The sequence below is a fragment of the Podarcis erhardii genome (genome assembly GCF_964252035.2).
Source record: "Podarcis erhardii genome assembly, chromosome: 15".
NCBI lineage: Eukaryota > Metazoa > Chordata > Lepidosauria > Squamata > Lacertidae > Podarcis > Podarcis erhardii.
In genome coordinates this window covers 35,289,332-35,542,201 of record NC_138505.1, presented here as the reverse complement: position 1 = coordinate 35,542,201, position 252,870 = coordinate 35,289,332, and the positions used below count along the sequence as shown (strand labels likewise).

The 252,870-nt window shown below is 46.6% G+C and overlaps 1 protein-coding gene across 1 annotated transcript; it reads left to right on the top strand.

The window, feature by feature from the left end:
- Positions 1-56,489: 56,489 nt before the first annotated feature.
- On the top strand, positions 56,490-223,233 carry MMP17 (matrix metallopeptidase 17). Its single transcript, XM_081842265.1, has 10 exons — positions 56,490-57,505; positions 174,544-174,676; positions 183,518-183,644; positions 199,136-199,419; positions 202,866-203,042; positions 203,982-204,081; positions 209,464-209,546; positions 214,423-214,575; positions 220,228-220,485; positions 222,495-223,233. Exons 1-10 carry the CDS (start codon positions 57,374-57,376, stop codon positions 222,818-222,820), a joined length of 1,773 nt encoding a protein of 590 aa, XP_081698391.1. The 5' UTR covers positions 56,490-57,373; the 3' UTR covers positions 222,821-223,233.
- The last annotated feature ends 29,637 nt before the right edge of the window (positions 223,234-252,870 follow it).

The window sequence follows — 252,870 nt, the reverse complement described above, 5'->3', positions numbered from 1 at the left end:
CCCCCCCCCATCGCCCTTGCAAGCTGATGCCTCTGAAATGCACACCCATTTACCCTCCCCCCTAAACTGCATTTACTCTTAAGTTGCTTTTGTTTGCTTTGCAGACCCCTTTGGTACTTCATTGTGCTGGAAAGCGGTTTATAAATTCTCTGAATGCAATAAAACAATCTGCTTCCTTCTGAATTCTCCAGAATGGCACGCCGTAAAAGTTATCTTTCTTGAAAGAAGCGGCAGATTGCAAAGCTGAGCAATGAATAATGCATCAAATGAACTGTTTCGTTTTGTTCTATTCACTGCTGATTGCCTGAAACAGCAAGGAAGGCGACTTTGAACAGACTCTCTGCCCAAATGTTGTCAATAGGTGTTATCCAATCTCACTTCCCAGACAGTTATGAAAACATCAGACAGCGCTTCTCACAAGTTTGCTCTGGTTCCCTTTGAGGATTCAGTAAATCACTAAAATAATATATATGTTGTTTCTGTGATTAACAGAACAGTGCATTTTATATATATGTGTGTGGTATAATGTTTCAGTTTCCTCCTTCAGAACATCTGATGGAGGAAGCTGAAACGATTTGCTACACAAACAATACTCTGTTCATCACAGTATTTTTTTGTGTACACACACACACACACACACACACACACAAAAGCTGTTCCAACGTGTCAAAACTCTGTGTAGATTCAAATGGGAGGGAAATAATTTAGATAACTGTATAATTTAGATATCTGTAACATAAGCACTGCTTCACCTTTCTGCTTATTTAAAATATTGTTTGGTTGTTTGCTGTAACTGCCATTAATGGCAAATAACAGCGACAGCGAAACGCAGATGAAAGTGGGCAGATTGACTGGAAAGGTGGGGAAAAACATCACTCAGCTTCTTTACAATGTCAGAGAATGCAACCGTGGCAGACACCTTTTCTGAGGGTAAATGAGGGTTGGAAGAAATTGCTTCCTTACAGACAGTTGTAAATTTCCACATGAAAGGAGCTTGCAAAAATCTGGATCTGTCTTTCATCTCACAAAGGACGTTGTGTACAAAGGGGCTCAAAAAACACCAAGCCACCCAAAGTTCTTTTTAAAACCAAAGAAGAAGGCTATATCTTTGAAGTCCTTGAGAATTTCACCATGGACTCTGGAGACTGTAAATGTTACATCATAAGCTAAATGAAGCTGGCCAGTGCCTGCAAGGTCTGTCCCCTCAAGCCATTGGCTGAGCATTTTGTGATGTCACAGGCAGAAGGTTTCCCTTTCACACCTGCAGCAGGAAATGGAACAGCCTGAGAAAATCTGATCCCATCATCATCATTTTAGGTAATTACAAACACAGCAAAGTAGTCATAAAAATAAATAAAGCACCTTAAAAACTACATAACCAAGCAGAACAATTTCCACATGTAAAAAAATATATATTCTCCCCCCCTTTTTTTTTCTTTTATTGATTGATTGATCGTATGGCACATATACATAAATCAAAACACACAAACTTAAGCAAAAAAAGAAAATACAAAAACGTATGTAGTGAGAGCAAAAAAGAAAAGAATAAAAGCAGAAACTCCAGAAAGGAAGAAAGAAGTAAGAGATATAAATATACAATGGTACCTCGGGTTAAGAACTTAATTTGTTCTGGAGGTCTGTTCTTAACCTGAAACTGTTCTTAACCTGAAGCACCACTTTAGCTAATGGGGCCTTCCGCTGCCGCCGCGCGATTTCTGTTCTCATCCTGAAGCAAAGTTCTTAACCTGAGGTACTATTTCTGGGGTAGCGGAGTCTGTAACCTGAAGCGTCTGTAACCTGAGGCACCACTGTATTTATTATATTGGCAAGTCATGAGTTTACTCCCAGCTGAGAATTGCCGGCTTCCTGTGACACCAATATCGGACGTTGAAGCCTTTGTCAGATATAGACGTCAACCTAATATAGATTCTGACAATGGTGCATCTTCAGCCTTGGGCTCCAAATGTTTACAGAGTGGACAGAAGAGGAGAAAGTGGAAAATAAGTGAAACATTCACATTATCCAAAGGATTCTTCACGCGCTCCAAGTTGTGCTTATTATGTGTGTGTTTTCCTTTTCGCTAATACTAATGCTACCATCTTCCTCAGGGCACAGGCTGATTATCCTCAATTTGTGGCAATTTAATTTTGTAAAGAACGTTCTCAACATTACTCACGTTGTCAGCATAAACATTCCAGCAAACAAAAACCAACTCTTTGTCTGCGCGAGGGAAAAGCCATTAGTGCTGCTGTCATGGTCATTTCAACCAGCTATTTCCTAACAATTCCCATCCACCCACCCGCTGAGGCCCCCAAACCAGTCTTTGGCACACATCTTATGTTTTAAACAGTGAAAGGGGAGCGGAGAGGGTTTTGTTTTGAGTGGAATTGGTTTCCAAATTCCCTTCTGTGAATTGCACATGCAGATGGGTTTCCCAAGAGATAGTGGGGGGCTTGATGGATTTAAATGGTATTTATCTTTCCACAAACATTATCTGCCCTATATAAAACAATGACCAAGTATCATCATTCCAGTGTCATCTCCAGATATCCAGTGTCATCTCCCAGTTGGATCACTTCCCAGAGAAAGCCACCTCCTCAGTGGCATAGAATCCAGGGGGGAGGAGGGAAGAGAGGCAGGGGGCCTGTGGCCCCAGGTGCAAAGTTATGAGGAGACACTGCCAGGCGCCCCCACAAAGGCACCGGCTTCAGCGGAGAGCCCCACCCTGGTGAAGGCGGTAGAGCAGCCTGTTGGGGGGCTGCTGCCACCGCCCATGTGTGTCCTGGTGGGTCCTGCCCCCCCCAGCTTCCTGTCCCTGCCTGCCTGTCTGCCTGTCTGTCACCAAGGGTCTCTGGGCCCCAGAGCCCAGCCTGGTGTCACCCCGATATCCTTGGCAGAGGCCGGCAACCATAGAGGCTCCATGCAGGCCAGGCAGAGGGCTTCATTCACCCACCTCTCACTTCCAATGGTGCAATTCTCTAGGCCAGGCTGCCCTTCAGTCTCCAGGTTGGGCTGAATGGCTGCCCAGTGCTCACTCCTGGAATCTAAAAACCCAAGAATCAACTGCTGCCCTAAACATCATCTCCTGGAATGTTGCCGGCTGGTCCAGATGCCTCTCCCACTCTACAGATATTCCCTTCTACCGTCAAAACTTTAACCTCATCGCTCTCCAAGAGACGTGGACGGCTGAAAACCCATCATTGGAAGGATACTATACATATGCAGTGAGAGCGGTTGCAGGCAGAGGACCAGGGAGGCTCAAGGGGGGTGTTATGCATCCTAATCTCACTCTGCCTAAACGCCACCTGTAAGGAACTGCCCCCCCTAGACCCCTAGACTAGTCAGTGCTCACTCACTCCTCTCTCAGCATACCATGCTTCCCGGTGGGAGCAGCCCAGGCTCATGCTGTGCAGCCCAGCCCAGCCCAGCCCAGCCCAGCCCAGCCCTCCTCTTTGCAGGCGGGGGGGGGCTCATGCACCAAGGGACACATTGACTGGCCAGGCTCCTCCCTGCATTGGCCACCCCATTTTTCTCCCTCTCTGCCACCTCCTTTCTCTCTCTTTCTCTCTACCACCTTGTGCAGTTTCTACTGCCTTATCCAGAAACTTGGGGGGGGGGGAGCAGGGGAGATTGCTTACCATCCAAAAAGTGACTTTAATTTGGAAGGAACAAAGCAAGCAAACAAACCTTATTCCCTTAAAAACCCCATTGCCCTTTCCACCACTTTTGGGGGTCTTTGGCTTTTGCCCTCTCTCGTTTGTTCTTTGGAGAAGATCAAGAGGAATATTGCTGTTCAGCTTGAATGGGAGGGTCTGAAACAAGTGAGCGGCAAAAGCTCTCTCTCTCTTGCTCTCTCTCTCTCTCTTACTCTCTCTCTCTCTCTCTGTCTGTCTCTTAATGGGTCTTTGACAATTGATCCGTTAGAGAGAGAGAGAGAGAGAGAGATGTTCAATAACACAATGGGGGCGTTCATGGCACTGCTGAGACAAGGGATGAGAAGCCTCAGCCTCTAATTCCCATCCACATGCAATATTAATAACCACTTAGTTGACCCTTAAATTTGTCTAAATGTGCCCTGTCATAATTGAAGCTGCTGCCCACACATATTTCCATTAAGACTTTGAGAGAGGGCAGACTTCCCTCTAAGAGCCACCCACTCTTGCACTGCTTGGAGGCAAATCTGAAGGCTACTCAAGAAAGCTCATTTGCAAAGGCAGGGGAACATCTTGAGCAGTTCACCCTCCCTGCACTGAAAGGCACGAACAAGACCCTGGAATCCGGTCAAGTGCAGCTACTTCTGAAACTTTACTTTGTGGAGATGGCCAGTTCCTTGAGAGGATGCTGCAGAACGGCTGGCAGCTGGTTTCCCGACTTGGACCGGCCATATCATTAGGGGAAAGGTCACACCTTGATGGTAGAGCATCTCCCATATATGCAGAAGCTCCTTGGTTCAGTCTTCAACAGCTCCCAGTAGGACTGGGAGAGACTTCTGCCTGAAACATCTTTCATCCAAGCATTTGTGGAGAGAAGAGCAAATGTTACCCTTATACAGTGTATAAGGTACACAGAGTACCTTAAGTTCTCAAACTTAATTTGTTCTGAAAGTCCGTTCCAAAACCAAAGTGTTCCAAAACCAAGGCATGCTTTCCCATAGAAAGTAATGCAAAATGGATGAATCCATTCCACACTTTTAAAAACAACCCCTAAAACAGCAAATGAACATGAATTTTACTATCTAACGAGACCATTGATCCATAAAATGAAAGCAATAAACAATGTACTGAAGTCACACAATCAATCAATCAGTAGCTGAACTGGGTTCCACACAGTCACAAAAACAAAACAAAAAGAGCTGCAAAAACGCAAAATAAATAGCAAAAACAGACTGACCTCAGCATAACACTCAAAATGGAAGTGTAACACTCAAAACAGAGCATGTTCGGCTTCCGAAAAAAGTTTGCAAAACGGAAAACTTACTTCCAGCTTTGTGGTGTTTGAATTCCAAGTTGTTTGAGTACCAAGGTGTTTGAGAACCAAGGTACCACTTCACTTGGTCAGACCAAACCTAGCTCAGTATTTGTCTACTAAGCCAAACTGAAGGGGTGTCCTAGGACCTGTTGTCATGACTGGAATGCAGAATCAGACGAGGAAAGCACAGAGTCCAAGAACCAATTTTCAAAAATTTTCAATTTTCAAAAACAATTTGTTAATATGTCAAGAGCTCTCTGTCATACTATGCATTCATAGATGGTCTGCAGGGAAATAGTTACCAAAGATGGTTGCTTGGTATAACAAGATGGCCGTTCTAGCAGCACGAAGTTATGGGTGGAGCAGGACAATGGTGGAATACTCCTTGGGGCAGTGCAGAGTTTTTCACCCAAAAATGTCTCTGTCCCCAAAGGTCTTGTCGTTCTCCTGACTCTGATTGTTTAGTCCTTGAGCCTCTTTCTCTGTTTACTCTCCCCAAAGAGATGCAAGGAGCCCTCATTTCCGTTCCAACCTTAGTTTTCCATATTCATTGCAGGCTGTACTGTTTGAGTTCTGCTGCAGTTCATCTTCCACCAAAAACAATGTTATCCATCTCGCTGTCCAATGTGGCGAAATTATTTAACTTGCATAATTCATACATTTAATAACTTAATTACATTGTCAGTACGTCAACCTGCCCCATTTATTTCAATGTGCAAGCCTTTCATTTCAAAGGAAACTCGATGCATGTGGGAGGAAAATTGGAGCATGTATAACAATTCAAAACATGTTTAAAGCACATGACTTCCTGCAACTCCTTGGGAGGTGTAGTTTACCCGTCACAGAGCTACATTTCCCAGTGCCCTTAACAAACTAGAGTCCCCAAAAATATTTGGGGGAAGCCATGAGCTTTACAGGTATGGAGCAGCTGCAGACAATATATACAACTGGAGTCACCATAGCTTTCCAGATATGTTTTGTTTGTTTGTGTGTTACATGAAAGTCCACCTCAATGAGTGACAACTCTGCTGGAGCCCCTCTTATCCTTTGATTTGTATATGTGTCCACTGGGCCTAAACTGGGGTTTTTCATCATCTCGAAGGAGTACAGTTCTGAACAGGGAAACTGGAACGTCCGGAAGGACTCTGAGCTGAGTGCCAGAAGAGGAGAACTGCTGAGGCGAGTGGCTTGGGCAAAGGGGAGATGAGCACTTTTTCAAAATGTGCAGTGGGTCGTCCTTTAGAAAGAGCATGTTTGCCCTCCAGGATCCACATTTATTCTCAGCCCGAGAGTGGAGTAAGTGCTTCAAAACGAAGCCGGTGAATTAGGCTGGATAATTTCAAATTGCCTCGGAGTCGGACGTTTCGGAGGCAATTTTTGTGCTTCCTGAGTGACATTTGGCCTTGAAAAGACTCAAGATGAGAATTCCTGTCAGATGAGAACTGTCCGTAGTACCAGAGAGCCTGGGGATGGCAGCAAATGCATCACTGTGGATTGTCAGGCAGGTTAACTTGAAACAGTCAGAGTACTTCTTTCGCCTCCGAAAATGGGCTGGTTTTCTACTTTCCCTAAGTGGGCTAGGATAGCTAATGCACCTGTTAGTGGAACAGACTAAAATAAAAATGGAAGCATTTTAGGACGTTGATATTTGCAGTTTGTTGAAAATTCCTAGCATTACTTGGCAGTCATTTTAAAATCACAGTGATCCCCCCCCCCCGCGGGAAATGGCAAGGGAGTGCCTCTGGTGTCTTTTCGTTTCATTTTTCCTACAAAAGAAGTCTGCACAGTTACTTTTCAGAGCTCTGTCTCTCTCGGATTTGCTGTTTTGATTGTTCCAAAATGATAAAGTGAGACTCTAATTACCTGACTCTTGAAAATCCAGGTTCGCAATGTGGGTGTCAGTCCATCTGACCTGATAGTTTCTGAGCCAAGTTGTCAAAATGGAAGAACCACACTGATATAGGGAAATATTTAATGTTTGATGTTTTACTGCATTTTTATATTTTGCTGTAAGCTGCCCAGAGTGGCTGGGACAATATAGTCAGATGGGCGACATGTCGTTGTTGTTGTTAGCATAAAAAAATAGAACTAGTGGACTCTCTGGATGCAAATTCTGTAGGGAGGACAGGGAAGGGACATACTGGTGGCAGCAGCACTCTGTACATGAACAAGGGCACTGAATCAAACCAGGCGACTTCTTATATTCCTATTTGTTTAGACCAGGGGTCAGCAAACTTTTTCAGCAGGGGGCCAGTCCACAGTCCCTCAGACCTTGTGGGGGGCAGGACTATATATATATATATATATATTGGGGGGGATGAACGAATTCCTATGCCCCACAAATAACCCAGAGATGCATTTTAAATAAAAGCACACATTCTACTCATGTGAAAGCATGCTGATTCCCAGACCATGTGCAGGTCGGATCCAGCCCCCAGGCCTTAGTTTGCCTACCTATAGTTTAGTATTGTCTGCACTGACTGTCAAGGCTGTTCTAAATCTATACTGTCCTCCTGTTCTCGGGAAGGTTTCAGGAGAAGGGGGGTGGCCCCCCCATTCCTCCTCAGTCCAGCCCCTGACACTGACTAGCGGGGGGGGGGTGTCTCCAGGGTTTCAGGCAGGGGCATCTCCCATCCCAACCCAGAGATGCAGGGGAATGAACCTTCTGCATGCAAAGCAGATGTTCTACCACTGAGCCATCACTCAGACCCCACATGACCAGTGTTGTGTTTAATGTTCATTTGTTTCCTTATTATCCTTGTTATCAACAGGGGAAGAAACAGCACCAGTGTCCGTGCCACAAATGGTGTGAGGGATTGCGGTGCTTGAAAATCCATCATCTCTGGTGAAAAGGGAAAAGGTGTGCAAACACACCGCGCATTAATGTTGTCAATTGGGACACAAAGGAGAGAGAGAAAGTATTCAAAAGTTGAACAAATGCATAAACAACCCTGTATGAGAGTATGGAAGCTACTCCACCCGCAGCCAGACCACTGGCCCTTTTAGGAGGGATGGGCTCCAGCTCTTAAAATCGTAGACTTGTAGAGTTGTTGTTTTTCTTTGAATTTCAATACAATATTTTATTGGTTTTTTCCATATTACATCACAATATAAATAAACCAAAGCCATCACCACATCCTCCCCATCCCCCCATATATCCATCAATCAAACCTAATATTCTTTTGTCCCTCCCCCGCTCCCCCCCCCGATTTCCTCTACATTCTGGGATTACATTTATCGTTGCATTTTACAATCTTCTCAAATCTTCTATATATTCTTATTATCTTGCCTTACTAATTTATCTTCCTTCAGATGCTTTACATTTTAATCTAGGCATATTAGCATATCTTTTTTTGAGCAGTGGTTTACCATATACAGTGGTGCCTCGCAAGACGAAAAGAATCCGTTCCGCAAGTCTCTTCGTCTTGCGGTTTTTTCGTCTTGCGAAGCAACCCTATTAGCGGCTTAGCGGCTTAGCGCTATTAGTGGCCTAGCGGCTATTAGCGGCAAAGCGGCAGAGCGGCAAAGCAGCTAAACCGCTATTAGCGGCTTAGCGGCTTAGAAAAAGGAGGGGGAGCGAAAAAAATCACAAGACTCGCAAGACGTTTTCGTCTTGCGAAGCAAGCCCATAGAGAAATTCGTCTCGCGAAGCGCCTCGAAAAACGGAAAACCCTTTTGTCTAGCGGGTTTTTCGTCTTGCGAGGCATTCATCTTGCGGGGCACCACTGTATTCATCAAAACATTCCCACTCCTTTTTTTAAATTTTCCATTCGATTATAGACTTGTAGAGTTGGAAAGGACCCAAGGGTCATTTAGTCCAACCCCCTGCAATGCAGGAAAGTCAGCTAAAGCATCCATGACATATGGACATCCAACCTCTGCTTGAAAACCTCCAAGGAAGGCGTCTCCACAATCATCTGAGGGGGTGGACCATTCCACTTTTCATACCCCAACAATGAAGTGAATTGGTGTGATTTAGGCAGCATCGGAGGAAGCCTCTCAGGCACTTGGGGAGGTGTGCCCAGGGGCGGGGCAAACCACACATAGGGGCACGGCATGCATGGCTTCCCATAGGGATGCCCATGACAGCCTGTCCCATCCGTCTGCTGCCCCCCCCCCAGCTGTAGGGCGGCTGAGGCCCTGTGGCACGCCCCGTCCCTATAGGCACCATGCGTCCCGTCCCTATGGCCGTCCCTATCCGGTGCGACGGCGATCCACCCAGGGGGGATTTTGTCACCCCCCTCAGGGATGACACCCAGGCCAAAATGCCCCCACCGCACACCCCTTTCTCCGAAACTGAGTTTAGTGAATACACTCATTTGTAAGTTGGATTCCACCATTAACATGGCGTATCGGGGAGGAGGATCACTCTTCTGAGTAGCTCTGTTACCTCAGTTTCTCCATGAAGATAAATGCATAGACATTCTCTGCCCCCAGTTCCCCCCCTCCCCAAAGAAACAAAGCTAGTGTGACTAGGGAAATTCTCCGAGCTCGAGGCGGAGGTGGAGGGTTGGGGCGGAGAAGTGGACAGAGGTAGCTTTTAATCACAGTGAATTGTTTTCTGAGGCCACGCCAATCACAGCAATTTGCAGGAGGGATGTTGAAGAAAATAAACAGAGTTGTTTTCCCCCTCAAGAATCACCATACTATGAAGTTTGGCTGTGAGACCAGGGCCTAAGTAGTAGACTACTGGGGTGGCCTGCTTCCTTCCCAATCATTCTCTCACCACCACCACCACAGCAAACCATTAAAAATAATCACTCCCTCCCCCCCCCCACTCTTCACTTTTTAGGAAGTGGTGAAGGGGGAACCCCCCTGACTTTTGCTGTTTTTATAAACTAAGCTAAAATCACCTTATCACAATAATCACTGGACCTATTGGTTTGAACTTTGGCAGGTTTTGTACTCGGGACCACCTCCCACACACCGCCAGTTTCCAGATGGATTGTCCCCCCCCCCAAAAAAAAACAGTAGAGGGAACATTGAGTTGTATCCATTGCTAGTCTTACTCAGAGTAGACCTATTGAAATTAATGAACCTAAGTTAGTCGTGTCCATTAATTCCAATGAGTCTACTATGACTAGCATTGGATAAAACCCATTATTTCTACCCTGCCTGCCTCACCCCACCCCACAAAAAGGCAAAGTTTGCCCTTGCAGGTTGAATTGCTGCAGCTATCTCTCTGAAATTTGGCAGCCTTCATACTGTCGGAAAGGATGACCGTGCCTGCAATTTGCATCCAAATAAAAACATCTGAGAGTTAAAAGGATCCCTGCATGAAAACCCCTGGGTGGAGTGGACTGAACTCTGACAGGCTTAATCCACTCTGGAAAGGCTCCTTTGCCTAAGATATTCATCCACTTATGTAAGAAGGGAAGGAGTTGTAGCTGTTTTTAGGTTGCCCATTACAGGCACTGGGGACAAAAGAGAGCTGCACATTTAACTGATCAGATTCAGGCCTGAATCATGAATAGCTTCCAAATGCTAGGGGTACGAGGGAAATTGTCAAGATGCATCTTGTGATGGTCGCTGCACAGCTCTGCCATCTAGCTCTGTCCTGTTTACCCAAGGCTTCCTCAAGGCTTTTGCAATATGTTTTGAATGACCACAGCCACCAGCCCCAGCCTGCTAATGGTCAGGAATGATGGCAGTTGTGGTCCATCACAGCTGGGGGCCACTTGGTTGGAGGAGAGCTGGGATACATATTGATGAGAATAATCTCCCCAAGTTTTCAGGCAGGGGATTTTCCCTGCGTCAGAACAACTTGGCCACAGTAAGGAAATTTTGCCCATGGTATGAAGAAGAAGAGTTTGGATTTGATATCCTGCTTTATCACTACCCTAAGGAGTCTCAAAGGGGCTAACAATCTCCTTTCCCTTCCTCCCCCACAACAAACACTCTGTGAGGTGAGTGGGACTGAGAGACTTCAAAGAAGTGTGACTAGCCCAAGGTCACCCAGCAGCTGCATGTGAAGGAGCAGAGATTCGAACCCGGTTCACCAGATTACGAGTCCACTGCTCTTAACCACTACACCACAATGACTGTTTTCCACCTTCCCGTTTCGACTCTCTGGCACCCTATCTGCATAACCTAGCAATTCCAAAATATAGACGCGCTTTTACCCTTGCAAGATTGAATGTACTGCCCTCGGCAGTACTTGAGGGACGATTCCAACAGATTCCACACGAAAAACGCTTATGTCCCTGTGGAGATGGCAGTACCGAATCGGTGGCACACGCCCTTCTGGCTTGCACTCTTTATAAAAACTTGAGGAACGAAATTATCACCCTTCATTTAGTGTCCATTACCGGTCACCCAGCCACTGCCACAGTGTCCTTTCTCTAGGCAGATCAAGATGAGCGGGTGACAGCAAAGGTTGCAAGGTTTTTAGCTGGGGCAATCAGAATAAGGTCCACTATTTGACTGTTGATTCAGGACCCTAATGTGTGCTTTATATAACTGACTTTTGTTTCTGTTCTTTGTATATCACATTGTTCTTTTATTGCTATGGCTGATGTCTGAAGCAAATAAAGATCAATTCATTCATTAATGGAGGACAGGTGCTGGGGACTCAGCCCGAGACCTTCTGCATCCAAAGCAGGTTCTCTGCCACTGAGCTATGGCCAGCACTACACTGTAGGTTTCTACGTTAAAGATATTTTATGGTCATGTTGGCAGAGCATTGCTGCATAAAGGAAAACACAAGTAGATTAACAAAGATTGTTGTGCAGTGGGTTGCACAACAAGGGTCAGCTATTGTGTAACAAAGCCTCAGTCGGCACAATTGTTGCACTGGGCTCATGCGTTAGTGAGCAGAGAACTTTGGATAGATAGAGCCCTGTTTCTGGCTCCTGGTTTGCCCTTCTGTCCCCCAGCGAGTGTGGTTCTCTTCTGAAACAGAAACCGAAAGTTCCATTGTGTTTCCTGGATTCATCTGGGGGTTTTCCTGCTTTGGCATCTGATCGTAACCATCTGTTGCCAGACGCTTCTTGAATGTACCGAGTACATCCTATGGGATGGCCTCATCCCTCTCTCTCTTTTTTAAATTTTATGGCTGGCTTTTACTGAAAGGGGGTGGAAAGGCAATGATCCATACGAAGAACAAACAGGAGGCAACAGATTTCTACATACTTCGCTGCATGGAAATTACAGTGGCATGGCAGGGATAATCATCTGTTAAGGGGCACAGAGGAGATGCTAGAAAGATTAAGCCACAGAGGTGAAACCCACTCTATTATTTTCAGTTGCTATGGATTAAAGCATCAGCAGTGCACAAGAAACCACAAGTGTGACTTGATGACAAAATGTTGCAATGTGGAATGCTCCTGTTCAGTGTTCTAGCCAGCCAGCCAAGTTCTCTTCCAGGACACTCCATTCCCTTCAATCTCTATCCTACCTGGCTTTCAATTATTGCACCCAACAGTCAGTAAACATTCAGGATGCACTGAAGATGCTCATTGGGCTATTTTTTTCCTTTGGGGGAGTAGAATTCCCATTTAGGTTTTTCTGCTAATGGTCTTTGGTACCTTGGGATTCCCCAAGCCCAGGGACAGGATAAAATGTGGATTAGTTTGCATGTAAAGGCAAACTAGCCAAATCTGCACTTTACAAAGCAATGCCTGAACCTAAATGGTGCCATCCTTCAAAATTCATGCTTTTTTGAATTTTGCAGTGCAGTTCCCTGGCCAAGGAAATGCATTTACCAGGTGACATTTTGCTTCTAAATGCATATATTAGTGAAAGCAGCATACAAAAATGCATTTGCATCAGGTGAAATGGCTTTGCAAAAATATGTAAAAAGGTAGAGGTACCCCGCCGTGGGGATTCGAACCGCCGACCATATGATTGGCAAGTCCTAGGCGCTGAGGTTTTACCCGCAGCGCCACCCGCATCCCTGCAAAAATATGTACATTAGGCTAAATTGCATAATAACATTAGAAGCCTTTTGGGGGAGAAATTTGAACTTAAATGCTGATTAATTTTCATGAGGACATTAAAAAAAATGCAAACTGTTGTGGAAATGTGGAGAACTGAACTCAACACCAGGGGGAAATGAAGATCTAGGAGAAACTGAAATTGACAGATTCACCCATCCCTGATACGCCCCTCTTGTACTGTATGTCATTTATGCCTTCCTAGTCATCCATAAGTGGAGAAGGAATTTGCTACTAGCATATGAGAGTCTGCCTTTCCAGTTTGCTAATAATCACTAAGCCTCATTTATAATAATCATTGCTCTACTGCTGCTCCCCTTATAATGAATTCAGCTGGTGAGTGCCAACAGGACTGCAGCCAAATTAGGACCACAGAGAAACAACACAGTGGTATCAGGACTATCCTTTACTGCAGAATACAGACTGCTATCAAATGTTGCATGCACAGGCCAACGTTACTGATCTTTGAATTTATATCTCACCTTTCCTCCAGGAGTAAGGCAGCATGCATTGTTTCCCCCCTCTTTGAATCCTCACAACAACCCTGTGAGGTAGGTTAGGCCCAGAGAGTGTGAGTGACCCAAAGTCAACCCAACAAGCTTTATGGTTGCGTGGGGATTTGAATGCAAATCTACAAATCCCGAACTGGAACGTTAAGGAGAGCCTGCTGGATTAGGCCAATGGTAGGGCTGTGCATGTGGTGGCGCTGTAGGTTAAACCACAGAGCCTAGGACTTGCTGATCTTGTAGATGAACACAAGAACCTTGAACCTAACATATGGGCACCCCATGCAGAGTTTTTGAGCATTGGAGTTATGTTCTGGCAATAGTCTGCCCCCATCAACAGTCTAGCCACAGAGTTTTGCACCCGCTGGAGCTTCTGAGCCAGGAATTGAACCACGAACCTCCTGCATACAAAGCAGGTGGCTGTACCACTGCAATATGATCCTTCCTTTTAACTGCTGCAGGTATCGGTAGTCCCCAATCACATATAATAATTGTAATGGCAGGAGCCTCCTTTTAAAAGCCAATTTCAGTGCATATACACACACTGTATCAAAGAGGAATTCTCTAAGCCTTTGTTCTAATGGGCAGAAAGTGTGATTCCCAGATGTAAGATTTTGGACTTGTTACTATTATATGATTTTCGGGGGGGGGGGGAATCACCTGTCTTCGCAATGTTAATTCCAACCACTAAATCTCTCTTAATCCTCTTAATTAAAGTTATAGCCTGAGTGAATGGGGCTTGTCCATTGCAGCTATAATCTTCATTGATGTGATTAGGGAAGTCTAAGAGAGCGAGAGAGAACACTTCTCTGACATTCCAGCCAAAACATCGATTTTCATTTATTTCAGTGGCAATAAGGGCTCATCTTCTTCCTCACACTCATGTTTCTAATGCTAGGTTCCTATATTGGCACGCTGATCATTTCTCTGAGGCAGGAAACTATGGCACTCCAGATGTTGCAGGAATCGAGCCCCCATCATCCCTGACCATTGGTCATGCTGGTTGAGGTTGATGGGAACTGGATTCCAACAGCATCCAGAGAGCAACAGGTTTCCCGTTCATAGAATTGTAGGTGATCCAAAGGTCTTCTAGGCCACCCCCCTGCGATTCAGGACTCACAGATAAGCATTCCTGACATATGACCATCCAACCGCTCTTTAAAAACTTCCAATGAAGGCGTGTCCACCACCTTCTGAGGTAGTCCGTTCCACTGTTGAACAGCTCTCAGTGTCAGAAAGTTCTTCCTACTGCTTATTCAGAATCTCTTTTCTGGTAATTTGAATCCATTGGTTTGAGTCCTGCCCTCCAGACCAGGAGGAAACAAGCTTGCTCCATCCCCCATGTAGATATTTGGGGATGGCCATCGACTCTTGAGAGTCCTATGGACTGCAAGAAGATCAAACCTATCCACTCTTAAGGAAATCAGCCCTGAGTGGTCACTGGAAGGACAGATCCTGAAGCTGAGGCTCCAATACTTTGGCCACCTCATGAGAAGAGAAGACTCCCTGGAAAAGACCCTGATGTTGGAAAGATTGAGGGCACAAGGAGAAGGGGACGACAGAGGATGAAATGGTTGGACAGTGTTCTCGAAGCTACCAGCATGAATTTGACCAAACTGCGGGAGGCAGTGGAGGACAGGAGGGCCTGGCGTGCTCTGGTCCATGGGGTCACGAAGAGTCGGACACAACTAAACGACTAAACAACAACAACATAACACCTCTCAGTCTTCTCTTATCCAGGCTGAGCATACCCAACTCCTTCAACACTGTGTGAAGAAGCCTTTTCTTTTTGCCTGTCCGGAATCTTCCAGCATTCAGCTTTATTGATTAACCCTCCAGGTTCTAGTCTTATGAGAGAGGGGGACAAAAGTTTTCCTTATCCACTTTTCCACTTTCTTAGAGCGTGAGATGATCAAAAAGACACCCACCTCCTTTCAGTTCGGCCCAGACGTGAAATACAGAAAAGACGGAGGGAGAGGCTTCTGGCACACATTTCCTACACACACAAACCTTTATCTCTCACTTGCTCCCCGCTTTGCTCCTGTCACGTTAGTATCTATTCCGCTCCAGACCTCTTCCCTTTTAAGATTTGGCATGCTTGAATTAGCAGTGACCATGATCACTGAGAAGGAAGGAAAACAGAAGTGTTTGAGCATTTGCTCAATGGGGGAAAATTCTGACAGGGACAACGGCAAAGGGCATTTAAAAATAAAGCAAGCGACTGCCTATGCCATCAAGACACAGAAAGACAAAAGTGCTTGCCTGTACATTACACTTTATAAAAGCCATGGCCCTGATCTAGCTCATGGGCCTAATTGGGCCTGATGGAAGTGCATGTGTCTGTCTGTATCAACTGATCCTCAAAGAACGTCCATTTGGGAAAGTATTTGGTTGAACCCCTTCTGGCTGCTGCACACTCTGGTTTTTTCCCTTTCCCTTTTTTCTTTTTGAAGCTGTTGACCTACGGTAATTTAAAGATCCGTCTGAAAATGTAACCTCATAACATGACCAGCCTTATGCATCATGGAATAATTAGATTCAGGAGGGCTGGCAAACTGACAGCAAAGATTAGGGATCAAAATGACGGAAAATTCATTGAGGACTGGAAACTTTTAATGGAGTATTTAAAGAACTACTGTAGCGAGATGAAAACGCAAGCAGGACTTGCATGAATTATTAAGACAAATAGGTTAAATCGAATTTATTGACTAGTATAGAGGAAATATGTAGCATTCAGGGGTAGATATGGAAACCATGGAAGAGGAGGACAGGAAGTCAATTGATAAAGTAAAGCCTTTCCTACTCCCAGGAGGGAAGGGGTTGTGATCGGGAGACGATTCCTGCATCATGCAGGGGGCGCTCCGCCCCCTGCTTCAACTCCAGGGCTGGTGCCATGCCCCTCCCCAATTGGGCACCCAATAGGGGAGCTCGACAGGGGCGTGGCTTGCTGCTCAAACGCAGCCCCGCCAGCAATCCCCACCATTGCACACACATTTTTCTTCGAGTCACCCACCCTCCACTCCCTTTAGATTAGCTGTTCCTGAGACTTTGCTATGGACCTCTTGTAGGTCACCCTGTTTAACCAGGGGGCCTGGTAGGGGTTTTTTCCAATTGGCTAAATTGGCCCGGCCTCTTGGTTTTTTTCACCTACCTCATAGCAACGGTCACAACTTTCGTGGTATTTGGCGGTTAGGCATTGGAATGTGTTGTTGGTGTTTCAGGGGGCAAGGTGTGGCCATCGCCTTCCCCGACAATTTTGGGTATTCCGCTAAAGGAATCCAGCGGTGGTGGATCCTGTCCGATGCCCGTGTAGCCAGGGGGCCATGGCACGACCCTCGGTGACATCAGGAAGAGAGCCTATAGTTGGATTAGCATCAACAGGCTTCCCCTACTGGTGGTTAAACCCTCCTCAGACTCACCCCTCTACGAGTGGGTGGAGTCTAATGTTCCGTGGTCCAATGCCTAAGCCAATACCTTGTCACATGCGGTAATCAATAAAATTGTGGCCTTTACCTTACCCATTAACCTTACATTCTGTGTCCACATGTCTTTATTCCCCAAGCGGGGATCGGGTCCTCGAATCACAACTTGGATTATGTTAACATTTGTAAAGGTGTTTTTTTTTCCTTTGTGAAAAACTAATAAAGAAGATTCAAGAGATCTTCTCAGCTGAATGCTTCCCCATGTGTATAATTCCTGGCATAGAGGGATGCAGTGAGTCTCTGTCTGCACACACTTTCTGCTGCAGATATATGGCCATGGTGCTCACGGTTCTCAAGATTTGCTCGTACTTGTGCATTTTGTAAAATTCTACTGTTTCTGAGTCAACCTGTGCTCTCTCTGCTTTGACCTGCGTTTTGTGTTCTAAGCTTCTCTATATAAAATGAAGCTCTGTGAGCTTCACTATCACTGGGAATCTAAAAACAGCTAAAACTCTCCCCCCCCCCATTGGCCAAAGTGAATAAAATTTGCAGGCACTGGAGGCCCTCTAGAGTGGATTTATTTGGCCAAATTGCAAATGAATAGGATCTGGGAACACTTTCCTTCATATTTCTTTAGGAGAGGGAAGAGCAGGCTTGCTTATACATTTTTAAAAACTTTGCAGCTTCATGTGGCCCTTTCTTTCAGTTGACCATGTCCTCCAATGGTCCTTAAAATGTGATGGTGTCTAGAACGCTGCCTCTGGAATTCTGTGGACCTGTGGGCTGTTGTTATTAAAGCAAAGCAATCTAAGTTTTTATAAAATGCTTCAACGAATCTTTTAACCTTAAAAAAAATATCCTCCACCACTTTATGGTAAAATCCAGAGTTCTTGAATGCTCTGCAGGTGACATTTTGGATAGCCTCATTTACTGCAATGCCCATGGAGCTAGAGAAACAGAGAAGAACATATAAAGCTGTGTATATAACACAGAAAAGCACAAGAACAGAGTGGCACTAGACTAGACTCAGGGTTTATTGACATTGTGGTTTGACTCAAGAGGCTGAGAATCCACAATATCATCCCAATTTTTTGCAGTATTCAGCTCTCACCCAGAGCTGGTGTGTATTCCTAGTATATGGAGGGGTTGCAATTTTCAATTAAGGATATGTGAAGGAAAACTGGCATTTCTGTGGTTGTCAATGAAGCCTCAAGAAGTGTAACTGCTACTCCTATCCCTCTATCCTATCGGTTCTACGTGTTCCCTCATCTATTTTTGTTTAAATGTATATCATTGAATTTCAACTCACATTAGCCCCAGCCAGCATGGCCAATATTCAGTGATGTTCTCAGGAGTTGTAGAAGTCCAGCAACATCTGGAGGACCTCAGCTTCTCTATCCCTGGTCTAAATCTACCACTTCATTCATTCATTTAAAACCTGCTACTTATGTGGCTTTAAGCTATTGTCATCCTCTTTAGCATTTTTCAATGACAATTTCATGCCTAACATGAGATTCAAAATTGTGTCTCCTCAATGGATCAGGCACCCAATTTTAGAAACAGAGATCATTGGTAGCAAGTTTGGCTCCTGACCCCTAAAATGAAGCAGGACACGTTTGGAAATGCAATGCAAACCAGCTGTCCCATCAAAATGGCCTACCCTCTCTGCTCTCCTTGTAAGTTACATCCTTCCCGTATCTGCTGGATGTAGCTGATTGCATTAAGAGCAAGATTCAAATGAGGTTCAATGCCATAATCGCATTACGACTGTAACATCTCTCCTTGCCTCTAAATTGCATTGGCATGGATGGCTGCATCGGGGGAGAAGAATGTTAAGTTTGCTTGAGAAGGAACGTAGATTTCTCAGCAACCAACTTAATTCCATTAGGCTGGTATCATTCAATTTTTATTCTAGTGTGTACATGTGATATTTCAATGTCCTTCTGGAGCGTAGCCCCTTAAATGAATCTAAAACCATGCAAATCAGCTGCTTGGTGTGGAGGGGAGCCTGCCTTCAGACCCCTGCTTCTCATCTCGGGTCTTCAGAGGCCTGTTATAAGCCCTACAAAATATTATTGGGGTTGAGTATGAATTGGCAGGCTCTAACACAGTAGAAGGAAGAAACAGGTGAGGGGGAGTGATTATGGAAACCTGGGTTAGAGGAGGGGATCTCCTCTTCCTTCCCTGACTTCAGCCACTTTGGAAGGGAAAACAGAGGTGCTGTCTCTCACTCCAACCTTCTATACCAGGCACCCCCAAACTCGGCCCTCCAGCTGTTTGGGGACTACAATTCCCATCATCCCTGACCACTGGTCCTGTTAGCTAGGGATGATATTAGCTAGGGATTATTCTCTCTCTCTCTCTCGGAGAAGAAGGTGGAGGATGCCATGATTTCTTTGTCCTGTATATATTGCTTAATGAATACTTAGAATGCACACTCCAAGCTCCACCTCATTTCTGCTATACTCTGCTGAGTTGAGTGATTGGCGAGCACATAGACTTCTGTTATGTCTTGCTGGAAGTGTGCCGGAACTGGAGATTTATGGACGTCCTGAGCTGCACTTTATCAGGAAGACGCCAGAGAGGTTTGTCTCACCCCAGGGGCTGCATGGACCCCCTGGTGTTATTCTGACGGGGACTTGTAGTCCCCAGACAGCTGGAGGGCCGAGTTTGGGGGTGCCTGTTCTTTACTGAGTAGGGAGACTCATTGGAGGCTGGCAAGGGCTTTGAGCAGCCGAGTGGGGATGCAAAACAGAAGGTGGCGGCAACTAAACTGAACAGTAGCCTAGAACCAGGCATCATCTTCACAGATAGGAGCAGATCTACCCATCCCAATGGCCCTGCTCCTGAACTCCTATACCATGACTCCTGATCCCTGTGTCTACTGCTGAGCTTGTATTTTACTTGCATGTTTTGGGATATTAGCCAAGACAATGCCCAACTTCCTTTAACAGGTGATATGTCATGGGTCAGATGACTAAGGTACGGAGGCCGCATCTGGCTCAATTGCCTTCTGGATCCGGCCCGCAGACAGTCCAGGAATCACCACGTGGATCGGCATGGATCTGATTCTGAATGTTCGGGCTGTGCCATCCCCCCCCCCACACGCCAGGTGGTGCCTCCTCCCTCCCTCCTCCTTGTGGAGGAAGGGGGCTGGGCTTTGGTTGGTGCCAGCAGCAGCAGCGTGATCGCTCAAGCGGCCGCCATTTAAAGCAGCCCCTCTCTGGAGCCCTTTCACACACTGCTCATAACTGTCTAAGGAACAGTGGACCAGCCCCCTGCTGAAAATTTTTGCCGGAACCTGGGATATATGCATGCATCCCCAGTGGAATTGCAGCACCCATGCACACGTGCCATTTCCTCCATCACGCTAGAGATGTGCATTCAGAAAGCTGCTTCAGTGCATATATGAGCCTGAAGTGAATTTGGATGACAGGAATGTCGGGAGTGTGTGCAGGAGCCAGGCCCTGTGACCAGTAGGGCTTTGCAGGACAGGGGCCTTCCTAAGTTTGCTCTGGAGAGGCAAGGCACAGCCGCACAGGCGAGGCCAATTGGTAACTCACTGCACCTGGTGGCAAGAGCCGGGAAGGGATATAAGGTCAGCATTTCCCTTTGGCTGCCACAGCAACACATTTCCTGCTGCATTTGGCTCCTTGCTTCCTGATCCCCGGACCTCAACTCCTTGACACCTTGCTTCTCGACCCTCGGAACCTTGACTTCATGACTCCCTGCTTCCTGAACCTCAGACCCCTGGCTTCTGGACTCTCATTCCTGCTCCCACCCTGGCTTCTTGCCCCCAGTCCCAATGTCCTCAGCCAGGACTTTGATCGCCCATGACAGGGAATAGGATTGGGGAGGGATTGGAGAGAGTCACCCATCATATTTATACTGTTGATCATCCCAAGTCTATTCATCATCTGCTCACCAGGAATGGGTCCCAGCCACTGCCAGCAACAAATGGGCAATAAAATCTCATCCAGTTTAGCAAATCTTGCCCACCTGGAGATATGCCTTTCTGAGCATTGATGAGCACAATTGCCAAGTCTGTTATAGAAATACAACTTCCATGCATTTTCCATTGAGGATCAACTTTCCTTCCTTTGCCCAGTAAGGGCATTATGTTGAACAAATGGAACTTGGTTAATATTGTCAAGGCCTAATTGTCTGGAGCTCTGTCTCTGTTTTAATTTCCAGATGTGGGTTTTTTCGCTGGTGGCACCCCTATTATGGAATGCACCCCCTGCTAAAATGCAAGCAGTCCCATCTGCATTGGCATTCCACCGGCTTTTGAAGATGCACCTGTTTACACAGGAATCCCCTTGATCTCTGGACATCTGTCTCCTGTTTTAATTTGCATGTTGCTTTGATGGGATTGTTCTATTGAATGCTTCAGCTATGGTCATTTCTATTTTACTGTTTGCATCATTGATTTTCATGCTTGGAAACCCCTTAGAAACCCATTTTAATATTAAGTGGTACATAAATGACATAATAATAATTAATTGAAATCGACAGCGCTGCACAATATGCTACCGTTTTAATTTCGGAAATTTGGGACCTGTCCTAGTTCAGTTCAAAGCTCTTAGGGAAGCCTAGCTTAAAGCAGGGGTGACTAATTGGCTTATGAACCACATTCACCTTTAGCCAGCTTTCCAGGAACTGCGTGCTGTTACAGGATGTGACTACCCCACACTCTTGCATACACACAAAGCCAGGCACACCTGGGCACACATGCATGCACATACACACACCCCTCCCCCTCCTCAGCTGATCCATGCAGATCAGCTGAGGAGAGGACTTGTCACTAAAATCAGTGGAGTGCTAGCTGCCATGGAAAATTTGATGAGGGGGAGCAGATCAAGCCTTTGAACTGAGAGTTTGCCACCCCTGATTTAAAGCAATGTTGCTTACTGGAAGAGCAACACCCATCAGAACAGAGTTGACACAAACTATGCCAGTGATGGCCAAACTTGGCCTCCAGCTGTCTTGGGACTACAATTCCCATCATCCCTGACCACTGGTCCTGTTAGCTAGGGATGATAGGAGTTGTAGTCCCAAAACAGCTGGAGGGCCAAGTTTGGCCATCACTGAACTATGCAGAATCATAATTCAGTACCCTGGACAGCTTCAATGTGGCTAATGCTTCAATGGCACCCTAGTCTGGGCCAGGTATTAGCTCCACCCTCTCTGAGGAGCTCCTCTCTGTTTCCTAAAGGGGCATTGCACAATTCTTCAGCCGCTGGCTCCTATATCACAGAAGTGGTTAGGGCTGCATGGGCATGCCCTCTGAGTTGGGGGAGTCACATAGAGCCAAAGTCTCTGGCCCGGAATGTCTGGGGGTGGGGTGCTGATGCCTTCTGTGTCTCCGAGTCTTCCAATACAACAGATGGTCCACTGCAGCCAGAGAACCTAGCATTTCTATGATTCTAGGTGGAAGCTGGGCTTCCCCAATTTTGGTTCCCCAGATGGGAGCCTAAAGCTGAGCAATGCTGCCCTATTCAAAGCACTGTTCCTACAAGCTCCTTTCTGAAGCTAGTTATGCTATGACTCAGAATCCCATTTAATGGTCCCCACATCCCCTCTCATCCTGAAAACCAACTCGGTGGAGAGGTTTGCATTTTGAAGAAGCTCTGTTCGTTTTATGGCGATCATTAAACTAGAAATATTTCTCCCTGGGGAGCCAGCTAGTTGGCGGGAGCTGATGGACTTTCAGTGCTTCCCAGTCAGGGCTTTGCTTTGCTGTATGCACATGCACACATCCATGCGCACACACACACACACACACACACACACACACACACACACACCACACACACACTGCCCCTCTGCCCCAACTGCTGCCTTTCTTCTTCTGCCCCTCTGTGGCAGATGTTGATGACCCTTTTATTTAGCCTTATTTAATCAGGCAGGCCACCCACCTCCACAGACCTTCTGCGCACTTTTTAACAGCGTTAATTTCAGAGATGCTCACGAGGCAAAAGGTCCTATGGCTCGTAAAGCCCAACGAGGCGAGGGGAGGGTTCAGTCACTAAGGCTGTAAAACAAAAGGAGCTGCTGCCTCCTTCCTTTCCTACCGCTTGCATGGTTGTGGTATCGCAGCAGCATGAGGCAAAAGGCATGTACGCCTGTGTCATGCGAAGCCATATTGGAAGAGGTCCAAAGGGCAGCAGGTCAAGGCAGGACTTAGTGGTCTTCCTGCTCCTTCAGAAACCTTGCCCCAAGCAGGGAACAGAGTATACCAGTGCCTATGGAGGAAGCTTCCATTTATTAGACTGCTGGGAATGTGAACCAAGATCACAGTGCTGCGTCCTCCAATGACGCAGCATGATTAAAAACAACAACGAATGAAGTGCAGGAGGCAACATGCATGTTTTCTAGACATGGCACAAACATTGTCAAGGTCATGGGTGGAAATAAGAGTTCAGAGCAGCTGTATGCAGGGATTTCACTCTGGTCCTTAGGACTGCTTCTAGCCCTGGGTCACACTCAGGCACACCAGCTCCTAGGAGTGGTGGGGTCTTCGGTTCCCCTCAATATTTTCTGGCAGGGGGCCGGGCCCCCTCAGTGTTGAGAAGGCTGAGTGTGATGCAGTTCAATGGCTGGCTCCTCCTGAGCATGAGAGGAAGCCACTGGTGGAGGAATGGGGGGGTGGGGGAGCGCACCACCCCGGCACCATCAGGGAGGGGGGTACCATCCCAGCCACCCCCGAACCCCCCCCCACTGCGCCGGGTGTCACGCTCCCAGGATGCGCACCATGCCCCGCAGGTAATGTGCCATGCCCCTGGGACATGCACAATGCCCCCCGGGATGTGTGCCAGCCACGCCCACGCCTGCTCTCTACCCCCAGTGCCGGAGCATGCAGATTCACCACTGAAGGAAGCCATGCCGCACTGGGCTCTCCACTCATCCTCATCCCAACATCGCTTGTGTGTGTGATTTTACTGTTGTTTCAGTTCCACCCTTGGAACTACCCGCCACTGGTTTTACCAATGTACCTCTCTGGTTGTGTGACTTCCAAGGAATGAGTGCATCTGCATTACCTTGGTTAACAACTCCCTGTTGTGCCTTTGTCTCTGACTCAGACACAGCTTCAATTTGACCTTGGTCGTTTACAATAGCAACAGCTAGGTTAGCAAACTCCTTTGAATACCTCTTGGGTGGTACACCCTTCGTTGCTCTCTCAGACCTACGTAAGAAGTGCTGCTCTTCTTTGCTTTCCGGTTCAGCCTTTGGACTCTTTGGAGAACCAGTACCAATTGTAAACAGTGGTTCGTCTTCCTCCTCTTCTGAGGGTCTAGTCATTACGTGAGATTTCCTCTCAATGACTGTGACAACTGAGCTGTCTGAGCTATCGCTGTCATCAGTACTACTGAACTCAATAAAATCATCATCATCATCATCATCATCAGAATCATCATTACCTGTGGGAAATGTGTGAACAATCACTCTCTCCTGTTCAGGAGCACTCTCTAGAAATTTTGTGAGAATCACTTGACCAGATTCAGACAAAATTACTCTGTAGAGACCCTTTTCATAACCCACAAAAATGCCTCTAGCATTCTTTACTCCACCCGGAGCTTCTGTTCTCACATGAGACCCAAAAACCTTGAAATGGGCAACAGAAGGTTTTCTGTGGAACAGTTTCTCAAAAGGAGAACTTCCCAACTCTTTTGAAAACTTTCTCAACCACGTATAACAAAATGACGTTAGCGACTCAGCCCAGTACTCATGTGGCAGATGTGAACTAAGCAATTGCGCTTCCATTCCCTTTTGCAATTCTTTGTTCACCCTAACACAGACACATCTGTTCCAAGCTTCTTCTGAAGCTGCAATTTTGTGTCTTATCCCTTTCTTCTTCAGGAACCTCTGGAAATCCTGTAAAAGAAAAATTGGCTTCTCATCTGTGCAAAGACAATCTATGTCAGCATCATGCATATTTTTAACCTTGTCACAAAACTCTTTAAACCTTTCTAAGGCTTCTTTCGGTCTCTCCAAAAGATAAATCCAGACAAAACCTGTGAAAGAATCAACACATATTAGGTAATACTTTGCATTGCCTCTAGACGGTGCTAAAGGACCAATCACATCAGCATACACCCGCTGAAATGCCCTGTCGACCCTCGAGGTGACCTGGTTGGCGTTCTTCTTGGCTACACCTGCAAAAGAAATCATGTTAGAATCACAAGAATTACATTCCATGTAATCACTTTGATCAAAAGTCAACAAATACAGTCCATCTTTCTCTTTGGCAGAAAGATACAACTCTCCATCTTTGTAGATCTCGCAGTGTTGATCATCATAGGACAGTTTTAGTCCCTTCTTGGCAATCTGCGATACGCTGAGCAGATTGTACTTCAACTCTGGAACCAAATAAACATTGTTTATAGTCAAGTTCTGACTTTTAAGATACACAGTCCCGATTCCGGTGGCTTCCAGCTCTTGACCGTTGGCTTGTTGTACAACGAAGCTTTGCTTCTTAAACGACGAAAACAAATCCCTACGATGGGTCATGTGAAATGTGCGCCCAGTGTCTATGACAAAAGCCTTCTCCACTTCTGGCTTGGTTCCTTTCGACATCAAAGCCTTTGCAGGCTTTGTCTGTGACTTGGCATGACTTCTGCCTGACGCCTCAGACTTTGTGGAGCTTCCCTTGGCTCCCTTGTTCTGACGTGGCTTCTTACAGTACCGCTGAAGATGCCCAGTCTGTCCACAATTGTAGCATCGGACAACGTTCAAAGCTACGGCATTTTCTCCAGTAGCTGTAGCAGTGGGGGTGTCAGAACTCCGTGCTTGTCTCCCCCTGTCCTTGACTTCCAGGGCGGCAAGTCTGTCATGTTCATTAAGAACCACGGCAAAGACCCTCTCCGAAGTCAAATCTTGCGCTGGGAGGGACCCCAGCTGACTGGCAACTGTTTTGTAAGTCCGATTCAGGCTGTTGATCACCATGAAGCAAAACACTTCCTCATCCAGACGGAAATTGCGTTCCACCATCTGTTGACGCAGATATTTCATTTCCGTCAGGTGCGCTTGAACATCTCCATCAGGCGCAAGCCTCAGGTTGGTCAGCTTCTCAAAATACAGCAACGCTGAAGAACCTGCATCTCTCTGATGTGTCCTTCTCAGCGTGTCCCAAACATCTTTCGCGTGCTGTAAATCTTGTATATGAATAAGCTGAGAGTCTGACACGCACAGAATTATAGCAGTTCTGGCCTTCACATCCTGTGACTCCCAAGCACGCGTTGGTGCTGCAGGGATGGGGTTCTCAATCACCCCAAACAGTCTCTGATTCTGCAGCAGGGCCTTCATCTTAATAGACCAAGATGCATGATTGTCACTGGTCAGGAGGGGTGGAGAAGGCAGGGCTCCCCCCTTCCTAGCATCCATTTTGAGTCCTTGCATTGACTCTCAAACACAAGCCTCTAAAATCCAATAGCTGGCTTGTTTACACTCTGTGCACCTGGCAGCTTTAACACTGGCCGCTTTGGAAAGTCCCTTCCAACAGTTCCTTCTGGGCCTAAGTCAAAACAAACTTGTTTTCGCCTCTCCGAGGCACTGTGTGACTGTACAGCCCTTATCTTGAAACTGGCCTGCATTGCTAAGCAACTGCATTCTTTTCCTTGGACAGGAAAAACCACAGGAATGTTTGGAATGCAGAGTTCTCCTCTCTCGGAGCTGTTTTTCCCAAACCTTGCTCCCTCGAAGCAGAGAATGAATCAATCTGCATTCACACTTCTAAGCCCGAAAATCTCATACCTGGGCTCCGTAGCTTGGCTTTCAGCTTCCTCTGGTCAGCTTCTGGCTGCAGAGAATCAGCTTTCTCACCTCAGGCCTCCATGGAGCAATGGAAACAGCAGCTCTGCCACTCTTTCTGCAGACTTCCATGGATCGTAGAAACCATCCTCTGCTACCACTGTTGGAATTCAGGCTCGGTCAGAGGTATGTGCCTATCTGCAGGCACCGGCTGAATTCCTTTGACCTCCCTCCGGCGACTCCCGGCAGGAAAAACACACGAGGTCCGTTCCGGCGATTTTCCTCAGGCTGTGAGAAAAACACACCAACTGCTTCTCCTCCTTCTCCTCCCCAGCATGTCCCCAGGGAGGGGAATCAGACTCAGACAGAAATGTAACTACATGCTTTTATTCCTGTCTATAGCAGTCATACAGTAAAAGATGTCTGCTCTCTTCAACAAACAGAGAGAAACTCCAAACTCCACCCATGTACATCCTGTACAGGTCATATGACACACACTGAGCTCATATCCTGTGCTCAATAAGGATGGACTGCCCCTTTGTTTCCATGGCAGCAGTCACACACATCCTGTCTGGCTTTGCAGCCACTAGCAGCTGTCTGAGCTGTTAGAGCCTTTGCTTGGGGCAGCATTGCTGCTTTAGAATAACAGCCCCGCAGGTAATGTGCCATGCCCCTGGGACATGCACGATGCCCCCCGGGATGTGTGCCAGCCACGCCCACGCCTGCTCTCTACCCCCAGTGCCGGAGCATGCAGATTCACCACTGAAGGAAGCCATGCCGCACTGGGCTCTCCACTCATCCTCATCCCAACATCGCTTGTGTGTGTGATTTCATACACAAAACTTCCTCTCTCATGCTCAGGAGGAGCCAGCCATTGAACTGCGCCGTGCTGGACTCCCCACTCAGCCTCTTCCCAATGATGCAGAGCACACATGGCATCACACACGCACAACACACTCTGCCCCCTCCAATCTTGTGTGCAACTCAGTGCCTCTGGCCACACTTCTTACTGACCTCCTTGAATTATTTCGCACCTTCTTGAACTGTGTCAATGACACAGAGCTTGGGAGAGAGAAAAAGAAAGAAAGAAAGAAAGAAAGAAAGAAAGAAAGAAAGAAAGAAAGAAAGAAAGAGATTCTTAGCTGTCCTGGATGTCTTCAAGGTCTTAGCAACTCACTTAGCAACTCACCTTGATGTATGCCTGGGCAAAAGTCTAGTTTAGGCCTTGCTCACCTAGTTCCCTGTCCTCTTGCACCTGCTACGTGCCTGTATACAGAGGTTCTTCATGAAAAACCTGCTGGATCAGACCAAAAGCCCATCAAGACCAATATTCTCACAGTAGCAACCGGATGCCCATGAGAAGCCTACAAGCAGGACCTGAGTGCAACATGGGCACTCTCCCCTCCTGTGGTTTTCAACAACTGGAGAAGCCATTGCAGAGCCGCATCCCCCCCTATCACAAAGGTGGGGGGGCATTTCACCCCGGGTCCCAAAACATCTTGGGCTGCCCCTGAAGTTGGGCATAAGGACCCAGGGGCAGTTCCAAAAGTGCCCTGGACCTATGCTGTTCAAGGCTTTGCATGTCAATAGAAGGACCTTGAACCTCCCTTGGCAGCAGATGGGGAGCCAGTTGCAGATATCTTAAGCATGGTGTCACATGTTGTTGACCAGATGCCCCATCAGAAGTCTGGCCTCTCCATTCAGCACCATCCGGGAGCTTCTGGGCAAGGTATCTGAGAATACCAGTAAGTGGCATATAGAATTGGGAGGGCACCTTGTAAGGTCATCTAGTTCAGTCCTGCTGCATAAATACATAAGTATTTGAAGTACTTATTTCCTCCTCCCCAGTCATGTTCCAGGACAGCTTATACCTCACACGGAAAAGTTATCTTGCAGCTGTATATAGAAACATGTGTCCCATGCTAGCATGGTAAGCAATCCGACTGAAGAACCGGGGCTATATATATACTTTCCTGGGTGTAAGTCCCATTGGATTCAATAGGATTTACTTCTAAGTAGACATTAGGGGACGTGGGTGTTGCTGTGGTCTAAACCACAGAGCCTAGGGCTTGCCAATCAGAAGGTCGGCAGTTTGAATTCCCACAACGGGGTGAGCTCCTGTTGCTCTGTCCCAGCTCCGGCCAACCTAGCAGTTTGAAAGCACGTCAAAGTGCAAGTAGATAAATAGGTACGGCTCCGGCGGGAAGGTAAACGGCATTTCCGTGCACTGCTCCGGTTTCGCCAGAAGCGGCTTAGTCATGCTGGCTACATGACCCAGAAGCTGTCTGCGGACAAATGCCAGCTCCCTCAGCCAGTAAAGAGAGATGAGCACAGCAACCCCAGAGTCGTTCGTGACTGGACTTAACAATCAGGGGTCCCTTTACCTCTACACATTAGTAGGGCTGCCCTGCCCATGGGACTTACTGCTGGACAGATGACTTGCTGTGATTTTTAACACCCTTTTCCATTGGTTTTTCAGTCCTGTGGCTTTCTGAAGTTCCCCCACTTCCTTTCCGATAATATTGCTCGTTAAAAATCTGAGCTTTGCAGCCAGTATGCCTTTGTTTCAAAGTGGCATTTAGCTTCACAATTGGTAGCCTCCCTAACACCCACTTCCTCTAATTTCTGATTACGGCTACCACGGTATCATTTCCCTATCAAGCGTCGAGATTGCTGCATTTTAAATGTGCCTCTCGAACGTAATCACACTTCTAAGAATACTCCCGCATAATATTTTTCCGTCTGTAATTGAAATGTGAAATGTTCTCACTCTCAAATTGGCTGCAGCTAGTCACTTAGTTTATAGAGCATTCAGCCATCTTAATGCCATCTACAGCTTTCTTGTTTATCCATAAGCTGTTTCCTCTATGGCAAATACACACTCACTCCAGGCAGTATTTACTGTAGCTTTGCATTTAGCTGCCTGACACTTGGAATCATAGAATCAAGGGTTGTCTAGTCCAACTCCCTGCAATACCGGAATCTCAGCTAAAGCATAGAATAGAATCATAGAATCATAGAATCATAGAGTTGGAAGAGACCACAAGGGCCATCGAGTCCAACCCCCTGCCAAGCAGGGAACACCATCAGAGCACTCCTGACATATGGTTGTCAAACCTCGGCTTAAAGACCTCCAAAGAAGGAGACTCCACCACACTCCTTGGCAGCAAATTCCACTGTCAAACAGCTCTTACTGTCAGGAGGTTCTTCCTAATGTTTAGGTGGAATCTTCTTTCTTGTAGTTTGGATCCATTGCTTCGTGTCCGCTGCTCTGGAGCAGCGGAAAACAACCTTTCTCCCTCCTTTATGTGACATCCTTTTATATATTTGAACATGGCTCTCATATCACCCCTTAACCTCCTCTTCTCCAGGCTAAACTGTTGGTTTCTGCTTTCTTCACTGTGCAGCGAAGTGCTTGTCACGAGACAGGTGTTTACATTCCACAGTCTGTGCTGTTGGGTTTTCCCACGGGAAAGGAGACTGGATGTGACGTACACTGGTTTCCTGGTTTTCACAGGTTCTCTCCGTGTTTCAGAGGAGAGAGGATGCTTTCTCTGCTCTCAGAGAAGCAAGATGCTTTTCTGTAATCTACCAGCTTTGAAGTGTAAATAAAATAATCTAAAGCTTGTGGCACGTACTCCTCATCATTCCGCTGTGCTCCGGACTCTGCAAAAACAACATTCTTGGTTATGGGCTCCAGAAGTCGAATCGGAGTGCCGGTAAAGGAATGCAGAGGGACGGATCGGACGATATCTCTGCGCGTCAGGATGATTGATGAGAGGTATGTTGCTCATGCTCCGGGCAGCCTGCCAGCTCCTAATTAATGGCTTTATGGCTGGACTTTGAACTTTTAATGCCGTTTGCCGGGCACAGGCAAAGGCTCAAAGGCACAAGCTTATAGGCTTGGGGAAAACAGAAAGTACCTTTTAAAAGTGCTTTTGGAATAAAGCAGCTGCAGAAAACAGTGACGCAGCTTGATTTAAAGCAGCAGAGATGATGCAGAAGGCTAATGCCAGAGTCATGATGGCTAGCTGCAGAAGGCTGGCTGATGCTTGTGGCACTCAGATTGCTGTTCATGACACTGCTCAGCTCACAGTAGCCTGTGATACTGCCATGATTCAGAATGAAGCAGACCGCCAGGGTGATAGCTGCATGGGTAAGGGGGAGTCTTCACAGACGTCATCCCATAGTGCAGTGGAACCACCAGATGGCGCCAAAGCTTTGAAGGCAGTGAAATGCTACTCGTGTGGACGTCTAGGCCATATGAAGAGGGAATGCAAATATCCCAGGGCCAAGACAGAGCAGCGCAGCGAAAGCTCATCGCGTGGAAAAGGCCGAGGCAAAGGCAAAGGTCCAGTGTCCAGGACAACGCAGCACAAGGCAATGGTCTCACGCTTCACTCCAGAGGTTGCAAAGGTCCAGAAGACGTCTAGATCTTTCTTCGTGGTTGATTCAGCTGCAACGCACCACATGTGCAACGATAAGCGACTGTTCGTGTCTTTTACACCGCAGGAAGGTGCGATTCACCAGGTGGATGACCACACAATCCCCAGTAAAGGCTACGGAACTGTTGTTCTTCACAGTTTGGACTTATCGATAAAAGATGTGCTTTACGTACCAGATGCCAAACATAATCTACTCAGCGTTGGACAGCTGAATGAACGGAAAATTGACGTTTCCTTTAAGAACAAAAAGTGCATCATCACAAAGAAAAATGATTATGTATTGCATGCTGAATATGTTGATCGTTTGTATGTTTTGTATTTTGATGATGATGTGCAGGATGAAACTTGTTGCATTGCAGGTTCTAACAAAAGTTTGCATGCAGAATGTATTCACGATTTTCACCGGAAATTTGGTCATTTGCATTTTGAGGCAGTATCTAAGATGCCTGCCTTGGTTGAAGGTATGACTATTAAACCCTGCAGGTACCACATGAAGTGCAAGGCATGCGCAGCAAACAAGGTGAAAATGGCTGCGAAAGGTAAGGTGTCTAGTAGGCAAGCTACAGAACCATACCAAATTGTTCATGCTGATTTGGTTGGACCACTAGCGCCCTCTTTGGGTGGAAACAGGTACTTCATGGTTCTCATTGATGCATTTTCCAGGTATATTTATGTGTACAATCTTAAGCAGAAATCAGAGGCTTTTCCAAGGTTCAAGGAATTCTGTGCTTGGTTGGAAAATGTGCATGGTAAGAAGGTAAAGATTCTTTTCAGTGATCGCGGGGGAGAATTCACTTCTCAGCAGTTTGAAGCTTTTCTGACTGAGAAAGGAATTCAACACGATTTGTCTAGTCCTCGCTCGCCATGGCAGAATGGACTTTGCGAGAGGGCAAATCAAACATTGCTTCAAGGGTTAAAAACCTTGCTACATGATGCAAATCTTCCAGAGAGTTATTGGGCCGAAGCTCTCTCGTGTTTCACTTACAGTTATAATCGCAGGTTATCTTCAGCGATTGGTTGTACCCCCTATGAGAAGATGTTTGGCAAAAAGCCATACATCAAACACATGAAAATTTTTGGTTCTGACATGTGGGTTCATACACCACAAAGCTCCAAGTTAGACAAGCGTGGATTGCATGGTATCTTTCTAGGTTATCAGAAAGGGTCTTACAGAATAATGATGCCTGACTCTAAGACAATTAAACTCACAAGAAGTGTTGAGTACAATGCCAAGTGGGGGGAGAATGTGGGAATTCTCCAATGTTATCCTGATTACAGTGATGAGACTGAGGATAGTCAAAAGCAGCCACAACAACCCACACCCACTGATGAAGGTTCTGATTCTGAGTCTGAAACTGAATCAGGTGATTCAGAGGATTTCAAGAGTGCGAAAGCCTCTATGCAACCCTCTGAAAGCTCTGATCAAGAATTGGAGGAACCATTGTTCACAATAGGTCATTTTTCTCCTAAGAAGGAAGAGGAGAGTGTTGAAGACCTACGGCTAATTCGCAGGTCACAAAGAGCCACAAAAGGCAGACCTCCAAAGAGATTTGCTGATGAGTTTGCTAAGATAGCAGTAACAGCTGTTAAAAGCTCCAAGAAGGTATTCGAACCTTCAAGTTTCCAAGAAATCCAGGATTTGGATTCAAAGGAAGCTGAGCCATGGTTAAATGCCATGAAGGCTGAGCTTGATTCCTTAGAAAGGAACAAAACATGGGAGCTAGTTCCAGTAGTTCCAGGAATGAAACTGCTTGGAAGCAAATGGGTCTTCAAAGCGAAGACTGATCAAAATGGCAAGATAGTCAGACACAAAGCCAGATTGGTAGCCAGAGGTTTTGCACAGGTACCAGGTGAAGACTATCACGAGACCTACTCACCCACAGTGAGGTATGAGAGCATCAGGCTTATGCTCAAGCTAGCTGCAGAGGAGAATCTACACATTAGTCACCACGATGTGAATACAGCTTTTCTGTACGGATCTCTAGGTGAATCACTTTATATGCTTCCACCTGATGGCGTACAGGTAAAACAGGGATTTGTTTGTGCTCTGAAGAAGTCCCTTTATGGTCTCAAACAAAGTGCACGGTGTTGGCACACAAAACTCACTGAAGTATTGTTTTCTCTAGGTTTTAAGCAAGGGAAAGCTGATCCATGTGTATTTGTCAAAGAGGAGGGGCAAAAGAAACTGTATTGTTTGTTTTATGTTGATGATATTTTATTCTTTTGGAAAGATGTCACAATGTACAATAACGCCCTAGCTCAACTGAAAGAGCACTTTGGCATGAAAGATCTTGGTGAGGTAAGCAACTACCTATCTCTGGAAATAGAGAGAGATCAAGATGGTAACATTCTAGTACACCAGTCACGGAAAATTGCTGATGTGTTAGGCAAACTAAACCTGATGGATGCTAACCCTGTAGACACACCGATGACAACAGGTTATCAGGTAGATGACACTCTAGAAGCATTTTCTGACACTACACTGTACAGAAGTGTGCTAGGCAAGCTAAACTTCATTGCCAGATGTTCAAGACCAGACATTGCTGTTAGCTGTAATTTGCTAAGCAGACAAGTAAACAATCCTACTGTTAAGGATTGGAAAGCTCTGAAACGCGTAGCGCGGTATTTGAAAGGCACTATGCATTACAGACTAAGATTTAACAATCAGAAGTCTGGTGGTCTTGAGATATTTGCAGATGCAAGTTTTGGAAGTGACACTACAGACAGGAAAAGTACGTCTGGAGTTTGTTATATGTACAATCAGGGTCTATTTGATTGGTCATGCAAGAAGCATACAACAGTTAGCTTAAGTACTTGTGAAGCTGAACTGAATGCACTGTCTTATTCACTTAAGGATTGTGAATGGTTGTTACAATTGTGCAAAGACATGAAAATTCCTGTCAAATGTCCAATCCAGGTTTACCAGGACAACAAAGCATGTTTGGCTTTGCTGAATTCTGAAGGTTGTAAGCAAAGCACGAAGCACTTGCAATTGAAGTTGCAACATGCTAGGGAACGTATTCAGAAGGGACTCGTAACGGTGTCCTATATGCCAGGTAATGAAATTCCTGCTGATGTTTACATTCCACAGTCTGTGCTGTTGGGTTTTCCCACGGGAAAGGAGACTGGATGTGACGTACACTGGTTTCCTGGTTTTCACAGGTTCTCTCCGTGTTTCAGAGGAGAGAGAATGCTTTCTCTGCTCTCAGAGAAGCAAGATGCTTTTCTGTAATCTACCAGCTTTGAAGTGTAAATAAAATAATCTAAAGCTTGTGGCACGTACTCCTCATCATTCCGCTGTGCTCGGGACTCTGCAAAAACAACATAAACATGCCCAGCTCCCTTAGCCGTTCCTCATAAGGCATCGTTTCCAGGCCTTTGACCATTTTGGTTGCCCTCCTCTGGACACGTTCCAGTTTGTCAGTGTCCTTCTTGAACTGTGGTGCCCAGAAGTCGCATCCACGACTTCTCTCATCATAGACAGTATCAGCTCTGAGCTATCATTGACACACACACCCAAATGGCTTTGGGGCATCATTACTGCTATTTAAGAGACTAGCACAGAATAGAAAAAAATATATTTGCACTTTCATTTATTAACAGCCACACTGAGAACCACTAAATTGCCAAGAATTTTGTCCTGTGCAAGGAGTGAAGGGTGAGGAATCATGCAACCAATACAGTGGTTACAAACACTTCAGGTTACAAACACTTTGGGTTACAGACTCCGCTAACCTGGAAGGAGTACCTTGGGTTGCGAACTTTGCCCTAGGATGAGAATGGAAATTGCGTGGTGGCAGCAGGAGGCCCCATTAGCGGAAGTGAACCTCAGGTTAAGAATGGTTTTGGGTAAGAACGGACCTCCAGAACGAATTAAGTTCTTAACCCAAGGTACCACTGTAATAACATATAGAACCCCACATTTCAGGGGTCGTGGAATATGCGCAGCTTGCGGACCTAACATATAGAATAAGAGAACAAGAAAAACGTACATTTAGAGAAGATTGGAAAATGTTTATTGAATATGTGGGGGGAATTTGTGTATGTTCAAAAACGTGGGCAGCATTAAGATCAATTCAGCAGTGTAAATGGGTTTTGATGGATGTAATAATGGAATACTGAATGGTTTAGTTTATATAAGATACGAAGGGATTTATGTTATGCAAAATGAACCATGGAAAGAGAAGAAGGGAAGTCAATGATATTTTAAGGTTGTTTAAATGAATATTCTAAAATGTAAAAGAGAAAATTTAATAAAAATTATGGGGCGCGGACCCACACTTCAATCCTATAAATATAACAAGATTACAGGAACAACTTGCAACACCTAATAGCAAAAATAACAAGGGCGTTTCACAGCTTTGTGTTCCCACCCTCGCATGATGTTGCTCACAGTCCTTCTCTTGCAGTAGCTTCTTATAGAGCTTCCAAGGGCAGAGGGTGGCGTAGCTGAAAATGCCTTTCTCATGATGTCCCACTTTGCAGTGTCTCTTCTGCCATGTGTCGTAGAGCAACTGATGACCAAGGAAGAAGGTGGGCTTTCAAACTCCCTGCCATTTTTGTGTGTGCAGGTGTAAAGTTGTAAAAGAAAAGAAAAAAAAAGGTGTCAGCTCTTCCTTGTCCTCAAGCAGAAACCCACTGCTGGGTTTGTGTGCAGCTCCCCTCCTTGGTGAGCTGTGGAAGTGCAGTTGGCAGCTTCTCAATGAAGTACCTTCAGGCCTATTATTATTATTATTATTATTAATAATAATAATAATAATAATATTAATATACCGCCATATACCCGGAGGTCTCAGGTCAGTTCACAGAATAAAATAAAAATATAAAACCACAAAAATACATAATCAAAATAAAAGCAAAGACCCAATAACCCACACACCCCCATAAAAACCCCAACATTTTAAAAGGGCATAGGATGTCAAATCAAATCAACCCTGGAGCCTCCTGGACAGGACCAGACAGAGAAGCTTGGTGCCACATTTGGTGGCCCAGGCAGGGGCGGAGGAAGGGGGTGCGGTGGAGGTGGTCTGGCCCGGGTGTTTCCGCTGAGGGGGGTGACATTTGGCACACCGCCCGCCCACGATTCCCAAGCTGTCGGGGTAAGGGATGAGCTGTGCCACTTTGCCAGTGGCATCCCCCCCCTTCCCCTTTCATTTTGACAGCTGGGGGAGGTTTGGGAGTCATGGGGGGGGGCGGCATGCTGAATGTCCGCCATTGGCGACTCGCTCCACTTCCGTGGGTGGTTCATTCTGTCCCTGGCTACAGGGCGCATGTGCCACTCCATGCACCTGAGCGGCTATCCTGGGCCTGGGAGGGTACCCTCCATATCCCTCCACGCCCCTCGAGAGAGTGCCTGCCCTGGGCAGCGTGGGCATATGCTCTACTGCTGCGCCCAGGTCCAAGGTTCCCCACTCCTGCTCTAGACTGATGAATAAAACCTGAAGTAGCAGTTATATAGAGCCAGCCAGATGCTCTTTTTAAAAAATACTTTATTTAGAATTCAACGCTAACCAAAAAAACCCCCACAGTAGTTGCTACATTAATGCATTACAATTAACCAATTTTAACAATATATAAATAGTAATACAAATAATTACGCAACCTCATTTTTAACTGACTGAAGTTTTCATATTACACTTTTATCTCTTTATCCCTTTCTTAACATTTCAAAAAGAAAAAGACCAAGAAAGGAGACACACACAAAAAAGAAATAAAAAGAGGAAGAAGAAAGGGGAGGGAGGGAGGGGAAGGGGGAAAAGAAAAAAGGGAAAAGAAAAGAAAAGAAACACATTTGACTTCCGATTAGACTCATTGTATTATTATCTCTATCATTTCTTCACACACAGTTCCAAGCTGTTGTATTTCTTTCTTTGGTTTTCGCCAGATATCGAAAAACATTATATTTGTTGTTATACAAAGATGCTCTTCCTGGCTGTTACATGGATGGTGTTTCAACACAACAAACATGAGGTTAATACCTCCTTTGGCTTGAAAACGGCCCCAGTAAAGCAGGAAGTACCGCTGTCTAGAATCCTTCGTGTGAGTCCCCAGGCATCTTCCAGTTCTGCCAGTTCTCACCGGATCCCTGGAGTTTCAAAAGCCCCACAAGCCGCACCTCTGATAAACAATTGTTTCTTCAACATGCTGAGAGATTCAGATAAACAATTGTTTCTTCAACATGCTGGCAGCTTCTGAAAGAGAACCAGGAATGAGTAATCAATAACATAAAATTGAAACAAATACACCACCCTCTTTTTGCACCTTCCTGCACTTGCTAGAATTCTCTGCAAATGCAAAATTCCACGTAACATTTTGTGCACATTCAACCTATATCATTTGCAGCTTTGTGGGGTTAATTAGTCCTGTGGGCCAGAGATTCTGCACCTTCACTTTTGAGGAAGTGACAGAACGAATTGCTGAATCACCCAAATTCTGTGATGATAACCTCAGGCTCCAGGCAGTTGGATTCAAAGTGGGTTGTTTTCAGCTCAAGTGAGCCAGGAGCAAATGACTGCTGGCATCCATCCATCCATCCATCCATCCATCTAGAGCAGGCTTCCTCAACCTCGGCCCTCCAGATGTTTTTGGCCTACAAATCCTGTGATCCCTAGCTAACAGGGCCAGTGATCAGGGATGGTGGGAACTGTAGTCCCAAAACACCTGGAGGGCAGAGTTTGCCTATGCCTGATCTAGAGAGACAAAGGAGTGCACCTCTGGTGTTGAAGTCAAACCACTGCCTTAGCACCACCGAAGTGACCTCCCCAGGGCACAAGCCTGGGCAGTGTACATGGAGGTCCCAGGCTGCCCAAACTACAAGACCCCTCTACAGCACCTGCAGAAACCACCTTCTTGACCATTGGACCCACTATAGGTTTTGTCCACTCCATCTGATAGAGCCTGTCTTCACATGCCTCGGTCCTGTATACCTGAAGGAGCGTCTCCACCCCCATCGTCCAGCCCGGACACTGAGATCCAGTGCCGAGGACCTTCTGGCGGTTCCCTCACTGCGAGAAGTGAGGTTATAGGGAACCAGACAGAAGGCCTTCTCTGTAGTGGTGCCCGCCCTGTGGAATGCCCTCCCCTCAGATGTGAAGGAAATAAGCAGCTATCCTATTTTTAAAAGACATCTGAAGGCAGCCATGTTTAGGGAAGTTTTTAATATTTAATGCTGTATTGTTTTTAACACTCAATTGGGAGCCGCCCAGAGTGGCTGGGGAAACTCAGCCAGATGGGCAGGGAATAAATAATAAATTATTATTATTGTTATTATTATGCAGCAGAAGTCCCTAATTCACTGAGGGTTTGAGACCCATCAGCTACCCTCACCTGGTTTAGCCAGCCAGTCAAAGCCATTCCCGGGGGGTGGCCGCTGTTGCATGCTGACAGCTTTTAGGAGCCACAGGTGAGAGCTGAGTGCAGGGTAGGGACCAAAGGTGGACAAACTACCGCAGAAGGAGCACAATGTGTCCCCCACCAGAGGTTCTACCCCTCCCAAAACACCCCATACATCTCCCAGGAGCAGATACATGGTCCAAAACAGACAGGGACTGAGTTCTCGAACCAGGTGCAAAACCTGGCAGGGCTCAAGTTCCAAATAAGCAGTCGAGGAAACAGACCAAGAACATGGACAAGGTGCTCACACCAAGAAGCTCTGAGACTGGGTCTTTATAGGGCTAGATGGTTTAAATGGAAGTCTAAATGGAGTGTTGTCATGCCTGACTCTGCAATGCTGATATAGTCATGCATGACAGAATACTGGGCTGGGACTGGCAGGCCACTGGGGAAAGCTGGGTGAACCAGGTCAGGCCACCAGGTCAGTTCCTCCCCACCCCTGCCATACAGAGATTATATTAAGTAGGAAACTTATTTTTTAAAGATAAAATAAAATGGAAAGAAATCCATTGAGTTGTACAAAGATGATTTTGCTAAGTGTCATAAAATATAGAATCTCCCTGTGGACAGCTTTCTGTTAGATAACTATCATGAAATGCTGGGTTATATAATGGATTGAAATATATATGTGTTATTGGAAGACTTACTAATGGACGACTGCTCTCCTGTCTCTACCCACAAGCCCAGAAATGGAGCTAAAATATGGTTTGATAACCAGAGCTGGGGGAAAGAAAGGAGAGAGAAAAAACATTGGAGTGGCAACAGACATGGAGGGGGGGGAAAGGATTGTGATTGAGTTACAGTGGAGGAGTTTCCAGTGAGTCTTTAAGGGCGTGTAATATCTTCTCGTTCTCTGGATATTGTGATAAACAAAAAGATTTACAAGAGGCTTCAAGCAAGGAGGGTCATAGGCAATTTGGTTCGATGGTTCTGCAGCATCAGTCAGTGTTTCTGTAACATCATATTGTTGTAAATTGGCATGCGCTTTTCTTACAGACCAGCGGCAAATGCATTTTCTTAAACAAAAATAAAAAACCCGAATCATTTGCTCTTGGTAAAAGAAATAAGAGTTAACACACGTTCATTTTTGTTCTGTTGTGTTTTAGTTTTCATACTGCGTATGTCATAGGAACAAAGGGAGTTGCTTGATACTGAGATGGGCAGGCAGTGGCTTTACCAGCCCAACTGAAGATGCTGAGGACTGAACCTGGGACCTTCTCCATGCAAAGCAGGTACTGTACCTCTGAGCTGTGGCCCTTCCATGGAAGTAAATAATAATGATAATTTCTTTTTTATACCCTGCCCATCTGGCTGGGCTTCCCCAGCCATTCTGGGGGCTTCCAGCAAAATATTTAAATACAGTAATGCATCAAACATTAAAAGCTTCCCTAAACAGGGCTGCCTTCAGATGTCTTCTAAATGTCTGGTAGTTGTTTTTTTCTTTGACATCTGCTGGGAGGGCGTTCCACAGGGCGGGTGCCACTACCGAGAAGGCCCTCTGCCTGGTTCCCTGTAACTTCGCTTCTTGCAGGGAGGGAACTGCCAGAAGGCCCTCGGTGCTGGACCTCAGTGTCCAGGTAGAACGATGGGGGTGGAGACGCTCCTTCAGGTATACTGGGCCGAGGCCATTTAGGGCTTTAAAGGTTCAGCACCAACACTCCGGTTCAAGACCGGTGTTATATGGTCTCGGCGGCCGCTCCCAGTCACCAGTCTAGCTGCCGCATTCTGGATTAGTTGTGGTTTCCGGGTCACCTTCAAAGGTAGCCCCACATAGAGCGCATTGCAGTAGTCCAAGCAAGAGATAACCAGAGCATGCACCAGAGCAAGCAGATATGAACGTAGCGTCACACAACCAACTAGCTGGCATACGGGGCTTTCTGGGGTGACCATAAAAAAAAATCACATACCCTCAAGCAATTAAGTGTTCCAATTATTTCCTATAGAAACACAGAGTGAGGAGAGAGAGAGAGCAGCTTCGTTTTGTTTCCTATTCCTGGCTCCATGCATGCTTTCCTACTTAAGACCTAGCCCAAATTTTCTGGGTGTTGGAGCAATGTTGGAGCTTCCCTTCTTTGATTTGCAGACTAAATTACCACTTGGAGCTGTCCAGGGTGCTGATCACCTTGCTTCCTTGCCTTTAGGACAGGCATGTCCAAAGTCCGTTTCGGGGGCCTAATCCGGCCCCTGTGGCAGTTTAGTTCCTGGGGTAAAATCCTAAAGAAACCGCAACAACTTCAACCCTAAAAGAAGCTCAACAACGTCAATCCTAAAAAAAAAGGTCAACAACTTCGGTCAGACCGTTGGTCAGCCCTCATGGCCCTTCACTTCACCAAATCTGGCCCTCTTTGAAAAAAGTTTGGACGTCACTGCTTTAGGACTTTGACCCTTGCTTTGTCTGAGCTTGTCTTGCTGGGTCTTGACTCTGCTTTCTGGATCTGGATCTGCTGCTACTGGTATCCACTGGCTGCTACTGGTATGTACTGGCTACTGCCGCTACTGGCCCTGGAGTCCCTGCCTAGCAGAAGCTCCCCACCTTCTTATGCTGATAGGGCTTTGCAGCTGTTCAAGTAGTTTATCCAGTCATTTTAATGACTATTTGTGTTGCTTTCCATTGTGGTTTATGTTTCCAGATTTATTCTTGCATGCTGCCTTGATGTCGCGTGATATGGTGGTATAGAAATACTTGTATAGATAAATGTAAAATAAATACAGTAGAAGGAAGATAAAACAAGCAAATCGAGAAGGTGGGATAAGACCCGTTAGTGCAAAAATTAAAAAATAAATAACAAGTTCCTGCTGATTCAGTGGAGGCAATTCCCTCCATAAAACTGCATACTTCACAGAAGGAAAATAGACTTGCCACCCTTCCCCCCCCCTTTTTTTGCAGGAAGAATTATTCCGCTAAAGTGATGTACTGAAGCAAAAGAAGAACAAACAAGCCAAAGCCTCTGGTAAATCAAATAAGCCAAGAAATGAACAGTGAAGAGGATTGTGTTTGGGGAGTAAAAGAAAAACTCAAATAAGGAACACAAATGCTTCCAAAAGCATTATATCTATATAGGACAACCTACTGTATTCTGCTGTATTCTGCTCTGGTCAGACCTCACCTGGAGTACTGTGTCCAGTTCTGGGCACCACAGTTCAAGAAGGACACTGACAAACTGGAACATGTCCAGAGGAGGGCAACCAAAATGGTCAAAGGCCTGGAAACGATGCCTTATGAGGAACGGCTAAGGGAGCTGGGCATGTTTAGCCTGGAGAAGAGGAGGTTAAGGGGTGATATGATAGCCATGTTCAAATATATAAAAGGATGTCACATAGAGGAGGGAGAAAGGTTGTTTTCTGCTGCTCCAGAGAAGCGGACACGGAGCAATGGATCCAAACTACAAGAAAGAAGATTCCACCTAAACATTAGGAAGAACTTCCTGACAGTAGGAGCTGTTCGACAGTGGTGGAGTCTCCTTCTTTGGAGGTCTTTAAGCAGAGGCTTGACAACCATATGTCAGGAGTGCTCTGATGGTGTTTCCTGCTTGGCAGGGGGTTGGACTCGATGGCCCTTGTGGTCTCTTCCAACTCTATGATTCTATGATTCTCTGATTCTATACTGTATTTCCCACTGGATTAGATGCTCTGAAGGGAAACTACAGCCAGTCTGCCACCCACCATCAGGTAAACTGAGGCACCAATAAGGGCCACTCCAGACTTCTCTGAATGGTTCCTCTATGTATTTTTTGAGATGCACCGTAACTACAAAAAGTGAGATCGACTTAATTCATTTACAGGGATGAATACACTGATGTATTTTTTAATGTTCTGACATTCAGAATCTAGCCTTCTCTTTTTTTACGAGCAGTCAGAGCAGAACTTTTTCCACCCATGGGCCACAGTCCCTTCTGGACAGTCTCCTGAGGGCCACATGCTAGTGGTGGGAGGGGCCAAAGTGGGCGGAGTAACACACACAAGTTTTACTTTTGGACTGTAGCCTCATTTCTGCACACAGGAACACACCCCTCTCTGTCTTCCATGCAGACAAACAAAAGGCATTACCAGAGTTCAAGGACACATTCCAAGCAGGCAAAAGCACTCAAGGAGGTTGCAGGTCAAGAATGGTGAAAAGTGTGGCTGAGGAAGGGCCGTGGCCTGCAGAGAGCCCTGAAGGCCAGATGGAAAGGCAAGCAGGGCTGCATTTGGCCTCTGGGCTTGAGGTTACCCGTCCCCATGAAGTTGGTATTGCACTGTGATCCAGTTGATTCTTCATTATCTCTGTGGCTTTTGTCTCTGCAGGAGCTCATCCAGGCTGGCCATTGGATCCTTCTGGGCAGACAGGTGTGTAAGAAGACTTCCTGTCCCAGTTGAGTTTCGTTTGAGAAATGTGGTCCTCTTGAGCGCTGCTGTGCTCCTGCATCCATGATGATGATGATGTGAGCCTGACACCTGGCTTGCTCTTTGACCCTGCCGCCTAGTTTATCCTTCAGCTTGACTTGTCCCACAGCTTCTGGTTCCCAGCTTTTGGCTCACCTCAGACAGGTACCCATGGCCCAGGCTTTAATAGTTGGCTTCCCTGGCCTTGGAACCCAACAGCTTGAAGCTAACTTTGCCTGAAGTCTGGCAGTATGGAGGTTGCTGGAATCCACCCGGAGAAAAGAAATCAAAAGGCATTTGGCAGAGAGAGAGAGAGAGAGAGAGAGAGAGAGAGAGAGAGAGAAGTCTTCCCATAATGCTACACATCAGCTACTCAGTTACCCCTGCCGAAGGAACACTTAAATGGATGCTATGGAGATAAAAATGTCCCCTTAAGCATACTGGTGTGACACGCTCTGCCAATGGACAAGCCACATTAACAAGACTGCCATTTCCACAAGGTGACATGGAGCATCTGACAATTAAATTGGTTCCTGTCCCTCTCTGCACAATGTGCAATTTTCTATCTTTCTCCCCATCGATAGAAGATGAAAAATGCCCATTAAAGGTCCATAATGAGAGGGCAACAGTTCCTCAGTAGCCTCGTGTAAAATCTCGTATGCAAGCAAAGACGTACAAATAGAAACACACACACACACACTGAAATAATGTTTGCACTTAATTTATTTCCAAGGATGGATTAAGAGGGGGAAGAGATGAAGTTCCGCCTCTGGTTTATTGACCTCCTGGGTTCCTTATGGCAATAATTCATGCATCAAGTACCATCCAGCTTTTTTACAAATGAAAAAGGGAGACCATTATAATTGCCTTCTATGAAGGACTCAAACTCAGGCTGTGGTTCTTACCAAAATCTTGAATGCCCAGATTGGTGTGGTGCATAGGCAAGATGCAGTCCAAAGGCACAGCAAGAGCTATGCAAGAACAGACATTGATCCAGCAATGACACACGCCCTTCCACAACTTAGCATGGCAAGCTGTTCTGTTCCTTAGACCCAGCAAGCAACCTGGCATTTTGCCGAGAAAGCTGAACCAATTTTTGAAGGAACTTTTGCAGGAGGGGAGTCTGAGGAACTGGGGTAGGTAGTGGCGATGAAAGATGAAGTTCTGGGCCTAATAGGCAAAATAAGAAAGGACAAATCACCAGGTCTGTATGGCAAAAGTGAAGAAGGCAAATGTGAAATTCCTGAACTTCTAACAAAAATATGTAACTTGTCCCTCAGATCAGCCTCCATGCCTGAGGACTGGACAGTAGCCAATGTAGTGCCAATTTTTAAAAAGAAATCTAGGAGGGATCCTGGAAACCACAGGCTGGTTACCTTAGTGTCTGTCCTGGGAGAACTGGTGGCAAGTATTATTAAGGATGAACTAACCAAGCATATAGAGGGAAAAGCCCTGCTGAAGCAGAGTTAGCATGGCTTCTGCAAGTGCAAGTTCCGTCTCACAAACCTGTTGGAGTTCTTTGAGTGTGTCAGCAACCATATAGACAGTTGACATAGTGTACTTGGGCTTTCAAAAAGCTTTGGACAAGGTACCTCACCAAAGATTCCAGAGTAAGCTTGGCAGTCATGGAATAAGAGGAGAGGTCCTCTTGTGGATCAGGAATTGGTTAAATATCAGGAGAGATGTAGAAAGTGGAGTCCCCTAAGGATCAATATTAGGGCCTGTTCTTTTTAACTTGTTCATAAATGATCTAGAGTTAGGGGTGAGCAGTGAAGTGGCCAGGTTTGCTGACAATACTAAATTTGTCCAGGGTTATTAAAACAAAAAGAGATTGTCAAGAGCTCCAGAAGGCTCTCTTCAAACTGAGCAAATAGGTGGTAAAATAAAAGTGAGGCATGTGGGGGCATAAAATCTTAGTTTCACATATACGCTCATGAGGTCTCATGCCTGGGTGTTCTGAACTGTCACTGATGGACGAGGAACAAGACCCTGGGGTCATAGTAGATAGCTTAATGAAGGCATCAACCCAGTGTGCAATGGCCATTGAAAGGCAAATTCCATGCTAGGGATTGTTGGGGATGGAATTGGGGGGGGGGACATAACCCTGCCAATATCATAATCCAGAACATAGGTGGGGAAAACTACAATTAGTTGATTGTGCCTGTCATTGGCTTGAAGTCCACCTACCAGGGCCATCTTTACCTAGGGTGCACCCGGGCGCCGAACTCTATGGGACACCAAATTATTACCTACTGCATACCAGTCCCTCTCGATCAGCGGCAGTGAAAAGCAATGGGGCGCTGGGTGGATCTTTGCACCCCGGGAGCGCATATGCTAAACACGGCCCTGCCACCTAGCGCTTGAACTCCCCACTTTCTGCCCCGCCATTCCCTCCCATGAACTTATTTCAATTATTAGCTCCTCTTAGCAGCCAAGACTCTGACTTTTCTCAGTCAATTGCTCTGTCAAAACCATTCAGCCTTAACACACACACACACAAACCAACTGCATTCTAGTTGTAAGAAGGCATTTATCTTGGAGCATTTTTGTGGCGGCGTGACATTGCTTAGCAACACCACGCAGGGTGAAGTTTCAAGTAAGTAGCTTCAGAATCTCTTTCTTAATAGGAGTTGCATCACTTGGCAGTTGACATGACTCCTGGCAGATCAACATTTCCCTGCAGAAGGATGCAAAGTGAGTATACATATGCCGGAGGCAAATGCGTTTAGTAAAGATGGTAAGGGATGGTCACTTGCAGAGAAATCGCCATGTTTGGCAACTCCAGCTCAGGTTTGTGGGGGAAGGGGGACACATATTCTTTTGGCACCTGGAGTTTCACCATGGAGCCCCCTTCGACCCTCTGACCACTGAGATGCAGCAGGGGCAATGCCAGAACCACAGTCTTACAGCAGTCCAGTCAAAATAGAGGACCAGTGTTTTATTTATTTATCACATTTATAATCCACCTTTCCTCCAAGGAGCTCGAGGTGGTGTACATAGCTTTCCTCTTCCCCACTTTATCCTCACAACAACCCTGTTGTGATGGCCTGGAACTCGGGCTCGGGCTCAGAACCAGAGGAGACTCGGTCTGCACCGGATCCTTTGCCTCAGGCATCATCTGAACCAAGTCTAGGGCCTGATCCTGAAGAGTCCCAGTCTTCACAGGTTCCCCTGCAACAAACACCAGCTGGGCCGAGTCAGGGGCCTGAGCCTGTCCTGGCTCCAGATGCGGGGATTACCTCATTGCCTTCAGCTGGGCAATCACTTACAGCTGATCCACTACCGGTTTGGTCAGGGGAGGCTGAGGTGGCCCCTGGGTCTAGTAACCTACTAACATCTCCTGACCTGCAGAGACTAAGGTCTGAGAGAAGGAGAGACCTGAGTACTCACAGGAGGAGTGCTCGCCTTTGGGCAAAACAGGGAGGTGAGTCGCCAGGGGATCAGGACCGGCCATTACCCTGACAAAGATAAAAGGCTGTTGGACCCCGCCCCAGGTTACAGGAGCAATATTGCTGTATGCATGATACCCTGTACCTATCCTTGCCTGGTTTCCCACCTCGTGTCCTGCCTTGGCCCTGTCGGACTGACCTTTGGATGCTGGTTTGGTCCTGGACCGCATTTTACGGGTTACCCCCAGGCCCAGCACACCTGTGTAGGTAAGGTAGGCTAAGAGGCAGCGACCGGCCCAAGGTCACACCCAGAGAGTTTCATGAGTGGGGATTCGAACCCTGGTCTCCCAGGCCCAAGTCAGGGCATGGGTGCAAAGTTGTTGCTCAAGCACTTTGTGTCCACAAACAGGGACGGAAGGGTGTGTACATTTAGTTCTCCACATTTCTCCACCAATTTGAAAAATCCTCATGAAAATTCACCAGCATTTTGGTGCTAATTTCTCCCCAAGCAAATCCCCCACAAAACACAGTCCCTCAAAACAAAAACAACACACCACCCCCTGCAAACAAACAAACAAACAAACCCCAAAGCAACCTTTTGTTGAACTCTTAACAACCCTGACTGAAAGTTTCTGCACAGACATGTTTGCTTTCATCGCAGAGGAGAAGAAAATCTAACTTCCAGTGCTGCAGATCTGCCCATTTTAAGTGTGATGATAATATTATTACTAATACTACTACTAATAATAATAGTAGTAAATTTTATTTATACCCCACCCTCCCCGGCCAGAGCCGGGCTCAGGGCAGCTAACACCAATAAAATTACAATAAAAACATAATGGGGGAGGGGATCAATTTAAAAAACAGGTTAAAATACAATTTAAAATGCAGCCTCATTTTAAAAGTAGCCCATAGATCAAAACCATAAGGGGAGGGAAACATAAGGGTCAGACCGAACCAAAGGCCAGGCGGAACAGCTCTGTCTTGCAGGCCCTGTGGAAAGATGTCAAGTCCCGCAGGGCCCTAGTCTCTTGTGACAGAGCATTCCACCAAGTCGGGGCCAGTACTGAGAAGGCCCTGGCCCTAGTTGGGACCAATCTAACCACCTTGTGACCTGGGACCTCCAAAATGTTGTCATTTGTGGACCTTAAGGTCCTCCATGGAGCATACCAGGAGAGGCGGTCCCGTAGGTACGTGGGTCCTAGGCCGATGTAATTTGATGACACTTAAAAATTAATTCTAGTTGGTGACCTGGTGAGAATGAAAACCTGGAGCCAGCCTGGGTAGGGAGTTGGACCTGTGAGACCAGTGATTGAATCCCCACTTGACCATGAAGCTCAGTGGATATGACTTTGGGTCAGGCACTGCCTCTCAGCCTAACCAGTGTGGTGTAGTGGTTAAGAGCGGTAGACTCGTAATCTGGTGAACCAGGTTCAATTCCCCACTCCTCCACATGCAGCTGCTGGGTGACCTTGGGATAGTCACACTTCTCTGAAGTCTCTCAGCCTCACTCATCTCACAGAGTGTTTGTTGTGGGCAAGGAAGGGAAAGAAGATTGTTAGCCACTTTGAGACTCCTTCAGGTAGTGATAAAGCGGGATATCAAATCCAAACTCTTCTTTTCTAACCTACCTCATAGGGTTGTTGTGGGCATTAAATGAGGAGGCGGGAGAACCATATACGTCACCTTAAGCTCCTTCATTAAACATGAACAAAAAGTGGCTTAATTGCTTAGCAGCCATATGCACTGTATGGAAAATGCTGGATGTCATTGGCGGGCTTTAACATACACCACCACAACTGGACAATTTAATTTTCCAATTACAGTGACGCGTGCCGGACGTATTTGTTGCGTTAAATAACAGAAGCAGTTTAAACCATCTGTATTTGTTGCGTTAAATGTGTGCCTCAGCTTTTCCACTGGCTGCTCTGTGATCATGCCTTCTCTCGCTGTTAAATTCTGGATGGTTCTAATCAGCTAATCTGCTGAGCAATGATAGCTTCCGCCCCTTCCCCAACCCCCAGCCCATCAGCAGTTGTGCTCAGCCAACCAGCCAGCCATTGTGAAGGGAAACAGGGAAATGTGCCTCCTTCCTGAAATATAATGGCAAGGCAAATCAGGTCCTAAGCAAGAAGCACAGCCAGAGAGACAGTTCAGTCAGTAGAGCACAAGACTCTTAATCTCAGGGTTGTGTGCTTGAACCCCGTGTTTGTCAATAAGAATCCTGCATTGCAGGGGTTTGGATTAAATGACCCCTGTGGTCCCTTCCAACTCTACAGTTCTATTACTCTGTAACCTCGGAAGCTGTCTTGGGCTGAGTCAGACCATTGGTCCAGTTAGTCCGGCATTGCCTACACTGGACTAGCAGCAACTCTCTGCAGTTTCATGCAGATAATTTTGTCAGTTTGCATTTCTTAGTACAGAAAGTATTGATCTGATGTGTAGAGATCTTTCCTCTTCTACTTAGTTCAAGAGTGTTCTGGAAGGTTTCTTTCTATGTGAAAGAAGCAGGCAGCAGGTTTCTGATGTTTGGGTTATTCCTTCCGGGAAGCTGAGTGCAGATGGTTTAAACTGAATCTGTTATCCTTCCTGTCAAGGTCATGCTGACTATAATAGTCAGGCCAGAAGGAGCCTGGGCTTCCCCCACTTTCTCTTTCTACAGTGGTGCCTCGCAAGACGAAATTAATCCGTTCCGTGAGGCTCTTCGTATAGCGGTTTTTTCGTCTTGCGAAGCAAGCCAATTGACAGCTTAGCGGATTAGCGCTATTAGTGGTTTAGCAGCTTTTAGCGGATCAGCTGATAAGCCACTTAGCGGCTTAGGGAAAGGGGGGGAAGGGGGGAAACCCGCAGGAACTCGCAAGACATTTCGTCTTGCGAAGCAAGCCCATAGGGAAATTTGTTTTGCGAAGCGCCTCCAAAACGGAAAACCCTTTCGTCTAGCGGGTTTTCCATCTTGCGAGGCGTTCGTCTTGTGGGACACCACTGTATCTCTTTGTTCTGGTGTGGTGTTCTGTTCTGTATACAGGGGTACCTTGGTTTTAGAACATAATCCATTCTGGAAGACTGTTCAGCTTCTGAAACATTTGAAAACCAAGGCGCAAAGGGCCGTCTGCAATTTCAATTGAGAAAAATTGGGGGGTGGGGTGGGGTGGGGAATGCAATGGAAGACGTTTGACCTCTGGGGCATTCGAAAATGGAAGCAATTACTTCTGGGTTTTCGGTGTTCGAAACCGAAATGTTCAGCTTCTGAGATGCTCGGAAGCCGAGGTACCACTGGTACCTCTGGTTATGAACGTAATTTGTTCCGGAGGTCCGTTCTTAACCTGAAACCATTCTTAACCTGAGGTACCACTTTAGCTAATGGGGCCTCCCGCTGCTGCCATGCCACCGCCATGCAATTTCTGTTCTCATCCTGGGGCAAAGTCCTTAACCCGAGGTACTACTTCCAGGTTAGCGGAGTCTGTAACCCAAAGTGTTTGTAACCCAAGGTGTTTGTAACCCAAGGTACCACTGTGTAGTGTTAAGGTTTAGTCTTATAGGTTATTGTTAAGTTTAGTTAAGTCTGCTGCAACTGGATTTCTTATGGACTGTGCCAATCCGGAATGCATTGGATTTGTGACCATTATGCTCATTTGCCTTGAGTAGCAGCAAAGCTCTGCTGGATGAACTACAATTGCCTCTGGTCCATTTTGGGGGAACTCTGCAATGTGTTTACGTTTTCCTCCACATGTTTGGCAAATTTTCCCAGCCCTGCTTGGAGATGCTGTGGATTGAACCTGGGACCTTCTGTGTGCAAAGCACAGGCCACACCACTAAGCTACACCCCCTCCGGGCTGCTTTCACTAGCATGGCTGAGATGTGGGTGGAAAGTGACCAGGTAGCCAAATGCAGACGTGAGGAACCTTTTGCAGTAACATGCCATGTCTTCCGGGGATCACATACCTGTTGTGGTTAGCAGGGCCAGAGATACAGCAAGGAATGCACACTTCACCTTTGCAATTGTAGGCTGGTTTCCACACACACACCCCTCTATATCCTCCTTGAGCCAGCTGGATGGCCCCTGGCCAGATCTTTGTGTTACATTAATTTGGTGCGTGGTGTGGTTTGGGTGTACAGGTGGCATATGAAACAGCCAGATGGGGAGCCACTGCAGAGAAGTTCTTGTGTTGCCAGCCCTCGCACCTCTCAAGGAGAAGGCACACAAAGGAGGACCTCAGAAGATGATCTCAAGATCCAGATAGGTTCATATGGGAAGAGGCGGATGCTAACCTTGTGTCACCTTGTAAATATTTCCCTTTGATCCCTGGAAACATGGAGGTGGTGGTTAGCAGCTTACTGTAGCATGAGTGGTCTACCCAGGCAGGACACTGGCAGGACGAAGGAAAGGGAATAGATACAGACTTTCTCAACCTGTGGGTCCCCAGATGTTGTTGGACTACAACTCCCATCACCCCAGCTAGCAAGGACAGAGCTCAGGGATGATTGGAGTTGTAGTCCAACAACATTGGGGGACCCACAGGTCGAGAACCACTGGATTAGAAGATTCCTTGTGCCCTTTCATTACAATCTGTTGCCCCAGTCTGAAAAATAAGGGTCCCCCGTCCTGAATCCAAAATTATAGTTTCTTTTAATTGGAAATTCTGAAGGTCTTGTCTGCTCCATTTTACCAGGATTTCTTTTCATCACAGCAGAAGTCCAACAGCCCCCCTGAGAAGGGCCTTCTTGGCACTTTCCCCTACAGCATAATCATTCCTGACAAGCACAGCCTAATGTAACTTCATATAAAAATGTATGTTATTCACATTCAACATGATTCGACTCCCATCCCGCACCTCTCGTATGCTAACTAATGTTAGCTGGTTAAATAACATGGTTATAATGAAAGATTGATAGCAGAAGAGAATGGAGAAATTAAAAGGTACAGGCAAGCGGAAAAACCTGCTGAGAATCCTAGCGCAATTTCACAATAATAGAGGATATGAAAGATGAATGTTTAATCATTTCTGGGTAAGGCCACTTTCCTGGGAAGATTGAGAATCGGCTTTCCGGTAACTCCAGAAAATCCACAAGGCGTTGTGGAGAAAGGTTGCTGCTCAACATTTGCTGTGAATGCAGAAGGTCCCTGGTTCAGTCCCTGGCATCTTCGGTTAAGACAGGGAGAGACCCTTGCCAGAAACCTTGGAGAGATGGTGTTTGTCAGTAAGTATAGACATTAATAAGGGACGTGGGTGGCGCTGTGGGTTAAGCCACAGAGCCTAGGACTTGCCGATCAGAAGGTCGGCGGTTTGAATCCCTGTGACGGGGTGAGCTCCTGTTGCTCGGTCCCTGCTCCTGCCAACATAACAGTTCAAAAGCATGAAGTGCAAGTAGATAAATAGGTACCACACCATTTACCTTCCCGTTGGAGTGGTACCTATTTATCTACTTGCACTTTGACATGCTTTCAAACTGCTAGGTTGGCAGGAGCAGGGACCAAGCAATGGGAGCTCACCCCGTTGCGGGGATTCGAACTGCCGACCTTCTGATCGGCAAGTCCTAGGCTCTGTGGTTTAACCCACAGTGTCACCCGCATCCCCACCCAGCCAGATGGGTGGGGTATAAATAACAACTTCTTCTTCTTCTTCTTCTTCTTCTTCTTCCTCTTCGTCGTCGTCGTCGTCGTCGTCGTCCCAGGTTTTGAGCTGTACTGATGGCACTTTCATAATGGCACAGTGAGAGACAGTTTGATGGCACTGGTGGGGGTTAAGTGGTATATTGTAGCCTGGGCATTGGTGGGGGGTGTTGCTCACATCTACCTCCTTCACCAGCTGCATCAAGTCTCTGTGACTGCTGAGCCCAGACTCAGCCAGTCTCAAAGGCACCGATGTGCCTGTTGAGCTCTTGGAGCTGCTGTCCTCCTTCCAGCATATATAAACACGATGTAATGAGGCCTGCCGACGCTTTCCTTGTGCGCTGATACCCAAAGCTCGTTAGAATCGCTGGCTGGCAGGTCGTGCCTTGTAACTCCAAACAGTGCCAGACCAAAGGCTTATCCGAGAAGGAAGGGTTGCATTGCGGGCTGGCAAGTGGCTCTTTGGGATCAGGGGGAGCTTGTATTTCTCTGCCAGAGTGAAGGGCTGTGACACTGGGGAGCGAGAAGGCAGAGAGGAGCACTTTGAACGAGTGCAAGCAGTTGCACATTTAGCCTGTGGCAAGCATCTCCTGCCCTGGAAGTATTTTGAATTATTAAAATAAATCTGCCTTGGCACAGCTGAAACAAATGCGGCTTGCTTTCGTCTGCTGCAAGAAAGTGAATTGCCAATCAAGAGCAACATTCTTTTACAGTACAGTGGTACCTTGGTTCTCAAACTTAATCTGTTCTGGAAGTCCGTTCCAAAACCAAAGCGTTCCAAAACCAAGGTGCGTTTTCTCATAGAAAGTAATACAAAATGGATCAATCCATTCCAGACTTTTAAAAACAACCCCTAAAACAGCAAATGAACATGAATTTTACCCTCTAACGAGACCATTGATCCATATAATGAAAGCAGTAATCAATGTACTGCAGTCACACAATAAATCAATCAGTCAGTAGCTGAACTGGGTTCCACACAGTCACAAAAACAAAACAAAAAGAGCCGCAAAAACAAAAACACAAAATAAATAGCAAAAACAGACTGAACTCAGCATAACACTCAAAGCGTGGCACTCAAATCAGAAGCGTAACACTCAAAACGGAGCACGTTCGGCTTCCGAAAGAAGTTCGCAAACCAGAACACTTACTTCCGGGTTTGCAGTGTTTGGGTTCCAAGTTGTTTGAGTACCAAGGTACCACTGTACAGTCCTTGATCATAGCGGTAGGGAACCTTCAGACCTCTCTGCCAGACCCTTGGATCTCCCCCCCCCAAGCCACACCCCTTACTGCCCCTGTTTTGCACCCTCCTTGAGTGCTTTTGCCTGACTAGAATATGTCCTTGGACTCTGATGGTGTCTCTTGCTTGTCTGGGTAGAGGATACAAAGGGTGAGAGTATGTGTAGAAACATGTGTATTGTGTATGTGTATTGCTCCTCCCACTCTTGCATATCCCTCATGGGTAAGTGGCCTCTGGAAGGGCTGAAAATGGTTCCTCAGGTACTCAGAAGTAAATCCGCCTGCATTCAGTGGGGCTCGCTCCCAGGTCAGTGGGTAGGAGATACATTCTAAAATGGCACCTTTAGTCAGCTACCTGGGAGTAAGCCCCTTTGAACTCAATGGGGCTTATGTTTGTGTGTGAGAGGATTTAAAACTGTTAAGGCTATTTTACTCCCTGAGATAAAAATGCTAAGCCTTGTTAACCCATGGGTACTTGCTGCATCCATTAAAACAAGCCCACTGATATTAAGGGGAAGATTAGATTAACAGCAGGATTAACCATTAAGCAAAATAAGCACATGCTTAGGGCATCAAGGGAAGAGGGGCACCCCAGAAATTTTCCATTGCCAGATTTACCAACGATCATATGGTGCAGCTGAAGCAAGTTTCACAAAAAAGGCTCCCAAGATATGTATGTCACAAGTTCAGTGAGGGGGGGGGAATGTAAAAACAATATTCAGTTATGCTGAACTTTATAAAATAATGGTAGAGGCCAATATTTTGCAGTTTACGGCCATACCTTGGGATACAGACACTTCAGGTTGTGTTTTTTCGGGTTGAGGACCACCAAAACCTGGAAGTACCGGAACGGGTTACTTCCAGGTTTTGGCAGTTGCGCATGTGCATATGCGCTAAATCATACTTTGTGCATGCGCAAAAGCGCCAAATTGCAACCCACGCATGTGCAGACGTGCAGACATGGATTGCAAACGATGCGGGTTGAACATGCATCCCGCACAGATCACGTTCGCAACCCAAGTGTCCACTGTACTATTGTTTCTATTTTGAATTATAAATATATATAGTAGCACCAAAATATTTTAAGTGCTTAGGGCCTTTAAATGTCTTAATCCAGCCTTGGGTTACAGTGGTACCTAGGGTTACAGACACTTCAGGTTACAGATTCCGCTAACCCAGAAATAGTACCTCGGGTTAAGAACTTTGCTTCAGGATGAGAACAGAAATTGCATGGCAGCGGCACGGCGGCAGCAGGAGGCCCCATTAGCTAAAGTGGTACCTCAGGTTAAGAGCAGTTTCAGGTTAAGAATTAAGTTCTTAACCCGAGGCACCACTGTACTGCAATGCATTATATGTGGGGCTGCCTCTGAAGACAGTTTGGAAGCTTCAACCGGTGCAGAATTCCGTGGCCAGGGCAAGATGGTTTTTTTGGCCAAACAGCAGGAACTGCCAATTAGTTTCTGGGCCCAATTCAAAGTGCTAGCATTGCCCTATAAAGCCTTAAAAGGCTCCAGACTGCAATACCTCAAGGACTGTCTCACCCGAACCCTGTGATAGCCATCTGAAGCCCTTCTTCATGTGCCTCCTCCATGAGAAGCATGGAGAGCGTCAACACAAGAACAGGCCTTTTCTGTCGTGGCCCCCTGTTTGTGGAATGCTCTCTCCAGAGAGGCTTGCCTGGCACCTTCATCTTTAGGCCCCAAGTGAAAACATTTCTTTTCAGACAGGCCTTTGGCTAATTAAACTGGGGTGGGGGGGTGTAAATTGTTCTTTTTTAAAAAAAACACACACAACTGTTTTTATTGAAGGATTTTCATAGACAACAAGGGTACGTCTATCTCTGCAGGGGTGTATTCTGTTCATTATTCTGTTATGCATTTTTGTAAACTGCCCCGTGATCCTTGGATGAAGGGCGGTAAAGAAATTTAAAGAATGAATGAATGGCTGGAGTTCCTTTGAGTCTAAAGTTATTATATTATTACTTAGGAATGTTCTGCAATGTTACTAATCTTATATATACCATGCTTAACATTTTTGTGTGCGCTGTTGGTTTCACTCCACTTGTTTCCCAATCTATCAAATGTGTATTCTTTATTTTAGGGGTCTGTGAGCCAAACTGAACCACTTGAAATACAAAACTAACGAGATCCCTGCTGGATTAGACCAAATGTGATCCAGCATCTTGATTTTCACAGTGGCCAATCATATGCCCACAAGTAGGGGATGCGGGTAATAGCCCCCGCAATGTGTTGCCATCTGACAAATGTTAGTTAGTGGCTTATTGTGTGTGTCAACTCAATGGAGCTTACTCTTAAGTAAGTGGTGTTATGATGGCAACCTTCCTGCTTTTGAGCACACAACCAATAACAAATAAAATACTAAATTGACTGAACCCTTAATCTACCAGGTTCCATGCAAACACAGGCATAGGCTCAACCCCAAACAAAATTTCCTCTCTGGGTATTTTTAAAACCCATATTGGCAACCCTTGCAAAGTTAAATGGCGCTTAGAATACCTAAGCATAGAACTGCATGTCTCCCTTGGCTGCAAACCTCATTCTCACTTAGGAATATGAACCCAGTCCTATGCGTTTGGCCCTGTAGTAAGTTTAATGAGGGTGGCATCTTATCCTCACAACAGGTAGTGAGGTAGGTTAGGCTGAGAGATTATGAGTACTGGCCCAAGATTATCAAGGGAGCTTCAAGTCCTAGTCTTAACACTCTAATCATTTTACCTCACTGGCTCTATATACGTTTGTAATCTCACCCAAGGAACAAAGACGTTCTTGGCACTTAAATAAGGGGACAGTAGGCTTCTATATCACACAGTTTGAGAAGGTGCAGTACAACCCTTAACAGGAGGCTCAACAAATCATTCTGGGAGTGAGAGTATGGGATTTACACTAACACGTCCCTGTTTTCAACACGGAAAGTGTGAAGAATACAGGAACCTGAACCAAATCCACACACACACACACACAAATGGACATGAAATACGCTGAGGACGGGCAAATTCTTCTCACAGCGTGGCTTCCTTTTAAGCAAATATAGGTGCGATGGCGCTGTGAGTATCGCACCTTTGGGTTAAATGCTAACCCCCAGGCGCTTGGAGATGGTTGATAAAAAAAAATGGAGGACAGCGGAGGAAGGGAGGGGGACTCATGGCACAGCCAGGGACTGATCCTGGCACCTCGACGGCCTGAACCAGCCGCGCTGGGAAGCAGTCCAAGGTGCCCGAAGCCTCGCTCGCGGAAACTGCAGCAGCGGCCCCAATGCATTCCCAGAAGAGACGCGCATCCCGCGCGCCCCTTTCTTCGGAGGTCGACCGTCCCCCTTAATTCCATGGAGCTCTCCAAAAAAGTGCGCGTCGGATCGCAGCCCCGCGAGCCCCTGGAGGCGGAGAGCGAACCTCCGTGAGAACGGGGGTGGGGGTGAGTGTCTTACCCCCAAGGAAACGTGGATTCGGTTGGTAGCCAACGGCTGCTTCTGGGAGAGGAGGAAAAGGAGGCGCTGGTGGCGGTGGCGGCAGCAGCACACACCACCGCCTCGGTTTCTCGCTGCCCACCGAGGGAGCGTTTTCCCGAGACTCAGCCGGCCCCTCCTCTTTCCCCTTAGCGCCGCCCTCCTTCGCCTCTCGCCGCCTCCTCAGCCGAAGGACTTCCCCGGCTGGAGCTGTGCCGCCTTCAGAGAAGAGCGAGAGCGGAGCGGCGGCGGTTCCTCGACGTGGTTTGCTCGCCGGTGTTCGCGCTGCTTGGAGAGGCTGGCGCGTAGCGCAATCCGGAGCTGGATTTTATTATATTACCCTTTTTAGAAAAGAAGAGGGAAGGGGCGGGCGGGGTGAAAGGGACCCGCTGCCAACAGGTTCTCTCTGTTTTCTTGCGGTCCAAGAAGCGAGGGCTCCGTCGCTTTGGCTTGCATCTCCCGCTCGCTTCCCCGAAGGCGCGCGGCTGCGCTGCCAAGGGAGCCCGGCGCGCGTAAAAAAGTTGGAGCGTTTGGCTGCCTTTTTCTTTTACACCTTCGGATCTGTCCTTTATTTTCATTTTCAAATCCTTCCCCCCTCGCCCTCGACTCCCTGCACTCTCCAGCCAGGAAAGCGAGCCGGAGAGCAAGGACGTACGATGTCCTCCCCACTGCTTGCCTCTTGACGCCCGAGGTGGCGGGCTGGCGGCGGCGTGGCCAACAGCAGCTCCCGCAGCAGCAGCGGCGGCGCTACCCGGAGGCCGCGGAGCTCGGATGTCGCCGCCCGCCTCTCTCCCGCTTCGGCTCGGCGGTGCTGGACGCTCTCTGCCCCCTTCCTCTGAGGAGCCTCGGCAGCTGCAGGAGGCGGCGGTGGCGGCGGACTAAGCGCAGGAGGGATGCTGTGGAGCGGGGGCCCCCGGCAGAGTGCTTTCCCGCAGGAGATGTTTCTGATGCTCGCCTTCTGCCTGGCTTCGCGGCGGACCCTGGCAGCGCCCACTCCGACCGCTGAGGACATCACGCTGGGAGTTGTGAGTTGGCACCTGCCGGGCTCTTCGTGGGGTTTTCTGCCCGGGGAGGGAGAGGAAGGGGGGCCATCCGAAGAAACAGCGCGAGAGAGTCGTACGCCAAGCAGCTGAAAAGGGCTGTCAATGGCTGCAAGGATGAAGTTGGCGGCTGTTTTTTTTGGGGGGGGTATTCTCTTTATTTAATCTCCCACGCCATTCTGATCATCACGGGAAGCCAAAGATCCCCCCGCCTCACCCGCGAACCCCATTCCCAGCGCAGTTGTGTTGGGCGTGTGCGGAGCTTGCTGCGCGCTCTGGGGTATCTGCGGGCGCACGGTCAAACAAGGGCTCCTCCTATTTCGGGGGGGGGGCGTGCGCGGGTTTTTGTGGCGTGTGCATGTTTGAGGTGCCGCGGGATGGAGCTGGTCACCAGCGGTAAAAAGAGGGGGAGAGGTGGCGTGAGCAGGGGGACAGGTTGTTGCTTGCCAGCGCGGCGCGGGTTACTCGAGAGGAGACGACGCAGCTCTCCAAGGAGCGTTCTCCTTTTGTGTGTGCGTGTGTATGCGCGCGTGTTTGTTTTGGATTGCAGCCATCCTCTGGTCTGATTCCTCGGAAGTAAGTCTCAGTGTTCCTTCAACGGGGACTTTACTCCCGGGAAAGGGCGCAGGGATCTGCCGCTTTTGCAGCGCAGTCCTTGTCTGAAGTAAGTCCCGCTGTTTTTAGAGGAAGGATGGAGGCTCACCGCTAATAAATGTGGGTGTACGGTTGCGGTCTGAGTCAGCCACTCGGTAGTGGCGGCGGCGGCCAGAAAGTGGGAAAACACTGCAGTTGGCAGTGGTGCCCACCATTTCCCCCAGGCTTTTAAATCCCTTGCCTTGTGGGGTGCGGGTGGGGCGTGTTTAGGAAAGCAGTGGTCTTGCTGCCACTTCTAGTCCTTTGCTGATTTAGTAACCTGTTGGTCTGCTGTGAAAAGGCAAAGAGGAAATATCTCTGTCTGTGGTTAATACTAATGGTTAAAAAAATAATGCCACTACTATCGTTATTTGTCTGTGTGTGGTTCTTTCCTCCTTCACTGCATGGTAGGCGTTAGGCAAAGATGATTCTGGTTCTTGGTTTTTCAGTCAAAGACGTCAAGAAGGCTCCCCCTCAACCAGCTGATGCCCTGGAATCAACCCATCCTTATTTGGGCATTTGTTGGAATCTCTTCCCTAACCCGGGTCTGTTTGTGTGCAGCAGAAGCTATTGAGCCTATTGGTGATGGGTGGTTATCTCCCTTGCTAGCCTAGCTCACTGGCCAACAACTGGTGGGTCGCAGCCTGATCCAATATACAATAGGTCTCCAAATGCGTGTCTGGGTTCAAAGTGGGCCCTAGGTCTGAGAAAGTTGGAGTTACCTGGCCTAGATAGTTGCCACCTTACTGCATCCTCCAGAGATGCAAAGCAGGGCTGCCCTGTACCTTAGAAAATGACCAATTTCTGTGTTTATAGGAGTTGCTCTGTTGCAATCATGGCCATTTTAGGGGACAGAACTGCAGTTTGCCACAGGCTCTGCCCGCCCCCCCATGGATGATGACCGTGTTCTGTAATAAACTCAGTCGCCTAGCTGTAAGAACCTTGTTGTCTGTGAGAGCCTTGTTTATCCAAGTAGCTATTGAATTTCAGGGCAGTTGAGGCGGAAAATCCCAAAGTGAGAGGCAATCATATTGAAGTATGAGACAGCAAGCCTGAAACTTTCCGAAGCCAGTTTGATGTTTCAGAACTGAGCAAAAACTTTCATTCCGTCTTTGTGGAAACATTTGGCCAACTCACAGAAACTGGATAATAATGGTCTTGGTTTGGCCAACTCTGATCTGGCGGAGAGTAGACTTGAGTTGAATGTTGAGCTCTATATATCCTAAAGGGAGAAATGCAAGCCATGCAAGTCAAACACTGAGTTGATCTGAAACCTTCATGAGTGTGTGCAGGAACTAAGCCTGGTGTACAAAGATTGAATTTGCACCCATTGCTCTGACCACATTTGCTTCTGGCCTTGCCCAACACTGACCTGGTGCTCTCAGAAGTTCGCCTAGATGGGAAAGTGTCCCTCAGGTGGAAAATGGTCCCCCATCACTGCTATAGATCTATGAAATAAATAAACTCAGGAAGTGAGTCATAAACCAAGATGCTTCTGGTTTGATAATTGCCTCTGATGGATGCACCTGGTGGCTTTAACCAAGATAAATTTGTGGGACTGGGAGAAACTCTCACTTAAGTGGTGTTAACAAATTCTGAGACAATGGGTGTAAAACCTCTTGATCACTCAGGTGGTATAGCTGTGTTCCATATCTGATTTTAATAATAATAATAGTAATAGTAATACAAAAGCCAGCAGCTAGAGTGTTTCAGGGCCTGGTTACCAGGCAACTCTACCTATGTTCCGATCGGGTAGAAGTGTTTCTTATTTCTGCCCATATGCTCCTAGGAAGGCAACCCAGAAATCGCAGTAATTAAGATATGAAAAGTTATGGGACATGGTGTGGATTTGCTAGGGATCACCTGTAACTGAGACCCCATCTCCAGTGTACATTTAAGCAGTATCGTACTACTTTGAGCAGTGATTGCTCCCCGCCCTCTTGCTGCCAAAGCATTCTGGGAACTGTTCTTTGGGAAGAGTCCTAAGAGTTGTTAGGAGACCCCTATCATCCTCACTGAGCTACAATTTCCATGGAAGAGGGATCAGCTAATAAACCTGATCTCCCAAATCCTAATCTGATACTCTACACACAACATCACATTGACTCACTGGCTCTAAGTGCGGATGCTTTGAATCTCTGTTGGAATTCCTACAGATTATTCTATTTTCCCCCATGTCTTTCCCTCCTAGATGTGTGGGTGCCAAGAGACTTCACCTGACATGAGATTTGATGTACTTTTCGACAACCTTCTTATGTAACTAGCACGTTACCTAGTTAACTTTTAGCTGGTGGTTTGCATTGCTGGGCAAGCTACGCTTGACCTTAAATGTGATTTAGCACCGAAACCTGTAGAGGGTTTTACAGAGGGTCCGTTCCAGGTTCAATCTTAAGTGCCTCCAGGTAGGGCTGGGGAAAACCCATGCCTGAAACTTTGCGAAGCCTCTGCCATTCAGTGCAGACAATACTGAGCTCAAAGGGCCAATGATCTGACTCATTATAAGGCAACTCCCTCCAATGTATGGTTTTCTCTCCCCCCCCCCCAAGCAAATGCAAACCTCAGGAGGTATCTTCCTCAGGATCGCAACAGGGAAAGAAAGGGTTAAACTCCCTCTCCATGCCTCCTCTCATCTTAATTATCAGCTGCCCCCCAGGAGATGCAATTTGCATGTAAAAACAACCAGTCTCTGCGCCATAGTTGCAAAGATGCATTTAATGTCAAGTCTGGTTTGCCCCACCATTTATTGCTCTGTTCCTCCAGTGCAAAGCTTTTTTTTTATGTATCGCTTGATTGTGTCTTCAATATTGTTTTACCTTGCTGGTGGTTGTCCTGGGATTTTATTTTATTTTGTAAACTGAAAGACGGCAGGCACATGATTTTTTTTAAAAAACGAAATAGATTGAATTTCATCTTCTATCAGAGACAGGGTTTAAATGGTGTGTTGTGGAGAGGAATGACTTGGGCTTGCTTTCAGATTTAAAGGGCCCCTCCCATGGGCGTGCATGGGGTGTGTGCTGGGTGTGCTAGGCACTCCCACTTTTTAAATCAAGGGAAGCAGGAAGAAATGCAGGCAGAATGAAAAGACTGGTTTTAATTTGGAATGGATCTGCAGCTTTTGCCTGGCGGTGGGGTGATTGGTTCCAGCAGCAGCAGTATGGAAGGAAGGGGGACTCCCTGCTCTGCAGGCAGAAGCTGCAGATCCATCCCAGCCTTTTTCTTCTGCCTGCGCCTGTCTCATAGCTCTGTCTTCATCCAAGCTTTGCTCTCATCTTTTGGGAGATCTGTGGAGGCTGCTGTTTTGGCATGCAAGCAAGAAGGAACCAGCCCACCCATTGCCCTCCAGAACTGCCCTCTGGTTAGCTTGGCACTGGTCTTTTTCTCTGCAGGAAAAATATCCTGTTTGGGCTTCTTGACCACTTGCATGGTCAAGAATCCCTAATGGAATGTGCTGAGCACACCAGTGGCTCTTCTAAATTGCTGAGTGGTCATCATGATTTGCTTGCAGGAAACCTATGCGGAGTTTAAACTATGCCCAGTCTTTATTGAGCTTCCGTTCTGATTTGTTGGCAGGGAGGTTATATAACAGTGCTCGTTCATCCTGGTTTGCTTGTGTGGGATTTATTGGTCTTACTGTTAATTGTTCATCCCATGCTTTTCAGCATGTTCCCCCCATTACTTTCCTATCCACAAAAAACAGTGGTGAATTTGTTGTGCTGGGTTGACAGAGCACTTTAATCCACTTCAATTGTGCAAATCTAAATTCCCAGTGTTTACCCGATTCCCTCCTGCAATATACTGGCTGTCTGGAAGCAACAAAAAAATGTCCAGTAGCACCTTAGAGACCAACTAAGTTCGTTCCTTGTATGAGCTTTCGTGTGCATGCACACTTCTACCAAGAACAAACTTAGTTGGTCTCTAAGGTGCTACTGGACAATTTTATTATTTTATTTTTATATTTCTACTGCATCAGACCAACACCTGACTCTGAAAGCAACAGTCTATCTTTGCCTACATCTCTGGTGTGGAGCACCTCACCTGCTTATACTGTTTGTGTGGGATATTCTGCAAATGGGATGACATGAACAACTCCACTAAAGGTGTTGGGTTTGTTCATGGGTAGTTTTTAAAGTACAGTGGTACCTCAGGTTAAGCACTTAATCCGTTCCGGAGGTCCATTCTTAACCTGAAACTGTTCTTAACCTGAAGCACCACTTTAGCTAATGGGGCCTCCTGCTGTCGCCGCGCCGCCGGAGCACGATTTCTGTTCTCATCCTGAAGCAAAGTTCTTAACCTGAGGTACTATTTCTGGGTTAGCGGAGTCTGTAACTTGAAGCATATGTAACCTGAAGCGTATGTAACCCGAGGTACCACTGTAGCCCTTCTCTTCTTTTTAAAGAAAGAAAGAAAGAATCAATGATGTGTGTCTTTTTATATTGGGAAATCACTGGGAGTAGATGGGTCTGGGAGTCACTGAAGAATCTCTCCAGAATTGTCATTTGTGTTAAGAGTTCATTCAGTGATCCAACCACTCAGGCAGTTCGCTGTTCTGGGAGGACTGTACCACTTTCAAATCCATGTAGAGGGGAATTCTTGTTTGGCGTCTTCCCCCATGGGAAGGCCTGCCTGCCTGACTCTTTTCCTGCAGCCACTTCCTTGACATGTAAGCTTTCCGTAATAGAAGGAAGTGCCATCAAACTCCACCTTTCACATTTTGAAGTGGTACAGTCACCTGAGAAGATGCTCAAATCGATTTTGCATCTTTGTAGGAGCCCCAAAAGACCTAATGAAATTGAAGCACTTATTGGGGCAGGAACTGTTACCATAGCTTGCTGTGTTGTTTTCTCATATCTGCGAAGGGGATAGAGCTCAGCCAGTTGGCACTGCAGTTGCAAGCATTGGACTAGGAATAAGGTGACCTGACTTTGAATCCTCGCTCAGCCATGAAACTCACACTAGCCTGGTTTGCACATAGTGCTGAATCCTGGTTAATGCTCACCATGGTTAATAGACCATGGTTAAAGCAGAGGCATATCTGACAGACAATCCTTTAAACCTTGGTTTATCACCTCACAGAACACACCTTGGCCGTAGTTAAGAAGTTGGTCTGGATTTGCACATAATGCTAAGCAACGGTTGATATTAACCTTGCATGGAGAAGGTCCCACATTCTCTGGGTAGGGCTGGGAGAGACCTCTGTTTGAAATCCTGGAAAGCCACTCTCAGTCAGTGTAGGCAATAATGAGCTCGATGAGCCAGTGGTCTGACTCTGTATAAGGCAGGTTCCTGTGTTCCCGAGAAAGAGGGAGATATCTTTAAAATGGGTGGGAATCGATAGATGTAATAGGTAAGCCCTCTGGAAATGCTGTTTCCTGTCTAATTAGATCATTAAACTAACATCTCTATCATCACAGTGGCTGCCTTGGCGTTCAGAGAGACACTCTCAAAACCATGCAGAAAGTCAATCAGCCGCTTCTTCCTCTTAAAACTCAGTAGGGAATACAGTGTTCAGTTTGTGAGCCCCTGGGAACGGCTGTGCTGATTGCAGGAGAAATCCAGGGCTTCAACTGCACCTTTGACCTCGTTTTTTATTTATTTATTATTTATTTCTCAAATGTACACCTTGCTTCTATGGTTCTGTGGGGATTCCCAAAGTGGTTTACGCTGTGAAATGAGATTAAAAGGCCACTATGAAATATGGCTGCAAATCAAGTAAAAGGGGAACTGGATAAATAAAATGTATTTAACTGGGCTGCAAACTCTCTAGCCTAATCTAATCCAAGTATGATTTATTATTATTAAATAGTTTCATATGGAGAGATAGTTTTCTGACTTTCTCCCCCAACAGGGTGGGTTTAACTGTCTTCCCTTGGGATGGTGTTTGGTTGAATGGGATGTCACGTACCAAAAAACCCCCCCAGAATGTATAACAGTATATGCAATTTTGCAATTGAGTAGAGAGTCTTTTCTTCCCCCTCTTTCGTGATGTTAGAACTTGCAGGCATCCAGTGAATGCTGGAAGATTCAAGACAGACCAAAAAAGGACTTTTCACAGAGTTCCTAGTTAAATTGTGGAATTTGCTCCCCACAAGAGGTAGTGATGGCCACAAACATGGAGGGCTGTAAACAAAGATTAGGCAAATCCATGGGAAATAAGATTTTTGATGGTTAGTGGCCATGATGGTTACGGTCACACCTCCACTCCATTGAAGGCAGTATGTCTCTGAAAAGCAGTTGCTGGGAATCACAGGTGGTTTCAGGGACTGGCTGGACACTGCAGAGTGCTGACCAGCTGCTGAAGAGTGGGCACCTGGAGAAGGGGGGCGGGGAAGAAGGAATCCGTGATTTGGGGAGCTTGGAACAGCTGGGAGATCAGGCAGGAGAAGCTTCAGGATTGGAGAGTGAAGAACAGGTGCAGGAAGTGGGAGAGAGATGAAGGCTGGTGTAAAGTCAAGGGCTCCCATGCCTCTTCTTCCTCCTCCTGCTGCCCACCCCTCTCTCACTCCACCATCTCCCAGGAGGAGCAGAAGGTTACATGGAGGCAGAGTCTGTCCCTGCTTTGCCTGCAGCTCAGCTGGGGGCGATGCACAGTTTGGGGAGAGGGCCTCTCTGTTGCAGCAACAGCCTCCTTAGCTGCCCACCTAGGCATAGCTGAAATACGTAAGACTGGTGAACATGCCTCTCCCTAACTTGTAGGCGGTGTGCTTTTGACAATGAAGAGTTAATTCCTTGCTCTGGACATTCTGTGCCTGAGGACGCTGTGACAGGTGGAGAGAGTGATGCTGCTTTCAGAATCTGGTTGGTCAGGTGAGAACAGGATTGTGGCGATCATACAGGGTCCCTGGACGTTTAACGGTCTATTGATCCCTGTGCCACCACTGTGCTCGCTTTCCCGCTGCCACCAACCAGTTACTCTCTGGTAAAACACTGAGTCCAGTCAGTTGTTAAAAGTGAACCAAAAAAGCCAAGTTTATTTTACAAACGTTAACAAGTTTACGGTTTCTCAGATAATATTCCTGTCAGTATCTTAACTTTAGTTTCTTTATCGGCCTATACCTTCCTAATACCTTCTGACTGATTATCTCAACTGTTTGACTGACCCCTCTTAACAAATTCTCTCACTCTCTCCCACCAGACTAGCCCAACCCACAGACTTTTCTTATCTGTCTCTTCTAACTCCAGACTGTCTTCTCCACAACTCTAACTCTCTCTCAAAAAACCCTCTGTGCTTAAACCATATACACAGTTAACTCTGCCCCTGGGTTCCCATTGATTAGTCATTTTACAATTAGTTAATCCTTTCCCTATGAACCCATTATGATGTCACACACATCGGAGGGCAAACGCTACAAGGATGTTGGACCAGATGGTCATTGCGGCAATTTAAAAAAAAAACACAACATTTTTTAATCTCCCCATTTCCTCCAAAGAGTTCAGGGCAGCCCACCAGGTTCCTCTTTCCTTCACTTCCACCGTTTTCCTCAGCAACTCTGCAAAGTGCCATATTTTTCGCTCTATAGGATGCACCCGACCATAGGACACACCTTGTTCTAGAGGGGGAGAACAAGGGGAAAAAATCTCCCCCTCTCTGCTCAGTGCCCCTTCAGCGAAGCAGCAGGAGAAACGGAGCCCCTTCCATTTCTCCTCCCACTTGGCTGAAGGGGCGCTGCGCAGCTCTCCCTCTCTGCTGAAGCCAGGAGAGTCTTGCTCTCCTGGCTTTAGCGAAAGGAACCTGAAGCCTGTGGAGTGCAGCGGGAACTTGCGCTGCACTCTTAAGGCTTCAGGCAGCTATACCTGAAGCCTGGAGAGCGAGAGGGGTCAGTGCGCACCGACCCCTCTCACTCTCCAGGCTTCAGCGAAAGCAACGCGAAGCCTCCGGAGCGTGGAGGGAGCACTCCCTCTGCGCTTCGGAGGCTTCTCGTTGCTATCGCTGAAGCCAAGGAGCCTGCATTCACTCCATAGAACACACACATTTCCCCTTAATTTTTGGAGGGGGAAAAGTGTGTCCTATAGAGCGAAAAATACAGTAGGTTTGGCTGAGAAAGAGCACCTACCCATGGCCACTTGGGAAGCCCAGTGACTAAACAAGGATGTGAACCTTCTCTTGTGTGTCTGTAGTCCACGGAAGGCCTCTAGCTCAGTAGTAGAGCATCAGCTTTGCTTGCAGAAGATTCCAAGTTCAATCCCTGGCCTCTCCAGGTAGGGCCAGGAAAGAATGCTGCCTAGAATCCTGGACAGCTGCTGCCAGTCAGTGCAGACCATGCTGAGCACAAATGGACCAACGACCAGACTCTGCATAAGGCAGCTTCCTATGTTTCCATCCACTGCACCACAGTGACTTTCAGCTGAAGCCATAAATCCATTGGGTCATCTCGACTGGGTGGGAACGAGGCTGCCGATGAGCAGGAGAACAAAGAGGTCTTTGTTTTGGCAGAGGTCTTAGCAGTGATGAGTGGAAAATACAAGACAGTTACTGAAGTGGCTTGTTTGCAGCAAGTGTGTTTGCGAATCCCTGCCTAGAGAGGCAGCGCTCTCTCTCGAAGACATCCTCTTTTGGAATCCATTCCCGCACCCAAATAAACCCCAAGGCTGCTGAAGCGTTACCCCCCATCATATTTGAAAGTCAGGAAGCATGAAACGACAGCGATAGAGAATTGTGCTAACCTTTGGAGGAATATTATGTCTCCAAGTACTTTCTGCAGTAAATACAATGTGAATAGAGCTCTTGCACTTTAGAATGATGGCTCTCACACCCCCTCCTCTCCACTGAAAATTGCAGCTAAGATGCCATTCTGCATGATTAGAAGAAAAAGAGCAAGAGAATCGAAGCTTGCAGGAGAGTTATAGACTCTTCCTGTGCCGTGACAGACTGGGGTGAAGCATTCCAATGATGTTAGCTAGATTAAAACTTGGGAATCGCCTCCTTTCCCTTCCCCCTAACTGAATTTTAATTTCATGGCACGACTTCCTAATAAGCTGCCCAAAGCAACGTGAAATCTGGTGGATGGCTCGCATTGTCATTCTCCCGCTTTGCCTTCTGAATCCAGGTTGCTTTGCAGTCTGCTATATTCCTCAGTAGGCGGTCTAGCCGAGGGAGCAAAAACAAAATGGTTAGTCGGAGCCTGCCTCAAATGTGAAGAGATCGTGCTGGTGCTCAGCACCCATCCCTCCCTCTCCTCTCTTCTTCTTCTGAATTCAGGTGGTTCAGCTCAAGGAGGGCCAGATGAATGGCTTTTAGCTCATGGTGATTGGTGCCTATTGAGGCTGGTAGGGTGGGAGCCAGGGAGACCAACCGTAGAGGGAGCCAGAGGAAAAGGCAGGCAGAGCCAGCTGATCAACCTAGCAAATCAGCCTTTATTGCTTTTAGCTATTTGAGATTCAGAGGTGGCATTCTGGAGGGCGACCACTTTGAAAGGGTTGGGTGTTTTTAGCCATCACACTTTGCTTGTGGGTGTTCCAGAAAACGTCTGCATGATGCTGGATTATGTGGACCATAGGCTCCTCCAGGTGGCTTGTTTATTGATCATCCATCCTGATTTGCTCCCATGGTGGAAGACAGACCATGTCCAGTCTTCAATGAGCATTTGTTCACAGGGAGCTCATATATGACCATGAACACCCATTCTGATTTGCTGGTAGTCCAGAGTGCTTTAATCCATTTCAGTTGTGCAAACCTACATTTACAGGTATGCGCTTGGATCTTTTCCACAAAATAATGACAGGCAACCCCTTTCTCTAATCCATCTGTGCACCTTTCATGTTTTCCTTGTCTCTGATGAAACAAAATAAAAAAAATTCATCCCAGTAGCACCTTAGAGACCAACTAAATTTGTTATTGGTATGAGCTTTCGTGTGCATGCACACTTCTACCAAGAACAAACTTAGTTGGTCTCTAAGGTGCTACTGGAAGGATTTTTTTTTTTTAAATTTTGTTTTGACTATGGCAGACCAACATGGCTACCTACTTGTAACTGATGGTTAGGAAATAGCCTCCATCTTGTATGAAGCCACTATTCCTAGAAGCTGCAGGACATAGGGGACTTACAGGACATGAAAACTGATGCATCAATGTGCCTGTTTTGTGGGCATAGCTGTCAACTTTTCCCTTTTTAAAAAAGGGAAATTCCCTTATTCCGAATAGGATTCCTCGCAAGAAAAGGGAAAAGTTGACAGCTATGTTTCTGGGCTTTCTGAAAGCATCCGACTGGTAACAGGGGAAAATAGGATGTTGGACTAGATGGGCCTTTGGTCTGGTCTAAACAGAGCTCCTATGTTCTTAAGTCTCCAGGGTAATTTTATCTGGATGATCATTCTTAACAAAGTCACTTAAACTAACGCAGATGGAGTCCAGAGAGAAGAATCCTGATTCCGATTTACTAAGCAAACTGAACAAAAACAGTGTATAATTTGAAGAGAAAGGGCTTTGTCTTTCTTGTACATAGCTGGGAGACATACATGCAAACTTACAGGGGAAAACTGCCTCAGAACTGTCCCAAACCATTGGAGCACATGCCAGCTCAGCAAAGATCATCCCATCCTTTCTGGTTGCTAGGCAACACTCCCATTGGTCCCCTTCTTGTCTACTTGACTTTATCATTAGCAGAATCAATGTTAAAGCTGCATACTGAGTGATCCCTGCTGTTGTACTACCAACACTCACGACCCTACCAGATTTTAATCAGAAGTTAGCAGAGTGGGAGGGAGGGGGGAGTGTGAAACTGTGAGCCAATTTGTTTAATAAGGGGGGAGGACAGGAACATATTTTCAAAAACTGGAGCGATTTTCTCTTTGTTTATTATTTGTCAAAACAATAATTAACACAATGAAGTACCAGCATATGTTTTCTTCCCAGTGTTGTGAAACTTTTTATATTCTCTTATTAGTGTCTGTGTGTTTCATCCTTTAAATGTTTATTTGCTTTTATTTTCTTTGGTCTCCATCATTCTAGCTACAAATCCTTTTCTTATTTTCTGTTTTTTTATTTATTCATAAGGAAACTCTTTTTTGTTTTTGTTTTTTTAAACAATATATTCCAAAGCGGTTTACAACAACGAATTAATGCAATCGTGGTAAAACATTTTTTTGTGCAATGAAACATCATCAAGACACACAGAAGGCATCAGCCATTAGGGAACAGGCTGGTTCTTAAGAAATGATGGAGACACACCATGATGGAGTGTGCAGTTTACAGGGGTCGGCAGAAAGGTTGGCAGCCCTTGCTGTTGGTGTGAATTTACTATGCAGGCTTTTGTCCTGCACCGACTTTGGAAGTAGTTTGGAGCCAGTTAAGCAATCACAATGTTTTTGCCTTTTTGCATTCACTTTGCCAGCTCAATGAAATGGAAGCTAGCGCATCCTGCTTCAAAAGGCACTGGCCCCAAGGAAGGCCAAATTATTTGCTGGAAATGGATTCAAGGAGATAGGAACTCATTCTGGACTGATTTCATCAAGCCCACCCAGACCTATCATGCAGTTACTTATGCTTGTTTTAAAACAGGGGTCAGCAAACTTTTTAAACAGGGGGCCAGTCCACTGTCCCTCAGACCTTGTGGGGGGCCGGACTGTATTTTGGAGGGGGGGATGAACGAATTCCTATGCCCCACAAATAACCCACAGATGCATTTTAAATAAAAGCACACATTCTACTCATGTAAAAACACCAGGCAGGCCCCACAAATAACCCAGAGATATATTTTAAATAAAAGGACACATTCTACTCATGTAAAAACACACTGGTTCCCAGACCATCCGCTGGCCGGATTTAGAAGGTGATTGGGCCGGATTCGGCCCCCAGGCCTTAGTTTGCCTACCCATGTTTTAAAAGTTCTGTAGCACCCTGCTTGTGGTTAACGCTTAGCTGGAATGAAATATTCAACGCAGCAATAGAGAAATTAAAATAGTAATTTATTTGTCAGACAAATAAATAAGAGGCTCAGTGGTACGTGGTTACCAAGCTCTGGCCTGCCCTCCTGCCATTCTGGCCAGCACTTATATTCCCTTAATCCAGCCCCCTTTGCTCCTCCTGTGGCTGCCTCTGTCCAATCAGCCTGGTTGAAATTCCTATTGGCTGTTTGCTAGAGCCAATCACAAAAGATACACCCACAAAAGATACACCCATTTCCTTGCCCTTATAAGGGAGACAAAGAGCTATATATATGACATATAAGTAATAATATATCTTACATGGAATCTTAATTACCAGCTCACCTCTTGCCCTTCTTGCCCTATTGCCTTCTAAAACAGATGTTTAATCTTACATTTTTATGTTCAACAGATGTCAAGGATCTTGAGTTTCACATCAACATTGAAAGATTTCCTTCATTTAATGTTTCTAAACAAATGCCTGACAACCATATATCAAGACTGCCCGGATGGCGTCCTCTGTCCGGCAGGGGGGCTAGGCTGGTGGCTGACTTAATTTCAGGATAAATACAACTCTTACAACCATATGAAATAAGAATCTAGCATTCCTTAAATCCTTTGCATAATTACATTTAAGCCAATATATTTAAGCTAATATATTTCATACATTTATCATAGGTAGCCTCTTAAAAGAATAAAGCTTCTCAAAGTGAAAAGGAAGGAACTCAATAAAACACAGCTTTTAAAAGAAGCCTCTTCAGTTTGCACCTCCCCCTTTCCCCCTCCTCTCCAGCCTCAAAATAAAATAGGAAGAAGCTGCTTCTTCTGCCAAGCCAGTTGCCTTTCCAACATTTAACACATTTTAACCTTTTTTAACTCTCTTAGTTTAAGAAACAGCTTTAGAAAAAGACTTCCCCCAAAAATGTTCTCTTTCCAGCTAAATGTTTCTCCCCATTGCTCCTGGCCTTTTAACCTTAGAAAGAAGATCTGGCTCATTTTACTGGGAGGCACATTGGTATTATCTTCCCCATTCCTAATGGTGTTTTCTCAGCCTTGGGGCAGCATATGTAATTCTCCCTTTTTATGACTTTGAGAATTGTTTTTCTACTATAAATCAATGGGGCCCTTCTTGTCTTAGGAGGAAAAACATCTTGCCAAGGTTCTTTTAGGCAGCTGGTCTTTTGCCTGGCATGAAACATTTGAAAATCCTTTTTTTTAAGCTCATTTTTAAATACAAGCCTTGATTGAAATATATAGAAGCTTTGATAAAAATGCAGGCTTATGATTAGATGCCTCATTCCCCCCTTTCAAGCTCAAGGACCTTCATCCCAAGTGTCCTTGATAGCTTGACCTTCATCATATTCCTGAGGTAAAGCTCTGTATAGGGCCATGATATGAGGTAGAGTTTCATTTGAAACCATCTTGCTAATTGTACTTCTAAAACATGAAATGATACATGGCATCATACATAAAACCAATACTACTACTGTCAAGAAAAACAAGCAAGACAATAGTATCCCTTTGAGTCCTGTGACATTAGGTAACCAATTGGTGAGCCATCCCATATCCCATCCTTCCCATGTTTGTACTGGGACATGTGCTATATTCTCCATCTTTGTGGCCAACACACGGATTGCCTCACCATTATCAGAAATGTTAAAGCAACAGGCATTCCCTGTCAAGTTCAAGACTCCACATAGGCCTCCCTGCCTGGCAAGTACATAATCCATTCCCATTTTCAGCTGCAAAATGGCGGCTCTACTTTCATCCAACTGTTGTGCAATAAGTCTCAAACTCTGGGCCGTTGCATTGGTTACAAGTTCCACTACTGCTTGCAATCGAATTATTCTGTTTAGATTATAAATAGGATCCCGTGCCCCTTGTATGAGCTCACCAGGATTCCAGGAGGCAGGATCATAATAGGCTATAATGCGCTCTGGCGGCCAATCATCAGTACCGCTCCAACTTTGGGTACTTCCTCCTGCTATATGAGAAATATCAGCATTCCTTCGTGTTCGCCTGGCCGAACTAGTGGGCATAATCCACATTGGTGGTAATACCCAACCCAAGAAACAAGTCCCACTCCATTTGGAAGGGAGTTTCTTGTATGCCCATTCTCCACATATCCACCACAACCATCGGGTCTGAGGTTTTTGGTACGGGGAATACAGAAGGCGAAATACCAAAAGGGGTAGAGAGTTCACAGTGCAGTATGTTAGATTGCCTTCTTCTGTCACAGTTATGTTCCACACCACTTTCCATGCATGAATAAAAGGAGGTGCACAGGGCAAGGCATTCCGAGTTCGATAGGTAGTACCGTGTGCCCAGGTATGACTATTCTTCTTATAATCCCAAGTATAGTGACAATGGGAAGAGCCTATCATGGGAGAATCAGCTGCATCTGATGATTTATGTACACAGAATTCCCCTTGTACAGGTATAACTCGTAATGGTTTAGTTGAGTTCCATCCGGGGAAATTCTGTATTTCAGTTTGGTGTGGCATTTCGCTTACCATACCAATAGCATCTAATGGTATCGGTAATAACGGCATACCTCCCTCTGAATCATCTGGCCCAAGAGAGCAAACAAGGCAATTGGTCCTATTTGCAACATTAGCTACCATTTCAGCTAAACCTACCCACATATTGTGGTCATGGCTGAATCCATATTTAGCCAATTTGGTCAGATTCAAGGACCCTTCCCCTTCCCAAGGGATCAGGATTAATAAAATCATGTTGATGTCTAGTATATGCATTCCTTCCACAAAAGATTACCTTATTGTGATAGCAAATAATTATTAGCCCCAATATAATTCCCCCAGTGACAGAAATGGGGAACCACCAAGACCAAAACATATATCCCGAGGATCCCCAATGAGTAATATCTCTGATAATTGTTCCACAAGGGGGGGGCAGTCAATCAATTGTATTAGAGAATCTTTCCGTTCACAGTCGCTGGTTCAGACGCTCCTCAAGCTTCAGGCGTGCGCAGGTCAGCCAGCTTCCAGGTTGTGGCTGCAGCAGGCCGGTCGTCAAATGTTGCCCGTGACCTAGCCCGTTCCCGGTAGGGCTAGATACAGGGGTTTTTGGAGAGAGTTAGTTTTAAAGGATTAGAGGGGTCACCTTTGCACGTCCAACTGCCTTCAGACTTCTTCAAACGAGAGTGATGAATCCAGGGGGTCACCTCAGCTACCTTCACCGCTGTTGGAGTAGAGAGCAAGACGGTGTAAGGTCCACGCCACTTAGGTGCAAGTGGATCGCGTTTCCACTCTTTCACCCATACGCTATCGCCAGCCTGGAACTGATGAATCGGCTCGGCAATGCTGCACGGCGTGCGCTCGAGGGCCCACCTGTTAAGAGAAACAAAAACACGGGAGAGAGATTGCACTTGTTCCTGTGTCACATGGTCTCCTATTTGTTTAAGGTCAGCTGGAATATCCTGAACAAAGGAGGGCGGTCTCCCATACAGGAGCTCAAAAGGTGACAACTTAAGTCTTTTTGTGGGTGCACACCGAACACGAAACAGTGTTATGGGTAACACATCTACCCATCCCAATCCCGTTTCCTGGGTTAATTTTGCCAATTGGGTTTTCAGAGTCCGATTCATTCTTTCAGTTTTCCCTGAACTCTGAGGCCTATATGCTGTATGCAGTCTCCATTTTACTTGTAGGACTCGACATACATCTTGTACTACTTGATCAATGAACGCTGGCCCATTATCACTTCCAATGCATCTAGGTAATCCAAACCTTGGGATCAATTCAGTGAGGAGTCTTTTAGTTACCTCTCGTGCCTTTTCAGTTCGGGTGGGAAAAGCTTCAACCCATCCGGTAAGAGTATCTACAAACACAAGGAGATACTTGAATCCCTTAGAAGGGACCAGCTCTGTGAAGTCCACAATTAGGCTTTCCATGGGGACGTATCCCACATGCTGAATTCCAGGAGGTTGTACCGGTCCCTGCCTGGGATTGTTTTTAGCACAAAGAACACATTTCTGTGAAATGCAAGTTGCTAATTGTGATAGATTAATAATATACAACTTCCGACTGAGACTCTCTCTAGTTGCAGTACCGCCAAGGTGAGTAGATTCATGATAATTTCTTACAATTGTGCCTGCTAGATGATGAGGTACATAAATCCTATTGTCCGGCAGGATCATCCAACCGTCCCTCACAACCGCTCCTTCCTGTTCAGCCCACTTCCTCTCTTCTGGGGTATAGTGAGGTTTAACTTCTTCTGGAACTACCTCTGGTATGAGGGCTGCTATAAATCCTCCCACAGGCTTTTGGGCTGCCTCTCGGGCTGCTTTGTCAGCAGCATGATTTCCTCTGGTTATTGGATCCCTTCCTCGTCCATGACCTTTGCAGTGCATTACAGCAATCTGTTCTGGAGCCCATACTGCTTCTAACAGGATTTCTACTTCAGGTCCATATTTCAAGGCCTTCCCGTGGGCTCCGATTAGACCTCTTTCTTTCCATAGAGCTCCATGTGCATGCAGGGTTAAGAAGGCATATTTTGAATCAGTATAGATGTTTGCCTTACATCCGGCTGCCAATTGCAGAGCTCTAGTTAAACCTATAAGTTCAGCCTTTTGTGCTGAGGTGCCAGCAGGCAAAGCTTCAGCTTCCACAACTTCCTCATTGGTGACCACAGCATATCCTGCCCGTCTGGCACCTTCATGCAGGTAACTGCTACCATCAGTATAATATACAACATCTGGATTTTTTAATGGCTCATCTTTCAGATCAGGTCTACTGGAATAAACTTCATCCATTATTTGGAGACAATCATGTGATTCCTCATCATCTACCTCTGGTAGGGGCAGCAAAGTCGCTGGATTGAGCATATTCACTACTCGTAGATGAATCCTGGGATTTTCACACAATAGGCCTTGGTATCTAGCCATCCTTGGGTTCGTTAGCCAATAACTACCCTTATATTCCATGAGTGTCAGAACAGCATGAGGTACATTCACATACATCGTCTGGCCAAAGGTAAATTTATCAGCTTCTTTGACAAGGCTCGCAGTGGCCGCTACTGCCCTTAGGCATGGAGGCCATCCTTTTGCTACTGAGTCCAATTGTTTAGACAAATAAGCTACTGGACGGTTCCAACTTCCTAATCTCTGGGTCAGGACTGCCGCTGCAATCCCATTCTGTTCATGTACATACAGCTGAAAGGGTTTTTCCGAATTAGGCAATCCAAGGGCTGGTGCCTCCATAAGTCGCTGTTTGATAACTAAAAAGGCTTGTTTCTGCTCAGGTCCCCATACGAATGGGTCCTTTTCTGCACCTCGAGTGCTTTCATGTAAGGGCTTGGCCAGACTGCTGAAATCAGGTATCCATAGTCTACAAAACCCTGCTGTTCCCAGGAATCCCCTAAGTTGTTTTCTTGTGGTAGGTTCCTTGATAAGGCAAATAGCTTCTTTCCTCTCTGGTCTCAATGCTCGTTGTTGGTGTGAGATGTCAAAGCCCAAATATTTGACCTTTTCTAAACATAACTGTGCCTTTTTCTGGGAAACTCGGTAGCCAGCTTCCCAGAGCAAGTGGAGCAGTTCCTCTGTCCCTTCTTTACAGGTATCAAAATCCTTTGCAGCTAGTATAAGATCATCCACATATTGCAGAACCACCTTTTCTCCCGGTATTGAGGGGTAACTTGTTAGATCCCTCGCCAAGGCAGTGCCAAATAAAGTTGGGGAATTTTTGAATCCTTGGGGCAATCTTGTCCAGGTTAGCTGGCCTTTTGTTCCTGTCAAAGGGTCTTCCCACTGGAAGGCAAATATAGGTTGGCTCTGTGGTGCCAGCCGGCAACAGAAGAATGCATCTTTCAAGTCCAATACAGTAAAAAATGTTGCTTCTGGTGGGATCAAACTCAGCAAGGTATATGGGTTTGGTACATTTGGGTGCAAGGTCTCGATAGCCTGGTTTACGAGCCTCAAGTCCTGCACTGGCCTATATTCATCTGTCCCAGGTTTTCGAACAGGCAAAAGGGGTGTGTTCCATTCTGATTGGCAAGGCTTAAGCAGACCATATTTTAATAGGCGGTCCAAATGTTTCTGGATGCCCTCCGCTGCTCGCCGGGGTAAGGGATATTGCTTTACAGATACAGGGGTAGCCATAGGTTTTAGGGTTACTACAATTGGAGCTATATTCTTAGCCATTCCTGGTGGGCTATTTTCAGCCCATACTCCTGGTGGCACCTGTAGAGTTCGGAGGAGCTTGTTTAATTCTGTATCCAATGTGGGTTGGACTTGCAAGGCTGACATTAGGCGCCATGATTGTTCCTTAGGTACTGAGAGGGTAATTATTCCTGCTGCTTTTGATGGCAGTTTCATTTCTGGACCTCGAGGAGTGAAAGTGATTTGGGCCTGCAATTTGGACAGCATATCTCTACCTAAGAGAGGTATTGGACACTCAGGTATATACAAAAACTGATGGGTTAAACGATGTCCCCCAATCTGGCATTCCAAAGGTTGGAGGAAAGACCTCTTGGCTGACTGTCCAGTGGCACTTTTAATGACTACACTTTTAGATGCCTTTTTCTGCAATAGTTCTGGGAGTACCGAGTATTCAGCCCCAGTATCAATCATAAAATCTATTAAATGGCTCCCTAATTGAATCGTGACCGTGGGCTCCTGGAAGCCTAACTTTATGGAGTCCGGTCGTTCCTAGTCTTGGGTAAAATCCTCTTCTGCCAGTCCAATGAAATTGTCTCTACTCCGTCCCTGTCCTGGTCTCTGATATCTTCCATCTCGGATCATTCCCCGTCCCCGTCCCTGGTTTCTTGGGCCGGAGCCTGGGCCTGGGCCTGGGCCTGGGCGCACTTCTTCCAACCTCAGGGGTTCAGGACACTCCCGCTTCCAATGACCCTCCTTCTTGCAATTTGCACATTGATTCCTTCCCAGTGGTGGATTCCTTCCTCGCCCTCGCCCTCCATTTAAGGGGCGGTGGTCTTGCTTCACTGCTGTGGCTAGCATTACCATCTTTTCCTTCTGCCACTTCTTCTTCTCTTGTTTCTCAGCCTCATCCCTATTCCGATAAACTCGGCGTGCAATGGCCATAATTTGGCTCATCAGCATCCCTTCCCATCCTTCTGATTTCTGAATTTTCTTACGAATGTCAGAAGCGCACTGGGCCACAAATGTAGCAGTAATCATTCTGCTGTTTTCAGGGGCTTCAGGGTCAAAAGGAGTCCATATACGATAGGCTTCTTGCAGCCTCTCTAAAAAGTCTCCCGGACTCTCATTTGGTTTTTGTTCTACTTCTGAAACTTTAGACATATTAGTGGGCTTCTGGCATGCCCTGCGGATACCTTGCACAAGTGTCTGGCGGTAGGTGGTAAGTCTGGCCAGGTGAATTGCATTGTTTGGATCCCAATTAGGATCTTCCAAGGGAAAGTTATCTTGGAGATGACGGTCAATATTATAAATATTTCCCGCTCTGGCCTGCTCACGCAAATATATCTGTGCCTTTTCAATTATGTCTCTCCTTTCCTCAGTAGTGAACAGAGTATTTAGGAGCTGGCGACAATCTGTCCAAGTAGGGCTATGAGTATTTACTATTGAAGTCACCAAGTCCATCATAGCCTGAGGTTTTTCTGCAAAAGATGGGGTGTGTGTTTTCCAATTCATCAGATCTGTAGTTGTGAATGGAATATATTGCAGGGTCGAAGTTCGAGGTGGCCGTGGTCCGGGTTGCCCATTAACCAGTGCAGGCTCCTCAAGTGCATCAAATACTCTTCTAAGAGGGGCTACTACGTGATCTTTCTCTTCACTTTGCTCTAGGGGCCTCAAATCATAGGGGATGGTATCTGTCGCAAGGCGTTCTTTTAGCAGCTTTATACGCCTGGCTGTATTGCTTGCTGACCGAGCAAGGTCTCCCTGTAACTTCTGTAACATTTCTCTGGGACTTGGATGTACAGGGGTTTGGGGTGGGCAATCAGTTGTTCCACTAAAGGAGACTGTAGATGGAGGTCTATTAGGAGTCACAGGTGGAATAACCACTTCTGCTTGGGCTTTATTATAGAACTCCAATGCCTCCTGAAGATATTTATCATAATCTATCAAGGAATCAAGCTCTGTGACTCCACTCCCATTATTCATTCCAGTTTCTTGCCTTGGGGTTACAACTGGTGGAGTGTTTGGATTAAGCTCCCTTCGATGTGGAGCATAGGGTGGAGGTGGAAGCACCTCTTCCTCTGGCCCCTCAAAAATGGGTTTGAGTTTATTTGGCAAGATTCCTTTCCTAGCTTCGGCTTTTACAGCCAATAATTTGCATCGTTTGACTTTGCATTCCCTTATCCATGGAGGATTTTTATTTAATGTGCTCAGCCAGGAATCTATATATGGAAATTGTTCTGGGCACCCTCCAGTTTCTTTGGCGATATCAGTCCAAAGTTTGCTTACTAAATTTATATCAAAGGTTCCCTGGGATGGCCATCCAGTAATTTGTTTTGGCCATTCTAGTTCACATAACGTTCTCAAGCGCTCTGGCGTCATTTTGACTCCATATGCCCCTGAGAAGGCTTTCTTAAAATTATTTAACATACACTCAAGAGGTGTATTTTCCCCCTTTGAACCCCCAACTCCCATTGTATGGCCCTGTGAAGTATCCACTCAGTCACTCACAGACGCGCTTCGTGGGTTTCCTTGCCTAGTGAAGTCGGCCTTACTAGGAACCGAAGTACTGCCCACTCCACACTCAGGTCAGCTACAGATTGCTCTGTACTTTCTCACACATACAATGCGCTGGATACTTCACCACACTCTACCTCCCAATCCTTCCCTTTCCCTACACCAGATCACCATCTGATGTACCCAACCACCTAGCGTACTCAGTTTCCCCTTACTGAGACGCAGAAGTTTGATCAAGACTTCTCTTCCTCCCAATTAATTGGAGGGCCAAAAATCCCTTTGTGCACTTACCCTTGGTTGGTTCCCTGTTTCCCCCGGTCCGTCGCCGCCAGTGAGCAGGGTATCAGACAGACGAGTCTTCTGCGTTCCCCCTGGAAAAAATTACCAGTGCGCGCTTTGGGTAAGCAGTTGTCCTCTCTCTTGTACCCTGCCCAGTAGGGCGAAGCGGCTGCGTTCCAGCAGACCACTTATCCGAGTCACAGGGCACCATAAAATGTAGCACCCTGCTTGTGGTTAACGCTTAGCTGGAATGAAATATTCAACGCAGCAATAGAGAAATTAAAATAGTAATTTATTTGTCAGACAAATAAATAAGAGGCTCAGTGGTACGTGGTTACCAAGCTCTGGCCTGCCCTCCTGCCATTCTGGCCAGCACTTATATTCCCTTAATCCAGCCCCCTTTGCTCCTCCTGTGGCTGCCTCTGTCCAATCAGCCTGGTTGAAATTCCTATTGGCTGTTTGCTAGAGCCAATCACAAAAGATACACCCACAAAAGATACACCCATTTCCTTGCCCTTATAAGGGAGACAAAGAGCTATATATATGACATATAAGTAATAATATATCTTACATGGAATCTTAATTACCAGCTCACCTCTTGCCCTTCTTGCCCTATTGCCTTCTAAAACAGATGTTTAATCTTACATTTTTATGTTCAACAGATGTCAAGGATCTTGAGTTTCACATCAACATTGAAAGATTTCCTTCATTTAATGTTTCTAAACAAATGCCTGACAACCATATATCAAGACTGCCCGGATGGCGTCCTCTGTCCGGCAGGGGGGCTAGGCTGGTGGCTGACTTAATTTCAGGATAAATACAACTCTTACAACCATATGAAATAAGAATCTAGCATTCCTTAAATCCTTTGCATAATTACATTTAAGCCAATATATTTAAGCTAATATATTTCATACATTTATCATAGGTAGCCTCTTAAAAGAATAAAGCTTCTCAAAGTGAAAAGGAAGGAACTCAATAAAACACAGCTTTTAAAAGAAGCCTCTTCAGTTTGCACCTCCCCCTTTCCCCCTCCTCTCCAGCCTCAAAATAAAATAGGAAGAAGCTGCTTCTTCTGCCAAGCCAGTTGCCTTTCCAACATTTAACACATTTTAACCTTTTTTAACTCTCTTAGTTTAAGAAACAGCTTTAGAAAAAGACTTCCCCCAAAAATGTTCTCTTTCCAGCTAAATGTTTCTCCCCATTGCTCCTGGCCTTTTAACCTTAGAAAGAAGATCTGGCTCATTTTACTGGGAGGCACATTGGTATTATCTTCCCCATTCCTAATGGTGTTTTCTCAGCCTTGGGGCAGCATATGTAATTCTCCCTTTTTATGACTTTGAGAATTGTTTTTCTACTATAAATCAATGGGGCCCTTCTTGTCTTAGGAGGAAAAACATCTTGCCAAGGTTCTTTTAGGCAGCTGGTCTTTTGCCTGGCATGAAACATTTGAAAATCCTTTTTTTTAAGCTCATTTTTAAATACAAGCCTTGATTGAAATATATAGAAGCTTTGATAAAAATGCAGGCTTATGATTAGATGCCTCAGTTCTACTGATTTTTATTTGTGCTTTCATGGTGATCATGATGTGCACATATTCCTTTCTCTTAATAGTTTCGCGGGTTTTAGCTGTGTTATCTGTAATTTTGTCATGCACACCACTCTGACAGCTTTTTGACACAGCGATTTATAAAACTTTCTAAAATGTAAACGTACAATGCCCCATTTTAGTCTCAACATTTGCCTCCCGTTAAACAGAGGTGTCTGTTGCTGTCACATCTAGTTCAACCCCTGCTAGAGAGAGGCTAGAGCAAAATTTCTCTTCACAGTTTCTCCCCCCCCCCCACATTGGGGGGGAAAGCCTCAGTCCCTGTTCTGCTCTGAATATCCTCTTTGCTCCAATACCTCCTTTCATTTTGCTTCTCTCCATGCCATCGCCGGCTGCCCTTTCGGCAAATTTAAGTTCTAAGAGGGAATACAAACATTTGTATTCATAACTGGAGGCCACGGGAAAGAATCTTCCTCTGCCAGACTCCTTTTCTCCGATGGCTTTGTCCCAAAGGAGTTGAGCTTGCTAGCTGGCTTTTGTCTGTGCATTTTAGCTGGGCGACAAAGATAGAAGGAGAAGCAGGTGTCTCGCTGAGTCTCTCACTCCCACCGATCCCCAGTGCTGCTTGGCACAACAGCAAAGCTCAGATGTTCGTCTGTGGACGCGATCAAAGACAAATGGGTAGAGAGAGCTCCAATCTGTGGGAATGGAGTTCCTTGGTATTTGTGCTGGCGTTCCTTCAGGTTTGGGGGCAGAACTGTGCATTGGATTGACATTCATCCATCTGTACTGGAACTTCAAGGGGGAGAAAAGAGGTTTGTGTGTGTTTGCTTTTACACAGACGATTGCTTCAGGGAAGCTGGAGAACAGAGGAAACACAGGGAGAGGGCTGTGGCGTCTGGCCAAAGGTCCATCAGGACTACAGGTTGGGAACCTTTCTCAGCTCGAGGGCCACATTCTCTCCTGGGCAGCTTTCCAGGGGCCACATGCTCCTGGTGGGCAGGGCCAGAGGAAAAAGCAAGTGGAGGAATAAATGTAGATTTTTCCTTTTTACAGGGGGCTAGTTTCTGCACACATCAATGCACCCCTCTCTATCTTATACCCAGGCCAGCAAAAGACATTATCAGAGTCCGAGGGCACATTCCAGCCACACAAAGCAGGGGTGGTGGGGGAAAGAGGGTGTGTGGTTTGAGGTGAGTACCTGGGGCCAGATAGAGGGGCTCAGAGGGCCATAGGTTACCCACCCCATATCTAGATGAGCAACTTGCAGTAGGCTTCTCTTTCTGTTGGTTCCCAGCGACTGGCACTCAAGGCAGATTTGCGTTTGACGCTGGAGGTTCTGCTTTTCTGCTGGGAATAATCGGCATTTTGTAAGCCTACCCTTCATGTTTTTGCCGAGTCCTCTTCCAAAGCCATGTGAACCACCATCACATCTCACGGGAGCAGAGTCCATAAGTTAATGATGTCTAGCTTGGAGAAGTCCTTTCACTGGTCTGGTCTGAATCTGCTCCTTATCCATTTCATTAGCTCACCCCAAGTATCAGCTTTATTAGAGAGGCAGCAAAAATGTCAGGTCTTTCCAGTATAATTCTGCAGTCTTTCCTCTGGCGACTCGCACTCGTCTACAGATAACCCTGCCCTTCAGACCCATCTATATTAGAAATAAGTAGCACTGTGGACTTGTAAACCTCTAGACTCTTCTCCTGTATGGATCAGCTCCTTCTTTCTAAGCCCACTTCTCTGTAATATTTCCAGTTCAACAATCTGAATGTGGCATTTATTTCTCTTTGCACCGGTTTCTGGTTGAGGCTGCTGACCAACTTCTGACACCATGTGTTGCTTGTTGAATCTTGACTCTAGAATTCAGACTTTGCAAAAGCTGCCCCCATGCCTAACTGATGCTCTACCACTGGGCTGCAGCTCAGTGGTAAGATTGTCTGCCTTGCATGCAGAAGGTCCCAGGTTCAGTCCCAGGCAGAGCTGAAAGAGACTTCTGCCTGAAACCCTGGAGAGCTGCTGACTGTCAGTGTAGACAGTACTAAGCTAGATGGATTAATGGCTTGACTCAGAAGATGGCAGCTTCCTATGTTGCTAACTCAAATGGAGAGGGCAAGTGCAGTATTTTATTACCTTTCTCACTGATCAAATAGCTGCTTAATCATCATCATCATCATCATGAACTCTATATGGAACTAGTCACTATAATTGGTGCTCAAAGGATGCACCCTTTGCACCCAGAATCCAAGTAACCCCCCAGAATCGCAAACCACCACTACATTTTTCAAATGTAGAAACATGAATAATGTAAGGTAAAGGTAAAGGGGCCCCTGACCATTAGGTCCAGTCGTGACTGACTCTGGGGTTACGGCACTCATCTCGCTCTATAGGCCGAGGGAGCCGGCGTTTGTCCGCAGACAGCTTCCGGGTCATGTAGCCAGCATGACTAAGCCGCTTCTGGCGAACCAGAGCAGCGCACGGAAACACCATTTACCTTCCCACCAGAGCGGTACCTATTTATCTACTTGCACTATGACGTGGTTTCGAACTGCTAGGTTGGCAGGAACTGGGACTGAGCAACGGGAGCTCACCCCATCGCGGGGATTCAAACCGCCGACCTTCTGATCAGCAAGTCCTAGGCTCTGTGGTTTAACCCACGGCGCCACCCGTTTCCCATGAATAATGTAGCCGGTCTTTAAAATGAGCAGTAATGAGCCCCCCTGTACTCCACCTCCAGCCCTCAGCCTTTGGTGCCACTGGAACTTTTACTGCTTCTCTAAGAAGTGGTGCTGGCTGTTTCTTCCCCAAGCACTTCCCCCAAGTATGTTTTAAGCGTCACTTGTCAAAATGCAGTCTACGATTTAAGAGTGAGCTTTGGGGCCAAGGTGCAGGGCTGGGTAAATCAGCTTGACAAAACGTTGGCTGGGTTCTTTCTCAAGCAGGCCTGGGATCTGTAGATGCACTTAAATCCTGTGTTTTAATTTCAGGGGGGAGGGGGGAACAAGGCTCCGTCTCATTAAGATGGCAACTTCGTTTTGAGCTCTGGGAATGGCTGATCTCAGGATGCGCCAATGCAATTCGCTCCTCTCCTGCGTTGCTGTCGCCAGCTTGGCCTTACTGAATTTCTGTGGGTAGTTACGCTAAATTACTCATGATAATGAGACTTTGCTTTCCATGAGCATTCCTGAGAGCCAGCCGGCGAAGCTCTGGAAATGGAAAGTTGCCAGTGTTCCTTTTTTTTAAAAAAGCATCTCTCTCTTTCTCTAGAAAAGGCCAGATTTTCACACCAGACCAAACTCTGGCAGTGTCTGATGGGTAGTTTGTGCTTTGATCCTGAAAGGACATCATTTGGGCTGCCTACTTTCTATAGAATCCCTTAGTGATGTTCCCCTCTTTGTCTGTCACGTGAGAAGCCATCTTGATCCATCGTTGATATTTGTTTGGCCAAGGGCGAAACTAGGCTTTATTTTACCCTGCTCAAAGACCCAGTTTGGCACTGTTGTTGAAATATACTCAGAGTTTAGAGTGATTTCATGCTCTTTATTCAGCTCATAGTGGTGAGGAGGAGTGAAAGTCCCCTCAAAGTATCTGCTTTATATACATTATTTACACAATGGGCTGCATGTGATTGGCTAATTCTGGAATTCTCCTGTAGGCCAACCAGGTTGTGGATTCACTTCCATCTGGAGCCGGATTGGGTGGCTCCTGCAGACCAATCATATTGCTGCATTGTTCTAGGACCAATCAGACTGCTGCATTCTGAATCCAGTTGTTCTAGGACCAATAGGCTGCTGCATTTTGGATCCTATTCAACTCAGTACATAACAGTTATGGAGAAAATTCCAGGGTGAGAGACTATTCAACAGCCCAGCTCATCGGGGTGCAAGTCCCCTGTGGGTCTATGCAGTTGGTAAAAAAGGAAGTTCCCGCCAAGTAATTTGGAGCAAAACAGCAGTCAGTAGACCATGATCTTTATTGTTGTGCAACAGGTCCCCACAGGAGTAAGAACCCCGGGCATGTGGTGACATCCTCTTTTAAAACTTCCCTCTTTCCCCCAGAATACACTTTGAGCAGCATCATTGAGACATCATCACTACATCACTAGCATGTCACACATGGGGAGGGGTATACAAGGGTTGAGGGACGCTGGTTCATACATTCATCTTTCTGGAGATCCAGGCTATATGGTGGGGAGAGAAAGAACAGCTCATCCGTCACATTTGAGAATGTGTATGGTTCAAGTGCAAGCAAGCATGGTTTACTATATTTTGTGTCTGCTAACTTATACAGTAGATGTTTGGGTCAGTACCTAATGGGTGGTACATGACATGGGCAGCCCTTGTGATTCTGCTGACTGTTCAGTTTCCCATGGCTTAAGCACCATGGCTTACAGTGTGCTGCAGAAATGTAAGTTAATATTTCAACCTATAAGTGAACCAGCTGCCAAATCTCCCCTGGCAGAGGCTTCTGCTTTTCCAACCTAGTTTCAAAACATGCCACTTTCTCAAGATGTATGCTCTCAGCAATCCGATTTGCTGACTTCAATGTCTGGGTTAAGAGTAAGTTCTGCTTAGTCCGAAAGAGGCAGCAAAGCCCTGAGAGAATCCAATAATTCCTTTGGTAGCGTCAGCATAAGTGTATTTGCTGCGTCCCCCGCACCTTCTAAACTGTGCACCTGTGCAAGCTCATCAGAAAGTACTGGGACCATCTGTATTCCATGTGCGTCACCGTCATCAAAAATGTCTCCAAGATTGTGTAGCAGGTTCCTGGCAACAAATCCTCTTATTGGCTGATCTGCTGTGATGTCGCCAATATTCCAGACACACAGGGAATTAAAGAAGAAAGAAAAAAAAGGCAGCGGAATATATGCAGTTTGGCTTCTGTGATGGAAGGACAAGTCATCAGTTTGGCAGGATATCACTCCGTAAGAAAGCTGAGATGCAAGGAGTCCCTAGGCGGGGCAAGAAGGAAGAGGGCAGTGGGTGTGATAAGCTGGAAATCGCAAGAGGACCAGGGAAAGGCTGATTTAAGCAGCTGACACTTTCCTTACTGGAAATCTCCACTGCAGCTTCACAAGTGTCAGGTTGATGTTACAAGGTGAAAACCCTGAGACCTCCAGGCTATAGAATGGATAGCGGGAGAGAGCTGGATTTCACAGTGATTTGCACCAACTAGCCAAACCTGAGTCGCAGGCTTCTAGTCAGGATTTATTAATTATGCGACGATGCTTCCAACACTTCTGCTGTTATAGATTTGCTGCCTGCTGTGTCATAACTCTGCAAATCTTTTCTGTAGAGCGAGATGGAAAAACTCAACATTGCAAATCACTCCGCGGAAGTGAACTAGCCAACAAAAACCCTCTCGCTGTCCAAATTGCTCACCTGTGCCCACATTACTCACAGATGTCCTAAAAGTGTGTGTGTGTGTTGGTGATGCAACTTTTATAATGTTTCACTACCTGGAGGGACCTTATACTCACCCAAGGTGAGTGGCTGTTCACATAGTGGGGGGGGGGGCACAGAAGCGGTGTTGTGAGTCTCTTCCTCCCCCACTTCTACAATTGCGAGTAGATTATGCACTCGCCCATTGCTCCATCCAGGCAAGCAAGGGACATTTACACGAGTGTTCAAGGACACATTCCAGTCAGGCAAAGGCAATGGAGCACTGCTGGCAAGGGACGTGACTTAGGGAATTGGGGCATAGTCTGGAGAGAGTTTCTATGGCTGGATGGAGATGGGTCCACAGAACCATTGTATCAACACAACCCTCAGCTGTCCTGTTTTGGGGATCCAGTTGCATGAGATTGTGGCTCCCTAAAACACACATTTGTTTGGTGCCCATGCTCTTATGTGTCCCGGTTTTTGGCCTGGACATGTTGGAGGGTGTAGTATCGATATTTGCAAAGCCCAAATTCCAGAAGCACCCCTGCTTCCCAGCCACTGGGAAAGGCAGAAAAGAATAAACTACTTTGCTTGCAAGGAGGAGAAGTGCATATTGTTTAATAGCAGGGAGCTGGTGGTACCAGAAAACAACTCCATAATCGGGGTAGAATGAGCATACAAACATTTAAAAAAAAATCAATCAAAATCACTTTAAATAGGGAGATTTGGGAGTTTCAGAGGATCTTCAAGTCTGTACATCTGGGAATATGTGTTTAGAGGGAGAGAGCGTTTGTCCCAGATTTTTTTATTTTATTATGAGGATTGCTTGTGGTTTCTGGGTCAGAGAATTAAGAGATTTGATGTTTATATTAAAAAGAAAAGAGGGAAAGCAAACTGAACCCCCCCACCAACTCCTCAGTCCAATAGAAACAAAAGGTTTAGTGCAACAGTGCGGGGGCGAAAAGAGATGGAGATGCTGTTGAGATTTGGATTGCAATGTCCTTGCGTCTGCCTGGTGCTTTAATTTTGCAGAAAGGATCCAGGTGACACGGCAAAGAGGAGACAATGAGGTTCACCAGGAAGGGAGGCCTTCAAGGAAGAGGCTGACGCCTTAAGTCAGGCTTAATGATTGGGTAGGGTATGGCACAATTGCCTGTTTGAAGCACTTGCTTCTAATTGCTTCTCATTCTATCCAACATATGCCCACCTGACCGCTTTGGTCGGCCGAAATGCGCACATTCCCAAGTGACACTTTCCACATACCCTTGCCAGGGATCGATTTATCATTGCGGCAACAGCTACAAGTTTGCCCTGCCTGTTGACATTCGGCAGGTGATTTCACTGTCCTGCTTTTGCTGCCTTAAAAATAATTATAATAATTAAGCAAGCCTGCCCCCAGGCATAATTTTGATGCGCTATTTTATTTGATTATATATGTGTGTGTTTTTATAATAAGTTGGTTTTATTTATTTATACTTGGGTAAAGGGACGCAGGCGGTGCTGTGGGTTAAACCACTGAGCCTTGGGCTTGCTAATTGAAAGGTCAGCAGTTCGAATCCCCACAATGGGGTGAGCTCCTATTGTTTGGTCCCAGCTCCTGCCAACCTAGCAGTTCGAAAGCACACCAGTGCAAGTAGATAAATAGGTACTGCTCTGGCAGGAAGTTAAACGGTGTTTCCGTGCTCTGCTCTGGTTTTGCCATGCTGGCCACATGACCCGGAAAAACTGTCTACGGAAGCGGACAAACGCCGGCTCCCTCAGCCATTAAAGCAAGATGAGCGCTGCAACCCCAGAGTCGTTCGTGACTGGACTTAATTGTCAGGGGTCCCTTTACCTTTACCTTAAAGACCTTAACTCAGCCTTTCTCAGCCTGTGGGTCCCCAGATGTTGTTGAACTACAACTCCCATCACCCAACTCGTTTTCAACATCTGATTGTATTTAGTGATTTTAATGTATGTTTTTCTGGAAGCCACTTAGAGGTTTTGATGACAGAGCAAGTATATGCATCCTGTTATGCAAATAAATTAATTAAATGGATGTCATAAAAAAACAAGTGTGCAGGCCAAGTGTTGTTGGTGTGGCTCCCCCTCTGCACGTGTCTGAGGGTTCTGCACCAGCTATTTCCTATTGGGTGCAAACATTCTTGGAATCTCAACTTTTTTGGGGGGGGAGGGAGGAATAAGGGGCTGGGAAATCCATTGGTGCCTGGAAGGAACAGGAGCCACCATGGAGGCTTCCTTGATGCAGCTGCTGAAAGCCTTACAGCTGGTGGGGAGAGTCTGTAGATCAAGGAGAGAGCATCTGCTGAATCCCTGGCATCTTCAGATACGGCTGGGAAGGCATCCTGTCCTGAAACCCCAGTGAGCTGCTGCCAGCCAGTGTCAAGAATACTGAGGTAGATGGACCAAGGATCTCTCTCAGTATGAGGTGGTGTTCTGCCTGCCAGGGAGTGAATCATGGCGAGATCCCCTTCTGTTTCCCCAGTACAGCCTTAGGGTGGTGGGAAGGAATATGCCCACCCTGGGGCTAGCAATCTTATTTGCCCCTCCAGTCTTGGAAAGATTGTAGAATGGGTTTGAGATGGTATTGCATTGCTTGCATTTTGTCATTTATTGTAATTTATGTGATTTAATCCCTGCAAGCTGCTCAGTGAACTTTAGTTATAGGGCAACCTATAAATTGTATGTACGTGTCAGTAAGTTTTCCCATGGGGTAGCTTGCAGTCCTACAGAGATGTGCAAATCTGGTTTGCTCAGTGGAAGTGGAGTGTGTGTGTGTGAGTGTGTGTGTGTGAGAGAGAGAGAGAGAGAGAGAGAGAGAGAGAGAGAGAGAGAGAGAGAGAGAAAGAAAGAAAGAAAGAAAGAAAGAAAGAAAGAAAGAAAGAGAAAATAAATGCACACATTTGCCATGAGCCTTGGCAGCTTCTCTACATCACTTCCATGGTCTCCACAAAACCAAACAAAGATGCTTTGGGGTGAAATATGGGTGATACACTCCAACATCATCTGAAAGTACAGCAGAAAAGAAAAAGAAAAAGAAAGAAGACCAGAAGCAAAATGCAAAATAGTTCCTCAGCTGATTGCACCTTCTGAAAACCCACAACCTACAAATCATTCTTAAAGTAGGTGCTCACATTAAAAAAAACAACAACAACAGATAGGCAATAATAGTTCTTTTCTGGGGGTTATTCTTTCCAGAAGGCAAAAAAGTTAACTGCTTCTCGCTTTATTTCTTCTGCCAAACGGTTCTATTCCTCCCCTCAAACTCGCAGTTTGCTTTGCAGGTAGTCTTTAACTGCTATCTTTTAGCATCACCACTCTGTGGGAATGTTCTGGGGTGCAGGAGAGGATATATTGACTAATTATATCCTTATCCAACTTGTACTAACAAGTTCCCAAAATATCAGCAGAGTTTATAGACATTCCCCTTTAAGTTCGCAACGGTAACGCTTGCACAGGTTCGCTAGAACCTCTATAATAATTACTCTGGTAATTTCCCCTTTGTTCCCTCTTAAAATACAAGACACGACACAGTCTTTATAAAAGTATAAAAGAGTTTACTCACGTTCTGTTCACAATATGATCCCAGAAGGTAGGCAGGCTTAAAAAGGTTACATGCACTTAGAAACTATCTTGTAGCAAGATAGTACTGTCCTCTCTTGGCTGGGAGCCAAGAGGGCATGTTGCTCCTTCAGAAGATGAAGATGGCAGAGAGGCAAGAGGCAAGAGGCAAGAGAGAGAATGGCTGCCTGCCCTGTGCTTTTATCATTACCTGCACAGGTGAGGCCACACCCACCTCTGGTCACATGCGGAGGAAGTCCGTCCCCAGGAAGTTTACCTGCTTGCTGGACAGACATCCCTCCCCATGTTCTAACATGTACACTCTAGGAATGTTGTCATTGACTGCTCCTGTGCTTACATCCCACATACCCCTTCTCAGGCAATACAACATACACAAAACATAAACAACTTTATTCAACCACCCAGAGTCCCAGCTTGACACGTAGATTCTGGAAACTCTCTCTTGGTAGGGGTTTCGTCAGGATGTCAGCAGTCATCTCTTGGGTGCTGCAGTAGGATAGTTCCACAAGTCCATCCTGGATCATCTGGCGTATGTAGTGGTATTTAACCCCAATGTGTTTTGTTCTGGCCAGGAACTTCTCACTCTGCGTCAGCTTCAGGCAACTTTGATTGTCCTCTAGCAAGCTGACAGGCCCTTTTCTCACCAACCCAAAGTCCTTTATGAGTTGATCAAGCCAGGCGATCTCTCTGCAGGCTTCTGTTGCTGCAACGTATTCTGATTCTGTGGAAGATAATGCTACACAGCTCTGTTTATAACTGCCCCATGAAACAGGTCCATCACCAAACATGAAAACATGACCACTTGTTGATTTATAATCAGCATTATCCCCAGCCCAATCCGCATCAGTATACCCAACCAACTTAGGGTCTCTGACGGCTGGTAACCTTAATTTACAATTCATGGTACCCTTCAAATATCGCACCACCCTCTTTACACCTGCCCAATCATGCTCAGTGGGAGAATTCACTTTTCTGCTAAGAATCCCCACAGCATTAGCTAAGTCAGGTCTACATGTGGTAACTAAATACAAAAGTTTACCAATCGCCGACCTGTAGTCATTGTTGTCTGGCAACTGCTTCGAATCCTCCTGATTCTTCAGGAAGTCAGTAGCCATCGGTGTAGCAACTGGATGTGCGTCTTGCATCTGCATGTGCTCAATCAGCTCGTGGATCTTCTGTCTTTGGCTGAGAAGAAATGAGCCGTCCTCTTCTCTTTCCACCTGGATCCCGAGGTAGTACTGGACATCTCCTAGCTCCTTGACCTCCACCTCTTTGCTAAGGTGTTTTACTATCTGTGTATAGTCTTTCTCACTTGCTGTGGCAATAATCAGGTCATCAACAAAAGCTAAGATATATGAGAATTGTCCATTATTTGACTTACTGTACAAGCACTTGTCAGCGTCGCCTTGCTTGTACCCAAGTTGCGTCAGCATTTTATGCAACTTCTGGTTCCAGGCTCTAGCAGCCTGTTTAAGTCCATAAAGTCCTTTCTGCAGTTTGCACACTAAATGTGCCTCATGTGGTTTCACAAAACCTTTGGGCTGTTTCATATAGATTTCTTCAGAAATCTGCCCATGTAGAAAAGCGGTAGCAATGTCTATGTGTTTCACTCTCATTTTCTTGGAGGCTGCAATGCTCAGAAGCATTCTTACGCTGCTGTACCTCACGGTTGGTGCAAAAACTTCATCATAGTCTTCACCAAAACGCTGTGAAAATCCCTGTGCTACAAGTCTAGCTTTGTAGCGCTGCACTTCTCCTTCTGACCCCTTCTTAACCTTGAAAACCCATTTACTGCCAATGGCCTTCTTACCGGGAGGCAGCTCAGTGAGTGTCCAGGTCTTGTTCTGATGCAGTGCATCCATCTCCTCCTGCGCGGCCTTCCTCCAGAGACTTGCTTCTGCAGCTGGCATCTCCTGTATCTCTTCCCAAGTGGAAGGTTCTTGTGGAAACGCTGACCCTGCAAAGTAGGACAACCGTAATGGTGGGACACCTTTGTTGGTTCTGGACGAGCGCCTGACCTCTGGTTCTGCGACCGCATCAGCTTCCTCATCCTCCTCCAACGCAGGCATGTCCCCATCTGAGTCCTCATCTTCGTCTCTGGTGCCGCCAGGGTTCTGGTCCTCTGGTGCATCGCCTGTAGGGGGCGCTGTAACACTCGAAGGTAGATTAGTACTTTGTGGGGTCTCAAAAGGGAAATATACAAATTCTTGAGTCCTTTTTGACTCATCGGAAGAATCCACAACAGTGTTCTTAGTGTCTACTTTTCCATATTCATCAAAATAAACCGCATGGTATGCATTTGTCTTACCAGTTTGTAAGTCCATAATTCTATATCCTTTGCCTCCAGAGGCGTATCCCACCAGGATACCTGCTTTTGCCCTGGAGTCAAGCTTGTGTCTGTGTTCCTTGGGCACGTGGAAGTAACACGGACTTCCAAACACACGTATGTGCGACAGATTGGGAGCTTTCCCATGCCAAAGTTCAAATGGTGTGCGCTCTGCACCTTTAGTTGGCAGTCTATTCTGCAAATAGACCGATGTGTACACTCCTTCGGCCCACAGCTTCTGTGGCAAACATGCATCCTTTAGCATGCACCTTGTCATGTCCATAATGGACCTAAACTTTCTCTCAGCAATGGCATTCTGCTGTGGTGTGTAAGGAATTGTGGTTACGTGTGCAATTCCTTCCTTGGCCAGGAGAGCCTGCATTTCATTTGAGCAGTACTCACCTCCATTGTCGCTCATTAGCACAGCTGGAGCTCTCTGGAATTTGTTCTTGACCATGGCAATGTATTCCTGGAACTTGTCCACTGTCTCACTCTTCTCTTTGAGAAAATATACAACACAAAATCTTGAAAAGTCATCCAGAAATATTAAAATATATCTATTCTTTCCCAGTGAGGGAACATTCATGGGTCCACATATGTCAGTGTGCACTATGTCAAGCACTTTGTTGCTTCTTTGTTCTGCACAACGTGGAAATGAAGGTTTTACAGCCTTCTCAGTAATACAGCTTATGCACTTTGCTGGAGCTTTGTTGCTCTGCTTTACCTGCAAACCTCTTACAAGATCTCTTTTCTGTAGATCCAGAATGACGTTGGTGTCTCTATGTCCAAGCCTTCTGTGCCACAGGTCCAGATCTGCTTCATCCTTCTGGCTGGAATGTGCCACTTTTGCAGACTGATTCTCTGAAAGATCAAGCTCATATACACCATTGATTAGCTCTGCTTGAGCAAACACTTTGCCATTTCTAGTCACCTTGCATACTCCATTTCCAAATGTGATCTGGAAACCTTTCTTGTCCAGTGTGGACACGCTGATTAAATTGCAGCTCAGCTCTGGTACATACAAAACTCTAGAGATTGTGTTCTCAATGCATTCATTGTTTATATTGCATTTCAGACTCATGGAACCTGCACCTTTTGCTTTAACAATGTTCCCATCTGCAATTTCAATTTCAGATCCTTCTTCATCATTTATCTCATTAAAATAGTCCTCTTTATATGAAAAATGCGAACTGGCACCTGAATCTAAAATCCATTTATTACGTTTATTCTCACGATTCTGGACAGTTAAATTCCTTTCTTGCAGTAGCCATGTGCATTCACATTTCCCCTTCTTTTCTCCTTTTGGCTGAAAGGGGTGGGGTTTCTTGGCTTTAGGAGCCTTGCAATTCTTTGCAATGTGTCCTTCTTTGTTACAATTGAAACAAATCACTTTCTTAGGCATCTCTTTGGACTTTGTAAATTGCCTAGATGCATAACTACTGTCTTTGCTTCTAGCATTTCTCACTGGAGATTCGGCTCTATCTCTGCATTCTTCTTTTAAATAACCAATCAAGTCTTTAAAAGTCAGACCTTGTCTATGATCCATCAAACTTACAAATGCGCTAAAGCGTGGTCCAAGTGATGATAACAAAAATGCTATCTTTGTATCTTCATCAAAAGCTTTGGGAGTCAGATCAATTCTTTGAATAATCTCAGTAAACTTGTTGATGTGCTCTGTGAATTCCTCTTTTGAATTCATCCTCACTCTGGTTAATTTACACACCAAGTTTCTGAAGCAGTTTATGCTAGATTCTCCATACACGCGCTCAATATCTCTTAAGATTTGAGATGCATCATCTGTACTATTTATTAATGATAGCTGCTCATCACGAAGTCCACTCAAAATTATGTGTCTAGCTTCGCTGTTCATGCGTTTCCAAGCACTTATCTTGGCTAAAGCTTCCTCAGACGATCCCGTAGGTTGAGGGTTTAAAGCTTCCAAAATGTGCTTATAATCTAAACATGCTATCAAGCGCTGCTTCCAGTGTATGAAATTGTGTTCATTCAGCACAGGCATTCCTAGCTTTGCATCACTATCAAAAGCTGCTCTAGCCATCTTAAAATCCAAAAATTTGAAAATTCTTCAAAATTTCAAAATTTCTCAAAATTTTAAAATCAAAATCTCAAAAATCTAAAAATGCAAAACAATTCTTCACTGCCTTGGGTCACTGTGAACTCTGAGGGAAGGGGGGGGTTGCTTAATCCCCACTGCACAATGGAACAAAGGACCATGTGCTTACCAGGAAGTTAACTCAGAAAAATACTACTCAACTCAAAATCACAATCCAATGCAATCCTTCAAAGATACGCAGAAATATGCAATACTGGGCCCATAACCCTTTGTGGGAATGTTCTGGGGTGCAGGAGAGGATATATTGACTAATTATATCCTTATCCAACTTGTACTAACAAGTTCCCAAAATATCAGCAGAGTTTATAGACATTCCCCTTTAAGTTCGCAACGGTAACGCTTGCACAGGTTCGCTAGAACCTCTATAATAATTACTCTGGTAATTTCCCCTTTGTTCCCTCTTAAAATACAAGACACGACACAGTCTTTATAAAAGTATAAAAGAGTTTACTCACGTTCTGTTCACAATATGATCCCAGAAGGTAGGCAGGCTTAAAAAGGTTACATGCACTTAGAAACTATCTTGTAGCAAGATAGTACTGTCCTCTCTTGGCTGGGAGCCAAGAGGGCATGTTGCTCCTTCAGAAGATGAAGATGGCAGAGAGGCAAGAGGCAAGAGGCAAGAGAGAGAATGGCTGCCTGCCCTGTGCTTTTATCATTACCTGCACAGGTGAGGCCACACCCACCTCTGGTCACATGCGGAGGAAGTCCGTCCCCAGGAAGTTTACCTGCTTGCTGGACAGACATCCCTCCCCATGTTCTAACATGTACACTCTAGGAATGTTGTCATTGACTGCTCCTGTGCTTACATCCCACACACTCAAGGTGGACTTGTAAAAATAAAATAAAATGAAGCCAAGCAGACGGGAAAGCGGTGGATTACGAGCATCGCAGACCGGCAATTGCTTCTTTCCTGCAAGAGGCCCCACAAAATGGAACAACGTTGTGGGTTTGAAAAGTGACAAGCTGATGCAAGCCCACATTTGTCACTTTACTGCAGCACGTCTCACGCTGGCAATAATGATTTATGCAGCCTTTCCATACTAAAGATGCCAGCCCAGCATCCCGGATTATTTTCTTGCGGTTGCTCCAGGGATGCAGCTTCACTGGCTGGTGGATGCAGCCAGGTGGGTCTTGCCCTTGTGATGACGTTGTTCTTGAGAGGAAGCTGTCCTGTGGCCCTTGGTGGCCTGTCTACTGGCAGAGTCCAGAATCCAAGTGTGAGACTCTGGACCTCTTGCTGAACCACAGCTCCCATCATCCCTAGCTATTGACCAGGCTTGCTGAGGATGATGGGAGTTGTAGGTCAGCAACATCTGGAAGGCCAAAGGCTCCCCATAGTTGCCTTTTGGCTCTGTAGCAATTGGGCACTTGCTCACAAGCTAGTTACGTGGGGCGTTTGAGGCTGCAAATCTGGAACAATGGGAATTCTACCAAGGGGGAAGAATTCAATTGCATTATGAAAGACTCCCAAAGACCTTGGTACAACCCTTTCAGAAGTGCTCTTCCACACATTCATTGAGTGTGTCTCAAACCTATAATTTTGTTTGTCATGCAGTGGTTTGCAATTTGCACAATGAGGATGCTTAGTTAATGGAGTGTTTTCATTGTTGTTTTTGTTTTTTTAAAAAAAGCTTTGCATGATAAGCAAGTATAGAGGGAAGCTATTTGCTATGGATGGCAAGAAAACGTTCAGATAGTATTTACACATTTTAAAGGATCTTTATTTCACTGGTTTTCACAGGGATTCTTTCTTCCTGAATGTGACCTAATGCAAAGTTGGGGAACCAGTGGCCCTCCAGGAGTTGCCAGACTACAGCTCCCATAATCGCTGACCACTGGCCCTGCTGGATGGAGCTGGAAGGAGTTGAGAGTCCAGCAACATCTGGAGAGCCACAGACGTGCTGCCCCACTGCTGAATGGTCAGGTCAAGGGCCTTCTGGTGGTTTCCTCACTGCAAGAAGCGAAGTTACAGGGAATCAGGCAGAGGGCCTTCTCGCCCTGTGGAATGCTCTCCCATCAGATGTCAAAGAAAGAAACAACTATTGGCCTTTTAGAAGACATCTGAAGGCAGCCCTTTTTAGGGACGCTTTTAATGTCTGATGAATTATTGTATTTTAATATTTTGTTGGAAGCTGCCCAGAGTAGCTGGGGAAACCCAGCTAGATGGGCTGGTTGTTGTTGTTGTTGTTGTTGTTGTTGTTGTTTATGTGGTGCACCATGGGAAGGTTATGCTGTAGAGATGGGTAACATGCTCTCCAACTTTTGCAAGGGCAAATTGGGACACACACAGAGCCGTCTTTCCCATTGGTGTTAGTGGTTTGTTGCGCCATGGCGCCGGCCTCCCAGGGACGCCCTAGCAAATGTCCGCCAGCACATTTTCCTGCTTGATCGATGCCACCACGCCGGGGATCAGGGCAGTAGGGGAGGCAGAGGACATTTTCCACAGCCCCCTCCCTTGTTTTGGAGTTGCCGGAGGGATCTTTGCACCACGGCACCGGCTATGCTTAAGACGGCCCTGCACACACACATACACACCTGCTCAAGGCTGCTGTCACACACAAACACATACTGCTGCCACCTTACCTTCACCAGCTCATGCCATTGCCACCTGAGGCTTCCTTAGAGCACTCATGCTACGACAGCTGCATGTGGACATCCTGGGTGGGTGTCTCAGCGCCAACAGTGGACCTCTCTCTCTTTCCCTGTTGCCACAGTCTCTGCTGAGAGCCAGTGTGGTGTAGTGGTTAAGAGCGGTAGACTCGTAATCTGGTGAACCGGGTTCGATTCCCCGCTCCTCCACATGCAGCTGCTGGGTGACCTTGGGCTAGTCACACTTCTCTGAAGTCTCTCAGCCCCACTCACCTCACAGGGTGCTTGTTGTGGGGGAGGAAGGGAAAGGAGATTGTTAGCCACTTTGAGACTCCTTCGGGTAGGGATAAAGCGGGATATCAAATCCAAACTCTTCTTCTTCTGCTACCTCTGCAGCCGCAGCCACTGTCACCACTGCAGTGTGGCTTCTGTTAATCTGGGATGTCCCACGCAAAACTGGATACTTGTGCAGTATGGCATGGACCAGTGGCCTGATTCTGTGCAAGGCTCCATCCTATCCCCCTTCACACCCGCAGAGATTTTCTTCCCTAAGGGGAGCAGGGGAAATGTAACACACGAAGCAATGCAACAGCCTCTTTGGGAACCCAGATGCTGCAATGAAACTTGTTAACTCTAAGGCAGCCAGAGGGGACTCAGATTTTGTTGGGAGCAGAAACATTTGGGGGCAGGATGTTTTCAGGAGCCAGGGCCTGGTGACGGTTGGATCTGTGGTCAGCTGCCCCATGTGGTACAAAGACTGCTGTTCTGTTTGCAGGCTCTGGACACCCCTGCCCACCCTGGCTGACCATTGGTCCCTCTTGAACAGGAAGTGGGATCAATGACTCCTTGTTCTTGGCTGGCACTTTGCCTGAGAAATAACTCTCTTCCCGACTCACCAGACTTTCTGCGTGGTTCTCACATTGTGTCTGTTTGGCGGGGGGCATTCTGATGGCAGTGGTTGCTTTTTCTGAAGGCAATTGGATTTTTGTTTGTTGTTTGTTTTTTAAAAAAATGTCCACTGCTTCTACTATACAGTGGTACCTCGGGTTACAGACACTTCAGGTTACAGACGCTTCAGGTTACAGACTCCACTAACCCAGAAATAGTACTTCAGGTTAAGAACTTTACTTCAGGATGAGAACAGAAATTGCACGGTGGCGGCACGGCGGCAGCGGGACGCCCCATAAGTTAATGTGGCACATCAGGTTAAGAATAGTTTCAGGTTAAGAACGGACCTCCAGAATGAATTCAGTTCTTAACCCGAGGTACCACTGTACATCACTTTGAGACGTGTGTAAGAACAAAAGCAGAGCTCTGGTGGATCAGGCCAAAGGCCCATCTGGTCCAGCATCCTGTTCTCACAGTGGCCAAACAAATGTTTATGAGAAGTCCATGCGCAGGACCTGAGAGAAACAGCACTCACTCTGTTTGTGATTCCCAGCAACTGAGATTGAGAGGAATATTGCCTCCGGCAAACCAAACTGATGGACTATACTGAGATGGCAAAACTGACGGGTAAACTCAGAAACCAAGAGGGCAAAAACTTTAGAAAAGAATGGGGGGGGGACTATAAGCTATTTAGGGACGCGGGTGGCGCTGTGGGTTAAACCACAGAGCCTAGGGCTTGCCGATCAGAAGGTCAGTGGTTCGAATCCCCAGGACAGGGTGAGCTCCCGTTGCTCGGTCCCTGCTCCTGCCCACCTAGCAGTTCGAAAGCACGTCAAAGTGCAAGTAGATAAATAGGTACTGCTCCAGCGGGAGGGTAAACGGTGTTTCTGTGTGCTGCTCTGGTTCACCAGAAGTGGTGTAGTCATGCTAGCCACATGACCTGGAAGCTGTACGCCGGCTCCCTCAGCCAATAAAGTGAGATGAGCACCGCAACCCCAGAGTCGGTCACAACTGGACCTAATGGTCAGGAGTCCCTTTACCTTTACCTTTATAAGCTTTTTAGGAGACCACTGTAAGCAGATGGAAGCAAAGGGCGGATTTTGATTTCGCTTGTAGTGTAAAAATTACAATGGATAATATGGTTTGATATAAGAAATTGATTACTGATGAACATGCAGTAGTAGATGTTTAAAATGAGACTCCATGGAGGGGATAGAGGGAAGTCTTGAGATTTGGAGAATCTCTTTATATGGATATCCTTTTTATTCTCTGTTTATTTGCATTTTGTATTTGTAAAACCAATAAAAATGATTTCAATAAATAAAATAAAATAGGCATATTGCCTCCAACACAGCCATTATGGTTAGTGACCATTATCTTCCATGAATGTGCTTCAATTCTTAGAACTGGCCAAGTTTTAAGATATGTCTTTCCAAGGCAATAAGGGCTCCATACAATCATCTCGCTGTGTTTTTCCACACTCCTGAAAACATTTGCATAGCTCTCACTTGCCCTAAGCGGCATTACCGTGCCACCTCATGCGATGGGTTACTAAGATGGCATTGTGGCATCTTCAAATTCACTATGGGAGGGGCCATTTAATTTGTGGTAGAAGGATGTGTTCATTACATAGGGAAGATACAGTAGCTCCTTGGTGTTTGTGTGTTTGCAGTGTAATTCTTTATTTCAAACGCAAGCACCAGCTTGTCTGAGGAGAATTACACTGCAAACTCCCCCCTGAGCCTTTCTGCTTTACTCCCAACAATGTTATTATGGTGGGGGGGGGGTTGTGAATGAGTAATTCAAAAGACCTCTTTATCCCAAGGATGGTAATGGGCTTTGCCAAGAGATGAGCCTTTTGCAAAGCAGTTTGGGGAACGGAAGCCCTTGCTTCTGTTGCTGAGTGATAGTCTTGCGACTGCATTGGAACCTTATTATCTGAGTCGCGTCTTTGGTCCCCATTTAGCGGGTTAGCATACAGAACGATGGTAGCTGAGGCCTCTCAAGAGAAATCTCGCTTGCTTTGATAAATTCTCTCTGTTAAAATTGGCTTTTCTTCCACCTGTCTCGTATCCAGCGCTCCTCCGTCACGTAAAATCCCTGTAGGTTGCTGCGTAGCCGCCTGACCCATTTCATTATTTCATGCTACCGGTGTATTTAAAGCAAACAAGTGCTGAAGACACATATGTATAAGTTTGTGGGGAAGGGATTGAGGGAGAGAAGGAGCCTCTGAAAGCTGTGGCTCCGGAGACTTCTCATCCGTTTGTTGACAGCATTTTATTAACATGTCCACTTCACACGCCTCAACCACGATCTTTCTTGTTTGCCTGAAGAGATACAATAGCTTGCTGCGATAACCTCTTCTAAGAAAGCGCGATTCATAAGCCCAAATCACTGGTGAAATAAGCATCAGGCTGAGCCTTCCTTATTTGTGAGCACTTAAAAGAAATGCCTTTTTTTTTTAGTATCGCCCCTCTCCTCCACTTCTGTGAACCATCCCGTTACACAGAAACGAAGGGAGCTACCTTATACCAAGTCAGACTGTTGGTCTTCCATCTAGTTTAGTATTGTCTACACCAGGGGTCAGCAAACTTTTTCAGAAGGGGGCCGGTCCACTGTCCCTCAGACCTTGTGGGGGGCCGGACTATATTTTGAAGAAGAAGAAAAAAAAAAGAACGAATTCCTATGCCCCACAAATAACCCAGAGATGCATTTTAAATAAAAGCACACATTCTACTCCTGTAAAAACACCAGGCAGGCCCCACAAATAACCCAGAGATGCATTTTAAATAAAAGCACACATTCTACTCATGTAAAAACACCAGGCAGGCCCCACAAATAACCCAGAGATGCATTTTAAATACAGTTGAACCTCGGGTTGCGAACATGATCTGTGCGGGAGGCACATTTGCAAACCGCAACCTGTCTGTGCACGCGCGGGTCACGATTCAATGCTTCTGCACATGCACAAAGTGTGATTTAGCACTTCTGCACATGCAGAAAGCATGATTTAGCGCTTCTACACATGCACAAGCGCTGGAACCCGGAAGTAACCTGTTCCGGTACTTCCGGGTTCGGTGCAGTGCACAACCTGAAATCGCATAACCTGAAGCATCTGTAACACAAGGTACCACTGTAAAAGGACACATTCTACTCATGTAAAAACACGCTGATTCCCAGACCATACGCGGGCCAGATTTAGAAGGTGATTGGGCCAGATCCAGCCCCCAGGCCTTAGTTTGCCTACCCATGGTCTACACTGACTGGCAGCCTCTCTCTAGGGTTTCAGACAGGGGATGTTCCCAGTCCTACATGGAGAGGGTGGTGATTGAACCCGGGTCCATCAGCAGGCAAAGGTGATGGTCTCCCACAGAGCTGCAGCCCATTGAGGATCATCTGAGCGGCCACAGGCTCCCCATGTAAATTTTATTGCTGCTGCGATTGTTTCTCCCTGTTATAAAAAAAGAAGCTTTGCTCCATTTGCGGCATGAACCTCTGTTTCCACCACCAACCATGTGTGAGAGCATTCTTGGGAGGTCGATGCAATGCCCTGTTTTGGTGTCTTGTGCCCTTTTTCCTTTTTTGTATTTTGCCCATTGGTCTGCGGCTACATTGAGAGCCAGCCCAGCAGTGACCTCACCACGGGCATTGTTCTTGTTGCCAGGAAACTGTTCTTGGGTTAATTTCTTTCCACATGGCAGGAGGAGGAATGAATAGGAGAAAGGGGCATTTGAAACCAAGTCTTCCCAGAACAGCCATTCAGCAACAAGGCAGGCTGAAAGGCCAACTGCGTAGCTGTTGGAGGGACAGGCAAAAAGACCCCCCCCAAAAAAAGTAAAGGGACCTAGTAACCAGACTGAGTTCATCCAAACAGCCTTGGTCAGATCCTGGCTCCCAGTTGGCTCCAGAACAGAAAAAGAGTTTCAGCTTTTTGCATAGCCCTCACGTAAAATAGCACATTTTACAGAGCTGGAAAGAGTACAGAAAAAGACTTATCAGGGGGCTGAAGCGCCTCTGCAGGTTACAACATCGGGGCTTTTTAAAGGTAAAGGTAAAGGGACCCCTTACCATTAGGTCCAGTCATGGCCGACTCTGGGGTTGTGGCGCTCATCTCGCTTTATTGGCTGAGGGATCCGGCGTACAGCTTCTGGGTCATGTGGCCAGCATGACTAAGCTGCTTCTGGAGAACCAGAGCAGCACATGGAAACACCATTTACCTTCCCGCTGGAGTGGTACCTATTTATCTACTTGCACTAGTGTGCTTTCGAACTGCTAGGTTGGCAGGAGCTGGGAACGAGCAACGGAAGCTCACCCCATCGCGGGGATTCGACCCGCCGACCTTCTGTTCAGCAAGTCCTAGGCTCTGTGGTTTAACCCACAGTGCCACCTGTGTCCCTAGGGGCTTTTTAGTCTAGGGGAAAAGGCAAGAAAGGTGGGGCATATGATAGAGATATATAAAATGATGGATGGATTGGAAGAAGAAGAAGAAGAAGAAGAAGAAGAGGAGGAGGAGGAGGAGGAGTTTGGGTTTGATATCCCACTTTATCACTACCCTAAGGAGTCTCAAAGCAGCTCACATTCTCCTTTCCCTTCCTCCACCACAACAAACACTCTGTGAGGTGAGTGAGGCTGAGAGACTTCAGAGAAGTGTGACTAGCCCAAGGTCACCCAGCAGCTGCATGTGGAGGAGTGGGGAATCGAACCCGGTTCACCAGATTACGAGTCTACCGCTCTTAACCACTACAGCACACTGGAGAAAATGGAGAGGACCCCCCTCTGTCTTGTAGAATACCATAACCCAGGGCTACCCAGTGAAGCTCAGTGTTGAGAACAGGCAAAATAAAGTACTTCTTCACACTCTGCATCGTTGAATGATGGATGTCTCTCCTGCAAGATGCTGTGATGTGTACCAGCATGGATAGCTTTAAAAGGGGATTAAGCATAGTAATAGAGGATACAGCTATCAGTGGCTACTAGTCGTGTATATATTACCTCCAGGAGCAGGATCTCTTCTCTGGGCACCTCCCTTGTGGTAGTACCCATCTACCTCCACTGTTTTGATCAGCTTGGATATATGCAAATTCTGCAAATGTTCCAAAGATACCTGACTCCTTTGGCTCACAAGCCTTGGCCTCGTGGGCAGCCACCCTCCTCCACCTCCAGTAAATTGAGTGCAGCTTGTTATGCCATCTGAACCCAGACACTGCTGAAACTGTGGAAACAACCTGGCTTTAAACCATAGTTGTGGAGTGTGGGATGTGAAACATAAGAGCAGTCAAGTACAACATTCCTAGAGTGAACATGTTTACACAAGGGGAGGAATGTTTGTCCAGCCAGCAGGTAAACTTCCTGTTTCCTTCTGGGCTGGGACAGACTTCCTCTGCATGTGACTAGAAGTGGGTGTGGCCTCACCTGTGCAGGTAACAACAAAAGCACAGGGCAGGGCAGCCGTCTCTCTCTCTGTGACTGCTTTTGTCGAAGAAGCAACATCTGCTTAGCCAAAGATGCTTCCAGCCAAGAGAGGACAGAGGGACTGTCTCCTTATGAGATAGTTTCCAGGTGTATGTTACTTTTCCAAGATAAGCCTGCCTTCTGGGATCCGATTGTGAACAGAATGTGAGTAAACTCTTTTTGTACTTTTATAGAAGACTGTGTTGTGTCTTATCTTTTATAAAGGAATAAGGGGAAAATACCAGGACAGTTATTATAGAGGCTTTAGCGAGCCTGAGCAAATGCATCCGCTGTGAGTTTAAAAAGGGGAATGTTACTCTGCTAAATTGTGAACTTGTTAGCACAAGTTGGAAAGGCTATAAACAAACCAGATATCCTCTCCTGCATCCCTGAACATTCCCACATGGAGCTGGCTTTGTTTTACTGATCGTAGGAGAAACCATAGTTTAGGGTTCAGGCAACACACTAGTAAATCTGAAACAGAAGTGGAAACTTCTGATTTCCTCTTACCAACTTCAGCTAGAGGACGAGCAGGGAGGTAGAAGCACAGGAGCCCAAGGGGTGCCTAGACTTGCTCTTGTAATGCTAAACTAAGTTGAGTGTTTCATCCAGCTGGGTCCTCTATAAGTCTTTAGTCTCCTCTCGCTTTCAAAGGAAGCTTAAACGGAGTAGTGCTGTCCCTGAGATGTCTTATCACTTGGTGAAGTAGGGAACATGCAGTAATACTGATGACTTACAGAAAAGCTCTGTGTAAACAGCTCCCGGGTGTATGCTTGCAAGTCACTGTGATTTTTTATTTTTTTTTTAAGTAGAGTAGTGACTAATTCATCTATAAATTAAAAATGCACTGCATTGCCTTCTAGGTCACCTTGACCTGGGACAACCAAGGATACGCAAATGTTCAGGTCTGTTATCTCTGGGCTGTTTTATCCATTACTCAACAGTAAACCCAGGTTTGCCATAGAGTGTGCACACTAACCAAGGAATAACAGCTTATATACCAAGGGGCCACATCACCTCATATACTCTTGCCTGGCAACTGCATTCTTCAGATGGAACAGTGCTGAGAGTACTGGACTTTTAGTGCTACAGCTTTAGCCTTTCTGGAATTGGTTACATGGGGAACTGAGGCCCTTGGGTCTGCAAGCTGCTGTTTCTGAATGCCAGCTCTGAGTTAGACTTCCCTCATCCATGGTCTGATTTTGCCACAGAATAATAATAATAATAATAATAATAATAATAATAATAATAATAATAAATTTATTTGTATCCCACCCTCCCCAGCCGAGGCCGGGCTCAGAGCAGCTAACATCATAAAAACAACACAATATGCATAAAAACAGACATCAATTAATTAAAATACATCTTAAAATTAATTCAGACAAGTTAAAATCTGGGCAGGTGGCAATTATCAGGTTGGAACTGAGAGTGGTTAATACTTGCTAGGACCAACTGTTTCCACTGATCATACAAGGAGAGGGTTGGAGGCCTCCTTCGGGCTTGTTTTATATGAAGGAAAGGAAGTCAAACTACATCCTGCCCAAAGGCCTGGCGGAACAGCTCCATCTTGCAGGCCCTGCAGAAAGATGTCAAATCCCGCAGGGCCCTGATCTCTTGTGGGAGAGCATTCCACCAGGCTAGGGCCTCAGCCGAAAAGGCCCTGGCTCTGGTCGAGACCAGTCTAATTTCCCTGGGGCCTGGGATCTTCAAGGTGTTGTTGTTAGCAGACCGTAAGGTCCTCCGTGGGGCATACCAGAAGAGGCGGTCCCATAGGTACAAGGGTCCTAGGCCATATAGGGCTTTCAAGGTTAAAACCAGCACCTTAAACCTGATCCTGTACTCCATCGGGAGCCAGTGCAGCTGGTATAGCACTGGGTGAATGTGATCCCGCTACTTTGGTCACCATGTATGATGACCTCTTATTGGGAGACAGGCGGTGGAAATGTGCCATTGATTTGTGGTGGTTCCATTGCTACTTGGGTGGTCATTTCCAGAGGGTGATGCTTGGGGGTGGTCTTTGGCCCCATGGAGCTTTCAGTGTGGGGTTCCTCAGCGTTCAAATTCCCCCCCCCATGCTGTTTAACATCTACATGAAACCGCTGAGTGGGGTTATCCCGAGTTTTTGAGAACATTGTCAGCAATATGCTGGTGAAACACAGCTCTCCTTCTGCTTTATATCTGTGGATGTACTGAACCATTGCCTTGCCTCACTGATGGAATGGATGAGAGCCAACAAACTGAAGCTCAGTCCAGATACGATTCAGGCACTGTTAGTGTGATGGCCTGGGAATCTGATTTAGAGGCTGAACCGGAGGAATCCCAGCCTGCACAGGAGTCCCCGCCTCCAGGGCCTTGAATCTGAAGGGCCTGCACCTGTGCCGGATCCTCAGGAGCAGACACCAGATGAATCCACTCTGGCTCCGGAGGTGATTGAGGACCCATTGCCTGCAGGTGCTCCTCTCCCAGCCCCGTCAGGGGAAGGTGAGGCGGCCTCTGGGTCCAGTACCCCTCCAGCCTCTCCTGAGCTGCAGAGGCTCAGGGCAGAGAGGCAGAGGGAACTGGGTTCTCTCAGGAGGAGTGCTCGCCTTAAGGCCAGGAGAGGCGGGTCACCTGTGGGCCAGGACCGCCCTAGGCCCCAGAGGAGATAAAGGCCAGTCAGACCAGTCCCAGGTTGTGGGAGCAACGACGTTGGAAACCTGTTTCTGCCAGTACCCAGACCTGTTTTTCTGGAGTTCCCGACCACGCCCGGGTTCTTGCTTTGGACCCCGCTTCCCCCTTGGTGGACAGTCTCCAGACCCTCGGCCCAGGACTTTGACCACGCCTCACGGTACACACACAGACACCCCGGGACCAGCACAGTTAGTGGGTGTGGTTCCCAAGAGGTTGCCTGCTCTTGATGGGGTTACACTCCCTCTGAAGGAGTGGGCATGGAGCTTGGGCGTGTTTTTGGATCCTGTTGCTTGAGGCTCAGGTGGCCTCAGTGTCCTGGAGTGCCTTCCATCATAGAATCATAGAGTTGGAAGAGACCACAAGGGCCATCGAGTCCAACCCCCTGCCAAGCAGGAAACACCATCAGAGCACTCCTGACATATGGTTGTCAAGCCTCTGCTTAAAGACCTCCAAAGAAGGAGACTCCACCACACTCCTTGGCAGCAAATTCCACTGTCAAACAGCTCTTACTGTCAGGAAGTTCTTCTTAATGTTTAGGTGGAATCTTCTTTCTTGTAGTTTGGAACCATTGCTCCGTGTCCACTTCTCTGGAGCAGCAGAAAACAACCTTTCTCCCTCCTCTATGTGACATCCTTTTATATATTTGAACATGGCTATCATATCACCCCTTAACCTCCTCTTCTCCAGGCTAAACATGCCCAGCTCCTTTAGTCGTTCCTCATCTGGCATCGTTTCCAGGCCTTTGACCATTTTGGTTGCCCTCCTCTGGACACGTTCCAGTTTGTCAGTGTCCTTCTTGAACTGTGGTGCCCAGAACTGGACACAGTACTCCAGGTGAGGTCTGACCAGAGCAGAATACAGTGGCACTATTACTTCCCTTGATCTAGATGCTATACATCATCTTTGGCTACTGGCTCAGCTGTGCCCCTACCTGCACAGGGACTGCTGTCTATGCTCTGGTAGCCTCTAGGTTCGATTGCTGCATGGCTGATGGGAGCTGGTGCCCACCACCCTCTGGGAAACCACAGGTCCGCCACTCCTGCCTTAGACGGTGCTCTTTGTTGTGCTATAAGGAAGCCAAGGCACTCACCTTCAGTTCTCCTTCTGGCAGTAACAGGGACTTTATCTTGCAGCACTGCTCTGGAGAATAAATCCAGCTTGTCAGTGATTTTGCACATTGCAAAGCGCTTTAGCGATGACTCCGTGTGGTTGGGCTGCACGTATTCACGAATCTCCGTTCTGTAACCTCATTGTTCTGTGCCTGATCCGGGCGTTGAGGTATTCAGGGGGGGATGATTTGCAAACTGTGGCAGTTTCTAGGTGGGCATGAGATAAAAGGGGATCCCTTCCCTGTGTCTCTGTGTAATGCTGATTCCTGAGGGGCATGCAACAGAGATTTGGGAGCGAGCCTAGAGGAGGAAATCTTTTGCGTGATTTTACTCAGGGAAGTAAGAATGTAAGAACAGCCTTTCTGGATCAGGCCAGTTGGCCTCTCGAGTATATCATCCTCCTCTCATGGTGGCTAACCGGGATCCTGTAGGAAGCTCAAAAGCAGAATTTGAAGGCAACTGCACATGCCCCTCCTGCTGTTTCCAGCCTATGGAACTTAGAAGCATCTTGTGGCTGACTATGGAGGTGTCCACTGCAGCTAACAATCCTCTCAGGGCTAGGCTGCAGTAGTAGTCATCTGGGGCAGGGTGAGCCAAGAGCCATGGGACCAGCCAGTGGCCAAGCCCAAAGAAGGGATGCGGGTGGTGCTGTGGTCTAAATGACTGAGCCTCTTGGGCTTGCCAATCAGAAGGTTGGTGATTCAAATCTGCACAACAGGGTGAGCTCCCGTTGCTCTGTCCCAGCTCCTGCCTACCTAGCAGTTTGAAAGCACACCAGTGCAAGTAGATAAATAGGTATCACTGTGGCGGGAAGGTAAACGGTGTTTCTGTGCGCTCTGGTTTCCATCACGCCAGAAGCGCCAGAAGTGGTTTAGTCCTGCTGGCCACCTGACCTGGAAAGCTGTCTGTGGACAAACACCGGCTCCCTCGGCCTGAAAGTGAGGTGAGCGCCGCAACCCCATAGTCGCCTTTGACTGGACTTAACCGTCCAGGGATCCTTTCCCTTTACCTCAAGCCCAAAGAACAAACTAGGAGGCAGGATTGAAGGTCAGACCTCAAGCCCCTTGTTGTGTTGTTGTTTTTATTCTTTTAATAAAACCCTTTAGGGATCCGTTGGACTCTGCACCCCACCCACCCCATCTTAAGGAACCCCATGGGAAGGGTTTCCTGGGTGTCCTTTAAGAGGGTCCCCAAAGCACTGTCAGGTCTGCATTGAACTCTGGTGTGCTTAACACCCACACATGCTTGTTAAAGCCATATTGTGATTTAGCTCCTCAAGGCTTTTGAGCCAAAGAGGTTTGGATTACAACTCCCATAAATCTTGAAGGGCTTTTGCATGTGTGTCGAAAGCTGGGATTTGAGGGGGGGGGGAGTGAGGGGGAGGCAAAGGAGAAAAGAGGGAAATAAACAAGGCTCTGTGAGGAAGCGAGAGGAAGGTGCCTTTCCACTGTATTGTGGTGCCCCCTTGTGGGTCTCACTTCTCTGCAAGAAGGATGCCTCCTGGTTCTTCTTCGCAGCTGCAGCAGCTGCTAATATCTCGATGCTTCTGAGCAAAGGAGCTGCTGGTGCTGGACTGCAGGGACCTGAGCATGAAAAGCAGGGGCAGGGAAACTTTTCTGGCCCAGGGGCCACATTCCTTTCTGGGCAACCTCCGGAGGGCCACATGCCAAAGGCAAAAGTGAGCAGAGCAATGAATAGGCATCCTACTTTTGTACAGCAACCTGGTTTCCACACGCACCACTTTACCTGACATCCAAGCAAGGAAGAGGCACCACCAGATTCAAGGGCCATAGCTCAGTGGTAGAGCATCTGCCTTGCAAGCAGGAAGTCCCGTGTTCAAATCCCAGCATCTCCAGGTAAGGTTGGGAGACACTCCTGCCTGAAACCCTCAACAGCTGTCAGTGTAGGCCAGTGTTTCTCAAGCCTGAGTCCCTGACAGTTGTTGGACTACAATTCCCATCATCCCTAGCTAGCAGGACCAGGGGATGGTGGGGGTTGTAGTCCCACAACTGGTGGGAAGCCAAGTTTGAGAATCAGTGGCTGTAGACCAGCCTTTCTCAACCTGTGGGTCCCCAGATGTTGTTGAACTACAACTCCCATCACACCTAGCTAGCAAGGCCAGAGCTCAGGGATGATGGGAGTTGTAGTCCAACAACATCTGCTGTAGACCAGTGTTTCCCAACCTTGTGCCTCCAGCTGTTTTTGAACTACAACTCCCATCATCCCTGACTAGCAAGACCAGTGGCAAGGGATGATGGGAATTGTAGTCCAAAAACAGCTGGAGGCACAAGGTTGGGAAACACTGCTGTAGACAATACTCAAGAGGGAGGAAAGTTGGGCCAGGGAGGGGGGTGGCCTGGGGAGAGTGTGTGTAGCTAAGGAGGGGCCTGGGGGTAATCCTGAGGGCCACACAGTGATGCCTGGAGGGCCTCATATTCCCAACCCCGATGTAAAGAGCAGTCTCCTAGTAGGATGGGGACCGTCAGTTAGTGATGGATCAGAGCAGTAGGAAGGCTAACATGGAGGCAGCATGGAGTTGTTGTTCAGGAAGGCACCAAGTTCTCTCTCCCTTTCTGCGAGGGCAACCTTGCCTATTTGATTTCAATTGTTATTTTAAGGGACGCGGGTGGCGCTGTGGGTTAAACCACAGAGCCTAGGACTTGCCGATCAGAAGGTCGGCAATTCGAATCCCCACGATGAGGTGAGCTCCCGTTGCTCAGTCCCTGCTCCTGCCAACCTAGCAGTTCGAAAGCACGTCAAAATGCAAGTAGATAAATAGGTACCACTCCGGTGGGAAGGTAAACGGTGTTTCCATGCGCTGCTCTAGTTCGCCAGAAGCGGCTTAGTCATGCTGGCCACATGACCCGGAAGCTGTACGCCGGCTCCCTTGACCGATAAAGCGAGATGACCCGGAAGCTGTACGCTGGCTCCCTCGGCCAATAAAGCGAGATGAGCGCCGCAACCCCAGAGTCGGTCATGACTGGACCTAATGGTCAGGGGTCCCTTTACCTTTACCTTTAACCCGCCTTGAGTCCTATCAGTGGGGAAAGGCAGGGAATAAATAAATGTAATCATAATTTATAGAGGACATTTAAACTCTGCCCTTTCTCCAAGTAGCTCAAGATGGGGTTCCTCCCACCACATCCCCATTGCATGCAGAAGATCCCAGGTTCAGTCCCTGGCATCTGCAGAAAGAAATCCCCTCTGAAAACCGGGGAGGCTGCTGTCAGTGAGTGTAGGCAATATTGAGCTAAGTGGATGAATGGCCTGGCTCAGTATAAGGCAGCTGCCTATAGCCTGCCTGTCATTCCCCTTTCCTTTTTTGTGAGACGCTAAACTCCTTACCACTGGGCCTGCAAGGAGGTTACGGTGGCAGGTTTGCAACCTTAATATCCTCCTGAGGCCGACAAAAATGGTGAAGCATTTTCTTTTAGTATAAACACTGGGGGGATCATCATGGTGGCCGCCCTGCAGATTCTGTGCACGATTGTTTATACTGTCATTTTTTCTGTGCCGCACGAAATCTGTGCCTGCCGGAAGGGGTTATGTCGCAGTCAGCTTTCCCTTCTGTTTTTGCAAATACCATTTAACGCAACACATCCTCCACACACAGAGAGCACAGCCCCCGGTGATGAGCTGTGCGTTTATTCATCCTTTCTACCCACTTAAATACCCAACCGTGCCTCCTTATGTTTGCCCAGTTTACCAGCCGCTGCCCTTTCGGTCGTGCTTTCCTGTAGGAGTTGCCAAGGCAGGGAGTGTCAAGATTCAAGGGCTGTGATGGAAAGCCAGGACTGTTGCAAACTTTCTGGTGGCGAGGGAGTTTTCTGGCTTCGCTGCAACGGAAGGGGCTGCTAATCACCTCTGTTTGGAGCACTTTTGAAGGTGTCTGCAGATGTGACACGGAAGCTGGCAACATCAGCCTCGCACGCCAGTTTCCCCCGTGCTCACGTCATGCACACTTGCCACATGAGATGCTGACGGGTCATGAGCATGCCGTGTGACTTGTGTGTGTCATGCGAGCATGTCACGCAGTAGGAGCACACAACGTGTGCATGTTGCTGCTGAACATTTTTATTATTATTATTATTTATTGAATATGGGATGCGGGTGGCGCTGTGGGTTAAACCACTGAGCCTAGGACTTGCCGATCAGAAGGTCAGCGGTTTGAATCCCTGCGATGGGGTGAGCTCCTGCCGCTCGGTCCCTGCTCCCGCCAACCTAGCAGTTCGAAAGCACGTCAAAGTGCAAGTAGATAAATAGGTACCGCTCTGGCGGGAAGATAAATGGCATTTCCGTGCGCTGCTCTGGTTAGCCAGAAGCGGCTTAGTCATGCCGGCCACATGACTCGGAAGCTGTACGCCGGCTCCCTTGACCGATAAAGCGAGATGAGCGCCGCAGCCCCAGAGTCGTCCACAACTGGACCTAACGGTCAGGGGTCTCTTTACCTTTACCTTTACCTTTATTGAATTTATATACCACCCTATACCCAGGGGTCTCAGGGCGGTTCAAAGAATAAAATCAAGATATAAAACCACAAAATACATAATAAAAATACAAACAACCACCCAATAGCCCCCCCCCCAAAAAACCCACATTTTTAAAAAGGGCATAGGTTGTCAATCAGATCAACCAAAGGCCTGGTTTAAAAGGAATGTTTTTGCCTAGCGCCTAAAGGTGTATAATGAAGGCGCCAGGTGAACTTGCCTGGGAAGAGCATTCCACAGGTGGGGAGCCACTGCAGAGAAGGCCCCGTTCTCGTGTTGCCACCCTCCGGACCTCTTGAAGAGGAGGCACACAAAGGAGGGCCACAGAAGATGATCTCATTGTCCGGGTAGGTCCCTATGGAAAGATGTGGTCCTTGAGAATATTGAGGCGGCCAGGCCCCTCTCCTTGAAAATTTGGGGGGGCTTGGTCCCTCCCTCCACCCAGATGGCACCCCTGACATCACCCCCTCTGTGTGGGAATCCCTTGCAGATTACTGCTGTGCCTAGAGACACAGTCAGGTCATGCATCCACAGCAGGGACCAGAGAAGAAATGACCGCTGAATGCAGAGAGAAGAAACTCCTTGGTGCATCTGCAGCCGCACAACCGAACGCCTTCATCTGCCCCGGCTGCAACAAAACATCTCTCTCCCACATCACTCTCTACAGACATAGCAGGTGGTGCAGCCTTCCAACAGTTAGACCTCACCACTAAGGGCACACTCCTCCACTGACTTCCGAGACAGACAGATGCCAACACCTCATGAAGAGTCGGCGTGTGCTGGTCAATTGCCCTTTGCCCTGTAACACCAAATGTTCCATAGCAAGGATGGGGGACATGAAGGCTTCCAGATGTTACTGGACTCCAGTTCCAATCAGCCCCAGCCAGCATGGCCCAATGATCAGGGCTGTTGGGAGATTGAGTCTAGCAAGCTCCCCATCCCTGCTGTACAGAGCCAGGACTACCAGTTGCTGGGAGGACTAACACAGCAGGTCTGTTACACTGTTTGTGGGTTTCCATTTGGCTAAGAGGTACCTCCCTCCTGCTGTTGTTGGACTGTGGCTCTCGTTGACTCTAGCAAGCACTGGATGGTGGGATTTGTAGTCCAAAATATTTAGAGAACACCCTGGCCTCAGCTACATTGGCAAAGAAAAAGCGCTTTATATGCGTTGTATATGCATTATAACACTGTGACACCAGATGGCGTTGTGGAGTTCCTGTTTTCGCCAACCTGATTTCTCACACAAAGTTTGCAACGCGTTTAACTGAAACGCTTCTTTGGTGAGTCTAGATCCAGCCCGTGTTGGGGGAGGCTGGAGTAAGCCTCTTTTGAAATAGGAAGCTGGACTCCGGTTGATACGATGAGCGATTCCTCAGTTGCAGGATTGCCCTATCCCATACATGCCTGTTTCAATTGATTGGAGTGGTTGAAATTCCTGAGCAGCAGGAATTTGGGCTGCAATGTTTTGGATGGACTGCTTCAAAATCTGCAGAGCTGGCGCTCTTAGAGCTGCCACGTAATACCTGTTTGGCTGTTGTAAGAAGTTATTCTTTTAGTGTGACAGGACCTGCACTTTGCAACTCCTAGTGACACCAGGTTCTTTGCTGCGTTCTTTTCGACACCTGCTTAACACATATATTTTTTTGCTCAAGCAAGCTGATCCAGACACGTAGAACTTTTATCTCTTTTGAGCTACTGTTCGTTTTCATCTTTCGAATGCTTTTATAAACCTGTTTCAAACAGTTTGTTTTTTAAAAAACCTAGAATTGTAACATAGCTGTCAACTTACAGATTTGAAAATAAGGGACCAGCAGCCTCAAAAATAAGGGATCATCAGCCAAAATAAGGGATTTTAGACAACCAGCAGCCAAACGAAGCCTCAAGCGGTGGTTCCCATAGCACAGCAACCCAGCAAAGGGGATGCAGCAAGGAAAACCACCGTCACCTCTCCGCTGGGAAGCGCTGAGCAAAGGCGAGTCCCCAGGCAATGCAGCCGATTTGATCAGCACAAGGCATGCAAGCTCCACCCCCCAGTCATTCTTAGACTCCTTATTGGGTGAGCAACACAGCCAAGCAACACAGTTGGAGCCTCCCTCCTCCCTGGCTGCCAGGGAGGGAGGGAGAGGAGCTGCTTCCTATGAAAGCCGGGAAATTTAAGGGACATCATCAATAAGGGACAGCAGTGGGACATGGCGCTGGGATAAGGGACTGTCCCGCCAAATAAGGGACGCTTGACAGCTATGAATTGTAATGTTTTGCTTTCTATTTTTATAAAGGACTTAGAGGTGTGGGTTTATTCGCCCCCCCTGCAATCAAGCAGTATATAAATTTTGCTAAATAAATGAATTGATCGGTCAAATAGTTAACCTTCAGTCATTTGATCATGCTCAAACATTATCTGCTTGTCCAAGAATGTCACAGTGTACGTGGAAACTTGCCCACATATATTTGTGTGCATAGAGAGATACAGTTATAGATATCCATCTATTTCTCATCTGCAAGCGGTGGGTTCCCGTTTGCTTAATTGCCAAAATGGCACCACCCCCACATGAGTGGGAGGAAATCTGCACATTTGAGGGAAACCTGAGGTGTGCAGAAGTGGAGGCGAGTGTATCTTTAAGGAGGAAAAAAACTTGCAAAGGGAGGATTCCAAAAACAGCGCCATAAAGACTGAGCATATTCAGTAACTCTGGCATGTAGGCTGATGCCCAGGGGGTGGGAAGACTGGATGGGAGTGGCTGGAATCCTGAGCAGCAGGGTTTCACACAGCAACATTTTTGCGGCAGCTCCCACTCTTTTAGTTATGATGTCATTCGTTAGCAAAGGCAGGGAGTCGGGGGCTGTTTGTTCATGACCTTGAAGCAGCCCAGGATTCTCGGATTAGCTGATTGGTGGCATTTGGAAAGCCCAGCGCAAAGCCCAGTGATTTCAAACTGCACAAGCAAAAATGGGTCACCTGATCTATCAGGGAGTGGGGGGCGGGGAGAGATGAGGTTCCATCCTGCCAGATCCAGATCCACTTTCCCACCCCTGAGATATAGGTCTTCTGGCACATACTGGGAATGTCTGCCCCCTGGCCACGTCCTAAGCCTGGAGCAACTGATAATAAATACCTTTCAAGAGTAAGCTTCTCCTAGGGATTCTGTTTTAGGTTTAAGAAGAAGGCTCTCTCTTTCCCCTGTCCCCACTGACAGGTGATTCCTAAAAGGGAAAGGAAATTTTGCAATGCAGAACTGGATCGAAGGGCAAATGGTACCCTCCAGACTAGTGAGAATCTGTGTAAAAGAGAAGGGAGAGGCCAATTCATCATCTCCAGGTGACGCTCTGGCTCAGGTGCTCTCTGGCACTGGTTTGTATATCGGAAGTTGTTCAGAGGGCGGGGGCAGAGAGAGGGAACTGCAACATGTTGCAGAAATTGGACAGCTACCATCGTAATCGGGAGGAGAGGGACCATCTGGGGGAATGAGAATATGCTTTCAAGACCTTTTTTTTTAAATAAGAAGGGAAGTAGATGCCAGTGGAAATACGTCATGCTCCGCGTGGGGATAGATGGCTGGAACAATATTCTGGTGGTGCTTTTATGTGGCTAGCCTTGTCCATTCAGAGACTCCCAAAATAATAAGACATAGAATCGTATGGTCCTTGGGTTTTTATTATTGCAGAAGCTTGGGCTACAGTGCACTTTGTCAGATGTAAGTAATTAAGGGTGAACTCTCCTAAAAAAAATAGTGTGGGGGTTTTTGGGGGGAGGGGGAGACCAGGGGGAGCAGAGCTTGTTGGGGCAGGAGACACCTGTGCTTCTCCACCAGCCTAGCTCATTGGTGCCTCTTTTGGCCTCCCTCGTCCCAATGTCCTGCTGCAGCTTCTGATTCTGATTCTGGACTGCTTTCTGCCACAGACTCTCCCAGCTCACTAAGCCCTGTTACCTCTCCAGCTTCCAACACCTCCTTCTCCCAGTCTTCTCCCCTTGACCACTCATTGTCATCCCTCCACCAATCCCTGGGCTCTGAACCTTCTTCCCCAGCTGATGCCTCCCACCATTGCTCTGCGCCCAGCCAGTCCATGACAGCACACACACACACAAGTAACAGGCAACTTCTCTTATGCAGTAGAGAAGCCCACACCCCCTTAGTCTGGAGGACAGGGGGGATTCTGCCAGCCCCCTCCTCTCAGACACCATCTCTTCCTCCACTCCTGGCATGTCCTGCCCTTCCTCAAGCCCTGGCTCCTGCCTCGTGGCAGAAGAAGAAGAGTTTGGATTTGATATCCTGCTTTATCACTACCCGAAGGAGTCTCAAAGCGGCTAACAATCTCCTTTCCCTTCCTCCCCCACAACAAACACTCTGTGAGGTGAGTGGGGCTGAGAGACTTCAGAGAAGTGTGACTGGCCCAAGGTCACCCAGCAGCTGCATGTGGAGGAGCGGGGAATCGAACCCGGTTCACCAGATTACGAGACTACCGCTCTTAACCACTACACCACACTGGCTCACACAAAAGCCCATAAATCGCTACCCCCTCCCCCTGGATTAGCCTCTGGCCACACTGCTTCTGCCACACGCTCTTTGGAGCATTTCCCAGTCCCTGATGCCCTGGCAGAAGCTTCCTATGTACATTGTTGTCCTGTGGGCAGCATCCCAAGTCTCTCCCTCCCCCCTACACACAAGCCTTTTAAGATTGTGCCTTTAGTGCTGACGGTGAGGCTGGTGTTTCTTGACTCCTACATTTGATAATGGTTTTAGCTTCACCGCTTTTCATTGCATTCTATTGTGCCGGTCACTTATATTTGGCTTTTGCTGGCTGGATATTTTGGAATCTGCGTTGGGTTTTTATTACAGTGTTGTTTTATTGTTATGCTTTAAAAAAAATAAAGAAATCTGTAAACACCCAGATAACTTCTATTAAGAGGCGTTTTATCCATAAAAGGATGTTATAAATTAACACCAACGTCCCAGACTGCACCACTTCTGAATAAAAAAATATAAGACGGTCCCTGCTGAATGGGGACAAAGGGGTGTATCTATTCCAGAGAAGGGGGAACAGTGGCCTTCCAGATGTTGTGGATGTTGTCCAGCTGCCATCAGCTCCTGCCAACATGATCAGTGCTCAAGGGTGATGGGAGTTGTAGCCCTGCAACATCTGGAGGACCACAGGTTGCCCAACCACAATCTGCATAAGAAGAGCCTGCTGGATCAGGCCAATGACCCATCTAGTCCAGCATCCTGTTCTCACAGTGGCTGACTAGATGCCTCTGGGAAACCATCAAACAGGATCCAAGCACAAGAACAACTCCCCCCTCTTGTGGTTCCCAGGAACTGGTATTCAGAAGAATTGCTACCTCCCAACTGTGATAGCCCTCTCTTCCAGGAATGTCTGTAGTCCTCTTTTTAAAAGGTAAATGGACCCCTGACTATTAGAACCAGTCGTGGCCAACTCTGGGAACTCATCTCGCTTTATTGGCCGAGGGAGCCGGCGTACAGCTTCCGGGTCATGTGGCCAGCATGACTAAGCCGCTTCTGGCTAACCAGAGCAGCGCATGGAAACACTGTTTACCTTCCCGCTGGAGTGGTGCCTATTTATCTACTTGCACTTTGACATGTTTTCGAACTGCTAGGTTGGCAGGAGCAGGGACCGAGCAACAGGAGCTCACCCCCTCGTGGGGATTCGAACTGCCAACCTTCTGATTGGCAAGCCCAAGGCTCTGTGGTTTAACCCACAGTGCCACCCACGTCCCAGTCCTCTTTAAGACCACCCAAATTGGGGGCCATCACTGCCTCATGGGGGGAGCGAGTTCCATAGTTGACTATGCATTGCATGAAGAAATCCTTTTACCTGTCCTAAATCTTCAGCTTCGTTAGATGTCCAAGAGAGGGAGAAGTACTTTTCTCTACCTACTCTCTCAAGACCACAAATAATTTTATAAACTTCTGTCGTGTCGCTTCTTATTCACCTTTTCTCTAAACTAAAAAGTCCCAAATGCTGCATCTGTTCTTCATAGGGGAGTTGCTCAGTCCCCCCAATCTTTTAGTCCAGCCTTTCTCAACCTGTGGGTCCCGAGATGTTGTTGAACTACAACTCCCATCACCCCTAGCTAGCAAGGCCAGAGCTCAGGGATGATGGGAGCGGGGACCCACAGGTTGAGAACCACTGATTTAGTCAAACGTGATGGGATTCCAGCTTGCACCAGCCCCTGCAAACGTGGCCAATGATCAAAAATAATGGGAGATGTAGCTTTGCAACATTTGGAGGGCCACAGATTCCTTATTCCTAATCTAGTCCAAACATCTGGAAGGCACCAGGTGAGAGAAGCTTGCTGTAGCCATTCCGCCATGCAAGGAATTTTGCAGTTTGTGTCAAGCTTCTTAGAAAACTGGCCAGAGAGAGCGAGAGCTGCTTTCCATCTCCCTCAAGCCTCTGCTTCCTGTTGCATTTTTAAAACGGCTAATCTGTGAAGTCGAGACAGATAACTCTCTGCTTTCTTGTGACACTCTCGGTTATGTTTCCCTTCCTGCTGTCCCCTGGAGCAACGGCAGAAGAGATTCTCATGCTAAGAAAAGCAGAACCTTGCATTTCCTGGGCTCAGAAAGCATCCTTCGCTGAGGCATCCTCTTGGATCTCTGTCTGTTTAGAGAATACACAGGAGGCTGATGACCGGTGTATGTGTCTGCAAGAGCTTTAAGGAACACACCAGCATACCTGGCACCCAGGCTTCTGCAATGCAGGATTATTCATATGGGCAATTCTGATGTTATGTCTTTGTGTCCCCCTTTGGCAGATCAACTGCTGCTGTTCAAAATGCTTTTAGACATGCACTTAACCCGCAGCACTGGCAACAATGCCTGGGACATGAACTAATTATTCTGGATTACCACCATTATCTAGGGGCTTTGGCAGAATTTCCACTTTTGGCACATGCCAGTGGGCTTTCTTCATGCATCTCATTTTCTCTCTTCCAAGGCTTTAACCAGCTGCTGGCTTCCTCTTCTCCTGTTAGGGTCTGTGACTTTTGAATGGCAGGGCTCCTCTTAATTTTGTTTCATGCTTTTATTTAAAAATAAATATATCCTGCCTAATTTTGTACAGAAATGGCATCCAAATCAGTTAACAGAATGCTACAAAACAGATAACCAGATAACAGCCCCCAAATTAAACCCAGCCGCATAGCTGAAATATTGAATCCCAAAGCAGCCATTGAATAAACAAGGAATGCGAGAGAATAGAATGTTGCTCTATACTGAGTCTGACAATTGGTCTATCTAGTTCAGTATTGTCTACACAGACTGGCAGAGGCTCTCCAAGGTGTCATACAAGGGACAATCCTAGATCCATCTCAGGGTGGCAGGGATTGAGCCTGGGACCTTTTGCATAGAGCACAGAACTTTAGAGTGGAGAGGGACATCAAGGGTTATCTAGTCCAACCTTCTGCAATGCAGGAATCACAGCTAAATAATCCCTGACAGATGGTCATGTCTAAATAGCTCCAGTGAAGGAGAGCCCACCACTTCCTGAGGTACGTTCCACTGTCAAACAGCTCTTACCATCAGGAAATTCTTCCTGATATTTAGTTGGAATCTCCTTTCTCATAACTTGAAGCCATTGGAGCAGGAGAAAACAAGCTTGTTCCATTTCCCATGCAATTTAGCCCTTTAGATCTTTGAAGGTAGCTATCATAGCTCCTCTCAGTCTCCTCTTTTCCAGGCTAAACATACCCAGAACCCTCAACTGTTCCTCATAAGGCTTGCTTTCCATACCCTTCATCATCTTGGACACCCTCCTCTGTCCACTTTCCAGCTTGTCAACATCCTTCTTAAATGGTGGTGCTCAGAACTGGGCACAGGACTCCAGATGCAGTCTGACCAAGGCAAAATATTACTATTATGCCCCTTGATCTGAAACACAGGAAATCGCCATATACTAAAACAGACCATGGGACGCGGGTGGTGCTGTGGGTTAAACCCACAGAGCCTAGGACTTGCCATCAGAAGGTTGGCAGTTTGAATCCCCATGATGGGGTGAGCTCCTGTTGCTTGGTCCCTGCTCCTGCCAACCTAGCAGTTCGAAAGCACGTCAAAGTGCAAGTAGATGAATAGGTACCGCTCTGGCGGGAAGGTAAACGGCATTTCCGTACGCTGGTCTGGTTCACCAGAAGCAGCTTAGTCATGCTGGCCACATGACCTGGAAGCTGTATGCCAGCTCCCTCGGCCAATAAAGTGAGATGAGCGCCACAACCCCAGAGTCGTCCACAACTGGACCTAATGGTCAGGGATCCCTTTACCTTTACCTAAAGTAGACCATGGATCGACTATACTGAGCTAGATGTGGTTCTTTTCCTCCCTCATTTAGTCCCCACAGCAACCCAGTGTAGGCTGAGAGGCAGTGATTGGCCCAAGGTCACACAGTCAGTTTCGTGGGTGAATGTGGATTCGAACTCTGGGCTCCCAGATCCAAAAGTCTAACCACTGCACTACATTTGAAAGAAACTCCACACAGCCCATGGTGTTGTTGTTATATGGGCAGAAGGTGAGCCAAACTCCCGAATGAAACGCCATGAAATGATTCTCATAAATAAATAAATAAATAAATAAATAAATAAATAAATAAATAAATAAATATTTTATTTGTATCCCGCTCTCCCCAGCCAAAGCCAGGCTCAGAGTGGCTAACATCATATAAATAAGATAATATGCATAATACAATATACAATATGCAAATAAAATAACATTCAACATTCATTAAAACAATATAGAATAATATTAAATATCAGCATTTCAAAATTAAACAGAAATCCACTCAACAGTTACAATTAGTAATTTCTAAACTCCAATCAGTAAAACAACAGCAAGCCACAGTGCACAACATAATGCAATACAAAATGAGAAGCAGAGACTGGAGGGTGGGGCAAGGCAGGTGGAAGGAGGCCTTGCCTGATGGAGTCTCTCACCTCTTGTACCGCAATTGCACTTTTTAAGAAAAGAAGATGTCATTTGTCTAGCCCTGTGGTGTCCTGGGAACTGAGGCGAGATGGCTGTGCGGAAAAGGATTTGTGGACAGACAGCAGCATGTGGGAAAGGGAGCTGCCGTGTGCTGCTGAGCAAATGAGCCGAAAGCAGGACAGACACAGGGGACGCAGCTGGTTGGCTTTCATTTGAGCAGGCGGGTGGGTTGGTTGGTGTCTCTGTACACGAACACAAGCGCGCAAGAGAGAGAACAAATTATTTTCATTTTTCTTTGACTTGAGAGGCTCTGCTTGGTCTAATTGGCAGGGGAAGCGGCCGCCGCTGGGATTCCGCTGACCATCAGTTGGCGCTGACGAAACTCCTGCTCTCAATGGGAGCAGAGGCACCCGAGGACTCATTTCTCTGCCTTTGCTGCTTCTCGAGAGCAACTCCCTCCAGCGAGGTGATGGTTCGTTCCCTCCAAATGGAGGCTTTCCCTAGAAGGGAGCCAAGGCTGAGAGAGAGCTAATTGAAGAAAAATCCCATGGCAGGCCGCAGAAGAGACAGAGTGCTGTGTGTCAAAGAGGTTTGAAGGAGATAATGCTCTCTTCCCAACATGCCAGTAGCTGAAGGTTTAAAATCCTCGCCTTCTGCCATGGGAATCTTTTCTTTCACTGCTTTTCAGACAAATGACGGAGCAGAGGGAAACTTTGCCTCCTATCCTAAAATGTTCTATAGAGCATTTATTTAACTCAAAAGGGGTTTTCTTTTCTTTTTTTTCAAGGTTCTTCGTTTATGGATAGCTCAGTCAATAGAGCATGAGGCGCTTAATCTCAAGGTTGTGGGTTTGAACCCCACGTGAGGCAAAAGATTCCTGAATTGCAGGCAGTTGGAGTAATTGACCCTTGTGGTCACCTCCAACTGTACAATTCTCTGATTCTGTTTAATATTTATAATCCTGCCTTTGTTAAGTTGGGATTCAAGGTGGCTTCCAGCATTAAAAAAAACAAATCATTATAAAATGCAAAGGAATTAAAACAAATGAGTTAAAAGCAATACAGTGGTACCTCGGGTTACATACGCTTCAGGTTACAGACTCCGCTAACCCAGAAATAGTGCTTCAGGTTAAGAACTTTGCTTCAGGATGAGAACAGAAATCGTGTTCCGGCGGCGCAGCAGCAGCAGGGGGCCCCATTAGCTAAAGTGGTCTTCAGGTTAAGAACAGTTTCAGGTTAAGTACGGACCTCCGGAATGAATTAAGTACTTAACCTGAGGTACCACTGTAGTTCACATACAATAAAACACATTTTAAAAACACCATTATAGTATGGTTTGCCCAGGGAGCAGGATCCCCTGCACCTTAGTTTCCAAAGACATGTCTGAATGGGGAGGTCTTAGCCTGCTGCTGGAAAGATGACAAGGAGGGATCCAGTCTAACCTCTCTTGGGAATTCCAGAATCTGGGAGCAGACACAGAAAAGGCTTCCTCTTGTGTCACCACTAACTGTGCCTCTGATGTTGAGGGGCTTAGCACCAGGGCAGGTTCATAAAGGGGTATACAATCTTTCAGGTAACTTGGGCCCAAGCCATATGACTATAGGTCATGGGTAGGCAAACTAAGGCCTGGGGGCCGGATCCGGCCCAATCACCTTCTAAATCCAGCCTGCGGATGGTCCGGGAATCAGCGTGTTTTTACATGAGTATAATGTGTCCTTTTATTTTAAATGCATCTTTGGGTTATTTGTGGGGCATAGGAATTTGTTCATTCCCCCCACCCAAAATATATATATATAGTCCAGCCCCCCACAAGGTCTGAGGGACAGTGGGCTGGCCCCCTGCTGAAAAAGTTTGCTGACCCCTGCTATAGGTCGTAACCATCACTTGGAATTGTGTCGAGAAACAGACTGGTAGCCTGGGAAGTTGCTTTAACAGGTGTCCTTTCCCAGTTCGGACCTCAGAGCATGGAAATCTTCTGTTGGCTTGCCCACATGCTGCAAGGCCACGTTCAGGGTCCTTGTGTTAATATACAAGGCCATTTGCAACTTGGACCTGAGATACTGTCAGGTCTGCTTGATGACTTATATCCCTACCCAACCACCAAGGTTTTGTGAGGAATCACTGCTAGTGGACCCTAGTGGGTCAGACACACAGCTCATTTCCACCAGGATTGTGAGTTCAGCATACCCTCCAACATTTCTCTGATGAAAATAGGGACGTCCTATTCAATAATAATAATAATATTTATTGTTTATACCCCATCCATATGACAGGGTTGCCCCAGCCACTATGGGAGGCATCCAACATATATAAAAACATAATAAAACATTAAACATTTTTTAAAAAAAACCTTCCCTGTACAGGGCTGCCTTCAGATATCTTCTAAAGGTTTTAAAGTTACTTTTCTCCTTGGCTCGGGGGTCGCATAACTGCATACCCTCCAATGAAAATAAGGATGTCCTAACATGCCCTCCAACATTTCTCTGATGAAAGTAGGGATGTCCTAAGGAAAAGCGGGACATTCTGGGATCAAATCAGAAACCAGGATGGCTTCTCTAAATCAGGGACTGTCCCTGGAAAATAGGGACACTTGGACAGTCTGGTTCAGTACTGTGGTCTCAGTTCTGCAGAACTCTTTTCTGGATGAGTTCAGACAGGCCCCCCCCGCCCCCCCGTTCAACTTTCAGGGCTCGGTGAAGACTTTCCTTTATTTTTGCAGGAGCCATTTGAAATAAGCTTTTTCCTATGATGTATGGCTATATTCTGCTTGTAGGGGGCAACACACTGGGAATTGCAATTGGGTGCATGGCTGTGGCTGGTGGGCTTCCAGTAGATGGGATCCTGGACTTGATGTGTCTTTGGTTTGATCCAGTTGGGTTTTCCTCATGCTTCTCTTGAAGGAAGGGGGAATTAAAATCCAATAAATAAAACATCCAGAAGCATTAACCAGAAATTACTATTTCCAGTTCTGGGTAGTAAACAGCTGTCAGTATTCAATGCAGAGTCAATACAGTTCCTTTCACCAGGCACATTATAATTATTCTTTAAACTCCTTTTGCTTAGGTATCTCTCTCTCTCCCCAACCCCGTTTTTTTAATTCCTGCAATAAATTGTATGTTCCCATTTCCACTACCACTTTCTCTTGTTTACAGTCGAACCGCTCCTGGGTTGAATAATTTACAAAATAGCTGTCTCCCCGAACATAAGTAATGTAGGATGAGGAGAGGAAGGAACGTACAAATTACAGGCTGCAGGCAGCTCAACAGAGAATGGGACTGAATAAGCAACGCCTGTGATTCTCAGTTGCACAAAAGTGCAAGGTCAGTTTGCGTGACAGCCGCCTCATCCCTTGTCGTAGGGGGCAGACCTGTGCACTGTGACGTCAGCCTCACGTCCTTGCGCAAGCAGCATATATAAATGAAACACAGGTCTTTGCTGCAACTGCCTCCTGGCAAATGGGTAATTGGTTTTGACGCCACAGCGTTCCTTGGCTGTGCTATGGCAACCCCGTCTGCTGTTGGCTTAGTTGTCAATGTGCTGCCTGCATCCTCATCCTCATCATCACCATTTATTATTTATACCCTGCCCATCTGGCTGGGTTTCCCCAGCCACTCTGGGCAGCTTCCAGCAAAATATTAAAATACAGTGGTACCTCGGGTTACAGACGCTTCAGGTTACAGACTCCGCTAACCCAGAAATAGTACCTCAGGTTTAGAACTTTGCTTCAGGATGAGAACAGAAATCGCGTAAGAGAGATCTAGAAAGTTGGACAAGATTGAAACTTTCCTGGTTAGGCCGAATTGCTGCTATCAAGATGAATGTATTGCCAAAAATGTTGTTTTTGTTTCAAACTTTGCAAGTTGTGGACAAAACAGAGTGCTTTCGGAAGTGGCAGAGAGATATTTCTAAATTTGTCTGGCAGGGCAAAAAGCCCAGAATTAAGTTTAAGATATTAACTGATGCGGAAGAAAGAGGGGGCTTTGCCCTGCCAGACTTAAAGTTGTATTATGAGGCCGCAGCTTTCTGCTGGCTAAAAGATTGGCTACTTCTCGAGGACACTGACGTACTAGATTTGGAAGGTTTTAATAATGCTTTTGGGTGGCATGCATATTTATGGTATGACAAGGTTAAGATCAATAAGACTTTCAAGAACCATATTGTCAGAAAAGCAGTGTTTAATGTCTGGATAAAATACAAAGACTTATTGGAAAATAAAACTCCAAGGTGGCTTTCACCATTGGAAGCTAAGGCCCGGAAAAGACTCAATATGGAGGCCAAATGGCTGAAATATTGGGAAATATTAGAAAAAGATGGAGATAATTGGAAATTGCAGAGTCAGGAGAAAATGAAAGACAAAGTGCGAGATTGGTTACATTATGCTCAGATTAAAGAAGTTTTTAAACTTGATAAAAAGCTAGGATTCCAGGTGGAAAAATCGAAGCTAGAAACGGAACTGTTAGAGCCTAAGACTAAGGTACTTTCAAAAATGTATAACTTGCTGTTGAAGTGGAATACACAAGATGAAACGGTTAAATCGGCTATGATAAAGTGGGCACAGGACATTGGATACAACATTATGTTTGAGGACTGGGAGAGGTTGTGGACTACTGGGCTGAAGTTTACTGCATGTAATGCTTTGAAAGAAAATGTTATGAAAATGATACATAGATGGTATATGACCCCAGTCAAACTTGCAAAAATATACCACTTGTCTGATAACAAATGTTGGAAATGTAAAGAAAATGAAGGAACATTCTTTCACCTCTGGTGGACTTGCCCTAGAGTGAAGGCTTTCTGGGAAATGATATATAATGAGTTGAAAAAGGTACTTAAGTATACCTTCCCTAAGAAACCAGAGGCCTTCCTTTTGGGTATTGTCGGCCAGAATGTGCTAAAGAAGGACCGAACATTTTTTATGTACGCAACAACAGCAGCAAGGATACTTGTCGCCAGGCATTGGAAAACCCAAGACCTACCCACACTGGAAGAATGGCAGATGCAACTGATAGACTACATGGAACTGGCTGAGATGACTGGCAGAATCCGAGACCTGGGAGAGGAGACGGTGGAAGAAGATTGGAAGAAATTCAAGATTTATTTACAAAAAAATTGCAAATTGTATGAATGTTAAGAAGGATGCTAGAGTATAAACAACTTGGCACCATTGAGTTAGACGAAGTGAATTATGAAGATAAGCTAAATTTAAGAAAAGATAAAAATTTGGAAGATGTAACATTGGAAAATTAGATATTAAGATTAGAAATAAGGGGATAAATTTGTTGAACAAAATTTTATAAACAGGAACGCAGGAGCGGGAGATGCGAGGGAGTCCAAAGAAGTGAAAAGATCTATGTTAAGAGATGTTATATTGTATTGTTTTATTGGCATTGTGATTTAAACAAAAAATTGTTAATAAAAATTACTATTAAAAAAAAAGAGAGAACAGAAATCGTGTGGCAGGGTGGCAGCGGGAGGCCCCATTAGCTAAAGTGGTACCTCAGGTTGAGAACAGTTTCAGGTTAAGAACGGACCTCCAGAACGAATTGAGCTCTTAACCCGAGGTACCACTGTACAATAATTCATCAAATATTAAAAGCTTCCCTAAACAGGGCTGCTTTCAGATGTGTTCTAAAAGTCAGATAGTTGTTTATTTCTTTGACATCTGGTGGGAGGGCATTCCACAGGGAGGGCGCCACTACCGAGAAGGCCCTCTGCCTGGTTCCCTGTAACTTCGCTTCTTGCAGTGAGGGAATACCAGACGGCCCTTGGAGAAGGGCCTCAGTGTCTGGGCTGAGTGATGGAGGTGGAGACGCTCCTTCAAGTATACTGGGCTGAGGCCATTTAGGTCTTTAAAGGTCAGCACCAGCACTTTGAATTGTGCCCGGAAACGTAGTGAGAACCAATGTAGGTCTTTCAGGACCAGTGTTATATGGTCTCTGCGGCCACTTCAGGTGCTAGTGTGCCCCAAAGCACTTTCTGGGACACCCACTAATGGTCTCAGTGAAATATATCTTCAAGAATCCACAATGTAATGCACAGACTCAGGCTTCACCTATGTTGAACATGCACATATTGCTTAAACATTTCCGCTTTTCATGGGATGCCAAGTTTGGACAACTACCCGCCCTTTTGTAATGAATAGAAGTGTAAAAAGTTTATCTCCCTGAGTGATTGTGGCTGGTGTAGGGGCATCCCCACATCATTTCGTGGTGCTGTCTCTTTTTCTGTTCTTTGGTTGTGGCAGCCATTTTGAGTTATGCCATGCCTCCATGGCAGCCATTTTGCCTCCCAGGGGCCATATTTGCATCCTACAAATATGAAATGCCTTGTATATGTCTCAGTTACTTGAGCAATTGTACCATTAGAGTTTGACAAGTATAAATCCCTTAATGTTCTTCAATCACCAATTAAAAATGCATCCCGTGTCATAGAGAGAGAGCCGCAAGCTGCCTCGGCTTATGGAACCTCTAATACATCTTTGTTTTTGCCGGTTGGGAAAATAGGGGTGAAAAAAACCAAGTTGAAATGGAAACTGTCAACACTGAAGTAAACAAAGCAAGGTTTTATTATGTGGGCTCAGAAAGCGTATGTGGACCTCAATGCGATGATGCCAAAACAGATGGAACTCATATTTTTAGGCAGAAAGCTCAGAAAATAAATATTCCTATAATGCAATTAAGGGCTACCAATAAATTTGGATGTTTGAATAAGTTTATAATAACACTGAACTTGTCAACAGTATATCTTCAACATGGTACATATTCTACTTTCCTTCCCGGAAGCCATGTATCTTTTAGACTGTGATCAGACAAATGCATTTGACTTCCACTAGCATTTTTAGGAGTATCTCATTTACTTAAAAGCAAGAGGTACATGAAATAAATACAGTGGTACCTCAGGTTACATATGCTTCAGGTTACAGCCTCCGCTAACCCAGAAATAGTGCTTCAGGTTAAGAACTTTGCTTCAGGATGAGAACAGAAATCGTGCTCCGGCGGCGTGGCAGCAGTGGAAGGCCCCATTAGCTAAAGTGGTCTTCAGGTTAAGAACAGTTTCAGGTTAAGTACGGACCTCCGGAACAAATTAAGTACTTAACCCGAGGTACCACTGTACCAGTAAGCTACTCCCAGTTTGCTCCCACTCTCATAGTTAGGTGTTCATAGCACTAGAACTTTACACCTGGGATGACAATTTATTATAAATTTATTTGAAGTTATTTTTAAACAAAAATTCCAGCCACCAGCCCCCCCCCAAAAAAAATTTGCATCCAGAGCCACTTCAACAACAACAACAGTCCCTGCCCTCAAATTTACCATTTAGAAAGATCCAACCCACAAGGAACCAAAAGGGTGGGATGAGGAAATGTAGTTACTGAGTTACAAAGTTTGTGTTCAGAGTCAGATGGCACAATGGATCAGTGCGTTTGGCTGTTAACCAGAAGGTTGGTGGTTTGAGCCCAGCTAGGGACAGCTGTGAGATGCGGGTGGCGCTGTGGGTTTAACCACAGAGCCTAGGGCTTGCTGATCAGAAGGTCGGCGGTTTGAATCCCTGCAACGGGGTGAGCACCCATTGCTCGGTCCCAGCTCCTGCCAACCTAGCAGTTCGAAAGCACGTCAAAGTGCAAGTAGATAAATAGGTACCGCTCCGGCGGGAAGGTAAACAGCGTTTCCATGCACCGCTCTGGCTCGCCAGAAGCGGCTTAGTCATACCTGAGCCTGCAATAACCTCGCCGCCGTTGTTGTGTATAAGAACAGTTTCTGGTCATTCTTGTCAATGTCTTCTCCCACCATTCCCAACAGGAATGACTCTGGTTTTGTCAAAAACGTATACTTAAAAATCTTCTTTAATTCGTTATATATATTTTCCCAATATGTTTTCACTATGTCACAAGTCCACCACATGTGAAAGAAACTGCCTTCTTTCACCCCACACTTCCAACAATTTTTATTTCCTGTTTTATACATCTTTGACAATTTAATTGGCGTGAGGTACCATCTGTACATCATTTTTAACAGATTTTCTTTTAACAATGTACATGCTGTAAATTTTAGGCCGGTATTCCATAATTTTGGCACCCATCTTAACACCCCAAACTCATACTCCAGCCAAGCAGTGTCACTAGAAGTGGGCCTACAGCAGGGCCAGTGAGCAGGTCAGCCTGGGAAAAGTCTCAAGAGACAAGTCAAGAGGCATGGAGGGCGCCATGAACCCCCTGGCCCTGAGGTTTCCTGGGTTAGAGGTCTTTGGAAAGGTTAGATGTCTTTTGAAAGACCCCCTGCCAGAGATCCTAAGAGACAGACAGTGCCAACAATATGGAGCTTAAGGAGTTTTTAGTGTGACTTGACGTAAGGCAGCTGCCCAGGAAATCAAGATCCTTTCATCTTCCCACAAGTTTTCCATCTCTCTTTCCCTGTTCCCCTGATGTCTCTATTCTTCCACTCTCTCCACTGCATCAGCTCCCTGGTTGGCCTTTGGGGATTACAAGGCATATCAATCCAAAAGAGGCAGGTAACTTTTTAGCCAGTGGATTGCCTCAAATTGCACCTCTCCCTTGCTAGGCATCCTAGGGATGAAGATTGATTGGTAACCAATGATTTATATTCTAGGATTCCTTCGTGGTGCACCTGCAGTATGTAAACCGATTAACTCCTAACCGCTTCTCTGTCCCCCTTAGAAATAACAAGGGTGCTGCTGCCCAGACCTGTTTTCTACATCTCATCACTGCTGTCCCTTCCCATTAAGCCTACCTTCTTTTTGCACCTGGCTGGACAAAGCTTGCTGATTCCAAGGATCTGTGTTTTTCCCCCCAAAGCCTTGCTTTTTGCCATCATGCAGTTGGGAAAGGGCCATGACTCAGGGCAGGGTAGCAGCCTCACACAGAGAGCCCCCAGGTGCAATCCCAGGCATCTCCAAGCAGGACTGGGAAAGACCCCTTCCTCAAATCCAAGGGAGTCGCTGCCAGTCAGTGTAGGCAATACTGAGCGAGATGGAGCAGTGGGTCTTGACTCAGCATCAGGCAGTTTTCTTTGTGTACCCATGTTGAGGAGAAGGACAATAGCTTAATGGTAGAGTATCTGCTTTGGGTCAGGAACGAGCCGGCAGTAAATCACACTTCTCAAGTTGGAGTTAACTACAGTGGTACCTAGGGTTACATACGCTTCAGGTTACAGACTCCGCTAACCCAGAAATAGTGCTTCAGGTTAAGAACTTTGCTTCAGGATGAGAACAGAAATCGTGCTCTGGCGGCACGGCAGCAGCAGGAGGCCCCGTTAGCTAAAGTGGTGCTTCAGGTTAAGTACAGTTTCAGGTTAAGAACAGACCTCCAGAACGAATTAAGTATTTAACCCAAGGTACCACTGTATTAGCAAGAACAACATCTGCACAGACTTGGCTTGAGTGTTGGGCCTGATGAGCGTAGCACATAGAGGAGGGAGAAAGGTTGTTTTCTGCTGCTCCAGAGAAGCGGACACAGAGCAATGGATCCAAACTACAAGAAAGAAGATTCCACCTAAACATTAAGAAGAACTTCCTGACAGTAAGAGCTGTTTGACAGTGGAATTTGCTGCCAAGGAGGGTGGTGGAGTCTCCTTCTTTGGAGGTCTTTAAGCAGAGGCTTGACAACCATATGTCAGGAGTGCTCTGATGGTGTTTCCTGCTTGGCAGGGGGTTGGACTCGATGGCCCTTGTGGTCTCTTCCAACTCTATGATTCTATGATTCTATCCCCGGTAGGTCTTACGGCATGGATCAGTTGCCAAGACTGAAAGTCCTTGCCTCCCCACAGCCTTCTAAGTCCCTTCCTTTCCAGGGTTTTTCCCAAGCAACCAGAGACTGCGCCTGAGTGAAGCCAACCTCTCCTCTGCCCTTTTCATGCCTCTTCTGGTTCTGGGAGTCCAAGGGAGAAGGCAAGCTTGTTGCAGCAGGAGTGGGAGATACCCATGCCTCTCCAGCAGGTGGACTCATCTCTGCCTCTTGGCCTCCCTCTTCTCCTGCTTCAGCTTCTGTCTTTGAGTCTCGACTTCTCCTTGCCACAGATTCTCACAGACACCCTGTTACCTTTTCAGCTTCCGACATATCCTCTTCCCAATCTTCTCCCCTTCTTCCTATGACCACTCATTGTTGTCTCACCACCAATCCCCCAGCCTTTCTCTTTTGGTTGTTCCCCAGCTGGTTCATCCCACTATTCTTCTGCATTCAGCCAGTCCATGACACTTGGCATGCAGAAGGTCCCAAGTTCAGTCTCAAACATCTCCAGGTGGGGCTGGGGGAGCCACTAGCCATTGCTGAGCTAGATGGAACGATGGTCTGACTAGGTATAAACTGCTTCTTATGTACTTTGGACACCTGGATAGCTCAGTCGGTAAAGCATGAGACTCATAATCTTAGGGTTGTGGGTTTGAACCCTATACTTGCAGCGGGGTTAGACTAGATGTCCCTTACAGTCCCTTCCAACTCCAGGATTCTATGAATATTGAGATTTTTCACCTGAGCAGGACATTTAGAATCCATTTGTAATTTGAATTACAAAGAAAAGCTGCCCCTTGCTTGGCTTGTCAGCTTTCCTTAAGTTTCCCCCCCCCCCAACGAAAATGACTTGATCAGTAGCCAGATGTGCAAGCAACTGGGTTGATTAATTAATTAATCACATTTCTATACCGCTCAAGGTGGCGTATGTGGCTCAGCCCCAGCTCATTTAACCCCACAGCAACCCTGTGAGTTAGGTTAGTCTGTGAGCAAGTGACTGGCCCAAGGTCACCCAGTGAGCTTCATGGCTGAGTACAGATTTGAACCCTGGTCTCCCAGGTCCTAGTCCGATTCTCCAACCACTACACCAAGCTGGCTCTGACGCTGGCACCAAAATGGTATTTGGAGGGACACTTCCTCCAATACTGGAGCAAGTACATAGGTATCATGACCAACAGCCATGACTGCCTTATCTTCCAAGAATTTGCCTAATCTTCTTTTAATTATTTGCTTTATTCATTTAGCAAGATTTATTTTCTACTTAATATTTTTTTTTAAAAAAAAAAAAACTCCTCTCAGCATATTTTGCATAAGATGATATAAAATATTCATTAAGAATAGTAATGAAAGCAGAAGATTAATAAAATCATCAAAATATAGATTTTTAAAACAAATGTGCATAATAAGAAGTGTCTGGGTAGGCTTGCTGGAGCAAAAAAGAAAACATGATGAGAACAGGCGTTGAAAACTGTGCAGTTCATGTGTCTGCCTAATATCAATAGGCAGGGAGTTCCAAGGGAGTTCCAAATAATAGGGGCCACCATGCTAAAAGATTGGTTTCTTCAGAATTGCAGAACAAACATTATGTGGCACTTGTAAAAGATGGTTTTGATGGGAGCCGCGGTGTTTTAAAACATCGCTAATCCTTCTGAGCAGCTATCATCTGAAGCAGCATAATTCCTTTTTCAGTGTGATCCTTTATTCAATGGGCCTTATTTCCCTAGCTGAGTGTGCCTTGGGGATTGTGGCACAAATAAAGAAATAGATGCAGGCATTGAGAGGCCTTTTGGCCTCCTTTATTGCTTCAGGACAATGAAAGGCTTTGTCTGTTTTTCCCAATTCTGTCTTCTGCCATCTCTCTCTTGAAAGAATCTGCCTTGCTGGGTGGCTGGGATAGGCTGCCAATAGGCTGGGATAGCCCTTCCACAGAAAGGCTTAAGAACACAGAAGTTTTGAAAAGAACAGATCTTCAAACCATCTAAGTGCCTTTCCACCCCTTCCCTCTCCCACCACAGCTTAATGTCTCCTTCTATAAGTACTCCAATTGGCAGCTATTTCTGAGCCAGATCAAAGTCAATCAGGCTGTCAGCTGAAGTCCTGTCTTCTATTTTGCATCTGTCTTGGCTGCCAGGTGGAAATGGACAGGTGGAAAATAACCCAGTCTCCCCTCTCTCTTTTCCCCTTCATGACAGCTTGCTTTGAGCCTAGCAGCGCAACTAGATGACTGGATGAGTTTTCCTCCCTGGAGGCAGCCCGATTCAATTTTTAATTGACCTTCACTTCATAAAAAATGCAAAAGTGGTACAGGTTCCCATCTCCATCACAATGGAAGGCACCCACCTGCCTGTCTGACCTGCGGAGGAGACTAGAGCAGGCAAAAGATGTGCTCTCTGTGTGGGTTAAGGTGTCGCCAACACCGTGGTTCATGGCTGCTAGGAATGATTCAGACCATATTGCCCTGGAGAAGTCTATCCAAGACTTGCTAATAGGGACCTGGATGTTTAATTTTCTCTTCAGAATCTGGAGGCATGCCCAGATCCAGATTTCTGCGCATTTCAGAGAGGCACATGGTGTACAGCACTCTTAAGATGCAGAGTGCGACCAAGTTATGGGGTCAGAATCCAAGCAGCACCCAACAACGCCGAATGCAGGAAGAGTCAGGCCAGACAAAAGAAATGGCTTCTTTGCTCAGCTCGTACTTCAACTATGGAATGTGCTGTTCCTCAAGAAGCAGCAATGGTCTCCAGTTTGGACAGCTTTAAATGATGAAAAGAATGCCAGATTTAGTCAGGTGTGGATTTTTCCCCAGCCGAGGGCGCCAAGCCAAGGGGACCCAAAATAATACAGTGGTGCCTCAAGTTACAAACACTTTGGGTTACAAACACCTCAGGTTACAGACTCCGCTAACCTGGAAGTAGTACCTCGGATTAATAACTTTACCTCAGGATGAGAACAGAAACCGCGCAGCGGCGGCGCAGCGAAAAAAGCAGGCCCCATTAGCTAAAGCGGTAAAGGTAAAAAGGTAAAGGACCCCTGACAGTTAAGTCCAGTCACGGACGACTCTGGGGTTGTGGCGCTCATCTCTCTTTACTGGCCGAGGGAGCTGGCATTTGTCCACAGACAGTTTTTCCGCGTCATGTGGCCAGCATGACTAAGCCGCTTCTGGCAAAACCAGAGCAGCGCACGGAAACGCCATTTACCTTCCCTCCAAAGCGGTACCTATTTATCTACTTGCACTGGTGTGCTTTTGAACTGCTAGGTTGGCAGGAGCTGGGACAGAGCAACGGGAGCTCTCCCCGTTGTGGAGATTCAAACCTCTGACCTTCCGATCGGCAAGCCCTAGGCTCTGTGGTTTAACCCACAGCGCCACCCGCATCCCTACGCTAAAGTGGTACCTCAGGTTAAGAACAGTTTCAGGTTAAGAAGGGACCTCCGGAACAAATTAAGTTTGTAACCAGAGGTACAACAGAATGGGAGGCAGGGAGGGCACTTTAACAAATTCTGATCCAAAAGGAATTATTGTGAAAATAATAATAATAAAATATTTGGGGTTGAGAGCCCAAATTTTGTCCTTGTTGAGGCACCATATTACCAAAGTCCTTCCCTGGGATTCAACCAATTCATGGAGGATATACAGCTATCAGTGGCTGCTAGGAGTGGACCGATCCTGTCGATTTCCATTCTCTCAGCTTCTCATTTTCCCAATCTTAAATCCAGCTCTCCGCATTTCTGCAGCAGCTTGCAGTGTATTTATTTACAGATCCTCCTGAAAATCCCCCAGCATGTTAGTGCAAATTTATTCTAGTGAACACTTTTTTGAATGCAGCTTTTGACTAACATGCACCTTTCTGCAACTCATTAATGAAATGCATTTCTGTATGTTATTTTCACTAATAGATTCATTTTTGTCGTGCACTTTTTCTCCCCTGACACATGCATGTTTGTCAATATTGCTTGGTTGGAGAGCTGCATTGCAAAATTCCAAAAAGTGCGGATTTTGAAGGACAGCTGGGTTTCACTTCTCATATTGTTTCAGAAAGTATAGAATTGTTAGATTCAGCTTTCAGTGCAAACTGAATTGAATTCCTCCCCACCCCAGCACATCCCTAATGACTGCTAGCTATCCTGGTTACATTCTACCATTCAGTATGCCTCATATATTCAGTTTCTGGGCTTCCCACAGGCATCTGGTTGGCCACTGTAAGAGCAGGACACTGGGCTAGATGGGGTTAGGAAGACCAACTTGCTCAAGCAAGGCTCAACTGGAATTTGCATGTCTCTTCCCAATGCTTGACTGTGGAACCGATTCCCTCGGAAGGTGGAAGACACTCCTTCGTTGGAGGATTTTAAGCAGAGATTGAATGCCCATCTGCCAAGGATGCTTTAGTTGAGATTCTTGCATTGCACAGGCTTGGTTTAGATGACCCTGAGGGTCTCTTCCAACTCTGAAGTTCTATGACTCAATTGCCAGCCCGGGTAGGCAGCATCAGTCCAGGGCCTGAAGACTGCGGAGAGAATAATTGGGTGCACTCTTCCCACGTTGGATCAAATCTATGCTTCCAGGTGCCATAAGAAAGCTGCAGAGACAGTGCAGGATGATGCGCACCCCGGAAATGATCTCTTTCAGCTTCTGCCTTCTGGAAGAAGGTACAGGGTTATAAAAACTAGGACTAGCCGCCTGAGAAACAGTTTCTATCCAAATGTGATTTTGGTTTTAAACGCAGTCCCTGCTCCTGCCAACCTAGCAGTTCGAAAGCACGTCAAAGTGCAAGTAGATAAATAGGTACCGCTCCAACGGGAAGGTAAACAGCGCTTCTGTGCACTGCTCTGGTTCGCCAGAAGTGACTTAGTCATGCTGGCCACATGACCCAGAAGCTGTACATCGGCTCCCTTGGCCAATAAAGTGACCCTTGGCCGCAAGGGTCCCTTGGCTCCCTTGGCCAATAAAGTGACTGGGGTCCCTTGGCCGCAACCCCAGAGTCGGCCACGACTGGACCTAATGGTCAGGGGTCCCTTTACCCTTTACCTTTACCTTTTTAAGGTAGTCTTTATGGGAGTATATTGCATTTAATTATGTGGTATCAGAGTTTTTAGGGGGCTAACCAGGCTGGGATAGCAGGCTTGTTGGTTTTTGAATGTCTGATGTAGATTTTTTCAATTTCGTTGTTCTGTATGGGACAATGACAATAAAGATTATCGTATCGTATCGTACTTCTTTGAACTGCTCCCTGCAGTTCAGCAGCTCACTGCACAGAGGAGCTGCACATAGACCCTGTCCTCCCCGGCCGGCAGTTCTCACTCAGGTTGAGTAAACCGCTACCAGCCACTCTCCACCATTGTCCTTCTTTCCCCACCATCGCTTTCTCTGCCGGATACGCAGATTTGCCAGGATGAATAGTGTTTTCGTTATTTATCTATAACTTGGCTGTGTGGCTTTTCCTCACTGAGAAGTGATGGGGGGAGGGGGACTGGATCTGGCTCTGGGTTCCTGGCTCGAGCCAACCAGCTCAGCTGTCGCATTCAATCAAGTTCAATCCATTGGCAAATGCATTGTGACAGACTATTTATTCTCTGCAGGAGTGCTTGGAAAGCTAATTTTCTGTTTAAATGCTGTTCCGCAAATGGAGGCTGGCTCCTTTAATCAAGCTACATGGATGTATGGACTGACGCAGAGGGGTCTGTGCAGGGACACGGCAGGCCAGCATTTTAACTCAGCGGTAGTGGAGGGGTTGCGTGTGTCCCTCCCTTCTCTCTTCCCCCCACCCACCTCCTTTGGTTTAGCAGTGGAAGAGTGAGGGCAGGCATGAGGGCCACCTTCCATCCGCCCCCCCCCCCCCGAAAAAATACTATATTCAAGATTCAAACCATCCAGTTTTGATTTCCTTCTCTTATGTATATATTTCCCCACCAGCCTTCCCTGGCCTCCTCGTCTTGCTGCATATCAATCTTAACCACCCTCTTCTTCCTAGATTTATATTTCTATCCACCCACCCTCTTTTTACAAGACCTTGCATATAAGCGACCTCTCTAACTCTTCTCACTGGCTCGTACAAATAGCTGAGCCTGGTGAGCACTTAATGTTCCCAACCCTTATAGTTATAGTTATAAATTGTGGGTTGCCATTTGATTTATTCTGATTTTAATCTGATTTTAAGCTGTATTTCAGTCAATTGCTGGATTTTATGTTTTAATGTATTATATACTTTGATGTTAGCCGCCCTGAGCCTGGTATGGCCAGGGAGGGCGGGATATAAATAAAAATTATTATTATTATTATTATTGATTTACTATCTGTTTTCCACAGCTGCTCTGAGTCCTTGTCCTACTGACTATTATACTTCTTCAACTAATCTACAAAGGGTTTCCACTCATCCCTTAACAATGACTCTTCTTGGTCCCTGATTTTTGTTGTCATAACCCGCCAACTCCACAGATTCTATCAATTCATTTAGCAACTCCCCTTTAGCTGATATCTCTTGATCTTTCCACCTTTGTGCATACATGGTTCTTGCTGTAATTGTTGCATATAAAAAAATAGATCAAGTACATTTGGGGGGGGGGGATATCCAAATTTGTTATTCCTATAAGGAAGGCCTCTGGCTTTTTGGGGGGAACGCCATCTTCTGCATGTTTTTCATTTCCCCATGGATCATTTCCCAATATGTTTTTGCTTTGTCGCATGTCCACCACATGTGGAAGAAAGTGTCTTCCACCTCTTGGCACTTCCAACGGAGGGCCACATTCTGATCTGGGCAACCTTCTAGGGGCCATATCCTAGTGGTGGATGGAACCAGAGGCAAAAATGGATGGAACAATATTTTTGATGCTTCCCATTGTACAGTAAACTAGCTTCTATCGACATTCACACACCCCTCTCTGTCCTCCATCCAGGAAAACATTGCCCAAGTTCAATGAAACTTTCCAGCCAGGCAAAAACAGTTAAGCTTGAATTCTAGAGTTGGAAGGGACCACGAGGATCATCTAGTCCATGGGTAGGCAAACTAAGGCCCAGGGGCTGGATCCGGCCCAATCGCCTTCTAAATCTGGCCCATGGACGGTCCGGGAATCAGCGTGTTTTTACATGAGTAGAATATGTAGAATAGAACAGTGGTACCTCGGGTTACAGATGCTTCAGGTTACGTGATTTCGGGTTGCGCACCGCAACAAACCTAGAAGTACCAGGGTTACTTTTGGGTTTCGGCAATTGCGCATGCGGAGAAACACAAAGTCGCGATTTGAGCATGCGCAGAAGCACCAAATCGCGACCCGCAAGTACACAGATGCGGCGCTGCGGGTTGCGAATGGTGCAGGTTGTGTACGTGGCTCCCGCACGGATCACGTTCACAACCTGAGGTTCCACTGTATTTAAAATGCATCTCTGGGTTATTTGTGGGGCCTGCCTGGTGTTTTTACATGAGTAGAACATGTGCTTTTATTTAAAAGGCATCTCTGGGTTATTTGTGGGGCATAGGAATTCGTTCTTTTCTTTTTCTTTTCTTCAAAATATAGTCTGGCCCCCCACGAGGTCTGAGGAACAGTGGACCGGCCCCCTGCTGAAAAAGTTTGCTGACCCCTTTCTAGTCCAAACCCCCTACAATGCAGGCATCTTTTATCCAGTTTGGGGCTCAAACACACAACCCTGAGATTAAGAGTCTCATTCTCTACTCACTGAACTGCCCCTCAGGATTAAGAAGAATGTGGAGCAGGACTGGTGAGGGCTCAGGCCTGGAAAGAGTTCTGAAGGCCAGATTTGACCCCAGAGGTTCCCTCTGTCCTCAGCTAGACTCATAATTGGGATTGGACCAGGGCTATTGAAATAGAGGCAAAATCTGGAATGCATTACCTTTGTCAGGGAACTGCCATCGGAGCCAGAGGAGGAGGGAGGGCTCCAGAGGGATGCCGGAGAGCGTCCCAGGAGGGAGAGAGGCAGCCCATCTGTGGGGAAGGAAATCAGCGTAGCACCAGTGGAGAAGGGGGGCAGATGGGGAATCGGTGAGAAGGCTCCATGACTCCTCGCCGGAGACCAGCGGGGAGAGCACGGGTCCTCCGCTGCCCACACCCTCCCTGCGCAGAAGGCTTCCGCACAGGGAGAGTAGGCGGAGACTAGGCGTCAAAGAGCTTCTTTGCTGGAAGAAGTTCAAGAAACGCCCACTGACGGATTCTGCCAGCGATTGAGACAGCCACGGATGAGTGGCTGTCCGGACAGAAAGGGTTCACCCAGGTGACTCAGCCAGGTGTGGCGACGACTTACGCACGAGCAACCCCTAGAACCATTACAACCTTGGATGGAGGAGGTGAAAAATGAGGTCGATAGGGTGGCCAGTGACTCACCCACCCACCAGCCCATGAATCTCATTTTCACCCCACTTCCGTTTATTTTTAAGGCAAAATAGTTAAAAGGGAGCATCCTCTGAGGGGCAGGTGTGAGGAACCATTAGCACCCCAGATGTTGCTGTACTACAACATCCTTTATCCCTGGCCATTGACCACAATTGGGGGGTTTCGTTCAGCAACATCTGGGAGGGCCAGAGGTTCCCCAGTCCAGTCCTGTGGCAGGAGGAATCTTCCTGATTCTATTTCAGGAGACTCTTTATTATGATCACATTTCCTTATGTTGGTTGTGTTTTAATTCTCCCCACTGCACCCCTGGCATCCTCTTAGCATTCTGCTGTCCGACTGGAAAGTAGCAGGTGAATATTCAAAACAAATAACTCTGTGAAATTATTATTTATAAAGTGTCTGTCCAGAAGCTTTCGATATAAATAATAAAGGATAATCTGCTAGGATTTTTTTTAATAAACATTTTTTTTGCTGAGCTTCTTGCATACTCTGTGCTTGGAGTATTTTGGAGCGGTTTTCCATTAAGGTTGCAAAGCATGCCTTGCACCAAACTGAACCCTAGCTGACTGAAGGGTGGGGAAGGAGACTCAGAAGCCTGGAGTGAAAATGAAGGCAGATGGCACAGGTGTTTCGTGAATATTTTAGAAGCCAAAAGCTGGGATGTTTGGACATCATTTCTTAGAAAGAAACCTTGGAGGGTTAATCCCGCTTGACATCTTAAAATGAAGAGAATGTCTTCCGCGCTGCACAGATGTCTAAGCCTGATTATTATTATTTTTGAAACGTAAATCCTTGGCATTGCATGGCTGGCTGTATTATAAAAGTGCAGGAAGTGAGGGGGGGTTCCTTTCTTTCCTCCTTGTGAGTAATAGAATTGCTATAAATATTTTAGGAGAAGCAAAGGGTGAGTCCATAGGAGAGAACAGAGGAAGGGATGAGGTCTGGAAGATGAGAAAGACAATTGGAAAGGGCAATGAACTAAACTTATGATCATTAACACCCATGGCAAGGGATGAATAGTAAAACTGATATATAAGGCCGTGTTGAGGCACTATATTTTTCAGGCTAATAACACTTTGCCTTTTTGTTATGTTTTCCTTTTTCTTCTTTTATTTTATTGTATAGAATCCCGCTTTATCACTACCCGAAGGAGTCTCAAAGCGGCTAACATTCTCCTTTCCCTTCCTCCCCCACAACAAACACTCTGTGAGGTGAGTGGGGCTGAGAGACTTCAGAGAAGTGTGACTAGCCCACGGTCACCCAGCAGCTGCATGTGGAGGAGCGGAGACGTGAACCCGGTTCCCCAGATTATGAGTCTATCGCTCTTAACCAATACACCACACTGGCTCATTTGGGGGACACATACGGGGTTGGGGCTTATTTATGGGAGTCATCACAGTCCATTTTTGCAGGAAGCATGACATGCACTGTCTATCAGCTACCAATTACCAGCTCTCAGGATAATGCTGCAAAGTACTGTGATTGTGGGGGACAGAGGCAGATGAGGCAGTGACGATGCTGGTCATTTGGCACTCTTCTGTGGGTATAATGGACCCCATTAAGAGCAATCTGCCACTGATAACCACTCCTTGCACACACTTGTTTAAATAGTAAGTTTAGGGAGGAGATTGGGACTGCAGGGAGGGGAGGGGATAGCTTTCTTGGGCTGTTTCCAAGTGCACAAACAGCATGAAATGCTTTTGTAAGCTTTGCTCAGGAAATTGGAGGCGCCGCCACCTCCTATGCTATTCATGGTACTTTCATGTAATATGAAAGTTTCCCATTTGTTTACTTTCCAAGATGGTCAGGTTCAGCACTGCAGTTTAGGGATGGATTGGTTATACAGTGGAACCTTGGTTCCTCAACTTAATCCATTCCGGGAGTCTGTTCGATTCCTAGAACAGTTCAGGAACCAAGGCACGGCTTCTGATTGGCTGCAGCAGCTTCCTGCAGCCAATCAGAAGCCACAGAAGCCACACTGGGCATTCGGCTTCCAAAGAATGTTCAAAAACTGGAACAATTACTTCCAGTTTTTGTTCGTTCGGGAGCTGGAACTTTCGGCTCCCAAGGCGTTCAAGAGCCGAGGTTCCACTTTAGACGTAGACTTTGGATGGGCAACTATAATGATATTTGGAATGCATTTATGCAAAATATAGTAGGTAAAAAATAAACATATACTTGGATAATATTAATAATTATAATAATACTTAAATAAGTATATATGGAATTTTAATTATTGACGCTTATAATTATATAGTATATGTTTTTCATTTTTGCTTGTTAAAATAAACTGTTACACTGTTCAAGAAAGAAAGAAAGAAATGTCATGTGATTGTATCATGTGACAGTGGTACCTCGGGTTACAAACACTTCAGGTTACAGACTCCGCTAACCCAGAAGTAGTACCTCGGGTTAAGAACTTTACCTCAGGATGAGAACAGAAATCACACGCCGGTGGCGCAGCAGCAGTGGGAGGCCCCATTAGCTAAAGTGGTACCTCAGGTTAAGAACGGTTTCAGGTTACGAACGGACCTCCAGAACGCATTAAGTTTGTAACCAGAGGAACCACTGTACAGTTCTTTCTCTTTACCTTCAAAGAACATAACTCTGTATCCACCATCTAGAAATGAAACAGTACGTAGGTCTACCACAAAACCTGAAAGCAGAATCATGATACTATCGTGAGCACAAGTCATCACAGCAAAACAGAAAGGACATATTGAGGGAGCCCACCCACACCCACTCCACATCATTCATCAGAATTTACATTTCCTATGATGCCTCTGGCTTATCTGATGCTTTCAAGTGCGTTTCAGGTCCTAGGTTAAAGATCAAGTCTAGCATTGGCAGACAGCATCCTCAGGCAGCTGCCGAGGCCCTGCTGACCTGGTGGGACCCCTCCACACTCATTAATTTAATTTCCTTCTGTGCCCTTGACATGGCATTGCTCCCAGGCACTGTGGGGAATTTAAATACAGCTCCGTTGGTGTGTTACTCCTGCCAGGAAAGCCTGCAGTGACAGGAAGTCCACTGATGAAGGAGGAGGGTCCACTAGGGCAGGGTCAGTGCATCCTGTTTCACTGCTGAAGCCTGCCTTACCTACATTGCAGGGTGGCTCCCAAGAAACACCAGCCAGAGTGCTGGCTTCCTGCAAAATCTCACCAGAAACTAGTGCCAATGAAGACACTGTTTCTCCACTGATGATGGAGGCAATTGGGTAGATGAGGCACCCATAGGAGTGCCACCTTGTGGACCTGCTGCTGGAGGCAGTCACCTTACTTTGCCTCATGGTCAGGCCGGTGTTTGGTGAGGGACAGTTCAAATTGGAACCAGCCCTTTCAAAGGAAATCTTTATCAACCTCAGTCCTGCTTCAGAACCGGGGTGGTCAGATCTGTTTATTTCCATTTTGTGGCACTCCTGCATGTGTTCAGCAATTGGTATGAGATATGTTATGGGAAGCGATCCACAAATGGAATCAAATAAACAGCAGGGGCCATTCCAAGTGGTTAACTGAGGATTAAGCAAACAAACAGGGAATTTGCATTCAAATTGTATGGATGGCATTCAACTAAGTTTGACTCATAGTAGACCCGTTGAAATTAACTTCAGTGGGTTTAGTCAAACCTAGTTGAATGTGTGGTTTTGTGCACACATTCGGCTAAAATACAAATTTTGCATGCATTTCCACCTTAAAATATGCAGCTTTGTAAGCACTTCCCCCATGAAATGCACATTTTTGTACACAGTGGAAAATTAAATTCGTTTGTTAGCAGCAGTCTGATTCACAACTGCATCTGGGAATAGCAGATTAGGTCTTTACAGCGTGGACCAAAAAGACATCTCCGGACCGAGTTAAGGCATGCTGAAAAGTTGCTTAAGCCACAGCCACAGGGATGTTGCTCTATGTAGGAAATGTGTGGAGGGAGCAGGCATTTCTGAGACCGACCAGTCATATAGGGAGGAAGCTGAAATGGACTCATAGAAACATAAGCTGCCTTATACTGAGTCAGGTCAGGGCAGACTTTAGTAATCTTTGGTAATATGGCACCCTGAGCGAGGCCAAAATTTGGCACCCCCAAATGGATCCTCTCAATTTTGGATCTTCTCGGTTTTGTGCCCCCTCAGCTCAGCGCCATGTGTGAGGGAACCTCCCTAAACCCAATACTGGTCAGGTCAGACCATCTAGCTCAGTGTTGTCCATATTGACATGGCTCTCATGGTTTTCTGACAGTGGAAGAGCCCAACCCTACCTGGAGATACCAGGGATTGAACCCAGAACCTCCTGCATGCAAAGCAGGTACTCTACCACTCCGCCACAGCTGGACCCTAAGCAGCATTGAAGCTACATAGTGCCTTAGGTTGAGGCGAGTGGTTTTCCCAAGTACCTGACTGGGGTCTGAATCAAACATAAGAGCCCTGCTGGATCAAACCATAGGCCCATCTCATCCAGCACTCTGTTCTCCCAGCGGCCAAATCCTATCGTCTGTGTGCCCCCTTGTCTGCCTGGACCACAAGTTAGCTTTGTACTGAATGGTTCAGAGTTTGCATGCATACTGACACGCTGCCTGAAGCTCTGATTCCTCGCCAAGCATCCCTTTGCTTCCTTTTCAGGGCTGAGCAGGTTTTCCGAGTGCTTAGGCAAGCTCCGGTGGAGACGGACATCTTTTTGGGAGCAGGCTGGTGTGAAATTGGTCCGTATGGCTCAGATTTGTTTCCTGATCAGATTTGCCACTTTTATACCAGATGACATGCCCCGCTGCCTTTCATGCTCAGGAGCAAGGCGTAGCTATTTTCAGACTGTTCTCTGTTTCGTTCTCAACAGTATTTGATGTCCGGGAGTCATCCATCAGGGTTTCTGTCGGCTGCAAATGAAATGGCGAAATTTAGCACTGGTTTTCAGCTGGTTAACAAATGATGGATTTTGGTGTGGCCAGTTTGAATTCTCGGTAGCAGTGAAAATGTTACTGCTGGTCCTAGATGTAATAATAATTTAGAATAATAATTTATTATTTACACCCCACCCACCTGGCTGGGTTTCCCCAGCTACTCTGGGGAAATGTACATTTTCTTCCTTGAATGTGAGAAGTTCTTTGTGATAGAAGCAAAGAAGGTGCTGGTGCCACTTGCTGACAGACAGAAAAACAATCATGCTACACATTTCAGTGTACTTTAGGTAAAGGTAAAGGTATTAGGTCCAGTCGTGGCCGACTCTAGGGTTTTGGCGCTCATCTCGCTTTACTGGCCAAGGGAGCTGGTGTACAGCTTCTGGGTCATGTGACCAGCATGACTAAGCCGCTTCTGGCGAACCAGAGCAGCGCACGGAAACGCCGTTTACATTCCTGCCGGAGTGGTACCTATTTATCTACTTGCCCTTTGACGTGCTTTCGAACTGCTAGGTGGGCAGGAGCAGGGACTGAAAAACGGGAGCTCACCCCATTGCGGGGATTCAAACCACCGACCTGATTGGCAAGTCCTAGGCTCTGTGGTTTAACCCACAGTGCCACCCGCGTCCCGCTCAGTGTACTTTAGCGCAGTTCAATTAATTCAACTGTACATTTGCCACTGCTGCTGAGGTGCTTCTGGTTTTCTGAGAGATGCAAATGCTTATTCAGTTGTGGCTTATGGTTTGACATGAAATTCCAGGGGGCTGAAATTCCATATCAGCAGCCCCAGGGTGAAGGATTAGGATCAGGGAGGAGAGGAGCAGGGCAGTTTCTGCTTAGCTTGATAGTTTTTCTTCATTCTGCTTCTTCCACCACCCATGTGCATCAGGAACAGCCAGTCTCTTCCCTTCACTTGGTAGGTCCTGATTTCTTCCCCTTGCAGGCAGCTCCAGAGTCTGCCTTTAACCTACCAGACTCCACCCCCTCCTGCCAGGCACTGCCCCTTAGCTAGTCTTGGGGGTCTGTGCTGGAAAATTCAGAACATGCATAGCACAGTGCTGGTGATCCTTCAGCTCACAGACTAATTAGGCTGTCGTTTGGCCCACAAAGCTGCCCCAGGCAAGCCGCTCACATGTCCATCACCTGTCATGTCAGCCACAGGCAGAATAAAGCCCACAGCTGCAAAGCAACAGCCAGGAGCACACTCTGAGTTTTAGAGCGCATCGCTGATTCTCCCATTGCCAGTTGAACTTGGTGCCTTTCCATGTCACGCTCCTTTCGGCAGGGATCAGATGCTCCCAGCAGTCCCCATTGCAGGCACAGCTTTGCCTTTCCCATGCCAGGCATTGTGTGAGGCCTGAGTCGTCCACTTTGGCCACCTTTGGAATGTGGACTTCAAGAAGTTGGTTGTGTTCCAATGCAGACTGCAGGCCAGAAGTGGTTTCCAACCTCCAATATGGCACCATGTTGGTGGAGTTCTCGGCCCCATTCCATGGCCCTCCTTCCCCCCCAATCAGCCTGGAAAGAAGAAGCAGCGCAGGAGAGGCTGGCAGGGGTACAGGCCTGATTCTGTGCCAGGTCTGCCCAATCCATCCACCAGTGAGACAACTGCAGGCTGCCAGCCATGCGTGGCATCTCACCAGGGGCTTCATAAGCCTCCTGGTTAGTTAGTTTTTTTCTCTGCCCGCCTGGGACTGCAAAACAAAAACAAAAATTGGGAAAGAGAACTGCATTGCAAAATTCAGTCAAGTGCGAAATTTGTAGGATAGCTCCGCTTTGTGTACCGTTTTGGAAAGCACAGACCGGGGAGAGTGGGGGGCTTGCCTTTAAAAGTGAACTTAATTGAATTTCTCCTCTATTCCTGACCTATTTCTGAGACAAGGTTCCTCACCTAAAGGCAGTAAGAACCGCCTCCTGTCAGAAGGTAACTTTCTGACTCAGGCTGAGAAGTCCATTAAAATTCATCCCACTGAGCGATGTGGGCTGGAGTTACCACATGCTTCTTTTCAGCTGGTGTCTCCCTTTGTGGAAGAGGGCATTAATTGCTTTTAGCCAGATTAAGTGCTACCAGAACGAACTGAACACACTTTGTTCCTCTGGCTTCCCTTAAACACATCCATCAGATGCCAGCAATGTTGTGACCTACAACATTTTCTCAACATTGCTGGCCTGCTCTGTCCAGGGCTCCTGAATTAGATCCCTCCACCCATACATTTATTCCATCAGCACAGCAACACTTTGGAAAGCACAGCTCATTGCAGAGCAGGCTTGCTCCAAACACACCTAGGCAATCACCCAGCTCTGTGGTGTGGCAAGGCTCAACTGGGTGTAGGACAAGTTGAGGGTCAGATTGGACACCTGGTAGGATGCAGAGCTCCAAAGTTGCTCCAGCCGAAACCAGCTGAGACTGAGCCTTTTTATAGCAGTGGCATCAGGTTGTTGTGGGCATCTGTCTATGTCTCATGAGACAATGGAGGCAGTGATGGAGGTGGTCTCAGAGACTTTCTGGGTGCTTGGGGAGGATCTCAAGGTCTGTGGGGACCCACAAAGCCTCCGAGCCCCACTCTGCCCACACTTACTGCCCCCTTGGTCATAGGGTGGTGAGAGTGGTTGCAACTCCTATAAGAGGAACCAAGAAATGAATGGCTGGTGTGAATTTGGTGTGCACAGAGGTGGAGTAGTTTAGAAAGGCAAAATGAGGGAAGAGAAAGAGGCATACTTGGCTTCAGCGTAAGGTCAGCATAACCGTGCTTGGCCTGCCAAGCACACATGGCTCTAAGTGCTCCCTTAAATGCTCTCTGAAAGCAGCATAAATTCACTCTGTATTAACTACACTGGGACCCATCACAGTAAATCTGTTTCCCCTAAATTTCCATTAGCGGAGCTGAGCTTTAATGGGCAGAGCAATGCCTAGGACCAAAGAAAAGCCAATAGGCATAACTCTCACTCTTGAATTCAAGATGGATATGTCATCCATTCAAACACAGAATCCCCATCTACATTCTGCCTTTAGAGCAGTAGGATTCCACTTGACTTATACCAAGGCTTACCCCCAAAGAATCCCATGGTTATGGGTGCCAGGAGTTGCTGGGAGACCACTATTCCCCTCAGAAAACTAAAAAAATCCCTGGGAAGGGCTATCTTAGAACCCTTCTGAGAATTGTATCGCTGAGGAGATACTTGGGTTGGAGGGTAACCTCCCCTCCCAGCTGACATTGCTCCATTCGCCTTCCTCTTTGTTCTTGCTTCCTCTATCCTTTAGGACTATGTCCAGTAGGCAGTGGGGGGAGGTCCATTAGGACAATGGTGACCCTGCCCCACCGACCTCACTCTGCCTTAGCCATTCCCCACCTGCCTGCCTCCTTATTTACAAGAGGTCCAGGCGGTGGCCTTGGCTGTCTGCTTCTTCCTCCTCCACCTCAGTGTCACTCAACAGGGAGGAGGATGGAAGCAAAACTAGAGTTAGTTGACTCTTCCTGCCAGTGTCTCTGGATCCACCACCTGTCGGCCTTCCGCGCCTGGCTGCCATTGGCTCTGGATCTGGTGGTATTCAGAAGCTCTGCTTCCTCCAACTTTAGAGGCAGAACATAGTCATCATGGCTAATAGCCTTTGACAGCCCTCTCCTCCATTAAATTCTCTAATCCTCTTCTGAAGGCTTATCTCGTCCTATGGCTTTCTCCTGGGGAAAGCAGCTACCTGGTGACCAGTCAGAGCAAACGGCAATTCGGGTTTTCTCCGGATTGGCATTTGCTACGATTTAGGACTACAGAGCAGGTGTTTCCTGGGAAAGGAGCCAGGCTATGGGAAAGCTTGTCAGGCCTGTGCTTTCCAGGCACGGGAAGAGCAGAAGGGCTTGTCCACACATACCTTTCCTCCACAAATTCCAGGCACAGTCTGTGCTTTAAAGTTCCGGCGAGTGCTCCATGGAAAACCCAAATTGTTGTGGGTTGTGGGTTGTGGGGGTTTTTTTGCATGTCATGCATAATTTTATAAAAATTCTATCACATCACTTCTTACTGGCCTGCTCTCTAAACTAAAAAGTTCCAAACGCTGCAACTGTTCTTCATTGGGAAGTTGCTCCATCCCCTTGATGCTCTTTTCAGAACCTTTTCCAACTCTGCAATATCCCTTTTGAGGTGAAGTGACCTGAATAGTATACAGGAAACAAAACTGTTTGACATCCCTGCCATTGCCTGCCCATCAAGTGCTCATCAAGCATATACAGTGGTACCTTGGTTTAAGAACAGTCCGGTTTAAGAACAATTTGGTTTACAAGCTCCGCAAAACCGGAAAGGACGCAGGTGGCACTGTGGTCTAAACCACAGAGCCTAGGGCTTGCCAATCAGAATATCGGTGGTTCGAATCCCCGTGACGGGGTGAGCTCCCGTTGCTCGGTCCCTGCTCCTGCCAACCTAGCAGTTTGAAAGCACATCAGAGTACAAGTAGATAAATAGGTACTGCTCTGGTGGGAAGGTAAACGGTGTTTCCGTGTGCTGCTCTGGTTCGCCAGAAGCGGCTTAGTCCTGCTGGCCACATGACCCGGAAGCTGTATGCAGACAAACGCCAGCTCCCTCGGCCTATAGAGCGAGATGAGCACGAAACCCCAGAGTCGTCCATGACTGGACCTAACGGTCAGGGGTACCTTTACCTAAGAACAGAATCTGAATGGTGGAAGGGCACCGGGGGTGAGAGGGCTCATTAGGAAAAGCACGCCTTGGTTTAAGAATGGACTTCTGGTCTCGGGGGGGGGTGAAGGGGAGGTGGGAATAAAGAAGGGGAAATAATGAATATGATATGTTTTGATATTTTGCTATGTTGAAATTGTTAATAAAAACATTCATTTTTTTAAAAAAAGAACGGACTTCCGGAATGGATTAAGTTTGTAAACTGAGGTACCACTGTATATCTAACATGTCTAATTCACCCATGTTCCAACTTGCACTCGGTCATTTTTCCAATTGCACATAAATCTTTCCAACTACGCATTTGTGTCTGGCTGCAAACCAAAACAATACCCACCCCCATGCTTTTGTAGCTGTGTCAGTCTGTCTGCGCACCAACTCCAGCACAGCCGCTCAATTTTAACGCCTACCCAGGCCATTCCGTTTATTTCATTCCTTCTCGACTTCTGTCCTAGACCTCCATGTTCGTGTGATCTCCTACTACACGACAAAGATCCCACAGCCCACCTCTGACTAATTCTGCCCAAATGTTCATCTTGTGACATTAACATAAAAGGCAACAAGAGGCAGAGAAAGCTGGTGACAAGAATGTTTCATTGACAAGGGACTCGTGTGGTAATGAGCTAATAAAAGGAATTAAATGAGTTTATATTTGTGACTAACAGCAGGTGGTGGGAGATGTATGCTTCTGTGACATCAAGATGCTATATGTTGTGCATTAGAAATAAACTTGAATGCTAACACAGTGTTTACTTCAACACTGAAGGAACACTGCTGTTCCTTTGTTCCAGTGTTCAATGATTCATTACTGCACCCAAATTAGAATGGGACCAGGGTGACCCCAGTAGGATAGACACATGAAACAGCCTTCAGTTACTCACATGGACCCCTTTAAAGGACTAATTAGCTGGTGACCTATAAGTGTTTTAAGTTGCATTGAGAGGGAGAAAGGAAAACAGTCTGGGGTAACTTCAGTTATCTAGATGCAAGTCTCTTTCTTCACTCATCTCTCTCATAATAGTAGAACCCAAGGTCATCAATGAAGATGAATGTTGGGAGATTCGGGACAGACAAATCAAGTACAGTCAAACGTTGTCGAACGTAATCCGTTCTGGAAGTCCATTTGGCTTCCGAAATGTTCGACAACCGAGGCGTGGCTTCCAATTGGTTGCAGGAGCTTCATGCACACAAGTGGAAGCCGTGTTGAACGTTCAGCTTCCAAAAAACATTCTAAAACCTGAGCATATACTTCCGAAACATTCCAAAAAGGAGGTGTTTGGAAGCCGAGGGTTGACTTTACTTTTTCACACAGTGCAGAACTGAACTCATCTAGTAGGATACAGTGGTACCTCAGGTTAAGAACTTAATTCATTCCGGAGGTCCATTCTTAACCTGAAACTGTTCTTAACCTGAAGCGCCACTTTAGCTAATGGGGCCTCCTGTTGCCGCCGTGCTGCCGGAGCACAATTTCTGTTCTCATCCTGAAGCAAAGTTCTTAACCCGAGGTAGTATTTCTGGGTTAGCAGAGTCTGTAACCTGAAGCGTCTGTAACCTGAGGTACCACTGTATTGTAGAGTTGGGAAATGTGCAGAAAAGGGCAACTAAAATAACCAGAGTGCTGGTTGGAGCACCAACCCTAAAGGCATTTGTGACTTTTTAGTTTGGAAAAAGTATGGCATGATCAAGGTATATAAAGTTATGACTGGCAATAGATTCGTAACAGTCCAAAGGAAGTGCTTGTTCAGACAGTAATTCGCTCTTTCATCATTCCTCGCTCATATGAGTTTCCTTCTTCCTTTTCTCCTTATTTGTGCAACTGACCAGACCAGAATCTTGCAAGCTTATAGTCAATCTCATTAGCCCTTTGACATCCATTAGATTAGTAGGGAAGTTTGGAATTAGTAAAAGAATGGACCAGCTTTACCATCAACACTCCCTTTCCATTACACTTCCCTAGATACCAGGTCACTGGTGTAGGCACTGCATTTCTGCCCGTCCTCTCCCTCACAAAATGTAATAATCCTATTCAAAACATAGTGGAAAAAACTTTCCATCAGGCTGGAAAGCGCCTGTATAAAATTGTTACATATCCATAAATCCAAATTGCTGCCGACCTGAGATTTCTCAAGGGAACAGTTCATTAAGACATATCTAACACTTCCGTTTCTAACCAGTCTCTTGAAGAATGATCACTGGAGTAGACTTTCTGGGGGAGAGAGCCTTTATCTTGATACGTTTGAAGTCGACCAACAAGAGATGCAACGAAGTTGCCTTGACACTTCCCTCCCACTTCCCTCCGCTTAATCAAGATTGATGGTTGGGAAGTGAACTTGTGTTATCTCTCTTCTGTGTGTCCCATTAATAAAACACATCAAAAAGGCCTGTGGGTGGCTGCTTCCTCCCCACTCTGAGTCCCACATTTTGCAGCCAGAATAAACTGTTGTCACATGATCTGGGTTTTATACTACAAACCTTATCCAAGGCACATGTGGCTCTGTAGTTTATATTGTGTGTCTTGAGCTGCCCCATGTGGTAAGCGTCTCAACTGCAGGTTGCAGTTTCTTAGGGTAGAACATCTGGTGAGAGACACATCATGCTCCTTCTGGGGCAGTTGGTCCACCTTTGGTCCACTCAGCTCTCACCTGTGTCTCCTAGGAGCATGAGACATTGGCCACCCCCCAGGAAATGGCTCCAACTGGCTGACTAAACCAGGTGAGGGTAGATGATGGATCTCAAACCCTTGGTGAGTTAAGGACTTCCCCTTCATGTGAAGACAGGCTCTGGCAGATGGAGTGGACAAGACCAGGAGTGGATCCAGTGGTAAAGAAGGAGGTAACTGCACATGCCGTGGAGCACTGGTTCTCAACCTGTGGGTCCCCAGATGTTGGACTACAACTCCCATCATCCCTGATCTCTGGCCTTGCTAGCTAGGGGTGATGGGAGTTGTAGTTCAACAACATCTCGGGACCCACAGGTTGAGAAAGGCTGTCGTGGAGGGAAATGAGGGGCAAATAGGGCTGTACTACCCTTAAAGTTAAAGGTAAAGGGCCCCTGACAGTTAAGTCCAGTTGCGAACGACTCTGGGGTTGTGGTGCTCATCTCGCTTTACTGACTGAGGGAGCCGATGTTTGTCCACAGACAGTTTTTCTGGGTCATGTGGCCAGCAAGACTAAGCCGCTTCTGGCAAAACCAGAGCAGCGCACAGAAACACCATTTACCTTCCCGCTGGAGTGGTACCTATTTATCTACTTGCACTTATGATGGGCTTTTGAACTGCTAGGTTGGCAGGAGCTGGGACCGAGCAACGGGAGCTCACCCTGTCGCAGGGATTCAAACCGCTGACCTTCTGATCAGCAAGCCCTAGGCTCAGCGGATTACACCACAGCGCCACCCGCGTCACTTAACATGCCTCATCGCAGAAGCTAAGCAGGGTCAGGCCTGGTTAGTACTTGCATGGGAGACTGCTTGGGAATACTGAGTGCCATAGGGGGTTTTCCCCCCCTGGATAGCTCAGTTTGTTAGAGCGTGGTGCTGATAATGCTATGTTTGCAGATTTAATCCTCGTTTCGGACAATTGCTTATTCTTGCATTGAAGGGGTTTGGACTAGATGATCCTCAGGATCCCTTACAACTCTGTGATTCTATGAATCAACAGGACAATGAATTAACCAGCGAAAGGAACTTGTGGCTGTCCTCATTCATGAGAAAGGCTTCAGGAGTAAGCCTCCAGGAAAAATCACAGCACCTGCTGTGGCTCCAGAGACCAGTAACTCGTAAATGCTGCCTCCGAAGTTGTTTTTGCTGTGTTAGCAGCACCAAAGCGATCTCTTCAGGGTGTAAGCCTTCACCTCCAGAGGTGCACTCCATTGTCTCTTGAGACAGACAGATGCAAACAAAACAAAAATACTTCAGGCCCTGGCCTGACTCCATCCACTCAGACTGGCCATTGAATCCTATTTGGCAGAAAGGATAGAAGAGGTCTTGCTGTTCCATTTGCGCTTTAGAGTCTCCCATTCCCTTTAGCCCTGCCTATTGACTTGCCCTTCTTGACCTGGCTTACTCTTCCATCCTGACTTCAGGTGGGCTTCTCAATCTCACCTCCTGTCTCCTCCTTTGGACCTGACTTCTCTGATACCCTACTTTTAAAAAAAGATTTTAAATTCTGGATATTTTAAATTTGGGGGTGGGTGGGTTGTTTAATGTTTTAAATGTCGTATTTTTCATAGTTGTAAGCTGCTTCACCTTCATGGTGAAAAGTGGGATATGATTTTTTTAAATAAATAAAAAAAACCATCTTCTGCCGGTGAAAAAATTATGCCACTAAGTACTTTAGCTTAGTGCTACATTGGCTATAATTGTATTTTGCTTTGCTTTGCTTTATTGGGAATGGGGTAAATCTCTCTCTCTTTTTAAATACCAGAGCAATTAAATGAATATGTGCCACCCACTGTAGATTGCAACACTTGGGTATATTTTTGCTTTGGCATCTCTACCTGAATACACAAAGTGTGAATTAGCCTGAACTTCCAGTAATGAACCTAAATTATATGATTTGCCAGAAACTCTCTAAATGTACTCTAAGCTTTGCAGTGAATGTAGGTTGAAAAGAAAAATCTAGAAGTCCCTGATTATTTGCAGCTTATCCCTGCCTCTTCTTATTCCCATAGCTGACTTCCAATTAAGATCAAAGTCCGGGAAGGGTGCTCTCATCCTCTGGCCTTTTGAAACAGGCCATGGGAGCAATCCACACTTGGCAATTTGACATTATTGATTTCTGCAAAGTTTTTGCCCAATTAACAGCAGTAAGGTGGGATAGTGAATTACGTTACACGTTGGTGTGAGTTTTTTGGTCCCCATAATCCTGCACTTCACTGTGCCTTTGGCCAAAAAAGGCTTTAAAGGATGTATAGCATGCATAGGCAAACTAAGGCCCGGGGGCTGGATCCAGCCCAATCGCCTTCTAAATCCAGCCCATGGATGGTCCGGGAATCAGCTTGTTTTGACATGAGTAGAATATGTCCTTTTATTTAAAATGCATCTCTGGGTTATTTGTGGGGCCTGCCTGGTGTTTTTACATGAGTAGAATGTGTCCTTTTATTTAACATGCATCTCTGGGTTATTTGTGGGGCATAGGAATTCATTCGTGTGTGTTTTCAAAATATAGTCCGGCTCCCCATGTTAAGTTGTGGGCGAACATATCAGATGACACAGCAATTCTTCCAAAGCAGCTCTTTATTTGTAAGCTGGAACAGAACTGAACTGAGGAGCTCAGTCAGCCTGCTTATATAGAGCTCCACTAGAATGCAACAGTAACCATTTTCTGTATCTAGCCAATCACTGAACGTCACTTTCGATCCTTCATTTGCACACAAACTATCCAATCACTGAACGTCACTTTTGATCCTTCATTTGCATAACTACCTACAGTATCCCCCTGCTCGCCCAGGGTGAGAACTTCAGTACATAACACCCCACAAGGTCTGAGGGACAGTGGGCCCTGCTGAAAAAGTTTGCTGACCCCTGATGTAAAGGTTCCTGCTGGCTACCCATTGCTGCGGATAGACTATGAGTAGGGAAGGTTGAACCTCAACATCTGTCAGCCACCAATACAGATGCATAATGGAGAAGCAGGGCCAGGTCTGTTCAGTAGATGGTACAAACATTGAAACGAAATCTGAAAAGACAGCGGTGTTATGCATTCGGAGTTCTCAAGTCCAGGTGGGTGGAAGATGGGTTTGTTCTAGATAGGGTTGCCGTCCCTGGAAGGAGTAGACAAATCCATGAAGGAGGATAAGGCTAAGTTCTACTCTTTGGCATCAGAGGCAACATGATTCTAAATACCATTTGCTAGGAATCGCAGGCCGACAGAGTGGCCACTCATGTCCTGTTTGCAGGATTCCTATGGGCATCAAGTTGGCTGCTGTGAGAAGAGGATGCTGGACTAGCCAGGCCAATCCAACAGGCTTGCCTTATATTCTTAGAAACTTTTTAATTTACCGTACATCTGTTGGCAGTGCAGCAGCAGGGATCATTCCATTTGAAACGTAAGGGTTAATTCTATCACTGTTAGAAGGTAGAAGGGGAGGTATTAGCAACCTGGTAGGTGGCATGACCTCTAGTGAGGTAGCACGTGCTCTCTGTCTCTAACTGGTTTTTCCCCTGGAGGTACAGTTGACTTTAACCCTGTTCTCAACAAACCCTCCCCCTAAAACACAGGATCACTCTGTTTCTCTCTCCTCAAGTTATATACTGTTTTACTCAATTTGTTCAGTAAAGTATTATCAGGATTTCTTCTTTCTCTGGACACTGGATGCATTATTTGAGTGACCCCCGCTAACAACATCCACGTATTTGAACACGCATGCTCATTGGGATTTTTGGCTATTACAAATCACCTTGTCTTAAAACACACACACACACGAGAGAGAGAGAGAGAGAGAGTTGTCATTAGAACCACAAAAATGTGCCCCCTCCCCCATCACAGGGAGTTTTGTACCTAAAAAAAGTATGAATTGTGTGGTGTTAGAAACTGAGACATGAAAGCTGGGAGCTAAATGGTTCCTTAAACCTAATGGTGCTGCAATGGAGACGTGCTTTCTTATAACAAGAATACAAAGCTGAAAACGAATTAACTGCAGCTAAAATCTTATGTTCATTTTTCACATGGTCTAGTCCTTCCCCTGCCCACCCCCCTAATATTCTTAAGAGGGTCTCTTCTCCAGTCTTCAGAGAGTGGCTGGAAATGGGGAGGCAGAAAAAGCTGCTCGCATTAATGATATTCCCTGACGCAAAACGCATCTAGAACAATGGGAGTTTTGAACGCTGATTGTGTGGGGGGTTTTTTTCCAGCATGTTTAAAATAAAAGGAAACATGTGCTGCACTTCAAACACTTAAATCATCCTTCTTCTTTTTTTAATATAATATTTGTTGAAGTTTCAAATAAGACAAATACACAAAAAGACAAAAAACACACACAAAACAAGTATACTTTCAGTCCTTATTTTCTTATACCTTATTTCCCACGACTTCCTCTCGCCTCCCCTTCTTGTATTCCAATTCCAAATATTAGTTCAACAAGTTCTTAAGTTTTTTACCTTATTTCATTAGTATCAGTCCTTCTACTTAAACCCTTTTTCCAAGGTCAACCCAGATTCCCTTCCACGAATTTCCCAATTTTATATTAATACCAAACCAAAAATACAAAATAAGAAATATCAAAAAAAAGTATTTATACAACCTTTATACAAACCCCACCCTCCCTTTCCCGGTTTCGATCCCCAAACCAATGTCCCTCAGTCCATATGCTATCAGCCTGGCGATCTCACATCAGAGGCTTTTAAGTCTCTCTCAGTTCCTCTTTGCCGGTTCTTTGGATAGTCCTTCATATTAAAGCCCAAGTCTCGGAGGAGCACAATCCCAAAAAAGTCGATATTTCTTCCGGCCAGGCCTCCATGTTTGGAAAAATTCATGAATTTAAATGTCCCAAGCGCTCGAACATCCATCTTAATCAAATTTGTAATCCACAAGTCTTCAGGTCTCCTTCTAGATAAATCTCTCCATTCTTCCTTCTCCAATTCAGGCCAAATCTTCATCATCCAGTTCTCATTTTCCTTTCTGACCTTCCTGCCAGGCCTCTGGCCTTCCTTAGCCTTCTGCAACATTATAACTCCTCCTTCCTTTCCCTCCAGATCCTCACATTTCTCTTCCACTTGTTCCACTTTCTCAAGTTTGTCAAGTTTCTTTCCCTGCTCAGCTGCAAAGTCTTTTAATTCCGCTACAGGGGCTTTTGGTTCAAAAACAAAGACTTGAGTCAAGTTCCTTCCATTTCCAGTAAAATTGTTTACTGTTTCATTCAGTCCCATGACCCCTGTAGCCAAAATATTACTTTGTTCTTGAAGCTTTCCCAAGAGATAAAAAGTCTTGTTCAACTCAGTGAGTATTTTTCCACTTCCAGCCATTCTTGCAGTGTCCCAAAACCCCCTCTAGAGGGATTGTGGATATTTACTATCCTTCTAATTCCAGTCCCAAAAACAAAATAACTTATTTTTTGACAATTTATAACCAAAATGTAACAAATCCAACTGGCAAAGGCAGCAAAAACAATGTTACTTTGTATTCCCCAACTTTGACAGCTACTTTTGACAGCTGTCAAAGTCTTCTGTATCTTTCCAACAGGCTCTCTCGCTGATCACTCCCGGGTCCCGGGGGGGTTGCGCAGCTCTCAAAATCCACTCTTATCCTCCAGCAAAATTACTTATACTGTCCAATCATGAAATTAATAACTTTGTTCAGTTACAATGAAAGATATTCTCTCGACCTTAGTTATTTAGTCCTTGCTTTAAGTTGTCTACAAGGGGGGAAGACGGACTTCCTTTTTGTATCTTCCCCAGTCGTTCCAAATTCAAAGAAAAAATTTCCTTTTTAAGTCCAATTTCTATATTACTCACGGGTTGTTGCTTTTTAGTCCGAATGTTCTCAGGAAAAAGTCAGCGCTCCCCGTCCATGGCATGCGGCTTCACTCAGCAGGGGAAGCAGAGGACTCTCAGCACCACGCCACTCCCGTCCCCCGTTCCGAAGCCTTTAAAAAGGCTCCTTCGCAGGTCGGGGGGCGCAAATGGTGCCCGCCGAGTCACCAAGTCCAGTCCACAGGCTTCCACGCCTGTGGTTTTTAAGGGTCCCCGTGTCGCCGGCGCGGTAGAACCCGATCCCTGCAGAGCCGATTCCCTCCGGAGCTCGGAGGGAATCCGCCATTAGACGTTGGCGCTAACCCGGAAGTCCCTTAAATCATCCTTCTTATTGCCTGCCAAGTTTGTTTCTTCCTCGAGCCAGGGAAACATTTCCCACCTCTTCTGCTGCTTCAGGTTTTACCTGTGGCTCAGCAGGCAGGAAAATGAACATAATTGGGCAACAGCAGCTCATCTGCTTCAATTGTGGCAACTTGGCCTGCATGAATGAAGATGAGCCTTGATTTTGAGGAATATCTTCAATGTTTAGGTTTGAAGGGGCCCTCAACAAAGTACCTTCTATAGGGTTGAGTAAATCTGTCCATTTCAGTTTAGAACAGAGCTGTGCTGGATCAGGCCATTGGCCCACCTAGACCAACATGCTTTCCTTACAGTGGTTTTTCTCAGTTTCTTGTTTTTCCGATCTGTTCTTCTAAAATTTGCAATTTTATTTAAAATTTTAAAAAAACACTTGTGAAAATTGCTCCTAATTTATGGGCAAATTTGCCCCATATACACATTTTTGCAATGTTTTAATGTATTTTTAATCTTTTGTTGGAAGCAGCCCAAAGTGGCTGGGGAAACCCAGCCAGATGGGCAGGGTAGAAATAATAAATAATTATTAGTAGTATTAGTATTATTTCCCTAGTTTAATGCATTTTTATATGTTATTTTCATTAATATACACTTTATTATGCTCTCTCTCTCTCTCTCTCTCTCTCTCTCTCTCTCACACACACACACACAGAGAGAGAGAGAGAGCGCTTGTCAATATCCTACTTAACTGGACACAGGAGACTCCAGATGAGGTCTGACCAAGGCAGAATAGAGAGGTACTATTATTTCCCCTTATTTTGTCACTGTACTTCTGTTGAAGCAGCCTAGAATTGCATTTGCTCATTTTGCTGCTGCGTCACACTGTTGACTCATGTTAAGCTTGCAGTCTACTAAGACCCCCTAGATACTTGACATGACGTGGGGGAGAATTTTGTAAAAAATATGACTTGCCACCACAGCATCACAGTGCATTTATCTAACCTCCCACCATGAAATCACAATGAATGCTCATTTAAATAGTTGGTGTCACCTAACCTCCCTGCAGAATGAATGCTCAGTGAAGAGGAAGCAATCTTTATGTTTAAACTTGTCTTGTACGTGCGATAACTGCGAACTTTGTGAGCACAGCAGTTACTGGCCAGTTTTCTTTCTCTCTCTTTTTGGCAAATTGCTAGTATTTCTTCTGCTTCCATCTGGCAGTGCATGTAGCTGAAGTAGTTTGCAAGAACAGATTCTCTGTGTGACATGATTAGATTCCACCCTCATTCTCTTGGCGTTTCAGGCGAGAGACATCAGCCTCACAATTGCTTCCTGTGTCTTTAAACAAACAGAACTAGACCTAAGAGAATACCCGCCTTCTGAGAGTGTTGTGATGGGCGTTTAAAAAGCCTGATGCCTCTCAGGAAAACAACCAAGGATTTCAACAATGTGCAGATGTTGTTCTTTTGACACGTTCATTCAAATCTAGTGCCAGAAATAAATTATGATGAAATTGCACCACAGAGTCAGATTGTCTAGTGTGAGCACACTGGTACAGATTGCATTGTTTTCCTAGCCAGCTTCCCCAAAGATAGCGTGTGGTCCGGCCCAAAGATGACTGTAGCAAGACAAAATGTTCTGGACAAGAGGGGACCGTGTGATGCCCTCCTTACAGGCATTAAGCCTGTGCACCAGATTTTGCCCAAAGCCAAACAGAATTGGGCTGATTCAGAGGGATCCAAACTTTGACTGAGTCAGGCAGAGACAACCCGAAATTGCCTTGGGTTGGGTCAGGCTGCCTGGAGTGATCTGGGTCTATCAGGGCGTGCGGCATCGGGTGGAGATGCACCCACCAGGATTGAACCCTCCTACTCACAGTGCTGCCCCCAAATTGATGTGGGGCTGCATCTAGGTCAGTTGTTGGGGCCTGCTGTAAGAAGATGACACCATTCAGTTCTGAGGTATGTTATGCTTGGGGGTGACATAACTCTGTGCCCTCCAAATTCCAACATTTCTCCACTGGAAATAGGAACGTCCTACCATACCCTCTAGGGAAACGGATGGCGCTGTGGGTTAAATCACAGAGCCTAGGGCTTGCCGATCAGAAGGTTAGTGGTTTGAATCCCCGTGATGGGGTGAGCTAGCTCCCGTTGCTCGGTCCCTGCTCCTGCCAATCTAGCAATTCGAAAGCACGCAGCGCAAGTAGATAAATAGGTACTGCTCTGGCGGGAAGGTAAACAGCGTTTCCGTGTGCTGCTCTGGTTCGCCAGAAGCGGCTTAGTCATGCTGGCCACATGACCCGGAAGCTGTACGCCGGCTCCCTCGGCCAATAAAGCGAGATGAGCGCCGCAACCCCAGAGTCGTCCGCGACTGGACCTAATAGTCAGAGGTCCCTTTACCTACCATACCCTCTAACACTTCTCTGATGAAAATAGGGATGTCCTAAGGAAAAGCGGGACATTCCGGGATCAAATGAGAAACTGGGGCGGCTTCTGTAAATCCAGGACTGTCCCTGGAAAATAGGGACACTAGAAGGGGCTGCTGTCCACATCTGCACATTTCAATGTGTTTCAGCTCCACCCATGATACTTGTCTGTGCACAGGATCCTTTTGTGCCCATCCTAACTCTAAAACTGCGCATGTGTGCTGTACTATCAAGAGCCAGCCTAGTAGGCAGGTCTCCTGCTGGTTTCTGTGGGCCATTAAGAACACAAAAAACGACCTTATATTGAGTCAGACCACCAGGCCATCAAAATAAAGAATGTCTGCACTCCTCAGCACCTGAGTTTCAGACAAGGGGTCTTTCCTAAAATTGTATTTTAATTTTGTTTTTAAGTTGTATTCGTTCAACTTGTTTTTATTATTGCTTGTTAGCCGCCCTGAGCCCGGCCTTGGCTGGGGAGGGTGGGGTATAAATAAATATTATTATTATTATTATTATTATTATTATTATTATTATTATTATTACCTGCTGAGAATTGAACCTAGGACCTTCTGCACTCAAAGCTGATATCCTGCCACATCCTTCCCTGTTGCACCTTGTACGGTTTGCAGTGCAGCCTTGCAAAGAAACCCACAAAGGTCGCCTGGTACTCATGCGCAATCGGAGCAAGGAACTTTTAACATGCCAACAGCTTGGAAGAAACAGAAACTTGACCTCTCTGTGTCTGGTTGCCTGCAGACCATTGTTGGCCCGCCATAGGCAAGCTGCTGTTTTACAAACCTGGTCTCACACAGGCACTTCCCTTCATGTTTGGAAGCATCCCACAAATTTCTGCGCGTTTTAATGTGAGTTTCCTCTCCTGCGAGGCAGCCCCGCTGCTGCCGTGTCACCAGGAGAAGTAATGGGTCTGTGTGAAAATTGCCACAGGGAACAAAGCGAACAAGGCTGATGGGAAACAAACAGTCCTCTCAAGCAATGGAGGCGATTAGCCTACATTAGCAGGGAATTGCCACACCGCTAAATGCGTGGCTAATTGAGTCGGGAAGGGGGAAAGTCACAGAGTTTAAAAGCAACTCATTAACCTAGCGAAAGAGGGAGTGCGAGTGTGTATTGTTAAATGCACATGAAGTTGGGAGGGGAGATGGAGAGAGAAATTGCCAGCAGCAGGAGTGTTCAGTATAATCAGTCGGTAGCATGTAGGGTCCTTTGTGTTGCCCATTTTGTGCATCTTTTAAGTTCAGGCATCCACCGTTCCACTCGCCATGGTGAGCGTTTTGTTGCTCTTGCGAGGCTAGTGAGTAAAACTTTAGCCTTCCTCACCAGCTTTGCTTGGGGCAGGAGAATATCTCCCGGTAGGGCTGGGACCCTGGAGGTTGGGGAACCTGTTTTGGCACCCTGCACAATATCTTTATTAGGAGATGCCTCGCAGGACAAATTTGGCACGTGGGCAGATGATGTTTCGCGATCCGGTGCTTTGACGTTGCAAGCAGCAAGGCACTGTTAACATGAAGCATTTCCCCCTCGTTGTTTTAGCAAATGTTCCCATGAAAGTGGTGTCAGGTGGCTGGCCCAAAATGGCCGGGTGGACTGCGTTTGACCCATATGTTAGAGGCTCCATAGCTCTGCTGCAGACAGCACTGAGCTTGATAGACCAATGGTCTGCCTCAGTGTCAGAAATGAATGAGAAGTTTATATATTGTGTTTGGCACAACCCTTCTCTGCTATTGGTGTCTCTTTCCTTTTAATGATAACACGGCCTTTAAACATAGATATTTCTTAAGGAAAAACCTTCTCCGGTGATCTCTACCCCAGAGGAACCTCAGTTGGCAAAAGTTGATTTGACTAGTTCAGCCTTTAGATGAAGAGGAAAGTAGTATGTTTGCAGGCAGAGAAGGCTTTTTCCATCCAGCTCCTGAATGGTTTTTTCCCCCTGAGCTAAATAATAATAATAATAACAAGCGATTACCATAGCAACCAGAGTGGCATGCAGCTTGTGAGGAGCTGGCGAGATCACAAGATCCAGTTGTACTCCTATGTACAACAGCAAAGGTTGGGCAACCTGGTAGTTGCCCGGTCATGCCATTCGTAACATGGCCTTGGCAATTTCCAGGTTTATTGACCAGGTCACTTTGCCTTTGTTTTTACAGAAACAAATTGTCACTGTGAGGTCTCTTATTGAGCGGCTTAGAGTGATGCAGAGAAGAAGGGAGACTCTTGGCAGGCTGAGCATGAGAGAGAGAGATCGAAGGAAGATTCTGAATCTCTCTCCCTTTTCTCTCTCTTTGCCAGCCGTGAGATGATTACAAATGATGGGCTGTCATCAGAACAGCCTGCTTCTTGTCCTACTGCTGATGACTGGTGGATTGCTAACTACCCGCAGCACTGAGAAATTCAGGTGTAGTGTGGCAGGAAGACAGCTTAGTGCTCAGCTGAGTTTCTGGCAATTGGGGCATTATAAATCTGGCAGAGGGCAGATTTGGAAATGGGTCGTAGGAAACTGCCTAGCCCCAAAGGGAACTATTTATCCATCCCTAGCCTTCTGTTGTCCACACTGATTCAGCAAGGTCTCGGGTAGAGAAGGGTTTTCCCCATTGCCTGCTTCCTCTGGGAAAGCTGGGGGTCAGTCCTAGGGATACTGGAGAACCCCGATAAATATAGAAACAGGGGAATCCTGGTGTATCCGGAACATAAATAAATCCAGTTGCTACGATTGGTATTCACTTCTGTTGCCGCTTGCAGTTGCGTGTCAAGGTCCTCAAGGCACCCCAAATAACTCACACATCACACAGAATTTTTGTTTAAGGTTTTTGGCATAATTTTGGCCACACCTTTATTAAAATACAAAAAAAGTGAGTGGTTGCTTAGGCATTGGTTGCAACTATCTGCCCCCGGTGGGGACAGACTGACATTTTGCACGCCTGCGAAAGTCAGAAAAGGGGAATACATTTTAGGGATCGTGACGGAGCAAGGAACCTGCCCTCAGCCCTCCCCAAATGCAACCAGGGGCTCTTGCATGGCCCTAGCCCCTTGACAGGGTTCGGACAAAAGCAATGGTGAGCCCCTGTATTCCTTTAATGGAATACCCTTGCAGCAGCAGCATTAGAGGGGCAGGCACAGCCAATCCATGCCCCTCAACCAACCAAACCAAAACCAATGCCTAACCGCAACCTTACAAGTTGTGCCAATTTGCTACGCAGTAGGCAAAAACCAAATGGCACCAGCCAATCAGCCAAATGGACAAAATTCCTACCGGGCCCCTGCCCCAAGAGCAGACGACCTCATGACAGGCATATCAAGGTCAACACGAACAACCCTAAATATAGGGGGGCAGGCAATCCGATGCACGGAGCGAAAAAAGGAAGCTCTACGCTTCGTGCAGGGAGTTTTAACGTTTCTGGCTGTCCATCACAAAATGGCAACATTAACTTCTCAACAACAAGAGAAGCTCAATCACAACAGTAGCCAATGATCAATTAGCCCGCCCCACAACTTTGGAGTGTCCTTTCGGCCCCCACCGCAACACGTGCTCTCCATGAAGGAGAACACGCTTTGGCAAACAAGACATAAATGGCGAAGCCAAAGTTGTTGAGCTTTTCTTGGGGGGGGGACTTTTTCACCCAATCTCCCCAAGCTCTGTGTGCCGTGCCGTGCCGCTATACAGCTGCAAATACGCTACAAAGAGGTGCCACCCCATAAATGTAGCAGAACTCAGTTCCGGTGAGTTGCAGCTGAAATAAAGCCCTGCCCTGTGTCCCCTGTGCATTGAAATGAATGGGGTGGAATAATGTGATGACAACATAATTAAGGGACTCAAAGTTATGTTATCTTGCTACAGCAGAATGAGATGGATAATGTAGGTTTTGGCAGAAGCTGAACTGCAGTGGCACGGAATCACCTCTGCCTATGGCAAATGCAAACCTGAATGGCAGACATTGCTAGTTGAGCCTGGGACCTTCTGAGTGCAAATCAGTTCCTACTGAACTATGGTTTGCCCTCCAATGCAGGCTTCGCCAACCTGCTGCCCTCCAGATGTTGTAGTTCAACATCTGCCAGCCCCCAGTGACCTTGGCTGAGTAGACATTTGAACCTGGTCTCCCAGGTCCTGGTCTGACATTCCAACCATTATGCCTTTTTGCAAAAATAAATAAAAATGTCCCATGGGGAACTCACAAAGTTTAACAAATATACGACACTGAAGCAAGAAAACGCAGCTTACAAAAATGTAAAGCAGCCCCCGCAACAATGTCTTCAAAAGAGTCTCATGCCAAAATACACCCATCCTCTTGCCACAAGAAAATGCAAGTTCCTTTCCCCTCCCCTCCCTCCCCAAAAGCCCCCCAAGAAATGTTAGAATGCACTGGAATAAATTCCCAGACTGCTCCCTCCCATGCAGGTTATAAAGGCCCCAGGCATTGGGGGGGGGGGCAGAGCAGATGGGAAAGCTTGCTGGCCAAACATATCCTTTTCACATAGAGACCAACCCAATGTCTGCTAGCTAATGAGAAACACGTCTGCTAGCTAATGAGAAACAAGGCTCTCCCCTCTCATCACTGCATCCTTAGGAGAATCTTCAGCATCATCAGAGACTGTTTTCTGCAGCACGGCAGACAAGAGGTGCCAGTTGTGCCCCCCCCCCCTTGCATTGTCACTGTTTTCTAAAGTCACCGCATGCTTGGAAAGGGGTTGGGGTACGGCGGGGGAAGTTCATTAGCAGGAACATTTCCACCCCTGCCGCCATCCCGTTCTTGGAGTCAGCTCAGATCAAATAAAAGATGTCAGGCTTTGAGCAAACTCCTCCGGCCTCTGCTAATTAAGCCTCCCCTTTTGTCCAGTGACTAGGACCTGGGCCTGTTCCAGAGCCGCCGTTTCTCCTCCTAATGAATTAATCGGCCGGTGAACTGCGGACGGCTGCTCATTAGAGAGGTGCGGAGTCGCTTTTGGAGCCCAAGTTGATGAAGAAAGGGAGGAAACTCCCCAGAAAGGAAGTTTCCTTGGAAGGAAGGAAGGGAATCTGTTCCTTAGGCATCCTTCTAATTAGCAGGCATTTTCAGTAGCTTTGCTTGGACAGCACTGCAAGGACTTTAAAGAATATGGGCCAGACAAACAGAAAAGCTGCTTTTTAAAGAAATGAAAATAATAATAATAAAATAAAAATAATTTATTATTTATGGCCTGCCCATCTGGCTGGGTTTTCCCAGCCACTCTGGGCAGCTTCCAACTGAATATTAAAAACAATACAGCATCAGACATTAAAAACGTCCCTAAACAGGGCTGCATTCAGTTGTCTTTTAAAAGTAAAATAGTTGTTTATTGCCTTGACATCTGCTGGGAGGGTGTTCCACAGGGCAGGCGCCACTACCGAGAAGGCCCTCTGCCTGGTTCCCTGTAACCTCACTTCTCGCAGCGATGGAACTGCCAGGCGGACCTCGGTGCTGGACTCAGTGGGGTGGACGATGGGGGTGGAGACACTTCTTCAGGTATACAGGACCGAGGCCGTTTAGGGCTTTAAAGCTCAGCACCAACACTTTGAATTGTGTTCGGAAATGTACTGGGAGCCAATGAAGATCTTTCAGGACCGGTGTTATATGGTCTCGGCGGCCACTCCCAGTCATCAGTCTAGCGGCCGCATTCTGGATTAATTGCAGTTTCTGAGTCACCTTCAAAGGTATCCCCACATAGAGTGCATTGCAGTAGTCCAAATGGGAGATAACTAGAGCATGCACCACTCTGGCAAGACAGTCCGCGGGCAGGTAGGGTCTCAGCCTGTGTACCAGATGGAGCTGGTAGACAGCTGCCCTGGACACAGAATTAACCTGGCATCTCCATGTGAGTCCAAAATGACTCCTATGCTGCACACCTGGTCCTTCAGGGGCACAGTTACCCTATTCAGGATAGAATTTATTTGCTTCTTTTTGTCAACCAGAGTACTTGGGATGTTTGGTCCAGATGTGAACCAGTTGTGACTTGAGGGGTGTGTTTACATGTTGCATTCAACAAGCGTACAATCTGTGTGTATCTAGAGTTGTTCTAGGGTGGTTCACATATGACACTGAACACTTGCTGGACTACACCATGTCCAAATGTTTGTATGAAGGGGTGTACACTGGTTCATTTATACAGCTCAGCTGTTGCGTACAGAGGTACACTGATGATAGGGCCATTATAGGGTCTTGGTTGACCACAAACTTGACATGAGCCAACAGTGTGACGCGGCAGCTAAAAAAGCCAATGCAATTCTGGGCTGCATCAATAGGAGTATAGCATCTAGATCAAGGGAAGTAATAGTGCCACTGTATTCTGCTCTGGTTAGACCTCACCTGGAGTACTGTGTCCAGTTCTGGGCACCACAGTTCAAGAAGGACACTGACAAACTGGAACGTGTCCAGAGGAGGGCAACCAAAATGGTCAAAGGCCTGGAAACGATGCCTTATGAGGAACGGCTAAGGGAGCTGGGCATGTTTAGCCTGGAGAAGAGGAGGTTAAGGGGTGATATGATAGCCATGTTCAAATATATAAAAGGATGTCACATAGAGGAGGGAGAAAGGTTGTTTTCTGCTGCTCCAGAGAAGCGGACACGGAGCAATGGATCCAAACTACAAGAAAGAAGATTCCACCTAAACATTAGGAAGAACTTCCTGACAGTAAGAGCTGTTTGACAGTGGAATTTGCTGCCAAGGAGTGTGGTGGAGTCTCCTTCTTTGGAGGTCTTTAAGCAGAGGCTTGACAACCATATGTCAGGAGTGCTCTGATGGTGTTTCCTGCTTGGCAGGGGGTTGGACTCGATGGCCCTTGTGGTCTCTTCCAACTCTAGGATTCTATGATTCTATGATTCTATATGTGAGTGGCTGTGCAAGTGTACATCATGACTATGTTTGTGTGCAGATACCCATGTTGTACAGTCGTTGAATGAAAGGTGCGTACACCCCCTTCTGTATTGAGCTGTACACTTGTACAGTCGGTGAACTGTATACGCCAAGTATACAGTCTGTGTATCTGGGTACACAACAGCAGAGCTGTAAAAATCAACGTGTACAGGGCTTTCATTCAAATCCTTGTGCATTCATATATTGTATCTGTGTTCCCCAAAAAGCACCAGTGTCAGAAAATCTGACCTCTTGAAGAAGAGGCCTCTAAGCTTATATAGACTACCTTTTCTACTGACAGGAACAAATGTCTTTTTCTCCAAAAAGGACCTGAAAGTGTAGCGTGAAGGAGGACTCTGTGTCGACACCATGGGTAGGCAAACTAAGGCCCAGAGGCCAGATCCGGCCCAATCGCCTTCTAAATCCGGCCCGCGGACAGTGCGGGAATCAGTGTGTTTATACATGAGTAGAATGTGTGCTTTTATTTAAAATGCATCTCTGGGTTATTTGTGGGGCCTGCCTGGTGTTTTTACATGAGTAGAACATGTGCTTTTATTTAAAATGTATCTCTGGGTTATTTGTGGGGCATAGGAATTCGTTCTCCCCCCCCCCAATATATATATATATATATATTAGTCCAGCCCCTCACAAGGTCTGAGGGACAGTAGACCAGCCCCCTGCTGAAAAAGTTTACTGACCCCTGGTCTACACCTTCTCACTCAGCCATGAAGCTCACTTAGGTCAGTCAGAGTTGATGTGAGGATACAGAGATGGTTGGTGCTGGGTCTACTCTGTGCACACCAACCTGAGCTCATTTGGGAGGAAGGGTGCAATATAAATAACAATGATCAGCTAAATAAATAATCAGAAGGTGATGCTGAACTTTTAGATTATACTGTTTCAGCCTGAAATGGGAGGTAGATTTTTAAAAATCTTTCCGCTGTGTTAATAAATCATCCAGCATGCGGTAAGCATGCATTTTATAGAAAAATGCAATGTGCTAGTTTACTACAAGCAAGGAGTGCTTTACATTGGGGGAGGGGGAGGTTAAGAATATGTCCCCTCTGTATATCCCTGCAGTCCATCCCTTCATTCTGCATAATGGCTACACCATCCGTTGCATCTGACAAGGCGAGAAATTCTAAGTGTACACCAAAGTTACACAAAGTAATTTCTAACTTCACTCAAGTTAGTAAAACAAGCTGATTTAACTCTGGCTGAGCAGGGAGGGTCATTCTTTTGGGGTCATCTTTTCTTCTGTTTTTGAAGGTTGAAAGGCTCTGCTTTGAAAACGTGTTTTTCAATAATTCATCATCCACCGCAAAAAAGCAGCGGGGGGAAAGTGCCGACAGGAAATGCATTAAAGTAAGCAGTTTCAAAATTATAGCATTTCCATTGACAGTCCCGCCTTTGCAAAAATGTATTGAGCCCGGGGTCATCAAAGTGCTTTATTAAACTACATCCTGGCAGGATTTTTTTTTTTTTTTAATGTTGCTTCAAAACTAAACAGTGCCAATAATGAACACCAGGAGGAGAAACCTAGGGAACAGTCTCCTTTAAATAAGCAGCGGCTGGGAGACCCACAAACGGTTGTAATCCAAACCTGAGCTGCCCGTTTTGGTCAGATGAATGCTGTCAAATGCATTTCATAACAAAAGCTGCTCTCTTCTCCTTTTCAACATTGCTGTAGGTCTTCAATAACTTGCAGCACGAAGCTGCCTTGTTTCATCTCATGCTCTTTGTCCGTCTAGCTAAGCCCTGATTAACAGGGCAGCGTCTAGATGTTTTGGACCACATCTCCCACCAGCCCCAGCCAGGCATGGGAATTGTAGTCCAAAACATCTGAAGGAGACCAGACTGCTCCAAGGAGTTCAAAGTGGCACTCATGGTACTCCTCCTCGTCTTCATTCTGTCCCCACAATGACCCTATGAGGTAGGTGACGCTGAGGGAGAGCAACTGACCTAAAGTCACCCAGGGAGCTTCATGGCATTGCTGTCAATGTTTCCCTTTTTTTAAGGGAAATTCCCTTATTCCAAATAGGATTCCTCGCAAGAAAAGGGAAAAGTTGACAGCTTATGCTTCATGGCTGAGTGGGGATTTGACCCTTCAGGAGTCTCAAAGAGGCTAACAATCGCCTTTCCCTTCCTCCCCCACAACAAACACTCTGTGAAGTGAGTGGGGCTGAGAGACTTCAGAGAAGTGTGACTAGCCCAAGGTCACCCAGCAGCTGCATGTGGAGGAGCGGGGAAGCGAACCCGGTTCCCCAGATTATGAGGTCACCAGTCTTAACCACTACACCAGGCTGAAGGGAGAGCGTTGCACAGGGAGGGCGCCACTACTGAGAAGGCCATCTTCCTGGTTCCCTATAACCTCACTTCTCACAGTGCGCGAACCAGTAGAAGACCTTTGGAGGAGGATCTCAGTGTCTGGGCTGAACGATAGGGGTTATAATTCCCATGCACACTTGGGAAATGTCGCTCAGATACTTGTAACTCCAACAGCATGCCTCGTATCTGACCATGCATGAAAGTCCTGCAGGCAAAGGTTTGGGCATTTTGGATCAATGCAGTGGTACCTCAGGTTACAGATGTTCAGGTTACAGACTCTGCGAACCCAGAAATAGTACCTCGGGTTAAGAACTTTGCTTCAGGATGAGAACAGAAATCGTGCAGCGGCAGCGGGAGGCCCCATTAGCTAAAGTGGTGCCTCAGGTTAAGAACAGTTTCAGGTTAAGAATGGACCACCAGAACGAATTAAGTTCTTAACCCGAGGTACCACTGTATGTGAATGTGACACACACACACACACAGCATCCTGGCCTTCCTAGGATTTCTAGTCTTTCTCATATTTGTGGTTTCAAGGCAAGGGTCTCTCTTCCTGTTCTACCCATAGATGCAGGGGATTCAAAAGGGCAGCTGCTGCATGTGAAGCAGATGCTGTAACCCACTGAGCTTTGTACCCCAGACTCAAACCCCGTCCATCGGAGTGAAGTCAGTTGATTGGTGGGTGGAGATTTTTTATTTCAAAGACTTTGCAAGCCTTATCTGACCCCTCTGGTGGACCAAGAATGGCCCACAGGTCACAGGCTTTGCACCCCTGGAGAAAAATGAGCATCGGATCGAGCCGCAAATGTCACCCTGGTTCCAGAGACATTTGCAGTCGAAGGCAGCCTTTTGTTCAGCACCTGAAGGCACAGTGGGATTCTGCCCCAGCTGTGTTTACCACAGGGAGTGGCACAAAGCGAGGTCTCTGCGAGAAGGAAAATATCTCAGACATTTCTGCCTATCCCAGCACTTCTGACTTTTATTAGTATTATTATTATTCTCTTCTGAGCACCGGAACAATGGCACAGCTTTTTTCTCTCCAAACTTTTTAGTGTTCAGCAATAATGCTGGAACATCTGATTTTTTTTTTATTTTCAAGTTGCATATTTTTGTTGGTTCCTTGGAGGAAGTTTTGAGAACTGGAAGAAGAAGCATGTCAAACAGGCTGTTTAAAGGTGGCCGTTATATGCTAGGATGTACAATGAACTCAACAGGGACGTAGGTGGTGCTGTGGGTTAAACCACAGAGCCTAGGACTTGCCGATCAGAAGGTCGGTGGTTCGAATCCCTGCGGCGGGGTGAGCTCCCGTTGCTTGGTCCCTGCTCCTGCCAACCTAGCAATTCAAAAGCACATCAAGTGCAAGTAGATAAATAGGTACCGCTCCGGCGGGAAGGTAAACGGCGTTTCCGTGCGCTGCTCTGGTTCACCAGAAGCGGCTTAGTCATGCTGGCCACATGACCTGGAAGCTGTATGCCGGCTCCCTCGGCCAATAAAGCGAGATGAGCGTCGCAACACCAGAGTCGGTCACGACTGGACCTGATGGTCAGGGGTCCCTTTACCTTTACCTTACAATGAACTCAGGGACTTCTGGATCCAGACATTGTGGTGGCTAGAGCAGTGGATTTAGAGTAGGGAGACATGGGATCAAAGCCCCAGTGACTTTGGGCAAGCCACTGGCCTCCCTTATAAGGTTGTCGAGAAGACAGGTCAGCACACTGAGCCATGCTGCTGTAACCTTCAAGCTTGACAGCTGTAATGTGCAGCTGGCTCGCAGTTGCCCTTCAAGACGATTGAAAAGCTTCAGTTGCTTCAGATTCTGCAGCCTCATTAATTTCAGTCTGACCTACCTCACAGGACTGTTGTGTTACATTTCAGAATATATCCTCATCACTAGTTGGCTTCCAAGCCCATTCAAGGTCCTGATATGAAAGCCCAACACAGTCTAGAACCCACAAATCTTAGAGACCATCTCACCCTCTATAAAACTATGGTTTTCCTTCCTCAAATATGTTCACTTTCTTTTAAGCACTGAAACTAAGCTTCTAGATATCATGCATACAAGGAAGCGTCCAATTTTATCCTTGTGAGGTAAGTTAGGCTGAGAGATAAGTGATGAGCCCATTGCGGGTCATGCTGTGAACTGAGTAGATGTCGGGCGTGGATTTGAATCTGGGTCTGTTTGGATTAGCCAATCCTATTCCGCTAGACCACAGTAGAGTAGAAAGATGATGAAGAAGAAGAGGGGATAAATCATCTCAGAAAAGTACATTTTGGTGGAAAGTTAAATTACAGTGAATAAATTATAAGGAGACACATAACCTGCTGTTTTGTCATTCCAGTATTTGACGAACGAGGTCGGTCTTTCCATTAATATATTTTGATAATTAATACAAATAGTTTCCCCATTATATGTCCCTTTCCTGGTGTTGATTTCAGCCAATCTGTTACAATTTGAGGGTTTGGGGTTTTCCACATTGGAGCAATGCAAGGTTTAACATGATCCCTATCACTTGAAGACCAGCTTCAATAAGATCAAATCACTATTTCTTTCTTTCAAACACTTTAAAGCTGCTTGGAGCAGCTGAACAGCATGGTGCCATTAGGGACTAGGGCTGGGCAATATCTGGATTCCAACATTGTGGTATATCACCAGGTAAACATCGTAATATACTAATATAGCACAATGTCTGACATAAGGATGCAACTATGTAGAGGCAAACGGGGTGATGTCCTGGCAACTGTTAGTACTTAGGGGTCTAAAACTGATATATATATATATTTACTTGCCTTTAACAGCTGTTATTTTGTAGTACAGAGCAACAGGGGCAGCAGGAATCATGAGAGAAGGGATGACCAGCTACATGTTTTTTCCCATATCACAAATTTTTTTACATAGCGCGCGCACACACACACACACACACACATTATGATTCATGATATATCACCATGTCAGATATTATGAAACCATTGACATGATGTGGACTTCAAACCGATTTTGGATGATGCATCTAAACATTGCCAGTCCTAACATACACACACACACACACACACACACACACATACCAGGAGCCCATGGGGAGGCTGCTGCCATCCAGGCACATCCTGGCGAGCTCCATCCCAACTTCCCATCCTTCCCTGTCTGCCTGCCACCAGGGGTCTCGGGGCCCTGGAGCTTATCCTGGTCTCACAGCCGCATCCCCCAAAGAGGCCAGTAACCATGAAGGCTCCATGCAGGCCAGGCAGAGGGCTCCATTCGCCTTCCTTGCACTCCCAAGTGCACATTCCTGAGGCCAGGCTGCCTTTCGATCACACCACGTTGAGGTCAGCCCCATCACTGAATAACCCCCCAGCCAGTGCTCCCTCGCTCCTCGCTTGGCATGAATAGAGAGGCATAAAGGTCAGATTTGACTCCTGGGTTCACCACCCTGCTATAAATGCTTTTTCATCTCTCACATTCTTCGTTTTGAAAAGCGTGCCGTCTTTGTCTTTGCTGAGGTTCCTGCAATAATTTTCCTTCCAGAAATGCTCCACAATCAGCCAAATCAGCCCATTCTGTAGCATACCAAAGCTTCCTTAACAATTAGAGGATTAAGGACATGGGTTCCGTAGATGTCGAGAAAACCAAATTGCACTCTGCCAAGACTTGGTGATCGATGGGCCAATGTAGGGTTGCATGTCTGAGATGATTTTTCAGGACCCATCAAGAGCAAATTGTGTATCTCATTTCTGTCGCAGCTACTTTTGCTGTACAAAGGAACAAATAATTGCAGCAGGGAGCTGACAAGGATCGTGCAGGCTGCCTCCTGGACCACACTTGCCTCGCAATGAAGAGGCTGCTTTCCCAGGGGCTGGTTCAGGGGGACGTGCTCCTAACAAATGGTTGCCAATGGAATCAGGAAAGAAAGCATGATGGGAGATTGGAGGGGAGAAGAGCATGGATGGATTGTATAGGAAGGGAGGTGATGAATGGGAATATGAAAGAAAGAATGGCTTGGATAAGAAGGAATGGTGATGCAAAAATGAAGGGAAGAAAGGAAGAATAAATGAATGAATGAATCAAGGAAGAATGGATGGATGTAGAAGATGAAAGCAAAGAGGTATGGTGCATGTAATAAAAGAAAGGAGAAGGACGAATGGATGAAGGAAAAAGAAAGAGAAGGATGAATGATTTTAAAAAACAAAAACAAGACAGATGGGTGGATGCAAATGATCGGCAAACTTACTGTTATTATTGAATTACTATTAATTGATATTTTTAGTCATTTTAACTTGCCCAAAGCAACCCAAAGCAGCTTACAAACAAACAAGGAGACTTACAAGAATGTCTCCAGCGATAACATGGGAAGGGGGTTCCCAGTTTCAATACCAATTGTGATATCTCTTGTAAGCTTGGAGTTTGCTTAGGCACATCTTCCTTGGTCACTTGCATGGTGCAGAGAGAGAGGGAAGAGGAAGAGAAGGCTTGACTTGGAGAAGACCTATCTGAGTCTAGGAATCTAACCCTGCAGTCCAAACCTCTTCATGCGCTAACTGGCACTCACACATAGTTATGTTTTACTGCAGTTTCCCACAAGCAGTTGGAACAATCTGTGGCATCACAGCATCTCAGCCAATGGTTGACAGAGCCATGTGGCAACTATTTATTTATTTTTAAAAATAGCCTTTCTATATAACGTGATTCACAGTGAAGTTGCAGGAACATCTCTAAACACTAGTGAAATCTATCTCATGCTCTCTTTTGCATCAGAATCTCAGTGGTGCACTGGAGGGTAGTCCATTAGGGTAAATGGGGCTCTGCCCTTACTAGGGTGTGGCACTGCCCATTGGCTTCCTCCTCCTTGGTCTGAATATTGCCTTTGTAGAACTCAACAGGTGGGAAGGGGTGAGGGATGTAACTGGTTGACTCCTCCAGTCATTGTCTCTGGCTCCGCTTGTTGCTGTGCTCCTTGCCTTCTGCCCTACCAGTTACAGTAGCCCCCCCAGACACTGCATTGCTGCAATGGATGGCGGAGATCAAAATACTAAGCAACTCAAAGGGAAGCCAAGATAGGGAGACGTGCAGAGGCCAGTTTCCCATCAGAACAATTCAGAACCTACGAATTTTCTGCTGTGCTGTCCCAACCATCTCCTGGGGTGTGACTTAGACATGAAGCGGTCAATCGCTGCTGTTCTAACCTGATGTTGACACTCAACATTAATCATTGCAAAGTGAGAGGACTTAATGGGGTATTGACCCAGTTAAAAGCCCCAGGTTGATAGCAGCCCTTAACAGCTCGATATTTCGATACTTCTTAGGTACTGATCAAGAACAATGACCGTTGTCACCCCAATCACCACCAAACCTTCTGTTTCCTCTGCAGATGGAAGATGGGTGTGAATTGTCAAAATGATTGAGTGCATTTCACCCCCTTAGAATTGTGCTGCACGGATCCAGCATCCTCATCCTCTAGTAAACATTTGATCAACCTTTTTTGCTAAGTAGCGAGGGGTTGCTTATTCTGGAAGCCTCTGCTTTTGCTCATTCAGGAAGAGCAGTCGACCCCACCGTAATCAACCCTCAGCTTCTCACCAAAACTGTTGATGCTACAGGTATCTCCACAGAAATCACATCCACAACCCCTAATATCTCAGGTGGGCATGCTGAAGCAAGCCAGATACCTATGGGTGTGGTTGCAGAAGTCCCGCCAGCCCCAGACTGGCCTGTGGTTCAGAAACTGCAGCCCTCCACTTGAAGGTTAGACTCCAGCACCCATCAACCCCAGCCAATGCGCCCAGTGGGGTGATAGGAGATGCACTCCAACAAGATCTAGAGTAGCCTTTCTCAACCTGTGGGTCCCCAGATGTTGTTGGACTACAACTCCCATCACCCCTAGCTAGCAAGGCCAGAGCTCAGGGATGATGGGAATTGTAGTCCAACAACATCTGGGGACCCACAGGTTGAGAACCACTGATCTAGAGGGTGGTGGGTTCCCCTGAGCAATGTGGACTGAAATGGTTTCTGGGGCCCCTTCAGGATTAGGCATCATTAGTTTCGCAGTAGATCTTCTCCTTCACTGGGTTTCTGAAAGACCCCTGTCTCTTGCCCGGAGCAGGAGTGGGAGAAGGGAACATCACCTTCCCCTTCGCTGTTATCTCACCGAGACGCACATGGACCCCTTTAGCAACAAGGTGGAAGTGCAACCCTGAGTTTCCTATAACTGCTCGTCTATGTAATCAAAAGTGTTTTGTAGCTGGTTAGGAAAATTAAATGTCAGCTCCGGGATGCATGAAGGTCATCAGATTCCATTACTTAAAGTAATGTACATAGATCTGTTCTGACACATCCATTTGTTAACGAGGGATGCGGCATTCAATGTGGAAGCCGAGTGTAAACATGTAAGAGTATGTGTGAGAGAGAGAGACTAGGTGAGGTGCAACTAAAGAGACCCTTTGAGGTATTGAATCATTTCTTTCTTTTCCCAACCTTCTCCTTTTTTTGGTTTTAACAGGATTGGCTGACAAAATTCGGCTACCTGCCCCCTCCAGACCCCATCACAGGAAAACTGCAGACACAGGAAGAGCTCACCAAAGCCATTGTGGCCATGCAGCAGTTTGGTGGCCTTGAAACCACTGGGATTCTAGGTGAGTAGAGAATTGGGAGGAGAACATTTGTTGTGTCCAACATAGCTCAATGCAGTGGGTGCCATTTTTTTTAATGCTGGTGGACCCATTTGTATTTGTGAGTGCCACCCCATCTGGTCATTTCACTTCCTCTTCCTTTGATAAAAACCACCCACCTCCCTAAGAAAGAGAGAGAGAAAGAGAGGGAGAGAGAACTCATTGCATTTCCAAGGAATCTAGGCAAAAGTCAGACTGAACAGAATTCATCTGAGCTTGAAAAGCACATAGAGTTGACAGAAGAGCATCATTCTTCTCAACTTCTTTTGGCTTTCCAAGCAAGGGGGGGGAGTGACCATTACACCACCTTAGAACCCAAGGGGGCAGTGTGCCAGGGGGCTCAGAGATTTCACGGGCACCGGATAAAGACCTCAAGAGTGCCCCAGGCGCCATGCTAGCAGACCCTGGCTTAGTGGTTGACCATATCCTTTGCATGCAGAATGAGCTTAGCACTCATTTCCACATTAATTGCAACTGAGGTTTTGTTTCAGGAAGCAAATAACATAGAAATAAGCACTTTGGTTCTGGAAACGGCTTTTACATCACACGAAAGCAATGTGGGAATCTGTCCGGTAGATTCAGATTTCAGGTGCAGGTTTGTTTGTCCATAGACCGGCCTTTGCCAACCTGATGCTCTCCAGATGTTTGATGACTAAGGTGATGACTAGGGCTGTTGGAGTTGCGGTCCAAAACATCTGGATGGCGCCAGATTGGCAATTGGCTCCTTAGACCATGGGTAGGCAAACTAAGGCCCACCGGCCAAATCAGGCCCAATTGCCTTCTGGATCCGGCCCACAGACGGTCCGGGAATCGACGTGTCGATCACCAGTGCATGTGTTATTTCCCTCTCCATCCCTCTCCCTCACACGGCAGTGGCGCCTCCTCCCTCCCTCCTCCTGGCTTCTCCCCGCCGTGACTAGAGAAGGAAGGGGGCTGGGCTTTGTTGGTGCCAGCAGCAGCAGCACTCAAGCGGCCGCCATTTTAAGCAGCCCCTCTCCGGAGCCCTTTCACAGGCTGCTCATCATCCCTCCACCACCGCCGCTGCCACCAGCCCCTGCCGCTCGCAAGACACAGGTAAGCAGCCACCGGGGCTCATGGTGCTCTTGCATCTTTTTTTTTTTCTTCAAAATATAGTCCGTCCCGCCGTCCCCCCAAGGTCTGAGGGACAGTGGACCAGCCCCCTGCTGAAAAAGTTTGCTGACCCCTGCCTTAGACCATTGCAAAAAAACAAATGAAATACTGTGAAAATCCCTGAAACGAGAAGTAATCAACTAGAAATATTATCTTGTGGATAATAATTCAGTTTCTAATACTGAATTTATGAAAAAGGTTAGAAACTGTACTTTTGGGTCCTCAATCCTTTATTACTGCACTTGGCTTTATCTAGGTCGAGCTAGGATTATAATACTTCAGAATTTTGGGGGGGTTCTACCCTTTTTTAAAAATTTGGTCATTTAAAGTTTATGATTCTTCTATTTCCTTCAGAGGAAACTGAATAGTTCTGTGAAACGAGGTTTGTAGCCGGCATCCGGTTAAGGCTTTGTTCTATTTTAGGTTTTTCTAGTTTTTTTCCTTAAGCTTTTTGATTTTTATTATTTAGTTTATTTCCACAAGATAATGTTTCTAGTCGATTCTCGTTTCAGGGATTTTCATGGTATTTCATTTGCTTTGTGCAATTTCTCAGTTGCATCACTGTCTTTTTTTCTATTAGACCATTGCAAAGCAGAACCAAACGATGAAAAGGGGAGATACAATCAGCTTGGATACAAACCGTGTATCTTTTATTGCACTTCTCCATCCTGCTTTTCTATCTGAGGAGCTCAAAGTGCCATATGTGGTTCTCTCCGCCCGCCTCCTCTCTTAATCCTGACAACAACCCTGATAGGTAGGTTAGGCAGAGAGAGAGAGAGAGAGAGAGAGAGAGGCAGGCAGGGACTGGCTCAAAGTCACCACCCAGGGAGCTTCATGGCAGAGTGGGGATTTGAACCCTACTCTTCCAGGCCCCTTGTCCAACACTCTGACCGAAACGCCATGATGTGAGCAAGCTTAACAGTGCAGGCATTCCTTGGAAAACACCACCTCGTCCCCTCAGAAGAGGAAAGGCTGTTACCGGTAACATATGTTCAGAATGACTGGAATGAAATGAAAGTTATGCAAAGGCTGGAGGAGAGTTTGCAAGGCCAGTCGGCTTGCCCCCCAACCCACCCGCCCCACTACAGCCGTCTGCCCAGAAGGGAACCAGAAGCAGAAGCTTCACCCTTTCATTCCGCAGCTGCTCTCGTGGCCCCTTGGCAGCTTCCTCTGGGAGAAGAAGGATCCCTGCGTGCGAGAAGCAGACGGGCTCGCCTGCCATCCCGGGGAAGTAATTACATGGCTCAGGTGTTTTGTCGCCCCGTACGGCCGGCAACCCGAGGCGGGCAATTATTTCGCCAGCTTCTCATGCTTCTGGGGTGGGGTGGGGTGGGGTGGGGGGTTTCCGCAATGTGATGCGAAGAGCTTTCTGTCTCTGCCTGTCTTCCCACCTCTGAAACACGCGAGCCATCCAGACATCTGGTATGCCTTTTCCTCCTCCAAAAACTCTCCTGCCCCTGTTTCGCTTTATTTCTTTCCCACCCCTCCCCAGCATAATTGCTTTGCAGATTGCTAACGACTTTATCAAAGTTGACCTTAAGCACAGCTAAAATGAGCTAGGTGAAAGACAAGCCACAGCTTTGTGACAAAGTCATAGGGGGGGCAGATTGTGCATTGTTGTTATTACCAAATAATAATAATAATAATAATAATAATAATAATAATAATAATATAAGAAATAATAAATTTTATTTATACCCCGCCCTCCTAGGCCAGAGCCAGGCTCAGGGCCGCTAACACCAGTAAAATTACAATAAAAACATAATGGGGGGGGGACAATTTAAAATACATGTTAAAATACAGTCTCATTTTAAAAGTAGCCCATAGATCAAAACCATAAGGGGAGGGAAACATAAGGGTCAGACTGAGTCCAAACCAAAGGCCAGGCAGAACAGCATTTTTATTTTTTATTTTTATCCTGCTATGGCTGTATGCTAATGCAATAAAGGTTTGATTGATTGATTGATTGATTGATTGGTTATAATAATATTAATGGGTTGTAGCCATCTAAGCTTTACTCAGAGTAGACCCCTTGACTCAAGTTATGCTGTCTTCCTGAAAAGGTGGTTTCATTTCACTGCCATGGGAGCCCAGGAAAACCGCTGGTTTTCCCCCTCTCTACCTGAAAGCATCCTTTTCTAACTGCTAAGGTCCTTCAGAATTCATTCCACAGGTATAAACAACCCCCTTCACCTTTCACCATAAGGCCTGAGTACTTATTTGCTGCTGCTGAGTAGCTTCTCTTCCCCATGAAATTGTGCATATTTTTGCAGAAGGCTAGGAGGGGTGCAGGTGGTGCTCTGGGTTAAAGCACAGAGCCTAGGACCTGCCGATCTGAAGGTCGGCGGTTCGAATCCCCGCGACGGGGTGAGCTCCCGTTGCTCGGTCCCAGCTCCTGCCCATCTAGCAGTTCAAAAGCACGTCAAAGTGCAAGTAGATAAATAGGTACTGCTCCGGCAGGAAGGTAAACAGCGTTTCCATGAGCTGCTCTGGTTCGCCAGAAGCGGCTTAGTCATGCTGGCCACATGACCAGCTGTATGCCGGCTCCCTCGGCCAATAAAGCGAGATGAGCGCCGCAACCCCAGAGTCGGTCACGACTGGACCTAATGGTCAGGGGTCCCTTTACCCTTTACCTTTACCTAGTTTTCTCAATGCAGGATTTCCACGTTGCCTACAGCAAAAAAATGTGGCTCTCTGTTTCAGAGGAACAGAGAGCTTTTTTCCTCCCCAAGGGAGGAAAATTCCCTTCTGGGCAACTTTCTGGGGGTCCTATGCCACCGGTGGGAGGAGCCAAAGCAGAAGTGGGTGGGGCAAACAGGGAGTACATTTCACCACTGTTCTAAGTAGGCTACTTTCTATGCACCCAACCTCACGGACCTTGCTGTCTTCCATCCAGGCAAGCAGGAAGCATCCTCAGTTCAAGGACTCAGTGCAGCCAGGCAAAAACCCATTTGGGTTATAAAGGCAGGGCCTGGGGAGAATTCCGAGGGCCAGATAGGGAGGACGTGAGGGCCGCTCGCAGCTCTTGGGCCAGGGGCTCCCCTCCCTCTGGCTTCGGAAAAAGCTTGAAGGAACCTGCTAATTATGATGCCCTCTTTCTTTGCCAAGTGCAGAGACGCTTTTAGGGCAGCTCTGTGTGACTCAGACTTTGAACAGCAGCCACCGTCTTTTGAACAGCTCTTCAAGCTTCCCCTCCTCCCTTCCTCTGCCTCCCCCTCCCCTATCGCCACATCGCCGGGACTCTCCTTCTCAGTTCCTAATTAAATTCATGTAATTATTTCTCCCCCGTCTTATCGGATGCACCAAGGTGCCCAGGAGCGAAAAGAAGGAACAGTTTGCTTTTATTGGTTGGCCCGCGCTTTCGTTGAAATTGGAAGTGCACGCCACTTAAATTTAAAGGAGAGCATGTAATCTGTTCTCTCTTAAAGAGCAGCTTGGAAATGGCAGGACGTGCCTGTTTTTTGTTTTTCCTTTTGAGGAAACTCGAAGCAATTCCCCGCACGTATCTTGTGTGTGAACCTTCAGGGGTTGCTCTAGTTATCTCCCGCTTGGACTACTGCAATGCGCTCTACGTGGGGCTACCTTTGAAGGTGACCTGGAAACTGCAATTAATCCAGAATGTGGCAGCTAGACTGGTGACTGGGAGTGGCCGCCGGGACCATATAACACCGGTTCTGAGAGATCTGCATTGGCTCCCAGTACGTTTCCGAGCACAATTCAAAGTGTTGGTGCTGACCTTTAAAGCCCTAAACGGCCTCGGCCCAGTGTACCTGAAGGAGCGTCTCCACCCCCATTGTTCTGCCAGGACACTGAGGTCCAGCACCAAGGACCTTCCGGCGGTTCACTCGCTGCAAGAAGCCAAGTTACAGGGAACCAGGCAGAGGGCCTTCTCGGTAGTGGCGCCCTCCCTGTGGAACACCCTCCCATCAGATGTCAAAGAGATAAATAACTACCTGACATTCAGAAGACATTTTAAGGCAGCCCTGTTCAGGGAAGTTTGTAATATTTAACGCTGTACTGTTTTTAACACTTGATTGGGAGCCGCCCAGAGTGGCTGGGGAAACTCAGCCAGATGGGCGTGGTATAAATAAATTATTATTATTATTATTATTATTATTATTATTATTATTATTATTGACTTTATGTAAAGAAAAACAGTGAGTGTAATAATAATAATAATATAATATAATATATAATATATAATATATAATATATAATATATAATATATAATATATAATATATAATATATAATATATAATATATAATATATAATATAATAATATATAATATATAATAATAATAATAATAATATAATAATAATTTATTAATTCATTCCCTAGCCACTCTGGGTGGCTCCCAACAGAATATTAAAAACAAGATAAAACATCATTAAAAACTTCCCTAAACAGGGCTACCTTTCAGAGGTCTTCTAAAAGTCAGATAGATGTTTGTCTCCTTGACATCTGACGGGAGGGCAGGTGCCACCACTGAGAAGACCCTCTGCCTGGTTTCCTGTAACCTCACAGTGAGGGAACTGCCAGAAGGCCCTCAGAGCTGGACCTCAGTATCCAGGCTGAACGATAGGGGTGGTGATGCTCCTTCAGGTATAACATAAGAAGCGCCCTCCTGAATGAGACCAAAGGTCTACCTCGTTCAGTATCCTGATCTCACAGTGGCCGATCAGATGCCTATGAAAAGCCTGCCATCCTCGTAGTCCTCACTGACTGGTATTCAGAGGCGTAAGGAGGAAAAAGATCTCCCAGTCCTTAAGAACATGAGACTAGCTTGCTGGGTCAGCCAAATGGCCCCTCTAGTCCAGCATGCTGTTCTCACAGGGAACAAGCAAATGTCTGTGGGAAACCCGTAAACAGGACCCAAGCACAAGAGCCCTCTCTCCTCCGGTGGTTTCTAACAACTAGCATTTGAAAGCATTCATTGCTGCCTCCCAACTGTGGAGAGATATCCTAACCATCATTGCCAGTAACCCTAGAAGGCCCTCTCCCCCATGGATGAAGTCCTTCCTTTCATCTGTTCCTGAATCTATTAACATTCAGCTTCATTGAGTGTCCACAAGTTCTGATGTTATGAAATTGCAGATTTCTGAGTCATTTTTCAGGCAGTAATTATATCATTTATAAATGCATAATGAGTCAGGAGTCTGCGATGACTGCGGGGGGGGGGGGGAGGGACGACAGCTTTCTAATGGGCCAATTTAGACCATTATTCAAGCCATGGTCTGGGGTATCAGAAATAAATCTTGGATATGTTCGCTTTCCTGTTGGAGCAAAGACTGATCGATTCTGCATCAATACGCTGCCTTTCAATGATAAATCATACTTAAGGCAGCTTATGAACCATACAAATGAAAAACGGTCCTAACAATTACAGCAAACAATGTCATTAAAAAAACCTCTATATATCAGCAGACATGTCTAAATATATAATTCTTCATGTGCCTCCTCCGTGAGAAGTCCGCAAGATTTTTCTGCAGTGGCTCCCCATTTGTGGAATGCCCTCCCTCGGGAGACTCACCTGGTGCCTTCTTTAAAGACCTTTAAGTGCCTGGCGAAAACATTCCTCTTCAACAAAGCCTTTGGCTGATTAATATCCTATATCCTTTTACTGTAATTGTGTTTGTGGGAGGTGGTAGAGCAGGGAAGGGGGTTATTGTTTTCGTTGGTTTTCGTTCCTTTTCCATTATGTATTTTGTGTTGTTTTTATCTTGTATTTTTATGCTGTGAAGTTCCCTGAGATCTTCAGGGGAAGGGTGGTATACAAATTTAATAATGGACGCTCACCGTGTCTCCAGCGATGGGCGACGTTTTGCGGCCCAGCACATAGCCCCACCACCCACCTGAAGCCACGCCGTGCTGTTGGGCCATCGCTCTGATCCCTGGGCAGAGGCCTATGGGTTCCCGCCGAACCTCCATATTTGAATCAGCCAATCCGCAGCGGGCCAGGGGGCTGAGCTAAAGGAGCGGATCGTGGAATCGCAGGCTTCACTCTGGTCTGCTCCTTAGATTTAAAAGGATGGAGCCGACACTGACAGCGCAGCTGGCTCAGAGCATCACCCGCCCAGCCCTCCCTCTAACGGTTTCTTTCTTTACAGGCTAACCTTCTCCTTTGCAGGTCCGTGAATGTTGCTGCGGTCGGATGATGGTTGCTGTCTTTCAGAGCCGGGAAGGAATTTGCCCTGCTCTGCAGGTTTTGCCTTCCCCATAGCAACGATCACACCTTTGGCGGTTTTAGGCCTTGGACGGAATCCAGTCTAGTCCGTCAATCAATAGAAGGGGTGTTGTGGTGACGCACCCCTCCTGCGGCAGCAGTACCAGGGCCCCATTAAAGGGAGTCTTGAGGGGAGTCTCAGACCACAAGAATATGGTGGTGGGTCACAGAACTCCCCTCAGCAACGTGGATTGGGGGCCAGCTGTGTAAACATTTTGCAGTATCCCATATCACCGACTGACCCTGTCTTGCCTCAGACCCCTTCAAGGGGGCTGAGAGGGCTACATGCCCAATGCCTAAGCCAAGGTTTTCCTACATTTGAAATTAAGAAAGCTGTGGCCGTTTTAATCCCAAGTATGTTGTCCTGCATTTTACCTGATATGTTGTCTGACTTCTGGGGGTGGGAAGGGGAGGGGGGTATCTGCACCTGGGCATTCAAATAATAATAATAAACACGGGCTCTGGGGTTTTTTAAAATAAAAAAATACACACTCAAATAAAATAGTCTTAAGAACTCGCTTAACAGGAGGAAAAGAAAAGAGCAGCAGATGAATGCCAAACACAAGTTATATTATGGATTTACTCGGGGGGGGGGGGTTGCATACTTCTGAATAGTGCTGTTTTTCTGCATATTATATTTATTGCTAGACAACACTCCTCCAGGCTGCTTTAGGAGATGATATCTTATTAGCAACCAGAGCAAACAGTTCTGAAATAACTCTTGTTGCATCTACAGTAGGGTATATGTAAATTCAGACACGTGTTTTCTCTGTTGGGAAAAGCTATGGCTCTGCACCAGGACATCTGTTCAGTCCCCAGCATCTCCAGGTCAGGCTATGAAAGAATCCTGTCTGAAATCCTGGAAAGAAATGCTGCCAACCAGTGCAGGGAATAGTGAGCTACACGAATCAGTGGATATTTACCACGTTCCTATATTAGTTGCTTTGTATAGTGCATGATGGGGACGTGGGTGGCGCTGTGGGTTAAACCACAGAGCCTAGGACTTGCCGATCAGAAGGTCGGCGGTTCAAATCCCCGCGACGGGGTGAGCTCCCGTTGCTCGGTCCCTGCTCCTGCCCACCTAGCAGTTCAAAAGCACGTCAAAGTGCAAGTAGATAAATAGGTACCGCTCCGGCGGGAAGGTAAACGGTGTTTCCGTGCGCTGCTCTGGTTCTCCAGAAGCGGCTTAAACATGCTGGCCACATGACCCGGAAGCTGTATGCCGGCTCCCTCGGCCAATAAAGCGAGAGGAGCACTGCAACCCCAGAGTCGGCCACGACTGGACCTAATTGTCAGGGGTCCCTTTACCTTTACTTATAGTGCATGGTGGGGAGGTATGTTTCATATCTGAAATGGCTGTTATGGAAATGCACTGTTGATGTTGCTGTTTCAAGCAGAAACTCTCCCCATCCCCCCAGCCTGAGTGACTTTTCTCTTTTGAAATATAGATGAAGCCACGCTGAAATTGATGAAGACACCTCGGTGCTCTCTCCCTGATCTCGCTGAATCGGAGGCAAGGAGGAAGAGGCATGCTCAGTCAGCAACCAAGTGGAACAAAAGGAACTTATCTTGGAGGTTGGCTGTTAAGTCTTTTGCACTTGCAGTGCCGGTGGGGAGGAATGGCTCAAGGGCTGATTCTGCCGTCCGTGGTTATTTGCGTGCTTGAATGGGGCCACTGCTGATCGAAGGGCACTTCAAGGTAGCCTGTCTGTGGAACGTTCATCCCTGTTCGTTTGCTGCCCAAAAAAAGCCTGCAGGGAGGTTCAGTATTTGCTGAGCACACATTCCGATTTGTTTCCGGGGGACGTTAGATAGTGGCCAACTTTGCAGTTACACATTTAAAACAGTATCATACCAATTTAAACCATTGTGGCTTTCCCCAAAGAATTCTGGGAACTGTGCTTTGCTAAGGATGCTGCGAGTTGTTGTTGTTGTTGTTGTTGTTGTTGTTGTTGTTGTTGTTGTTGTTGTTGTTGTTTAGTCGTGCCCAACTCTTTGTGACCCCATGGACCAGAGCACGCCAGGCACTCCTGTCTTCCACTGCCTCCCGCAGTTTGTCAAACTCATGTTCGTAGCTTCAAGAACACTATCCAACCATCTCGTCCTCTGTCATCCCCTTCTCCTTCTGCCCTCCATCTTTCCCAACATCAGGGTCTTTTCCAGGGAGTCTTCTCTTCTCATGAGGTGGCCAAAGTATTGGAGCCTCAGCTTCAGGATCTGTCCTTCCAGTGAGCGCTCAGGGCTGATTTCCTTCAGAATGGATAGGTTTGATCTTCTTGCAGTCCATGGGACTCTCAAGAGTCTCCCCCAGCACCAGAATTCAAAGCATCAATTCTTCAGCAATCAGACTTCTTTATGGTCCAGCTCTCATCTCCATACATCACTACTGGGAAAACCATAGCTTTTACTATACGGACCTTTGTCGGCAAGGTGATGTCTCTGCTTTTTAAGATGCTGTCTAGGTTTGTCATCGCTTTCTCCCAAGGAGAAGGCGTCTTTTAATTTCGTGACTGCTGTCACCGTCTGCAGTGATCACAGAGCCCAAGAAAGTAAAATATCTCACTGCCTCCATTTCTTCCCCTTCTATTTGCGAAGGAGCTGTGAGTTGTTAGGAGACCCTGATTCCCCTCACAGAGCTACAATTCCCAGAGTTCCTTGGGAAGAGCAATTGATAGGTAAAGCACTGCGGAAATTGTAGCTTGTGTGAGGGGAATCGGGGTCTCTTAACAACTCCCTTAGCAAAGTACAGTTCTCAGAATTCTTTAGAGGAAGCCACAATTGTTTAAAGTGGTATACTATCCCAAAATCCAACTATTCTGGACAACAGCCATACAAGAAATTTGTAAAATAACTAAGCAAGTATTAGACTTCACCCCAGAATTGGCCCTATTAAACATCTTCCAAGACAACAATGCCCATTTACACCACAAAGAACTCATAACCCACCTGCTCTCAGCAACCAGAAACATCATAACCAGACACTGGAGAGACCTGTCAGGAGTAAGCATGGACCAATGGTACCAAATAGTATGGGAAACAGCCCTACTAGAAAAATTAACTAATAAACTGAAACTGACATGGGGACAAACAGAAGAAGACACCTTCACCCCGGTATGGCTCCCCTTTATCACATACACAGCCCAACAGGACAATGACAATAATCCACCAACAGCATACAAATCAATATGGCTAACCTGATCCAAAACACCCACCCACCTCACTCACACACGAAAACAAAGATCACCACAGCCAATCACAAACAAACAATCACACCCTAGGCCAACCCCAACCTCTCTCACCACCAAAGGAACACAAGTGAACAACACAAGCACGCTGACACCAAACTCTACATACATTAAGCATAATAGAAACACCGCTACCCGACCCCACCCCCATCCATCTCCCCTCCCTCCACCCCCCTTTCTTTTTCTTTCTTTCTTTTTCTTTTTTCTTCTCCCCCTAATGCCTCAACAAATGAAACGGATTTGTAAAAATGTTACATGGGGGAAAAAAATACGAGGCATTACACTTACACTGTAAAAGAAGAAAACCCTTAATTAAAAAAAATAAAGTGGTATGCTATTGCTTCTAGGAAGCCCACAAGCCAGACATGGGCACAGTGGCACCCTCCCCACTGGGGTTCCCAAGCAGTTGGTGGCAGCCATCGTGACAGCTTTATCTTGCAGGAGCACTTGGCTACTTTCAGGAGAGAAATTCAGTTTAATGGCCCTCCTGTGCTCGGGAAGAACACTGTTACCAGAGTCCGCAACAGGTTGAACCGAGATCAAGTGGAAAGTAGATAAATGGGGGGTTTTGCGTTTGATTTATTCTGTTGTTTGGACTTTTAACAACCGCAGTAGTTGGAGCTCTGCTGTCCCCAGGGGAAAAGGCAGCTTGGAACTCCAAGCACTGCAGCTCATACTCTTTAGTTCTGGGACCTCCATGTGGCAAGAGCGCCCCCTGCTGCCGCTTGCAAAAATCAGCTGTTGGTGAACACAAAGCCCGACAGGAGTGACTCAGAAATCGTAAAGGGATTCCCAGCTTGTAATAAAAAATAAACAGGCCTCCGTGAATATTCCTTTATGTTGTCCAGTGGTATATTCCTGAGTCTTCTGTTCTTGTGTGCGCTGAACAACATGGAGCCATCTGCCTATTCAGGCACTTAGAACTGCAACTGGCACTTTAAAAACAAGTACCAAATAATATTTATTCTGCACTTTTAAGGGACCAATCTTTTACTGCGGCAGCTCCTGCACCCATTGACTTTAGGCAGGTGCCTTCCCTCTATTTTTTTCAGTGCCTCCTCAAAACCATTCTGTTCAGGCAGGGAAAGTAAAGTTGATGTGTATTTTTCACATTTTTTAAAAAGGGCTGTATAAAATTAGTAACCAGAATATAAACGTATAATGGTTAAACAAGAACAGAATATACTGGATACCCAGTACAGTCGTACCTTGGTTCTCTAGCGGAATCCATTCCGGAAGTCCGTTCAGCTTCCAAAAATGTTTGAAAACCAAGGCACGGCTTCCAATTGGCTGCAGCAACTTCCTGCACTCAATTGGAAGCCGTGTCGGATGTTCGGCTTCCAAAAAATGTTCGCAAACCGGAAAACTCACTTCCAGGTTTGCGGCGTTCGGGAGCCAAAATGTTCGAGTCACAAGGCATTCAAGAACCAAGGTACGACTGTATAATAAAGTTGATGCCTATTTTAATTTATAATTTTAGTTTAGAATGTCTTCTTTAAACCGTTAATTTTACTCATTTTGCCGAGAGCTACATTTCCACAGAGCTACAATTCCCAGTGTGGTTTAACAGCCAAGGAACTCTGGGAATTGTCCCTGTGTGAGGGGAATAGGGGTTTCCTAATTATTCTCAGCACCCTGAACAAACTACACCTCCCATAATTCTTTGGGGAAAGCCATGGCTGTTTAAAGTGGTATCATTGCTGTTTTCGTGTATGGTGTGGATATGGCCAATGTACAAACTATCTCCAGTATAAAACTGCCACTTACAGTGGTACCTCAGGTTACAGATGCTTCAGGTTACAGATGTTACAGACTCCACTAACCCAGATATAGTGTTGTTGTTGTTGTTGTTTAGTCATTTAGTCGTGTCCGACTCTTTGTGACCCCATGGACCAGAGCACGCCAGGCACTCCTGTCTTCCACTGCCTCCCACAGTTTGGTCAGACTCATGTTTGTAGCTTCGAGAACACTGTCCAACCATCTCATCCTCTGTCATCCCCTTCTCCTTGTGCCCTCCATCTTTGCCAGCATCAGGGTCTTTTCCAGGGAGTCTTCTCTTCTCATGAGGTGGTCAAAGTATTGGAGCCTCAGCTTCAGGATCTGTCCTTCCAGTGAGCACTCGGGGCTGATTTCCTTCAGAATGGATCGGTTTGATCTTCTTGCAGTCCATGGGACTCTCAAGAGTCCTATGGACTGCAACCCAGAAATAGTACCTTGGGTTAAGATGTTTGCTTCTGGATGAGAACAGAAATCGCACGGCGACAGTGGGAGGCCCCATTAGCTAAAGTGGTACCTCAGGTTAAGAACAGTTTCAGGGAAAGAACGGACCTCCAGAATGAATTAAGCACTTAACCCGAGGTACCACTGTGTTGCACTATCACTGCATCAATGGCATGTTGCAGAACACACCTGTGGAAAATAAAAAATCAGTCTGGAGCAGCTCAGACCTTTCACCACCTGAAAAGTCACCTTTGCAAAGACCCTGGGAAGACGCTGAGCCCCAGAACACAATCACTTTGATCTAGCCACTTGCTCTAAACAGCATTTTAACAAAGCATCCCACACAAAGAGATGTGTGGTGGTTAATTTCCTAGGAGCAGGGCTTAGAAAATGAAGATGGTCTCTGATCAGCAGGGAAGTCAATATGCTGGAGCCAGAGAGGGCAGGAGAAAAGATTTCTCTCCTTTCTCGTGAAATTGCTCAGGCATAACCCTGCCTGTCATATTTCGTTGCTCAGAGAAGCGAGCGGGGACTTGGTGATACCCAGACTGGCAAGCTGACTCAGCAATCGTAGGAGCAAGGCCTGTGAGCTGACTCGGCGTCCCCACACAGCGATTCAACCCGGCTGCTGTCAATCTCAATGAAAGGAAGAGCTCTGTGTTTTTTCAAGTCATCGACTCTGCGTGGTCTTTTGATGCCAAAACAATCCCCGCAGACGGCTTGGCTCTCAGCCGGCTTTCAAATGCCAGTTAGGCTTACAGCAAAGAGCGGGTGGAGGGTTGCTGAGTCACAATAAGGAGCAACAGCGCTCACCCACCCCCCCACCCCCGGGAGACAGCTTGCATTACTAGGCAGGGGGGCAGGAAGAATATTAATGCTAATATTAATTGCTTTCTATTGTGTTAACTGTGGAACAAATTGCACACACACAGAGAGAGAGGAGGGAGCTGTGGTTCAGTTGCTGCTTCCTGCTACATGTGAAGATACTACAAAATGCAGTTGTGCTTGGCAAGCCCATTGGGACTTATAGGGCAGTAGCCAAAGAGAAGAACTAGGTGGAGCCAGACAAAGCCAGTGATAGGTAGAGCCAATGGCTGGCATGATGGCAAAGTTCCTTAACTAATGCAGACCAGAGAGTCCAGAGAAAAGAAATCTTGGTAACATTTTACTGAGGAAACTTAACAAAAACAGTGTATGATTTAAGGAGAACAGCAAAAGTCTCGCCTTAAACGTACAGAGTGACATTCAACGAAACATACAGGTGAAAACTTCTCAGAACTGCACAGCCAATCAGAGAGCATGTGCTACCCCAGCAAAGATCATGCTGGTTGCTAAGCAGCACCTCTGCCCACCCTCTTCTTGGCTAAGTGACTTTAACAGAATTAACCCTTAAGCTGCCATATGTCTGGGTTTTCCCAGACACGTCCGGGAATCGCACTGTCAAAATGGTGTTCATGTGGATTTTTAAAGAAAAATGTTGAAAAATCCCCAGAAAGCCCAAAGACTTGGGGGGGGGGGGTTGGGGGAGATATTCCCAAAACAACTCCCCCCCCCCCCGAAAAAAAGCAAGTGGGGGCTTGCTGAGGGGAAATGAGCAGACAAGAGTGAGCTAAAGTTGCTGATAAGGTAAAAAGTAGGTAAAGGACCCCTGGACAGTTAAGCCCAGTCAAAGGCGACTATGGGGTTGTGGCGCTCATCTCGCTTTCAGGCCGAGGGAGCCGGTGTTTGTCCACAGACAGCTTTCCGGGTCATGTGGCCAGCATGACTAAACTGCTTCTGACACAACGGAACACCGTGACAGAAACCAAAGTGCATGGAAACGCCGTTTACTTTCCCGCCATAGTGGTACCTATTTATCTACTTGCACTGGCGTGCTTTCGAACTGCTAGGTTGGCAGGAACTGGGACAGAGCAATGGGATTCGAAGGGATTCGAACCGCCAACCTTCTGATCACAAGCCCAAGAGGCTCAGTGGTTTAGACCACAGCGCCAGCTGCGTCCCCAGAAGTTGCTGGACTAGTGCCCCAAATGGAGATACCTGCCGTGCATCTCTTCTTTCTCCTTGCCTCGCCCTCCGGACCCGATTGTGTACAAACGGTGCCATGGTTAGTGTTGGAGTTTGACCTGGGAGAACAGAGTTCAGATTCCCACTCAGCCTTGAAGCTCCCTGGGTGACCGGTCTCAGCCGGTCCCACTCAGATTCCCACTCAGCCTTGAAGCTCCCCGGTCACCGGTCTCAGCCTAACCTGCTCCTTCTTCTCTCTGCTTGCCATGGAGAAACTGCAAGCAAACAGGCAGCAACAAGGCAGGTGGCTCAAGGCATGGGCGGTGTGCCCCCAACTGGGGCCCAACAGCGCCAACCCCTGATGCTGGATCCAAGATTGGTGGCCCCAAGGAGAACACTCAAACCACTAAGATCCCCCTGCTTCCATCTAAACATTGTTCTGCCCAGAAGTAGAAAACCTCACGCTGAGCTTCTGTTTCAGCTCTCAAGCCAACTCATTTGTTACCACATTATTTCTGAGATACGTACATGAGGAAGCAGCACCCACACCAGCTGGGTAACATATGAATCAGATCTCGGGATGTCAGAGATTTCTATTAAAAATGGGAATGTGGGAGCAGGAATTGCCAGTGTTTGCTTATTCATCCCACAAACCCGAATGGGAATCAATCCAGCGAATATGTCCTCTGCTGTTGCTTTTGGTCCATAATTGGTTTTGTTTCCCTCCTGCTTGCGTTGCGTTTCCTTCGCGCTGAAATGAATAGTGAGGAACAATTTAATGGCAACGTCTTTTACGTCATGTACTTAATTGGGTTACAAAAATTACGCAAGTTGCGTCATTTCGCTCAGTGAGGCGAATGGTATACTTTTTTGGCAGGGGGTGAACTGCAGTGGAATGGAAACAGTGCCACGTGTGACAGATAAAAGGTAGAAAATGGAAAATGCTGTCTTCTTGCATCAGACCTGAGCTTTTTAAGTTGTTCTGGACATCTGTTTTGTTTTGCTTTTTGTCAAATCTCTGAAGTAGCTGGGTGTCCTGAAGGACATACTAAAGAGCTAAGCCAGGTGTGACCAGGTAGCAACACAAAGCAGGGGAGCATGCCTGCCGCTTCACAATTGCATTCCTGTGCGACTCTGGGCCCTCCACAGAGCCTGTTTGTGCCACATCCATGGCAAACCCACCCTCCCAAACATGCCTCATGTCCCAGGGACTAGTGCTGCTCAAGAAGCTGCCATTTTTATTTTATTTTTAATATTTTTATTAAAGTTTTCTTAGTTGACAAAGGTATGCGCAATGTCTCTTTTTTCAAGTTACGTTTTCCATAGGTCACTTTGATTTGTTGAGACATTAGGGTTACATTAGGAAGAAAAGGGGGGGGGAAGAGGTGGAGGGGGGAAAGGCGAGGGGGTGTGGGGTAAGGAGGCGATGTTTCTAATTTGTTTAATGTATGTGTGGGGTTTTGTGTCGGAGTCGTTTGTGCAGGTTCTCTTTGCTATTTGCTTGTGTTCCTTTGGTGGTGAGAGAAATTGGGGTTGGCCTAGGGAGCGGTTGCTTGTTTGTGATTGGCTGTGGTGAACTTTCTTGCGTGAGTGGGGTGGGTGGGTGTTTTTGATTCAGGTTAGCCATACTGATTCATATGCTGTTAGAAGCTGCCATTTTAAGAAAAAGGCAGGTCAGCAGCTGAAGCTGTTTGTCAACATGCCACTGTCAAGTGAGCTGCGGGTGCTTGCCTGCCTTGTGTGACAAGGCCAGGGAGAAGGGCAAGCAGAAGGGGGATTTGCGGAGGCAGAAATCAAGGCCACCAAGTGTTAAAAATTTGTTTGTTGGCACAGAACTCAGAGGCATGGAAGCTGGGAGCTGGGGGCACTGTTATACAGTGGTTTTGTTCCTTCCTCCTGGGCCGTGTTCAGAAAGTGGTGGTGGGGGAGGAGTGTTCAGACCCCTGGGCCCTCACTTGTGGGGTGCCTCAGGGTTCCGTCCTCTCCCCCATGCTTTTTAACATCTATATGAAGCCGCTGGGAGAGATCATCAGGGGGTTTGGGCTGGGTGTCCATCAATATGCAGATGATACCCAGCTCTACCTCTCTTTTAAATCAGAACCAGTGAAGGTGGTGAAGGTCCTGTGTGAGTGCCTGGAGGCGGTTGGAGGATGGATGGCGGCTAATGGATTGAGGTTGAATCCTGACAAGACAGAAGTACTGTTTTGGGGGGACAGGGGGTGGGCTGGTGTGGAGGACTCCCTGGTCCTGAATGGGGTAACTGTGCCCCTGAAGGACCAGGTGCGCAGCCTGGGAGTCATTTTGGACTCACAGCTGTCCATGGAGGCGCAGGTCAATTCTGTATCCAGGGCAGCTGTCTACCAACTCCACCTGGTACGCAGGCTGATTGCCTACCTGCCCGCGGACTGTCTCGCCAGAGTGGTGCATGCTCTAGTTATCTCCCGCTTGGACTACTGCAATGCACTCTACGTGGGGCTACCTTTGAAGGTGACTTGGAAACTACAACTAATCCAGAATGCGGCCCTGTGGAACGCCCTCCCATCAGATGTCAAAGCGATAAATAACTACCTGACATTCAGAAGACATCTTAAGGCAGCCCTGTTCAGGGAAGTTTTTAATCTGTGATATTTTAGTGTATTTTTGGTTTCTATGGAAGCCTCCCAGAGTGGCTGGGGAAACCCAGCCAGATGGGCAGGGTACAAATAATAAATTATTATTATTATTATTAACCCACTGGATCCTGAGGGTGTCAAAAGGCCTGCTGAGATCTTCCAGAAAGGTGTGGGGAGCATCAAGCCCCAGGGCTAAATGTGGCCCTCTGGTTCTCTCTCTGTGGCCCTGGGGACTCTTCCCCCCAGACCATACCCCTCACCAGCCCTGCCTTGCACTCCCCCGAGTTTCTTTTGCCTGGCTGGAATGTGTCCTTGAATTCTTATGGGGTATTCCAGAGCCCGTATAGAGTCCTTAAGTGGGTTCCCTGTCAGTAGGAGAAAATAACAGAGGCCACCCAGAGTACAGTCATACCTCGGGTTGCGAATGTAATCCATGCGGGAGGCATGTTCGCAGCCTGAAGTGCCGCATCTGCGCATGCACGTGACACAATTCGGTGCTTCTGCGCATGCGCGTGATCTCATTTTGAGCTTCTGCGCAATGCACAAGTGCCGAAACCCGGAAGTAACCCATTCCGGTACTTCCAGGTGCAGCATGGTCTGCAACCCGAAAATGCGCAACCCGCAGCGTTCATAACCTGAGGTATGACTGTATATTGAGAAGCAAAGCAGCTAGTAAGCCTGATCTTTATTCAAGGAACTGTTGCAACAGGGTCCCCGCTCACCACATGCAGGAGGGAGGAGACCCCTGAACAATGGTGTGCAAGCTCTCATATACATGTTTGAAATTGCCCACCCTGTAGCCCAAGACCACCACCACTCCCAAAACACCATATATATATCACAGAAGGAGGCATCTACAGCAGAAATCCTGTCTGCCAGGATACCTTATAATGGTCACAGATTGCATTACCTGGGCAGCCTGGCCATTATTTGTGATGGTTAATATTTTAATTCCTGAATCCATGTCACAGGCTCGCCCTTTTCATACACAAATACGCCCTTAAGGCAGGATGTGCAAGCAAAAAAAACAATGGGAAGGCTTTCTCCATTTGCCTCCCTTCCTGCAGAGGAATATTTGAGGTCACTGGGAGAGTCAAAATGGCTCCAGGATTGCTCTCCCATACTATTTCAGGCACTTGATTCATATATTTAGATATGTGTGCATTTATGAATATTTATACTATATTTGAGACCTTAAAACTCTTATAACATCTGGATAGAGAAATGTGTGTGTGTGTGTGTGTGTGTGTGTGTGTGTGTGTGTGTGTGTGTGTAGGAACTAGCCTACTGCACAGAAGTAGGTACATTTCCGAGCACAATTCAAAGTGTTGGTGCTGACCCTTAAAGCGCTTTAAAGCTCTAAACGGCCTCGGTCCTGTATACCTGAAGGAGCGTCTCCACCCCCATTGTTCAGCCCGGACACTGAGGTCCAGCACTGAGGGTCTTCTGGCGGTTCCCTCACTGCGAGAAGTGAGGTTACAGGAAACCAGGCAAAGGGCCTTCTCAGTAGTGGCGCATGCCCTGTGGAATGCCCTCCCTTCAGATGTCAAGGCAATAAACAACTATTTTACTTTTAAAAGAGAACTGAAGGCGGTCCTGTTTAGGGACGTTTTTAATGTCTGATGCTGTATTGTTTTTAATATTCGGTTGGAAGCCGCCCAGATGGGCAGGGTGTAAATAATAAATTATTATTATTATCATCTTATAAGTAACTTCCACACTCATTGCTCCACCTGCTTTTGCCTCTGGCTTCATTCGCCATTGCCGTGTGGCCCCTGGAAGGTTCACCAGGAAGGCGTGTGGCCACCACTGTCGTAAAGAAATAAAAACCTCTAAGTGAGTGGGTTTCATAGAATCATAGAATCATAGAGTTGGAAGAGACCACAAGGGCCATCGAGTCCAACCCCCTGCCAAGCAGGAAACACCATCAGAGCACTCCTGACATATGGTTGTCAAGCCTCTGCTTAAAGACCTACAACCAAGGAGACTCCACCACACTCCTTGGCAGCAAATTCCACTGTCGAACAGCTCTTACTGTCAGGAAGTTCTTCCTAATGTTTAGGTGGAATCTTATTCTTGTAGTTTGGATCCATTGCTCCGTGTCCGCTTCTCTGGAGCAGCAGAAAACAACCCTTCTCCCTCCTCTATGTGACATCCTTTTATATATTTGAACATGGCTATATCACCCCTTAACCTCCTCTTCTCCAGGCTAAACATGCCCAGCTCCCTTAGCCGTTCCTCATAAGGCATCGTTTCCAGGTCTTTGACCATTTTGGTGTGGTGCCCAGAACTGGACACAGTACTCCAGGTGAGGTCTGACCAGAGCAGAATACAGTGGCACTATTACTTCCCTTGATCTAGATGCTATACTCCTATATACTTCCTTTTTATTTTGGATGAGAGACTCTGATCTGCACAGCCCCGCTTTTGAGAAGCTGGACAGTGTGTTCGGTTGGGCAGGGACGTTCACAAACAGCAACAGAAGAAGCCACACGTCACCTGTACAGAGAGATAACTAAGCCTCCGCCATCTTCTCTGTGTCCTGCAGGGATTCATTAGCGAACACGCTTCCAACTAATGAATTTGTCCAATCGGATTCTTAAGGGACTTTGCGCAAATCAACTGCTAACTGGCTCCAGACCCGTGGCACTGGGAGATAACTGGATTTGTCGCCTTCGCTCAGGCCAAATTGAAAGTTGCGGGTTTCTTGAAAAGGACTCACCAGCTCTATCGCAACAAGACCGAGCCTGTGGCATTGGCTGGTACACAAGGGGACTCTCTCAGGCTAATTGCTGCTCTTGTCAGGCAGCAGCTGCACTTGGTTTTGAGAGCGCCACACCGCGTGGCCCCTCCAGAGACCAGGCTCGCTCTCTCCTGCTCTCCTTCTTCACTTCAAATCCTCCACCGCTCTCCGTCTCCCCCCTTTCGTTTCAATCTTAAAGGTCTCAGCAGGAGACTGTTGCCTGTAGATAACCAGTCATTTTTCATTTTTTAAAAAAGAAACAGGGGAAAAAAACCAGGAAAATTACTTCGCTGTATTTCCGACAAGCAAAGTTGCTTCTTGCAGCAAAGAAAAATGGCTCCAGATTCTTCCAGTTGTGGAGAGCTCCAGATTTGATCAAAGAAGCAAAGGGAGGGAGCGAGGCTCAGGGCTTTTTTCAGCCGGGGCTTGCCAGAACTCAGTTCCGGCATCTCTCAGGTGGGCGCCTGTTATGTACTGAGTTGAATAGGATCCAAAATGCAGCAGTCTGATTGGTCCTAGAACAATAGAATCCAAAATGCAGCAGCCTGATTGGTCCCAGAACAATAGGATTCAGAATGCAGCAGTCTGATTGGTCCTAGAACAATGCAGCAGTCTGATTGGTCTGCAGGAGCCACCCAATCCAGCTCCAGATGGAAGTGAATCCACTACCTGATTGGCCTACAGGAGAATTCCGGAATTAGCCAATCACGTGCAGCCCATTGTGTAAATAATGTATATAAAGCAGATACTTTGAGGGGACTTTCATTCCTCCTCACACTATGAGCTGAATAAAGAGCATGAAATCCACTCTCGACTCTGAGTATATTTCAGCGCCATTGCCATTCTAAGAGAACAATAGAGGAGTTCATGGTGTGATCCAGCACTTCTTTTTCCAGAAAAATAGTCCTTAACCCTTTGGGGAAGAGGGACATCCATCTGTTAGGGATGCCAGTTTGCAGGTTTTCTGCGCTGAACAGGGTTGAGCTAGATGTGCTTCAGAGTTTCCTCCCATCTCCGTGGTTCTATAACAATGGCTACAGGTCCCTGAGTTCCTGTCTTTGTCTTTAAATCACAGTAGGGTGTGGCATGGAATTTTAATTGGAGCTGCAGCCTTTAATTAATTCACCGGCTTGATTAATTAAAAACCCTTTAAAGCAAATGAAAAAGCACTCTAATTCATCAGATGACTTTTTTTTTTTCAAAACAAATCTTAATTACTTTAAATGTAAGTGTTTACAAAGGTTGCAGGAAGCAGGGCTCCATTTTAAAAGAGGCAATTTGCCATTCACTGTCACATGGGGGAATGAGGGGTGTGGGTGGGTGGGTGTGGGTGGGTGTTTGTGTGTGGGTGTGTTCACATGCACAATCTTAAAGACACACAAAACATGTGTGTCTCTCTCTTTTTCCTCTTCAAAACTGCACACACATTTATGCAGATTTATTCACTCACTTGAAAGCTCATCAAATTAATCAACTAAGCTTTCTTCAAACAAGCAGCAGACCTACCGTATTTTTTGCTCTATAACACGCACCCGACCATAACACGCACGTAGTTTTTAGAGGAGGAAAACAAGAAAAAAAAATATTCTAAACAAAACAGTGGATGTATGATTTTTGTGGTTCATGCTGTGGCCACAGAAATGTGATCTGACAGTGAGTTTGGAGTAGCCCAATGCAAAAATCCTGAGGATCCTTTGTAACCATGTTTTAAGTGGGGAGGGAAGGAAAAGCACTCAAGGGACAAGGAGCATGCATGGGGTGGGTGGAGAAGGATGCTGCTGATAATGCAGAAGAGGGATATAAGGGGAGAAGGCTCCTCTCCTCTCCCGCTTTGCTCCTTTAAAGAAGCAGGCTCTCTATCCCTCTCTCCTCCCCACTCAGCGGCTCTTCTCCCGCTTTGCTGTTTCAAAGCGAGCCACGGAGGAGGGAAGGAAGGGGAACCATGGATCCTCTGCTCACGACTGCAGCGGATCCCCCCCCCCCGCGACCCGTAGGCATTCCCTCCATAACACGCACAGACATTTCCCCTTACTTTCTAGGAGGAAAAAAGTGAGTGTTATGGTGCAAAAAATACTGTAATTTTAACACTCTCATTCTTGGGATTCTTTCTTTCTTTCTTTTAGTTATTTAAACAGTTTTTGCCCCACTGCTTGGCCAGAAAACCTTCCCAGAGCGGCTTGCAAAAATCAGTAGTAAGACAGTCTCTGCCCTCATTTAAAAAAAAAAAAGTCACAGCATGAAAGGAAAATGGATTGGGAGAGAGGAGGAAATAGGTAAACTTGTGTACCAGTTTTCAGGTACCACATCTTCATTACAAGCTCTTCTAATAACCAATTGGGATCAGAAACTTTTCAAGGAGAGGAGGAGCTAAAAGTGGCTGGTGTCTCAGCAAAGTTGATGAGGTGGCCCTGCTTCCCTTTTTCGCTTCTGCTGCACCCTGATGGAACGACTGGCGCCAGTTGACAGCTGATGATCCTAGCATCTCAGCAGAGCTGCAGGTGTCCCTGCATGCCTTTTCTTCCTTCCTCTGCTACCACCCAGTGGAATGACTGCTGCAAGGTTGTGTATCGGTGGGCAAAGTAAAATAAGTAAACAAATGTGTCATGGTCCCACCTATTCTCAGCAGCCAGAAGCCTCATAGCCAGACACTGGAGAGACCTGTCAGGAGTGAACATGGACCAATGGTATCAAATACAGTGGTACCTCAGGTTCAGTACTTAATTTGCTCTGGGAGTCTGTTCTTAAGCTGAAACGGTTCTTAACCTGAAGCACCACTTTAGCTAATGAGGCCTCCTGCTGCCACTGCACCGCCGGAGCATGATTTCTGTTCTCACCCTGAAGCAAAGTTCTTAACCTGAAGCACTATTTCTGGGTTAGCGGAGTCTGTAACCTGAAGCGTATGTAACCTGAAGCGTATGCAACCTGAAGCGTATGTAACACGAGGTACCACTGTACCATTTGATGGAAAACAGACTTATTAGAAAAACTAACCAATAAACTGAAACTGACATGGGGACAAATAGAAGAAGACGCCTACACCCTGGTGTGGTTCCCCTTCATCACATACACAGCCCAACAAGACAACGACAAGAATCCACCAACAGCATACGAATCAATCTGGCTAACTTGATCCAAACACACACACACACACCCCACTCACACACAAAAGCAAATCTCACTATAGCCAACCAAAGACAACCAACCACAGCCTAGACCACCCTCAACCTCTCTCACCACCAAGGAAATACAACAAGTGAATAGTAAGAGTACACAAAACCCCACACATACAATAAGTAGAAGAATAGAAGCATTGCCACCCGAACCCACCCCACTCACCATTCCTTCCTCCCCCTCTTCCCCCTATTTTCTTCTTAACCTAACACTGTAGGCAACACTAATGTCTCACAACAAATGAAACTGATCTGTAGAAAATGCAGCTTGGGGGGGGGCAGAGAGAGAGAACGCACATTATTTTTGTAAACTAAGAAATCTTCAATAAATAGAATGGTACCTTGGGTTAAGAACTTAATTTGTTCCGGAGGTCCGTTCTTAACCTGAAACTGTTCTTAACCTGAGGTACCACTTTAGCTAATGGGGCCTCCCACTGCCGCCACCGCGTGATTTCTGATCTCATCCTGAAGCAAAGTTCTTAACCCAAGGTACTATTTCTGGGTTAGCGGAGTCTGTAACCTGAAGCGTCTGTAACCCAAGGTACCACTGTACATATATATATATAACAAATGTGTCACGGTCACCCAAAAAAGGGGGCTGTATCCAGGGTTGCTTCCATTGAAAATAACAGACAAGACTAACTTGGGTCCATTAATTTCAGTAGGTCTACCCTGAGTAGCCTGAGTCTAGGACTTGCCGATCAGAAGGTCAGCGGTTCAAATCCCTGCGACGGGGTGAGCTCCTGTTGCTCAGTCCCTGCTCCTGCCCACCTAGCAGTTTGAAAGCATGTCAAAGTGCAAGTAGATAAATAGGTACCGCTGTGGCGGGAAGGTAATTGGCATTTCCGTGCGCTGCTCTGGTTTGCCAGAAGCGGCTTAGTCATGCTGGCCACATGACCCGGAAACTGTACGCCGGCTCCCTTGGCCAATAAAGTGAGATGAGTGCCAAAACACCAGAGTCAGCTACAACTGGACCTAATGGTCAGGGGTCCCCTTACCTTTACCTTACCCTGAGTATAATTTAGTTTGGGGCTGTTCTTTTCTGACCATGGGCCGCCTTTTTCCATCCCAGAGTTCGCACGTTCCCCAAGGAATCTCACCTGGGCCACGACACAGTCCGCGCCCTCATGTACTACGCCCTGAAGGTATGGAGTGACATCACGCCGCTAAATTTCCATGAAGTGGCTGGCAACAATGCCGACATCCAGATTGACTTCTCCAAAACGGACCACAATGACGGGTACCCCTTTGACGGTCCTGGCGGCACAGTCGCCCACGCTTTCTTCCCGGGGGAACACCACACCGCCGGGGACACTCACTTTGACGACGATGAATATTGGACTTTCCGATCATCAGGTACGTCAGGGTAAGAGAGCTGTGGAAATGTGTGTGAGTGCCCTGTTTGCCTCCATGAGCGTCGAGGGAAGAAGGAGGAGGCCAAAGGAGGACGGACCTCTATAGAAAGGGAAAGGCTTCCTTTATACATGTATAAAATGTACAGTGGTACCTCGGGTTAAGTACTTAATTCATTCCGGAGGTCCGTTCTTAACCTGAAACTGTTCTAAACCTGAAGCATCACTTTAGCTAATGGGGCCTCCTGCTGCTGCCGTGCAGCCGGAGCACAATTTCTGTTCTTATCCTGAAGCAAAGTTCTTAACCTGAAGGACTATGTCTGAGTTAGCGGAGTCTGTAACCTGAAGCGTATGCAACCTGAAGCATATGTAACCCGAGGTACCACTGTATAAAATAAGTAACACATGTTGGAAATGTAAAGAAAAAGAAGGAACTTTTTATCACATGTGGTGGGATTGTAAGAAAGTGAAAAGGTTCTGGGAAATTATATATAATGAGATGAAAAAGATGTTGAAATATACATTTATTTTAAAAAAACAGAAGCATTTTTACGTGGCATTGTAGGGGAGGATATTAACAAACAGGTCAGTAAATTGTTTTTATATGCAACAACAGCAGCAATAATATTATTGGCACAAAAATGGAAACAAGAAGAATTACCGACGAAAGAAGAGTGGCAAATGAAGTTAATGGACTATGCGGAATTAGATAAGATGACAGGAAGGATTCAAAACCTGCAGGACCAGAGATTGTTAGAAGACTGGAGTAGATTCTAGAATTATTTGAAAAGCAATTGTAATAAACAGATTACACTAGTAGGATTGCAAGAGGTTTTGTAAGGAGGATTATGCGAAATATTGCAATGAAGACTATGAAGAGTTATTAGTTAAGGACAATTAAAGTAATAGAGAAATTAAGAAATGTAGATTAAGTGACAAAGACTGAAAAATCTTCAGATGCGGTTGATGGAAGTCTAAAACATTGTATAAGATAAGAAAACATGTTAAATGACTGTTGGAAATGATATCACAGCCTAGGACCCTCGTATCTACGGGACCGCCTCTCCCGGTATGCCCCACAGAGAGCCTCAAGGTCCATAAATAGCAACACCCTAGTGGTTCTGGGCCCTAAGGAAGTTAGATTAGCCTCAACCAGAGGCAAGGCCTTTTCATCTCTGGCTCCAGACTGGTGGAACGCTCTGTCTCATGAGACCAGGGCCCTGCAGGAACTGATTTCTTTCCGCAGGGCCTGTAAGACAGAGTTGTTCTGCCTGGCCTTTGGCTTGGAGTCAATCTGATTCCCTCTCCCTCTTTCTTCTTTCATTTTTCTTTTTCCTTTCTCCTCCTGTGATGAGGCTGCATTTTAATATTTTAATGTTTCAATATTTAAATTGTTGTATTTTAATCTTGTTTTTAAGTTGTATTCATTCAACTTGTTTTTATTATTGCTTGTTAGCCGCCCTGAGCCTGGCCTTGGCTGGGGAGGGCGGGGTATAAATAAAATATTATTATTATTATTATTATTATTATTATTATTATTATTATTATTAAGAAAGAAAGAAAGAAAAGAGAAAGGCTTCCAGTGGATCAACTGCTGTAGCAGCAGGAGCAGGTCCAAAGTAAGAGTTGCTGAAGCAGCAGTAGAGCTGTCCAGCCAAGGAGTCGGGCTGGAGATGTTGCACTAGCAGTGTGCTGTTAGTTGGCAGCTTGCAGTTGACAATAAGATTGGGTTCTTTGCAAGCCAAGGCCTGTTGGCAAGGACAGAGAGGGAATAAAATGAGAGTGGCAGGTACTGTAGATGGTGGAAGGACCCCGAGTGAGAAACAGGGAAGTCAGAGGCAGTTTCTCCAGGTAAGAGAGAGGAAAAGAAAGCTCCCAGGTGAGAGCTGGGAGAGGGCCTTCTTGGTAGTGGCGCCTGCCCTGTGGAACACCCTCCCATCAGATATCAAAGAAATAAACTACGATCTGACTTTTAGAAGACATCTGAAGGCAGCCCTGTTTAGGGAAGTTTTTAATGTTTGATTATTATTCTGTTTGGAGCCGCCCAGAGGGGCTGGGGAAACCCAGCCAGATGGGTGGGGTATAAATAAATTTATTATTATTATTATTTATTACTTATAAGTGGGAGGAGGTTGTCATTTTCTGTTTCGTCCAAAGATTTGGGGCAGATAAAAGAAAGTACTTATCATGCACCACATGGTCAAACTATGGAAATCAGTCTGCCAGGAGGTGGTGAAGGCTACCCGCTTAGATGGCATGGACATATTCATGGACTTGGGCAAATTCATGGAGGAGAGGGCTATCAGTGGCTCTTAGAGATGGCAGCTCTGCTCTGCTTGCACAGCTGGAGGCAGCAATGCTTTAAGTACCAGCTGCTGGAAGCCACAGGAGCATAGCTATCAACGTTTCCCTTATTCCGAATAGGATTCCTCGCAAGAAAAGGGAAAAGTTGACAGCTATGCACAGGAGGGGAGCGTTGCTCTTGTGCTCAGATCCTCCTTGCTGGTCTCCCAGGTTATCTGGTTGGCTGCTGTGAGAATAGGATACTGAACTAGGTGGACCATTACCCTGATATAGCAAGCTATTCTTTTTTATTAAAAAAATAATAATTCATGTTACAGTGGTACCTCTGGATGCGAACAGGATCCGTTCTGGAGCCCCGTTTGCATCCTGAGTAGAACGCAGCCCGTGTCTGCGCATGCGCGGGTTGCGATTAGCTGCTTCTGTGGATGCGCTTGACATCATTTTGAGCATCTGTGCATGCGCGAGCGGTGAAACCTGGAAGTAACCTGTTCCGTTACTTCTGGGTCGCCACGGAGCGCAACCTGAAAACACTCAACCTGAAGCATATTTAACCCGAGGTATGACTGTACATGTTAATTGTCACACACATTCAACATTGTACATAACATATAATATATTATTTCTACAAATTCCCCACACCTATAACCACCTCCCCTTTTACCCAAATACCCATGTGACCTCCTTCACCCACATGCATGATATCCAACTTGTTACTTTAAAAAAAGAACAACTCTAATATTGTCTTCATTTTTGTTCATTAGAATGATCATTCATCTATTAAAAACATAGCTTCTTAACTTAATGGGTTCAATCTATACTTATCCAGAGATTTCTAATAGAATGATTTTGTACAATATATTCTTCAACACATTTCCATTTCTTTCTTAATTTTTCTTTTGATTGCATTCTGATTGACGCCGTCATCTTGTTGCTTTTTTCTGTATTCTAGATACCCTGCTGACAATTTCCTCCTCTATATTTAACACTGTTGCATAAACAAACTCGGAGGGAAGGGAAAGAAACTCCACTCTATTGTTTGAAATTGCATATGATTTGCAATGTGTATGCTTGCAAAAGGAAGGGAAGGGCAACCAGTTATACATTTATTTACTTATTTGTGCATCTTTCCCTGCCTGCTTGTTTCAGATACCCATGGGATGGATCTGTTTGCCGTGGCAGTCCACGAGTTTGGCCACGCCATTGGCTTGACCCACATCTCTGCCATAGAGTCGATCATGAGGCCGTACTACCAGGGCCCCGTCGGAGATCCCCTGAAGTATGACCTGCCTTATGATGACAAAGTCCGGATATGGCAACTCTATGGTGAGCCTGGGTCTGTTTGTGCACACACACGTCAAGTTGGTTGGGTGAAGGATTGGTTCTGAGAAACCAGGAGGCATGGCTCGTTTCCCTGCGCAGTGGAGATGTCAGGCGCTTGGAACTATAGGCTGGCAAGTACCATAGAATCATAGAATTGAAGAGTTGGAAGGGACCACGAGGGCTATCTAGTCCAACCCCCTGCAATGCAGGAATCTTTTGTCCTATGTGGGGGTTGAACTCACAACCCAGAGATTAAGAGTCTCATGCTCTACCGACTGAGCTATCCTTGCTGTAGGTGGAGCAGAGGGAATAGCCTGATAGCTATCTTCAATTATGAATGGCCCAGACTGGAGGAGCATAGCAGATCTAGAAGGTTTATATAGCAGCCGGTGGCATGCCATTGGCTCATTGGCATTACCTGACATAGCCAAGAGGATTCCGCACTGATCTGATATTTATACACCACCCTGTTATTTTCAGGTACCTGTTTGATAGACCTCTTTGCTGTTGTGGTCCATGAGTTTGCCCACACTATCGGCTCAACCCAACCCTAAACTGCTTGCAATTCCCTGCTTCAGTCACTAGGAGGTGGTACAGAGAGCAGGCAGAATGCAATCAACACCTCACCAATAGGGCTTGCAGCCTGGGCTCTATGGCATTTGATAGGATAACAAATTTCCTACAGCCTCTGGGTTTTGTTTTGAGTTTTTGCATTTCCTTCTTTTTGCATTTGAAGGGCACCTGCCCCCAGAAAAATTCAGCTGGAGAGCTAGACTCTCCTCAGAACAGGGTTTCATGCTTTTATGGTAAGGCAGGGGACCTGCCAGCCCATGAAAAACTTGGCTGGGCAGTCTGTCTGCTTGCCTGACCTCTCTCTACTTCTGCCCCAAGATGGATAAGCCACCCCTTGCTGGTCTAATTCATCCTTGTCTTTGCATGCAGGGGTCAGGGAGTCTGTGTCCCCAACAGCCAAACCTGAAATATCGAAAACAGAGGACCACCCCATCTTGCCAGACTTACCGGAGAATCGCTCCACTGTTCCGTAAGTTGAGTTCAGGAGTCAACAACCCATCCTCATCTTCTTCGGTGGAAAAGAAGCAAGCGTAGGGCACAGAACTGGAATTCTCAAATCAAACTTTGAGTTTGAAGTACAGGAGTGGGAGTTCCAAAATCCGCATTTGCAAACACTGAAATTCTGAATTTGAATCCCCTCCCAGGGATTGAACCTGGGACCATCTGCACGTAGAGCAGATGTGCTACCACTAAGCTACAGCTCTTCCCGGCTATTCAAGTAGGCTCCCTACATGATGAAGAACCCAGCTCTCATCCTCCTCCTTGAACGATAGAAATCATGTGGGTGGGAGGCAAGAGAAGGAGTGAGCAGGATCACTCAGGAGGCATATGAGCATGGTACGGGAGCCCATTTTGCCTAGAAAGTGAGGTAAAGGTAAGGGTAAAGGGACCCCTGACCATTAGGTCCAGTCGTGACCGACTCTGGGGTTACGGCGCTCATCTCACTTTATTGGCCGAGGGAGCCGGCGTACAGCTTCTGGGTCATGTGGCCAGCATGACTAAGCCGCTTCTGGAGAACCAGAGCAGCGCACAGAAACACTGTTTACCTTCCCGCTGGAGCTGTACCTATTTATCTACTTGCACTTTGACGTGCTTTCGAACTGCTAGGTTGGCAGGAGCAGGGACCGAGCAACGGGAGCTCACCCCGTCATGGGGATTCGAACCGCCGACCTTCTGATCAGCAAGTCCTAGGCTCTGTGGTTTAACCCACAGCGCCACCCACGTCCCACAGAAAGTGAGGTATAAACAAAAGAATTACATCTGAACCCACTTCTCTCCAGCTGATGTGGTATTTGAGTGCCTTCTAGACAAGCCTTCCCCAACTTGGCGCCCTCCAAATGTTTCAGATGACAATTCCCACCAGCCCCAGTCAGCATGGCTAGTGACTAGAGGTGATGAGAGTTGAAGTCCAAAACATCTGGAGGGCTTGGAGGTTGGAGACAACTGCACTGGATAGGCATCCTTTGTATTGATGGTCAGTCTCTGTAGGCTCATGAGCTACTTTTATTCTCCATGCAGTGGTCTGAAAAGGATATGGGTACCTATTGCTGAACTTAGGAAGATTGAAAGCTGGCTTAATATGAGTCAGACCTTTGGTCTATCTAGCTCAATATTGCCCACACTGATTGGCAGTGGCTCCCCAGGGTTTCAGAAAGAAGGCTTCCCCAGCACGAGTTGGAGATGCTGGGGACTGAACCTGAGACCCAAAGCAGGTGCTCTCCCACTGACCTATGGTCCTTCCCCACCCATGCTACTGTTTTGCTACTCTTGTTCTAGACTGGACCGCCATCTCCTGGCTCTTCTTTCCTGGGGGAACCAGAGCCCACCCTTTCAATAACTGACAAAACGAATTGCTCCCCAGCAGGGTGGAGAGAAGTTCAGCTCCCTCTCCATGTCCTCAAGTCACCTTGTATCACAGCAGCTTACTCAGCACGACAGGGAAAACTCGTCCGCCATCACTCTCGGGGGAACTCGCCATACATGAAATTTTAATCGGTGCCCTTCCTCACCTGAAATTTGCACGATCTCTCTGCTCGCACCGTTTCACTTGGTGGCTGAAAGGCTGGCACAGTTTAGAGGGGCTCAAATAAATCTAGGGGGAGGTATTGGTGTTTATTTGCAGGGAGAGGGGTTCAATAAAGGTACAGTGGTACCTTGGGTTACATACACTTCAGGTTATAATACGCTTCAGGTTACAGACTCTGCTAATAGTGCTTCAGGTTAAGAACTTTGCTTCAGGATGAGAACAGAAATCGTGCTCCGGCGGCATGGCGGCAGCAGGAGGCCCCATTAGCTAAAGTGGTGCTTCGGGTTAAGAACAGTTTCAGGTTAAGAACAGACCTCCAGAATGAATTAAGTTCTTAACCCGAGGTACCACTGTACTCGGAAACTTGGGAGGAAGTGATTGTGTCTTCCTGGGTTTCATGATACAGAGGAAAGGGAAAGCTGAGTGTAGTCTGACACGCACTCTGGACTTTAAGAAGGCCAATTTCAAAAAGCTTAAGGAGCTACTGAGTGACACCCTGTAGTCAGAAATACTCAAAGAGAAAGGAGTCCAAGATGGAGGGGAGTTTCTAAATGGAGAAATATTGAAGGCCCTAATGCAGACAGTTCCAACAAGAAAAAAAAAGTGGATCTAAGGAAACCTGTGTGAATGAATAAGGAGCTTACAGATGAGCTAAGAAGGGCATGCATAAGAAGTGGAAGGGGAAATCACAAAGGAGGAGTTTACACAAGTAGCCAACAGTTGCAGGGGAAGGTCAGGCTGGCTAAAGCTCAGAATGAGCTCAGGACTGCAAGAGAGGTTAAAAATATTTTTTAAAGGTTTATTCGTCTATGTCTGAAGCAAAGAGGAAGAACACGCAAAGGGTAGGTCTTCTGCGTGGAGAAGAATGGTAATGGCGTCCACCTGAGGGGTGTCAGAACTGAGTTCCCATGAGTTCTCCCTGGAAAAAAGCCCTGCACAAGCTGGAAGGTGTGCAGAAGAGGGCAACTGAGATGATCAAGGGTCTGGAAACCAAGCCTTAGGAGGAGCTGGGTAGCCATCTTCAAATATCTCAAGGGCTTGGAAGAGGGAACAAGCTTGTTTTCTCCTGCTGTGGAGGGTAGGACTCGAAGCAGTGGCTTCAAGCTACAAGAAAGAAGATTCTGACTAAACATATGGAAAATCTTTCTGACAGCAAGAGCTGTTTGACCGTGGAATGGTTTCCCTTGGGATGTTGTGGGTTCTCTGTCCTTGGAGGTTTTTAAGCAGAGGTTGGATGGCCAACTGTCATGGATGCTTGAGCTGAGATTCCTGCATTGCAGGGAGTTGGACTAGATGACCCTTGGGGTCCATTCCAACTCTACGATTCTATGATTCTTGTGTGTCATGTGGGATTCTCCAAAGATCATAAGAGATAGGGCAATGGAGGCTGGTCTATTGGTGTGAATTGGGCCCTGCCTCAGCAGCCTTAGTTTGCGCCCAACCAGTCTCCTATTACCTGCCTACTTACTTACACCCAGCCAGAGGAACTGAGTTGTACACAACATTGCAGGGGGCCATAGCTGTCAACTTTCAGATTTGAAAATAAGGGATCAGCAGCCTCACCTGTCCCAGGAACAGTCTATGGGATATTTAAGAATCCGGGATAGCAGCAGGAAATGGCGCTGGAATAAGGGAATTTCCCACCAAAAAAAGGGAAGGTTGACAGCTATGCAGGGGGCTGTTGTGCATGTTGTGCTGGGCCCAGGGGTTAACCCAAGCAACGTGGTCCAGGTCCGGTCCCGAATTCAAGGATTCCGTGAGGAGTCAGTCCGACAGGGCCCAGGCAGGAAACCAGGCTAGGTCGGGCGCAGGGTCTCAGGCAGGTTATAGCACACAGCAATGTTGCTCCCGTAACCTGGGGCGGGGTCCAACAGCCTTTTATCTTTGTCGAGGTAACGGCCGGTCCTGATCCCCCAGTGACTCACCTCCCTGTCTCGCCCAAAGGTGAGCACTCCTCCTGCGAGTACTCAGGTCTCTCCTTCTCTCAGACCTGAGTCTCTGCAGCTCGGGAGACGTCGGTGGGTGACTAGTCCCAGAGGCAGCCTCAGCCTCCCCTGACCAAACCGGTAGTGGAGCAGCTGTAAGTGATGGCCCAGCTGAAGGCAACGAGGTAATCCCCACATCTGGAGCCAGGGCAGGCTCAGGCCCCTGACTCGGCCCAGCTGGTGTTTGTTGCAGGGGAACCTGTGCAGACTGGGACTCTTCAGGATCAGGCCCCAGACTTGGTTCAGATGATGCCTGAGGCAAAGGATCCAGTGCGGACCGAGACTCCTCTGCTTCCAAGTCTAAGCCCAAGTCTCAGGCCAGCACACATGTGTGACATCACACACACCTGGCACCAGCACGCGGGGCTCCTCAGAGGGTCACGCCACAGTGCTGAACCTTCAGTAGACATGTGACAATACATGGAGTAGGTTGACAGACGAGAAGGCCAACCTTTGGGAGCTGCCTCCTCCGCCCCCTCAACATTGAGGGAGCCTGGCCCCTTGCCCAGAGATTTCAAGGGGTCTGAAGACACCTCGGTCCCCTGGAGCTGGCCTGTTAGCTTCCTCCTCCTTCATCTCAGTGTTGCCCTTGTAGAACTCAAGGAGGAGAACGCTGACAAAAGTAGAATAAATTGACTCCATCTGCCATTGGCTCTGGCTCCATCTACTGTTGAGGCTCCCTACTTTCTGCCTTACCTGTTTTCAGGGGCACCAGCTGCCATTGGGAAGGGAGCTTGGCAAGGACCCTCCCTGCAGAGGTAGTCCATCAGCACCACCTCAGAATTTTCAGCTGGAAGAAGAACTCCAAAGTATATTTGATCCAGACAAACTCAAACCTTTTCAAATCCCACTGATTTCAGAATTAAATGTGTTGCTAAATCTCTTGCACTGGAACAGATGCGGATCCAAAGGGCGTAAATTAGGTATACAATGTAAAATGTCCAAAGTGGGCCACTCTGCAGCTTCCGGTAGACTAATTAATGCAGCATATTAGAAAAAGCTGAGAGGTGTTTCTCTGGCTCAGATTTGTGGATCTCCGGGACAAAGGATTTTTTATTTTATTTTATTTTTTCAAAAAAAATATTCATTTTATAACACAACTAAACAACACAAACGGAAAAACAAACAATACAAACAAATTCTTGTATTATCCTTATTTTTTCTAAACATTGTTAGATGAGCTTCCCCAAGTCCCCCCATCTGATTTTCATTTTACATCATCTTTAGCAGTTTACATATATCCTAATTTTTAACCATTTTTTATCACGTTTACTTTTACCATAAAAATCTTCACATTTTGTCACGTACAAATAATACTATTTTAAAATACGCTATCTTCTACTTCTAACCCTACAGCCTCTATCCACTTCCAAAGCTATTCTAAGATTTAAATATTAACATATTCTTTTCAAATATTATTTAAACTTCTTCCAATCTTCTTCCACCATCTCTTCTCTCTGGTCTCAGAGTCTTCCAGTCAGTTTGGCAAGTTCCATATAGTCCATCATCTTCATCTGCCATTTTTATTTTATTTTTAAATCACAACAACCTGATTTTTTTTAATGAAAAATGCCAGGGATTTTTCAATGCCAGGGATTGAATTTCCTAGACCTGATGCCCTTGGCTTTCTTGCAGTAGCAAGGAGAATGCCCCTTATTCTCAGAGATAATCAAGAAACTAAAACTCATTTTTGAGTGCAATAAAAAAGTGTTCCGCAGGGGGGAGCAAAAGCAGCAACTGTGCCCTAGCTATTGACAGCTTTGGGTAGCCCTGTCTGATTGGACAGAACCTATGACATCACGAATGATAAGCAACGCCGTTTTGTTTTGTGTTCCACTAGGCTCAGAAGAGACGTGCCCAACAGATGCAACACACATTTTGACGCAGTGGCTCAGATTCGAGGAGAGGCTTTCTTTTTCAAAGGTGAGCATGTGGCTCTTTTCCTTTAAAAAAAACAGCACGCTGCTTGGGTTTGCTTCCAGGCCACACTAGTTGGGGAAAGATCATAGCTGGTTCAATGCTTGTCATCTCCAGGCAGGTCTGGGAGAGGCCCCTTGTCTCAAACCCTGGAGAGCCACTGACAGTCAGTGTAAAAAAAAGGTAAGCTAAAGGACCCCTGGACAATTATGTCCAGTCAAAGGTGACTGTAGGGTTGAAGTCAGTGTAAAAAAAAGGTAAGCTAAAGGACCCCTGGACAATTATGTCCAGTCAAAGGTGACTGTAGGGTTGAGGCGCTCATCTTGCTTTCAGGCCAAGGGAGCCGGCATTTGTCCACAGACAGCTTTCTGGGCTGAAGTGAAGAACATGAGGCAGGAGTTGATAATGCAGGTGAGCTGCAAGCAAGCTGCCGGCCAGCTCTGTGGAGGCTCCTTTTATTGACACAATATGCAAACCCAGGCAGATACATTTTGGGCTATGACCTTTACACATCTTCCAGTCCCGAGATCGTGGGGTGGTACAAAGCTATTTTGGCACCTGTTTCCACCGTGTCATTTTCCCATTGCACAGTGTATGACGAAGGAGACAAAGGTCTCAGAGACAAAGGTCACAGACAGGACACCGCAGACTACTGAGACCGCAAAAGGTTAGACAGAGGGCAAGATGTTCCGACAGCTGTGGCTTTATCTGTGAGGGGGAGTGTGCCCCACACCCCAAGGTCACGCGTGCAGACAGCTGAGGCTGCCTGCGGGTGGGAAGTGTGCTCCGCACCCAGCGATCATTCCTACACTGGGCCATGTGGCCAGCATGACCAAACCGCTTCTGGCACAACGGAACACCGTGCCAGAAGCCAGAGTGCATGGAAATGCCGTTTACCTTCCTGCCAGAGTGGTACCTATTTATCTACTTGCCCTGGCGTGTTTTCAAACTGCTAGGTTGACAGGAGCTGGGAGAGAGCAAGGGGAGCTCACTCTGTCGTGGGGATTCGAACCGCCAACCTTCCAATAAGCAAGCCCAGGAGGCTCAGTGGTTTAGACCACAGCGCCACCCGTGTAGACAGCCCTAAGTAGAAGAATCAATGGTCTGACTTGGTATGCATATAGGGGCAGGGCTGGTGTAATGATGGTGGCAACTTCTAGTGTGTGAGCCCTAAGCAAGGGTCACCTCTCTAGTCTCCGCCAGCTGCTGCCATAAATGAGCAAGGCAGAGGCAAGAGCTGCAGCAGCCACAGGAGCCCCATGGCAGTACCAGCAAGCCCTGGCAAGGCCCTGATGCTTGTTCTAGGATGCTGGCACCAGGCTGAATGAGGCCCCTTCCGCTCCTTCCCTAAGGCTTCCGTCTACCCAGCCTGAGACTCTGTTCAAGTCCCAGACACTCCAGCTATGTGTGCCTTAATGATGCAACCCATCTGGCATCACACTCTGCAACAGCTGCTTGCAAGACGTGTCCGGGAGTGAAAAAAGGAAGAGAAGCAGAGAAGCTTGGGTACAGCCTCGTCTTCGGTTGCTCTCCCACGAGAGCTCTTGTGCAGTCAAAATTTGGAGAATCTCCAATGGTTCCTTGGCTAAGATGCTTTCTGACTGCAAAAGCATTCGTTCCAAGCCACCTCTGCTTTCATTGTAGTCTTCTTTCTGATGACGACGATATATGATTATTAGGAGTAATGTTTTTGAATAAAATATTCTATTTTTTAAGAAAAACAGCCACTACAAAAATTCACCTGTTTATAATTCTACAAACACTATCCAAATGCTAAATGCAAATCATGGAAAGGCAGTCAACATCATTCAATGTAAGACAACCCATTTGTTCTTTGTAACTTATCATGGTTCTTAAAAGAGATTAACTGGGCCAAGTATTCTAGATCTTATATATACTGTATATTAATCTCTTCCTGCCCCAATAACCTACATGGATGCATTGCCTCCAGTGTACTATCATTCTAACAGGATACTAGCAAGCGTCACTTTTCTACTGACTTGCTGACAGCCTGACATAACCCGTATTATATTTGTATGTTTCGCCGCCTGAACCGTCCCCCAGAATAATAATAATAATAATAATAATAATAATAATATCATCATTAGCAACAACTGTATCATCATATTTAGTATTTATGGAGTGTTCAGAACATTTCACGTTCAGTATTACAGTAGTAGCCCTTTGTCATGGCGCTGACAGGTACGAAATATCCAGAGTGAGGAATATAATCTTTATTGTCAGGTTAGGGAAAGGCATGTCCATCAGTCCTATGTCTCCCAATTTCTCCTAGATGTGCAGCCAATGAGGCAGTTGCCGCAACTAAAAGGCCTCACCCCTGACCTTGGCTTGCAACCTGCTTGTAAACTGCCTCTGCTCCTCCCTCTTCACTCCTCTTCTGGTCCTGGGAGACAGTGGGGCAGGAGAGGTGGGGTCAGGAGGAGGCGTGGAAGCCCTTGGCTCTATATCAGCCTGAGCTATCTCTTTCTCCTTCTGCACCTCTTCTTCATTCTCCAGTCCTGCACCTTCTCCTGTCTCTGACTCTCGTCTCCCAGCTGTAACAGGCTCCTACGGATCACCGATTCCCTTCTTCCAAGTCAGTCTCCAACCCCCACTTCTCCGGGTGCCCCACTCCTCAGCATTCAGCCACCACCCGGTTCCTGACATCCTTAGAGCAGCCATGTGAAATGGACAGCAGCACTATTAGCCCCATTTTGCAGATGGAGATGGTGAGGCCAGGAGTTTGCTGGCTCCTCTGGGAGGAGGAATAATAAATGCCACCCACGTAAATCGTACTTTGCAAGTGATGAAAGGACAGGCCCATGTCCCATGCGTCTTGCACTCTAGAAATTGACCCAAGGGAGGCAATCAAAGAAAGGGCACGGATACCCATCAAAAGAGTATAATAGTCTTCTTCTGGAGGTTGGCAGCTTTTTAACTAGTCAGCCGCCTGCAGAGCTCCTCCTGCCCTTCTCTATGTAGGAAAGAGCCTGAAACCTGGATTAGGTTATCCAGAAAAGAAACTGGGACCTTCTGCATGCAGACCATATTCTCTCCCGCTAAGCTACACTTCCCCTGTGTTCCTGACAGCATTTATGACAAATTAGCTTTGGAACACTTTGAACTTTGGGTGTTTAATACCTTTTCGGAGGGGGAGGCTGGGGAGGAACGATATGACCCGGCGATATTTCTCCCAGAAATATTGGGAAGCTGCCCTTTTTGTAGCAAAAGCTTCATTAGGGATGCAAAGAACATCTCGATCTAATTGCATGCATTTCCCATAAACATGCAAAGGGCACCCAATTCGAAGGCTGAGGTTTTAATTTTCCCGTCCTTTTAAAAAAAGAAAAAACCCCACCATCTTCAAAGAATTTGTAATTGCTGCTATCCAGACTGCATTCCAATGCATTATTCATGCATCGGCCCGTGTCATATAAAACAAATATGCAAAGTGGTGCATAATTACCAGCTGATGAAATAAATCCTTACAACTGTATTTTTAAAAAGAAAAAAAATTGAACCGCCCTGCAGATGTTGAAGAGCTTAGAGAGGGGGTTGTGGTGTGGGCTCCCCCCCCCCCTTTGCCTTCTGCACTATTAGGCTAGGATCCAATTTTCTAAAAGACTACGTCACCACCTGTTGGAATTGCAGAAGTCAGGAAGGAGCCAAGCCACCTTGAATACAGACTTGCAAGGGCCGTCTTGAGTTAGCAAAGCATTTCCCGCCTCCCATGGGATTTTTGCTGCATGTGCATCGAACAAGAGGTTACCCGTGTGAATGCTAACAAAACCACAAAGGCTGCTGGGGCTCTGACCACAAGTTCCACAAGCTTCCTTCAACCAGCTGTTGTTCAGAGGGCTGCAAAAATATAAAATTGTCAAGGGAGAAAAAGAAGTGCCCCTGGGGAAGAAAGAGTTGCATCTCTGAAATATCTCTGAAACCTGGGATGTTCCTAGGGGACCAGATTTTTCGGACCATACCAGCCCCCTACCTTGCGGAAATCCACTATGTGGAATACCGCAGACTTCTTACAGTGGCTAGATTAAATGTCCTTGACTCTGCGATATTGTGGGGAAGGTACAGGAGAGTACCATACGCCCAGAGAACCTGTCATTGTGCTATCGGTGTGGTTGAGTCCACCGAACACATTCTCTTGACTTGCCCTTCTTATGCAGAGCTTAGACAAAACTTTATAGACCCACTCCTATGTCAACTTAGCTTCCTACCCAGAGAAAACCAGGTTTTATACTTGCTGAATAATGTCACTAGAGCTATACCTTTCTTGGTAGCCAAATTTCTTTTTTTAGCCTTTAAGCGTCGCAAGACCATAATTGATTGTATTGACATGGGGCTATCTGTTTAGCCCTTTTAGTGTTGGCTAGGCTCTAAAATCTTCTTGGATGTTTTAACTGTGTATTGACAAATGTATTTGTATCTTTTTTCTCTGACTGACGGTCGAATAAAAAGGTTGATTGATTGATTGATTGAAATATACTCGGAGTCGAGTGTGGATTTCATTCTCTTTATTCAGCTCCTAGTGGTGAGGAGGAATGAAAGTTTCCCCAAAATATCTGCTTTATATGCATTATTTATACAATGCGCTGCATGTGATTGGCTAATTCCAGGATTCTCCTGTAGGCCAATCAGGTTGTGGATTCACTTCCACCTGGAGCTGGATTGGGTGTCTCCTGTGGACCAATCATACTGCTGCATTGTTCTAGGACCAATCAGACTGCTGCATTCTGAATCTTATAGTTCTAGGACCAATCAGACTGCTGCATTTTGGATCCTATTGTTCTAGGACCAATCAGACTGCTGCATTTTGGATCCTATTCAACTCAGTACATAACAATCTCCTACTAACCAATGCCTCTTCATCCAGGCAAATACTTCTGGAGACTGACTCGCAACAAACATCTGGTCTCCCTCCAGCCAGCTCAGATCCATCGTTTCTGGCGAGGGCTGCCTCTGAACCTGGACAGCGTGGATGCTGTTTATGAGAGAACCCACGACCACAAGATTGTGTTCTTCAAAGGTAAGAGAAAGCATTTGACACAGTTGAAGGTGACCCTCTCTTTGGCATTCCCAGATTCTTTGTTCCCCCACTGTGTTTAAGCCTCTTTGAGCCTCAACTCTAAGCTTTAGAGTACAGATTGCGCAGCTGGAAGAAAATTACTTGTCTCAAATGACAAGCTTTGATTTGATTCCAGATGATCAGGCTCAACATCACTCTAGGAGTCTCCTGGGCTTTCCCAGCTGCATGTTGCTAATGTCTTGTGGTGAGCTGTGGCTCACCTGGGTAATTTTAGACTTTGGAATGCATGGTCTTGCAAGGAAGCCTCTTTTTAGATCAGGGGTGGAGAACCTGTGGCATTCCACACATTCACAGCATTCCAAATCTCACTGGCCTAGCCAATGGGAAGTGATGATGGGCGCTGGACTCCAGCAACATCTCGAAGGCCAAAGGTTCCCCACTCTAACTTTAGATGGTAATGTTCATCACTTCATTTACTCCAAAATGCCCTCAAGTCCTGTCCTAAGAGCATCACTGGGGGGCCAATAGTGCTTGACATGTATTGATGACATCATTGGCCTGCACCAGGTGTTGTCACCACATGCCTCCAGCCAACATTTCACCAACTCCTTCTGACTCTGGATGGGGCGAAAATGTAAGTTTCACTTTCTTGTTTTTTCCCATCTTAGGTTCGGTTCAGTTCTTCACATGTCCACATCAATTTGTGATATATATATACACACACACACACACACACACACACACACACACATCCTGCTGCAAATTCATTAGTATTTTACTGCAAATTTATTCTAATACAATTTTTCCTAATCTAAACATTTTCGCAAAACAATTTCCCCCCAGGAGCCAGTGTGGTGTAGTGGTTAAGAGAGGTAGTCTCGTAATCTGGTGAAATGGGTTCGCTTCACACTTCTTTGAAGTCTCTCAGCCTCACTCACCTCACAGAGCGTTTGTTGTGGGGGAGGAAGGGAAAGAAGAATGTTAGCCGCTTTGAGACTCCTTAGGGTAGTGATAAAGTGGGATATCAAATCCAAACTCCTCTTCTTCTAGTGCAATGCAGTTTTGTTTGCTATTTTTATTCATATATGCATTTTTGTGTGCACTTTACTCCAGTACATATCATTTTTTTGTACACCTCCTTTTTTATGACAGGAGTGAGCCGATCAGTAAATCACACTGTTCAGGTTGGACTTAACTTTTTATTAGCAAGAACAGCATCTGCCCAGACTTGGTGGAGTGCCAGTCCTGATGAGCACAGCAACTCGTCTCCAGTACTCCCCATGGATCAGTTTCCAAGACCGAAAATCCCCACCTTCCCACAGCCATCTAACTCCCCTCCTCTCCAGGGCTTTTCCCCAGCAATCAGAGACAGTTCCTGCCTGAAGTCAACCTTTCCTCCGCCTTTTTCATGCCTCTTCTAGTTCCGGTAGACCAGTGAGAAGGGGAGCTTATCACAGCAGGAGGAGGAAACACCCATTACTCTTCACTAGTCTGACTCCCCTCTGCCTCTCAGCCTCCCTCCTCTTCTGCTTCAGCTTCAGCTTCTGCCTCTGATTCTGGACTTCTCTCTGGCACAGACTCTCCCTGCTCACTAAACCCTGTTCCCTCTTCTGCTACTAGTCCTAGAATCATAGAATCATAGAATCCTAGAGTTGGAAGAGACCACAAGGGCCATCGAGTCCAACCCCCTGCCAAGCAGGAAACACCATCAGAGCACTCCTGACATATGGTTGTCAAGCCTCTGCTTAAAGACCTCCAAAGAAGGAGACTCCACCACACTCCTTGGCAGCAAATTCCACTGTCGAACAGCTCTTACTGTCAGGAAGTTCTTCCTAATGTTTAGGTGGAATCTTTTTTCTTGTAGTTTGGAACCATTGCTCCGTGTCCGCTTCTCTGGAGCAGCAGAAAACAACCTTTCTCCCTCCTCTATGTGACATCCTTTTATATATTTGAACATGGCTATCATATCACCCCTTAACCTCCTCTTCTCCAGGCTAAACATGCCCAGCTCCCTTAGCCGTTCCTCATAAGGCATCGTTTCCAGGCCTATGACCATTTTGGTTGCCCTCCTCTGGACACGTTCCTCTTCTGCCTCTGACCACTCATCATCGCCTCACCACCAATCCCAGGACTCTGAACCTTCTTCCCTTGGGGGTTTCCCAGATGGTTCCTCATACCATTCCTCTCCATCCACCAGCCCATGACACTTGGCTAGAGAACTGCATTGCAAAATTCAGAAAAGTGCAAGTTTCAAAGGACTGCTGCATTTTGGTTGATTTATGAATCACACAGGTTTAAGTGCAAACTGAACCAAACTTCTCCCCCACCCCTCCCTTCTGACCCAGACACCTTGTTCTGCCAGCATCTGAGAATTATACATGTGTCAAGGATATTGTTACGAGAGCCTGGTGTTGGCTTGTTGACTGAGCAATGCTGCCCTCCACTGGCTAATCGGGAAAGGACAGCCACAACCAGCAAGAACTGAAAGGCAAAACACACACAGCCTTGGGAAGTCTCCTTGGTCCCCAACCTTTCCCTTTCCCCCACACCTGACAATACTGTAGTCTTAGCCCTAGTCTATGACGGTAAGAAGGAGGTGTTCTTTACCATCTACTGCAATTATTAAGTTTGCTGATGACACCACCATAATGGGTTTAATTACAGGCGGAGATGAATCTGCGTACAGGGTGGAGGTTCAAAAGGTATCCACATGGTGCTCAGAGAAGAATCTGCACCTAAACATTGGCAAGACAATTGGTGTTGGGCTTTTGGAGGAAGAGAGGGGAGCTAGCCCCTTTGTATATCAGCGGAGGCCGTGTGGAGAGAGCCTCTTCCTTTAAATTCCTGGGAGTCCATCTTAGTGAAGATCTTACTTGGAAGGTCAAGACAGCCCAGGTGGTTAGGAAGGCCCAACAGAGACTTCATTTCCTTAGGGTCTTGCAAAAGAACAATGTTAGACAGCAACTGATGATTTCCTTCTATCAGTCCACGATAGAAAGTGTTCTCTCATACTGTATTACTGTGTGGTACGCTGGTTTGACAGCCATGGACAGAAAGTCCCTACAGAGGGTGGTGAAGACAGCACACTATATCATGGGCTGTCCCCTGAGTCCGCTAGATGTTATCGCAGGAGACCGTTGCCTCAGAAGAGCGAGGAACATTCTCAGGGATGACTCACACCCTGACCAGCACCTTTTTAATCTCCTGCCCGCACCAACAGGTTAAAGAACAGTTTCTACCGGTGGGCCGTGAGGCTGCTGAATGGAAGACAGCAACATTGCAGTTGACGTTCTGGGTTGGTGGTCGCACGACAGCACACAGAGTGTAACAAGGACTGAGAGATTGAGGGGGGCCTTGTTTAATCTCATTGTAAACAAGTGGTAAAGGTAAAGGGACCCCTGACCATTAGGTCCAGTCGCGGCCGACTCTGGAGTTGCGGTGCTCATCTCGCTTTATTGGCTGAGGGAGCCGGCGTACAGCTTCCAGGTCATGTGGCCAGCATGACTAAGCCGCTTCTGGCGAACCAGAGCAGCGCACGGAAACGCCGTTTACCTTCCCGCCGGAGCGGTATCTATTTATCTACTTGCACTTTGATGTGCTTTCGAACTGCTAGGTTGGCAGGAGCAGGGACTGAGCAACGGAGCTCACCCCATCGCGGGGATTCGAACTGCTGTCCTTCTGATTAGCAAGTTCTAGGCTCTGTGGTTTAACCCGCAGCGCCACCCGCGTCCAAACAAGTGGTACAGTGACAATAAAGAATTTCTATTTATTTCTAATTTAGATTCACAGCTCCAAAATCTTCTGCTAATAATCTAAGTAAGAGCCTCAGCATTTTATTTACAGCAGCCCTGCTTGACCTTGAGTCCTCCAGATGTCTCCAATTTGTCTAGGTAGACTCTGTTTACCTTACAGCAGAGCTCCAGATGTCTCCAATTTGTCTAGGTAGACTCTGTTTACCTTACAGCAGAGCTAGAGATTTGGACTCCAACTCCCATCAGCCTCAGTCAGCATGGCCCCTGGTCAGGGAGGATGGGAGTTGTATTCCAACAACATTTGGAGAGCCATGGCTTTCCCATTTCCATCTCAATGCATTTATCTCACAGGCTGGCCATTAAGCGAGTTGGGAACATTCTTCCAGCTAATGGGCTTGTTTGGAACAAATCTAGGCTTCCCTTGGCTGCAAGGCTGAGATCGAAAAGCTTTGCTTCCATTTCTGAGTTGCCACAGTTTTCCACGTCATTTGAATCTGGACAATAAACTATGGTTAGTACGTGAAAACAAGCCAAGCCATTGTTTATGAGGCTGGTATTAAGGATGTTTAAGATTAACCACAGTTTAGGACAATGTGCTAAGTTGCAGCTAATGGATAACCAAAGCAGAAGCTTCTGATCTCCTCCTTGTGGCTGCAGGAAACAGAGACGGAAAGTGGGATCCTGTGGAGAGGCTAAACCATGGTCTAGCATTATGCCCAAATGCAGTTACTATCTCATAATGTATAAATTCTAAAATATTGCTGTGGAGGAGGACACACTGTAGAAACTCATTAGAGGACATGCGTTTAGTTCCTCCAGCCTTCCCGAACCTAGCACCCCATAGATGCTGTTGGACTTCCATCAGCCATAGCCAGAATGGTCATTTGGTCAGAGAAGATGGGCATTGTAGTCCAGCAACATCTAGAAGGCACCAAGTTGGGAAAGGCTGAGTTCATTTTATTTAACCATTTGATATATTGCTTGTACAAAAAACATTCAAGTGCTTTAAAAAAAAATTTAATTAAAATTGTCGTTGAAAGAGTTAGAAACAGGAAGTTAGGAATTCAAAATATAATTAAAATAAAAAATAACCAATGACAGATTAAAACATATATATGGATAGGCTTGCCTGAATAAAAATGTTTTTAGCAGGCATTATAAAGTGTACACTGAAGGTGACTGCTTGATGTCAATTGGCAAGGAGTTCCAAAGAGTAGATGCCTCCTTACAAGTGTGAAATGGACATTGTGTGGCACTTGTAGCAGGGCAGTTCTGCAGATTGATGCAGCCGAGTGGGCATATAAGAGTAAGGTGATGCTTCTAGTTTTACCATACCTACAGCTTGAGTTAGTTAAATTGAAAAGATCACTCACAGGTTTTGGAGCTCAGAGGCTTTATTCATGCAGGAACTATCTGCACAATGAGTGGCTGAGGAGAGAAATAGCATAGTTCTTCTCTGTAGAGAACAGCAAACGAAGTAGTTCAGCTTTTAGGGGTGAAGTTAACTTAAAGAGACTTACAAACAAGTGCTTGCTGGATTGCTAGACAAAGAGTGCCCTCTTGTGGTTTAAACTCACATATGTATTAACTAGAAACTTGTGAGAAGGGAACATGCTTGCCTTCATGAACCAGTAAGGATGTCTTCCCCCTGGCCAATAAAGAAACACACAACATCAATAGAAAAGCACAGACATATGCACACATCCTCATAAAAACAGACTCCTCAGCAAGTGGGGTGTGCATGTGCATGCGTGTGCTTAACTTTTGAGCATTTGCTCCTCCTGGAATGTTGTGAACTCAGACCTAAAGACTACTACAGCCTCTCTCTTTTTTAGAAGCTAGCTCTGTGCTGTGAAGTAGGAATGACATTGCTACCTACCTGTCTGTTTCTTCTCCCCAGGGGACAGATACTGGGTCTTCAAGGACAATAACGTGGAGGAAGGTTACCCCCGGCCCATCTCGGATTTTGGCTTGCCGCCGGGAGGCATCGACGCCGCATTTTCCTGGGCCCAGAATGACAAGACTTATTTCTTTAAGGACACTCTCTACTGGTGCTATGATGACCACGAGCGGAGGATGGATCCTGGCTATCCTTTGGAGACCATGTTGTGGAAGGGGGTCCCCAGCGGGCTGGATGATGCCACGCGGTGGTCTGACGGTAAGTGTTAAGCACTGGATCAAACGGGTGGAGGGAGGGGCTGTACATGAAGCTGGCGAGGCTTCACCCTGTGCTCAGAATGCTACAACATAAAGGCCAGAACGAGGGTGTGTGCCTCCCGACTTGTATTTAATAATTAAAATAATTAACACCATGTAACTAGCTGCACACGCTTTTGCTTTGGTCACAGCAAACCTCTTGACGGCCTAATTGTTTTGATGCATGGATGCATGAAATGGCCGACTGTCCATAGGATGCCAGGTTAAATGGTGGCAGCCCTAGTATGAGGGAGAATAATTATGCAATGGAACCTATGAAGTAGTCATACCTCATGTTGCGTCCGCTTCAGGTTGTGTTTTTTCGGGTTGTGTACTGCCAAAACCTGGAAGTACCAGAACGAGTTACTTCCAGGTTTCAGCAGTCGTGCATGCGCAGAAGCGCTAAATCGCGCTTTGCACATGCACAGAAGCACCGAATCGCAACCCGCGCATTTGCAGACACACAGATGCGGGTTACGAACATGCATCCTGCACGGATCATGTTCGCAACCCGAGCGTCCACTGTATGTGTCCATCTGCCTTCAGTTTGCAAATTCAAACTCAAACTGAAAAATTTGCAATATTTCAAATATGCATGCAGGGCCTACAACAAAAGGTTGCCGCATGGAACACATCGATGCAGGGTACCAGCCATGCCCATTGCCAGGATATTGAATTCCATTCCCCCTCCCAAGGGTCAACCAACATTCTATCCTGCATGCTCAGCCCCTTAACTTTCTCCCCACCCAGAGGTCAGCTAGCATTCTGTGGCTACTGAGCATGTTCATAGGCATCTGGGCAGCCAGTGTGAGAACAAGATGCCGGACTAGATGGGCCTTTGGCCTGATCCAACAGGACTCTTCTTAAATTCCCATATACTCCACCATTTAGCTTATTATTGTCTATAGCAGCCTTTCCCAACCTCGGGTCCCCAGATCATCGGGTCCTATCATCCCTGACCACTGGTCCTGATAGCTAGGGGTGATGGGAGTTGTTGCCCAACATCTGAGGACCTGAGGCTGAGAAAGGCTGGTATATATTGATTAGCAGCATCTCTCTAAGGTTTCAGACAGATGTGCCACCCAGCCCTGCCCAGATGTGCCGGGGGTTGCACCTAGGGCCTTCTGCACACAAGGCTATTGCCCTTCCACTGAAAAGACAGTAAGATTCCAGTCCGCATGTTTCTGAGAAAAGGGAATGAATGAATAGGGACAAGGGAAGAGTGAGCACTGTTCTGCTCGAGTCTTCCTTGTGGACATCTCATAGGCATCTGGTTGTCTTCTGCAAGAACAGGAGACCAGACTAGATGAATCAGGTCCAGCAAGTGGCATGGACTTGTTGGATGCAGAGAGGAATGATGGGAGGAACCAGCTGGGGAACCATGAAGGGAAGAAAGCTCAGAGCCCGGGAAGCGGTGGTGGGACAATGATGAGTGGAGAAAACCAGGAAGAGGAGCTATCGGAAGCTGAAAGGGTAACAGGGCTCAGTGAGCTGGGGGAGTACGTGGCAGACAGCAGTCGAGAATCAGAAGCTGAAGCAGGCAAGTGGGAGGAGGGAGGTCAAGAGGCAGAAATGAATCAGGCTAATGAAGAGTCACAAGTGTCCCTCCTCCTGCTGCAACAAGGTCCCCTCTCCCTCTGACTCCCAAAACCAGAAGAGGGATGAAATGGGTGGAGCAAAGACAGACTGCACTCAGGCACAGTCTCTAACAGCTTGGAAGAAGCCCTGGAGGGAAGGAGACATAGATGGCTGTAGGAAGGCAGACTTCTAATCTCAGCAACTGATTTCATGGCGTAGGACCTACAGGGTATGAGCCGCTGTGCTCATTAGGCCTGAAACCCAGCCGAGTCTGTGAAAATCATGTTCTTCTAATAAAGAGTTAACTCCAGCTTTGAACTGTGTGATTTACTGACTGACTTGCTCTGTGACAGCAAGGCTCTTCTTAGGTTCCCCTTTTGCTTCCTTTTCCAGGGGCAACCTACTTCTTCAAGGGAAAAGAATACTGGAAAGTCATGGACAGCGACTTGGAAGCTGAGCCCGGTTACCCACAATCCATTGCCAGAGACTGGCTGGTGTGCAGCGACATGCAGGCGGATTCGCCTGAGCCGGCCGAGAGCAGCAGGACAGGGGGCCGGTCCAGACAGGGTCACCACGACGAGAGCCGCTCCGAGAGCGAAGTCTGCTCCTGCACGTCTTCGTCTCCCGGGTGGCCCTCATCCGGCTCAGCTCTCAGACTCTGCGTAGGCCTCGCCTTGGCCAGCCTTTGGACAGCGGCACAGCTTCAGAGATGGCTATGACAGAGGGTGTCAGGTGGACCAGAACATACCGCAGCAATTCAGGGATGCAAATAAAAGGGATGAAATAGGTTTTTTTAGAAATAAAGCAAAACAAAGAACAAAATCACAGGATGCAACACGCCGTTAAAATGAGCGACACAGTTAACATTCCTAGGAACGTGAAGGAAAATGTTTCAGATTCTCCATGAGAAGTGAACAGCCTCTATTTTATTTTATGTCCCCTTTCTGGTTATTTTTGTAAAAAAAAAATATGAAAAAAAGAATAATGTTATTTTAAGTTAATGAGCTTCGACAGCAGCATCTGTGGGTTTCTCACTCCCCAGCCATCCTTGTCTCCTCACTTCCTTGTCCCACCACACCGCCCCCTCCTCCCCCCAAAGAAAGAATAAAGACTCTCATTTTGCCATCGGAAATATTCATTAGAGGTCTATATTGCTTTGGACATTTGAAAGACAACAAGAAGGAAACCGCTGTCGGTTATAGTGGGCAGGGGCGGGAGGCAAAAGGCTGGGTACGTTGGTGGCCAATTCTGTTTGCTTGGTAATCGTGAAAAGGAAAGGGGTAAAGACACCATTACAAAAATGTGGTTGTGGTTCCACGGGCGGAGGACTGAGACCAAAAATCTAGCCCTGGCACATCTGTTTCAGAAAGTGGTGATGTCCTCAAAGGCTCCTATCACAGATGCAGCTGGCGGAGGGCAACAGCTCAGTGGTAGGATATCTGCTTTGAGTGCAGAAGCCCACAGGTGCCATCCCTGGCATCTTCAGGTGCGACTGGGAATCCTGCAACCAGTGCATCCCCAACTCTGGCTTGTGAAACTATGCATGCATTATTGTAGCCACAATTCACACCTACCCTGTGCTTTCCTGAGAAATCCTGCATTTTGATGTGTTTTGATTTGAAAACGTAAAGCTGTCTAGACAGAGCAAGGCCCCATCTCTGCCCATGGAGCGCAGGCTACTCAGAAACACACGCAACCATGATGATGTAAATCATCATGCAATCTGAAACACAGATTGACCTCCCTGCGTTTTCAGCCTGTAGACTCAATATTATTTCTGTTATTGATTACCTGTCCTTCCCTCTGAAGTCCCAGGGTGTTGCACAACTTTAAAACATAATATTAAAAGCAGTTTTAAACAACTTTTTAAAAGGTAAGGACCCCTGATGGTTAAGTCCAGTCGCAGACGACTCCGGGGTTGCAGTGCTCATCTTGCTTTACAGGCCGAGGGAGCCGGTGTTTGTCCGCAGACAGTTTTTCTGGGTTATGTGGCCAGCATGACTAAGCCGCTTCTGGCGAAACCAGAGCAGTGCACGGAAATGCCGTTTACCTTCCCGCCAGAATGGTACCTATTTATCTACTTGCACTTTGAAGTGCTTTTGAACTGCTAGGTTGGCAGGAGCTGGGACCGAGCAACGGGAGTTCACCCCATTACAGAGATTCAAGCCACAAACCTTCTGATTGGCAAGCCCAAGCGGCTCAGTGGCTTAGACCACAGTGCCACCCGCGTCCTTTTAAACAACTTATGATCACAGAAATAAGCTGGATCCTTAAAAAAACTGACGCCTCAAGTTTTAAAGCCAGGGTAAAGGGGGTTCTGGAAAATTTCATTGCTTGCCAGACGGGGGCAGCAAAGACAACCCAATTCAGTAGAGAGAGCAAAACCTGTTCATTGAACATCCACTCTGATTTGTTCCCGCAAAGTTTACTGTGGAGGTTAGACAACATAGGCTGTTTATTGAAGATTCATTCCGGTTTTTTTGCAGGGAGATTAGACACTGTTGTGCCCAGTAATCGTTGTCCCACAATTTCCATGGCTTTTCCAGTCGCTTTCTGAATTTCAAAAAGACTGGTTTTGAGGGTGGAGAAGGTTTGCTGCAGAAGAGCACCAAATCAATTTCAACTGCACAACTGAAATTTGCCACTGTGCCATTGAGTCTGGAACTCTGGAAGCAGTGTTCGAAACTCCCATTGTTCTAGGCGCATTTTGTGATGGGGAATTTCATTAGGGTGAGCAGTTTCTGAGCTCTGGACGCAGTACTGTGCCTAAGATTTCAGATTAAAACTGCAGAGTGGAAGGAAAGGGGGACCTTTTTCTGCCTGCCCACTTCTAGCTACTCTCTGAAGACTGGAGAAGAGACCCTCTTAAGAATATTAGGGGGGTGGGCAGGCAAAGGACTAGACCACATGAACATAATATTTTAGCTGCAGTTCATTCATTTTCAGCACTGTATTCTTGCTATAAAAAAGTGCGCCTGGACATTCTGTTGTTGAACGCACAACCTCGGCTTAAGGTGTCGTTTAGTTCCCAGCTTTCATATCTCAGTTTCTAACAGGGTTTGGAAGTGTGTGAGGGAAGAGAGAGAATGAGACTGGTCCCTTAGCAACACCAGATGCCAGAATATGCCTTGAAATTTCAGAATATGCCTTGAAATTTAGTTGGAACCCAGCCCAAACTCAGTTCAGGCACTTTTCAGGTGGGTGCCATTGCTGTTCTAAGAGAACGAGGGAGGTGTTTGTGGTGAGTTCCGGCACCTCTTCTTCTAGAAAAGTAGCGCTGACTGTACCCCGACTAGAGATACTATCCCTCTCTGTAAACTCTGTACGCTGTGCTCTCCACAGGGCAGGAAGGAAACAGACAGGCAATCTCTCCCCCTGAGCTAGATGTCAGTACAAAGGGCACTTCAACAACCAATACACAGGATAGTGATAGACTAGCAAAATGCAAAGTCACACAAAAAATATATCACCAAGGGCAACTGCCCCCCAATAAGGAGTACAAACAAGCAAACAAATAAATAAATTACAGTAGTATTTTTCTTTACAGAATCATGTTCTGTGATCCAGCTCGCTTCCTACATGTTTGATTTTGGCCTCTTTGCTCCCTTCTGCTCCTCCACGCAATGTATGGTCAGTCAAGTCTCCCATGCTGGTAAGTATTTCAGGGACTTTGGCAAGACTCATCTCAACAGCCAGCTGTAGTGCTTTGTTTTTTTTTAAAGACCTGACAGATTTTGTTAGCAGGTGGTAGAGGGTTAGTCCAAACTTTGACCAAACTGTGGGAGTTTGACAAAACTGCAGGAGGCAGTGGAAGACAGGAGTGCCTGGTGTGCTCTGGTCCATGGGGTCACGGAGAGTCGGACACGACTAAACGACTAAACAACAACAAGAGGGTTAGTCACTGAACGCAGACTGCAGAGGGAAATGAAATCCTGTGATGCTTTACTGAGCAACCTGAGCAATAACAGCATGTAACTTGAAAGGAAAGGAACAGAGGAGTTTCTTCTTTCTTAGTTTAGGCCTTGTACATAGCAGGAAGACATTTGCGCTAAAACAAACAGGGACAACTCCCTCAGAACAACACAGCCAATCAGAGCATGGTCTACCTTAGTGAAGATCACGCCACTCTACCTGGTTGCTAAGCAACAGCTTTGTCCATCCCCTTCTTGGCTAGTTGACTTTTACACTAACAGAATTGACACTTGGGAAGAACATTGAGACATCTGGCTTGCTGCTAAGTGCTGTCAGTTTTGCAGCTCCAAATGGAATGGAGCAAAGTCTTTTACCATTCTCGTTCCAAGAGCCCCCCAAGCAGAAAAAGGGGGTCAATTCAGGGCAAAGAGAAACAGACTGCTTCCATATTGTCACTATTTTCAGGTGGCATAATGATAAGCTCAAGGTGCACAATTATTGTTGCCTGCACAACAAATCCTCTTTCTAAAAAGATTGGACTTTTTGCAACAGAAAAAGTGACAGAGATTGGTGCTGGTAAGTGTGGGATACCACTTCATAGAACTGGAAGGTACCACGAGAGTCATCTAGTCCAACCTCTGCAATGCAGGGATCATAGCATCTGTGACACATGGCCACCCACCCTCTCTTTAAAAAGCCTCCAAAGAGGGAAAGTCCACCATCTTCCAAGAAAAGCCCATCCAGCTCTTGTCAGAAAGTTCTTCCTGATGTTTAGTTGAAATCACCTGTAATGAATGTATGGGGGTTGCTCGTGCGTAAGTTGCCACCACACCTGGCTAGGTACCCTGGTTAAACCTTTCCTGACTGGACAGCCCTTCACTTCGTGGCTATTCAGTCACTAGCAGAATCCGTCAGTGGGCGTTTCTTAAACTTCTTCCAGCACAAAAGCTCTTTGACGCCAAGTCTACGCCTACTTTCCCTGCGCGGAAGTCTTCTGCGCAGGGTGGGTGTGGGCAGAGGAGGACCTGTGCTCTCCCCGCTGGTCTCCAGCGAAGAGTCCTGGAGACCCCTCTCCGATTCCCCCAACCGCCCCACTTTATCCCTGGTGTTACGCTGATTTCCTTCCCCAGCCGATGAGTTCCCTCTCTCCCTGCTTGGCCCTTCTCCGGCATCGCTTGGGAGCCCTGCCTCCACTTCTGGCTCCCATGTCAGTTCCCTGACATCACCTTTCTTGTAATTTGAAGCCATTGGTTCGAGTCCTACCCTCTGGAGAAGGATAAAAACAAACTTGCTCCATCTTCCATCTGACAAATCTTCAGATATTTGAAGATGGCTATCATGTCTCCTCTTCTCCAGGCTAAAGGTAAAGGGACCCCTGACCATTAGGTCCAGTCACAGACGACTCTGGGGTTGCGGCGCTCATCTCGCTTTACTGGCCGAGGGAGCCGGCGTACAGCTTCCGGGTCATGTGGCCAGCATGACCAAGCCGCTTCTGATGAAACCAGAGCAGCACACGGAAATGCCGTTTACCTTCCCGCCGGAGCGGTATCTATTTATCTACTTGCACTTTGATGTGCTTTCGAACTGCTAGGTTGGCAGGAGCAGGGACCGAGCAACGGGAGCTCACCCCATTGCGGGGATTCGAACCGCCGACCTTCAGATCAGCAAGCCCTAGGCTCTGTGGTTTAGACCACAGCGCCACCCGCTAAGCATACCCAAATCTTTCAACCGTTCCTCATAAGGCTTAAGTTTCCAGACCCTTGATCATCTTGGTTGCCCTCCTCTGCACACATCTGCCTGACACAACATCCTCTAACCTCCCCTCAAGTCAGAATGAAGGCTCAATGAACAGATTGCTTTGGAAGCAACCTGATCACAGACAGTTAAAGCATTCTTTTTACCACGTTGACAGGCACGGCCTTCCCCCAAAGTATCCTGGGAGATGTAGTTTGCTATGGATGCTGAGAGTTGTTAGGACAGTGTTTCCCAACCTTGGGCCTCCAGTTGTTTTTTGAACTACAATTCCCATCATCCCTGACCACTGGTCTTGCTAGCTAGGGATGATGGGAGTTGTAGGCCAAAAACATCTGGAGGCCCAAGGTTGGGAAACACTGTGTTAGGAGACCTCTCACAGTTCCAAGAACCCTTAAAAAAGCAACTGTTCTATCTCGCCTGTCAGAGGCAGGATCTCTCTGAATACCAGTTGCTTGGGAATCACAAGCAGGGAGAGGGCTGCTGTGTTCTGCACCTGTGAAAAAAGGATGCTGGACTGGATGGGTCTGATCCAGGAAGGCTCTTCTCGTGTTCGTATGATTTGCCACCTCAGGAAGACTTGGGCTTCTAACTGTCAATCGATAACTCTCGGAATCAGCACGACCAGTGCAGCTGGAAGGATTCCTGGAAAATGCACTTAACAAGAGGGCTGATAAGATGCATTGCACTTTAATGAGGTAAACATTCGAGAGAGAGCTTGGTTATCTGGGGTAAGGGGGAACTCAGCGAGGCCTCCTGGAAAATCTCTGCATGGAACTGGGTGACCTTTCCGTAGTGCAGTCCAACACAAAGGAGGAGAGTGGGGCTCCCGGACCTTGTCTGGCTGTTTGCAAGAGGCATTTAACATGCAACGATGAGGGGAAAACTGAACTTTTTCAAATTCTCTCCCCTATACAGCACTTGAAGGCACCAGAGCCTCCTTTGACCCTGGAATGTGATGCAAAGAAAGGGTGTGAAAATAATTTGCCTTTGCCCAGAGGCCCTCCACATCCATTCATATGGTTATCCCCATTCTGCAAAAGGCTTGCCACTCAGTTTCCTGGAGAGTAAGGCTCTCAATAGCTGCCAGTCCCAGTGGCGCTGTGGTCTAAACCGCTGAGCCTCTTGGGCTTGCCAATCAGAAGGTCAGCGGTTCGAATCCCTGTGACGGCGTGAGCTCCTGTTGCTCTGTCCCAGCTCCTGCCAACCTAGCACTTGCAACACAGAAGAACCCAAGAAACTCCCAACAGGTGTGTGAAACACGAGAATCAAACTGGGGATGTTAAAGGGAAAGGGACATGCCACCTAACTCCTCGAAATACAATTGTCTTCCACATTTCCACTACAGTTGCCCGCCCCTCAATCATCCTCACAAGCTGGTGCCTCTGGACAGTGATGAGTGTGAAGCAGCAACCTGGGCCTGCTCTGGTGGCAAGATGACGTCAGGCTCATGACCTGGAAAGAGTGACCCGTTTCCTGTGTGGTGATGTTGCATTGCAGCGCAGGTCCCTCCCTTGTCAGGCTAATGTTGTGGATAGTGCACCACTTTTACTCATCAGTTAGTTACGCAACAGTGTGCAGATTCCAACTTCATTAGAAGCCATTGTGCAGGGCAAGAGAATGGCACTGGTTGGAAAGCCTTGGGCTCTGACAAAATTTGGATTTGGGGCCAGTGTCGCCATCGGTGGCTCTTGAAGAAAGATGCTGTCTTTAACAGGGTCCCCCACCCACCATTTGTGACTGGAGAAGGCCCCCGTGTGTGCATGTGATATGCCAAGTTTTAGATGAGCAGACCCTCCAAGTGTCCCTATTTTCCAAAGACAGCCCCGGATTTACAGAAGCTGACCTGGTTTCTGATTTGACCCTGGAATGCCCCGCTTTTCCTTAAGACGTCCCTATTTTCTTCGGATAAATTTTGGATGATATGGAGTTATACGACCCCCCTAGCCAAGAAGAGAAGTAACTATACAACCTTTAGAAGACATCTGAAAGCAGCCCTGTATAGGAAAGTGTGGCGTTTGCCCGTTCTTTTAGGAAATGTCTGTACAGGGGGAGAGAAATCAGGTCCTCCCTTACAGAGGGCATGTATTGCAGTGAGACCTGGAAAACCGACCCCCTATGTTGTGGGTGGGTACTACTGGTCAGCCACAACACCCGATTGGTAGGTCCCTTGAAGCTGGGTGCAATCTGGCCAATGGGACGCAGTCCAAACAGTTCGAGGGACCTATTTATGCCCATGCAACGTGACCCAGAGCTTCCTCTTTCAGCGCATGCATTTGGAACACCCGCCCACCTCTCCCTGCTTTTAGGGCTTGTTGCGCTTGACGATGCTATGCCGTCATGTGTCGTCTGTCGTTGGGACAGGTGCATGGCAGGAATTTTCCCCACTTGGCTGATTGGCTGGTGCCATTTGGGTTTTGCCTGCCACGTAGCAAATCATCACAACTTGTAAGGTTGCAGATAGGCTTTGGTTCAGGTGATAGGGATGGGAGAATGCTCTCGCCATCCCTATGTGAAGGGTATTCCGTTAAAGGAATCCAGGGACTCAATGGTTTGGTCAAATCCTGAGAGGACAGCCCTATTTTCATTGGAGAAATGTTGGAGGGAATGGATGTGACATGCTCATTTCTGTCACGACAGCTCGGATCACTCTTCCAAGATGACAACTCATCACCACTGCCACAAACAGGTCTAGCAACCCAAAGTCAATTAAGTGCCAGTGCTGACAGCAGCCAAGATGTTCTCTTACAGTGCTTAATCTAGCAGCCTTTAGATCACTTCCTAAAGTGTTTCTGCTCCCCGCTACTCTTCCTTAAATTATACAACCCCACTTTGGCCTGTTGTCTGGGCTCCTGTTAAATTTTGCAGTAAGAAAACCTTGTAGATGTTACCATGGATTTCAAGCTTCCCTAGTTGGTTCCAGTTTATCTTTTATCATCCTATTTAGTGCTTAAAATAACAACAATGCATAAGGTTTAGGAAGTGGTCATTTGCCATCCTATTTCCCACCCCCACCCTTCTCCTGTTGCCAGACAGAAAAGGGGTGGTGGTGAAAACAATGGAAGTCCATCATTAAGGCAAATAAATAAATAGATTTTGCATTTCTGTCCCATCTCTCTCTCTAAGGAGCTGAGGATCGTGTACACTGTTCCCCTTCTCCCCATTTTATCTTCACAAGAACCCTGTAAGGTAGGGTTATGCTGAGAGGCAGTGATGGGCCCAGGATCACCCAGTGAGCTTCATGGCTGAGCAGGGATTAAAACCCTGTTCTCCCAGCTCCTGGTCTGATAGTAACCACTACACCTCGGGTTACAGACATTTCAGGTTACATACGCTTCAGGTTACAGACTCCGCTAACCCAGAAATAGTACCTCGGGTTAAGAACTTTGCTTCAGGATGAGAACAGAAATTGTGCGGCGGCAAAGCAGTGGCAGCAGGAGGCCCCATTAGCTAAAGTGGTACCTCAGGTTAAGAACAGTTTCAGGTTAAGAACAGACCTCCGGAATGAATTAAGTTCTTAACCCGAGGTACCACTGTACTGCACAAAATAGCTCTTAATTGGCTATACAAATGATGTCACTACCTGAGTGACTTTGCAATAGAGATGAGAGGAAGCAGGTGGGTGGCTTTTTCAAAAAGCTTTTACCTATGTGGAATACCTCTTTCTGCCGCGCACCCCATTTTGGGAGGACTGCGAAACAAAAAAATCCTCCTGACCTCACTCTGAATAGGTTTTAGGATGTGAACATTATTATTTAATACATTTCTATACCGGCCTTCATCCGAGGATCACAGGGCGGTTTACAATATAAAAACACAAAAAGCACACAACATAGTAACAAACAAAACAATAAACACCTCCCACAGGATTATTGTTATTTTAGATAACAAGATGTCATTGGCTATGTTGCATCCTACATTCAGAGTGAGGGCAGGAAGCACCATCTGCTCTGATTGGCTATGTGAAAGCACGACGCCATCATTCTTAATGAGCAATCCCTGGTTGGTTGGGATGAACACCCCAGGAGCAAAAAGACTTAGGGTTTCTATTGCAGCTGTTTTAAAAAGAGAACTGCAAACACACACAAAAGATAAATACTGGAAGTGACTGAACATCCCAGACTTCCTGGGGCCCCAAAGTCTGTTCAAAATATTTATCCTGAGCAGGGCAGGGCTGTTTTGCTCCCTCTTTGTTATCTGATTAAAGTCCTTGTGAATCAGAATCCTCAGACTCTGTAATTTGTGATCGTGGGCCACATTCTCCTTCCCAGCCTCGCCATGACCTGCTTCGTGGGTGGTATCGCAAAATAAAATCTCTGCAGATGACATAACTCTGGTTACATTCTACCTGCGGCAGGTGGCCTTCTCTCCACGGCGCCTAATTTCTCATAAGGTCACACAAAATTGATGGGGTGATGTCAGGATGACAGAATGGCCATTTATCTTTCCAGAGTTTTCAACTCCTTGTAACCTCTGGTTTTCTCCTTGAACGCATCATCACACAGGAGCATGACATTGCTTTCGAAGGCTGTATATGCATCATATAAAGCACATGACTTTCCCCAAATAATCCTGCAAACAATAGTGTGTTGAGGATGCTGAGAATTTTAGCTTGGTGAGAAGCAAACTACTATGCCCAGGATTCTTTGGAGGAAATCACGTGTTTCAACTAGATGAAGTGCAACTCAGCCCTGGGTCCCAGGGCATGGTCTGAACATACCTGATGAAGCAGTCTTACTCAATCATACCATAACATACTTGCACAAACAACAAGAACTCTTGTGTGTAAGAAGTCTTTATTCAGGTAAGTAATGGTACTTACTTGGCACAAACTTCAGGAATCAGGTGCAATGTTCAGAACTGAACGGAAACAATGAAGATGTCCCAACAGCTGCCATGACCCACCCACCAAGCTTTTAAAGATGAGGTGTGGAGTGCTCACTGGGCTGCAGGAGCTGTTGGAGGACCAGCATTGCCTGCTACCTGATCGCTGCTGGTGCCAAACTTGACCTTGAACTGCTCTGACCCTGCCTCTTGCCTGACCCTGTGTCGCAAACTCTGTGTGCTGGTCCCGGGGGCTAACTGAGAGGTGAAGTCCGAGTCCAGTCCGAGTCGATGGTGCGGTATGGAGGCTGTCCGTCAAAGCAGTAGCTGGGTCCAAGGCGGGGAGTTGGGTGGGGCAGGAACTCTGGCAGAAGAGCAGGACAGGGTGCCAGCAGGAACAGGCTAGCAACAACGTTGCTCCTGCAACCTGGGACTGGGGCTGACTGGCTTTTATCTGCCCTGATGCATAGGGCGGCCCCAGTCCACAGGTGACTCGCCTCTCCTGGCCTGGAGGCGAGCACTCCTCCTGCAGGAACTTAGTTCCCTCCACCTCTCTGCCCTGAGCATCTGCAGCTCAGGAGAGGCTGAAGGGTTACCAGACCCAGAGGCAACCTCCTCTTCCCCTGACAGGAAGAGTGGAGCACCTGCAGGCAATGGGTCCTCCATCACCTCAGGAGCCAGAGCAGACTCAGCTGGTGCCTGCACCTGAGGATCCAGCACAGGTGAGGACCTTTCAGGCTCAAGCCCCAGACCCGGCTCAGGTAGTTCTGGAGGCGGGGAATCCTGTGCAGGCTGGGATTCCTCAGGTTCAGCCTCCGAGTCCGAATCCCAGGCCATCACACCCTGCTTTTTTGGACTGGCCCTGGAGTGCACAGCATCTCCAGGCTTCCTTAAGGAGCATCTCCAGGCAGAGCTTGGAATGTCCCCTGCCTAGAAACCCTGGAGAGCTGCTGTCGGTCAGAGTAGGCAACACTGAGCTCAATGAACCAATTCAATATCAGGTGGCTTCCTGGGTGCTGTCTCTGCAGCTAGAGTCATCACGTTGCCAGGTATGGCTCCAGGTTTGAGCCTGCCATTCCCCGCCAGGCGCTGTCTGGTGGGCACCTGTAATTCACCCTCAAAAGAGGACCAAGGAAGGCAGCAACTTGCAGGTGCTAATTTATAGGCATAGCTGCAAATTTAGAAAGGATTGTTATAAGCTAAATAGAAGTGCAAGGCATACTTCTTGGTCACCTGTCCATGGACTCACTGTGGGTGGACAACCCCGAGGTCCCTCTTGTTCTCCTTTCTGAAGGTTCTTTATCCTTAAGCCAGACTTGTCCTGAACAATTCTGCCCATCGTTGTTGGCATCTGTCTTGGGAGACAAAGGAAGAGTGTGCCATCAGGGCAACGTCAAACTGTTGGAGAGCCTGCTATGGCTGTGGAGACCAATATGGGAGAGACAAGTTTTGTTGCAGCTGGGGCAGAGGAAGGCCTCCATTTGTGCTGGTGCAGATGCACCATGGCATTTCTTCTCTGTCAGGAACGAGCCAGCTCCAAGCAAAGTTTTGCAGCCAATGGCAGAAAGCAGCCAGGAACAGAGAGGCTTTGATGTTAGAAAGGGGAGAGCCAGCAGCTGCAGACTTCGGCTCTTCCTGACCTTGACAGAGAGGCTGATAAGGCAGGAGCTGAGAGCAGGCTAGAACACAGCCAAAGCTTGCCGGAAGCACAATCAGGTGCAAATAAACTCAGAGACAGCCTCTCAGAACTGGAAGAGGTTGGAGCTGATCCAATAAGTCCGAGGAGTTGGCAAATGGGGGGGTTGTTAGACAGGAAGCAAAAGAGACGTAAGGGTCATAAGTTCAATATCTGTTGGAGACGCTGGAAGGAGTCTTCAGAAGGGTCATCTTGAGTAATGATGCTGGAGGCTTTGTTAGAGCCGTCCGGAGCTACCTGTTTGTTTTTGCAATAAATCCTCCTTTTTAATTAGCTATGCTTACTGTGTTATCAAGCTGGGAACCTGGACTCCTGACATTCTCTCTGCGGTCCTCCCAGAGGTCATTCCTCCTCTGGTCACTGCTGTGGATACATGACCTGTCTTCAGGCACTGTGATGGTCCAATACACCTTCCAATAGAGAACTCCTATAAACAGAGGTCTGTTCTATGACAGCCCTACAAACAGAGTCTTAGGCCTCTCTTGCAGACCCGCAGGACTCCTCCCCAGGCCCCCCACCTCCCAGTTCTGTTTCCTGACCGGGATGTGCTTCTCAAGCTGTGAGAATGCTTCTTTCTTGCCTGGACGGAGAGGTGTATGTGCATTGAAACCTCTGGCTTTTGCACAACCGGGATGTTGACTATGGTACAGTGGCATCCATGTGCTCCACCCAATCCCCCTTTTCCTACCTCTGGCCATGCACATATTTTGCCTCTGGCTCTGCCCTCAAGCTTGGGAAAGGCTTCCCTATCCCTGAAACAGAAGACAGCCCTCTTGAAACAGAATGACTGCTCTACCTCCGGTTCCTACTGCCAGTGCTTTTCACACCATAAAACTAAACCAAGTAGCTACACATACACACACCCCTTGAGTCCTAGGAACTGCAGTTTAAAATTTCCAGCACCCTTAACAAACCAGAGTTCCCAGTATTCTTTGGGGGGAAGTCATGTGCTTTAAACGCATGGCGCTTCTCAGATATTCCAGCCTCTTCTCTCCTCTAATCCTGTGATTCTCTATTCATCTTTTAGGATCCAGAAGCCTTGTCCTGGGTACATACTGTACAACCCACGTCACTTAGTGAATTCCTGAGATCAAGGACACCTCCAGGCTGGTACCCAATTCATTAATTTAATGATGTAATTAGTTCACAAGGGGCGTGAGTCAGGTCAAACTTTTTCCTGCCTCATCACAGCAGAGGTTTAAGGGTAGCAAACGTTCTCTGTGGCTTTTGAAGCAGGACCGTGTGCTCCATTATCAGCCTGGCTATTGGCTATTGTGTGTCAGAAAGACTGCGAACCTGGCAGGTGACATTTGAAAGAAACTGACTCAACATTTCAATGAAACTGACTCACTAAAGGAGAGTGGACGAATTCTGCCTTCCCTGGAGGCTATGAACTGTCTGGAGAGATATTAACTTGGTTGCATCAAAGCAGATTTCCAACACATATGCACAATTCCCACCCACACCTCTCAGATCAACAAAAACAAAGCCTTTAAGAAATGTCAAGGTTAAACCAGACGGGGAGTTGAGTAAACAAGGTAAAAAAAAAAAAAAAAAAGCCAGAATACTCAGATGCGCAGTTTCTTCTATAAAATGGTATAAGCCCTACACCTTCCCTGTTTACACAGGTCACTCGTGATGCCCCTATCATGAGCTAAATCCCTTAAATAACAGTGCCCAGAGAGAAAATATACCCTAATAACACCGCTGGAAAAAACCCTGCATTTTTTCTGTGGGAAAGAACAGAGGGGTTTTATCTGTCTAACCTCAGGTCTTGTACTGTGTTTATCAACCAGATATATACAAGAAAACTCCCTCAGAACTACGCAACCCATTAGAGTATGTGGTACCTCAGTAAACCCAGCCTGGTTGCTAAGCAACACCTCCTCTTCCACCACCATCTTAGTTGGTTGAGAACAAGACTAGTTCTTAAGTAATAAAAACGGAATGTTCCCTGCCTGTTGCACTTGCAGCACCTGTTTGCTCCTGTTTTGCCTTCCAGAACCTTTTGGAATCGAGAAAAATCTCTTGGCAAATGCATATTGTGAGCAGCTGTCTTAAGCATATGCAGTGCCGGGGTGCAAAGATCCACCTGGAGCCCCCCCCCCAGGTTGCCCAGTCCCAGGCGCACAGGAGGGCAGAGCCGGCCGGCCGGCCATCTCAGTGTCTCGCTGGCTTAGTCACCCCCGAACCCGCGGCACAGAGCCGCCTGCAGCAGAAGAGCCTGTCACGGTGCACCGACGGGCGGGCTCTTCCCCGGACTCAACTCTCGAGTCTCAGACTCTCGGCCTGGCGCCCCTGAGAGCCCGGTGCCCAGGTGCCCCGCGCCCCTAGCACCTATGGGTAAGACAGCCCTGCAGCTGAATTTGCAGCTCTCCCAGAAGATGACACTGGAGTGAGGAGACAAATTGGATCATCTGGTTTAAAGGAGGTCCTCTGTTCTCCAAATTGCTTGTCATGTCAGAAGCTTGTCATGCACACACACACTCACGTGCACACAAACGCACGCACACGAACCTCCCTCCCTTACTAAATTCCCAGACTTCATGTTCCAGACATGCAGGGTGGTGCTAGATCACATTGTTAAAGTGGACTAGGACTCAATGAAGCTGTCTCAGTCTTGAGTCAGGGAACATAAGAAGAGCCTTGCTGGATCAGCCCAAGGGCCCATTGAGTCCAGCGCTCCTGGTTGTATCCAGCTAAGTTCTACTCAGCAAAGAATCATCAAAATGAATGTTCGTAGGTTAGTCACACCCATTAATTCCAGTGGGTCATCTCTGGAATAGAAAGAACAGTGGATCGAACCCTCTGTTCTCACAGGGGCCAGCCAGATGTCTATGAGAAAGCTGAATTGCAGCGGGTCAGACTAGATGACCCTGGGGTTCCCTTTCAACTCTGCAATGTTTCTATAAGCAGCACCTGAATTTAACAGTATACTCCCTGCATGTGATTCAGGGGAATGCCGTGTCTGACAAGGGAGGGAGAACATATCCATTGGGGCAAGTAGCCATCAATAGCCTTAACCTCTATGAATTTGTCTAAACTTTACCGGGTCAGGTGAATTTGTCCAATCTGCTTAGAGGATTTAAAAAACAAACAAACAAAAGCGAGCAATCAAGCAGTATATAAATTTTGTAAATAAAATCATCTTTTAAAACCATCAAAATTGGTGCCTCTCGCTACCTCTTATGTGAGTTTCGTGCTTTATCTGTGCACTGCGTGGAAAACTTTTCTTTGGTCTGTGCTGAATCTTCCAACATCCAGCTTCACTGAATGGCCCTGAGTGCTAGTAGTACGACATATACAGTGCTATTTTTCTTTTGAAAAAAGGAGGTTACCATCAACATGGATTACCATCAACATGGATTAGGTGTTAGAATTCCTGCTCCATGATTGCAGTCATGGGATTTTTGTCTTTCACATGACGGTATATGTTTTGACTCCACAGAGTGGGAAGTGACAGAGACAGAATGTTTGTGTTACTGTGTTCCGTGAAGTGGGTCTATTGTCCTTTCTTCTTTTTCTCTTTGCTGTCTAGAGAGAGAGGGAGCCATGTTGCAGTGCTCTGTGTATGTTTATATGTAAATAAAGTAGATTAGCCAAAATGCTGAGTTGCTGAGGTCTGTCACGCATGATGCGCAAACTCTGCGGATCCCTAAGTGCGCCGGTGCCGGTTGGCATCGGTTGCTGTGATGTTTGGGCTGAAGAAAGCTTTTGAAGCTCCCAAACGATCGACCAGGAGGGAGAGAACATGCCAGTAGGGCATGTGTCTCTGCCAGGGTCCTACTCGAGTGTAGGCTGAACTCCTGACATTAACAACCCAGGAAAGAAAATACATGCACAGTATTATGGGACTTGTGAACTCAGCCTATGGGGAGGTAGCTTGGCTTAAGAGGCAGTGAGTGGTCCAGGGTCACCCAGGGAGTGCAGCCGGTGATTTGAACTTGAACCTCTCCATACTGAATTCAACGCCCAGGATGCCATTTCTCAGTTTAAGCCAATTCTGGGGGTTTTTAAAATATATTTCAGCAAATTCTGATTTGTTTATTTACACTTTTTGTTTCCCTTGTGTTACAAATCATCCCTCTTCAAGCTTCAGTTATTTTCCAGAATAACTGCCATTGATTTTAATTCAAAGCAGGGTGGTGGGGTGGGGATATCAAATAAACCAGCCAAACAAACAATAAACCACAAGTATCTTCAACTGGAAAAGGAGTTCTGATTTAGGAAATCCTTAGGATCGAATAGTCTGAAATGGTCCCCTTAAAACACACACACACACACAGAGAGAGAGAGAGAGAGAGAGAGAGAGAGAGAGCGCTTTGCAATGTCTCTTAAGAGTTTGGGTGTAATCCTTGACGCCTCCCTTTCCATGGAGGCGCAGGTTACAGCAACAGCCAAGGCGACATTTTTCCACCTTCGCCGCATCAAGCAGTTGGTCCCTTACCTTTCCCGCCCCGACTTGGCCACACTGATCCATGCGACGGTCATCTCCAGGCTTGACTACTGTAATTTGCTCTATGTGGGGCTGCCCTTGAAGCTGTCCCAGAAACTCCAGCGGGTGCAGAATGCTGCAGCGAGGCTCCTCACGGGGTCTCTGCCATGGGAGCATATTCAACCCAGTGCTTTTCCAGCTGCACTGGCTCTCGGTGGAGTACAGGGTCGGGTTCAAGGTGCTGGTTTTGACCTTTAAAGCCCTTCACGGACTAGGACCCTCGTACCTATGGGACCGCCTCTCCCGGTATGTCCCACGGAAAGCATCAAGGTCCATAAATAGCAACACCCTAGTGGTCCCGGGCCCTAAGGAAGTTAGATTGGCTTCAACCAGAGCCAGGGCCTTTTCAACACTGGTGGAATGCTCTGCCTCATGAGACCAGGGCCCTGCAGGATCTGATTTCTTTCCACAGGGCCTGAAAGACAGAGTTGTTCCACCTAGCCTTTGGCTTGGAGCCAATTTGATTCCCTCCCCTTTCTTTTTCACCCTGTGATGAGGCTGCATTTTAATATTTTAATGTTTCAATAATGTTGTACCGTATTTTAATCTTGTTTTTAAGTTGTATTCATTCAACTTGTTTTTATTATTGCTTAAAACAAAACAAATTCCTTCCAGTAGCACCTTAAAGACCAACTAAGTCAGTTCTTGGTATGAGCTTTCGTGTGCATGCACACGAAAGCTCATACCAAGAACTGACTTAGTTGGTCTTTAAGGTGCTACTGGAAGGAATTTGTTTTGTTTTGACTATGGCAGACCAACACGGCTACCTATCTGTAACTTTTATTATTGCTTGTTAGCCCCCCTGAGCCCGGCCCTGGCTGGGGAGGACGGGGTATAAATAACAATTATTATTATTATTATTATTATTATTATTATTATTATTATTATTATTCATGCCCATTATTATTATTGATAACAACAACAAAAGCAGATGGACCAGTGAGGCCTTTCCACAAACAGGGAGTCATCAGCATAAAACAACACTGGAGTGTAGCAGATAGCGACCCGTCTTTCAGATACTGTCTGTGAGCTAGAAATGCACTCTTTCAACCCTTTCACTTACTGCTGCATATATAACTGTCCACCCTTGCTGTCTTTGGTGCTCTTTCCCTCTTCAAATATTTGTTGACTGATGCCCCTGAGGCTAAACAGAGGCCTTAAGTCAAGCTTTGCGTATTCACCTGCTACTTCCTTTGTAAACTGGCAACCACCCCAGTGTTTGAATTTAATTTTGGCTTTTTTGCAGGGACAGAGGGACAGTTGCAAAGAGCGGACAAGACTGGGCTACTGAGAAACACAGCTGAGTCTACAGGTCATTCTCGAGCAGGGTGCTGTAGTGCCACCTTGAAAATGCAGGTTATTCTTGGTAGAATCCCAAAATGGTAGGGTGGATTGCACCAGGATGTGGGCTGAAGATGCCGTTTTTAAACGTTCCTTTGAGAGAAAGAGAAGCAAAGTATAGACAAAAAAATAAAAGCCACTGCAAGTAGCAGGCTAGCACCTCAGAGTAGATGTACTGTTCTGCTAGTTTTCTACTTGTAGAAAGTTTGTTTGGTTATCGGGGGGAAATCCAAAAGAGCTTTTAAAAATGCAATATGTCATCTGAGAAGTCCTACTGTATTCAACGTAGCTTATTCCCAGGTAACTGGGTACAGACTGTGCAGCCTCGTGCTGCATCCCCAAGTATTTTTACTCAGAACTAAGTCCCATTGAGTTCACTCAGATTTCCTCTCTGGTATGTTCCTGATGAGGTTGTAATTGGCTCAAGCTGACTGGTGTAGATGTGTATATGACGTCGACGTGTACAGCGAGATCAAGCGCAGAAGCTCCCTGATGTGGAATAAAAAGGTAAAGGACCCCTGAAAGTTAAGTCCAGTCACAAACAACTCTAGGGTTGTGGCGCTCATCGCGCTTTACTGGCTGAGGGAGCCAACATTTGTCTGCAGACAGTTTTCCCGGGTCATGTGGCAAGCAAGACTAAGCCGCTTCTGGCGAAACCAGAGCAGCGCACGGAAACGCCATTTACCTTCCCGCCGGAGTGGTACCTATATATCTACTTGCACTTGACGTGCTTTCGGACTGCTAGGTTGGCAGGAGCTGGGACCGAACAACAGCAGCTCACCCCGTTGCAGGGATTTGAACTGCCGACCTTCTGATCGGCAAGCCCAAGGCTCAGTGGTTTACACCACAGCACCGCCTGCATCCCAATGTGGAATAGGATGTCCCTATTTACATCTGAAAAATCTTGGAGGGTGCGAGGTTGTTTTGCCCCTGTCTGCCACTCATAGCACCTGAAGTCCTAAAATATCTGGAGGATGCTCCATCCCTGAAATTAAACATTAACCAGCACCTCCCCCCATAACTATTAGCCTTGCCAAAGAAGAGTCACCCAACAGCCACAGAAGTATCTTAGCTTGCATGAGAGCCTGGCTTGGTTTGGAAAATGAAAGATGGAGAGATCACCCTATGTGGGGATCAAATAACTTTGGGGATTTGAATCTGAGTCAGGTGGAGATTGGAGTCTCTGGGGCCTTTGGATTTGGCAGGAGTGTGAAACAAGATTTGGAATATTCTATGGGCCCTACCTTTAACTATGGAAGTCTGGCAGACTCGCTAAGAAGGAATATGATTACCGTTGGGTTGGAGCTCCCCCGAGATTTGTTCTTTAACACCAAAGACTATCAAAAAGATCGGCAGAGGGGACATGAAAAAGAGTCAAGAGCCTTGGACTTAAGATCTCCGGGTTGATGGACTTTTGGAGAACTGTTGGCAGGGGGTGAGACCGGGGAGGGGAGATGGTGAAAGAAAAATTGGGAATTTAAAGTGTATATATTGTGATGTTTTTTTAAAAAAAAAATTTTTTCTTTTAATGAGAGATGGGAAAATCGTGGAATGGAATCTTTGTGACCCTAGGGGAAACGTCTTAAGAGAATAATTTCAGATATATAAGCTTTAAGGAGAAATAAGATTAAATAAAGTAAAAGTGGATGGCTAATTGGCGAATGAGAGGATGGAAAATTACAGTATATTAAGATAAGTTATAAAGATAAAAATAAAGATGAAGGATTTGCTGAAATATCTATCTGAATTAGAATACAAAGAGGGGAGGTGTGAGGAGGTCAAGGAGATAAGTTAAGAAAGGGAGTTATATCAAGGTTTTACTTGTTCTTTTGTTGTTTTTTTGATTGTATCTTTTTTCTTTTTAGCTGTTTTTGCTTTTTTATTTTTTTTTCTTGGATATGTTTTGTTTTTGTATATTGTGTTCCTTTTTGTAACCTTTTAAAATTTGAATAAATATTATTGGGGGGGGGGGAGAAGTATCTTAGCTTGCATGAAGCCCCCAAAAGTCCCAAGTGGAACTCATCCAAGATCATGGATGTCCAATGATGTCCCATGCTCCATGAACATTTCCCCCCGCTTTTCCTCCATTATGTCACTGATTGTATTATATAACTGGGTAACAAGCTACCACAGGCTCGTTGAGCATAAGGTGTCCTATCCCGCAAATTAAGCAGCGATGCCTCTGATTCACACTGAACAAAGGTGAGCTAATGCCAGGTGTACAGTTATTCCTCTTCTGTCCGAGGATGACTGTGATCTTCTAAACGTTCTTTTATCTACAGCAGACGTTCCCCAGGGTTCTGATAGCGGAGGTACTTACAAATTGTGCCTTTAACACCAGTTCTGAAATGGGAATTGGACATGATTTTTAAGTATTTGGGGTGTGTAATGGTTGTGGGTTAAAAAGGTAAAGGGACCCCTGACCATTAGGTCCAGTCGTGGCTGACTCTGGGGTTGCGGTGCTCATCTCACTTTACTGGCCGAGGGAGCCAGCGTACAGCTTCCGGCTCATGTGGCCAGCATGACTAAGCCGCTTCTGGTGAACCAGAGCAGCGTACGGAAACACCGTTTACCTTCCCGCTGGAGCGGTACCTATTTATCTACTTCCACTTTGAGTGCTTTCGAACTGCTAGGTTGGCAGGAGCAGGGACCAAGCAACAGGAGCTCACCCCATTGCAGGGATTCAAACGCCGACCTTCTGATCAGCACGGCCTAGGCTCTGTGGTTTAACCCACAGTGCCACCCGCGTCCCTACCCTTAATGAAACCCACTTTTCTGCACCACTGAGACTGCTATCCTACACATACCACCCTGAACAGACATGGCTCCCCTCCCTCACCCACAGCATAATCCTAGGAACTGTAGTTTGTTAAGGGTGCTGAGAGTTCTTAGGAGATAACTGTTTCCCTAATAGGGCTATAATTCTCAGAGTTCCCTGAGCAGAAGGATTGACTCCACTCCGGAAACTGTAGCAGCTGGAGCCTTAGTAAGGAATAAGTTGGAGACGCTATGCCTCTAAATATGAGATGCTGAGAATCACAAGAGTGCTCAGCTCGGGTCCGGCTTTTAGACTTCCTATAAGCATGGAAGTGAGAGCTGGACCATAAAGAAGGCTGATCGCCAAAGAATTTATGCTTTTGAATTATGGTGCTGGAGAAGACTCTTGAGAGTCCCATGGACTGCAAGAAGATCAAACCTATCCATTCTGAAGGAAATCAGCCCTGAGTGCTCACTGGAAGGACAGATCCTGAAGCTGAGGCTCCAATACTTTGGCCACCTCGTGAGAAGAGAAGACTCCCTGGAAAAGACCCTGATGTTGGGAAAGATGGAGGGCACAAGGAGAAGGGGATGACAGAGGACGAGATGGTTGGACAGTGTTCTCGAAGCTACCAGCATGAGTTTGACCAAACTGCGGGAGGCAGTGGAGGACAGGAGGGCCTGGCGTGCTCTGGTCCAGGGGGTCACAAAGAGTCGGACACGACTAAATGACTAAACAACAACAACAAGCATCTGACTGGCTATTATGAAAACAGGAGGCTGGACTATAATGGATCTTTGGTCTGATCCAGACCCTCCAAGTGTCCCTATTTTTCAAGGATAGTTCCGGATTTACAGAAACCATCCCGGTTTCTAAATTGATCCAGGAATGTCTCACCTTTCCTTAGGATGTCTCTATTTTCATCAAAGAAATGTTGGAGGGTATGGAGTTATCTGACCCCCAAACCATCGGAAGGCAGCCCTGTATAGGGCAGTTTTTTAATGCTTAATGTTTTTATATATGTTGGAAGCTGCCCAGAGTGGCAGGGGCAACCCAATCAGATGAGTGCAGTATAAATAATAAATTATTATTATTATTATTATTATTATTATTATTATTATTATTATATATATAGGATGTCCCTATTTTCATCACAGAAATTTTGGAGGATGTGCTGAACCATCACTGCTCATCCTATGTTTTTATGGTCAACCACTGTTTTTTATTAGTAGTAGTGGTATTAAGAAATAATGGTCAACCATCGTTGGTTGGGTCCAAGCTAAGTTGCACCACAATCCTTTGAATGTCTACTCAGAAGCAAGTCCCACTGATTTCCGTGAGTCTTACTCCCAGGTAAGTCTGCATAGGATTGCAGTGTTAGTCACACTTGAAATAGATGGCGTGTAAGCTAATAATGATTAACTTTTCACATTCATTTCAGTGGGAGTTAAGTGCCACTAATTGAGGCTGGATGCCTTGCTCACAGGTTCTCTTAGCAGCTGAATGCTAATTGCTTGATAATGAACTAGCAGTTCTTCTGTGGCACATACTCGGGGAATTACTGTTGTGGCTAGAGGGCCCAAAGAGGGCCTGGGAGGCGAGTTCAAATCCCCACTCAGGAAGAAATCTCACCGGGTAACCTGGGGCCAGTCAGCAGTACCTACCACACAGTTGTGGGGATGAAATGGGGAGGAGAGAGATCTGGACATGCAAAAAGGTGGGATCTAAATGTAGGAAGAAGAACAGGAGTTGTTTGCCCATACAGTCCTGACCTGCCACACTATTAAACTATGCCAAGAGTGATTGTGGGTTGTTTGCACACGCACGCACACACACACTGTAATTTTGTATTGATTTGTGTACTGTGTCCAACATTAGTCACGCTCCTGGTAGGTCCATTGAAATTTATGCACATGACTAAGTTAGCTCCATTAATTTCAATGGATATACTCTAAGAACTTAGGATACAATGTCCGGTCCTGTGACCAGATATGAGTTTGTAGTTATTCTGGATAATTTATTCACACACGCACACAAAAATACATAACACGATGTAAAATTCCTACACACACACACACACATTTTCTGTATTCTTCCTCATTAAGTGCTTGGATAAGTTTTATTTGATTAATATATAACTTTGTATATTATTAGTAGTATTAATAATATTGTTCTGTATAGTATATATACAAAGAATACATAAAATTATAGATGGTTGGAGAGATAGATATGAATTCATAGAATCATAGAGTTGGAAGGGACTGTGAGGGCCATCTAGTTCAACTGCCTGCAATGAAGGAATCTTTTGCCCAACATGGGGCTTGAACCCACAAACCTAAGATTAAGAGTCTCATGCTCTACCGCCACACACACACACACACACACACACACACACACATTTTGTATCATTTTTTGTATTCTTTACTCTAAATGTGTTTGCTGTATATGTGTGTGTGTGTATGCATATATATATATACATATATATATAGCAGTATATAAATTTGTATATTCAAATTAATGACAATGATATACAAATAATTATACTTCTCCGTCAATCGAAGCAGGGATCAACACAGAATGCACAAACTGATACAGAATTCAAATACAGTGGTACCTCGGGTTAAGAACTTAATTCGTTCCGGAGGTCTGTTCTTAACCTGAAACTGTTCTTAACCTGAAGCACCACTTTAGCTAATGGGGCATCCTTCTGTTGCCGCGTCACAAGCACGCGATTTCTGTTCTCATCCTGAAGCAAAGTTCTTAACCTGAAGCACTATTTCTGGGAGTCTGTAACCTGAAGCGTATGTAACCTGAAGCGTATGTAACCTGAAGCAACCTGAAGCACCCGAGGTACCACTGTATATGTACAGTAAGCACTATCCAAAACATTAAAAAACCTCAAAACACAGTTAGTCACTGGGTGGTATATTACAGTGATTGTAGTGATGATCATAACCCTTCGGGTTGAAGGGAGGAATACAAAGAGTGGCGTTCAGTGTTAGCCCTACTCAGGAGTAGTCCCATTAAAAACAACAGCCCATTAATGTCACTCAGCAGCTTCATTCTGAGTAAAACATAATTGGCCACGACCGTCATAGTCAATGAATAAATTATCTCTAAATTTGGTTGGGCATCCATAAATGTATCCTAATCACTAGCTTAGGGACAATTCTTCCCATTGTAATTCTTTACACAGTCAAGAGTAGGAAACATTTGGTGACCTATTACACACCTGTCCTCCTCTGAAAAGGATAAATAAATAAATAGCCCCATTGCAAATCAGTGAGAGATGATCACTTCCGCCTCTGTCCAAACTGTTCTAGCAAAGTCCTCTCTGAGGCACAACAGCCGGAAGTTACACATTGTAGACACAATGGGCTGGAGCATTCAGATTCCCCAGGTGACAGTGGCTTTTTTTCCTTTTTCTTTTTTTATGGCTATGTAAATCATCCTGTCAAAAGCCAGAAGAGGCAGGGAGAACTCTCAGAGAGTCCTGAAACATCCCATTTTTTAAATAGCCTGCCTGGAACTGCTGCAAAGGGAGGTGTCTGTGTGGAGGGGGGTAAGCATCTAGCAATCCTATAGCACAGTGCTCCCCAACCTTTTTATCGCCGCGGACCGGTAAATGTTTGATAATTTTTCCGTGGCCCGCTTGTTTTGAGCTGAGTCCCCCCCTCTGTGCACTTACCTCACGGCAGCTTCTCTTCAGTCCCCGCGTCTCCGACCTCGAGTCCTCAGTCCTCCCGTGGCGCCTCCTCCTCGGCCAATGGCGTGAGGACCCGCTCCCTGATTGGCCAGGAGGAGCATCGGTGTAACAATAGCGAATTTTCATTCGCTATTGTCACACAATGGGCGGGCTTGAGAGGGCGCAATGCTCTGCGCCTCGGCCGCCCGCCACAGTGAAATGATTTGAAGTTCCTCGGGCAGCCCGGTGCCGACTGATCCACGGACTGGCACCGGGCCGCGGCCCGGGGGTTGGGGAACACTGCTATAGCAGACCCTCTGGTATTATTATTATTAGACGTCCCTATTTTCATTGGATAAATGTTGGAGGTTATCTTATACATGGGCAGTGGGTGGTATTCATTTTAGTGGCTCTGTGCTTGTTAATAAAAGTCAGTGTCCGCAAGATCACATCTATGGCCCATCTAATGCAGCAACCTTCTCCGCCACTCCACATATGTAGCCATCTAGATGTCTCTGGGAAGCACACCATTTTGTTAATTTTTTATTATTTTATTTCTTGCTCAAGGTGGCGTGTACATGATTCTCCGCTCCTGGTTTTATCCCCACAAGAACCCGGCAAGGTAGGTTTGGAGGCGAGGCAGCAGCTGGGCCCAAAGTCACCCAGTGAGCTTTGTGGCTGAGTGGAGATTCGAACACTGGCCTCCCAAGTCATAGTCCGACACTCTTAACCATTACACCAGACTGGGTGGGAGGCATACATACAACAGTTCCCTCCTGATACTGGTTTTCCTGGACTGGTGTATGCTCCCCACACCTGAATCTTTCATCATTCAGCTTCATTGGATATCCCCAGGTGTCTTTTGAAAGGGAGAAGATGAACCTCTATTCCAATTCTGCACTCCACACCATGCATGCTTTTTTCAAGAATATTCCTTATTTGCCTCCTCCTACTGCACAAACTTGCTGATCAGAAGGTCGGTGGTTCAAATCCCTGTGACGGGGTGAGCTCCCGTTGCTCGTTCCCAGCTCCTGCCAACCTAGCAGTTCGAAGGCACGTCAAAGTGCAAGTAGATAAATAGATACCACTCCAGCGGGAAGGTAAATGGTGTTTCCATGTGCTGCTCTGGTTTGCCAGAAGCGGCTTAGTCATGCTGGCCACATGACCCGGAAGCTGTACGCCGGCTCCCTTGGCCAATAAAGCGAGATGAGCGCCGCAACCCCAGAGTCGGCCACGACTGGACCTAATGGTCAGGGGTCCCTTTGCGTTTAAATTTACTGCGCAAACTAAAAAAAAACAAGAACTATCAGAATACAAAGAATTCTAACATTTTCTCACAGAGGAGTTGCCCTTGATCAGGGCTGTCTTAAGCATATCTGGCGCCGTGGGTGCAAAGCTCCCTCCAGTGCCCACCCCCTATTTCCCAGAGTTTTTTAGGGAGGACGGCGCTGCCGGCGGGGCTGGAGGAGGCAGGCAGCGGCTGGAGGGCGGCTCCTCTGGTGGGGAAGAGGTGGAGCCTGGACGCGGCACCTTCCGGCTCAGCTGGCCGCTTCGTGCCACTGTGACCATGGCAGAAGGAGGCTCTGGGTGCAGCACGGCGCTGCTTCACCGCAGCATGGTGGAGGTGGGCGAGGGCGGCGATCTAATGCTGGGAGGCGTCTTGTTCAGCCTCCGCCTCTTCCCTGGCGCCCTACAGAACTTGGCGCCCTGGCTCCCCGTGCCACTAGCCTCTATGGGCAAGACGCCCTGCCCTTAATCACTTGGGTAGCTCTTTTCTGCATCTTTCCCCAGCTCCACAGTAGCCTTTTTGAGGTGGGGGCAACTGGAACTATATACAGTGGTACCTCGGGTTACAGACGCTTCAGGTTACAGACTCTGCTAACCCAGAAATAGTACCTCGGGTTAAGAACTTTGCTTCAGGATGAGAACAGAAGTTGCACGGCGGTGGCGGGAGGCTCCATTAAAGTGGTGCTTCAGGTTAAGAACAGTTTCAGGTTAAGAATGGACCTCCAGAACGAATTAAGTTCTTAACCCGGGGTACCACTGTATATACACCTGAGCCTTGATAGGGGGAGTGCAGAATATTACACCTCAAGAGCAGAAGCCAGCCATGCTCTGGGTACAGCCTCTCCCTGCATGCAGCCTGCATGCAGTTCTGCCTCACCTTTCTTTTTAGCCTTGCCAAAAACCTTCTGAAAATGACACTTTTCCCTGTGGTGACATCATACCCCCTGCAACCTCCCCCTCCCAACTCTTTTGTCTCTGCCCACTCCCAAGGCCAGAGGAACGATAGTATTTGCCTTCTCAATCGCCCTTAATGGCCCAGAACTCTGCTCTCTTTGTCTCTTAATGACACCTGTATTGGCTGATTTCCTGAACACGGAAAACCAGTATAGTCTGTATTTTTACACTGCTAATTTCAGCATCTGGCACCTTTCCTCAATACTCCAAATATTAGCTAAATTCTAACATTTACTACATTTAAGAGTTTGGGGGAATCTGCCCCACCCCATAAACTCATCACCTCGCTTTTTGAAAGACACATCTGCTTCCGAATGTACTATTAACAAAAATGCTTCTCCTATAGAAAAATAGCAGAATGTTAATAAAGACAACCCAGCATGGTGCTGATTCCTTTTACTATTTTTCTCTATTTCCTTAGGGATCCTCCAGGCCTCTTCTGGGCACACACTCCAGTCACATCTGCATTTCAAAGACAACTTTTACACACAATGATTATCTGAGCAATTTTAATAAAATGATAATAATTCACCAGCTCTGACCATGAGAAACATGTAAAAAAAAGCACAATTTAGCAGAGTCACAATACCATTGCTAACTTGCAGGAAAGATCCCTGCAGGAAAAGCAAACAGCCCCCATTAGACCAAACCCCTCACCCACTCCTCCAGGCAGTGGTCCATTGGCTTGGGGTTTCCACAGAGTTTTTTTGTTCAAGTAGCTTAACACAGAATTCCTCTTTCATTGGATCTTGACACCGTTCACAGCGGAAGCAAATTAAGAAGCGGATCAAAGCCCAGGCTGCGCCCAGTCCCTGTTGGAGGGAAACTTCTTCCAAACAGATTGATCCAGACCACCCCCCACCCCTGTCCTCGGAGGCCAGAAATTTCTCTCTCTGCCTACTCCCAACTTCTCTGGAACACTTCAAGGAGCCCAACCAGGGCCAGATTTAGGTTTGATGAGGTCCTAAGCTACTGAAGGTAATGGGGCCCTTTATATGTCGAGTTGTCCTTGGTCAACAACAAATTGTCGCTGTTTTTTTGTGTTGAATATATGCTACATGGTAATTTATGGACCCAATAGGTTGTTGTAAACAAAATGTGCCCTTTTCCCCTTATGGGGTATCCAAGAGCCCATATAGAGTCCTTATGGGTTCCCTATTGGTAGGAGAAAATAACAGAGGCCAACCAGAGCATATTGAGAAGCAAAGTAGCTAGTGCCCTAGCGTGCTCTGGTCCATGGGGTCACAAAGAGTCGGACACAACTAAAGGACTAAACAGCAACAAGTAAGCCTGATCTTTATTGATCTGTTGCAACAGGGTGCTCCCCTCACATGCAGGAAAGGAGGGGGAACCCAGAACAAAGGAGTGCCTGCCCTTATATAGACATTTTAAATTCCCTGCCCTGGAGCTCAAGACCACCGCTCCATACATCATACCTACATCACAGAAGGGGTGTAACCCAAGACCACCCCCCACATACCAGAAAGGGGTGTAGCTCAAGAGAAATCTGAGTGCATTGTTTACCTCCTGTCTGGCAGAGTACTTGTTAATGCTTACTTGATTGGATTGCCTGGGGAGCCTGGCCAATCTTTTGTACTTAATTCCTGAGCCAGGTCACAGGCTCCCCCTATTCAAACACAGACAGACATACCCTTAAGACAGGGTTAGTGAAGGAAAAGACAACGGGGAAGCTTTTCCATTTTCCTTTGACCTTGCAGAGAAAACATTTGGTTGGTTTGGGAATAAAAAATGGTTTCAGGTCGGTGTTCCTGTGCTGATCAACGTACGTGCTTGGTTGGTACATTTATTTATTTATTTCTATTTTTATTTTATTAAAAATTTTCTTGTTTTACAGATGTGTAATGTCTCTCGTATTTTTTCCATGTAACATTTTTACAAATCAGTTTCATTTGTTGAGATATTAGGGGGGTGGGGGGGTGGCGATGTTTCTATTTTGCTTAATGTATGTAGGGGTTGGTGCATTTATGAACATTTATTATATATCTAAGACTTATTCTTATCACAAGGTCCATACACAACACAAAACTCTGTTGCTGTATGTAAAAGGTAAAGGTAAAGGTACCCCTGCCCGTACGGGCCAGTCTTGACAGATTCTAGGGTTGTGCGCTCATCTCACTCTAGAGGCTGGGAGCCAGCGCTGTCCGCAGACACTTCCGGGTCATGTGACCAGCGTGACAAGCTGCATCTGGTGAGCCAGAGCTGCACACGGAAACGCCGTTTACCTTCCTGCTAGTAAGCGGTCCCTATTTATCTACTCGCACCCAGGGGTGTTTTCGAATTGCTAAGTTGGCAGGTGCTGGGACCGAGCAACGGGAGCACACCCTGCCGCAAGGATTCAAACCGCCGACCATGCGATCGGCAAGTCCTAGGCGCTGAGGTTTTACCCACAGCGGCACGCACGTCCCTTGCTGTATGTAGGTTTTATTTATTTTTTATCTTATATTTTGGAAATGTACAACCAGTGTTTTCTTTTCCTTTAAATTATTTGGGCCCCCCCAAAAGAGTGGGGCCCTAGCTATAGCTTGTTTAGCTTATACGTAAATCCGGCACTGGGCCCAACCAAGGCAGGTAACTCTCCCAAGGACTCTTGCCCCCTTCCGATCCTGGGAGGACGTGGCTGCACCCAGCACTGGGGCCATTCTCCACCCCACAAGGCCATCTTGGGGCAAAATCACTAGTGGTTTTTATTTCAGCCAGCTCTGCAGGCACAAAGCCTTGCTATGCTCCTGGGTGTTCCCTCCCATTAGGGAAAGCGCCAGCATGTTCCCAGGCCCACTGGCACAGTTTCCTCTCCCACCACACCTTCAGCCGAAGCTTTGGTTCCCTTTTTCCTGGCACCCCCGCAGGCACCGATCCAGCAGTCTTCCGCTGCTCTTCCTTGCACACTCGCATGCACCTCCAGCTCCCTGAGTGGAGACAGCCTGTCCTTCTCCAATGTGTGGTCTTGCCCCCTTCGCCTTCAGCTGCAGACCTTTTCTCCCCTTCTCACACACTGCTTTCAGCAGCTTTATATCCTGGAAGCTACATGCAGCCCTTTTTGTTAATAGATTAAACCACATCACAGGCCGACATCACCAATCACAGTATCATTTCAATGGCGAAGCCCATCAACTTTGGGGGGACTGGTCCCCTCAAGTATTTTATTGAGGAGGCAAAGGGTCCTCTGCCCCTAGGTGCTGTCTCCTATAATGGGGTTATAGTCAATCGCTTTCTACTCAAGTGTTGTTGTTTAGTCGTGTCCGACTCTTCGTGACCCCATGGACCAGAGCACGCCAGGCACTCCTGTCTTCCACTGCCTCCCACAGTTTGATCAAACTCATGCTGGTAGCTTCGAGAACACTGTCCAACCATCTCGTCCTCTGTCGTCCCCTTCTCCTTGTGTCTTCAATCTTTCCCAACATCAGGGTCTTTTCCAGGGAGTCTTCTCTTCTTATGAGGTGGCCAAAGTATTGGAGCCTCAGCTTCAGGATCTGTCCTTCCAGTGAGCACTCAGGGCTGATTTCCTTCAGAATGGATACGTTTGATCTTCTTGCAGTCCATGGGACTCTCAAGAGTCTCCTCCAGCACCAGAATTCAAAAGCATCCATTCTTCGGCGATCAGCCTTCTTGATGGTCCAGCTCTCACTTCCATACATCACTACTGGGAAAACCATAGCTTTAACTATAGGGACCTTTGTTGGCAAGGTGATGTCTCTGCTTTTTAAGATGCTATTTAGGTTTGTCATTGCTTTTCTCCCAAGAAGCAGCCGTCTTTTTAATTTAATGACTGCTGTCACCATCTGTAGTGATCATGGAGCCCAAGAAAGTAAAATCTCTCACTGCCTCCATTTCTTCCCCTTCTATTTGCCAGGAGGTGATGGGCCCAGTGGCCATGATCTTCGTTTTTTTGGTGTTGAGCTTCAGACCATGTTTTGCGCTCTCCTCTTTCACCTCAAGGGTAGACCCGTCGAAACCCATGCGCCTAAATTGCCACCGGCCATCCATTTCTTCTGCAAGTCCCGCCCCTCTTTCTTTCCTGCTGACCTTGCGAACTTCAAGAGGCAG

Excerpts from the sequence above, each read along its gene's own strand:
- MMP17 (XM_081842265.1), top strand. The coding sequence starts at position 57,374 with ATGCTGTGGAGCGGGGGCCCCCGGCAGAGTGCTTTCCCGCAGGAGATG. Across the intron at positions 209,547-214,422 it reads AGAGGCTTTCTTTTTCAAAG|GCAAATACTTCTGGAGACTG; the intron begins GTGAGCATGTGG and ends CTCTTCATCCAG. Across the intron at positions 220,486-222,494 it reads TGCCACGCGGTGGTCTGACG|GGGCAACCTACTTCTTCAAG; the intron begins GTAAGTGTTAAG and ends TTCCTTTTCCAG.